General features: G+C 39.3%; 1 pseudogene; it reads right to left on the bottom strand.

Annotated features, from left to right (window-relative positions):
• Positions 1-70,680: 70,680 nt before the first annotated feature.
• Positions 70,681-78,571, bottom strand: LOC145505206 (large ribosomal subunit protein eL15-like; annotated as a pseudogene).
• Between the last annotated feature and the right edge of the window lie 209,787 nt (positions 78,572-288,358).

Here is a 288,358-nt window from a genome sequence, read left to right as displayed (position 1 = left end):
AAGAGTGCCTGAATTTTTCTCCTCTATCTTGTAAACACCTGCTCATCCTTCTCATTTGGCTCCAGGGTGTTTCCCCTCCCTAGGCCCTGCTGATTTTCCCTGACACCTAGCATCCTGCTCTTCTGAATCCCCTGGACTTCGCCTATCTTGATTTCCCAGCATTCAGCATGTCCCCACCTCAGTGTCCTGCTGGTTTCTCTTCCAGGAAGTGGCACAGAAGATGATTACTGTTTTTACACTTTGTCATCACTATATCAGAGAAGACTTTATATGTCAATACTTACAAGTGTGCACCATTTTTATGTAGTTTCCAGTATTTATTTTAGTATTGGTAAGGTTAAAAGTATAGATACAATGTGCTATAGCAGCTCAAAGAGCCCAGAGTTCACCATAGACTAGGAATAACCAGAGAAGGCTCAATAGAGGAGGTGGACTTGACTGGCTTAGAAGGATAGATAGGAGTGGGCAGTGGAGAGGAGTGGGGTAGGGGACAGTGGCTCTCTGAATGGGGACATTGTGGAAAAGGCATAAGAAGAGTATTTGGGGTGATAAGCAGATGGGCAGTCTAGTGTTAGTCTGAACAGTGGGGAGATACTAGGTGATGCTAACTTGGACACAGACTGAGGAGGGCACTAAATAACCTAGGAGTTTGGATTCACCCTTCAGGTGACAATGGCGGAAGAAAGGGATGGCCTGATGTGATTTAGTGTCTGGTAGTATTGGGGGTGCAGTGTGGACTGGAAGGGAAGAAAATAGATAGAGATAGGGAGCCTGGGAGTGACTCCGGTGAGATACTCTCCCTATCTCAGGAGAGAACTGAGATAGGGAGTCTGGCATTACTCAACGGTGGTAGGTTGAGGAAGGGAGAGGTAGTTCTGCTGGACACCATCTCTGTCCCCTACACTGTGCTGGACACCTGACCCTCCTTATGTCAATTTCTTCTCCCACCAACACCATGAGAAGTCTGTTAATGGCCATGTCTCAAGATGAAGAAAAAAAGGAAGCTCAGATCACCATGCATGTGGACGTTCATAGTTTTGAATTTTGAACCCACATTTGTTTAGCTGGGAAATGTTTGGCCTTTACACTGCTTCACTGCTGGCAAGAGGATCTGTGGAAAGTGGTGGAAGAGGAGAAGGAAGAGATGAGGAAGATGCTGCAGAGGACAGATCCAAGGCAGAGGGGAACTGAAAGTGACTAGGACTCATAAAAGCAGGATTTAGAGTGGCTCAATGGCTCGTGGGGTCACAGACAGTTGGACGCAACTGAGATACTAACACTTTTACTTTCAAGGGCTCATGAGGGGACCTATGGGGAACACTTTGACTGTGGAAAGTGATAACTTCTGGATGGAGCTTTACTGAAAGAAGAAAGATCTACTTTACTGAGATATAGTCTCATATATGAAAGTGAAGTGGAATTGTTAGGTGCTCAGTCATGTTCAAGTCTTTGTAACCCTACAGACCGTAGCCCACTAGGCTCCTCTGTCCATGGAATTCTCCAGCAAGAATACCGGAGTAGGTTGCATTTCCTTTTCTAGGGGATCTTCCCGATCCAGGATCAAACCTGGGTCTTCTGCACTGCAGGCAGTTTCTTTACTGAGACATCAGTGAAGCCTACATATATATTTATACATATACATATATATATGCCGTATGTATATAAGCCTTATATTATATATATATATAATATTCCATATATATAACATCTCATATATATATAATGCCCTGTATAAATATAATATCCATACACACACACACACACACACACACACACACATATATATATAAAATGTCCCTCTGCCCCTTCTCACCCATCCCACATTGTACTGAGTTTTCCTCTTTTTGAGGTTTTCTATGAAAAGTCCCCATTTCTCCTACCATACACCCAAACTGCACACTTGGGCCCTTTGTGCTTTGTCAAAAATGTCTCCTTTCAGTGACTGGAGTTATGTCAGTCTTATGAGAAAAGCATGGAGTGACATGAAGTTTCATTCAGAAGGAGTAACGGTCTGGAACTTCCCTCCCTCTTCCTTGAATCTAGACCCCAATCTCAAGAACAGCCTGAGCAGTTCATCTCCAGCACTCCAGCACTGCCTTCAACTGAACTTCTTTTGTTCCATTTCATCTGCATTTAGCGCTTGTGCCTCGAGAGGGCACTGTTTGCCTTGAAATGAAGTTCTCTAAGTTTCATCACCTTTTCGTCCGGGGTCTATTGTTTTTGCTCTGCTTGCTCTGGAACGGTTTTCTTTCCTTTGTGCCAGTGTATTTGTGTGAGCGCCTGTTTCTCCTTTACAAGTGAATTTAGCGCATATGAACATGGCAGATAATTACTCTGACCAAAGCCTGTCATTGTCCAGGCAGATCTTTTGAAAGTCTTCTCCCCCCATATATTCTTCCAGTGTCCCTCTGTCTGACCCACCGTGCACCTCCCCCAACCCCAATTATTTCAGTCTGGGGTCACCGTCACAGCTCTGCCAATGCATCTCAATCCTGCCTCACGGCTGCCTGGTCTGGTTTAGCCAGGGCTCCCCACTCAGGGCAACTGAGCCTTGATTTATTACTTTGTTTTACACTGGTCCCGGTCTGTCCTCGGGCAAGACTGCTGATGATGCCACATTTCCAAATTGGTTCTGCACTGCAAACCAATGCCTGGGAGGGGCGATAATTTTGTCCTCAAACCCATTTCAGCTGTGACGTCCCTCACTCTGGGGTGGACCTCTGCTTCGTGGACATGAAGGGCACTTGGCTGCCCCTCTTATGTTGAGAAGGTGGCTGGATAAATGCTGCTTCTGGTTGCCCTTTCCTCAAATGCAGACACACACACACGCGGTCTACACTATTATGTCTGTGGGATGCATAGACACTGCAAGGATTCTGGGCAAGGCTGAGCGCCAGGCTGGCTTGAGAATTCCTATTTTTTCTTCATTCTGTCCTAGGGGCCTGGCCATTGAGTGTTTCTTGCTGCGTGCATGAGAGATAAAAGCATGTATCAGGAGTGGAAATTAAGGTGGGTGAACTTTGGGAAGGGTGAGATCTGGGACTGGAGAGATGGATGGACAGAAACTTCTGGATAGAAGGACTGGGCGTTCCTTGAGGCAGAGAGTGTCTATAGGTGGCTTTAGGATGGGTTGGGAATGACATTTCTTGATGTAAAAGCAACCAACAACAATTGCTTCATTGCAATTTCAGCTGATGGAGATACATTCATTGAGTCATTCCTGTACAGCTGTATTATTTTTCATGAACAACTCATTTGGAAGTGTTCATCTGAAAATTTTTGTAAAGTTCCTTGTTTGTTTGTGGAGGGTTCTCTCACTAACATATCCTTGAGTATGTATCCCCACCCTCACCCAGCAAGTACTTGATCATGATATAACTTTGTTGAGTGGGGCAGGTAATGGGGCTGAGCCAGACTGAAGGCATATGGGATAAAATGAAATAATACATATAGACATGAACTGAAAATTATAAATCCCTGATAACTTCCATTAAAACCCAGAAGCTGTTACACACACATCTTTGCCCAACTCTGAGTCTGTTCCATCAGTACATATTGTGGACTGTGGCAGAGGGATCAGGGAACACTTTAGTGCCCTGTTTTCCGATCCATGGCCACTGTATTTGTCTAGAGCCCAGCATGATGACCATTACATACGGGGCTGTCAAAGTTTGCTGAGTGCATGTACTCTCAGAAAGCTTGTTATCATCACACTCTTAGATCACATTAAACAGGGTCTCCTTTCTGCTCTACTCTTGACTATGACATCAGGAAATAATAAGCAGACTGGTCTCATCCAGACATTACACTTTCTGTGTGTGTGTGTGTGTTTATGTGTGTGTATGTGTGTGTTTGTAGATAAGGCCCTGGCATTAAGCCAACTCTATCTTGGATTTGTGTTGTGTCTTTGGCAACACTTAAGTTTGTTTCCATCCATAGAAAGAACAGAGATCACGTCTCTTGTATTTTTTGTTTTTAACTAGACTTGAATTTGAAGAGGAACATTGAATAATTAATACCTCGTATTATAAAGAGCTAGATTTAGTATCAGATCTTTCCCTAGAAAGTCTGTCTCTCTTGATCCTTATAACAGTGAAAAAAACAGAAACACAATAAAAAGTGATGCAGGCAAATGAGGGTGATATATGTTCCACAGAGGACAGTCAGATTACATTCCCCAAATTTTAACATTTAAATGCTGATACTTATGCTAGCACATCATCTGGGACACCATTACCTCATTCTTTGTAAAGAAAAATCCTTTTCAAATGTCACCTTTTCCAATAATTCATACTTGACACTACATTTTTCTTTTCCTGAAACTCTTACTTTTGGTTGTATCTCTTTTAAGAAGTTTATTATATACTATCTAGGTTTACATTGTTTTGGGTATGTACCAATGTCCCCCGGTAGATTGTAATTTTCTTTGGGGCAAGAAACATACTTCCCCAAATAGAAAATACTTAGTTCATCTTTCTATCCTCATTTTTGTACTTTATACGCTGGAACTGCTCAATTAAACTCTGTTGAATAAATAAATTAAAGAAAGGGTAGAGATGCAAGATCAGGTTGTGAATGACCACAGTCTTCTTTCTGAGCTGATCAGTAAATTTAGATAGAAAACTTAGCTAAGCACCAGGCAGAATGGAACCTGAGTATTACCATCAGCTGTTTGACATGTTCCTTTCTAAGTCCAAACTCTCCACTTGTGAAATTGTATTCTCATCCTTCTTGTTAATTAAGAAAATCTCCCCAGCAATACTGATTTCTCTTGCATCATCAAAATCATCCCTCTTTATCAAATGATTCCCATTCACAGATAAACATCCTCTAATTTCCCCCATAATCAGGAAAAAAAATCCTCTTGATTTTACATCCTTCTCCAGTCACTCTATCTCCATTTCCTATTACAATAAAATTTCTTAGAATTCTTGTCTTTACTCCCTATCTTCCATATCCTTTGTTCCTTTTGTATCTATTCCAGTCAGTCTTTTGTCTCCACTTCTTTACTGAAGTGCTCTAGCTAAGGTTGTCCATGACTTCCCTGTTGTAAAGACCAATGGTCCACCCCTGGTCTTCATCTATCTTTCCTATCAGCACCCTTTGTCATCCATGGTCCCTCTCCTGACCCCTGGCTTCCAGAGTGCTGCACTCTCCTTGTTTACTTCCTAATTCACTGGCAGTTCCTTGCCCTGCCCTTTTGCTGGTTCATCATCGCGTTCTTGCAGCTTTAGAGTAACCTGTGATGTGACACTCAGAGCTGTTCTCTTTTCTATCTCTATTCACTTCCTACATGAAGCCCTCCAGCCTCTGGGCTTTAAATATGGTCTACTGTGGGCCTTTGCTCTGGTTTCAGCTGCCTATTCAGCATTTAATCTCGGATGTTCACAGGACATCCTAAACTTAACATGTCTCGGTCCTCATGCCTGATCATCCCTTCACACTCATTTCCTCTCCTCCCCACAGGTGATTCTCCTGTTCTTCAGTTCAGTTCAGTTCAGTAGCTCAGTCGTGTCCGACTCTTTGAGACCCCATGAATCGCAGCACATCAGGCCTCCCTGTCCATCACCAACTCCCGGAGTTTACCCAAACTCATGTCCATCGAGTCGGTGATGCCATCCAGCCATCTCATCCTTTGTCGTCCCCTTCTCCTCTTGCCCCCAATCCTTCCCAGCATCAGGGTCTTTTCCAATGAGTCAACTGTTCGCATGAGGTGGCCAAAGTACTGGAGTTGAAGCTTCAACATCAGTCCTTCCAATGAACACTCAGGACTGATCTCCTTTAGGATGGATTGATTGGATCTCCTTGCAGTCCAAGGGACTCTCAAGAGTCTTCTCCAATACCACAGTTCAAAAGCATCAATTCTTCAGTGCTCAGCTTTCTTCCCAGTCCAACTCTCACATCCATATATGACTATTGGAAAAAGCATAGCCTTGACTAGATGGACCTTAGTTGGCAAAGTAATGTCTCTGCTCTTTAATATGCTGTCTAGGTTGGTCATAACTTTCCTTCCAAGGAGTAAGCGTCTTTTAATTTCATGGCTCCTGTTCTTAGTAAATGGTAATTTTATTCATGCATTTTCTCAGATAAAAACCTTAGTGTCTTCATTGAATTTCTTCCTTTCATATTCCATAACCAATTTGTCATCCAGTCCTACCAGTTCTACCTTCAAATTTGCCCCAATTTCCTTAATGTGGCCATCATCTGTGGTCTTGCTGCTTTTTCACTTTTGTCCCCCACGCCCCATACCCTGGGCTTCTGAGGTGGCACTAGTGGTAAAGAATCTGCCTGCCAATGCAGGAGATGCAAGAGAGGCTGGTTTGATCCTTGGGTCAGGAAGATCCTCTGGTGAAGGAAATGGCAACCCATTCCAGTATTCTTGCCTGGAAAATTCCATGGTCTGAGGAGCCTGGAAAGCTACAACCCAGGACTGCAGAGAGTTGAACATGACTGAGCACACACAACCTCATACCCTAGTGTCAAACTAGTTACCAGAATAATCCTTTTATTTTCTGTAATTTAATTTTTATTTCTTATGCAACAAAAGTAAACTACAAGATTCAGGTACAAAATTAAGCAGTATATTAACCCTTAAGTGATAGTGAAAACTGGGAGTCAAGATTCTAGTTCCTAGATAATAATATTGCAATAAGTTTATAACATTAACATTGATTATTATCAGATTACTTTTTTAAATTTCCCTCTAGGAGAATCCTTTTATTTTTTAGAAAACTTTTTATTTTATATTGGAGTATAGCTGATGAACAATGTTGTGATAGTTCCAGGTGCGCTGAAGAGCTACCTAGCCACACATATATATGTAGCCCTTCTTCCTCAAACTCCCCTCCCATCCAGACTGCCACATAACATTGAGCAGAGTTCCCTGTATTATACAGTAGGTCCTTGTTTGTTATCCTTTTTAAATATAGCAGTGTATACATGTCAATCCTAAACTCCTAACTATTCCCCCGACTCTTCCCCCACTGGTAACCATAAGTTCATTCTCTAAGTCTGTGTGTCTGTTTCTGTTTTGCAAATAAGTTCATTTGTATTACATCATTTCTTTTTAGATTCTGCAGATAAGCAGTATCATACGATACTTCTCTTCTTTGTCTGACTTACTTCATTCAATATGACAATTTCTAGGTCCATCAATGTTGCTGTAAATGGCATTATTTCATTCTTTTTAATGGCTGAGTAATATCCCATTGTATGTATGTACCACATCTTCTTTATCCAGTTCTATGTCGATGGACATTTAGGTTGCTTCTATGACTTAGCTATTGTAAATAGCACTGCAGTGAACATTGGGCTGTATGAATCCTTTAGGACCATTTTTTTCTCTGGATATATGCCCAGGAGTGGGATTGCAGGGCCATATGTTAGCTCTAGTTTTAGTTTTTTAAGGAACCTAGGAGAATTCTTTTAAAAGGGCAAATCAGATCATATAACTCCTCTGGCAATGGCTTTCCATCTTGGAATAAAAGTAAAATAGCCTACTGACTGGTCAGCCACACTGGCCTTTCTATGGTTTCCCTAGCTGGCCAATGCAGTCCTGTCTCAGGGCCTTTGTGCTTGCTGTTCCCTCTGCCTGGAATGCTCCTCCACCAGGTTTCCCTGTGGCTCACTCTCTCACTTCTATCAAGTCTCTTATCAAGGATACTGTTTCTAACCACTCTACTTAAACACATTTCTTACTCCACTTCCCACTTTCCTTTTCTCCACTAATATATATCATCATCTGACATATTATTATATCATATAGTCACTGTTTACTGTCTGTTTGCCCATTACTAGAGACTAAATCTCTTGAGTGAAATTGGTGTCAGCTTTTTTTTTTTTAATCAGGTTTTTTTCACTGCTGAACCCTTAGTGCCTAGAGTCAGTGTTTGCCACAAAGATGGGACTCAATAAACACTTGCTGTCATTCTGTAAACAAAGCAGTAATACTAATCAATGGCTGCAATCTTGAAGGCACACATGGTTTGTTTTTCTCTAAGGATGTAAGTAGCCCTGCTAGTGAAGGAAGAGTGATCTTAAAAAATTGACAACAGTGTGGAAGAGATGAATTAAGGAAAATTGCACAAAAAAAAAAAATCAGCAGTTTCCAAAATAAAGTATTGTAACATATGTATAAAGAATAAAAGGAATATGTAGAACTTTTTTTTAAAGACTTGGTGTCTCACTTTTCATGGGTCTGCTCTTATCTTAACGATGTGTGCCACTACTGGGGGCCCATCTTTAATTTCAGAATGATACGATTCATCCTATGCATGAGATTTGGGGACTTCAGTTCAGTTCAGTTCAGTCGCTCAGTCGTGTCTGACTCTTTGAGACCCCATGAACTGCAGCATGCCAGGCCTTCCTGTCCATCACCAACTCCTGGAATTTACCCAAACTCATGTCCATCGAGTCGATGATGCTGGGGAGCAAATTATTTCCTTAAGAGAAGGTGATTCATGAATTTAGACATTAGAGTGACTGTTAATTCATTTACACATTATTTTAAGGCTTGAGCGCTCCTGGGGTATCTTGCTTGGCACTCTGGTTAACAGTGTGATAGAGAAAATGTAGACCTTACTCTCTCTTTCCTCCTCTTCCCTGTAAGGAAATAGTGGAAGGAGGCAGGTCTGAGGTCTGTGGCTGTTTGAGTGGATGAGACAAGAAGATGAGGGTGGGGTGGAGAGCAGTGCTCAGAGAAGGAAAGCAGGATCCTAAAATCCTTACCTTCCAGGGTCTTGGGGTTTTGCCAAAAATGTAGGGTTTGTAGGGAAATAGACTGCTTCAAACCTGGAAAGACATGTGGTTGAAATTAGAGAAAAAAGACAAACTTATGAGGAAGGCTACTGGATGGAAGGTTGGAATGGTTTTCGTGGGGAGTGGTGAGCCCTGTGCGTGCCCACAGCCATGCGAGCCCTCATTTATAAGAATGAGTATGCGCATGGCCACATGGCCAGAGTGTTCTGACAAACAGCACCAGATGTTACCAATAAAGGCAGCCCTTTTTACATACCAGCATTGGCACAATATTTTCTATGTTCCCCGCCCTTGTGGAGGTGTTGTTGACAGTTTGATGGACTAAGGACTCACTGTGGGTTTGATTGTGTTTCAGTCATGAAAACTCCAAACTAAAAGGTAGGCAGAGCTTTAATAAGAGTTAACTATCTGTCTGGACTGAAAAATATAATATTGGTGCTTCAGTTAGGACATACCAAGAAAAATCGTTTTACATAAGAAAGGTCCCAGAGGCAGAGGTGTAAGGTTTCCTGTCTTATTTCAGTTTCAGAATATATGAGCTGTAGATCATACATTCTCTATGGAGGAGGGAAGACAGAGAGGGTGGGGAGAAAGACAGTGATAGCCCAGTGTGGCAATATGGACTGGACTATCTCCAAGAACACTGGGCACTTGTACATACTAACTTGTACACACATCATTGCAGTAATGATGATGCAATAACAGGAGCCATCTATTTAGTGACTACATTTTGTCGAGCTCTCTCTCTATATATAAATGTGTATTATATATATATATATATATATATATATATATATATATGCACACACAGAGTAAGGCCCGTACAAATGAACAAGTTATGTTCCAAAAGCAAGTTCTTAAGTCCAATTTGTTCATAAGTCCAGCAAAAGAGCATAGGTGGTTCAGCGGTAGAATTCTCACCTGCTGCTCAGGAGGCTTGGGTTCATTTCCTGGCCAATGCAGCCACAGCGTCCCCTTGGGCTTCCCTGGTTGCTCAGATGGTAAAGAATCTGCCTGCAATGCAGGAGACCCAGGTTCAATCCCTTGTCTAGAAAGATCCCTGGATAAGGGAATCACAACCCACTCCAGTATTCTTGCCTGGAGAATTCCATGGACAGAGGAGCCTGGCGGACTGCAGTCAATAGGGTAGCAGAGTCAGACATGACTGAGCAATGAACGTACATACCAACAAAGTAAGCCTAGGTACCCAGCTAACACAATTGGCTATATATTACTGTACTGTAATAAGTTTATTTTTCACAAAAATAATACATAAAAACAAACAGAATGAAAAAATAAAACTTTTAAAATTTTACAGTATAGTATCTTGAAAAGTACAATAGTACAGTACAATAGCTAGTGTCCAAGAGCTAACATGGAGTGAACAGGCAAGAAGAGTTACTGGCTGGAGGAGGGAGAGGAGCTGGGAGATAGTAGGGCTGAAGGATCATTAGCAATAGTAGCTGGAGGGAATGCTGCAATTTCACTCATGCCTGACATTGATGGAACACATGCCCACATTTTTGAAAGTTTACAACTTGAATCTTAGTATGTAGGGGACTTACTATACACACACACACACACACACACACACACACACACACACACACACATACATACAATAAGTATATATATGGGTATATTGAGATATATGTGCATCATGCATATATATCTCAATATACCCATATATACAAAGGGCAATTTTTCTAAGAGCCTAGGTGGCAGATATTAGGAGCTGATCCATTTGCTTTACAGCATCCTTGCCATCTTTGTTTTTCTTCTTTCTTTTTCCCTACCCCAAAGCCCTCTTCATGTATTTTGAACACTGCTTTCCCATCTCTGCTAGGTCCTGGCTTCATCCTGGCAGAGTTCTTGGTGGTCAGAACTATGGAGCCATCATTTCTCATATCATCCAGAAGGGTGACAATAGGGAATTTAAAACTTTAAATTGTTCTGTCCTTTGTAGGACTGAGCTTGGGACTTGCAAGTTCTCAGCTTGGAGCAGTTGTGAAACCAAAAGGCATAAATAAATGTAAAGACAAAAACTTTCTTTTGCTAATATTACTGTATCCCATGGTATAAACTTCTACCAGAGGTAAGGAGTGCGGGGTTAATAGATCTTGCTTGGAGCACATTATTTTCTTTCTTTTGAAGCTAAATTTCAGAATAGTTAAATTGGGGGGCCAAAATTGATAAGTGAGGGGAATGTTTTGAATTTGGAGCTATGGGATTTTATAGTTCAGGGCTCACATGCCATTCACTTTCTCTTGGCTTCTATTTCCATCTTTTCATCTTACAGGTCTTTAAAAATTCTCTATGAATGAACCAATCTGACCCTTTTACTATCAGTGTCTCTGCAGGTCCTAAATGCTTAAGTTGTTGCTGAATGGATGTCAGGGGTAAGGAAAGACAGCTCTGTATGGGGTGAGGAGAACCATTTGTAGCACAGGGAGCCACAGTCTATCTATAACATGGGGGAGGGGGGAGCAGGGAAGACAAACAAGACCTATAAATTAGAATGTGGTTGCATCAGCTAGAGATAGATTTGGTTTTCCCAGAGGAGATCTTAGGTACCACCTCGTGATTCCCAGCACAGGGCCAGCAAGACAGTGTTGTTAGGCCATCACTTGGAGAAGACAACAGATCTTATTTCACGCAATGGGCTTTTGTACAGGACTTGGATTATATCCTCTTCTTCTTTGCTCCTAGAAGACTGGGTGGCTGTCCTTACACTAATGATCTTCTGATACCCATATTCTTTCGCTTTCAGCTCTTCCTTCCTTCACTTTACCTTCAGTTCAGTTCAGTTCATTTCAGTCGTTCAGTCGTGTCTGACTCTTTGCGACCCCATGAATTGCAGCATGCCAGGCCTCTCCGTCCATCACCAACTCCTGAAGTCTACCCAAACCCATGTCCATCGAGTTGGTGATGCTATCCAACCATCTCATCCTCTGTCATCCCCTTCTCCTCCTGCCCCCAATCCTACCCAGCATTAGGGTCTTTTCCAATGAGTCAACTCTTCTCATGAAGTGGCCAAAGTATTGGAGTTTCAGCTTCAACATCAGTCCTTCCAATGAACACCCAGGATTGATCTCCTTTAGGATGGACTGGTTGGATCTCCTTGCAGTCCAAGGGACTCTCAAGAGTCTTCTCCAACAACACAGTTCAAAAGCATCAATTCTGAGGCGCTCAGCTTTCTTCACCGTCCAACTGTCACATCCATACATGACCATTGGAAAAACCATAGTCTTGACTAGACGGACTTTTGTTGGAAAAAGTAATGTCTCTGCTTTTAAATTTGCTATCTAGGTTGGTCATAACCTTCCTTCCAAGGAGTAAGCGTCTTTTAATTTCATGGCTGTAATCACCATCAGCAGTGATTTTGAAGCCCAAAAAAATAAAGTCTGACACTGTTTCCACTGTTTCCCCATCTGTTTCCCATGGAGTGATGGGACCAGATGCCATGATCTTAGTTTTCTGAACATTGAGCTTTAAGCCAACTTTTTCATTCTCCTCTTTCACTTTCATCAAGAGGCTCTTTAGTTTGTCTTCACTTTCTGCCATAAGGGTGGTGTCATCTGCATATCTGAGGTTATTGATATTTCTCCCGGCAATCTTGATTCCAGCTTGTGTTTCTTCCAGCCCAGAATTTCTCATGATGTACTCTGCATATAAGTTAAATAAGCAGAGTGACAATAGACAGCCTTGACGTACTCCTTTTCCTATTTGGAACCAGTCTGTTGTTCCATGTCCAGTTCTAACTGTTGCTTCCTGACCTGCATACAGGTTTCTCAAGAGACAGGTCAGATGGTCTGGTATTCTCATCTCTTTCAGACTTTTCCACAGTTTATTGTGATCCACACAGTCAAAGGCTTTGGCATAGTCAATAAAGCAGAAATAGATGTTTTTCTGGTACTCTCTTGCTTTTTCGATGATCCAGTGGAGGTTGGCAATTTGATCTCTGCTTCCTCTGTCTTTTCTAAAACCAGCTTGAACATCTGGAAGTTCACGGTTCACGTATTGTTGAAGCCTGGATTGGAGAATTTTGAGCATCACTTTACTAGCGTGTGAGATGAGTACAATTGCGCAGTAGTTTGAGCATTCTTTGGCATTGCCTTTCTTTGGGATTGGAACGAAAACTGACCTTTTCCAGTCCTGTGGCCACTGCTGAGTTTTCCAAATTTGCTGGCATATCGAGTGCAGCACTTTCACAGCATCATCTTTCAGGATTTGAAATAGCTCAACTGGAATTCCATCACCTCCACTAGCTTTGTTCGTAGTGATGCTTTCTAAGGCCCACTTGACTTCACATTCCAGGATGTCTGGCTCTAGGTGAGTGATCACACCATCGTGATTATCTGGGTCATGAAGATCTTTTTTGTACAGTTCTTCTGTGTATTCTTGCCACCTCTTCTTAATATCTTCTGCTTCTGTTAGGTCCATACCATTTCTGTCCTTTATCGAGCCTATCTTTGCATGAAATGTTCCTTTGGTATCTCTAATTTTCTTGAAGAGATCTCTAGTCTTTCCCAATCTGTTGTTTTCCTCTATTTCTTTGCATTTATTGCTGAGGAAGGCTTTCTTATCTCTCCTTGTGATTCTTTGGAACTCTGCATTCAGATGGGAATATCTTTCCTTTTCTCCTTTGCTTTTCACTTCTCCTCTCTTCCCAGCTATCTGTAAGGCCTCCTCAGACAGCCATTTTGCTTTTTTGCATTTCTTTTCCATGGGGATGGTCTTGATCCCTGTCTCCTGTACAATGTCATGAACCTCTGTCCATAGTTCATCAGGCACTCTGTCTATCAGATCTAGTCCCTTAAATCTATTTGTCACTTCTACTGTATACTCATAAGGGATTTGATCTAGGTCATACCTGAATGGACTAGTGGTTTTCCCTACTTTCTTCAATTTAAGTCTGAATTTGGCAATAAGCAGTTCATGATCCAAGCAACAGTCTGCTCCCGGTCTTGTTTTTGCTTTACCTTCACCTACGTGCAAATTCCCCTGCTCTGGAGTGGGAGTTAATGAAGGAAGCCGAAATTTTGGGCAAAGATGCCTCACTCCATTCTTCTTCTACTCCACCACTAACATTCCATGACTGTGAGCAGAAGGAAACCCTCTGTACCTCACCCTTCTCTTTTGTCCTTGGATTCTCCAGGCAAGAATATTGGAGTGGGTTGCCATGCCCTCCTCCAGGGGATCTTCCCAACCCAGGGATCAAAGCTGTGTCTCTTATATCTCTTGTACTGGCAGGCAGGTTCTTTACCACTAGTGCCACCTGGGAAGCCTATAGAAAGAGAATTGAAGGGCAATTCTGAAAGAACATTAGTATCCATAGATAAAATATTCTCAAGCCTTTGGGCAATTGTGCATCAACTATGTTCTTTTCATTGGGAACATGTCCTATTTTTTACAGTCACTTGTGCTCCTGTTTTCCTCTTAAATTGTCTTTTAATACAAGAAACTTCCATGACAAGGATACAGAATGGGTGCACAACTTCCAGTTCAGCTATTTGGACAACTAACAGCTGATGCAAGGGCAAAATTTATCAGCTACTAGGCTGCTTCAGGTTTCTAAAGAAAGGATACGAAACAAAGATACAAAACTCACTGAGATGCTTGAGAACTGTCAGGAGACAGAAGAAGAGGGGGAACTGAGTTCTTGTAGTAAAAAATAAACTACATAATGAAGAGCTCAAATGCAAAATGTGTATTCAGCTGGTGATGTGGAAGACATGCGGGCTGCTCTTGTATTCACAGCCTCTTATAACAGACACCATATTAACTTATATTTACAGTCTAATATAAGTATGAGGACATGATGTCATGCCCTCATCATGACAGTGGGTCAAAGGAAGAATTTCTAAAAGCCTGGAGGTTAAACTTCTTTACCTCATTAAACACTAACTCAGAGAAAAGAAAGAGGGAAGAAAATAGAATCAGTCAGGGAGGGCTGGAGTACTGGGAGAAAGTTTAGGGGGCAATTTAAGAGAAAAAATTAGAGGGTGGGTAAACAGTAGCAGAATAAGTTGCCCTAGATAGCAGCCCTGCTGGATGCAAAGAGGAGAAAAATGAGTGAAGAGAATCTTCAGGATGCTGGCCCAGAAGCACACAGTGGAATTGTCTCTTTGGTGCTTCTTTAGGAGTGTTAAGACCATTGCTTTTCAAAGTCTTTTTATTATTGGGTGATCGTTGCTACTGTGACACTGTGTAAAGACTGGCATGAGTGACGTGACTTTATTTGGCTATCTGTGCTGTGCTCAGTTGCTCAGTCATGTCCGACTCTGCGACCCCATGGACTGTAGTCCACCAGGCTCCTCTGTCCGTGGGGATTCTCCAGGCAAGAACACTGGAGTGGGTTTCCACTTCCTACTCCAATTTGGCTATCTACACTTAAATAAATAACTTCAGGAGTGGTAGACAGCACATGTGATATTCAAAACAAGAGATCCCTTTGATTTCATTACCACATACCTAGCTTTTGGGGATGGCACCCCACTCCAGTACTCTTGCCTGGAAAATCCCATGGATGGAGGAGCCAGGTGGGCTACAGTCCATGGGGTCGCTAAGAGTCAGACACTGACACTGAGCGACTTCACTTTCACTTTTCCCTTTCATGCACTGGAGAAGGAAATGGCAACCCACTCCAGTATTCTTGCCTGGAGAATCCCAGGGACGGCAGAGCCTGGTGGGCTGCTGTCTACAGGGTCGCACAGAGTTGGACACGACTGAAGAGACTTAGCAGCAGCAGCAGCTTTTAGGGAAAAAAAATCAAACATATCTATTTTAAACTTTTTGTTTCTAAGTGTTCTTTGTGTTAGTGTTAGTCATTGAGTTGTGCCCAACTCTTTGCGATATCATGGACTGTAGTTCACCAGGCTGCTCTGTCCATGGGATTCTCCAGGCAAGAATACTGGAGTGGGTTGCCATTGCCTCCTCCAGGGGATCTTCCTGACCCAGGGATCGAACCCAGGTCTCCAACACTGCAGGCACATTCTTTATCATCTGAGCCACACTGTAAACTATTAAACTTCTTTGTAAATCCTCACAATAGTGATTTCATCAAGACAGTTGCTTTACAAAGCATTATAGATATCATAATTGTTACCATAACCCACCAAACTCTAGGTAATGGGTTTATTTCACTGAGCTCACTTTATATTGTAAAGGAAGTGCCCAAACTGATTAGAGTCATCCCATCACAGCCCAGTAGTAGTATAAAGGAGATGTTGTTTTCCAGGAACTTCAATCTGGCCAAAAAAAAGGACACAGAGTTTCTCCAGCTGAAGTGCTCCATCAGTAGAAATATTCTGATAAATAAAAATGAGACAGTCAAGATACAGTGACACTCAAGAGATTCCATAACTGGTAATACAATAATGCTTCGCCTTCTTCAGCTTCAAAGTTAGAGGATTTTTGTTATTTAATTTTTAAATATCAAACTTGTATGTTTTCAGCAGCAGCATCTTCACTCCAAAATAACATCCTCAAGCTCAATTTTAACACTAGGTGCACACCACATGTCCTTTTTGAAAACTGCTTTTCTTGACAACTTATGAAGTAGTTCAAAGAGGTATGGTTAAGGCAAAATGGTGGTAGTAAATATTACAGAATTTTTGGTTACAATGCAACCTTTTTTCGAATTTAGTGATGCTGCTGCTATGTAATCAGATAGTGACAAAAACAACTCCACTAAGATTTATTTTTAAACTGGGATTTAGTAGCAACTGTGCTTCCAGATTTTAAGTCCTTGGCAGCAAGATCCAACTTCCTCATTTTCAAACTGTCTTCTAGTTGTCAAGAGGTTAAACAGCCAGCACAAAGAGTACCTCACGATATTGCCCATCTGATTGCAGTGTTTGGTAGAACTGAAAGGAAAGGAAGTCGTGTTTCTCATTGAAGGGATTGCACAAAACACAAGAAAACACCAGGAGATGAAACATTATGTGGGCTCTTCAGAGCCCTGTATGGATCCTCCATCGCAACGTCATGGTACCTTCCAGACTGGCTTGACTCTAGCTTTAGTAACCACATGCAAGCCTGCATGCTCAGTCGCTTCAGTCATGTCTGACTCTTGGTGACCCTGTGGACTGTAACCCGCCAAACTCCTCTGTCCATGGGATTCTCTAGGCAAGAACACCGGGGTGGGTTGCCATGCCGTCCTCCAGGGGATCTTCCTGACTCAAGCATCAAACTCACATCTCCTGTGGCTCCTGCATTGCAATTACCACATCTTCCTTCTTTCACCTCTTCTTACGTCAGTATGTCATTGCAAAGCATGCTCAATGAATTGGCCATCTTTTCCAAGTCATTGATTTCCAAAGAAAAACACACCTCTCTATCTAAGGATTTCAAAAACTTACATCATATAGTGACTTTTCATATTGAGTAATTTTATCTTTTAGTAATTCTTCAAAATCCATGAAGTCATCTCTTGAAAATAGACTCATAGTATAGACTCTATAAGCTCTATTATTAATACCACACATTTCTTTGGCTTTTTTGAGGTTTGACTCTTCCTGTCCTGTCATTAGCCTAGCCCTGGTTTATCTGCTAATTGTTCTCTAGTGTTAGCAATTTAGGTTCTTCTAAACTGGGCTGCCGTCTATGGGGTTGCACTGAGTCGGTCACGACTGAAGCGACTTAGCAGCAGCAGCAGCAGCAGCAGCAGCAAACTCTTTTTATTTTTTTCCTGGGAATTTCCTGGTGGTTCAGTGCTTGAGACTCTGTGCTTCCACTGCAGGAAATACAGGTTTCATTGTTGGTCAGAGAACTAAGATCTCACTTGTCATGCCACACCACCCAAGAAAATAAACTCTTTTTATTTTTTCCTGTTGCTGTTCTTTCTTTTTGATTTTTCTCTCTCTTTTTTCCCCTGAAATCTTTATTTCTGATTTTACTTCTTTCTTTCCTTTCACATCATCATCGTCATTCCATTCATCCTTGATAACCACATCCCTGCCTCCCTAGCTGTTCCCCTCAGGGTACTACCAGCACCCACCATCTGCACAAGGCTCCACACAAAGTGTGTCTGCATCCCAGCTGGAGGTTCCAATGACCTCCTCCAACTCAGGATGCCAACTGCAAGCCCAGGTTGTTACCTATACTTTGATGGACTAGCTATAAATCGGAGGTTCTCAAGACCCCTTTGTGGGGTTTGATTAATTTGCTAGGGTGGCTCACAGAACTCAGGAAACCTGTTGAATCACTAAGTTATCAGTTTATTACAAAGTATTTTTATAGTGGCTTCATTACATAGGCACAATGGATTAAATCATTGGCCAGTGGTGATTGAGCTCAATCTCTAGCCCCTCTCCCTTCCCAGAGGTTGGGGGCTGAGTGGGATGGGTGGAATGGGCCTGAAATTTCCAAACCTCTAATCACAAGGTTTGCTATACTGGTAACCAGGCCCCTTCCTTAGGTGCAATCCAAAAGTCAACCTAATAACATAACAAAAGACACTTTCAACTCTCAATGTTTAGGGAATGTTAAGAGTTTTAGGAGCTCCCTGGGATTCCCTCATAGCTCAATCTGCAAAGAATCTGCCTGCAATGTAGGAGACCTGTGTTTGATTCCTGGATGGGAAAGATCCCCTGGAGAAGGGAATGGCTAAGACTCCAGTATTCTTGCCTGGAGAATATCATGGGCAGAGGAGCCTGGCGGGGTACAGTCCATGGTGTCTCAAGAGTCAGATACAACTTAGGGACTAAACTACCAGGAGAGCTCCCTGTCAGAAATGAGGATGGAGACCAAATACATATTTCTTATTATAAATCAACATTACAGGCTGAAACTAGAGTCTTGGCCAGCCAGGCCTATTGGCAGTGGTACCAATAGCAGATTGTGCTCAGTATCATTCACATAAGCAAAGTAGCTGGTAGAAAAGCAAGCAGGAAGGATGAGGCTGGACCATGCAATATATCTAATGTCCCAGTGGGGCACACATTTGGCAGGGTTCTAAGAGACATAAATCCCAAAAGAGAAAGAAGGAAGATAGAGAAAAGGATAGTCAGGAACAGAAGAGGAAGACTTGGACAATAGAACATTCTGAGTGCTGGTATGGGAAGGCCTGTTGTTGAGGCAGAAACCCATCCCAGAGCTTGGGTCCCTGGGAAAGAATCAGAACTTTTGGTAAAGGACACCTGGTGATAGAATGAATGAGGGAGTGATTCATTTGAATTCCAATCAACAGGTATTTATCAAGTTTTTTTTTCTTGATTGAAGATTGCACTTAGGACTTCTGTATAACAAAATGACTCCTGTATAATCTGCATTCTTAATGAGATTATAATGCAGGAGAAGAACCAGAAACCACACAAGGATTAAGTCAGACATTGATCAGTGTTGAAACAAAGGTGACACCGATGACCAAGTACTAGATGATAACAAAGAAATGGGTTGCAATTTCCCTCTGAGTCCAGTGGTTAAGAATCCACGTTGCAATGCAGGGGATGCAGGTTAGATCCCTGGTCGAGGAACTAAGATCCCACATGCTGCGAGCAACTAAGCTCATGTGCCACAATGACTGAAGCCCGAGCAGCCAAATTAAAAAAAAGAAAGAAATATGTTATTTCCTAGGAAAGCACAGACTCCTAGTTAACAGGTAAAGCCCAAATGACTATGCTTTCACAATAGCCATAGCTCTGGCAAAGACCGTTTTGAAAGAAAGGTCAAGACTTAAGAATAAAAGGCAATATTCACTGAACATGGAAAATGATGCAATTCCTTCCTAAGAGCTGCTACCCTTGCCTGTTGCCTCTGTCACACACACACACACACACACACACACACACACACACACACAGATGGCCCTCTTAATCTATCATATGGGTTTACAAAAATTTGTCAGGCAATTTTCTAAATGTCTGGGACGTGTAGGCACATGATGGGGTGGGAGAGCACTGGAAGGAGGGCAAAGAATGAAGGCCTCAGAGTCTGACCACCATCCAGAAGAGGCAGCTGCCTGAGAGAGAGATAGAGATCAGGTCGAGGGGTATAAGCTACGGAGGCACCGTTTGTTCATGCCTGTACCATGTGCCATGACCACCCTTCTGAATTTAGAGCTGAATGTCCTGTTTGACAATGGAAAAAAGGGCGAGGAGAAGACTGATAATAGTCTGCTCTCCACGGAAGATCCGTGGGTTCATGAAGCTAAGAGGGAATTAAAAATGTAAATTGGACTGCAAAGTCATTTCTCTCAAGCTATGAGGAATGCAACTCTGGGCAAAGATGCTGAGAAAGTCTCTTCCACTGAAAAAGAAAGCTCTGGCCAATGCATCTTCAGAGTTATGCTGAAAGATGGAGGAAACCCAATGGGCCTGTGTTTAGTCTTTACAAGGAGGTTTAGGTTTCCAGGAAGCTGATGGGGGTGAGGTGTGGAAAATGCAGCAGGCAGAAAATGACTATAATCTTGACCCCCATTTAGAGGTGTTTCGATCAGAGATTAGTGGCTGTGACCAGAACATTCCTGATACGGAAGAAGGGTATCCCTGGGACTTGGGGCTCTGAATATGTATGGCCCAGATTTCCTTGTGTGGCTGCTATCTGGCTGGATATTTATTCTTCTAGATTACACATTCTGACTCTGAGGAACAAAGGGCTGGCAAGAGCTGCTCTCTAGTGCTTAATAATTTGAAGGAATTTACATTTCAATACAGCCTTGTGCTACATTTGTCACACAATCTCTCCCCCTTCTCCCTACTTGCCTTTCCCTCCCCCTAATTTCTTCTGGTATAAAGAAGGGACCACTCTCCCATTCTGGGGAAGGAGGTGGGGAGAAGGGAAGAAGGAGAAAATCATAGAGACATCATCAGAGGGAGGAGATTTATTGATATTCCACTTAGAATTTATTCCCTCAGAATCCTATTTGTTTTATTTATGTTTATAAATCATACTTTACCAAGTACAATGAAATCTCCTAAAAACCCAGAAGGTTACTTGATGTTCTTTATGATTTGACAGAGGAAATAGAGGAGAAAATGAATAAGAAGTGAAAGTATGGGAGGGGGTGGGGATGGGACTGGGTAACTCTATTCCCCAGGAATAGCACATGTATGTTCAGTTTGCTCAGTGAAGGAGTGTGATTCAAATAATCTTCTCCGTCCTTCCACCACTGTTGCTCCCCATCCTCTCAGGAGAAGGGATTCATTGTTAGGTAATTAACCATCAGCAGTGCAGAAAGTACTTCACCAGGCACAAGTGTAAAAACACATTTACGCCTCATGTAAATGGGATAGGAGATTTTACTGTTCGAGTGATACATGAGGAGCCATCAAGTGACAAAGATAAAGTCATCCCTGGTTAGGGATTCTGCTTTTACAAGTGAGCCACCTTAGTGACCAGTGGACCACAGGGAGCTTAGGGTATAACTCAGTGAATATGACAGCCCATACAGGTAAAGACCCTACACGAGTAATTAAGGGTTTTATTATGCTCTTGTTAGTGTGGTTATTCAACAATCTTGAAGACATGCTTCATCTTCACCATAAGGTACTGTTTCTGCCCTCAAAGTACTGATGTATGAGTACATGACTATAATATAGGGTGGTTATAGCAACAGAAGAGGCATGTCCAGGAGGCCATGGAAGCCAGGAAGAGACCCTCCCAGACATTTCAGGGAGGAGGTAACATGACAGGTCCTGAAATGAGCAGAGGTTTTTTAGGTGGATGGGATTGGCAGATGCGACTGCCCCAAGGGCTCAGCATAGTTTTTGTTCACACTATATGCTGTTTGGTAGGTAGAAGAGAATTGGTAGATGAGGTTACCTTAGTAGGACAGGTTTGTGGATGTATCACAAAAATAACCGGATTTTATTTAGTAAATGACAAGATTTTATAAGAATGAAGAAAGTGCTAATCTATGGATGGGGTGGGTAGAAAGAAAGAATGGAGGAAAGGAAAAATGACCCTCTATACCCGGCAGGATGGAAACCTTGACACAGCCTGGTTAACCACGGGATGAGTAGGCTTCCTCTCAGCTGAAGGAGGAGGAGGGGAATGCTGCTGCTGCTGCTGCTAAGTCGCTTCAGTCGTGTCCGACTCTGTGCGACCCCATAGATGGCAGCCCACCAGGCTCCGCCATCCCTGAGATTCTCCAGGCAAGAGTACTGGAGTGGGGTGCCATTGCCTTCTCCGGAGGAGGGGAATAAGCAACTATAATTTTCATACTCATGAAGACAGTCTGATCAGTTATTGTTTTCTCTAACCAGAACCTTCTCCATAAAGGGAAAAGGCATCTGTGGAACTGGAGAGAGAGCCTTGAGGGTCTCCTGTTGTGGTGTTTAATATCAGCTGCTATTAGAAAAGCAAACCTTTAAATTAAATTTCATCTCCTCTGGCTCCAGATTAAACTCAACTCTAAATCCTCACTGTAGAAGAAGTGATTCAAGTCTGAGGGGCATTATTAGGTCTATCTCATCTCTTGGAAGTTATAGCTATAATTCCAGCAAGCCTTGGGGTCCCATTAAAAAGATGAGATTCCCAGTGTGTATCAGGGACACAGCTGGAGGTCAATGGACAAAGATTTGGGCCCTTTACTAAATGTTTTCTGATGTTAAACAATTTCAACACAAGCAATGGAGTTTTGGTTGGCGTATTTTATCTATTATTGAAAGAGGAGTGTTAAAAAAACTTTATCATAACTGTGGGTTTGGCTCCCTCTCCTTTAAGTCAGTTGGTTTTGCAAAGGAGAGGTAGAATGGGCTTCCAGTGAAGTAGCTCATGGGAAAGGTTTAGTTGGTAGGGTTGAAAAATGTGAGCACACTAGCCTTTTCCTTCTAGTCTAATGCTCTTATTTTGGATTTGATTTTGGAAAGTGCACAGGAAGTTTTTCATTTCAGATGATACTTCATCCCAAATTTTAATTTAATTATATACTCCCTTAGTCAAGCAAAGGCTATGCTTGTAGTAAGTTCTTCATTGGCTTAACAACATTAGCCTATAGTTGTAATTAAAACCAATTAATTTGGTTGGGCAAAAGTTTTTCCATTATGTCTTATGGAAAAATCTAAATGAACTTTTGGCCAACCCCATATTTAGCAAGATAGGTGAGGTTGGTGCTTATGACTGCCAAAAAATTGTTGTAAATGAAAAGATGAAACTGAAGGTTTCTGTTTCTTAGTATACAAATGATTTTAAATAATCTTTAAGAAAAAGCACACACACACACACCCTCATGGCTCAGTGGTAAAGAATCTGTCTGCAATATAGAAGACCCAGGTTCAATCCCTGGGTCAGAAAGATCCTGTGGAGAAGGGAATGGCAACCCATTCCAGTATTCTTGCCTGGAGAATTCCATGAACAGGGAAGCCTGGTAGGCTACAGTCCATGGGGTCGCAAAGAGTTGGACATGACTGAGTGGCTTCGCTTTCACTTTCACACACACAAATTCATAAAAGAAATATATTAGTACTATGTATTTGATTTTTAAAATTTTTCTTCACTTAATTTTCTGTCTTCTTGCGGTTAAAACATCCTTAACCATCAAGGAAACCATTATTTTACTCCAAACACTATTAAGGTTATCCTCCCATGCAAGCTACTTGGTTGTCTTCTCAGCTTGCTGAAGTTTTGTAAACTGGAGAGTCTCCTGGCCTGAAGGAGTACTGGTTTCTTGTTTGTATATTGATGGACCATGTTGAGCCCTATATATATTCACTAATCAATGACTATAAAAGGAGGTGGTCACGTTGTTTGCATGTCCTAGATTCATGTCATAACTTACTTATTTCTCAAGTCATTTTACAGATTAACTTATGCATTCATTCTCATAAACTAACATTTCCTGAATTCTTGTGATGTTACAGCATATGCTAACCCAAGGTTCTCAGAGTGTGATTCCTGAACCTGCAGCATTAGAATCACTTGAGAATTTGTTAGAACAAAAATTCTTGGGCCTCACACCAGACACACTGATTCAGAAACACTGAGGGTGGGCCCAGAGATCTGTGTTTTAACAACTCCTCCTGGTGGCTCTGCCGTAGCTATTTGGAACTTCTGTGTTAGACAATGGAGTACAGACAGTGATGAATTGGATACATTCTACAGTTCTCATGTTTAAAGAGCTCAAATTTATTTGTAATTTTGTAAAATGTAAATTATGCAAAATGAGAAATCTCAGGGTTCTCAGGATTAAATATATCGCTGGCTGGTGATCTCACTACTAGTGGGTAGAGTTAAGACAGTCTTCTGAAGGCCCAGCCAGGGGTCTTTTAGGTAACATCATATTGATTAGCAATCTCTTGTTCTCTTTTCAACTGCTAGTTCCTAATTTAAAAATTGTCTGTGCTTGGGTTGATGTAGACTTGTCTTCAAAGAACTGACTCTAACAGTTAACCAGTTAATTTGGTCAGTAAGTGCTTATTACTACTATGTACAAGGTTTAAAAAAAAAAAGGCATATTGCCCTTTGGGTGGTCTAAGACTGGGTGCATGAGAGGAGAAGGAAATAGTTCCTGCTCTTGAAAACTTCACTAACACCCCCCCACACACACACACACATTTTGAAAATACGGAAGAAGCAGTGTGCTGCATGACAACAGCAAGGGTGAGATAATATGTACAGATAAATTGAGCGTTGCTGGAGAATTTCAAATCCTAATGCCAGGGCTGGGAGGGCGGGGGTTTGTCACCCCCACTAACTCACTGGGCAATTTCTGCCTCATTTCGTTAGACAGAGGAGATTGTTACCAGAAAGCCAGAAAGGAAGCGCCATCTGGGACTGCAGGTCCTTCCAGACAGATGGCTGACTCTTCAGTCCTGTTTTATTTCTGGCTGCGGATCACACACCCTACAGCTATACTGTAAAAATGGGATGTGACGGGACACGGGATGTTCTCAGAGAGTGTGTGTGTGTGTGTGTGTGTGTGTGTGTGTGTTTCTCCTTTTTTCCCTGGAAACTTGTGGTAAAAATAAAACTTAATGACAATCTTCCTGTTTTTATTGTTGTTATTTGAATGAAGCCCTTGGTTGGCAAAAGACTGATGGGTCCCCCAGAATCAGAAATGATGTGCAGAGATGTGGCAGAAAGCCAGACTAATCTTGAGGAGGCTGCTCCATGGAAACCCTTTGTTAGACTATGTGTGTGTGTTGTCAGCCTTGGGATGGCTGAGAACTGTGACACACTTTAAAAGTAGAGAGTGGTCCAGACAGACTGGAATGTTTGACTCATTACAACTTTTTTTTCCCACTTGCTTCCTTCACGGAGGTTGTCTCTGCCCCACCACTAACTCCCTGCATGTCAGACAGGGAGAGATGCTGACCTGAGCAGAGGAGTTGCAATCTGTCTACTTTTGGCCTACTCAGGGCCCTAGGTTTTAAAGTCTGGGATGTGAGGGTTTGGCTGAGAGGTTCTTAAAAATGAGGAGTTCTTTACTGTTGTGAGGGCTAGAGCAATTACTCAAGTTACTTCTGGAGTATAAGGTATCACCTTGCTCAATATCTATTTTCTGAGTGAATATTGATAACATACTAGATTGCAAGGATGTAAAGAAGTTAAAGATGATCCTGTAGCCAATAAAATGTACCAGGAAGAGCTCTGATCTTAAATTCTGACTCACTGGCTTTCTGAGCCTTGATCCCAAATTCTGACTTACTGGCTTTATGATTTGGGACAAGGGACTAAATTTACCTAGTCCTCAATTCTTCATCTGTAAAAACATCCACTATAGCTACTGTCATTCCTCCAGTTCTTTCCCAAGTTTTGTCTCCTTCTCAAACCCTTCATTCATTCTAAAAATTTGGAGGTGCATAACAACCACCTGGGAAGTGCATTAAAACACACATTCTTAGGCTCAGAAAATATAATGCAGTAATCTGTGGTAGGAGCCAGGAATCTGCATTTTCAGCAGTTCAGTTCAGTCGCTCAGTTGTGTCCGACTCTTTGCGACCCAATGAATCGCAGCATGCCAGGCCTCCCTGTCCATCACCAACTCCTGGAGTCTACCCAAACCCACGTCCATCGAGTCGGTGATGCCATCCAACCATCTCATCCTCTGTCGTCCCCTTCTCCTCCCGCCCCCAATCCTTCCCAGCGTTGGGGTCTTTTCCAATGAGTCAACTCTTCGCATGAGGTGGCCAAAGTATTGGAGTTTTAGCTTCAACATCAGTCCTTCCAATGAACACCCAGGACTGATCTCCTTTAGGATGGACTGGTTGGATCTCCTTGCAGTCCAAGGGACTCTCAAGAGTCTTCTCCAATACCACAGTTCAAAAGCATCAATTCTGCAGTGCTCAGCTTTCTTCACCGTCCAAATGTCACATCCATACATGACCATTGGAAAAACCATGGCCTTTACTAGATGCTCCCTTGTTGGCAAAGTAATGTCTCTGCTTTTAAATATGCTATCTAGGTTGGTCATAACCTTCCCTCCAAGGAGTAAGCATCTTTTAATTTCATGGCTGCAATCACCATCTGCAGTGATTTTGGAGCCCAAAACAATAAAGTCAGCCACTGTTTCCACTGTTTCCCCATCTATCTGCCATGAAGTGATGGGACCAGATGCCATGATCTTAGTTTTCTGAATGTTGAGTTTTAAGCCAACTTTTTCACTCTCCACTTTCACTTTAATCAAGAGGCTCTTTAGTTCTTCTTCACTTTCTGCCATAAGGGTGGTGTCATCTGCATATATGAGGTTACTGATATTTCTCCTAGCAATGTTGATTCCAGCTTGTGCTTCTTCCAGCTCAGCATTTCTCATGATGTACTCTGCATATAAGTTAAATAAGCAGGGTGACAATATACAGCCTTGACGTACTCCTTTCCCGATTTGGAACCAGTCTGTTGTTCCATGTCAGGTTCTAACTATTCCTTCTTGACCTGCATACAGATTTCGCAGGAGGCAGATCAGGTGGTCTGGTATTCCCATCTCTTGATGAATTTTCCACAGTTTGTTGTGATCCACACTTTGGTATAATTCTGAAACAGCTTATCACTGGGCCATACTGTGATAAACTCTGCTTTCACACTTTTTCAGATTTCTGCACCCAGGTTTAGTCAATATTTTTAACTCTTTCTCAGAACTCCCATAGCATTTTATTTAAGCCTATAAATATTATTTATTATGAAGTGACTGACATTGCAAGAGTATCAAAAGAAAGAGTTAACACTTTCGGAACCATCTAATAACTTGTTTATTCAACAACTGTTACTGAACATTAATTATGTACAGCCAGGGCTTCCCCGGTAGCTCAGCAGTAAAGAATCCGCCTGCAATGCAGGAGCCACAGGAGACTCGGGTTTGATCCTGGGGTTGGGAAGATACCCTGGAAGAGGGCGTGGCAACCCACTCTAGTATTCTTACCTGGAGAATTCCCATGGACAGAGGAGCCTGGTGGGCTACAGTCCATAGGGTCACAAAGAGTTGAAGACTGAAACAACTTAGCATGCAAGTATGCATGTGCAGCCAATAAACAAAAGAGAATCATTGTGGCACTTACATTCCAGTAGACTGAGACAGAATATTTAAGAAACCCACTAAAATAATATATAACAATATAGTATGCTTGAGAGTGATAAGAGATGTGGAGGAAACAGACAAACTGAAAACAAAAAGCAGAGCAGGGTAAGAGGATCAGGAATGCTGAGTGAGGGGCAGTTTGCTGTATTAAACAAGATTTAAATATTAATTTTACCCCGTATAGGTTTTATTTGGCTTTGAGCAATTCTCTTAACCACTTCAATTATCAGTTTCTCACCTGTGAATTGGGAACAAGAAATCCTAACCTACAGAGTCATGAGGTTTACAGGTAATACAATACCTGTCTTTATAATACAATTAAGAAACATGTCTTTCCTATCCATCTCCTTCCTCTGCTTATAAGTTATTTTAGGGCATATTCACCGTTGTATCCCAAGTTCTTAACTACTTGGCTTATAGTGGGCACTCAGTAAATGTTGAGTAAATGGTTAAGGCGATCAGCCTCAGTACCAAATACTGAGGGAAGAATCCAGAAACGTCCTCACTCTCCAGGGCTCTGAGACTCAGAGCATGGGCCTTTACAAGTGGGGTTCACTCTCCAAAAGTAGGTTAGATATTGGCATAGTCATGATCACATTGTGATTTTGAATTATGTCCAGGGTCAGATCTAAATGAGAAATTTTCCTGTTGATGTAAGAGACACAGGTTCTACCCCTGGGTCAGAAAGATCTCCTGAAGTAGGAAATGGCAACCCATTCCAGCATTCTTGCCTGAAGAATCCCATGGACAGAAGAGCCTGGTGTGCTGCAGTCCCTGGGGTTGCAGAGTCAGACATGACTGAAGCAAGTTAGCAGCAGCAGGGAATTTTCCAGAAACTCCAGCTGGCCTGGACCCTTTCCCTTCATTTCCTAACAGAGTGGTGCTTAAATATGAGGGCCTAGACGACCATAGTCAGCTGCCTTCTTGTCTATACTACACCAGACTGGTATTCAGTGCACAGAGTAGGGCTGACAAACCATCCTTCATCTGAAACCTGGGATATTCCCTGGTGGCTCAGATGGTAAAGAATCTGCCTGCAATGTAGGAGACCCAGGTTCAGTCCCTGGATTGGGAAGATCTCCTGGAGAAGGAAATGGTAAGCCACCCCACTATTCTTGCCTGAGAATTCTGTAGACAGAGGAACCTGGAGGGCTTACAGTCCCTGAGGTTGCAAAGAATCGGACATGACTGAGCAACTAACACTAAAACTTTCTTCTGAAATCTGAATTCTAAGAATGTCACCAATTCTAGAAGGTAGCATCCATAGAGTATCTCCCTTGTGAGAAAAAAAAAATGCCTTGGTATTAAATATATATAATTGAAAATACCTCTTGATTTCAGAAATTTTAGAATGTAGGAAAAAATGCATATCTCAGAATGGAGAGCCTTGAGTAACAGGAGTCATGGATCCTGAGTTCTTGGGTCCCTGTCATGCTGGAGGCAGTGGCAGTGGTGCCCAGTCCTTCTCCTCCTCCTATTTTCCTCCTCTTCCTCAGTTGACACCACTGCACTGCTGCTCTCTTAACCCTTCCCTTGTTGAAGCAGGACCTGAAATCTCTTCAGTTTTCTTTTTTCAGTTGCATGCAATTGATTGTTTTTTTTTAATCTATTTATTTTAATTGGAGGCTAATTAATTTACAATATTGTAGTGGTTTTTGCCATACATTGACATGAATCAGCCATGGGTGTACATGTGTTGCCCATCCTGAACCTCCCTCCCACCTCCCTCCCTATCCTATCCCTCTGGGTCATCCAAGTGGACCAGCCCTGAGCACCCTGTCTCATGCATTGAACCTGGACTGGCGATATGTTTCACATAAGATAATATACATATTTCAATGCTATTCTCTCAAATCATCCCACCCTCGCCTTCTCCCATAGAGTCCAAAAGGCTGTTCTATACATCTGTGTCTCTTTTGCTGTCTCACATATAGGATTATTGTTATCATCTTTCTAAATTCCATATATATGCATTAGTATACTGTATTGGTGTTTTTCTTTCTGGCTTACTTCACTCTGTATAATAGGCTCCAGTTTCATCCACCTCATTAGAACTGATTCAAATGTATTCTTTTTAATGGCTGAGTAATATTCCATTGTGTATATGTACCACAGCTTCCTTATCCATTCATCTGCTGATGGGCATCTAGGCTGCTTCCATGTCCTGGCTATTATAAACAGTGCTGTGATGAACATAGGGGTACACATGTCTCTTTCAAGTCTAGTTTCCTCAGTGTGTATGCCCAGCAGTGGGATTGCTGGGTCATATGGCAGTTCTATTTCCAGTTTTTTGAGGAATCTCCACACTGTTCTCCATAGTGGCTGTACTAGTTTGCATTCCCACCAACAGTGTAAGAGGGCTCCCTTTTCTCTACACCCTCTCCAGCACTTACTCTTTGTAGTGTTTTGGATAGCAGCCATTCTGACGGACGTGAAATGGTACGTCATTGTGGTTTTGATTTGCATTTCTCTAATAATGAGTGATGTTGAGCATCTTTTCATGTGTTTCTTAGCCATCTGTATGTCTTCTTTGGAAAAGTGTCTGTTTAGTTCTTTGGCCCATTTTGTGATTGGGTCATTTATTTTTCTGGAATTGAGCTGCAGGAGTTGCTTGTATATTTTTGAGATTAATTCTTTGTCAGTTGCTTCGTTTGCTATTATTTTCTCCCATTCTGAAGGCTGTCTTTTCACCTTGCTTATATTTTCCTTTGTTGTGCAAAAGCTTTTAAGTTTAATTAGGTCCCATTTGTTTATTTTTGCTTTTATTTCCATTACTCTGGGAAGTGGGCCATAGAGGATCCTGCTGTGGTTTATGTCGCAGAGTGTTTTGCCTATGTTTTCTTCTAAGAGTTTTATAGTTTCTGGTCTTACATTTAGATCTTGAATCCATTTTGAGTTTATTTTTGTGTATGGTGTTAGAAAGTGTTCTAGTTTCATTCTTTTACAAGTGGTTGACCAGTTTTCCCAGCACTACTTGTTAAAGAGATTGTCTTTTCTCCATTGTATATTCTTGTCTCCTTTGTCAAAGATAAGTTGTCCATAGGTGCGTGGATTTATCTCTGGGCTTTCTATTTTGTTCCATTGATCTATATTTCTATCTTTGTGCCAGTACCATACTGTCTTGATGACTGTGGCTTTGTAGTGTAGCCTGAAGTCAGGCAGCTTGATTCCTCCTGTTCTATTTTTCTTTCTCAAAATTGTTTTGGCTATTTGAGGTTTTTTGTATTTCCATACAAATTGTGAAATTATTTGTTCTAGTTCTCTAAAAAATACTGTTGGTAGCTTGATAAGGATTGTATTAAATCTATAGATTGCTTTGGGTATTGTACTCATTTTCACTATATTGATTCTTCTAATCCATGAACATGGTATATTTCTCCATCTGTTTGTGTCCTCTTTGATTTCTTTCATCAGTGTTTTATAGTTTTCTATATATAGGTCTTTTGTTTCTTTAGGTAGATATATTCCTAAGTATTTTATTCTTTTCGTTGCAATGGTGAATGGAATTGTTTCCTTAATTTCTCTCTCTGTTTTCTTATTGTTAGTGTATAGGAATGCAAGGGATTTCTGTGTGTTAATTTTATATCCTGCAACTTTACTATATTCATTGATTAGTTCTAGTAATATTCTGGTGGAATCTTTACAGTTTTCTATGTAGAGAATCACGTCATCTGCAAATAGTGAGAGTTTTACTTCCTCTTTTTCCAATCTGGATTCCTTTTTTCAAAGAAAAGGAAATGAGGAATGCAAGAGAGGCTGGCAACTGCTTTGATATTTTCAAAATGACTAAGAAATCATCATAATGATAGTGGTGCACACATATTGAGCTCTTATGAGCTATATTCCATTCCATGAGCTTCACATGTGTGATGCCCCAATTCTGTGAGGTGGACACAGTCACTCTACCTACTTTACTGATGGGGAAATTGAGGTGTGGAAATGTTATGTAACTAACATAAATACAAATAAGAAGTGGGACTGGGATACCCAGCTTTATCTGACTCAAAAGTCCAGAGGTTGTCCATTAACCTCTGCTGCTACTCTATAAAACCCCACCTTGATTTAAAGAGCAGTTTGAGTAAAATTAGGAGGATGATATGGAATAGGGCTGGTGGGGGTCTAGAATGGTTTTATCTGCAGTAAATTACCCCTGTGACATTACAGAAATATAGAAAAAGCAAGGTGTACAATTTTGATGCAGCTGGTATCTTGGGATTTCCTCATTCAAGGCCACTGAGCTGGCATCTGTTCCCCAGGTGTTACCCTTGAGATGTGGTCAGTGGTCCTAATAGGCTAAGCCAGGCATGGCGTCAAGGACCACGTGATTTCTGTGTTCTTTGATGAGGGTTCACCTACCGATAAGGCAAGCTGGAGGGAATCAGAAAACTCAGTCAGGAAAAGATCAAAGCCTGCATTATGGAGGAAAGAAATGTCAGTCACTCTGATAGGGAAATAGATTTTTGTGTTTCATTGCACCAGCACGCACACATGCACTCAAAGCCTGCCACATTTCAAAGCAACCTTCAATACCCTGGTGTTCGCTTGGAGGGCGAGAGATCTGAAGCCTCTCAAAGGCTGCAGGTACAGTGTTCTGTACTTCATACAGGACACAGCCAACAGCCATCTCCCACCTCCTTTTTCCATCTCCCTCCCACCTGCCAGCCTGCATTTACTGGTGGTACTGAGGAGGTATGTGTGAGTGTGATGTGTGCACATTTAAATCCAAACTTAAAAGGAAGGGGAGAAAGAAAAAAAAAAAGTGACAGCTTTGGACCAAAGCAGCAAGTATTCATAATGAATGGAGGAGTCATCATGAAAGAGCTGGGGTACTTTAAGTAAAACAAACCTCCCTGAGGATGACAGCTCTGTGGATGCTGTTGAAGACAGCAGCTTAAAAGGCCCTTCATTTCAGAGCCAGAAAGAGGCGAAGCAAGGATTTGATATACAACACAGGCTTTTTTTCTCTATTTTCCCCCTTTACCTTCTTCTTCTTCCTCTGAATCCCATCTTGGCTGAGCCATGGCAAAACTAAATTAGAAAAAGCTGCAGAGCATTGAGAGTCCAAATGAAGCACACAGCCAATTTATCACAACAGAGCCCAGTTATCTAATAAGCCCCGTATGTAATAAATGTGCTAAGTGCCCACCTTTAACTTCGGCACACACAGCAGTGGTCACTGGTGGGTGATGGCAAAGTCCCTGACAAGGGGATGATGTCAGACTCAGCCTGGAGCTCTCAACATCTGGCTTACATCACTGGCTCTTAAGGGTGCTGAGCTTCGGTGGAAAATGTGGAGGTCTCTGAAGGCAAGGCACACCATTGCTGAACATTTCCAATCAGAGCAGATACCCATTTACAGACATTTTTGTAGGCTGAGCCATCAGCATGAAAGCAGAGGTGGGGAAACTGGGAGGAGAACAGTTTCCTTTCTGCTTTGGAAAATGAGTGTTTTGTGGAAGAAGAGCCTGCAGCAGCATATAGTGTTACCTAATCAGAGGTTCTTATAGATTGTGTGTCTAATAATAGACTATTTTTGTGTTTGGCCAATTAGTAAAAAGAAAACATGTGATTTGATAATGCCAAAAGGAGTGAAGGGGTAGGTAGGACATAGTACCCTTAGCTTATTGCTAGGTAACCTTGTGACAACAGGGTTACACACTGAAAACATCAAAGACTTGGGAGTCTAAACAAGAGAATCATGTTGTAGGTCAGTCTTTTGGTTTATAAGGACAGCTGGGCCTTATAAGCATGTCTCTGGGGTTCTCTTCATAATTACATAATCTTGGCAGAGCTCAGCAATGTATTCCCAGATGCTCAGATGGCAGTGTGTTTGAAACATAAAGAGTAGTTTCTATAGAATAGTGGTTCTCAGTTACAACAGTATAGTAGAATCACCTGGACAGCTTTAAAAACTATTGATGTGTGTACATGCTAAGCTGCTTCAGTTGTGTCTGAATCTTTGTGACCCACTGGACTGCAGCCTGCCAGGCTCCTCTGTCATTGGGATTCTCTAGGCAAGAAAACTAGAGTGGGTTGCCATGCCCTCCTCCAGGGGATCTTCCTAATCCAGTGATCACACCTGTGTCGCTTAGGTCTCCTGCATTGGCAGGCAGGTTCCAATCCTAAATGTAGATTTATTTTAAAGATATTGGTTTAACTGGTTTGGAGCAAGGTCAGGATATTGAAACACTCCAGAAATTGTTTCAATATTTAGCTGAGCTTGAAAACCACTGTGGCAGGGTGAAAAATAGGTCACAGTCCACAAAACCAGGAAGTACTGGAAATCCCAAAACTTTTGAAATTAACCTGAGAAGTAGAAATTAGGCTAAAAATCATTGACAATTTTGTAAGCCAAAAATGATAGAATGTTGGCAGTTTCATATGGTTCAAACCAATAGATTAAAGTTGTAGAGGTTTTCAGTCTTACAGGATCCCGTAGAATTGGCATGTTGTTTCTGGTTGGTAATTGTTTTTTTTTCTATATTTCTTTTTATCTAGTATACAATTTATAATCTGCCTATATGCTACATGGATTTGAGATAGCTACAATAAAAACACACATGCATACACGTGTATATATAGAGTATAAAAAATAAATATTAGAAAGTGGTCAGAAAATATGTTGAAAAAGGAAATTGTTATTAAAATTAATAATTAGGGATAATATATTATATAACTGAACAGTATAATTTTGACCTACTGGAAATGCAAGCGAAAAGTGGAATTTAATCTCAGTCTCTTTAAAGACAATGCATATTCATTTTTAGGAACAGAACCAAATTGTGGATAGAGTCTGTTGTGCAGACTCTAATAACAAGAGCCTTGAGTGCAAAGTAGATAAATGTTGTTTTTGTTGAAAATGCAGTGATGATTTCAAGGCTATTATATGGAGTCACAGTTCAGTGAAATAATTTTTATGCCAAATAGCCTCCCAGAATACACTAAGGACCTGCAATCCAGTGAAAAACAGTGGCAGACATAGTGCCCTGAGAAATGGGTGCACCTTAAGCTGCTATTTCTCAAATCAGCATGCTCTCTCCTTCCTGCCTGTATGAAAATAAATCACTGCTAATATTTCATCATGAGTAGTTTTTGCATCTCCATTTTTCTTTTTTAAGGGTAAGAATGGGTTTGTGATTGTTTTTGCTATGCTTTCTTTATTATTGGCTTCCCTGGTAGCTCAGAAGTAAAGAATTTGCCCACAAAGCGGTAGACCCAGGTTCGATCCCTGGGTCGAGAAGATCCCCTGGAGAAGGGAATGGCAACTCACTCCAGTATTCTTGCTTGGAGAATCCCCTGAACAGAGGAACTTGGTTGGCTACATCCATGGGATTGCAAAGAGTCAGACACGACTGAGCAACTAACACTTTGACTTTTGACTTCTTAATTATCAATTTTGCATATTTGTGAAACTGATTGCTGGAGTTTGGACACAGTTTGGGTCATGGAAAACCTTGCTTTACCCCCAAATTCAATTTAAATCTGTTGAAGATCACTTATTCATTCATCAAACTTCCTTCAAAAAGATATTACATTCCTGCGCTTGTGTACCTGTGTGCTAAGTCACTTCAGTCACGTCTGACTCTGTGCAACCCTATGAACTGTAGCCTGCCAGCCTCTGTCCATGTTATTCTCCAGGCAAGAATACTGGAGTGGGTTGTCATGCTCTTCTCCAGGGGATCTTCCCAAAACAGGGATCAAACCTGCATCTCCTGGATTGGCAGGTTTTTTTTTTTTTTAAACCACTAGCACCATATGGGAAATCCCAATTATGTGCCCATCACTGTGCAAATCACTGAAATTTCAGCCCTTGCCAGACTGCTGAAATGTGGACAGTTACCTAGCAAAGCACTATGGTTAAGTGTAATGAAAACGTGGAGAAGACACAGACCAGAAGAGAAATCAACTTCCCAATCAAACTCAGCCTTTCTAGCCTCCATGGTACCAGAGCTAAGTTTGCAAAGATGCATGGAGTTTTCAGATGGACAGTGGAGAAAGGCACTGAGTGAGCAGATGCCTAGTGGCTTTGTGGAATAACAGGCAGCTCCTTGCCACAGCAAGGGTGGGTAGAAGAGAGAAGAAGACACGAGAGCCAAGGGCCAGGAAAATACAGAAAACGTTGTGTTCTAGATTTTGAATGTTGTTTAGAACATTGTGTTCTACAATTTTGCATATAATCTTTATTCATTCCACAACTATTTGAGTTTCAAGTATGTGCCAAACTTGGGGATGGGGAGGGAATAACTATAGCCCTATGTCTATTTCTATAAGTTTAAACATTTCCAATGTTGTTGTCATTTTGTTCCATTCTGAGCCGAGTGTAACCCAATTCCATTCTTCTGGGTGTTTCAAGCAGAGCCAACATGGAAGAGGCAGCTATCTACTCTCAAAAATCCTCCACACCCTACCCCTAGTTCCTATAAAGAAAGGAGAGGCAGTATTGACTATTTTTCATTTAAGTCCTCCTTCTGAGTTCTTGTTTTGTTTTTGGAGGCCCCCTCAGGACGTGGGCTAATTTGTATGGTGTGTTTGGTTCTGTTGATGGTGGTAGTGGTGGTTTAGTTTCTAAGTCATGTCTGACTCCTGTGACCCTGTGGACTGTAGCCTGCCAGGCTTCTGTCCATGGAATTTTTCAGGCAAGAATACTGGAGTGGATTATCATTTCATTTTCCAAGGGATCTTCCTGACCCAGGGATTGAACCCATGGCTCCTACATTGCATGTATATTTTTTACCACTGAGCCATCAGGGAAATCTATTTGGGTCAGTTATATCCTGACAAATCTATACATTTATTGAAATGGATAAGACCATTGTTTGTCACTCAGATTCGGGCAGGGTGATGAGAAAAAGCAAAGAGGGAAGGAGCTAGATTGGTCTCTCATTGCATTTACACTGGAGAAACTAAAAATAGATGTGAAGCAAGCCTTGGAGTGGTAACCACTGGTCCTATGTCAGTCCTCTCAAAGTGGCTGAATTCCAGTATCACCTCCCTGGGACTCTGTCTGAAATCCAATGTGAGCGATAGTGCAATAGAGTGAATATTCCTTGCATCCCACAGGATCTGGTTCCTACTGTCTGCTGCCTATGCTTCTCTCTCCCCAGCATGCTGAGAGATGGCATTGTAATCATGGTCATAAGGATTATTAATGACAGCAGCTATGACAATGAGCTGAAGCCTTGTCTCTGGCTTTGATATCAACAAGAGGAAAGGGAGGTTTTCATTTATTTCAAATGGAAACAGATGCATATGGGCAGAACTGGTAATAAACATAACAGTAGAGATGTGGTTTTCGTTTTGGGGGTTCCCTCGTCCCCAACAAATTTCTCTACTAGACAACCCTTTCCTCAGTAAACCTCTCCACGTGATGAATAGCAGGGCTGCTCTGTACCAGCGTCGGTTCATCTCTTCTCATCATCCAGGCTCTTCCCGCTTCCTGAGAATGGTTTCATGAACAAGAGAACCCAAAAAGAAGGCGTCCCCTTCAGCTTGAAATCCTGTCCCCCCAAAGAGTGTCACTGTCTAAAGTGGGGGTCACTATAGAAGTGGAGAAAAATCTGGTCAGTCGCCAGTATCTCTACCTTATGCCTGAAACTTCCAGCAAGGGGGTCACTTTGCTCAGTTCAGCTCAGTCTTATTCAGTTCAAAATGACACTGAGGCTCTGTTCCAGGCATATGTAAAATATTGTTAGATGGACTACTCAATGTCCAGCTAGGATTCTACTCATTTTAAATACTCCATGTCATTTAATTTTTGCCCTGCTTGAATCAAGATACACTCGATATAACCATTGACTTTAAGAAGACTTTAAGAAGGAAGTACTGTGCATAAGGTGGTCTGTGCTCTCTCAGGGAGGAGTATAAATAAAGGTGCTGCTGCTACCCACCTCAGGCTCATGTGGCTTCTCTTGTTCATGTCTCATGCTCCGCTTCCCCCCAGTCCTGTTGGGCTTATTCTTGGCCAGCTCCACTGTCCACCTCCACTGACCTCTCTGACCTTTCACAGAGCTGTTTCCCAGTGCCTGGGTCTTGCCTCCTTCCTGTTGTTGTCCAGTAGTTAAGCCAAGTCTGATTCTTTGTGACCACATGGACTGCAGCATGCCAGGCTTCCCTGTCCTCCACTATCTCCCAGAGTTTGCTCAAACTCATGTCCATCGAGTCAGTGATGCTATCTAACCATCTCATCTTCTGCCACCCTCTTCTTTTGTCTTCAATCTTTCCCAGCACCAGTGTCTTTTCCAATGAGTCGGCTCTGACTTTTTTCCTAAGCTCCCCCTCATCCCAGCCCTCACGCCCATAGTCACAGTTATTCCTTCCTCCCTATGCCTGTACTTCTTTGGCTTCTTAGGTTCTGAAATGTGTTCTTAAACTAAAATGTGGATGGACAGATGCGAGCATTTTAACCTATAACACTAATCCTGCCCCCACCTCTCCTACCCTCATATCTCCTTCCTGATTCCTTTTGGGAAGGACAAACCTTCTCCAAAGGAGAGGCAGCCTATGTCCTTTCTTTTTTGGTCTCTCTCTAATGAGTTCTTATTACAATGGCTATTTTTGTTTTCTTAGGTCTGATTTCTGAGTCCCTGAACTAAACTACATCTGCATAGTCTCTTTAGGGGTCCCACTTTCTGGGCTCTGGAGTAGTGGTTCCTGGTTGAACCCTTTGTGACTGTGGGCAAAGTATTTTTTTTTTTTTTTGTGCTTTTAGTTCTTCTTTAAGAAGAAGTGTCCATTGCATAGTGTGCTTGTGAGGGTTAAATGAGATAATACATATAAAGCTGTCAAGCACTTTAATAATGCTGGACATAAATGAACATATATAGTAATTATTATTAAATACCTGTAGAGGGAGGGATTGTTAGGTTAAGAGGGAAACTGGGATCTTGTGTGTCTCCTTGCTCCAGATCTTAGTCCTTTGTGTCTGTGACTAAGAGCGTAAAACCTGGGGTGGTAAATGCAGTGTTGGACTCCTGCAGTTATAAACATTTTTTTTTCTGTAGGTTTATGGCAGAATCAGAGTTGGTTGGGAAGGGGGTTAGAACTCTATTGTTGCTTTACTGTCTGTTACTTCTATGTAAATTCTTGCAGGATAAAAAAAAACACTTGATAATTATACTTGGTTGGTTTAAGAGAACAATTTTCCTCCTAAAAAATAATACCTTGACCTTGAAGAAAGAAGTGATACAGTCTCTACTTTTAGAAATGGCAGGCAGTTTTATTGGCAGAGGCAGCAATAAAGTATTAAAATCCAGGTGGACAGAGGGATAGAGAATCCAAACACTGTTTAAAATATTATTTAAACTTAGTGTTGTATTTATACATTTAATTCATTTTTATTCACTACCAAGATATTTAACATAAAATAATTAGAATCTCAAGATGAAAATCAAAATGGCCACAGTTTTAATTAAATCATCTCATAGGGAATTAGGCTTCATAATGAGAGGCAGCCTGGTGTAGTGATGAGAGTTAGTGGGCTGGAGGTACTGCCACAAACTCGGGATGCTCAGAAAGGTCATCTCATCTCCAGTCTAACACCAAGGACTCCGTTTGGTGGCTTACTTCACTTCACCCTCATCCCCTGCTGTTTTTTTTTTTTTTTTTTTTTTTTGATGTGAACCATTTTTAAAGGATTTATCGTATTTGTTACAATATTGCTTCTGTTTCATGTTTTGGATTTTTTGGCCCCAAGTCATGTGGGATCTTGGCTCCCTGACCAGGGATCCAACCCACATCCCCTGCATTGGAAGGTGGAGTTTTAACCACTGGACTGTCAGGGAAGTCCTATCCTCCATTTTTTTTTAAACACAATAGAATTCTTTTGTTCTTTCCTCTAAAGAAAATCTCGTATAGACTCCTAATACATAAAAGAAAGTAAAATTAACCTCTCCTACCCCCTCTTCACTGTACTGGTCAAGCTCCTCCCTAGTCTCCCCCATCTAAAGCCCTGAGGGACCATAGAATAAGAACTCTACAGAACATTCTGTGAAAACTTGCCTAGAGGATCTTGATATTTCCTTCCAGCTATAAAATACCATGATTCTGATTCTAATATATCCCTATTCTTCATTTCACAATCCATTGCCCCTTTTGTATTTTATTCAAGGATTTTTTTTTTTTTTTTTTTTAATTCTTGGAGGTGGATTTAGTAAGCAGAAGAAAAGAGAAGGAGGAGGAATCTTTTGCCGCCTAAGTTGAGAGTCTCACACATCCCTGTGCTTCCCTTCTCATCTCTTTTGTAGTTGGAATTTGTGACTCCAGACTTCCTTGGGGCTACTATGCATTGTGATGGGTTTGACTTGTTGTTGTTCAGTCGCTAAGTTGTGTCTGATTCTTTGCAACCCCATAGACTGAAAGCACGCCAAGCTTCCCTGTCCTTTACCATCTCCTGGAGTTTGCTCAAACTCATGTCCGTTGAGTCAGTGATGCCACCCAACCATCTTGTCCTCTGTTGCCCCCTTCTCCTCCTGCCCTCAATCTTTCCCAGTGTCAGGGTCTTTTCCAGTGGGTCAGCTGTTCATATCAAGTGGCCAAAGTTTTGGAGTTTTAGCTTCAACATCAGTTCTTTCAATGAATGTTCAGGGTTGATTTCCTTTAGGATTGACTGGTTTGATCTCCTTCTGTCCAAGGGACTCTCAAGAGTCTTCTCCAGCACCACAGTTTGAAAGCATCAATTCTTCAATGCTCAGCCTTCTTTATGGTCCAACTCTTACATCAGTACATGACTACTGGAAAAAGCATAGCTTAGACTATGCAGAACTTTGTCCATATTGATAAAACTCTCCTTTCTTTATTGTCCTACTCAGTTTATGCTTCCCACTTCTAGATTTCCAATCCTCAGTGAACAGGTCTTGGGAAACTCATATCCTGGTTCCTATGGGCAATTGGCCAAGGTTACAAGGCCAGAGAAATATGAGAATGTCTTTCTTACTTTCTTGAACGCTGAGCCTGGCCATAATCTAATGTTTGTGCATTATATGCTGAAGAATAATCAATTATGAGATAGTGAATAAATGAAATATTATAAGAAAAGGACTTGGCATGCTGCTTTGTCTCAATAATGTCCCCTTTTCCCCTCTTCCAAATTTCTCTTTACTTTGGGCTGATCTGAGGGGACTATAGCTAAGTCCTACAGGATGGAAGTCAAGTTGCTGGGCAGCTCTGGTCTCTTTTAAGACTATGTTCAGGCTTTGGCTAGATATGTATTATATCTTTGTAAATCATTTTTAAAAACAGAGTGAGATGTATCCATCATAGGCATCCATAGAAACAATACCTGCCAAATGGTTAAATATACTTAATTTTTTTCTTAATCGTCACTTTCTCCATAGTTAGTATCATATCTGCTCTTTCCTTAAAACCATTTTTAAGACGATAATTCCTTCTTTATTTCATATAAAAGAGGGAACATTCTTATCATCAAATAATAGAATTGTTTCAAAATTGTATCCCATTATAAACTCTTATTTCAATTGCCTTTAACAATCTGCAAATTTGTGCCTTGGGACTGCTTAACTACTGTGCTCAATTGCCCAAATGTGGATTTGGTAGAGGAAGAGATGGGGCATTGAGATGCATATAAGAAAATATCTTCATGACTATGTTCAACTTCATTTAAATACTAGGAATGTTGATAGTAAACTACGTCTGGGTTTTAAAATACCTAATTGGAGTGTGGACTGGACTTTATGGAGGAAAAACAATGGAAGTGACAGTGTACAGTTTCAGAGACTAGGTCCTAAACGGCACTGTGATTTCTTCCTTTCTTTCTTAGAGAGCTTGAATTGGGGGAAGACAGCTGCTATGTTATAAAGACACTCAGTAATCCTTAGAGAGGTACATAGGGTGAGGGACTGAGATCTCCAGCCAACAGTCATGGGAGTCAGTCATCTAAGAAGTGGATCCTCCAACCTCAGTCAACTCTTCTGATGACTTTACCCTTGCTGACATCCTAACTGCCACTACATGAGGTATTCTGAACCAGAACCATCCAGTTAAGACACTCAAAATTCCTGACTCAGAGAAATTGTAAGATAATAAATGTTTACTGAAATAAGCCACTAGGTTTGGGGTAATATGCTGTGCAGTCATAGATATCTGATAAAACTAACAGCCATAGATACTTGGATAAAACTAAGATGTTATGTTAAGAAATTAGTGGTTAATATTTGTTGTTGTTGTCTCTTAGTTGTGTCCAACTCTTTGCAATCCCATGGACTGTAGCACACTAGGCTTCCCTGTTCTTCACTACCTGCCAGAGTTTGCTCAAACTCATGTGCATTGAGTCGATGATGTCATCCAACCCTCTTATCCTCCATCACCCACTTCTCCTTCTCCAATTGTTCCCAGCATCAGGATCTTTCCCAATGAGTTGGCTCTTTGCATCAGGTGGCCAATGTATTGGAACTTCAGCTTGAACATCAATCCTTTCAATGAATATTCAGGGCTGACTTCCTTTAGGATTGACTGGCTTGATCTCCTTGCTGTCCAAGGGACCATCAAGAGTCTTCTCCAGTACCACAATTCAAAAGCATTAATTCTTTGGTTTCAGCCTTCTTTATGATCCAACTCTCACATCTGTACTTGACTACTGGAAAAATCATAGCTTTGACTATACAGACCTTTGTCAGCAAAAGGATGTCTCTGGTTTTAATACACTGAGTTTGTCATAGCTTTTCTTCCAATGAGCAAGGGTCTTTTAATTTCATGGATGCAGTTACCATCCACAGTGATTTTGGAGCCCAAGAAAATGAAGTCTGTCAGTGTTTCCATTTTTACCCATCTATTTGACATGAAGTGATAGGACCAGATGCCACAATCTTAGGATCTTAGTTTTTTGAATGTTGAGTTTTAAGTCAGCTTTTTCACTCTCTTCTTTCACCCTCATTAAGAGATTCTCCAGTTACTCTTCACTTTCTGCCATTAAGGTGGTGTCGTCTGCCTATCTGAGGTTATTGATATTTCTCCAGACAATCTTGATTCCAGTTTGTGCTTCATCCAACCCAGATTTCTCATGATGTACTCTGCATATAAGTTAAATAAGCAGGGTGACAATATACAGCCTTGACATACTCCTTTCTCAATTTTGAACCAGTCCATTGTCCCATGTCCAGTTCTAACTGTTGCTCTTTGATATTCAAACAGGTTTCTCAGGAGGCAGGTAAGGTGATCTGGTATTCCCATCTTTTTAAGAATTGTCCACTGTTTGCTATGATCCACACAATCAAAGGCTTTAGCATAGTCAATGAAGCAGAAGTAGATGCTTTTCTAGAATTCTTTTGCTTTTTCTATGATCCAATGATTGTTGGCAATTTGATCTGTGTTTGCTCTGCCTTTTCTAAATCCAACTTGTACATCTGGAAGTTCTCGGTTCACATACCGTGAACCTAGCTTGAAGGATTTTAACCATTACCTTGCTAGCACGTGAAATGAGTGCAGTTGTGCAGTAGTTTAAACATTCCTTGGCATTGCCCTTCCTCAGGATTGTCATGAAAACTGATCTTTTCTAGTCCTGTGGTAACTGCTGAGTTTTCCAAATTTGCTATCACATTGAGTGCATCACTTTAACAGCATCATCTTTTAGAATTTGAAATAGCTCAGCTGGAATTCCATCACCTCCCCTAGCTTTGTTCATAGTGATGCTTCCTAAGGCCCATTTGACTTCATACTCCAGGATGTCTGGCTCTAAGTGAGTGATCACAAAATCGTGGTTATCTGGGTCATGAAGATCTTTTTTGTATAGTTCTTCTGTGTATTCTTGCCACCTCTTCTTAATATCTTCTACTTCTGTTAGGTCCATACCATTTCTGTCCTTTATTGTGTCCATCTTTGCATGATATATTCCCTTGATATCTCTAATTTTCTTGAAGAGATCTCTAGCCTTTCCTATTCTATTGTTTTCCTCTATTTCTTTGCTTTGTTCACTTAAGAAGACTTTATTTCCTTTCCTTGCTGTTCTTTGAAACTCTGCATTCAGATGGCTATATCTTTCCTTTTCGCCTTTGTCTTTTGCTTCTCCTTCCCCAGCTATTTGTAATTCCTCCTCAGACAACCATTTTGCCTAGTTTCATTTCTTTTTCTTGGGAATGGTTTTGGTCACTGCCTCCTGTACAGTATTACAAATCTCTGTCCATAGCTCTTCAGTCACTCTGTCTATCAGATCTCATCCTTTGAATCTATTTGTCACTTACACTGTATAGCCATAAGAGATTTGATTTAGGTCATATCTGAGTGATGTAGTAGTTTTCCCTACTTTGTTCAATTTAAGTCTAAATTTTGCAATAAGGATCTCATTATATGAGCCACAGATCATCCTGGTCTTGTTTTTGCTGACTGTATAGAGCTGCCCTATTTTTGGCTGCAAAGAATATAATCAATCTTATTTCGGTATTGACTATCTTGTGATGTCCACGTGTAGAATCGTCTCTTGTGGAGGAGGGTGGTTGCTATGACCAGTGTGTTCTCTTGGCAAAACTTTGTTAGCCTTTACCCTGGTTAATTTTGTACTCCAAGGCCAAACTCTCCTGTTACTCCAGGTATCTTTTGAATTCCTACTTTTGCATTCTGGTCCCCTATGATGAAAAGGACATCTTTTGGGGGGTTAGTTCTAGAAAGTCTTGTAGGTCTTCATAGAACCATTCCACTTCTTCTTCAGCATTAGTGGTTGGGGCATAGACTTGGATTACTGTGATGTTGAATGGTTTGCCTTGGAAATGAACCGAAATCATTCTGTTGTTTCTGAAATTGCACCCAAGTACTGAATTTTGGACTCTTTTATTGACTACAAGGGCTACTCCATTCTTTCTAAGGGATTCTTGCCCACAGAAGTAGATATAATGGTCATCTGTATTAAATTTGCCCATTGCCATCCATTTTAGTTCCTTGACTCCTAAAATGTTGATGTTAATATTTATTGGATGCGTATTTTGCATCACTTGCTCTGCTAATGGGCTTTGCAGGTTGTACTAGCGTTAAAAAATCCACCTGCCAATGCAGGAGATGTGGGTTCCATTCTTGGGTCTGGAAGATTCCCTGGAGGAGGAAACGGCAACCCACTCCAGTATTCTTGCCTGGAAGATTCCATGGACAGAGGAGCCTGATGGGTTACAGTCCATGGGGTCACAAAGAATCGTACAGGACTCAGCACACATGCACAAGATAATCTTATAATGGAAGTAGCTCACTAGTTCACACTGTATTTACCTGTCCAATGCTATTCCATGATTAGAAAAAAATGATTATTCGTCTGAGGTATTCTGCCACATGCCAGGAAACCAGACATTGTAAGTGGAGAGTGGACTGAATTTCAGCTCCCACATACTCCATGACAGACTCTAGTACAGGGTATAACCCAAACACATATGTTGGCTCTTGGGTGAGGCTTGTCTAATCACTGATCTGCAACAGTTCCAAAGGAAGGCAGGCAGTGACAGCAGACCGAAACCTTAATGTTTTAATGGTTTCACTTTTCCTACTGGTTCAAGGCTGCAGCTCTCTCTCTCCACCTCTGGTGACCAGGACATTTTAAGTAATTTTTCCAGTTTTGCTGTCTCTTGACCTTCATAATTTTTGTTGGCTTCCATTCAGCCTGTCCCTTGGGTTATCTTCTTCTTGTCTGTTTCAGTGGTATTGAAAACATCTCTGGATATTTGTGTATTTATTTTCAATTTTATTTTACAAGCAATTGGTAGCAATCATAGAAAAATCAGAAAATACATACCATGGTCACAAAGAGGATAAAAATCTCCTTTATCCTAGTTATAGGAGATAACCTATCATCATCAATGTTTTGGCATATACTCTTCTCAACCTTCTTATATTTAAGTCTATGTATACGAATCATCTCTAAAGTATTTTCCAACAGAAATACCTGTTTTTTAAAATTCAGTTTCACCTCAGAATGTTTCTCTCAGATAAAAAACAAATCCAGAATAGTTTTCAATATGGAACATTACAAAAGAACAAATTATCTGTTCTTCTTCAAAATTTCAGCAAATTTTATTGCAATTTCAATATATGTATCTACTATACTGAATCCATAGTATGGTCCATGCTTTAAAAAAATGGCACAGTAATCCCTCCAACTTCATGAATCAAGATTTGTTGCCTCTAAACTGGACTGGATGCCTGGGGCAAGGGTGTGAATAGCGAAACATAACCCACTTGCACAAATAAAAATAGGGCCCCTGTTAACTTTCCTCCAGGTGTGTTTTGGCTACCAGTGCACTCAGTGACTTTCATTTCACATCAGCTGGATCAATACCCAGCTTTTGCCTACATCATATTAATTGAGTCTTATGATTAGACTCCTACATTATTGATTTCAACAGTGGCTTCAGTGAAAATTTGGGAAGCATTTATTTGAAGTCTAAAAAATAAGAAATAGGACATTGCATCTTTGAAGTGACTTCATTTCTAGAAATTTATGTTCTAATAATTTCATATGTGCAATAAGCTATCTTTGTAGCTCTTAAGACAGTACTGGGAATATGTGTTGGATTACCACATTATCTTTGGATAGTAACCTCAGAATGCTTTATCTTAGGGATTTTATCTTAACAACTGCAATGTGATTTTCTTGCTTAAATTTTAAACAAACTATATAGTGAAAAAATGCAAAAAGCCAAAAATGCCTGTTGCTTCAGAGAACATGCAGTTTTCATAGTCTTCAATAATTCTTATTAAAATCTGCTGCAAGATAAAATGCAAACATTTGTGTACACATGCACATACACACTCGTACACACATGCACATATATTTACAATATAGTTTCCTAAAAATTAAAGACAGAAAGAGAGAGAGAAGGACAGAGAAATAAAGGAGTTATAGGAGAAAATGTGTCACGGTGATAATTCAAGGTTACAATTTTTTCTTTTTGCAAATCAGTTTCTTAGGACACATAATTACATTAGACAAATATATTTTGTCAACTCTTTTTACAGTTCCTAGACAAGATAGTGTGTGTGTGTGTGTTTGTGTGTGTGTGTAAGAAATGGGAGAATGTTGGTCTTTTCAATCCAATTAAAATTTAACACTTGTCTCTTTTTAGCTGACATCCTTGTTTTGGGGGAAAGAGTGAGGATATACAACACAAATATATTCTTTACAAAACAAAGATGTTTCCTTCCTCCTCCAGCTTGGTTTTGGTGCAGCTGATAGCTCACACAAAGGCACTTGGGATACACTTTTCAGCTATAGTGTTCTGAAATCCCTGTGTAAAAACTCCTTACCAGTTTATTTATATTTATTTTTTGCTAAGTGTATGTTCTTGATGCTGGCAAATTGGTCTGCTTCTTAAGATTCATGTTCCTGTTTCTCTTATGGCCTCTATTACCCAATTTTAATACACAATAGTGAGATGGTTTGAATAAACATGTTAATCCAGCATCAGGGACCTCTGCGTGGCTGTTTATTGAAAGAAAATTGTACCTGTTAGGAACAGGAAAGAGGCACACAGTTGCTGTTAACTGCTTCACCAAATTGATTCTGACTTACTCATTTCAAAATGAAAATTGACATGCTTTTGCCTTTTTTTGGGGGGTAGGAATTTATTTTACTTAGCACTTAAGTGGGTATCATTTCTCGTGATTACACAAAAATGCATCATAACTTTTGATTACGCTGCTATTAAGGATGCACGGTAGCAATTGCTAGCACTCATAAAGTACTGCTGGTGGGCTCTGTGTAACTCATTTTTATTTGGAACTGAGTGGAGGAGGAGGGCATGGTTGAAATCACTCAAGGCTTGACTTACATAATGAACTCAGTAACCTGGGAGCAGAAGGAACTAAAAGGGAAGAGGTTTTGTTAATGGATATTCTTGCCACTTCAACCCATGTCCCAACTGCCATCCAATTATACAAAATCTCCCAGTTAACCCAATAACCATTCCAACACTCACTCATTTCTTTAATAAATATATACAGAGGTCTACTATGGATGAAATGCTGACTAAATATGGTGGGGTCAGAATGCAGGAATATCATTTGAAGATATATAAATTCTGAGGGAGTTTATAATGCAGGATAAAAGATATCTACATAATAATTGATACACACAAATTATAAAAATAATTTTTATGGCATACATTAAAAGTAAATTGAATTAAAGGTGGAAAAGATGACAGAAGCCTGGATTCCTGGAGAATTAGCTTTTGTCCTCCCGTTAGGTTGTAAATTTCATGAGAGGAGGGACTATGTCTGTCTTGTTTCCTGTATTACCAACATCACACAATCTAGGATGCAGTAAGCATTTAATAAATAAGTATTCAGTAATGGATATTACACAGCAATGTACGTGCAAGGGCTAGTTATGTGCATGTCTTCTCAACTCTGTGTTCAGTGGTATCACATTGGTAGCTTGAAATAGTTCATGGTACATGTATTCATACTTTGGAAACTGGCAAACACATCAAAGAAAGGTTTTCTTCCCTAATGCATGCTTAGTCGCTCAGTCATGTCCAACACTTTGTGACCCCATAGACTGTAGACTTCATTTCTCCAGGGGATTTTCCCTACCCAGGGATCAAGCCCAGGTCTCCTGCACTGCAGGTGGATTCTTTACTGTCTGAACCACCAGGGAAACTGGTTGTTAAACAGTCACCAGAACACCATGGCCACAAAGCCTGTCTTTACTTTCTGTACATCTTGAGATAGATAGATGATAGATAGATGGATAGATACATAGATATAGTAAGATATATCCATAAAGAGCTACATATTGTAAAATATTGATAGTGATAGGTTATTGGAAATGTCCCAATCCCAGCGTAACCATCTTGTGAGCTGGGCTGGCCACCAAAATGTCTCCTTTTACCTTGGCTCAAGGCAAGGTGAAACAACTTTTCTTTTATCCTATACTTGCAATGCTTACCTCATCAATAAGAGAAAGTACATCTACAAAATTGTTCTCTAAAGAAGAGTAAGTTGAACAGTATTTATCTATTCTGTGCTTGCCTATCCTGCATGTCTCATGTTTTTCTAAGCAACAGCCTCATCTGCTTCCCAATGTGAGAGAATAAAATATGAATGAACACAGCCCTCTGTGGGCTGAATGTTGAAACATGTTGAGTTATCACAGTGAGTCCCTTGACTTCAGTATTATGGTTCAGTAAAAAATCATTGCCCTAGATCCTGATGTCACCACCACATTAGGAGAAGCTGGTAAAGGTCAAGAAAGGAAAGAGAGACAGCAAGCATACTTAACGGAGAGTAGGGCATGAGAGGTGGCAGAGGTGGAAAGGCCTGAGAGATTTTCAGTGAGCAGCCTGATCTTCAGGAGTAGAGAGGGAAGAACCTCAAGGGCAACAGGTGCCATTAAAGACTTCTGATTCTTTTGGTAACATAACCCTTGGTGATGGTGTGCAGGCTAGCTTGGGCAGAGTGCCGAGAGACAAGAGGCAAGGTGGTAATTATCCTGTCTAGGCCAAACATACCAAGGGTCTGAGTTAGGATGATGGCAATGGAGTTGGAAAGGCATTTATTTTAGCTTTAAAAGCTCAGTTGGAAATGAATGTGGGAGGAGAGAGAGAGCTGAGAGTGATACCAGGTTTTTAACACTAGTTGACTAGGAAAACAATTAACAAAAACCAAACAAACAAATTACCCCCCCCCCAAAAAAAACCCTCCTGAGACGAGCTTCATGGCAGATACCACACTCAGCATTTGTTTTTATCCCTTTTCCTTTTTCCTTTGTCATCACAGATAGAAAGCTAGAATATCACCTCTTCAGTTCCTGCACTATGTGAGAGAGTGGTCATATGATGGGGTGGCCATGTGATGGGGCACTGACCAATGAAACATAAGTGGAAGCCTGTTCCTGAGGGAGGTGCCACCATTTTCAGAATGTGGCTTTTCTTATTCTGCCTAAAAAGCAGATATGATTGTTAGAACTGTAGTAGCATCCTGGGAACATAAAGCAAAACCCAAGAATATTTCAGCCCTCAGCTCTCAGCCCTGACATCCTTGACTCACTAAACTAAAGCCAATACTTCTTGCCCCTGGATTTTTTATCACTGGAAAAGAAAATAGCAACAGCAACAAAACAAACAAAAACAACCCACAATGCTTTGGTGCCAATGTTGAATTTAGATTAGATGTGTTAAATTTGAGAGTAACCAAACAATACCACAGAACAAAACATTTCAGCAGTGATTTGAAAATTAAAAGCTAACTCCACATTATGTTACATGGATAATTTAAAAAACAAAACAAAACTCCAAAAATATATCTGGGTCCACCCAGGCTAAATGAATCAGAAACTAAGAGATGGATTGCTAAACCTCTCAGAGGTGGGGATGATATGACAATTGAATAAGAAATCAAGAGTCTTACCCTAGTTACCTCTATTTCCACATAGAATTAGGAAGTGAAATAATAAGCAGAAATACTGATTTGGAAACTTGAAGACTAAAACAGTTCTTTTTAAATTTGTTTTTAAAAACTGAAGTATACTTGATTAATTAGTTTCAGATGTACAGTAAAGTGATTCAGTATATATATATATATATACATATATACATACATATATATGTATGTATATATACACACATATATGTTATATATATTTTCTTTCTCTAGGGCTTTGTTGTTTAACTATTTTATATATAGTAGTTTGTATCAGCTAATACCAAACTCCTAATTTATCCCTCCTTCCCTTTCCCCTTTGATAACTATAAGTTTGTTTCTGTTTTGTAAAAAATTCATATGTGTCATTTTTAGATTCTACCTATAAGTGATATCATATGATATTCCTCTTTCTGTCTGACTTACATCACTTAATATGATAATCCATGAAACAGTTCTAGAAGGGGATGGGAGAGACTGTTATTCAGCGACATATAGAAAATTTTCCAGAAACCATGGAGGTTTGGGAAGATGAAGTCAGAAACAAAGAACCTGTGAAACTAATATGAGTGATTTTGGAATTTTCTCTACTAGAGCTTGAAGGTTTAGATTTAAGATCAGAGAAGGAAAATAATTGGATTGATTTCAGCATTGCCGATTGAGTGTAGAGGAAAGACAAAAGACTAGCTGATTGAAGATGTTAACAAGAGAGAGACTGACAATGTAAACCATGTTTTATGGGCCAGGTAAGGAAATAAAATCAACAAGAGGCAAACACATTTGAAAGAAAATTGGGATCAAGAAAATGATTCTCTGGGTGAAATTTGAACAACAAATATTATACACATCAAGGAACGGAAGAGTTAGAGATTAAGAGGTTTTGATTGATGCAAGTGTGGTGTGCTGTTGCTGTTATTCAGTCGCTAAGTCATATCTGATTCTTTGAGATCCCAGAGGTTGCAGCATGTCAGGCTTCCCCATTCTTCACTGTCTCCCAGAGTTTACTCAGACTCATGTCCATTGAGTCAGTGATACCAATCCAATCATCTCATGCACTGTCACCACCTTCTCCTCCTGCTCTCAATCTTTCCCAGCGTCAGAATCTTTTCCAAAGAGTCAGCTCTTCTCATCAGGTGGCCAAAAGTATTGGAGCTTCAGCTTCAGCACCAGTCTTTCCAATGTATATTCAGGGTTGATTTTCTTTAGGATTGACTAGTTTGATCTCTTTGTTGCCACATAATTGCACTCATTTCACATGCTAGCAGGGTGGTATGCTGGCATTTTTTAAATTAAAGGTTAAAAGTAGAGCAAATTCCTGTGACATCAGGTCTAGGGTAGGGCCATTTTTTCTGAATGATTCCAAAAGAGGTAAAAATGACTGGAATTGAATAAGGAAGGAACAGAAACAAAGTTAATGGATCATTCTGTTTACGAGAAAACTGAAGCCACCCAGGATGATTATGAAATCTCAATTAGAGCAGTTGATTCAACCAAGAACCAAAGCCTTCAATCAATATGAGGGCTGACTAGGAAGTGGGACAGTGATAACCAGGTGGAGAGTAAAAGAATCAACCAGGTGACCTAAGGCTCTACAGAGATGATATTCACACAAAAAAAGGGAGAAAATGTTTAGAAGAGATTAGCTTGTAACTCTGACATAAAAGTGAAGGAGAGCATGAGAATGAGAAAATAAAGAGGGATTTGAAAGGGGAAGGAGCAATATTAGACTTACTGTCAAAGGGGTTTCAGAGATGGAAGGTCACTAGGAATCACCTAATCCAAATGCCACATTTCAAAAGGTGAAATAGAGACTCAGAGCAGGCCAGCACTTCTCAAATTCACATCACTAGTTAGTACAATCTGGGTTTACTCATCCACTGGTTATTAGGTAACTAATTCACCAAGTTTTATTGAGCAACTAGTGTCAACATTCAGGGTTACCAAAGTGTATAAGCTCAGAACATGTTCTTAAGGAATTCATAGTATTATGCAAGTAGAGTATACAGTCTGAAAATAATTACAATGTAGTGTTTTAAAGGGCAGGAGAGGGCATTACAAACATTGATGTGGAAGTATAGGAATGAGCCTCTTGCCTGGGGGAGGGAGTACAGCTGCACTATTTTGATAGGGAGTGATTGTAAGTGGTATAAGTGCTTTAGACCCAAAGAGCTTTTACTGACTGCTCAAGTATGGCTACAGAGTACTTTTTCCTAATGAAAAAAAGACAAAATGTAACAAGAGACATGGGGAAAAAAAGTGTTAACTGGTAGAAGTGAAACTATATTAGAGGCAAGTTACCAGTGAGAATGAGTTTCCCAGGTGGTTCAGTGGTAAAGAATTCGCCTGACCACACAGGAGGTTCAGGTTTGATCCCTGGGTCAGGAGGATCCCCTGGAGGAGGAAATGACAACCCACTCCAATATTTTTACCAGGAAAGCCATGGACAGAGGAGCCTCTTGGGCTACTGTCCATGGGGTCGCAAATAGTTGGACACAACTGAGCACACACATCAGTGAGAATAGGTCAAATCTCAGCGGCCTCAAATAATAAACATTTATTTCTCTTTTGCTGCATTGGCAATGTAGGAATTTTGTTCCCACTCAGAGATGTAGACTTCTGTCATCTAGAGAATTACTGGATACTGAGTGAAATGGAGAGAGGCAGTGTGGGGTTTGCACTGGGAATAAAATGATTCTGTCCTAAAGCAATATGTGTCATGTTTGTTCAATTCTATTGGTCAAGGCAAGTCATGTGGCCATGTTCAATTTCATGATAGTAGGGAAGCACAGTTCTACAATATCTGGTGGGGGGGGGGAGCAGGATTGGAAAATTTAGTAAATAAAATGAAGATAACCAAATACACTTCTTTAATTTTTTTTTTTTTTGCCATGTCACATGGGATATAGGATAGAACCCACACCCCCCTGCAGTGGAAGTGTGAAGTCTAAACACTGGGCTGCCAGGGAAGTTCCCACCAGTCACATATTTGGCAGCATCTCTATGAGCCCACTAGTTTCCTGTTTATCTCTTCATCAACTTACTCTATATATTTCTACCATAAAGTGTGTGTGTGTGTGCTCAGTCATGTCCAGCTCTTTGCCACCCTATGGGCTGTAGCCTACTAGGCTCCTCAGCCCATGGAACTTTCCAGGCAAGAATACTGGAGGGAGATGCCATTTCCTCTTCCAGGGGATTGCCCAGACCCAGGGAGTGAGTCCATGACTCTTGCATCTTGTGGATTGTCAGGTGGATTCTTTACCACTAGTGCCACAATAGTCTTCCTAAAATGGAAAACTCCTCTCCCTGAAAACTTCCACAGCTTCTCCTTACCTTCTGAATCAGGTCACAGATCTTTAGCCCTACACTGCAAGACTATTTTCATGTATTCCAAGTCTATGTTTCCAAAGTAATTTGAGATGTCTTTGAGAGGCTAACAGGCAGGAAAGCCAGGGGTCTCCAAACAGAGGAAATAGGCTGCAAGTGTCAGACATTTTTTAATCTCTCCCTTAAGTGGCAGGAGGAAACAAACTCTCTAAGGAAATATTTTTCTTGAGCTATGTTAATGAAACTATGTGTTTGCTTTGGAATTTGCCTTTCTTCAAAATGATTTCACCTAAGACTAATTTTTTCTTTTCTCAAACCTTGGGCTGATAATAGCTCAACAAACCAGCACTCATATCAATTATTTTATGGCTGGGGGATGACACATCTCATGCCATCCTATCTCAAAAATGCATATTGTGGGAGAGGGGCCTGGTGAAACCCCATCAGCCTTGAGATGTCTACCTTATTTGATTAATAACTTTCTAATGAACATAAAACAGCTTTCTGAAACTAGCACAGGGTCATTCTCCAGCCCTCTTCTGATGTCTATGGCAGAAGCTTGCTCTGTCCCTTTTTCACTTTAATAAAACTCTGCTACACAAAAGTTCTTGAGTGATCAAGCCTGCTCCCTGGTCCCAAAGTTAAATCTTCGGAGATCACAAATCCGACATCGTTCACCGTAAGCTATCATCTTTAATTCTCCACACGCTACTCATCTACTCCCCGCCCCCATCTTTCAGGTTTTCATTCATTTTTTCAAAAGTTAGCTTAAAGGCCAGAATCACCATGAAAGAAAGCATTTTTCAGTTTTTCCAGTTGGCATCTCGTCTATTTTCCGATAGACATTGCTTGTCTTTGCTTTCATAAAAGACATTTACATCCGTGCCTCTTCCCCATTAGATATGAAGTTCTTTGATGATGGAAACAATATCTTGTTCATTATTCTGTGATTCCCTTTCTGCCTCTATCAAGCTGTCAAGCACAGTACTTAATATATGACAGGTATTTGGTTCACTGAAAGATCTTATGTTGCCCCCCTTCACTGGATATTGCTGTTGCTGTCGTTCAGTTGCCAAGTCATGTCCGACTCTTTGAGACCACATAGACTGCAGCAAGCCAGGTTTCCCAGTCTCTCACCATCTCCCAGAATTTGCCCAAGTTCATGTGCATTGAATCAGTGATGCTATCCAACCGTCTCATCCTCTGTTACCCTCTTCTCCTTCTACCTTCAATCTTTCCCAGTATCAGGGTCTCTTCCAATGCGTCAGCTCTTTGATTCAGGTGGCCAAAGTATTGGAGCTTCAGCTTCAGCATCAATCCTTCCAATGAATATTCAGGGTTGATTTCCTTTAGGATTGACTAGTTTGATTTCCTTGCTGTCCAAGGGACTCTCAAGAGTTTTCTCCAGCACCATATTTGAAAGCATGAACTCTTCAGTGCTCTGCCTTCTTTATGGTCCAGCTCTCACCTACATGACTGCTGGAAAGACCATAGCCTTGATTATATGGACCTTTGTCGGCAAAGTGATATCTTTGCTTTTTAACACACTGTCTAGGTTTTTCATAGCTTTCCTGTCGAGAAGCAGTTGTCTTCTAATTTCATGGCTGCAGTCACCATCCACAGTGATTTTAGAGCCCAAGAAGAGGAAATCTGTCACTGCTTCCACCTCCTCCCCTTCTATTTGCTATAAAGTGATGGGACCAGATGCCGTGATCTTATTTTTTTAATACTGAGTTTTAAGCCAGGTTTTTCATCAAGAGACTCTTTAGTTATTCTTCCCTTTCTGTCAATAGAGTGGTATCATCTGAATACCTGAGGTTGTTGATATTTCTCCCAGAAATCTTTATTCCAGCTTGTAACTCATCCAGCCCAGTATTTTGCATGATGTGCTCTGTGTATAAGTTAAATAAACAGGGTGAAAATAAACAGTCTTGATGTACTCCTTTCTCAATTCTGAACCAGTCCGTTGTTCCATACAAGATTCTAAGTGTTGCTTCTTGACCTGTATACAGGTTTCTCAGGAGACAGGTAAGATGGTATGGTATTCCCACCTCTTTAAGAGTTTTCCACAGTTTGTTATGATCCACACAGTCAAAGGTTTTATTGCAGTCAATTAAACAGAGGTAGATTTTTTTTTTTTTTTTTGGAATTTCCTTGCTTTCTCTATGATCTAGCGAATGTTGGCAATTTGATTTCTGATTCCTCTACCTTTTCTAAACCCAGTCTGAACATCTGAAAGTTCTTGGTTTGTGAACTGCTAAAGCCTAGCTTGAAGTATTTTCAGCATAATTTTACAGACATAGGAGATAAGTACAACTGTCTGGTGATTTGAACATTCTTTATTACTGTCCTTCTTGGGAATTGGGATAAGGATTGACATTTTCCAGTCCTGTGGCCACTGCTAGACTTTCCAAATTTGCTGACATACTGAGTGAAGCACTTTCATAGCATCATCTTTTAGGATTTTAAATAGCTCTGCTGGAATTCCATCATCTCCACTAGCTTTACTAGCAGGAGTGCTTCCTAAGGCCCCCTTGACTTTACACTCCAGAATGCTTGGCTCTGGGTGAGTGACCAGACCATCGTGACTATCCTTAAGATCTTTTTTGTACAGTTCTTCTGTGTATTCTTGCCATCTCTTCTTGATCTTTGATTCTGTCCTTTATTGTGCCCATCTTTGGGTGAAATATTCCTTTGATATTTTCAATTTTCTTGAAGAGATCTCTAGTCTTTCTTCTTCTGTTATTCTCCTCTATTTCTTTGCATTGTTCATTGAAGAAGGCCTACTTGTCTCTCTTGCCTCTGGAAATCTATGTTTAGTTGAGTGTACCTTTTCCTTTCTCTCTTGCTTTTTGCTTCTCTTGTTTCCTCAGCTATTTGTAAAGCTTCCTCAGGCTACCACTTTGCCTTCTTGCATTTCTTTTTCTTTTGGATGATTTTGTTCACTGCTCCTATAAAATATTATAAACCTCTGTCTATAATTCTCAGACACTCTGTTTACTAGATCTAATTCCTTGAATCTATTTGTCACCTCCACTGTATTTTTATAGGGGACTTGGTATAAGTCATACCTGACTGGTCTAGTGATTTTTCCCTGCTCTCTTTATTTTATTTATTTATTTTTTTAGCACTCAAAGTTTTTATTTATTTATTTATTTTTATTTTTTCATATAAATTTATTTATTTTAGTTGGGGGCTAATTACTTTACAATATTGTAGTAGTTTTGCCATACATTGACATGAATCAGCCATGGGTTTACATGTGTTCCCCTTCCTGGCTCTCTTTAGTTTAAGCCTGAATTTTACTATGAGAAGCTGATGATCTGAGCCACAGTCAGTTACAGGTCTTGCTTTTGCTGACTGTAAACAGCTTCTCCACCTTTGGCTACAAAGAACATAATGAATATGATTTCAGTATTGACCATTTGATGATGTCCATGTGTAAAGTTGTCTCTTGTGTTGTTGAAAGATGATGTTTGCTATGACCAGTGCATTCTCTTTGCAGAATTTTGTTAGCATTTCCCCTGCTTCATTTTGTACTCCAAGGCCAATCTTACCTGTTACTCTAGGTATCTCTTGACTTCCTACTTTTGCATTCCAATCCCCCATTATGAATATGACATCTTTTTTTTTGGCATTACTTCTAGGAGGTCTTCTTGGTCTTCATAGATCTGATCAACTTCAGCTTCTTCAGCATCTGTGGGTTAGGGCATAGACTTAGGTTACAGTGATGTTGAATGGTTTGCCTTGGAAAAGAACTAGATCATTCTGTCATTTTTGAGACTGCACCCAAGTACTGCATTTTGGACTTTTTTTTTGACTATGAAGGCTACTCTATTTCTTCTATGGGATTCTTGCCCACAGTAGAATATATAATGGTCATCTGAATTAAATCCACCCATTTCTGTCCATTTTAGTTCACTGATTTCTAAGTTGTTGATGTTTACTCTAACCATGTTTTGCTTGACCATATCCAATTTACCTTGATTCATGGACCTAACATTACAGGTTCCTATGCAAAACCTTTCTTTACAGCATCAAATTTTACTTTCATCACCAGACATGTCCACAACTTAGCTTCATTTCCTCTTTGGCTCAGCTGCTTCATTCTTTCTGGAGCTATTAGTAGTGGTCCTCCACTCTTCCCCAGTAGCATATCGAACACCTTCTGACTTGGGGGGGGGTGGCTCATCTTTTGGTGTCATACCTTTTTATACAGTTCACGAGTTCACACAGAAAGTATTCTGGAGTGGTTTGCCAGTCTCTCCTCCAGTGGATCACATTTTGTCAGAACTCTCCACTGTGACCCGTCTGTCTTGGTTGGCCCTGCATGGCAGGGCTCATAGCTTCATTAACTTATGCAAGCCCCTTTGCCATGACAAGGCAGTGATCTATGAAGGATCTAGTTGAGCCTTAATCTACGCTCTCTTTCTTGATCCTTTGCTTGCAGTTGCAAGGACTTTCACAGTTAAAGTAGAGATTGCCTGTTTGTGCTCACTGGTAACATCCTGAATTGGATGTTAGATATTCAGAGCTGAATTGTTTTTAACTGTTGTGAAAAAAAAAAGTGCTCTAAAAATGAATAGACTATGTCATTGATTGATAAATCTTTTAGAAGAGGGGAAGAAAGGGAAAGATGACTACATACATACTAAAAACTGCAATGAGATATCACCTCACACTGGCCAGAATGACTATTATCAAAAGAATCTACAGACAATAAATGCTGGTGAATGTGGAGAAAAGGGAATCCTCCTACACTGTTGGTGGGAATGTAAATTGATACAGCCACTATGGAGAACAGTATGCTTGCATGTGCAGTCATGTCAGTCGTGTCTGACTCTTTGGGATCCCATGGACTACAGACATCCAGGCTTCTCTATCCATGCAATTCTCCCAGCAAGAATACTGGAGTGGGTGGCCATACCCTCCTCCAGGAGATGTTCCCAACTTAGGGATTGAACTCGTTCTTCTGTGTCTCCTGTATTGTAGACAATTCTTTACCGCCGAGCCACCAGGGAAGCCCATGGAGGGCAGTATGCAAGTTCCTTAAAAAACTAAACATAGAACTAAATATAACCCAGCAATCCCACTACTGGGCATATATTCTGAGAAAACCATACCTCAAAAGGACATACTTACCTGAATGTTCATTGCAGCACTACTTACAATAGCCAAGACATGGGAGCACCCTAGATGTCCATCGATAGATGAATGGATAAAGATGTGGTACATATATACAATACAGTATTAGTCAGTAATAAAAATGAATGAAATTGAGTCAGCTGAAGTGATGTAGATAAATCTAGAGCCTGTCAAACAGAATGAAGTAAGTCAAAAGGAGAAAAACAAACATTGTATACTAACACATATGTATGAAATCTAGAAAAATATTACCAGTGAATCTATTTACAGGACAGGAATAGAGGTACAGATGTAGAGAATATACTTGCAAACATGGAGTGGGAGTGGGGAGGGGGGAGGGAGGTCTGTAGTCCATGGTATCCCAAAGAGTCAGACATGACTGACATGACTGCGCATGCAAGCATACTGTTCTCCATAGTGGCTGTATCAATTTACATTCCCACCAACAGTGTAGGAGGATTCCCTTTTCTCCACATTCACCAGCATTTATTGTCTGTAGATTTTTTTGATAATAGTCATTCTGGCCAGTGTGAGGTGATATCTCATTGCAGGGAGTGGGGAGGGGGAAGGGGAGATTGGGATTGACATACACTACCATGTGTAAAACAGAGAGCTATCAGAAAGCTGCTTATAGTGCAGGGAGCTCAGCTCAGTGCTCTGTGATGACCTAGGTGGGTAGGAGGAAGGCTCAGGAGGAAGGGGATATATGTATACATATGGCTGTTTTACAATTCTGTGTGGCAGAAACTAACACAACATTGTAAACCAGTTACATTCTAATTAAAAAAGGAAAAACAGAATGATAGTTACTATCAGATTATTTTTTATAGATAATTTTGCTTAAATTTTGTTTTCCTCATTAGAATGTAGATACATGAAGAATACAGAGTACATTGAATCATCTTAATATCTACCATACATATACATTTGTGCTCAATACAGTTGAGTTTCTTGTTAATTCTGTTAAATCTGAGCTTCTTCCCCATTGTGTGTATAGGTTATGTTCACATGGGATTAAATCAGGATGATCATTTTATAGTATTGGAAATATTAGAGACCTAGAGATGATCTCTTTGACTGTTTTTACATTATAGATGAAGAAACCGAGTTATAGAGTGAAGAAGTGACACTTTTTTTTTTCTTCTGAGCCTGCTATGTGGGCATTCAAAGATTCCATCAAATCTTCTCCTTCTAGAAAGTCTACAGTGCCAAATGATAATACTGACTAATGATCAGACATATTAGTGACATCAGAGTGATTAGTTGCAAAATATTATGGAGACAATATTAAATGTTAGCTACCTTGCTAACTGCTGGAAATTCAAAGAGAAAGGACACAATTTCCTCTATATAATAGCTCTGAGTCTAGTCTACAATATGTAATATCCCTTGCTGTGTGCTGTGGGAGACTGTTTACTACCTAGTGCCTCATGGAGATGTTTTAAATGCAATTATGCATTCTAGTTGCTGAAGTATTTTTCAGTTTAGTACTTTTAAGTTAAGATTATTCATTGAACTTTCTAGTTGTTGGCCTAAAAGTTTCAAGATAAATTAGTTTTTCTAGATTAATGAGGGGCCATAATGATGACTATGGGCTTCCCAGGTGGCTCAGTGGTAAAGAATCCACCTGCAACCCAGGAGACATGGGTTTGATTCCTGGGTCAGCAAGATCCTCAGGAGAAGGAAATGGCAACCCATTTCAGTATTCTTGCCTGGGAAATACCATGGACAGAGGAACCTGGTGGACTACAGTCCATGGGGTCACAAAAGAGTCAGACACAAGTTAGAGACTAAACAACAACAACAAATAATGATGAAAATATTTCTAACTAGGCTGAATATTCTTTTTAACCATGATTTCAAAACAAAATAGATATGGGTAGACATACAGAAAGTAGGTGCTTTTGACCAACAATCCCTGCTTTCCTGGGTCGAAAGTCTAGGTTGAAAAACATAAAACTCTATTGGTGGGTTTCAGGACAGAAGCAGTTATAGCAGAAATAGCAACAATAACACCAACAAGATCTCATAAAATTAAAAAAAAATTCTTAAAGATTTCTGTGTTAATCTATATGTTTTATATTGGATGTGTAAAGAGGAAGAGCTGAGTGATAATCAGTATATTTGTCTAGAAACAGAGAAGGGCAGAGGACTCAAAAAAACATTCAAAAAAAATCTCATCTTAACATGGATCTCAATCACAGAGAAAATGCAAATGTGATTCTCAGGGTTATGTTTCACCCAAAGCAAAGGGGAGCAACTGCAAAGAGAGATGGTGAAGATGACTATGAGATGCTAGAACTATTCGAGAAATTAAAACATAATAAGGCAGCAGTGGGTTGTGTTTCTGTCCCTTTGCAATAACAGAATGTGAACAAAAGGGTCCAAGGGCAAAGACTTAAGGTCAAGTTAGAAAATGAGGGCTGTCATAGGGTGTCAGGCTATGCACACAGCAGGTGGAACCAGGCTGACAAATTAGACATCTCTGGGCAACCTTCACAGTTGAAAATCAGGTCTCTTCATTTTGCTACAAAAGACTGAGTCTAGCATAGGTAGGAAAGAGAAGTAGCATCATTTCACGAAGGTTTTAAAATAGGCAATATGTCCACTCAACTTGGATCAGGGCAAAACAAGAGACTGAACTGGGAAAGTGGGTGTTGGCTGTGAGATTGAAAGTGTGAAAGAAAAAAAAAAGCTAAAGAGAAAAAGATGAGAGAGAGAGAGAGAGAAAGTGGGAGAAGATAGAGATAAAAATGATGTGAGAGCCAATATGAGCAAGATAAAAATGTGAGAGAAATAAATTGAAACTTCAAGAAAAGAGGTGTTGGGAGATCAACAGACAAAGATGAGAGATAAGGAGAGCGGGTCAGAGGAAAGAAGACAATTGAAAGCCAAAAAAGAACAAAAAAATGCAGATACCACTGTAAATTCAGGCCCATATCAGCGTGTAATTTCAAAGGGCCTGTTCAAAGCTATCTGCTGTCAGCCAGGGCCAAGACATACAGGGAGGAAGGGAGGGAGAGTGTGGAGACAGAGGTGAGAGTGAGGTTCAGGTGCATGGGTAGCTCTGGTGGTTGGAGCTGAGCCCTACAATGAAAGAGGCAGAACCTCTCCTTTCCGTATCTAAAACATGCTCAAACCAGAAGATTGCTCTTCATTTTTTTTTCCTTTTTTCCTTACAAGATATATTTGTTTCACATGCTGTCCAAAGCCATCAAAATGCTTGTAGCAAAACTTTTCAGTTACTCTGTGTACAGGTCATAATATTCAGGCTAAGGGGTTATTATAAGGAAGAGAGATAACAGGTTTTCCCAAGTGGAGATTTAAGTGATACCTAACAGTATGGACCCTCTGGTGAATACCACGGAAAACAAATTGCTTTTCATAAGCATTTTTATTATCACTACACCATGTTGATTTTGGTAGACAAACTATTCCTTAAGGGGTTTTGTTCAGATGAAGAACATAGGGCAGCTTCTCTGTCCTTCCTCTGAGTCTGAAGACTCCAAAATGTCTTTGTTTTTCAGTCTGTCAGGGCCACATGGTTGGAGATATTTATTTGCCTTCTCTCAAGAATCCAGGTGACATTCAGTAATAGATTAAAAAGTATTGATTGAGCACCTACTATGTGATCTGATGTTATGAGACAGACACAGAACTATAAGAATTTATCTTATGGATTGTCAGTAGTATAAAGTTACACCCATGAATGTTCTATATCTTCACGAAAGCTTGGCATACATACAGGTGTATTCATTTGTCAAAATCAACAAATGTATGCTTAAGGTTGTACATTTCATTGCATTGAACTTTTACTTTACAAGAAGAACACTATACATAAATATTGAAACCTATTCACCACTATGCACACTTGCATATTGAAATATTTGGGGTGAAGGGTACTGATGTCTTAGAAATACATGAAATTTACTTAGAAATACATGAAAAATAGGATGGATTGATTGATGGAGAGGGAGATGAAAAAGTAAAAGCAGCAAAATATTAAATTTAGATGGTGGTATATGGGTATGCAGTATAGAAACCACTTTTGCAGTGTTTGAAACGGTATACTTATTTCATGAAACAATCAGTAAATCAATTAAAAGCTATTGATGTAGTACTAACTAGGAGTTAAGAAAGTGATGGTGCAAAAAAGGAAAACAAAGGATGTGGACAGAAGGAAGCTAACAAGGTACAGTATAATTGTATTAGATATTTATTGCTGCATAAACAATTTCTGTAAAACTTGCTGGTTTAAAACACGACACATTTACTATCCTATTGTTTTTGTGTCAGGAATGGCTTAACTGGCTGGTTCTGGCCCAGGGTCTTTTATGAGGTTGCAGTCAGGATTTGTTCAGGGATACAGTCATTTGAGTTTTGTCTGGGGCCAGAGAATCTACTTCCAAAAGGACTCACCTCACATGGCTGATGGCAGGAGGTCTCAGTTCCTCATGAAGCAGATCTCTCCATTTGCTGCTTGGGTGTCCTCACCACATGATAGCTGGCTCTCCGTGCAAAGTGAGTGATCCAAGACAGACAATGGAAAGAGGATGGTGTGCCTTTTATAACCTAGTTACACATCATCACTTCTGTACTGGAATCAATAAGTCCAGCCCTCACTCAAAAAGAGGAAAAGTAAGTTACATCTTCTGTGGGGAAGAATTTTGTGTGAAAAAATTTGTCTGCATGTTTTAAAACCATGATAAAAGCTTAGGTGGGATTTTAATAGAATGGCTTGCTTTCACAAGCAGGTGGTCAAGGAGGCCTCAGTCTCAGGGGTGCTGAGAACCATGTCTGAGGAAATAACACTACAGAATAAAGCAAAACAACAGCAAAGGCACAGATTTGATCTCTGTGAAGCCTTGTAGAAAGGTAAGGCTGAAGCATCCTTAAACCAACCTCATCTAGATGTCTATAGAATTCCTACTGGGGCCTATGGAGTCATGACTGAATGAAACAGTGAACAAGGCTAGCCTTGGTATGTTTCTTTGTTTCTTTTTTTAAACTGAGGTAAAATTCAAATTGCATTTACCCAGGGCTGATTCATGTCAATGTATGACAAAAACCACTACAATATTGTAAAGTAATTATCCCCCAACTAAAATAAATACATTTATTAAAAAAAAAGTCAGTATTTTAACCATTTTAAAGGGGATAGTTCTGTGGCTTTTAATATATTCACAATATTGTAAAGTCATACCACTATCTAATTCTTGATAGTTACCTCCAAAAAAACCCTGTACCCATTAATCATCATTCCCAATTTTTCTCCCTTCCCCTAGAAACCACCAATCTATTTTTTGTCTATGTGGATTTGCCATGACTTTGTGATTCTGAGTCAAGAACTGAAGAGGAACCAAAGTCTGACTACCTGCGAAGGAAAGTCTAACATAGGTGGGAAGTTGGGAACTGACATATCCCAAAGAGCTACTGGAAAGATGATAAGATCTTAAGTAATAGAAAAGAGAGAATAATGTGAATATATTTACATAAGTAGTTTTGGACTGTCTTATAAACTTAGACACATTGAATGGGAGTGGTCATTTGAGTGAGCATTACCTGAAAATTAAGGGTGATTCTAGAGCTTTATTGGACTCTACATTAAAATTTACTTTACAAGAACATCCACACATTATCTTTGACATACGATGAAAGATACAGCGATTTGGCCCCAAATTGGCTGTGTTCTAGTAAGAAAGTTCACCTAGCTATTTTAGAAGCATAGATAATAATCTGATGGAGAACATCTAACTAGTGAGATTGAGAATAAAAATCTAGATATAATCTTAAGGGATAGTTTGGGGAATAAGTACAGAGTATTGGACTTCCCTTATGACTCAGTGGTAAAGAATCCACCTGCAATGCAGGAGATGCAGGTTTTATCCCTGGGTCAGAAAGATCACCTGGAGAAGGAAATGGCACAACCCACTCCAGTATTCTTGCCTGGGAAATCCCACGGACAGAGGAGCTTTGTGAGCTACAGTCCATGGGGTCACAAAAGAGTTGAACATGACTTAGAGACTAAACAACAAGTTGGTTAAATGTGCAGGTCAAGAAGCAACAGTTAGAACTGGACATGGAACAGACTAGTTCCAAGTTGGGAAAGAAGTATGTCAAGCCTGTATATTATCATCCTGCTTATCTAACTTATATGCAGAGTACATCATGTGAAATGCTGGGCTGGATGAAGCACAAGCTGGAATCAAGATTGCAGGGAGAAATATCAATAACCCCAGATACACAGAGGGTGACACCACCCTTATGGCTGAAAGCGAAGAAGAACTTAAGAGCTGCTTGATGAAAGTATAAGAGGAGAGTGAAAAAGTTGGCTTAAAGTTCAACATTCAGAAAACTAAGATCATGGCATCCAGTCCCATTACTTCATGGCAAATAGATGGGGAAACAAAGGAAAGAAACAGTGAAAGACTTCATTTTCTTGGGCTCCAAAATCACTGCAGATGGTGACTGCAGCCATGAAATTAAAAGACACTTACTCCTTGAAAGAAAAGCTATGACCAACCTAGACAGCACATTAAAAATCAGAGACATTACTTTGCCAATAAAGGTCCATCTAGTTAAAGCTATGATTTTCCCAGTAGTCATGTATGGATGTGAGAGTTGGACTAGGAAGAAAGCTGAGCACCAAAGAATTGATGCTTTTGAATTGTGGTGTTGGAGAAGACTCTTGGGAGTCCCTTGGACTGCAAGGAGATCCAATCAGTCCATCCTAAAGGAAATCAGTCCTGAATATTCATTGGAAGGACTGATGTTGAAGCTGAAACTCCAATACTTTGGCCACCTGATGCAAAGAACCGACTCATTTGAAAAGACCCTGATGCTGGGAAAGATAGAAGGCAGGAGGAGAAGGGGACGACAGAGGAAGAGCTGGTTGGATGGCATCACTGACTCGATGGACATAAGTTTGAGCAAGCTCCAGGAGTTGATGATGGACAGGAAGCCTGGCGTGCTGCAGTCCATGGGATCACAAAGAGTCAGATTCGACTGAGTGACTGAACTGAACTGAAGAGCTGGACAGCTCACGTTTCATTTCCAGATCTGTGACTTTGAACAAGTGACTTAAACTTAGTCTCTTTTGTAGCCTAGGAAACTAAGTAACAGTAAAGTAAAATAATGCCCATCACATTTTAGGAGTACTATGTGGAATAAATGATCCAGCACATTGAAGACTCATGAACAATGCCCAGCACGCTACTGTAAGTATCCACAGATATTTGCACCTTACCATTAAACGAAGCATGCTCTTTAGAGGAAACTAAAGAGATGTAATATTTCTTTCATCTAATTATTTTAGCATATAAAATCTTACATATTTTATACTAGGTCCCTGGGCAGATGGAGTTTTAACTGTTCACAGTGTAAGACAGTGTGAATGACACTACTGCAAATTCAGTCGGAGTGTCAATCTGCTGACAGTAACTATTTCCCTTTGACATTTCTCAAAACTAGGACACCATCTTAAATGTTCCAAGTGTGAGAAAGAACTCCTCAAAGAGAATCTAAGCTTTGAAAAATGAATCTACATCTGGAATCACTTCTGTGAACATCACATTTTATGATACAAATATCTCCTGGGATCTCTGCGTCACCAACTCTTTTAAAAATAATGGAACTCTATAACAGAGAAAACATTGTTCTATAAAACATAAAGCTTGGCTGTCAAAAAAGGGAGAAAAAAGAAATGGGTAAAAGATTTAATAACAGTCCTATAACTAGAAACAAATATTCAGCCTTTGAGGGATATTACGCTGGATTTAAGTGGGTTGATAAGGGTACAGCCAGAGGTCAAATGACCAGATTACCACAGGAAAACTCTGCTATCAAATCAGATAAGTGTTTGTGAGAGGCAACCTCTTTTATGCCTAGCTCTTAGGTCAATGGTTCAGCCACAACCTGCCAACATCAACTTATGTGGTAAAGATCAAAATCATTAAAATTATAAACATTTTAATTATAAATTGTATGCTGCTGCTGCTGCTAAGTCGCTTCAGTCATGTCCGACTCTGTGAGACCCCATAGACAGCAGCCCACCAGGCTCCACTGTCCCTGGGATTCTCCAGGCAAGAACACTGGAGTGGGTTGCCATTTCCTTCTCCAATGCATGAAAGGGAAAAGTGAAAGTGAAGTCGCTCAGTCATGTCTGACTCCTAGCGGCCCCATGGACTGCAGCCTACCAGGTTCCACCGTCCATGGGATTCTCCAGGCAAGAGTACTGGAGTGGGTTGCCAGTGCCTTCTCCAATAAATTGTATAAAATTATGTAAATATATAAAATTATAATTTTATAAATTATAAAAATTATTATTTAAAAAGTACCATGAGAACTGAAGATAATGATTTGATAGAATCTCTTGCCAAATCGTTGTGAATAAAATCAGCCTATCAACTGCCAGTCTTTCTCAAGGATATATAAGTTTCAACACAGTCTACTCTTCTCAGTTCAGCTCAGTTCAGTCACTCAGTCGTGTCCAACTCTTTGTGACCCCATGGACTGCAGCATGCCAGGCTTCCCTGTCCATCACCACCTCCAGAGCTTACTCAAACTCATGTCCATTGAGTCAGTGATGTCATTTAACCATCTCATGCTCTGTCTTCCCAGATTTACTATCTAGATTTATAAAGGATTTTCTAATGAAATGAAGAATAAGAGAGAAAGGGGTGGGGGCGAGATAGAGAGAGACAGAATGAATGTGCTGCTGCTGCTGCTAAGTCACTTCAGTCGTGTCCAATTCTTTGCGACCCCATAGATGGCAGCCCACCAGGTTCCCCCATCCCTGGGATTCTCCAGGAAAGAATACTGGAGTGGGTTGCCATTTCCTTCTCCAGTGCATGAAAATGAAAGTGAAGTCGCTCAGTTGTGTCTGACTCTTAGCGACCCCATGGACTGCAGCTCACCAGGCTCCTCCATCCATGGGATTTTCCAGGCAAGAGTACTGGAGTGGGTTGCCATTGCCTTCTCTGCAGAATGAATGTGTCCCTCCCTAAAAACCAAAATCTTATGACTTATTCTGCAGTCAGATCAGCTGCTGTAGGTGATGCTTGATGACATTTCAGATGAGTCCTGTGTAAATACATTGTGATAACTTGGTAGATGGATGTCAAAATATCAAAAGTACTGTTTAAAATTTCTTACTGCTAGGCAATGGCCATTCTGACTCTAGCCTTTAAACAAGCCTGCCCCATCTACAAACTTACTGTAACAGTAGTCTGCATTTGCCAGCCAGGCCACCTGACCACTGTTGTATGCACCACTTCTTTTTGAACTGTGTTACACTGAGGTCATTTCTAAAGACTCTAAAGTTCTGGTCTTCTGATGCATGGCCATTCAAGAATACCCGCTTTTCTTCTGATAACATATTCTCTATTTGTACTCTGCCTCTATGGGCTTATGGTTCATATGCAATTTTTCTGATACTTGGACTTCATTTTTTTCCTTTAGATTTTAGGTGAGTCTAATCCTTTGACTTTCAGTTTTCATTGTAATTTAGTATTTATCCCTGCTGTGTCCCAGCCCACTAAAATCCAATGTCCAAAGGGTGGTTAGGCCAGTCTTGACCCTTTTAAGAGAGGAATTTAAAAAATGGGCCACTATTCAGAAAGACATCTAGAAAATCCTGTCTTGCACAAATATAAGCAATACTAAATTGGACCTTGGCAGAGTTTTAGAAATGAGGGATAGAATAGAAACAGTCTGTTTAGTGCCCCCTCCCTTCATTTATTTGATTGTCTAGTTTATTGATCGAGTTGAAGTAATTGTAGTCAGATAACAAGACCTTTATCACAGCACAATGACGTAGGAATAGAGAGGTTTATTCTGCCCAGTGTTAATATTTAGACATCATAAGCATGAAATATTTACCTAAATTACTGAGAATTAACCATAGATGTAACACAGACTACCTGAGTCGAAGCAAATAGACAAACTGATATCTGAAAACAATATTTTAGATATTATATTGGAAAGGCAGGGGTTCAAACTCTGATGATGATGCTAAAAAAGACTTTAGATGAAGGCCATGGAAACGTACCTACCGAAGATAGTGTCTGAAGAAACCAGACTGCTTTTTGGAACTCTTACTGAGGACATTAAAAAAGAGTTTTACTAATGAGAAGTGACTGCTCTGTGGTTAATCATGTTAAAGAAATGTTCCACATAATCACTGTGAAATTTAATGTTGATAAATAAGCTGCTTAATATTTATTTAAATAATTTTGTAAATGAAGAGGAATAAGAAATCAGACATCGGGTCATGATGAAAAGATTTGCTCTGCAAAGCCACTCACTTCAGAGGGCCAGCATCTAATTGCAGAGGTTCCAGGAGTGGTTGTAAGTTCAAGGTACAGTTTCAGTTATCCAGATCATATTAGGAATTTGATGTGGATAAATCAGGGTGTGTAATTCATGTATAAATGCTATTCATTTGCTGGAAAAATGTAAAGGGAAGATTGGAGCTCATACATTTGCATTTTCTTTGAGGTGTTTCTGAAGGTCATGTGGCCTCCTTAAGCATAGCATTCTGGAAGATGGGGAGCTGCCTGCCCTCTTTTCTTTAAAGTGACGCCTTTGATTTTTGGAGAAGAATCAGAAGCATCTCACAACTTTCTCAAGCAATCAAAGTCCTGGATGATGACTTCAAAGGCACTAGCTAATGGAAATTTTATTACTCACCCTGATCATGAGCGAAGAATTGTGCCTCCCATTACCAACTGGGTAAAGTCTTGGGAAGCATCTGTGTAACTGAAACTTTTAGGAAATCATATCCCACCATCATTTTCTGCTAGTTGGGTGCATAGATGATAAATATAAGTAATCACATATTATCATGCTTTGATAATGGAAAATATATGTTATATATTCCATAGTGGAAAATTTCTTAATATATGAGAAAGCCCAGTGCATGTAAGCATGGAATTACCAAGAGAATTTTGAGTATAGTTATTCCTACCTGGAGAATCCCACGGACAGGAGCCTGGCAGGTTACAGTCCATGGGGTGGCAAAAGGTCAGACATGACTGAGGTGACTTAGCAAAGCACATTGAAACTATAATATTTAAAGAGTTGCCATAGAGAAAAGGTCTATAGATTTACTAAACAGTCTTTGAAAACTATGGAGACTGGAAGGGTTTCTCTTGGGAAAAAAGACATTAAGAGATTATGATGAGGTAACCATTTTTGCAGCTGATTGGGGTACTACTATGTATCTGTAGTTTTATTTACATTATCTTAATCTTTCATATTAACCTACAAAGAGGTTCTTATTTTATTTTATACACGAGGAAACTAGGAAATAGGAAGTTACATAATTTGTCTCTTTACAGAGCCAGTAAATTGTCAGAGTTGAGATTTAAATCCAGGTGTACCTGACCCATAGCCTGCAATTTTTCCAGTGTGCAAAATAAACTGATGTTTATTAGGTAAACAAATAATGCTATACCTGTTTCCTTCTGCTAATGTATGAATGGTGGATTCCCAAGGATATACCAGAGATGGCTGAATTGCCAATGGGCCTCTTCAGGAGGAAGGTATGCTGGACCTGAGTATTATTAGAAATGTATTCATTCATCACATATGTTTTGAGGCCCCTCCATGTTCATGACATAATATGAAGTTTGACAAGTGATACAAAGGTGACTGCATCTGCAACTCAAATAGTGCATGCAAGACTAAAATTTAAAATGTAAAAATGACCTAAGAGCAAAGATTCAGGAAAGACGAGGATGATGAACAAGAACACTGAGGGCGGGGCTTATGCTACCTGCACGTTGGAGTGAAGATGATAATCTTATAATCTGAAAGGCAAAGGCTGGGACAGACATAAGGACATCAGATTAGGACTCAGCTGACCCTTTGATTTCATAATTCTGAGTAAATAATCCAATATATTTGAGGTTTCAACTTCCTCTTTTGTGGGAATCCTGGGAAAACCTTTTCCGTGCCTTGGTTTCCTTATTTGTGATATAGGATTAATTGTACAGACTTTGCCTATCTCAGACCATTGTTTTAAGCATCAATTTGAGACACTCACAGAGATTTTAAGTTCTATACAAATGAATCATCAACTTTATGAAATTAAAATTAGTCCTTAGAGACCATCAAATATGATTGACAGATTTGAGAAACACACAAATTCAACATTTGATCCAGCAGAAGGATACAAATGAGGGGCCAAGATAGTTCAGGTGGGAATTCAGCTAGAAACTGAAGGTGGTCATTTGCTTACAGATAGACATAGCAATACTCTCTAAACCACAAAAGGATCAGTAGCATGATATCGGAGAAGGCAATGGCACAGAGAAGGCAATGGCACCCCACTCCAGTACTCTTGCCTGGAAAATCCCATGGACGGAGGAGCCTGGTAGGCTACAGTCCATGGGGTCGCTAAGAGTCGGACACGATTGCGCGTCTTCACTTTCACTTTTCCCTTTCATGCACTGGAGAAGGAAATGGCAACCCACTCCAGTATTCTTGCCTGGAGAATCCCAGGGATGGTGGAGCCTGGTGGGCTGCCGTCTATGGGGTCGCACAGAGTCGGACACGACTGAAGCGACTTGGCAGTTGGCAGCATGATATAGGTAAACCTGAAACGTCCATAGAATGATAATAACATTATAGGTTACTGACTGATGCTGAGTCATTTAATCTGGATTTAAAGCGGCAAATTTATTATGAGGTTTCTGAAAAGGAAAATCAGGGTTTAAATGATTACCTGATTTTGAGCCTTTTTTTTTTCCTGTGCAAGGAGAAAAGCGTGGGAAGTGAGCTATCAGTTGTTATAGGAAGGAGGTGGTATTTGGTGAAGGAAGATCAGTGTTGTGTTTTGATATTTAAACCCCAATGAGACCTATGGCAACCACAGATGGATGGAGCACTCTGATTACTGTCTTGTCACTGCTTTCTGGAGGCACTTTTATTACAGTGCCTCCCACACCCTTTACTAGCCAGCACCCCATTAACTGGACAGCTTCTGTTGACAAACACTCCCCAATCACAGAAATAACTCCATGTTAACTGAGGCTCATAAAGATGATGCATTGGCCTCATAATATGATTCTAAAGCCACTTATGAATCATCAAGGTGTGGTGAATTATGTTCAGAGAAAATCTTATACCCCAAATATTTTGTTTACAATAGGTAGATTATCTCAATTGTGAGTTTCTGATTGTCAGAACATGTGATTAATGAGAATGCTTTTTTCCCTATGCTGAATAGAAGTTACTCTCTTACTGATCTGGTGATGTCATGGGTTGGTGAAAATTCAAATTGGATCACATTTCTGAGGTCACAAATTTTAAGTTAAATGCTGTCCACAAGGTGAAACTCGGGATATAAAGGGAGAAGAGAGATTCTGCAAGTAGTTGGAATAAATAGTGGACAATTCAGATTTATCTATCTATCACCTATCTATCATTATTCACACAATCTCATTGTTAAGCATCTTGAGATCACAGTGACGCTGGAGAAAGCAGAATGTAAACTGGCAACTTAAGAGGCCAGGACCAGGGGAAGAAATTTGGTTGAAGTGGTCATTTTTTTTAAAGTTTATTTATTTATCTAGGTTGTGCTGGGTCTTCATTGCTGCACGTGGGCTTTCTCTGGTTGCAGTGAATAGAGGCTATTCTTCCTCATGGTGCATGGACTCTAGGAGCACAGGCTTCAGTAGGTGGAGCACAAGGGTTCAATAGTTGTGGCACATGGGCTTAGCTGCTCCATGGCATGTGGAATCTTCCCAGACCAAGGTTTTAGCCTGAGTCCTCTGCACTGGCAAGCAGATTCTTATCCAGTGTACCACCGAAGAAGTCCTGAGGTGGCCAGTTAGTCCACATCTCAATATCCAAGTAGCCATAACATTGCTCCATAAAGAGGTCCAATTCCTGTTGCAATGGCAGCAGAAATCTCACTTAAAAGACTCTTTGGGATTCTTAGTAGTATTGTAATTATGTGGAGAAGAATGTTAGTCAAAATTTGTGGTGTGGACAGCTGGGACTCAGAGTCCAGCAGAAGTTTAGAGCCACCAACAAGAGACACAGGAATTCAGGCCAGTTGTCTGTCTCAAAGGGGAACTGTACTGCAATCAGTATACCAGAGAAGAAGCCTGATTCTAAACAGGGGTTAAGAGGGGAGAAGTTGGAGGATAAAGCTGAAGCTTAGAAGACATGAGGGTGTCTGGGCCATCACTGGCACACAGATACCAATTCTCAGAGAGCTATGCTGATTTTACTCACAAGGAAGTATCAGATTTCCTCCTACATTTGGGGGCTATGTGTACAGGCTTCTGATCTTAATATTTACAGGGAAGTCAAGGTTTGGGTTGTGAGGATGACACTGACATTTTTCCACTGTTATTCTGCCATCTACCAACTTTCTGTTCTGATAAAGTTCTCACAGAGACAAAAGATTTGAGGTGGGTGGGCAGCCAGGTCATTATAGACATTGTCACATTTTGAGGTTCTTCAAGATAACTTTCCCTAATGAAAAGTTTTGGCTGAAAAAAATCCATTTTGAACCTTTAGAGATGTTACAGAGGAAATGGATAGCTATGAGATAATGCTGTAGTAGAACAGTTCCTGAAGGATTTTTGTTGTTGCAAATGTAAAAATAGAACAAATTTAACCAAACTGGATGACTAAGATGAAAAAAATCAGTGCCTCATAGCCACTCATATTTTTGCTTCTATTTTAGAATTACCATGTTAAATCTATTCCCGTGATAGGCTGACTTTTAAAATTTAAGAATTTGCTAGGATAGGGGTTTATTCTGAACATTCATCTTCATCAAGATGGGTAGTTTAAAACTTTCAATTTTGTCATGATTTTAAAACTGTATGTGGAAGCCTTTGTCTCTTCCTGTTGAACTGGGAAAGAAGGGAAATCTGATATGATTGTGGTAGAAATCACACCTTTTGACTTCTGAGAGTTGGGTAGAAAAGGCCACATAACTCTTGTTGGTTTCTTTTGGGAGATTCTCTTTAAGACCCTTTGGCTGCCACGTAAGAAGTCCAGCCTCCCTGAGACCAGAATGTAGAGAGAGCACACAGAATAATCACATGTACAGAGAGATGCTCAAGGAGCCCTAGCAATTCCAGTCACAGCTGTTTTGAGTCTTCCTAGTCCAAGCACGAGACATGTGAATAAAGAAGTATTTAGATCCACCGAAGTCACTATTCCACTGCAAACTCTTAGAAGACCTTGAGGAAGAACTGCCTCACTGTCTTAGTCCATTTGGGCTGCCTTAAAAACAGTACCATCAACTGGGTAGTCTACAAACAATACAAATATATTTTTCACAGTTCTAGAGGCTGGGAAGTCCAAGATTATTGTTCCAACAGATCCAGTGTCTGCTGAGAACACTGCTTCCTCAGAGATAGTCATCTTCTCACTGTAACCTCACATAACATGATGGAAGGAGCAATGGAGTTTTCTTGAGTCTCTTTTACAAGGGTCTTAATTACATTTATTGGGGCTCCACCTTCATAACCCAGTGACCCCCCAAATGTCCCACCTCCTAATATTATCACATTGGGATTAGGGTTTCAACATATCAATTTGGGGGGCGGACACAAACATCCAATCTGTAACATTCACTGAGCCTAGTCAATTTCCAGATTCACGAAAATAAATAGAAAGTTGTACTGTTTTATGTCATTTTTTTAGGTGAGTCATCATCTGGCAATGGATAACCAGAACACAATTTTATGAACATTTCTATGGAGTCTCTGTTTTCTGTTGGAGGGCAGAGGATATGGGCAGAAGTAGTAGTGAGAGGTATAGTCACTGAGTTTGACGGGATGGCTAAACAGGATGAGGTGGAAGTTGCTCCTTATGCCTTACTGCAGCAATAGTTCTGCTCTTCCTACTCACTATAATTTCACACTGTCCCTTCAACCTTCCCCTTTCCTCCTTGTGTTCACTGCACCCCTTTGCAGAATACATATGTAGCCTCCTACAAGATTCCCTGCCTTTCTTAAAATTGGTTGAGGCCAGAGTGATTTAAGTATGCCCCCTCTTGCCTAGTCCTAAAAGCTTTTAGTGCCTGGTCCTAAAAACTTTCTATGTGACACTTGGATACTCTCTTTCAGCAGTGATCTTGGAGGCCACATGTTTCAGAAGTTGTAGGAGCGCAACTCAACCTTCATTGGTGGTGACATGAGGAAGAAATAAACTCCTATTAAACCAGTGAGATGCTGAGTACTAATGTTATTTGTTCAGTGGTCAGTGAGCATTACCTCAACTTACATAGAATCCTTTGACCTGACTTGTTTTTTGTTGGCATGGAAGGTACCTAAGAGGAGAAGTCCTTTCTTTTCTTTTCATTTTTTTTTAAAGAAATATTTATTTACTTTATTTGGCTGTGCCGGGTCTTAGCTGTATGGTGCAAGATCTAGTTCCCTGACCAGGGATTGAACCTGGGTCCCCTGCACTGGGAGCACAGAATTTTAACCACTGGACTGCCAGGGAAGTCCTGAGGAGCAGTCCTTTCTGTGAATATCTCACAAAACCTCAGCACATCCTCTCATTCATTTCTTCCACCAGTTTTGCTGAGATATAATTAACATACAGCATTGTATTGTTAAGGTGTAGAGCATCATGATTTGACTGCCACTCACTCATTTCCAACCCTTCTGTCGGGGACATAGAAGATGCTCAAAGAAGCAGAACCCCATTGGGACTCTGAGCTCTATTCCCTGTTATACTCACTTCAGTCTTAATAAATCAAATGTTTCTAAACTTTGCTAAAAGAACTTAGTGGTCATGTTTCCTTGTCATTGGGGCCAATGGTTTACAGACAGGAGATCAAAATACTGTATTTCATAACTGAATTTTCTCTCCTAAAGAAATCACATTAATAAACTTCCAAAGCAGGTGACATAAGAATAGAGGAAAAAATGTACTGAAAACTACCGATTCCCTCCACCTCCCAAGGAAGACTGAGTTTTTCAAAGATACTGTTTTCTGTGAGTCAAATTAAAATATATTTTTCTACAGATAAGTCAACTTCTCCATTGAAAGCCAATTCTAGGAAGAGTGAGCCAGTCCAGAAAATAAAACAGTAGTGCAGAAAAGTTAAGCTATAATCCGGCTTTTCAGTTGAAGCGTTCTCAAGAGTTGTGTATTTTCCAGCCGTCCCTCTCCAGTGAAAAGGCAAAGAGGTAAAATAGTACTCTCAAATTCTCTTCTAATTTTCATAGTCATTATCTCTTTCCTGGTTGCTCTGTATTTTTCTCTCCACCCCACAAACATATGAGTATTCCGGTTTCTAATCATCTGCCAGCACAAGAGGATAATGGCCATCTTAGACCTTTGAGAGACGCTCAAAGGTGATGGAGGAGGGGAAGAGGGCTCAACTACCCTTTGCCCCAGGAGGGAGCTCTTCCGGCCAGAAGCTAATAGCCCAACACCGCCCCACAGGTCATTTGATTCCACAGTTAAGGGGGAAAAAAAATGCTGGCACCGGAGATAAAAGGGATATAATGAAAATGTAAACGAAAAACTTTATACCAGGCATGGCCTGACAGAGGGAAGATTGATATCCCATGATGCTTTGTCTTGATGAGACAATGAAAAATAACCACCACAGCAGCTGTGTCAATATCAGACTTGGTAATGCACCACTGGCTGTGGGTTTTTATTTAATCCGCTTTGCTTTAAGATGATAACGGTTGTTACTTTTCAGTGCCTGTCTGTCAGCGCCCAGCATTGCAATATTCCTCCGCAGCTCTGAGAGCGGGTTTCATTTATTTTAAAATACCATTTCACACACTGCTGACTTTTAACAGTGTTCTGTGTGAGTTTGTGAGATTGAATAGTGACAGAAACAACACTTTTTATGAGAATACAGAATATTAAAAACGGGGCACAATATACAGATGGCAGTTTTCACTACAGCTTGTTTTTTTCCCCCTTGCTTCTGCTACTGAGCTTTCCCACTGAATGCATTTGTAGTAACACCATAAATGTCACTTTCACTGACTGCCTTTTGGCATTTTATTTAAATGGAATTCAACTCCGGCTTGCTCCTGCCACTGTTGCCGCCGCTGTTACCAACTTGTTTCAGGGTGGCCCCGTTTTACAGAATCGTGCCATTGGCTTCATTCCTCGGGGTCCCAGATCAGGAAATACAGGAATAACTGCTCAGATCCTAATGGCTAGGAGCCTAGGTCTAAAGATTCCAAAAGAAAGACTTCACCAGCAGAGATTACTATATACAGTCGGGTTTGACCTTTGCAGCAACCATTTAGTAAAAAGTACTTTTGAACTCTGAGAATACTTCTGACTGGGACATAAGTTACTTCCCTGTTGTGGGGAAAAGCCAACATACACCAACTGTCTTCAGTTGAATGACACAGGAGAACAGAGAGACAAGCTCTGAGTGACGTATCTAGGTCTTGCCTCTGTTATTGCTGACTAGCAGTACTTCGATTGGGACGTTTACCTGGGCCCTAGGTTCTCTCCACCGATCCTTATCTTGGCAGATACATGCTTATGCTGCTGGGACTCTAGACATGTACCAGGGGTGGCATTTTGCTGCCAACATGATGTTAACATGTGCAAATTCCCCTTTCTCTCTTGCACGAAACATCGGTTTCTCCATCAATTCCAGATACAAAGTAGAATAGACAGTGGTGATGAAGCCTTTTTCCTGGGAGAACCTGCAACTTGGGGAAAGCTGGTTTCTTGTCTAGGCCAAATGAGGCTAGAAATGATCTGCTTAATCCAGCCATATAAATGCGTTCACATCTCTCAGGCTTAGGCCTGATTCAGAGGCCTAAGAGATTTCCAGCTGAGAGCTCAAATTTTCAGAAAATTGGAAATCTTTACAGAAAAAAAAAAAAATTAAGCAGAAAATGCAATTGAAAGCCTCAGTCCTGGCCTAGAGACTGGTCTTCATGGACTTCTTGTACAATATCCCTTAGATACAGGTAAAGATGGGCAGGTCCAAAAGCATTTTTGCAAACCTGACTAGTTTGTGAAGACATTTGAAAGTCTGTCTTGTCTGTCTCAATCTATTTTTGTCCTTTTTTTTAAAAAAAAAATTAATTAATTAGACTGCATTGGGTTTTAGTTGTGACATGCAAACTCTTAGTTGTGGCATGTGGGATCTAGTTCCCTGACCAGGGGTTGAACCCAGGCCCCCTGCATTGGAAGCATGAAATCTTAGCCACTAGATCACCAGGGAAGTCCCTCTTTTAGTCTTTTTTAATTAGAAAATTTGGGAGAGTTAGGAATGGAAGACTGGAGAGATCCCCATAAAATGAGCTTTGGAATCTCTTTGTTATGAACTGTTCATACTTTAAATTAACTTCCATAACGCTTTCAGAAGTGCCAAAGGAAAGGTAACAGGGCAACAAATTATGCCACAAAAATATTTAAATGAAGTTGGTAAATGAAACTATTTAAGACTCCTGAAATAAAGGAGGAAAGAAAGAGAAAGGAGAAGTGGAACCCAAGCAAGGACAACATTTTATACTATGTATGCATTTTAGGTAATACTAGCACAGAAGTCTGTCTCTGCAAATGCACTCCCTATCTGAGTGAATCTAAACAGTGTTTTTAAGTCAAAAATCTTGTGTGTTATTCTAAACTCCTCCTTGTTTGGCAACTCTCTCCTCCAATCATTCACTAATTTCTGTCAAGAGATCTTACTGTGATTTAAATGCATCTATTTCTCTTCATTATTGCTTCCCCACATTAATTTGTATCATTGTTGATAAATCAGTAGTCTCCTTGTCCTCTTTTCTACTTAAATCCATCCGTAATAAATGTTGCTTGAGTAATATTCTAAAACAACTATCTGGTGGTGACACTTCACCCCTCAAAACCTATGCACCATTTCTCATTGAGGTGACCTCATGAAAGAAGTTTTCTGAGTGCTTGAGCTCACTGCCACCTCTATCCTTTACTTACTGTAAGCATCTCTCATTTGACTTGGCTTGTGTTTGTTGCAGTGGAGCTCGGGCTGGAGAGTATTGCGTCGTCTCCAGACTGTCTGGGAAGAACCACCAATTTTGTGCAGGGACAAGTGACCCTTTCCAAGACCAGGGCTCTTTCTGCCTGCTGATGCCAGCTTATGCTTGTAGACTGGTTTTGTGATTCACTGGGTGTCAGGGTTTCTTATGGAGTGGATCAATGGGAATAACCTTGAAGATTTGTACATAGAATCATACCTAACACAGTAAGAATTCAGGCCCCACAGGCCCCACAGTGGCATCCAGCTTGCTCCTCAGCAACAGACTGAAGGCTTTGAGCAAACTTGAGCTGGTTGACACCATGGTGGACAGGCTTGCATAGGTGGCACCCTTAGAAACTGGGTATTTGCAGCCACCATGGTGCACAGGAATCCAATATATGACATAACCTTGCTTGGCTTTGTATCTCAGCCTACGTGCCTGTTGGCTGGGTGGGGTGCGGAGGTGGGAGGCAGTGTAGTGCAGGAGGGAGAGCTGGCGGTACTGCCAGCAACGTACCCTGAGGGCATCGTGTCCACTGCTTCTTCCTCCCTAGTTCCTGGAGGTATTTGTAAGTGTCCATCTGAGCTCACCTGATGGCTGCTGCCACATGAAAACGCTGTTGCCCTTTTAAAATCTCTCTTGCATATGTCTTTTCTCTTGTCTTAGACTGTAAGAGATCACATTTATGTTCTTTGGTGTCATCAACAGTAGCTAGTTGGCTGTTGGATGCAGTGCCATAATCCCACTAAATGATTCGTAAATATTCATAGGGTTTGCTGAATATTTGTATCTGTCTAATGTGCAGCAGAGTTCCTGACTCAGTTATCAAGGATAGAGCTTTTTGAAACTTAAGGCACTAGCTATGACGCAGAAGAAAAGCATCTCTCCATTATGAATGGTCACCAGAATGATCTTCAACCAAACTTAGTGGGGAAAAGTTCCTGTATGAGAGTGGAGATCCCAGGGTTTACCTAGAAAATTTTGGGTTAGAGATGGTATTTCTACTTCCAAATCCTTCTGCCCAACTACACTGACTTTTTAATCTTTTTGGATATGATTAGAATTGAGGCTAGTAATTTTCTCTAGGGCTGTTGATACATCTCTCCTACCATTTTAACTAGTGAGTCAGCAAAGTATCTCTCTCTCCTGGGAAGGCAAAGTCACTTTTGGAAAGCTGGGCAAATCTCATCTCTCATTATTTTTTTCCCCACTGATTCTTTATATTTTAGATTTTGTCATTGAATGTGTATAATTTATAGACTGACAAGTTCCTTTTTTAAATGGGAATACCTGTTATTTTAAAATTTCTGTGGATTTTGGCAGAGCCTTTTTGCCTTTTATGATTTCTAGAAGCTCTCCTTGTAGTCTTTCTTCTCTCTGCCTGTGTTTTTTGTCTGTATTTTGCATCCTCTACACACCTCACAAACATATATGACTTTTTCTTTGCCGGGGGGGGTGGGTATGTCTTATAGTGATAGTCTTTAAAGATACTATCCCTTTACATGGTCTCCACTTAGGATCAAAAGGGGGAAAAAATATTGGGGAGAGGAAAAATCAGCTAAAACAAGTTTACCTAAACAAAAATGCAGCCCAAATGCCTTTTACTTTTGCTTCTATAAGAAATCTAAAACTAGAAGCTGAAAAAAGGTCACAAAAGCAAAGTGTCTTCCAGGATGAGCTAGTGGGTCTTTCAGGAAGAGATCCTAATTGTATTCTTCTCTAGGCAACTTCGACCTGCTTGACTGGCAGGAAGTCCAAGCTCTTTGTGACCTGAGAAGCATCACCACGGTAAAGTTGTCACAAACAGAGCTATGAGTCAGCTCTTTCTCCAGAGACTTCCTACCAAGAAGTGTTTCATTTTCAAGAGAAAGAGAAAAAATATCCCCCTTCCCTTATTCCTCCATTCTCCATGAGTAAAATAGTTTCTAAATTTCTAGGGCTTAAAATCAGAACTAATTTGAAAAAAAATATTTAGAGGCCTTTCAACCCCTAAACACACAAGATACAGAGTTAAAAAAATTTTTTTAACCCCAGAGTTTTGCCCTCTGTTAATTCAAGGCCACAAGAACTGGTAGCATCTAATTCCCACTCCATCTCCCTATCCCATTTCCCACTCCAGACTCCAGAGTGAAGTTTCTGAGTCTCTAGCCACATTAGATTTCCTAAAACTTATAATTCACTTAAACTAGCATTCTTTGGTATTATGGGTGATTGTATACTTCTTCTCATTTTGCTATCTTCAACGAGGACTTTGATATCTGGCTAAAGCCTTCCTGGTTACCCCAAAAGACACCTAAAATATTGGAGAGATTCAGTGTCTTTGTTGACATCACATCCAGTGCCCCCAATATAATTTCTTGCCATGTTTGATTTTAATGTTCCTTATATCTGTTCCCCTTCAGCACTTCTGTTATCTTCTGTTTTCTGACCTAACCTCTGTCCTTTCTTATGTTTTTCTGTTATTTACGCTATACATCTTTGCTCTGCTCTAACTGTGATCTCTAATCTCTTGACTCCCCCTGTTCTCTGAGTCTGTCAGGACCCCTTCCCCTGCCTAACTTCTCCTCACTAACAATACAGGATAGTCACTGTCTTAGGACACCATGGGATCTTTTGGTTGGGACCCTAGAAATCCCTCACTTCCTTGTTCTCTTGCCTCCTTCTCTCAGGGCTGCTCAAGAACCATGCCACACTTTTCTTGTCCAACTTCCCTTCCCATCTCCGAAAGCAGTTCTTTCAAGACTTCAGTTTTCCTTGCAAATTCCCTGCCTTCACAACCAGCGTTTCTTCCCAGAAGGAAATAGAGGGTGTTAGGCTTCTAACTTTGACCCATTGCTGAATGCTCATACTCTTGTGAAAATTACCCCTACTTACATTCTAAGCACTCCCAAATCTATACTTTCATCTCAAGTTTGTTCCCTTCACTGATATTTGAGCTCATGAATCCAACTCCTCAATGAACATTTCCTGTTGACTGTTGTTTATTTACCTTGAAAATCAACAGAACCCACACTGAATTTAGTATATTCCTATTCTTAAACCTGAGATGTAATACAAAGCTTCATTGTATATTCATATGATTTTGAATTAAGTCAGAGAAAAGAACAACTAAATGATTTTAAAACTATCACAAAATAGAGCAAAAAGGACTTGTTGTTATTGTTCAGTTGCCCAGTTGTGTCTGACTTAATGAAATAGGCAGGGATAGCCAGAAGTCTAGGATAATCTCTAGATATAATTTAAAGTGACTTGGTTTATGTAGTTTCCTAATAGGAGAGAGAATACAAAAGGAAGAATACAGTTGAGAGTTTAAAAAATGAGGTCATTTCTGGACAAGTATAATTTGAATGAATATGATATTCAGAATGCAGGTAAGTAAATGAGTTTTGTTATTGTTCAGTCATGAAGTCATGTCAAACTCTCTGCAACCCTATGGACTGCAGCACATCAGGCTCTTTTGTCCTCCACTATCTCCTGAAGTTTGCTGAAACTCATGTCCATTGAGTCAGTGATGCTATTTAACCATCCCATCCTCTGCTGCCCCCTTCTCTTTTTGCCTTCAATCTTTCCCAGTAACATGGTCTTCTCAATGAGTCAGCTCTTCACATCAGGTGGCCAGAGTTTTGGAGGTTCAACTTTAGCATCAGTTCTTCCAATGAATATTCAGGGTTGGTTTCCTACGTTGACTGGTTTGATCTTGCAGTCTAGGTGACTCTCAAGAGTCTTCTCCAGCACCGCAATTCAAAAGCATTAATTCTTTGACACTTAATCTTCTTTATGGTCCAACTCTCACATCTGTACATGACTACTGCCAAAACCCTAACTTTGACTATACAGACCTTTGTTTGAAAAATGATGTGTCTGCTTTTTAATACTCTGTCTAGGTTTATCATAGCTTTCTTTCCAAGGAGCAAGTGTCTTTTAGTTTCATGGCTGCAGACACTGTCCACAATGATTTTTATTTAAAAGAGCTAAAAGTAAAAAATATATTTGGGAATTATCGGTATAGAGGTGATAGAAATTGTTGGGTGGAAAAGTTGTCCGGGAAGATTTTCAGTGAGAAAAGATCAAGAGGAAAATCCTAGGGGACATCATTGTTTAAAGGTAAGTTGAAAAAGGAACATTAATATGAAACTACGGAGAATGTAATAACATACAAGTAAGTTGGATAGTTTGAGGAAAAATAAGCGCTCAAAAGCATCGGTTGCCAAAAAGAAATTAACTATGATAAGAACTGCACCGTGGCTGTTACACTTGGCAGTTATTGACATTAGCAAGAATCATTTCAGGTGGAAGACAGATTTTTAAGGTATAAACAGGGGATGTAAACTTAAATGGGAGAGAGGAGCACACATATCATCATCTGTAGTGTAAAGCAGACTTATGGAGAGCTATAATATAGGTATTGATGATGGGCTGTGGGAGGAGCAAGAAGAAGCACTTCCTGTGAGTTTGGAGACTGGGGAGGGTTCATGGAAAAGGTAGTATTTCAGCATGATTTTTAAGGACAAGCAGGATTTTAAATCAATGTTATTGAAGCATATTTTGCATATAATAAAATGTTCCCATTTTAAGTTTGCAGTTCAAGGAGTTTGACAAGTATTTGTACTCATGTAACCACACCTCAGTCATTATATATAGAACATTTCCAACATCCCAGGGTATCTTGTCATGCCTGTATGTAGTCAATACTTAGCCTCAGGGAACTCCTGCTTTTCTTTTAGTCACCATAGATTAATTTTTCCTCATCTATAATTCCACATAAATAAGATCATAGATATGCATTCTTATGCTTAACGTATTTTTTTTTTTGCAATTTATCCATGTGGTTGCTATTTATTTAGTTATTGCTTTTAATGTTGAGTAGTATTCTGTTGTATGGAAATTGCAATATGATTGGCTTTCCTGGTGGCTCGGTGGTGAAGAATACACCAATGCAGGAGATGCTGGTTTTATCCTTGGATCAGGAAGCTCCCCTGGAGAAGGAAATGGCAACCCACTCCAGTATTATTGCCTGGGAAATCTCATGGACAGAGGAACCTGCTGGACTACAGTCCACGGTGTCGCAAAACAGTTGGACTAAACAACAGCTCTATTGTATACCAAAATTTGTTCATCTTTTCACCTGTTGATGGACATTTCAGTTGTTTCCAATTTACAGCTGCTGTGAATAAAGCTGCTTATAAATATTCATGATCATGTCTTTCTGTGGACAAATATTTTTACTTTTCTTGGCTATATACATAATAGAGGAGTTTCTGTGTCATATGGTAAGTGTATGTGTACCTTCATAAGAAACTGAAACATTGTTTCACAAAGTGATTGTAAATTTTTACATTCCAGTCAGCAATATATGAGACTTCCAGTTGCTCCACATCTTCATCAGCACTTGATATGCCAGGTTTTAAACCTTAGCCATTATATAAAGTGTGTAGTAATATCTCATTATGGTGGTCAAGTGCTTTTTCTGCATAAGACATGATCTTGTAGATGTCTGTGGTTTATTTTATTGTATTGTCTTTTGAATGTTGGTCTTAAACAGTGGGTTGGAAGCGCAGCGGCTGCGACGGACTGCGCAGAAGTGTGGCGGCTGCGACAGACCACGCAGAAGTGTGGCTGAGGGGAGCTACTCCACAGCCGAGGCCAGGGGCGGCGGCCGAAAAGAGCTACCCCTGGCTGGAGGTCGGGGGGCGGTGGCCAAGAGGAGCTGCCCCACGTTCAAGGAGCGGTGGCTGTGTGGGCACAGGAGGGCTGAGAGGAGTTACTCCACATTCAAGGTCAGAAGGGGCCGCCGTGAGTAGATACCCCTTGTCCAAGGTAAGGAGCAGCGGCTGCACTTTGCTGGAGCAGCTGTGAAGAGATACCCCACGTCTAAGGTAAGAGAAACCCAAGTAAGACGGTAGGTGTTGCAAGAGAGCATCAGAGGGCAGACACACTGAAACTATAATCACAGAAAACTAACCAATCTGATCACATGGACAACAACCTTGTCTATTTCAATGAAACTAAGCCATGCCATGTGGGGCCACCCAAGACGGACGGGTCATGGTGGAGAGGTCTGACAGAGTGTGGTCCACTGGAGAAGGGCATGGCAAACCACCTCAGTATTCTTGCCTTGAGAACCCCATGAACAGTATGAAAAGGCACAAAGATAGAACACTGAAAGATGAACTCCCCAGGACAGTAGGTGCCCAATATGCTACTGGAGATCAGTGGAGAAATAACTCCATAAAGAATGATGGGATGGAACCAAAGCAAAAACAATACCCAGCTGTGGATGTGACTGGCGATAGAAGCAAAGTCCGATGCTGTAAAGAGCAATATTGCATAGGAACCTAGAATGTTAGGTCCATGAATCAAGGCAAATTGGAAGTGGTCAAATAGGAGATGGCAAGTGTGAATGTCGACTTTCTAGGAATCAGCAAACTAAAATGGACTGGAATGGGTGAATTTAACTCAGATGACCATTATATCTACTACTGTGGGCAAGAATCCCTTAGAAGAAATGGAGTAGCCATCATAGTCAACAAAAGAGTCTGAAATGCAGTACTTGGGTACAATCTCAAAAACAACAGAATGATCTCTGTTCATTTTCAGGCAAACCATTCAATATCACAGTAATCTAAGTCTATGTTCTGACCAGTAATGCTGAAGAAGCTGAAGTTGAATGATTCTATGAAGAACTACAAGACCTTCCAGAACTAACACCCAAAAAAAGATGTCCTTTTCATTATAGGGGACTGGAGTGCAAAAGGAAGGAGTCAAGAAATACCTGGAGTAACAGGCAAATTTGGCCTTGGATTACAGAATGAAGCAGGGCAAAGGCTAGTAGAGTTCTGCCAAGAGAATACACTGGTCATAGTAAACATCCTTTTCCAAAAACACTAGAGAAGACTCTACACATGGACACCACCAAATGGTCAATACTCAAACCAGATTGATTATATTCTTTGCAGGCGAAGATGAAGAAGTTCTATACAGTCAGTAGAAACAGGACTGGGAGCTGACTGTGCCTCAGATCATGAACTCCGTATTGCCAAATTCAGACTTAAATTGTAGCAAGTAGGGAAAACCATTACACCATTCAGGTATGACCTAAATCAAATCCCTTACGATTATACAGTGGAAGTGACAAATAGATTCAAGGGACTAGATCTGATAGACAGAGTGCTTGAAGAACTATGGATGAAGGTTCACGACAATGTACAGGAGGCAGGGATCAAGACCATCCCCATGGAAAAGAAATGCAAAAAGGCAAAATGGCTGTCTGAAGAGGCCTTACAAATAGCTGTGAAAAGAAGAGAAGCAAAAGGCAAAGGAGAAAAGGAAAGACCTACCCATTTGAAAGCAGAGTTCCAAAGAATAGCAAGGAGAGATAAGAAAGCCTTCCTCAGCGATCAATGCAAAGAAATACAGGAAAACAACAGAATGGGAAAGACTAGAGATCTCTTCAAGAAAATTAGAGATACCAAAGGAACATTTCATGCAAGGATGGGCTCGATAAAGGACAGAAATGGTATGGACCTAACAGAAGCAGAAGATATTAAGAAGAGGTGCCAAGAATACACAGAAGCACTGTACCAAAAAAACTTCACGACCGAGGTAATCACAATGGTGTGATCACTCACCTAGAGCCAGTCATCCTGGAATGTGAGGTCAAGTGGGTCTTAGAAAGCATCACTATGAACAAAGCTAGTGGAGGTGATGGAATTCCAGTTGAACTATTTCAAATCCTCAAAGATGATGCTGTGAAAGTGCTGCAGTCAATATGCCAGCAAATCTGGAAAACTCAGCAGTGGCCACAGGACTGGAAAAGGTCAGTTTTCATTCCAATCCCAAAGAAAGGCAATGCCAAAGAATGCTCAAACAACCACACAATTGCACTCATCTCACACGCTAGTAAAGTGATGCTCAAAATTCTCCAAGCCAGGCTTCAACAATACGTGAACCATGAACTTCCAGATGTTCAAGCTGGTTTTAGAAAAGGCAGAGGAAGCAGAGATCAAATTGCCAACATCTGCTGGATCATCAAAAAAGCAAGAGAGTTCCAGAAAAACATCTATTTCTGCTTTATTGACTATGCCAAAGCCTTTGACTGTGTGGATCACGATAAACTGTGGAAAATTCTGAAAGAGATGGAAATACCAGACCACTTGACCTGCCTCTTGAGAAACCTGTATGCAGGTCAGGAAGCAACAGTTAGAACTGGACATGGAACAACAGACTGGTTCTAAATAGGAAAAGGAGTCCGTCAAGGCTGTATATTGTCACCCTGCTTATTTAACTTATATGCAGAGTACATCATGGGTAACCCTGGGCTGGAAGAAGCACAAGCTGGAATCAAGATTACCGGGGAAATATCAATAAACTCAGATATGCGGATGACACCACCCTTATGGCAGAAAGCGAAGAAGAACTAAAGAGCCTCTTGATGAAAGTGAAAGAGGAGAGTGAAAAAGTTGGCTTAAAGCTCAACGTTCAGAAAACTATGATCATGGCATCTGGTCCCATCACTTCATGGGAAATAGATGGAGAAACAGTGTCAGACTTTTAATTTTTGGGGCTCCAAAATCACTGTTGATGGTGATTGCAGCCATGAAATTAAAAGACGCTTACTCCTTGGAAGGAAGGTTATGACTAACCTAGATAGCATATTGAAAAGCAGAGACATTACTCTGCCAACAAAGGTCCGTGTAGTCAAGGCTATGGTTTTTCCAGTGGTCATGTATGGATGTGAGAGTTGGACAGTGAAGAAAGCTGAGAGCCGCAGAATTGATGCTTTTGAACTGTGGTGTTGGAGAAGACTCTTGAGAGTCCCTTGGACTGCAAGAAGATCCAATCAGTCTATCCTAAAGGAGATCAGTCCTGGGTGTTCATTGGAAGGACTGATGTTGAAGCTGAAACTCCAATACTTTGGCCACCTCATGCGAAGAGTTGACTCATTGGAAAAGACCCTAATGCTGGGAAGGATTGGGTTCAGGAGGAGAAGGGGACGACAGAGGATGAGACGGTTGGATGGCATCACCGACTTGATGGACATGGGTTTGGATAGACTCTGGGAGTTTGTGATAGACAGGGATGCCTGGCGTGCTGCGATTCATGGCGTCGTAAAGAGTCAGACACGACTGAGCGACTGAACTGAATTGAACTGGCAAGCATATCCCTTTTTCTGTTTTCTGAAATTGGTTGCATAGGCTTAATATTTATTTCTTAATTGTTTGCTGGAACTCAGAATGAAGCCACCTTAACTTGGAGGTTTTTTGTTGGAATGTTTTTAATAATAATTTTAATTTCTGTAATATTCTTTAATATTAAATAATAAATAAATTATTTACCGAAAAATTCATAGCAAAACTCTTTGAGATTTCATTGATTCTTGCTTAACTCAATATTTACCATGTTGGTTGCACAATGATAATTTTCCAACTTCAGTACTCCCTCACATCCTCGTGTAAATAAGAGATGACTCCTCACCCTGGGACATTTCTCCAATGATCTTTTGATTGTAAGAAGCTCATCCTGTAGAAGGCTCATAGGGAAGGGGCCCCCACTAAGTATTTCCTGAGTTCAGGCACATGCAAAACTGTTCTATAATATTAAAACTTGAATGGCAGTTTCACTAGATATAATTTTCTTGGTTCACACGTTTTCCCCATTAAGTCCCTTGAAAATACTGCTCCATTGTTATCCTGCTTTTTATGTTGCTTTCTGAGAAATCTGATAATCTAATTCTCTTGCCTCTATAATTTATTTCATCTTTTCTTTCAAGAGCCCTTGAATATTTTTACTTTATGTCTCAGAGCTCATCCTTCTTTGCCAATTTTCTCTGGAACCTGCTGATCCCTCTCAGTGTATGAGTTCTTATTTTATTCTGGAGAGTCTGAAAGTCTTTTTTTTTTTGTATATTATAGTTTAAATTTTTATTATTTTACATTGTTTTGATGTTTTTCTTCAGGGATCGAGTCATGTGAAAATTTGTTTTTTTCCTGTTTTCTATTTTAATCCCTTTACTGTTTTTCATTTTTCTTTGCATTTTTATTCTTTTGTTTCTTTACTGACTTTTTTCAATACTGTTTATTAAATTTGTATTAAAATCTGTTCTCACTTGGGCATGCAGTAATTTAGTTTTCTTTTTTGATATGATTTTTTGTCTTTTGCTACTTCTTTCACCAGGAAAATTAACTCTAATTTTATTTTTATATTATTTTGTCAATTTTATTTTTAACTTTTGCATTTTTTATTTAAGGGATTTGTTAGTATCCTCATGTGCTTGCTTAAAGTGCTGTGTTTTGTTTTCTTCATCTTTGTGGTTTATTTTTTCAAGGGCTTATCAGTAGAAAAATCTATTATTTACAAATTCTGACATTGTGCAGTAGTTTTGTGTGGATGTAGTTCGGTTTTTCTCCACTATTACTCATTTTACAGATAGGCTTCTGAGTTTGATAACACCGTATACTAGCTTTTTTGGCCTCCTCTGCTCGTAAGCTGTTTTTCTTTATTATTGACATATAGCAATTTGATTATGATGTCCTTGGTGTAATTTTCTGTATGTTTATTCAGCTTGGAGCTTGTTGATGGTCATGGATCAATGCGTTTGTGATCATCATCAGATTAGACAATTTTCAACTACTATTTTTTTTTTCCAAATATGTTTTCTATTTTCCTCCTTTCTGGGGTTAAAATTTATACTTATTTCCCCACAAGCCACTGAATCACATCACTGATTATTTTGTTTTTCCATATTTTTTTATGTTTCACTTTGGATATTTTCTATTACTATGAATTTAAGTCCAGTGGTCTTCCCTTCTTCAGTGTCTAATCTGTTTCAAATCCCAACTATGTAATTTTCAGTTCAGACACATTTTCATCTCTAGAAATTCTATTTTGTTTCTAAAATATCTTTAATTTTTTTTACATTAAGTCTATGTGTTTATTTTAATTCTTGAGCATATTTTAATATTAAAATAACTGTTTTAAAAAGCTTATTTATTTTTTTATTTCCTTTCTGAGTATGCTTCTATTGAATGATCTTTTTCTCCTGATTAAAGGAAACATTTTCTTGCTTTTTCATATCAGTAACTTTTATTTAATGCTGACATTTTAAATATTGTGTAATTTTTTGCTGGATTCTGTTGTATTCTTTTAAATAGTGTTGGTATTTGTTCTATCAAGCAGTGATCTTTGTAGATCAGGTAATTCTTCTGGAGTATGTTTTTAAACTTTTGTTGGGGCTGCACAGTAGCCTTTACTCTTCACACTAGTAAGCTATGAACCTCATAGTGTTCTAGTGAATGTCCTGTGTATTTGACACAGTTTTTCCTCTCTGGCTGGTAGGAACCGAAAAGATTTACATTCTTGTGTGAAGCTTTGAGAATTGTTTGGCTTATAGTTCCTCATTAGTTGTACTTTTTCTGGGCATGACCTGGAAAGTTTACTTATAGATGCACAGATTGGCAGTATGCCAAAGACCTTAGGGACCTATGCAAATTTCTGGAGAACTTTCACTATATAATTCCCTCTTCTTTGGCACTCTGACCTACAAAGTCTAGCCACATTGGTATTTCTGAAATCTACTCTCTGTCTCCTCAGTTCTCTGACTGCCAGGCTTTGTCTAGATCCCTTCTTCCTACATTATACAATCCAGAAATTTCTTTCTGGTAGGAATTCAGGGTAATTACAGAGTTCACTTAAGTTTTTTCCCTTCTCTTAAGAATCACAGCCCTCTGCTGCCTTTTTTCATTGCCTGAAAAGAATCGTTTCATATATTATCCATTTTTCTTGTTGTTTATTGTGGGAGGTAATGTCCCATAGAAATTACTTTTTTATTGGTAGATGCAGAAGTGAAGTATGATGTTTTAAGCATTGGAAATGGAGTCAATGAGCAACTCAGGAAAAATCAAATCATAAGCAAAGGCAGTGAGGGGCAAAATTTTGTATTCAAAAAATAATGGACTGTTTGGGTCCCTGGAGAAGCCTAACTGAAGAGGGGAAAAGAATTGGAGATATGGTCTAAAAAGACTGTAATATTCAAATATTTCTCTAGGTTCTGTTGTGAAGGAACTGCACCAGTGTCATATCAGTTGACCACAAAATATAGAAATTAACTATGTGACCTAACCACATGAGACCTTTAAAAGCAGAGAGTTTTCTCTGAGTGTTTGCAGAAGAAGAAGAAATCTGAGCGATAAAAATTATGAAAAGGATTTCCCACAAGGGAGGTTCTCTGTTGCTAGTTTTATAATGGAGGTGGACATGGGTAAGGAATAGTTCTTAGAACTAAGATCTGTTCCTGGTTGACACCAACAAAAGTATGGGGACCTCAGTTCTATAACTACAAGAATAGGACTCATTCTCAGCTGCTGACATCTATTTTAACCTTAGCTTGCAACCCAGCCATGTTCTGCCGAAATTCTGACCTACAGAATTATGGAATGTGTTATTTTAAGCTGTTAAATTTGTAGTGATTTTTAAATATAGCAATAAAAAAATAACACAGAGGCTAGTAAGATGTTTTATAGTGTAGTTTATCAAGATTAATTGTAAAAGCCTTGATTTTAGAAATTTAATTGCATTAACACTACTTGCTAAAGATCTTTTTTGTCTCGAAAGTTTACTCACAAGGAGATGAACACTTTTCATCCCATCCATTGGAATATTAGGTATGTATATCAATATGCATAAGAAAAATGGAGTAATTTACTAGGACTGGACCAGGAGAGATGTATACTTGGCTCTTGTCCTTTAGATCAGTATATCCCACTTCTGCAACATATTTGTTGTCACCTAAAGATTTGCCACAGCTGATGTTTATGACATTCATTTAGTACCAGCTTTGTCCCACTCCCTACTTTGATGGTGCCTGCTCAGTTTGCAAGCAGGATATACATGCATTCTTGGTTCCTTCACCCTCTTTGACCCTTGTCCTCTGACTTCTAAGACTTGGTATCTGAACATGTTTTTTCTTGTAAATGTATTTTTTTTTTTATGGGTTTGGTCACTGGTCCATTTCCTTGATTCATCATTACCTCTAATTTGAAATATTAAACATAGGGCAGTCCTTACAACACACATACCTGGTACCCATTCAGCCACCCTTGTTTCTCTGGTAACGATGTGACTCAGACAGTATATATAAAATCCTGAATTCTGGGCATCCTTCTTTTCCATTCAGGAAATAGAGGTGAAATTGCCAGTAGACATCAAGAGGAGAGATCACAGAGTTCTATATACAGGTAATCATGAGGGATACCCAATGAAACACGAGGAGAAAATTAGTCTGTGCAATAAATATAGCAACTGCTTCCCAGGTGGCACTAGTGGTGAAGAACTGGCCTACCAATGCAGGAGACAAGAGATATGGGTTTGATCGCTGGGTGGGGAAGATTCCCCTGGAGGAGGGCATGGCAACCCACTCCAGTATTCTTGCCTGGAGAATCCTATGGACAGAGGAGCCTGGCAGGCTACAGTCCATGGGGTTGCAAAGTTGGACATGACTGAAACGACTTAGCATGCATGCTCACTTTTGCTTACATCTTTATATCTGTTGCTATTGCTGTACATGAAACTTTATCGCACCCATCCCCCAAACTGGGTACTCATTACTGATTTTTCCCAACTACTAATCTTCATTCTGTTGCTGAAATGACATCCTCTCTCTTCCGTGACTGGAGAAATAGTACTGATCCTTCAGTGTTTCTCTACTAAGCTGCAGATTCACTGGAGCTGGTTGTGATTGGGTTTGGTCATATATGAATCCTGACCAAAGAGCTCTCCTCCTCTAGCTTTGAGAAAGATGAACATGGAGAATTTAGCAAAGGAAGAAACTTTCTTTTACTAAACTTTCCCCTTCCCAACAGAGCAGAGAATGAAGTCAAATCTGCTAAATCAATATTATGACAGGTGTCCTGCTGGGTCCCCCTCATAGTGCCTTGAGTTTTAGTAGTGCAGAGAAAGATCAAGAATTTCTATATACATGGGATCATTAAGATGGGGTAGGAGTGCTAAGAAGACGTGGATTTGCATAGAAAGAGAGCTGATTTGCCTAGAAAGCACACTTAACGCTTAGATTAAGTAATATTTAGTTTAGGTTTGGTAGTTACTGATGACACGCTAGTAAAGTAATGCTCAAAATTCTCAAAGCCAAGCTTCAGCAATACATGAACCACGAGCTTCCAGATGTTCAAGCTGGTTTTAGAAAAGTCAGAGGAACCAGAGATCAAATTGCCAACCTCCGCTGGATCATTGAAAAAGCAAGAGAGTTCCAGAAAAACATCTATTTCTGCTTTATTGACTATGCCAAAGCCTTTGACTGTGTGGATTACAATAAACTGTGGAAAATTCTGAAAGAGCTGGGAATACCAGACCATCTGACCTGTCTCTTGAGAAACCTGTATGCAGGTCAGGAAGCAACAGTTAGAACCGGACATGGAACAACAGACTGGTTCCAAATAGGAAAAGGAGTACGTCAAGGCTGTATATCGTCACCCTGCTTATTTAACTTATATGCAGAGTACATCATGAGAAACGCTGGGCTGGAAGAAGCACAAGCTGGAATCAAGATTGCTGGGAGAAATATCAATAACCTCAGATATGCAGATGACACCACCCTTATGGCAGAAGGCAAAGAAGAACTAAAGAGCCTCTTGATGAAAGTGAAAGAAGAGAGTGAAAAAGTTGACTTAAAGCTCAACGTTCAGAAAACTAAGACCATGGCATCTGGTCCCATCACTTCATGGGAAATAGATGGAGAAACAGTGTCAGGCTTTATTTTTTTGGGCTCCAAAATCACTGCTGATAGTGATTGCAGCCATGAAATTAAAAGACGCTTATTCCTTGGAAGGAAGGTTATGACCAACCTAGATAGCACATTTAAAAGCAGAGACATTACCAATAAAGGTCTGTCTAGTCAAGGCTATGGTTTTTCCAGTGGTCATGTATGGGTGTGAGTTAGACGATGAAGAAATCTGAGCAGGGAAGAATTGATGCTTTCGAACTGTGGTGTTGGAGAAGATTCTTGAGAGTCCCTTGGACTGCAAGGAGATCCAACCAGTCCATCTTAAAGGAGATCAGTCCTAGGTGTTCATTGGAAGGACTGATGTTGAAGCTGAAACTCCAATACTTTGGCCACCTCATGCGAAGAGTTGACTCATTGGAAAAGACACTAATTTTGGGAAGGATTGGGGGCAGGAGGAGAAGGGGACGACAGAGGATGAGATGGTTGGATGGCATCACTAACTCGATGGACATGGGTTTGGGTAAACTCTGAGAGTTGGTGATGGACAGGGAGGCTTGGCGTGCTGTGATTCATGGGGTCGCAAAGAGTCGGACACGACTGAGCGACTGAACTGAAGTGATGAATATAGTAAGGTAAGAGAAGTATAAAGGTTTTTGCTAACCCTGAGATACCCTTTGTGTCTACTACTGAAGTGATTTTACAATAATAGAGTTGAAAAGAGAGTTTGATTAATCTCATCCTGGGCAGTCAAATGTGCTTACCTAGGCACTTCCTCTAAGTTATGGGAATCAATAAACAATCTACTTTGAGCAAAAATTAGACTTGAAGTCTTAAGTGATCTTATGTGATTCAAAACACAGGGAGGGCAAAAATGCAGTATTATTCATACCTCATATAGTTGTCCATAGCTCGTATACCAGAAATGAGATATACAAAAATCTATTTCCCATTTGAAATCAAACAGAGTCTCAGAGTCGAGGAAGACCAAGTACACTATTTTTTTTTCTTTTTTGAACTTAATGCAAGGAGGAATGTGCATGTGTAAGTGAAAGCAAATTTTGGTTCTGAATGCAGACTTTTCTATTTGACTTATTCTGGGGAACAGGCATTCTGCATTATACAGTGTATTTTGCCTGATATCATAACTCTAAAGTCACTGAGCACATATAATTAAAACCTCTCTCTCTTAAAGCATAGCCAAAAACTGTACATTAACAGTACATAAGAGGAATTCCAATCTAAAAGAAGTTTATGTTATTTTCTTTTACCTAAAATTTCTTAAGAAAATGAGAACAAGATGCATACTAAATGTTCAGGAATCTTGAAACACATTTGTGCATTAAATGTGAGAACTTCAGAAATATCATTCGCTGAACTTATATTCATAATTATGTAATGGATGGATGGATAAAAATGATGTGAGATACACATAGGCACAAACACACATACACCCATGATGGAATGCTATTCAGTCACAAGAAAGAAGGAAATCCTATCTCTGGTGACAATATGGGTGGAACCTGAGAGCATTATTCTGAGTCAAATAAGACAGAGAAAGACAGATATATATATATATATATATATATATATATATATATAATACCACTTACATATGGACTCTATAAGGTGAAACAGAGACTAGATTTGTGGTACCTGGGGCTGAGTAGTGGGGGAAAAGAGGAGACATAGGTCAAAGAATAAACTTACAGTTATAAGAGGAATAAATTCTGGGGATTCAATCTACAGCATGATGACTGCAGTTAATAATACTGCATTATATATTAATACTACTTGAAAGTTTCTAAGAAAGTAGACCTTATATGTTCTTCCCACAAAGAAGTATTGACTATTGTGTTACATGGTGGAGGTGTTACCTAACTTTATGGTGGTAATCATTTTACAATATGTTAAGTGTACCAAATTAACACATTGTACATCTTGCTGCTAGGTCGCATCAGTCGTGTCGGACTCTGTGCGACCCCAAAGACGGCCGCCCACCAGGCTTCCCCGTCCCTGGGATTCTCCAGGGAAGAATACTGGAGTGGCTTGCCATTTCTTTTTCCAATGCATGAAAGTGAAAAGTGAAAGTGAAGTCGCTCAGTCATGTCCGACTTTTAGCGACTCCATGGACTGCAGCCTACCAGGCTCCTCCATCCATGAGATTTTCCAGGCAAGAGTATTGGAGTGGGTCGCCAGTACTTTCTCCAATTGTATATCTTAAATATAGCTGGAAGGAAAAACCAGGGTTGTTTGGCAGTAGGAATGATGAGACTTGAACGATCAATGTAGGTGTGCCCTGGGCATTTCCAGAAAGATTAACTTATTGATAACTGTATTTTTTCTTTTCAACAGTGGTTTAGGTAAAATCCTTTGTCATACTGTGGGATAGGGTATTAGATTTAACTTTTGATAGGCATCTCTCTATATTACAGTATGTGAATAATTGAGGAAACAAGGTAGAAAAATTCACCTGATGCTTGTAGATGAGTAGTTTCCTAGTCATTTGGCTTTGTTTTTGGTACTTTTATTCATTTTATGATTTGGGAGAGAGTGAAGTTATTTCCTTTAACTTCTGGACCCTGGAATTGGGTCATATTGTTTCAAGTATTTGGCTTTTTAAGAAATTATTAATGGGGGTAAAGAAGTCTATGTTATAAGGGTGTGTTTGCAAATTGTTTTCACTGTTTCATCAAATACCATTCTAGGTTTATAAAAGACAAATGGGGCTTTTGTGTCTGAGGACCTAACAAGAGCAGAGACCGGGAACTGTTTCTGAGCTGGAAGCAAGATACAGACAGACAGACAAGAAATGGGTCTGGCATTCAATCCCTTTGCCTGAGTGTAAGTGCTACACTGAGTGAAAAAGTGAAGTCGGCCAGTCCTGTCCAACTGTTTGCGACCCCATGGACTGTAGCCCAGCAGGCTTCTCTGTCCATGGAATTTTCCAGGCAAGAATACTGGAGTGGGTTGCCATTTCCTTCTCCAGGAGATCTTCCTGACCCAGGGATTGAACCCGGGTCTCTGGCATTGTAGAAAGAAGCTTTACCATCCGAGCCACCAGGGAAGTTCTCAGGCTAAAAGTTCCAGGGACTGCAGACCTGGGTGCCTGGGAAATGACCAGGACCAGAAGATGCACCTCAAACATAGCTGGGGAAATTTTCACAGGAAGCCTATGATGGATCAGCAAGAAGTAGTTTAGCTGTTGTCGAGTGTTGGGATCTTAACCTTCAATTATCCTTGTGGATGAAAACAAACATTTTCTGTACTTGGAAATGCTGGCCACTCTTTTTCTGGAGTGGGATCCCTAAAATGTAGTTAGTGTGACTGAGGACCTAAATTTTATTTAATTTCAGCTACTTTTATTTTAATGAGCACAGGTGACTAGTGGCTGCCATATTCTGTATAGAACTTTCCCATCATTACAGAAAGCTTTATTAGATAGTACTCCTCTAGTCTTTTACCCAGACAAGCCTAAGCTTAACTGCAAGTGTTCTAGCAGCTTCCTTGACACTAAACTCCAAGAGAACTCCTTGGAGTCGAGATCTGTTGTACCTGTACCTCAGAAAAGGACTGGAACATGTTGAATACCCCAAGGCTAGGTCAGAGAGGATTAGGAACCCCTATAATACGCATATTCAACAACTGCCTTAGAAATGAAAAGCTTAATTTTTAAGGTCATTGAAGAACATGCTATCACAAAGTTGAAGTCGACTACATGTAAGAGAACTGAAAGAAATTTTCAGAAGTTGCTGTGGGTAAAGAATCCACCTGCAATGCAGGAGACACAGGAGACAGTGGTTCGATCCCTGGGTCAAGAAGATGCCCTGGAGGAGGGTATGGAAATCCACTCCAGTACTCTTGTCTGGAGAATCTCATAGACAGAAGAGCCTGGTGGGCTACTGTCCATAGTGTCGCAAAGAGTTGGACACGACTGAAACGACTCAGCACACACACACACACGCAAGAGGACTGAAGATGATTGAAAAGAAAAATTTAAAGATGGTGCCGTTAGAAGAAAGCATCTGTTGTTAACTTAGAGGAAGCCTAGTGGAGACAACTTTTCTTAATGGTAAAATTTTTTCAGTTTTGACCTATTCTGAAAGTTACTTTAGCATCACTAAAACCTGGAAAGGCTAAATTCCTTTCCACTAGTGCATCATAGGCAGATCATGAAGATTTTAGGAGACAGAACAGAGGCCTAGGAGTGGGCAAATAAGATAAAGCCATTTCCAGAGTAAACCAGGTAGTAGGCATTTGCAAAAGCAGAAGCAAAGGAAAATTGCTTAAGTTCTGTGTTTTTAGTAAAAACTAAAATTGGGCTAACTATAAAACAATAGTAGATGAAGCTCAGTATCTATGTACTGAATTTTGAGCAGTTTCAAAAACCAATATTCCCTGATGGTGGTTCAAATGCTCTAATATAAGGAAACATCTCCACTGCAGATCAGGTGGTTCTTGCTCTCATCTCTGTTGACCTATTTCTCTACTGCCCTTAACCACCCTTTCCCAAGGTCATAACCTGAATCTTACCATCACCAGAAACTATCCATTTCAGACACTTCACTTTCCAACCCAGCATTTCCTATATTCCATGTTCCTCCAAATTTTCTTCTATGGGTATGCTAACATTTGAAAATTATTCCTTTAATTTCATAGTATTTAAATTACACTATGTAATACTGTTTTTATATTCTTTTCTTCCTTCATTTTACAATATATCATCACTAATTGTTCTATATCAGGCTCTTCTTTTAGAGCCAGACATCCTGGAGTGTGAAGTCATGTGGGCCTTAGGAAGCATTACTACGAACAAAGCTAGTGGAGGTGATGGAATTCCAGCTGAGCTATTTCAAATCCTAAAAATTGATGCTGTTAAAGTGCTGAATTCAATATGCCAGCAAAATTTGGAAAAGTCAGCAGTGGCCACAGGACTGGAAAAGGTTAGTTTTTATTCCAATCCCAAAGGAAGGCAATGCCAAAGAATGGTCAAACTACTGCACAGTTGTGCTAATTTTACATGCTAACATGGAAATGCTCAAAATCCTTCAAGCTAGGCTTCAGCAGTACATGAACTGAGAACTTCCAGATGTACAAGTTGGATTTAGAAAAGACAGAGGAACCAGAGATCAAATTGCCAATGTCCTTGGATCATACAGAAAGCAAGGGATTTCCAGAAAAACATCTACTTCATTGACCACGCTAAAGCCTTTTACTGTGTAGATCACAACAAACTGGAAAATTCTTCAAGAGATGGGAATACCAGACTACCTTACCTGCTTCCTGAGAAACCTGTATTCAGGTCAAGAAGCAACATTTAGAACCGACATGTAACAATGGACTGGTTCAAAATTGGGAAAGGAGTACGGCAAGGCTGTATATTGTTACCCTGCTTATTTAACTTCTAGTCAGAGTACACATGCGAAATGTCAGGCTGGCTGAATCACAAGCTGGAATCAAGATTGCTGGGAGAAATATCAATAACCTCAGATATGCAGATGATACCACCCACATGGCAGAAAGCAAAAAGGAACTAAAGATCCTCTTGATGGAGATGAAAGAAGAGATTGAAAAAGCTGACTTAAAACTCAACATTCAAAAAACTAAGATCATGGTATCTGTTCCCATCATTTGTGGCAAATTGATAGGTAAAATTGGAAACAGTGGCAGATTTAATTTTCCTGGGCTCCAAAATCATTGCAGATGGTGACTGTAGCCACAAAATTAAAAGATGCTTGCTCTTTGGAAGAAAAGCTATGACAAACCTAACCAGTGTATTAAAAAGCAGAGACATCACTTTGCTGTAAAATGTCCAGATAGTCAAAGCTATGGGTTTTCCAGTAGTCACATATGGATGTGAGAGTTGGACCATAAAGAAAGCTGAGCACCGAGCAATTGATGCTTTCAAACTCTGGTGCTGGAGGAGACTCTTGGAGAGTTCCTTGGACACCAATCAAATAAGTCAATCCTAAAGTAAATCAAGCCTGAATATTCATTGGAAGGACTGATGCTGAAGGTGAAGCTCGAATATTTGGGCCACCTGATGTGAACAGCCAACTCACTGGAAAAGACCCTGATGCTGGGAAAAATTGAGGGAAGGAGAAGAAAGGGCCAACAGAGAATGAGATGGTTGGATGGCATCACCAAATCGATGGACATGAATTTAAGCAAACTCTGGGAGATAGTAAAGGACAGGGAAGCCTGGTGTGCTGTAATCCATTGGGTTGCAAAGAGTCGGACACGACTTAGCAACTAAACAGTGAGCACCAACAAGGCTCTTTTAACTTTTGGAATGTATTACTAGTTCCTTAATTTTAAGGCATGACCACATTTCTTCTATGTGGCATACCTTTAACCACTTGCTGCAAATTATTAAATGTTATATTTTCATTGTCAGCCAATTTCCATTGAGATTTCTTCTTTGAATCATGTTATTTAAAGATATATTGATTAGATGCTTGAAATCCAAAGATTATTGGTTTCTTTAATGAGAAATGATATTTAGAGACCATAACATGGACTCTAGTGGTGCTTATTCCTTTTTGGTTTGGGCCTTTTCTGGGCCTCTTCAATGAATAGAACTAGGAAATATGTACTAACTTTTAAAATATATGATACAAACTGAAAATTTAGAAAAACAAACAAATAGTATGTTAATTTACTAACACTTGGAATATAGGGATTTTATAGTTATCTTTTCATTATTGATTTCTAGCTGTCGATGTTATATAGAGAATAAGCAACATAGTCTCAATATTTTTGAGTTTGCTGTGATGTATTTTATGGTCAATTTTGCTAAATATCTCTGTTGTTGAAAGAATTTGTATTCTGAAGTGACTGGCACAGTGCTCTGTCAATTAGATAAAGTTTACTAATCATGTTCAAATCTTCTATATCCCTCTAATCTTTAAAAAAAATACCTGTTTGTCCTATTAGTTGTTGAGAAAAAACACTTAATCTTGCATAATGATTGGAAATTTTATGTATTCCATGTCTACAATTAGCTACCATCATATTGGGTACCATTTCCATATTTGATTAATGTTTTCTTGAGTCTCATCTTACTTGAATCCTCAACAGCATTCAACACCTCTGGCCATTCTTTCCTTCTTGAAACTTTCTTCTCTCTTGAGTTCTGTAACCCCACACTCCTTTTTTCCCTTAACTCTCAGACATCTCCATCTCAGTTTTCACTCATGGCTTTTCCTTTTTTACTTTACCTCTAAATGTTGGATTTTGCATAGGTTTTCTCTCCTTTTATTTTCCCACATTCTCAACTAAAGTGGTTTTAAATAACAGGTAAAAAACCTGAGGTTTATTGGTAAGTAATCTGCTTCTTTCTCACCACTCATCAAATCTTTCATTATCCCCTAGATGTTCAACCTCCAAAATAGGGGAACATATGTACATCCATGGTGGATTCATGTCAATGTATGGCAAAACCAATACATTATTGTAAAGTAAAAAAAATAGATAAATAAATAAATTTAAGATTGATGGGAAACCTTAGAAAGAAAAAAAAAACAAAATATTTATTCTCCCCATTCCTATTGGCACCACCCAACTCAAAGCTATATTGATTTCTCATTTGAACTAAGGCCGAACATTTCTAACTCACCTCCTTGCTTTTCCTCTTTTTTTCTGCTTCAATCCATTCTCCACATAACAGTCAGTTTGCTTTTTTAAATATGTGAATTGGATCTTGTGTTTTATGTGTTTAAAAAGCTTCTCGGCTTCTCATCACAGGGAAAATAAAATAAAGGTCCTTTTTTGATGTCTGTGTCTACAAGAGATTGTGTTCAGCTGCTGAAACAGATATTCAACTATGGTATTTAAACAAATCAAAGGTTTATTCTTTCATGTAGAAGAACTCTGAATACATTCATCTAGTAGAGGTTTGGTGGCTCCAGAAAGTCATGAGGGACCCTGGGCCATTCAACTGTGTTAGTCTGCGATTCTTCGCCTTGGCATCCATCCGCAGTGTGGCCCATGATCATAACATAAAGAGAACCTGCAGCTATTACACGTATTTTTCAAATGGAAAGAAAGAAAAAGGAAAGGTGGGATAATTATCCCCTTGTTGAAGAAAGCTTTCTGGATGTTCTTAGCTAAGTTCTGCTAAGTCTCCTTGGGCAGAATCTAATCACATGTCCATATTTATAGTCAAAGGAGGCTAAGAAAGATGCTATTTTATTCAAGAACATTTCCAACCTCAAAAAAAAAAAAAAATCTAGCTTGTCCTGTAAGAGAAGAGGCTACTATCAGTCTCTACTGCAAAGTCCTAAGTGATTTGAACTTTGGCTTCTTCTCCAACCCTATGACACAACCTCTTCCTCTGATTATCACATCTTGGCCGCACAATGTTTGTGCAGTGTTTGGTGACTGCTCTGTCTAAATTAAGATTATCCTGTTAATCTCCTTCCGAGAAATCACTGTTCCTTATAGTCTCTGTTAAAAGCCTTTGCTTTTAATGATTTGACTGAATTGCTCACCATGGTATTAATTTATTCATTTCAAATCCTTGTACTTATAAATTACCAAGTTAAATAACTATTCTAAATGTGATTCAAATAGCTATATGAAACAAATGAATATCAAATGATTATCTCAGTTAAATTTCTTGTACCTACAATTGAAAGAACAGCAGTATAACTATGTGTTATATGTGTAAGCACCAAGTATTTGCTTTCTAGAAGTTTTTGTTTTTCTTTTTTCCTTTTCCCCAAAGAAGACATACAGATGTCCAACAGACACATGAAAAGGTGCTCAACACTGATAATTATTAGATAAAAATCAAAGTTGCAATGAAGTATCATCTCAGACTGGTCACAATGGTCATTATCAAAAAGTCCACAAATTATACACGCTGAAAATGTGTAGAGAAAGGGATCCCCTCACACACACTATTGGTGGGAATGCAAATTGATGCAGTCACTGTACAGAACAGTAGGGAAATTTTTTAAAAAACTAAAGATAGAGGTACTATATGTTTCAGTGATCCCACTCCTATGTATATATCCAGAGAAAACTCCAATTTGAAAAGATGCAGGCACCCCAATGTTTATAGCAGCACTATTTACAATAGCCAAGACATGGAAGCAACCTAAGTGTCCATGGCATAAGAATGGATAAAGAAGATGTGGTATATATACACAATGGGATATTCCTGAGTCATAAAAAAGAATGAAATAGTGCCAGTTGCAACAACATGGATGAACCTAGAGATTATCATACTAAGTGAAGTAGGTCAGGCAAAGCCAAATATCATATGATATTGCTTATGTGAGGAATCTAAAAAATGATATAAATGAATTTATTTGCAAAACAGAAATAAACTCACAGACATAGAAAACAAACTTATGGTGGTTATCAAAGGAAAAAGTGGGGGGTAAATTAGAAGCGTAGTTTTAAAATATAAACACTACTATATATAAAATAGATAACCAACAAAGACCTACTGTATAGCAGAGGGAACTACATTCAGTATTTTGTGATAGCTTATGATAGAAAAGAATCTAGAAAAGAATGTATATACATATATGTATATGTATAACTGAATCACTTCGCTACACACATGAAACTAACACAACATTGTAAATCAACTATATTTCAATAAACGTTTCAATAAATTAAAAAAAAATAGTTTTGATGTTCAACATTGAAGAGTCCACTGGGCTAATGTTTGCTATCTGTTATCAACCTTATTCCTAGGTCTCTAGTTAAGATAGTCACTGGGTCTGTCAACTAGTAAAAAATACATAATTTAGTTTGCAGTTAAATCTCATAACTTAAGCCAAAATGTCAGAGGCTTATCCTTATTAAAGAATTCAAAATATAGAAAGTAGACCTTTTATTGTATTGCAACATAAAAAGTTTAAAAATTGGGATATGGAATGGAAACTAGACATGAATAGAACTTTTGTTTATATGGCTTTAAGTTTTAGATATATTTTTAAACTTACTATTTCATTTCATTTCCAGTACCTTTGACTCATATTATTGCTATTTGCAATTCAGAATGGTCATCCAGCCTGTTCAGGACCATCTGTGTAGTAGCAGAGCTAAATTAGAGGGCTGAGCACTCAGTCTGACATTAAAAATAGCAACAACAAAAATCTTAGATATGATCAGAGAAAACAAAATCCAAATTAGTGTTCGTGTCCTTCAATCTTTCTTGTGGATCTTCTCATTCCTACAGTTTTGCAGTCTAAACCCAAACACAAAATAGGGGGAAGAAGCCCAGAAAGCATGTACATATATCAAGAATTCCAATACTTACCTGGTCCCCTTAGAATCTTGTACTTCCCAGAGTGTGAAGAACTACATACTTCATATCTCCAGTCAGTAGGCTCTGTATCTTTGGGAAAAGTACAAGTATGGATTTGGCACAATCACTTCTGTGCCCTCTGAGTATTGTGGTGGATCCCATGCCCTTTGCATTTTGTCAAAGTGCTTGCCATCAGTGGCCTCCTCTCCTCTGCAGAGGGGGAGGGAACAGTGATGCTAGGGGAGCCAATTATGGCAGCTCCTCACTGCAGTGCGCAGAGTGGCTGGGTTGTCATTCATTACTGCTTAATGTTTAGCCGCAGTATGCAAACCACCGAGGCTGGAAGGAATCACAGCTGAGAAGGGAATGCCTGACAGAGGCAATAAAGCACCTTCTTCTTTAAGAGGTGCCACTGCAGGGTCATTGAATTTGCATGCTGCTCCAGTGGTGCCTGGAACTCAGGTTATTAATTATTATCCAAATCACCCCCCTTGTTACCTCCAAGCTCTCATTATGGCTTCAAATACAGGTATGTTCAACTCTCGTCCCACTGTCTCTATATGTTATGCCACCACTTTGTTATATAACTACTAAGAGCAGAAACCCATCAGAGGGACTTTAAACAAAATAAAGCCTCTGCCGAGGAGTGTTTTCTCTTTGTTTGGCTTAAATGGGAGGGCGATAATGTAAAAAACCTTCACACTGAAGTCCAATATTCATACTCATCAAAGTGGACTTAGATTCTGAGATTATCTTCTGTCCTTTTGTCACAATGCATTTGCTTTGTAAAGGGCAGCATCAGTGGGGAATGCTGTTAACCATGCTCAAAATCAGGTCCTGCTGCAAACAGAAAGCCAGGAGCATCTCGGAAGCAAGAGGTTAACCTGATCATTGTTGTTTATTGAGGCCCATATAGTGCCTTTCACAAGCCTCTGCAGCTTTATGGAATTCAGACTGACCCCATAACTCTGCCTGCTGGTGAAACATGGCTGCCCTTGCTGCAGGACTCATCTCTTTTGTAAAATCACCAGCAATTCAGAAGTAAATGATTTGCTTTAGAATAGTGGGTTGTCTCTTTGCCCTCAAGACCTCTTTTCCTCCCCCTGGCATCTGATAGTCTCCACCTTGTTGGCCTGGCCTATTCCTGACTCCAGTGGATGTGCCAAGAAATCCACACTCCCTGCGCATTTTGGAGAAGCTGATGTCTTTTACTTGGAGATTGATACATCTATATAATCTGTATTTGTATCCATAAAAATTCATTCTTAGCTATGTGACTAGTGGATACTGACTTTTATACTAAACCAAAGCAACTATGATCATGTGGCCATAGCATTTAGTACAGCGCTTAGTAGCTTCATAAATATTGCTATTATTATTTAAATTAGCTTTAATCATAAGTACACCTGGTTGCTGAAAAATTTCTACAATAAAGGCTGTTACCATGGGAAACTGTGCTTTTATATACCTCTTCATTATATTGTCCCAAGGTAGGATTTCCAGACTGGATATCTCTCCCAGGCTTCATTTTCTCATTCTCTGTGTAGCATGTATGTGTGTATAAAAATACATTCTATAAAAGAAAATTTCAGTTCAGTAAGTATCTGTATAGTTTACTCTGGGTTCTGTTGCTATGTCAGCTCAGCCTGGACTCTTCACTTCTGAGGCAGCAAAGTGATGAACAGTATGCGATAGATAGGTAGGATTATCTTGATAGAGTCACTGTTTATGACTATTTGGATTTTATAAATTTTTTTCTTACCCATTCAATATATTTGCCTCCTGAACACTCAAAACTAATTCCTCTGCTCCTGTATACATTAAAACATGGAGACAGCAAACTGAGGGCTAGAATGTTTTAACAGGGACATTATTTTTTTTCACTGGTTCTAAAACACCCACCTTGAGATTAGAAGCAGGCAAGGGCTTTCAAATGTCTTAGCTTTGCCCATGGAAAGAGTGAAAGTAGAAGTGTTCTCTCCTGAGCTCCATGGCCCACTTATCTGGCATAAGAACCTTCACAACAGTTCTTTCAAGGCAGACATTATTCACTTATTGCAGCTGAGCAATATGAAAAGAATAATGACCAAGCGATGCTTCCAAATTGACAAAGTGAGTTGCAGAATGTGGCTTTAGCCCTAGAATTAACCAACAAGGCGAGGTTCTAGTCATGATACCATGTTTCCTGGTTCGTGTTGGGCTTCAACATACTCACACTGCAATTGCTCAAACATCTTTGTAAGTGCCTCTCTGGGAATATCCTTAACAGCTACTTCCCCAGTTACAAAAAACATCACTATCATTGCAATATTGTCACATCTGGTTTTTGACCTAGAAACACATTACTCACCTTAATTGTCAGACTTAGTTCCAAACACCTTTTGCCTGTTTTCAGAAATTAAAGTCACCATGAAAGCATGGGAATTTTGCTCCGTGGAAGGTATTTCAGTTCAGTTCAGTCGCTCAGTCATGTCCAACTCTTTGCAACCCCATGAATTGCAGCACACCAGGCCTCTCTGTCCATCACCAACTCCTGGAGTCTACCCAAACCCATGTCCATCGAGTCAGTGATGCCATCCAACCATCTGTCGTCCCCTTCTCCTCCTGCCCCCAATCCTACCCAGCATTAGGGTCTTTTCCAATGAGTCAACTGTTCGCATGAGGTGGCCAAAGTATTGGAGTTTCAGCTTCAACATCAGTCCTTCCAATGAACACCCAGGATTGATCTCCTTTAGGATGGATTGATTGGATCTCCTTGCAGTCCAAGGGACTCTCAAGAGTCTTCTCCAACACCACAGTTCAAAAGCATCAATTCTTCGGTGCTCAGCTTTCTTCACAAGGTATTTAGTTTCTAATAAACAACTCCAAAGAGGGAACACAATAGATGTTTCAAAAAAAGGCAGCATCTGTGGCATCAATAGATGACTCATCTATGTGGCTTGAAACATACTCTTTTATTCTGCATTGCTTTTATTCTTGGTCACTGATTCAACCTATATTATTTTTTTCAACTTTTTTCAGAAAGAGGGCTCTGGTACATAAAAAACTCAAATGGGAGACTGGAGTCTCTGTGTGAGGATATGGGGGAGAAATAGAGGAATTTAAAATAAAAAAGATATCCTCCTGTCTTCCTTCATTTTCCTTCACACTCTACTATACTCATCATATTTCTGAGTCTTAAGGTGGGTGTGGGATTGTGTTATATCAGGGGCTGAAGCCAGTTTATTGATTATAGTGCCTAGTGTTATCTCCATTTGGCAAATTAGAGAGGGGCTGCTCAAACAATGGAATTTAGAAGTGAGGAGCATCACAGTGGTCTGGAGAAGCATCTTACAAAGTCCAGAAAAGCTATTCTCAGTGGTGACAAATGCCACCAGAACTAAGTAAACTCTCCTTGGAATCCTCAAGACTTGTGTAAGACACAGGGATGCCAGAGGTCAGCTAGAACAGCGACTCAGATGATGACCTTTAGGATACTAGAGATGTAGTGTGACTTGGTAGACAGGAGAACTTGAGGACAGCCAAGTTTTGTAGAAAAATAAAGAAATTCTATAATTCTGGCTTAAAAGTGTTAAAAATTAGCATTTTGTGTTCACACATGTTATAATTAGACAGGGTCCATTAATCTTTATGTATAGGAGATAATGTATGTAAGAGCTCTCAGCACACTGATTGACGTCTAGTAAGCATTTAATATCTGGCAACTTTTATTGAAATGTGTGATCTTTGCAGAATCATGGTAAATCAGAGAGATGCCAGAAGTCTAAATGGGCAAATGCTATTTTGATTCCCAAACAAAAAAAGATGAATTTCATAAATCCTGACAAGGCTGGCACTGTTCCCTAGCAAGATGCTACAGTGTGTAGACATTCAGAAAAGCTAGTAATGACAACTAAGGGCTAAGTCTCTCTTGGGTTCACAAAGAACAAGCCTATCCAGACCAGCCATATTTATTTCTTCAATAGTATTATTAGATGACAATATTAGGGAAACTAGGTAGACCTAATATACTTTGGCTTTCAATAGAGCAGGTGTTATGAGCTGAATATCTGTGTCCCAGAAAAATTCATATGTTAAATCTTAATACCCAGTGTAATGGTGTTTAGAAGTGGTGCCATTGGGAAGTGGTTGTTGGCTTGCTTGCTGAAATGCTTCAGTCATGTGTGACTTTTTGCAACCCTATGAACTGAACCCTGCCAGGCTCCTTTGTCCATGGGGTTCTCCAAGCAAGAAAACTGAAGTGAGTTGCCTTGCCCTCCTCCAAGGGATCTTCCCAATCCAGGGATCAAACCCGTGTCTCTTATGTCTACTTGCATTTATAGGTGGGTTCTTTACCACTAGTGCCACTTGGGACATCCAGGAGGTGGTTAGTTCTGTCCTAATCAACATTTTTTTTTGTCAATGATGTGAAGAAAACTAATTTAATTCTCTATTGTCAAGATATTGTTAATCCATGTGGCTTATGTTCTCTATTTGGCTCCTTTTCTTTCTCCTCTGTTTTTCCTCTTTACCTTTTGAGAGGCATAGCAAATGTAATTGTGACAGAGTCTGCATCCGAAGAAGATGATCTGCTATCCAAGTATTGGTCCTGCTGTACACATAACGGATGATTTTCACATATAGGAAACACCTCGTGGGTGTTTTGAGCCCCCAAATGATGTTGTAGAGAAATGAAACACCAGATACTTTATAATTTCAAAAATTATGATGCATTGACAAAGCTTGACTAATATACATGAGAATCTACAGAAGGTGTTTGCTGCTGCTGCTCCTAAGTCGTTTCAGTCGTGTCCGACTCTGTGCGACCCCATAGACCGCGGCGCACCAGGCTCCGCCTTCCCTGGGATTCTCCAGGCAAGAAGGCTGGAGTGGGTCGCCATTGCCTTCTCCGACAGAAGGTATTTAGCCCCACTTTAAACTGATATCTCCTTTATCTGCTTGTTCCATATATATTTACCACTGAATTCTGTATTGGAGAATGCAGTCAGAAGATCTCTTGTCGCATGTTTTCTTCTATTCCTCTGAGCCATTCAAACTAGGTACCTATTGGCAAAATGAGTTCCACCAGTTACCTGGAGCTACCATCCTGAGAAAGCAGTCTATCAATCATCTGCTGTTACTATCTATGACTTTGCTTCTCCTTAATTGGCACCTTGAAATCATTCTATTATTCACATAAACAATATCCCTCAAAGTAGTTTTGCTAGGTACCTTCCCAGTGATATTTTAGGACCCCACAGATTAAGATCTTGAGAAACTGCAGGCTGATAATCCAGCTCTGTGTGTCAGTGAGAGTCTGCCATTACCAAGTGACCATGTACTTTGTCATCTGAAGTAGAACATTTTTGAGATTGTAAGGAGGAGCTATCAGTGGAGTTGCTGGAAGGCTGGGACAGCAGTTGTCCCATGGGATCGCCCCAGGCCAACCAGGACATAATTCATCCTGCTCATAATGACAACAGTCTGGTGTGCACGCCTGACCTTCTTTTAGTTGAAATCCATTTTCAGATAAACCTAGGGTATTTCTTTTCGATGAGGTTCTACACTTAGTTCTGAAAAACATATACTTTTGCCTAGTTCTTGGGAGAAGTCCATTTTACTCTGAAAGCGGTTACCTCTTTTCACTCTGTCCCAAGGCTGTGACTTTACATGATTTTCTTGTCTTGTTTTTCTCAGGAGAGAATCAGGTACCAGTGCCTGGGTACCTTGATTTCATGGGACATGAGTCGAGCCTACAGGTAATTCTTCTTTTATAGGCCTTTTGTTTGACTTGAGGTGAGCCTTTTTGTGTCAGCTTGAGGTGTGTGTTCAGCTGAAGCATGGAAGACCAGTTCTTGGCTATTCCTGCTGCCAATTCTGTACAGAATGCCCATAATCTTACCTGGCCATGCAGGCATACTTGACACCTATCATTTTGCTCTTGGCCTTAGGAGCTGCAGTTGAAGAAAATATCCTACTTTAACATCCTGTTATGCTTTTGTAAAGTGCTATCAACCTAAAACAAAGATTCTTCTTAGAAGTTAGACCTTGAAATTTTCTTTTACAAATGTCTTTGATGACATTTTTTGCTGTATCAAACCCTATTCTTCTGGCAGACACTGCTAATTACCTATCTAATATCTACTCTCTCCTTTGTTGACAAAACTTACTTTATTTGGGAGTGGTAGGAAACCTGCTTAAAAAATTTTTATCTTTTTCGGACTTCCTTGAAATTGGAGATTAATATGAAGCATTGTTCTGTTCAGTGAAATGTAAGAGGCAGTTGCTAGATAAGATTTCTGGGAAATCTTTTAAACAGGATAGGATTATTCACACAGCTTTTTCCTCTTTTTTCTTCTCTTGGTCTGGATTTCAGTCATGATGCTTGGAAGTGCTGCTGCCATCTTGCATCCTTAAAGATGAGACCCCACAGTAAGGTTGGTGCAACCCGAAGATAGAAGGGTCCAGAGGCCATTGAGCCTCTCTCCAGACTTAGATTGCCTACACCTGAACTTGTTTCACACAGCAACTACTTTCTTTCTTTGTGCAAGCCACTCTCTGAGGGATTTTCTGTTGCAGCGGAATATATTTCTTACTGATAAAGTTCTCTGAACATCCTGGAATAAGTAGGGAGTAAAGACAAATATGTGGGCTTTCCATGTGGTTCAGTAGTAAAGAATATGCCTGCCCAATGCAGGAGAAGCAGAAGATGCAGATTTGATCCCTCAATCAGGAAGATTCCCTGGAGGAGGAAATGGCAACCCACTCCACTATTCTTGCCTGAACAATCCCATGGACAGAGGAGTTTGGTAGGCTACAGTCCATGCAGCTACAAAGAGTTATATGTGACTGAGCAACTGAGCATGCACACAAAAACGAATCTGCGTATGCACCCACACTGTTTTGAGAGCAATAGGATGTTTTCTTATTGTTTTTTGCAGCTCTTCTAAGACTTACATGGGTGGGGAGGAGAAGCAATAAAGAGAAAAGAAAAATAAAATGCTGTTCCATTAAGATCTCCCTGATATGTTGAGATGATGGGACTTCTTATTTTGTAGCCTAAATAATCAAATGTCACGTAGAGTACCTCCTCTATTTGGAGCTGTGGTTACGAGTAGGTACCAATAAGAGATGGACACATCGGACTGAGCAGTCACTCGATGCGTTCCATGAAGCACCTGCCATGTGCCAAAGATAGCTGGCATGGGGAAGAAGCAGGCAAAGTAAGGTGCTGGGGTGGCCTCCTAGGTTTGGCAGCAGTTTGGATGCCCTCAGCATGCATCACTGGCTTTTGGAATCAGTGAATTTATGAGATGGAATATTTGCAAAAACCTATGTAATGTCTTGGCAAGAAATATGAAATATGCATGAAATATGAAGTGATAGATATAAGACAATTAATTTGTAGTGGTGGAGTCTGTCAAACTGGGGAGGTCAGGCTGGCTTAGAGGATAAAGTCAACGTTTAAAAATTCTCTGCTCCTCTTCAAAAGGGTCATCTAAAGGAAGATGCAAGTTTGCTTTATTGAAGATAGCAGTAAAAAAGACACCAGTAGGGTAAACTGAAGCCAAAGGATACAGGGAGTATCTTTTAGCCAAGGGAACTATTTCATGAACCCTCAAGAAACCACTCAAGAACACCAAGATTTAATTGGGAAAGAAGTGGTGGACGCAAAGCTAAATGAGGTGCTTTAGTTATTATGATTATGTTCTACTTTTTGTCCCCACCATGAAACAGTCTAAGAATCGCTTGTTTCTGTGAATATTTTTGTACTTAGGTTGATGTGGGAGGTAAAATACATTCATTTCAGGCTCCGTGTTTTTCATCATCTTTGACCACACATAGCACAGGGATCATGATCAATAAATGTTAAATTAATGAAGGGAATTTCAGTCAATCCCGGCAATAACAAGCATGATGATAATAACAAGCTATGATCATAATAATAGCCCTAAATTTTGAGTGGTGATTGTGTATAAGATATTATCCATGAATGACCCCCATAGATGAGAAAGCAGAATGGTAGAAGGGAATTATAAGAACTGGTAAAGCTGTCCAGTTAAAGTGGTAGAGCCTAGAATCAAAGCAAAGCTGATCTTGCTCGGAGCAAGGTTTCTTACATCTTTGCTGTACTGCCTCAGTTGAGTTTCAGTTCAGTTCAGTTCAGTCGCTCAGTCATGTCCAACTCTTTCCAACCCTGTGGACTGCAGCAAGCCAGGCCTCCTTGTCCATCACCAACTCCCAGAGTTTACTCAAACTCATGTCCATTGAGTCAGTGATGCCACCCAACCTTCTTATTCTCTGTTATTCCCTTCCCCTCCTGTCCTCAATCTTTCCCAGCATCAGGGAAGTTGAGTCTAGGGGCTTTTAAAAAGTGAATTCTAGAATTTTCATGAAATAGCTGATATTTCTGAAAGAACCTAACAAAAGGTTTCTTTGACAAAGCTACGCAGCTGATTCCATCCACACCATCACAGAATAGCTGCTTTCCCAGTTTGCTGAGCAAGCAGACCTGCAGAGGCTTTCTACTAGGCTGTTTACCTTAAAAGGTGGGGAACTAAGAAGAGGAATGATGCTGCCACATGTGCAGTTCGCTGGTGCTCTATCTGGGGATAAGATGAGTAGGAGAGTAATAAAGAGTGGTTGCCTTGGGTATTGCGGAGGACGTAAGAGGATTCTAGAAGAGGATTCTGGAAACCAACTTCACCCCCTTCCTCATTGCCCGTCCTATCGCATATCTTTTACAAACCTCCTTGAATTCCAGTGGAAGCTGACCTTTTTGACTTCAGGTTGTAGCTGACTTGTAGGAACCACCATGTGGTTCTCCTGGGAATGAAGCTTGTACTGCACCTTCATTTTAATTTATTAATTGCAATTATTTCAAGATGAAAATGAAAATGTATATAACCAAGCCAGCTATTTGGCCACATACACATGTTACACATAAAAGGCTTGAAAATATCAAAAGAGCTATTTCCTACAGGGGGAAATGAAGCATGGAGCATAGCTTAGATATCAAAGCTGAGACCATAAGGCCCTACTACAGCCACCAAGCTGTGGCCCCATTTGTGTCTTCAGGTTCTTCTGTTTTTCTAGTGGCCAAGTTGCCTGCATGACTGGTTCAACACTATTAAAAATGTCTATAGAACTGGAGCAGGTGTCAGTGAGTGCCGTCAACACCATCATTGGCAATATCCATCAGGAAAGACTTTACTTCCTTGAAAGGGGCCGTAGGGCTGCCCAGAGACTGGCCTACCTGCACCCCTATCTTCCAGGATGTTTTAATGCAGATACACCAGGGAAAATGTGCTGATCACTCATTGGAAAGTAGAATGAAATACCAAAATGCAAATCAAAATGAACATTAAAATGGCTATACAAAAATGTTTCATTTTAAGTTAAGAAGGGAAAAGGATGAACATAGAATTCATCCATGTACACGTTCTTTTGGTTTCAGATGTTAGTGACTTGTGTGCTGGTTGCCAGCTCCTAACTGGGACCTGGAGGAGGCAACAGAGATGAGACCTTTGCTTGGGAGTGGGGGTTGTTGCATGCAGGAGAAACAGAATTTCCTCGGTGATGCATGTAAAGGGCAACAAGAATGGCCTAGGGAGTTAGGTGATCAGTGATATTCTTATGGGAAAGGTTGGGTTTCAGTAATAATTTATGAAAAGAGGTGGGAAGAGAGGTGGCAAGAGGTGAAGAACCTTGTAGAACCAGGACAGAATCTCTGCTGAAGTTGCTTCTGCTGCCATAGGAGTTTATGGAAGTTGATTCGATGCTCTGTTTCCAGTATTCAAAAAACATAGAAAAAAAAACCTCCCAAGAGATTAAGAAAAATCATAGTATGTGGATGCCCTGTGTTTCTAGAGAAGAGACTCATGAAACATTTGGATCTCTTCTTTTTTGAGAACTCCATTGAATAGGGAAAATTTCAGAGGAAGGAGGAATGGGATCCCAAATGTGCCTCCCAGGGTCCCCGGAGGGAATGAAATCTCGCAGGAGAGTTCTGAGCTGGGGAAGCAGGTCCACCTCTCTGCAGGCCCATCAGCAGGACACACTGAGTAAATCCTCAAGCCCTCTGCTGGGGTGTACCCTGCTCCTGTTCTGAGTCTCTCCTCCCAACATATCTGTGATGTTTATTAAGAGATGACAAGTCTATCAGGCTTCATGAGCAGTCTTTCACAAGAAGATCTTCCTGTACACCCAGGGAGCATCATCAATCTTGTGCCTGCTCTGAGCTCAGAGCCGCTGAGTGGGCAAGACACCTTCTCTACCCCGCCCCCTCTGTCTGAACATTTCTTACTCTCTTCCTTTGCTTCCTCTAAGAGGATTTGCAGCAAAGCAGGAGGCAGCAAAAGAAGAGATGCTATTTGCATAAAGTGTTCCCGGTAAGGAGATGGCTACAGAAAGATGGACTAAAAGGGCCCTTTTCTCCTATGTTACTGGTTTTATGGAATATATTTCATCATTAAAAAATGTAATGGCTAGAACTGAGACTGCAGAAATGACGGTCAGCCACACATCTACATTATGTCACAGACAACTATAGTGAATACATGTATTTCATATAATATATTGAACATTATACCTACATTACAGAGAATCAGTTGTCCATCTTTCTAAAATATCAAGTTTAGGATATTTCATTCAATGTGTATAGGCATTGTGTTGCCTTTCTTAAGTGCCTGCTTTGTTTCTTTCCTGGAAAGAAGGTTTTTGTTATAACTATCAGCATGTAATATCCAAGAGAATACTCCATTGCCTTGCATAGGAAGCAAAATTGATACTAGTAACTTGCAATTGCCAATGGACCTCATTGAATATATATGTCTTGTGAGTATTATATATGTCACTATATTTGTAAGTCAAATGTGTTCCACGTTTATTTTTCATTAGAAAGCCCCTAATCTGACCCACACAGCTTCAAGTCCTGAAAGACATTCTGTCAGATGGGATAATAATATCATTTTTAAATTTCATGAGGTTTATTGAGGCATACGCATCATTTTTTGGCACTGATTCAATATTTTAACATTTCAATCTAACACATCATAAGGTAGTTTTTTATTTTGGGATGGGAGAGAGAGAGGAAATTGTTTTCCTGTATCACGAATGCTTTCCAATATTTTTTTTAAATCTTGTTCTTTACTGTAATATGAGCTTTTCAAAGATTTTGACACTGGGCTTTGTTCAGAGACATGAGGAAGGTCATGAAAAATGGTTCTTTTATCCTTTGCATGGCATCTGTATGACTATAGCAGAATCAGATAGGAATGAAAGATTGGATTGGCTTTATTCACACTGGAAGGCTCTGTAAGACTTAGCTGCTGGTAAATGCTTTACAATGCTGAGATTCTGTGATTTGTTTCAATCTGGAGCTATAAAGGTCAGAAATGCTGTTTTTAGGCATATAATAAGAACCCAGAATTAAACAGTTGTATATGCTTAGGCTAGCCAGGACCTGCCTTGGTACTGCAGGTGAAGGTCCCCAAGTTGTTCCATGTAACAACTGTATGTAGGCTTGGGTGCTTGTACACTTGTGTGTGCACACATGTGAGTGTATGTGTGTGTTATGGAGAGCAGGTATAGTTTCGTCCATTAAAAGAGTAATACAGTGCCAGCATAAATGACTTCTGATGGTGAGATTAGCTCTGCTCTGGATATCTAAAGAGAATCTTGTTACAGTTAAATGTGAAATTATATTATTTTTCCATTTTTATCAGCACTACTAAAACTGTAAAAAGAGCCTGGTCTTTTATGGGAAAACTAAATAGGGCAATAATGTTTCCAAAGTTTCAAATTAGTTTATGAAAAAGATTTTAATTTCTATTAAAAATTAGTTTCCAATATTGGATTAAAAATTTTAGTTCTTTTTTTTCCCTAGATATGTAGAGCTTTCTGTTGGCATGAGGGAGAGATGGGGGACCACTTCTTCATTATGTTTCAGACATATTTTGTTTTTGTTTTTTAAGAGTTTTATTAAGATACAATTAAAACACCATACACATCACCCATTTTAAAATGGACAATTTGATAGCTTTTTGTATATTCACAGATTTTTATAACTATCACCACAGTCAATTTTAGAACATTTTATCATGCCTCAAAATCATTTTATTATGCTATGGTTTTTCCAGTAGTCATGTATGGATGTGAGAGTTGGACTATAAAGAAAGCTGAGCACTGAAGAATTGATGTTTTTGAAATGTGGTTCTGGAGAAGACTCTTGAGAGTCCCTTGGACTGCAAGGAGATCCAACCAGTTCATCCTAAAGGAAATCAGTCCTGAATATTCATTGTGAGGACTGATGCTGAAGCTGAAGCTCCAATACTTTGGCCACCTGATGCGAAGCAATGACTCACTGGAAAAGACCTTGATGCTGGGAAAGATTGAAGGCGGGAGAAGGGGATGACAGAGGATGAGATGGTTGGATGGCATCACTGACTTGGTGGATGTGAGTTTGAGCAAACTCCAGGAGGTGGTGAGGGACAAGGAGACCTAGCATGCTGCAGTCCATGGGGTCGCAGAGTCAGAGACAACCGAGTGACTGAACAACATCAATTACACCCATAAGAAACCCTGCCTCTCTTAGCCGTATCTTCCAATCACATCATCCCCCTATAGTTCTAGGAAAACATGATCTATTTCCTGTTTCTATGGATTTGTCTGGGCTGAATATTTCATGTAAATGGAATTACTTAATATGTAGCTTTGTGACTGGCTGCTTTCACTTTGTATGATATTTTCAAGGTTCAGCTGTGTTGTTGCATGTATTGTTACTTCACTCTTCACTGATGGATAATATTCTGTTGTAATGATCAATTTTACAGGCATTTGGGTTGTTTCTCCTTTTTGACTACTATGAATAATGCTCCTATGAACATTCATGTACAAGTTTTGTGTGGATATATATTCACTTTTTTTAGATATAAATATAGGAATGAATTGCTGGGATGATATGACTTGTTTGTTTAACATTTTGAGACTGTTTTCCAAAGAAGCTGTACCATTTTACACTTCCTTTAATAGTTTGTGAGGTTTCCAGCTTTTCCACATCTTTGTTATTAACTGTCTTTGTCTTTGTGATGATAGTCATCCTAGTGTGTGTAAAGTAATATCTCATGATTTTGACTTCCATTTCTCTGATGACTGATGCTGAACATTTTTATTTTTGCTTTTTGTAAACCTTCTTTAGAGAAATACCTACTCAGATCTCTTGTCTATTTTCTGAGCTGTACTATTTGGCTTTTTATTGTTGAGTTGTAGGTGTCCTTTATATGTTCTATGTACAAGTTATTTGCAAAAATTTTCTCTGTTCTTTTCCCTTTCTTGATAGTGTCCTTTGAAACAGAGTTTTTAATTTTGATGAAGTCTAATTTATCTTTTATTTGTTTGTACCTTTGATGTTACAACATGCTTTATTTTTATATGACTTTTAAAAGAAACTTATAAGTATTTTGATTCAGGTTGCAACAGGAGTACCGAAGGAGAGTGGTATTGGAGTAGATGGTATTAAAGATAAAATACTAGTGAATTTAGAAAACATAGATTTCTGCTTCAGGCACCTGCACAACATATCAAAGTCTCATACATATTGGTTAAGAAAATATGTTGTAAAAAATTTGTTTTCTCACCCCTTCTAACTGTGAACTATAAGGACACACATTAACTCTGTAGTCAACTTAAAAATATTATACAGTATGCTGCCACTAGGTGGCGGTAGTTGCAGCCTTGTGTGTACAGTTAATGCCTGCACTTCAGGAAACATGGTTTATGCAACACCTGGCTTTCTTTTCTAGCCCATTAAAAAATAACTTTTCAAGACTCTTTTTTTTTTTTAATGAAGTTTCGAATAAAACCCAACCTTAAATGTTAAAAGCATGAACTTAAAGGAGGTAGGAGATCAAAGAGAGAATAAACATTTACTAAGCACTTACTCTTACCTGGAAAATCCCATGGACGGAGGAGCCTGGTAGGCTACAGTCCACGGCGTCGCTAAGAATCGGACACGACTGAGCGACTTCACTTTCACTTTTCACTTTCACGCACTGGAGAAGGAAATGACAGCCCACTCCAGTGTTCTTGCCTGGAGAACCCCAGGGACGGGGGAGCCTGGTGGGCTGCCGTCTATGGGGTAGCACAGAGTCGGACACGACTGAAGCGACTTAGCAGCAGCAGCAGCAGCAAGCACTTACTATATGCCTTTATATATGCAATTTTATTTCATCCTCATAATACTTTCTTATAGAACTTCAGGGTCCTCAGTTTAAAGGTGCTTAAGTTTTTTGTCTGGGTCATATAGCAATGACTATTTCTTGTATCAGTTATTGTTGATACAATAATTAGGTGGTAGCCTTGTCCATCGGAGAAGGCAATGGCACCCCACTCTAGTACTCTTGCCTGGAAAATCCCATGGATGGAGGAGCCTGGTAGGCTGCAGTCCATGGGATCACTACGAGTCGGACACGACTGAGCGACTTCACTTTCACTTTTCACTTTCATGCATTGGAGAAGGAAATGGCAATCCACTCCAGTATTCTTGCTTGGATAATCCCAGGGACAGGGGAGCCTGGTAGGCTGCCGTCTATAGGGTCGCACAGAGTCGGACACGACTGAAGCGACTTAGCAGCAGCAGCAGCCTTGTCCATACAGATCCCCTGAGCTTCCTGAAGGCACAAATTCTGCTTGTTCTCCACTTTAGCTGCTCAAAATGCTTCCGACACAGTAAGGATGCACTGGATATTTGTGCATCTTTTGACTGACCAGGCTGCCTGACTGTTAAGTCTGTACATCTACTATTCTGTCTATATTCTGTGGCTTCCTATCAATTAATAAAATGTAAATTCATGTTCAGCTAATATTTAATAAGCATCCACTGTAAATATGGATACAATTTGGATTTTTCCATTAATTCTAGTTATTATCTAACATTGCTTAAAATAAAGGTGAGCTTCCTTAGACTTGATATGTTCATTTTCTCTTTCTCAGGCTCTCTCTGCCACTCTTTCTCCTCCCTTCCCTTAGTACTCAAATCCTCCATAGGCTGGTATGTAATTTGGAGGTTTCAGCTCAGCTCATTGTCTGAAAAAAAAATCCTCCAGAAACGAGTCTACAGCTTTCTGGTAGTTTGCAGATTTCCTGTTTCATTCTCAGAAACACTGTTTCTTGGTTTATCAACCCTAACTGGGTGGCAGCCTTGTCCATACAGATCCCCTGAGCTTCCTCAAAGCAGAAATTCTGTCTTCTTGTTCTCTACTTTAGCTCCTCAAAATGCTTCCAATGCAGTAAGGTGCACAGAATATTTGTGTGTCTTTTGAGTAGTCATGCCTTTAATGCCTTCGCACTCCTCCTACCCCAACCCTTTAGCTATAACCATTGATCCAGAAAATTTTACACCTGATTCAAGCTGGGTCAACCAGATCTTCTCTTCTGCAATTGTGAAATTTTGATGAAAAATCATATGGTTGAGAAGCCTGGTGGTTCTCATGGTAGTTTTCTGTAGAGAAATAGTCCTAACTATTTTGGGCTTATTCTAATTACCGGTATTCTTGGGGCTTTTAATATCCTTCTTCAATTTGCTGAACTACTTCAGTATTCTTACAGTATATTAATAATTCTTCTTTTACTAACCTTAGGTGGGGCTAATTTAACCAATACATTTCAATAATCATATTTAATAGACCAGCTTGCTTCCTCTGTTCCTCCTTTCTTCCCTTCTCTCTCCCTCTCTTCTTTCCTTTCTCCCTTCCTCCCTTCCTTTCTTCCTTCCTTCTGTAGGGGATTAAAATTTGCCACCCCAGATTGTATTTTTATCATGAGAATAAATTTAGGCTGATTATTTTTAAAGCCCAGAAGACTCAGGAGGAAACTTTGACCTTCCCCTAATTGTTTAAAAGAACTCAAATAGAGTTATCACCAGAGACACCTGCAAAAAATATGGGCTAGGTGTGGTGGGGAAACTCTAGACAGGACCTAGTGATCAGAGTCCACTCTGTACCCCATTTTCTCTGCCTGACACAGCAAACATTTGTTTACCAAACATTTGCTTTCCCATCTCCCTGTAAATTTTCTTCCTCTTCTTTGAAGTCCCAAACCACTGCTGCCAACATCTTTCTTTTTTATCTTTAGCTGAAGATGGTATTTAAGGTGAGGGCTTTGGCCATTTTGGCAAATTGCTCAGTTTTCCTGGGTCTCTCCGATGTTTTTAAACTTTTGTTTTAATTTTTTCCAGTTAATCTGTCTCATGTGTGTGCATGTGTGTGTGTGCTCAGCCCCTCAGTTCAGTTCAGTTGCTCAGTCATGTCTGACTCTTTGCGACCCCATGAACCACAGCACGCCAGGCCTCCCTGTCCAAAACCAACTCTCGAGTCCACCCAAACCCATGTCCATTGAGTCAGTGATGCCATCCAAACATCTCATCCTCTGTCGTCCCCTTCTCCTATTGCCCTTAATCTTTCCCAGCATCAGGGTCTTTTCCAATGAGTCAGTTCTTCGAATCAGGTGGCCAAAGTATTGGAGTTTCAGCTTCAACATCAGTCCTGCCAATGAACACCCAGGACTAATCTCCTTTAGGATGGACTGGTTGGATATCCTTGCAGTCCAAGGGACTCTCAGGAGTCTTATCCAGAACCACAGTTCAAAAGCATCAGTTCTTCGGCGCTCAGCTTTCTTCACCGTCCAACTCTCACATCCATACATGACTTCTGGAAAAACCATAGCTTTGACTAGACGGACCTTTGTTGACAAAATAATGTCTCTGCTTTTTAATATGCTGTCTAGGTTGGTCATAACTTTCCTTTCAAGGAGTAAGCGTCTTTTAATTTCATGGCTGCAATCACCATCTGCAGTGATTTTGGAGCCCAAAAATTTCTTGGACCATCCTCAAGAAAAAGAAATGCAAAAAAGCAAAATGGCTGTCTGAGGAGGCCTTAAAAATAGCTGGGGAAAGAAGAGAAGCGAAAAGCAAAGGAGAAAAGGAAAGATATACCCAGTTGAATGCAGAGTTCCAAAGAATAGCAAGGAGAGATAAGAAAGCCTACCTCAGTGATCAATGCAAAGAAATAGAGGAAAGCAACAGAATGGGAAATACTAGAGATCTCTTCAAGAAAATTAGAGATACCAAGGGAACATTTCATGCAAAGATGGGCTCAATAAAGGACGGAAATGGTATGGACCTAACAGAAGCAGAAGATATTAAGAAGAGGTGGCAAGATTACACAGAAGAACTATGCAAAAAAGATCTTCACGACCCAGATAATCATGATGGTGTGATCACTCACATTCACCTAGAGCCAGACATCCTGGAATGTGAAGTCAAGTGGGCCTTAGAAAGCATCACTATGAACAAAGGTAGTAGAGGTGATGGAATTCCAGTTGAGCTATTTCAAATCCTGAAAGATGATGCTGTGAAAGTGCTCCACTCAATATGTCAGCAAATTTGGAAAACTCAGCAATGGCCACAGGACTGGAAAAGGTCAGTTTCCATTCCAATCCCAAAGAAAGGCAATGCCAAAGAATGCTCAAACTACTGCACAATTGCACTCATCTTACACGCTAGTAAAGTAATGCTCAAAATTCTCCAAGCCAGGCTTCAGCAATACGTGAACTGTAAACTTTCAGATGTTCAAGATGGTTTTAGAAAAGGTAGAGGAACCAGAGATCAAGTTTCCAACATCCGCTGGATCATCAAAAAAGCAAGAGAGTTCCAGAAAAACATCTATTTCTGCTTTATTGACTATGCCAAAGCCTTTGACTGTGTGGATCACAATAAACTGTGGAAAATTCTTCAAGAGATGGGAATACCAGAGCACCTGACCTGCCTCTTGAGAAACCTGTATGTGGTTCAGGAAGCAACAGTTAGAACTGGACATGGAACAACAGACTGGTTCCAAACAGGCAAAGGAGTCCATTAAGACTGTATATTGTCACCCTGCTTACTTAACTTATATGCAGAGTACATCATGAGAAACACTGGGCTGGAAGAAACACAAGCTAGAATCAAGATTGCCGGGAGAAATATCAATAACCTCAGTTATGCAGATGACACCACCCTTATGGAAGAAAGTGAAGAAGAACTAAAGAGCCTCTTGATGAAGGTGAAAGAGGAGAGTGGAAAAAGTTGACTTAAAGCTCAACATTCAGAAAACTAAGATCATGGCATCCGATCCCATCACTTCACGGCAAATAGATGGGGAAACAGTCGAAACGGCCCCTCAGTCGTGTTCTAATCTTTTGCGACCCCATGGACTGTAGCCCACCAGGATGTTCTTTCCATGGGATTTTCCAGGCAAGAATACTGGATGGGTTACCATTTCCTTCTCCAGGGGGATCTTCTCAACTCACGGATAAAACCTGCATCTCCCATGTCTTCTGCATTTGCAGGCGGATTCTTTACCACTAAGTCACCTGTGATGCCCTAATCTGTTTCAGGTCAATTTAATTCATAAATCAGCCAGAAGAACCTAGAAGGGCAGAAAAAGGTGTTTTCCTCCCTGACACTCCCTTTCCTTCCCCCTCCTTCCGCCTTTTCTCCCTCCTTCTTCTTCCTCCTTTTCTTGGTCCTCCTTCTTCTTTGAGAAACACTTTTTCTTTCCTTCTATTTTGCTACATCCACATAGTAATTCCATACTTCTTTATGTCTTGTCATGAAATTCTTCGTGGTTCTTCATATTCCCTTTCATACAAAATTTTACTTTCTTTTAATGAAGAGGGATATGTTCTACCTGCTTAACATATATTTCCAAATGGAATCACTGTTCAGGGTTTTTTAACTTTTATATGCATTACTTCTGTCTATTTTGGCAATTGTCATCCAGCTCCAATATTTAGAACTTCTCTCTGCAAACTATGTCTGCAAGAGAGATCTTCAAAACTGACTTTTAAAACAGTTAGTATGCATTCTAGGATAAAATATGCTTTGCCAAAACTGTGAACAGTGTTCTGAACATTGATGTGATTTCCTCAAGTTTTGGAGAGGATGAACATGTATGTACCATATCTGCTTGACTGAGAGTTGGGAGAGAAGCATTTTTCATGAAATAAGATAAGGGAAGGCAGAGTTGAAAGTGGTTAGATTCAAGGACTAGTGTTTCTGCAGAGTCAGGGAAAAGGGATAGGTGTGGCAACAGGGAAATGTGTGCCTGAATCATTCCCTGAGGTACTTAACAGCCTTCTAAAAGAAGCACGGCCTCCTGGGTTTCCCCAGGACAGCAAAGGCACGTGTAAGAAAGTTTAGATATCTGGACGGACAACTGTTTAATGATGTCAACTCAGGAGCTCCAGATAAGGTAATGAAAATCTAATTCATCTCTGTTAGGGCACTTTTACCAACCCCTAAGTCATACTTTCTGCCTTTGTTCATTTGTACATTTTTTTTTTTTTTTTTAGATTTCCAATATCAGTGATATCATATGATATTTGTCATTCTCTGTCTGACTTACTTCACTTAGTATAATAATCTCTAGGTCCATCTATGTTGCTGCAAAGGGCATTATTTCATTCTTTTTATGGCTGAATAATGTTCTATTGTATGTGTATATATATATATACACACACATATATATATAATATATGGAATATAATATATATTCCATACTCCTTTATTCATTAATCTATGTCTATTGATTAATAGTCTATTGATAGGTCATCATCAACTCCATGGATATGAGTTTGACCAAGCTCCGGGAGTTGGTGATGGACAGGGAAGCCTGGCGTGCTTCATTCCATGGGGTCGCAAAGAGTCAGATATGACTGAGCGACTAAAATGAACAGAACTGAACTGAGACATTTAGTTGCTCCCATGTCTTGGCTACTATAACTACTGTAGCAATGAACGTTGGGGTGAATCATCTTTTCAAATTAGAGCTTTCATCTTTTCCAGATACCAAGAGTAGAGAAGAATGATCCCTAATTATCCTTCAACATTTAACAGAAATCCTCTCTCCCCATTTCCCCAAGGCAGAATAAGTGACTCCTGCTGTGTGTTCTCATAGTCGTTTTACACAACTTTATTGTACTTTAATTTATTTAAAAATATTCATTCATTCATTCATGTATGATTTGTGCCCTTCACTCATTCATTCATATATGATTTGTGTTGTCAGGTGATGGACCCTAAAGATGGTGGATACAGAGATCACAAGGAGACATTCCTTGCCCCTCCCAGAGCTCGCTGCCTCAGGAAGCAAACACACAGGTAAGCAAATTATTACAGCAAAGTGTTTGCTGTCACTAGACAAGGCTCTGGGAGCATGGAGGTGAGGAGGAACCTTCTTGAGAAGACTGGTGAAGGCTCCTGAAGAGGCAAAATGTGAAGGGTGGGAATAATGTTATTAAGGGAACAATGGCCATGGGATGAGAGTGAGCAGAACAAGGCAAAGGTTCCCAGGTGAGTGTTCACATATGGTGCAGGAGGAAACCTCTGCAGACTCAGCAGGGCTGGGGCAAAGTGTGGGATGCAGGAGGGGAGGGGGCTGTGGAAGCAGACAGGCAGAATCATGAGCTTCTGACACACTTGACAAAGACAAGTGGACCTTGTTCTGAAGAAGGGACACTTAACCTAAGACAGAGTGGTGAGGATGATCATGCCAGATTCCAGGGGAGAGACGATGAGGGCTGACAATGGAAAGGGTCACAAGGAGGGAAATGTGGGATCCAATTAAGAGGGGCAGAATTTTAAGGATTTGCCACACTAGCTTTAGTGAGAGGGCTCTCCCAGAGTTCTGAAGATCTGAGAGCAGGGTTGAGTCTAGCTGGATGCTCTGCCCCAAGGGCCCTCCTCTGTGCCTGGTGGGGAGCTGGTACACCATCCACACTTACCCAGCAAATGAATGAACCTCATGGGAAAGAGTTCATCCACTCGGTTCCTCATGGATTTTGATGGAAAAGAGAAGAAGAGAAAGAGGTTAATGAAATACATGTTAAATTATGGCCATATAATGATGGGTAAGAATGATCCTTGAATGGCTATGCCATTGTTTCCTCAGACTAACAGCTTCTCCTTACCTGTAAAGACCACAGAACTGTCCAGTTTGGGCTTGACTTAGGAGATATTTGACCCACTGTCTGCACCTTTCCTTTTTTTTTTTGAACTGCCCTCCTTCCTTAGAAGCTCTTCACTTCTTGTCAATGCAAGGTTGTCAATCAAGACTGGCCATCTAGCTGCATCCTTCTCACTCAGCATTTAAAAGTTAAATGCTTCATAAGAAGCCTTTTCCATGAAGACCAATAGCACATAGAAAGTACTCAGCAAATGGTAACTTTATTTTTTCCCCATAACTTGAACCAGCTCTTTATTTAACACTTTTTAAGTCTTGTCTTTCCATGGGAAAAATGAATCCTTTCTTGTATATAAATGAGATTAGTCTTCTTGGGTATATCTTTGTTTTTTGAATGGTGTCTTTCTGGAAATATAGTGACCTAAACCAAGGAATGATTCTAATGCTAGGATATGTAGCCCAGAGGAGGAGCAGTAGTAAGGTATTTTGGAGCTGAGTGCATTTCAGAGTTGTTGGCATGGTACCCAGAGAGATGGCTCCCTACCCAGCTTATAAGGCCTGGCTCCAGAAAGAGCATATCACTCTGGTTTCTGTCTCTCTGCAATGACCATCCAGAGTGGTTTCAATGTGTTTTCCATGTGAGGAAGTTGTTGTAACTTTTAAATGATGTCTTGGTGGGGGATGGGCTTGGAGAGGAGCGTGGGGTCTGGGCGAATGAAGCAACCATTGATGAATTTGTGCACAGAGCAAAGTATAAGGAGGAGGAAGCAGAAGCTACAATAAAATACTCATCTCAGCTCCATCCCTGTCCCCCTTCTTACTCTATGCTGCCTCAGAACGCCTGATTCCATTTGTGGGATGGATGCCATAACCACATCTCCCTCCTGGGCATTTATTGTTTTCTAACACTTCACTAGGCCCTATGGACTAAAAGACACCACAGAAATAGTCTTGGTGAAGGAGCTCATTGGTCGGAAGAAAGAGAGATGGGGAAATAGGCAATCGTAGTGACAATCATCGCAAACACCTAAGCTCCCCTTACTGTCTGAGGCAGTTTATGCTTATCCATTTACAACTTAATTCTGAAAACTATGATCTGAAAATCATGATCCTATTTTGAAAATGGAGGGACTGAGGGACCTTGCCTAAGGTCACACATTTAGTGAATGGCCAGGTTGGGACCCTAGTAGCACGGTGATAAAGAATCCACCTGCCAATGCAGGAGATACAAGAGACATGGGTTCGATCCCTGGGTCAGGAAGATCCCTTACAGTAGAAAATGGCAACCCACTCTGGTATTCTTACCTGGATAATTCCATGGACAGAGGAGCCTGGTGGGCTATACAGTCCATGGGGTTGCAAAAAGTCAGATATGACTGAACAATTGAGCATGTATGCATAAGCTGGGATCATGCAAACACTTCCCCTACCCATGACACTGTTGATTGGAGAGGGTCTCTGCCCTGACTGGCACCTCTGATAAATCTTTCTGGAGGATATGATACCTAAATCTTGAAAAATGTTTTTTGTTTTTATTTGACTGCATCACTCGACATGTGGGACCTTAATTCTCTGGCCAGGGATCAAATCAGCATCCCTTGCATTGGAAGCATGAAGTCTTAACCACTGGATCAACAGGAAAGACCCCTGAATCTTGAAGAATGAATATAGCTGTCTCAGGCAAAGAGGAAAGGGGCCTACAGGGTGAAAGGGGTCTTCCAGGCAAAGGCCATGTCAAAACCTGGAGATAAGAGAGGACAGGGTTGTTCAGAGAATCCCCAGTTGCTCAAGGACACTGGAGTGAATGATACAAGACATTATAGCTGGTGCAGAAGCTGGAGAGGTAGGTAGGAGCAAGATTGCCAAGTCCCAGCTAGACATGAACTTAATTCTGAAAACTACAAAGAAACTCTAAAGATATCTGTGATAGCTAGACCAGAATTATTGACACTGCTGTCCTCATTGACTTGTATTTCTGAAAGCTACATTATAAAGTCTTATGGCTGGAAAGAGAGAAGCCAGTCCTTCCTTATCAACCCCTTTTCCTCATTCTGTGTCTAGCACACACATATGCTAAGATGGGCTTTTGTTTGTTCATTCATGTATGCAATATTTATTCAACAGATATTTATTAAGCACCTCTTATGTGTCAGGAATTGGAGAAGGGCATGGCAACCCACTCCAGTATTCTTGCCTGGAGAATTCCATGGACAGAGGACCCTGGTGGGCTACAGTCCACAGGATGGTAAAGAGTCGGACATGACCAAGCAACTAACACATGTGTCAGGAATGTTGCTAGGTACCAAATTTACAAATAAGAATGAGACACAGGAAGGACAGAGTTTCCTAGGGAAATAGACATATCAATGCATAATTTCAAAGCAGTAGGCAAAGACCAATAAGATGGGTGTATTCAAAGAGTAGAAGAGGCAATAGGTTTTCATGGCATAAAACCCAGACCTTTGAATTGTGCTCCCCTGGGTTCAGACTCCAGCTCTGCTGTGTATTAGCTCTATGACATGAGGTCACCTGCTCCATTTCTGTGCTATCAGTTTCCTCATCTCACAAATACAGATCATAATATTAACAACCCCACAGAGGTATGACAATGATGAAATGAGTTAAAATTTTAAGCTTAATGGGTACAGTATGAAAGTAGGAGCCCTGAAGTGACGTTGTTCCCCAGTAGATGTCACTGCTACATAGTGAGTTAGGTGAGATACTATGAGTTCAAGTCTATGGTTTAACAATCCCTGCAGAAAAATGCTACATCAATGGCCATCTTCTCTAATACAAACTGCGGCAGAGGTTTAGTAGGTTGTGAAATATACATGGGCCAGGGGATGATGATCACCTTTTATAAAAAAAGTTCTGCATCTTTTTAGACCTACTTGACAGTTTTATATATATATATACCAGTTCAGTTCAGTTCAGTCACTCAGTTGTGTCCTACTCTTTGCGACCCCATGAATCGCAGGCCTCCCTGTCCATCACCAATTCCCGGAGTTTACCCAAACCCATGTCCATCGAGTCGGTGATGCCATCCAACCATCTCATCCTCTGTCGTCCCCTTCTCCTCCTGAACCCAATCCTTCCCAGCATTAGGGTCTTTTCCAATGAATCAACTCTTCGCATGAGGCGGCCAAAGTATTGGAGTTTCAGCTTCAACATCAGTCCTTCCAATGAACACCCAGGACTAATCTCCTTTAGGATGGACTGGTTGGATCTCCTTGCAGTCCAAGGGACTCTCAAGAGTCTTCTCCAACACCACAGTTCAAAAGCATCAATTCTGCGGCGCTCACCTTTCTTCACCGTCCAACTCTCACAACCATACATGACCACTGGAAAAACCATAGCCTTGACTAGATATATATATACATTTGACCATGCCACACAGCATGCAGGGATCTTAGTTCCCTGACCAGGGATCGAACCTATGTGCCCTGCATTGGAAGCACCAAATCATGACCACTGGACAACTGGGAAATCCCCTACTTGACAGTTTTGAACTCTTTCCATAGTGGCTCCCTGGTGGAAGCAGTTTTCTCTCTGCTTCCTGGAAATCTTGGATGTCTTCTTTCAGCTTAGACTTTGTCAGAAAGCATCTACTCATTGTCATGTTTTTAAAACCATTTCTGAGAAGGTGTGGAATAATGATTGACAAAGCCACTGAGGCCTAACTTTAAAAGGAGCTCAAGCTCAGAATTGGAATACGGTGACTTGGAAAGAACCTTTGTAAAGTAGCAAGAGGCAGCTTTACTGAGTCTGACTTTATGGCAAGTGGATTTGAGCCTAAAGCTTTATTTTCTGTGGGCCAGGGGAGATTCAGTCTTTTCCATGATCTACATAGATCTTGGCCTAGGTGTAGCGTTGGGTGAATGAGTTCTTTCTAGTTCTTGATTCTGACCTGACCAGGCCTTGAGGTCAAATGGGTAGGCTGGGACAAAAGGGGTCATCACACACTCATTTACTTATTGGAGTTTCACAGAAAATTTCTTTTGAGTCAGGCTTTCTATTAGGTAAAGGAATACAGAGATAAGTAAGCCCTGGTTCCTGTCCTCTGTCTCTTCTTGAATGGAAGAGACAGACATGCAAGCATATAACTCTAATACAACCTTTGAAATATTATGAGAGAAAGGGCAACAAAGTTGATAAGGAAAGGGAAGTTGGACTTTTTTTGTCATGTGGAGAAGTTAGAGAAGAGCATTCCAGATAGAAGAATCAATACATACACAAGTGTAAAAAGTTAGGGGAAAAATTAATGACAATTGCTCTGAATGGAGGGTATGAGTATTGGAGTGGACAGATGAGGTGCTACTCTCTAATTCAAGGAGGCTTCAATATTAAAAAGGCCTGATGATTTTATAAATGGAATCAAAATACTGCAGAGTTGGAGCCACCTTTCTTTCCTCTGTTGTTGATTCTGTAACTCCAGGTTCTTTGTCAGACAATCAGTGCTCACTTTATTTCCCGAGGGCCTGGGCTAGGAGGGTAATGTTGGACTCACCACACAATATACCTTGGCCCTTGTGAATGACGGCCCTGGTAAAGAACAATCAGCCTTAACATGCACTGGATAATCACATGTGCTCAGTCACTCAGTCATGTCTTACTCTTTGCAGACACGTAAAGACACTGTAGCCCGCCAGGCTCCTCTGTCCATGGGGATTCTCCAGGCAAGAATCCCGGAGTGGGTTGTCATGCCCTCCTCCAGGGGATCTTCCCACCCCAGGGATTGAACCTAGGTCTCCCACACTGCAGGGGGATTCTTTACAATCTGAGCCACCAGGGAAGCCCTAATCACAATATCAGTAACTGCTAATCTTGTTGAGTCCTACTTGTCAAACTCTGTACCAAATGCTTTATGTGTATGATCTCATCTAATCTCCATAGTAGTCTTATTACGAAGGCAGAGTGGTGTCAGGATATACAGCAGGGCTTGGGCTTTGGCCATCTGGAGCCATGCTGCCTGAGTTCATGGGGTGATTCCATTCCTTATTAACTGTGTGACCTTGGGAAGCTGCTCTACTCCTACCTGTGTCTCAGTATCTCCATCTATAAAGTGGGAATAATTACACCTACTTTCTTTATATGAGTTCGATTTTGAGAGGGCACCTCAAGAGCTAATTTGGGCTGTAATTTGCCCTTAGTGTGCAGAGTTGAGAATGATTTAAAAATCCTGCTTTGTATCCAGCTGGCACCACCCATTCTTCACATACTGTGAATGAATCCAAGAAATTCAACAGGTACAAGCAATCACCGGAAAGCTATTTGTTGTGATTGGAAAACACTCAAAGAAATGGAGTGCTTCATAGATGATTTAATATTTTCCGGGTAGCACATGCGAATGAGTAAGCTCAGGGTAGATGAGTGCGTTTACATTCCACATCAAGGTTTTACTTAAAGTTTACATTTTGTTTAAATGAGAAGTAAGATCAATGTAATATGACTTAAACCTTTCTTGGAAATTTATGGCTTCTTTTAATAAACCTCATAAAAGGCACTTTTAAACATATGCAGTGTTCTTAATGTAATGGTTTCATTCTTGAAATATATAGTATTTAGGTTGTATCTAAAATGCTCTAAAAGTATCACAAAGGCTGTAAAAATATTGTTAACGGGAAGAAATCTTTTTAGAGGGATAAATATTTTCTTGGAAAAGGAAAAAGCTGTGAACCTTTTAGACAGGGGAATGGCTTGGTTTTGAAAAATAACAATTCGCCTTTTTTTTTTCTAACATCTTTCTGTGGTTCTGCTTCAGCCAATTATTAGATTAAAGCAAGCTGTCGCTACGTACCCTAGAAACTAAGATGGATTTGATGTTGCATCCTAAGTTTGTGAGGACAAGTTTCATTTAAGGCTTTAATGAGGTCAAGGGAACAAAGCAGGAGGCTGGCTAAGTCTTTTGTGTTATTTTAAGGACTGTATCTTAGAATTACAAGGCTTACATAATGCCATGGAAAGAACACAGGATTTAGAGCTAAAAGACCTCAGTTTGAGACTTGGCTCTGCCATTTCCTAGCCTTGTGACCTTGGCATAATCACTTAGATGCTCTGAGGCTCACTTTTTTGTGGGTCTGGAAAAGAGGGTCAAGAATACTTTCTCTAGCAACTTTGTAAGAACAGTGAAGTGTCAAATGTGATAAGAGGTAGTTGAATATGATCCTAGAACTTTGTAAAATACTTTGAGCTAAAGACATTTATTTGCTGTTTCTAAATATGATGAAAACAGTTTGGACTCCAGTGTATATTGTTGAAGAGAAAAAAGACATAGAGCAGAAAATAATAATAATAACTAATATTTACTTAGCCCTTATTATGTGTCAAAGACTATGTTAATTTAACATGAGAAAGTGCTTTGTGAGCCAGAAAGTCAGAAAATGAACATTGACTTTATTTGCTGTATAAACATTTGTTGAACACTTATTTTGTACAGACACAGAGCAGAGCTTCTATACCACTCTACACAGGTAAGTTGATTCTATTATTTAAGAGAAATAGTTGCATTCTCTTTGGTGACTTGTTTCCCTCTCTGGAGATTGCAACCTTCAGAAAATTTTCCATTAGATATAAACTTGAGATGCATATAGCTGCTAATTATGCCATGCTACAGTTGGAAAGAATATAAAGCCCAACTTCTTTCTAGATGAGGAAACAAAGATCTAGAAGGGGAGCTGACATTACCTGTTAAATTCAGTTTTCATCTGCTACAAGTCACAATTATATATGCAAACATCATAAAATAAGGAAAGCAATACTTCTACCTACTGTACAGACTTATACTGTGTAAAGAAGGGGATTGTTGAGGATAAATCTGGAAAGATATGTCAACACCAGTTTAAGAGGGATCATGTATATATGGTAAGGAATTTAGAGATTATCCTGAAAAAATAGGACTCCAGTAAAATATATTAAGTAAGAGAATTACTGAATTAGACATGTGTTTTAGAAAGATGACCCTGGGACAGTGTAGAAAATGAACTGCCTCAAGTCATGGTAGGGGGCATGTTTATGGTGGTTATAGAACCCTGAAGAAAAACAATGGTTTAAATCCAGATCGGAAAAGAAGTAAAGCTCTCACTGTTTGCAGATGACATGATACTGTACATAGAAAACCCTAAACATAGTATCAGAAAATTACTAGAGCTAATCCACCCTTATGGCAGAAAGTGAAGAAGAACTAAAGAGTCTCTTGATGAAAGTGAAAGAGGAGAGTGAAAAAATTGGCTTAAAGCTCAACATTCAGAAAACTAAGATCATGGCATCTGGTCGCATCAGTTCACGGGAAATAGATGGGGAAACAGTGGAAACAGTGTCAGACTTTATTTGTTTGGGTTCCAAAATCACTGCTGATGGTGATTGCACCCATGAAATTAAAAGACGCTTACTCCATGGAAGGAAGGTTATGGCCAACCTAAAGAGCATATTTAAAAGCAGAGACATTACTTTGCCAACAAAAATCCATCTAGTCAAGGCTATGGTTTTTCCAGTGGTCATGTATGCATGTGAGAGTTGGATGGTGAAGAAAGCTGAGTGCCAAAGAATTGATGCATTTGAACTGTGGTGTTGGAGAAGACTCTTGAGAATCCCTTGGACTACAAGGAGATCCAATCAATCCATCCTAAAGGAGATCAATCCTGGGTGTTCATTGGAAGGACTGATGTTGAAGTTGAAACTCCAATACTTTGGCCACCTCATGTGAAGAATTGACTCATTGGAAAAGACCCTAATCCTGGGAAGGATTAGGGGAAGGAGGAGAAGGGGACGACAGAGGACGAGATGGTTGGATGGCATCACTGACTCGATGGACATGGGTTTGGGTAAACTCCGGGAGTTGATGATGGACAGGGAGGCCTGGTGTGCTGCAATTCATGGGGTCACAAAGAGTAGGACACGACTGAGCAACTGAACTGAACTGAACTGAATCAGTGAACTTAACAAAGTTGCAGGAATCGATACACAGAAATCATTTGCATTTCTATATACTAACAATGAAAAATCAGAAAGAGATTTTTCAAAGCCAATCCCATTCACCATTTCAACAAAAGGAATTAAATATCCAGGAATAAACTTACCTAAGGAGATGAAAGAACTACACGGACAGGAATAACCTTACCTAAGGAGATGAAAGAACTACACAGAAAATTATAAGACACTAATGAAATAAAAAAAAATAAAATAAATAAACAGATGGAGAGATATTCCATGTTCCTGGGTAGGAAGAATCAATATTGTGAAAATGGCTATACTACCAAATGCAATCTACAGATTCAATGCAATCCCTATCAAATTACCATTGGCATTTTTCACAGAACTAGAACAAAAAGTTTCACAATTCATATAGAAACAAAAAAGACCCCGAATAGCCAAAGCAGTCTTAAAAAAGAAGAACGAAGCTGGAGGAAACAACCTTCCTAACTACAGATTATGCTACAAAGCTACAGTCACCAAGACAGTATATACTGGCACAAAAATAGAAATATAGACCAATGGAACAAGATAGAAAGCCCAGAAATAAACCCATGCACCTATGGGTACCTTATTTTTGACAAAGGAGGCAAGAGTATACAATCAGGCAATGACAACCTCTTCAATAAATGGTACTGGGAAAAATGGACAGCTACATGTAAAAGAATTAAATTGGAATACTTCCTAACACCATACATGAAGATAAACTCAAAATGGATTAAAGACCTAAATGTAAGACCAGAAACTATAAAATTCTTAGAGGAAAACATAGGCAGAGCAATCAATGACATAAATCAAAGCAAGATCTTCTATGACCCACCTCCCAGAGTAACAGAAATAAAAACAAAAGGAAACAAGTGGGACCTGATTAAACTAAAAGCTTTTGCACAGCAAAGGAAACTATAAGCAAGGTGAAAAGACAACCCTCAGAATGGGAGAAAAATAATAGCTAATGAAACAACTGGCAAAGGGTTAATTTCCAAAATATACAAGCAGCTCATACAACTCAATACCAGGAAAACAAACAACCCAATCAAAAAGTGAGAAAAAGACCTAAACAGACATTTCTCCAAAAAAGACATACAGATGGCTAACAAACATATGAAAAGATGCTCGACATCGCTCATTGTTAGAGAAATGCAAATCAAAACTACTATGAGATATCACTCACACCGATCAGAAAGGCCATCATCAAAAAGTCTACAAATAATAAATGCTGGAGAGGGTGTGGAGAAAAGGGAACACTCCTGAACTGTTGGTGGGAATGTAGATTGATACAGCCACTATGGAAGATGGTATGGAGATTCCTTTAAAAACTAGAAATAAAGCCACCATATGACCCAGCAATCCCACTCCTAGGCATATACCCTGAGGAAACCAAAATTGAAGAAGACACATGTATCCCATTGTTCATTACATCATTATTTACAATAGCTAGAACATGGAAACAACCTAGATGTCCACTGACAGATGAATGGATAAAGAAGTTGTTGCACATATACACAATGGAATATTACTCAGCCGTAAACGGAACACATTTGCATCAGTTCTAATGAGGTCGATGAACCTAGAACCTATTATACAGAGTGAAGTAATTCAGAAAGAGAAAGATAAATATTTTATTCTAACACATATATACAGAATCTAGAAAAATGGTACCGAAGAACTTATTTACAGGGCAGCGATGGAGAAACAGATATAGAGAATAGACTTATGGACATAGGGAGAGGGGAGGAGAGGGTGAGATGTATGGAAAGAGTAATATGGAAACTTACATTACCATATGTAAAATAGATAGCCAACGGGAACTTGCTGTATGGCTCAGGAAAGTCAAACAGGGGCTCTGTATCAACCCAGAGGGGTAGGATGGGGAGGGAGATTGGAGGCAGGTTCAAAAGGGAGGTTATATATGTATACCTATGGCTGATTCATGTTGAGGTTTGACAGAAAACAACAAAATTGTGTAAAGCAATTATCCTTCAGTAAAAAATAAATAATTTTTTAAAAAAGAAATAATGGTTTGAATGGAAGAGTGTTAGGAGGGATGGACTTCTAGGTTACTGGCTCGGCAATGAGAGTGGGTGATGATTTTCACTGAGAACAGAGGAGGTCAGTTCATTTCAGTTGCTCAGTCATGTCTGATTCTTCACAACCCCATCAACTGCAGCACAGCAGGCTTCCCTGTCTGCCACCAGTTCCCAGAGCTTGCTCAAACTCATGTCCATCGAGTCGGTGATGCCATCCAACCATCTCATCTTCTGTCATCCCCTTCTCCTCCTGCCTTCAGTCTCTCCCAGAATCAAGGTCTTTTCCAAATGAGTCAGTTCTTTGGGTCAGGTGGCCAAAGTATTGGTGTTTCAGATTCAGCATCAGTCCTTACAATGAATATTCAGGACTGATTTCCTTTAGGAGTGACTGGCTTGATCACCTTGCCATCCAAGGGACTCTCAAGAGTCTTCTCCAACACCACAGTTCAAAAGCATCAATTCTTCGGCGCTCAACTTTCTTTATGGTTTAACTCTCACATCTATACATGACTACTGAAAAAACCACAGCTTTGGCTAGACAGGTCTTTGTCGGCAAAGTAATGTCTCTGCTTTTTAACATGCTGTCTAGGTTTGTCACAACTTTTCTTCCAAAGAGCAGATATCTTTTAATTTCATGGCTGCAGTCACCATCTGCAGTGAACACAGGATGTGGTATTTATTTGGGGGAAGATTGGGGTTAGGCCAATATTTAGGGGCAGGTGTAAAAAGAAGTAGTTGAATATGATCCTAGAACTTTGTAAAATGTTTTGTGCTAAAGACATTTATTTGCTGTTTCTAATTCCTATGATGAAAACAGTTTGGATTCCATTGTATACTGTTGGAGAGAAAAAAAGATATAGAGCAGAAAATAATAAAAATAATAATAATAACTAATATTTACTTAGCCCTTATTGTGTGTCAAAGACTGTATTAATTTAACATTTTATTTCTCACATCAACCCTATGAGGTAAGGATTAAGCCCATTAAACAACTGAGTAATGAAGGATCAGAGGGTCATGATATAATTAATAGTCATAGTAGCCCTTATAAGCAAAGACTCAAAAGGAAATATATCTGCCTTCACAAGCAAATGCTTCAATTCAGATGATGGGACAGACATGCCTGGATTTAAATCCTGACTCTGCCACTCATGTGTTGTATGAACTTGGTTAAGAAATCAGTTCTCGTAAGTGTTCTATTAATTCATGTGGAAATTGTTAAAGACACCTGCCTATCTATCTCACAGGGGAGGATGAAGGAACAAGTGAGATTACACATGAAAATTTCTTAAAACAACGCCTGGCCTGATGTGTACTTAATAAACAAAATCTCACTGACTTCTTCAGTTCCAGTCTTTCCTTCTGTATGTCTATTCTTCAAAATGTTATTATAATATAAAGACATGCATAGAGTTCTGATTTTAGTATCATCCCATTCTAACACTAGTGATAACAAAACAAAACATAACATACTCACTGAGTCAATAATCATGTAATAAATGATAGGAGAAGTCGTCAAGGACATCTTAACTCAATGAAAATAAATTAATGAGAAAATACACAAATGAACTTGGCTTGGAGCTTTCAGGATGTTGGCAGTTGGGAGCTGGATCCTCAGTGGTCTGGAGCCAAGATCTGGTCAACTGAAATTAAGATAGATTTACATACCAACACTAAAAGGTCACTAAAATTTGGAGCAGAAATTAGATGAGGAAGTAATCTATGAGATAAAACACTCCAAATGGGCTATTGTGGTCTGACACACAGGTGTCTCTGGACTTATTAGTATAAAGAGAACAGTCCTCATTTTAGGCCTCTCACAGATATCAAACAGATAAGAATCAGAGGGTTATGATGTAATTAATAGTCATATTAGCCCTTATAAGCAAAGGCTCAAAAGGAAATATATTTGCCTTCACAAGCAAATGTTTCAACTCAGATGATGGGACAGACATGCCTGGATTTAAATCCTGATTCTGCCACTCATTTGTTGTATGAACTTGGTCAAGAAATCATACCTATGTTACTATGAGTGACAGCAGATAAAACAACAAAAACACACACACACACACTAAACTGATTTTGATCACCAAAGAGTGAAGATGGTAAAGTTGTGAGGTACAATATATAAAAGAATTTTTTATGAGCTTAAGACAAAAAAAAAAAAGCTATCAGAAATTAAAAAAAAATAAAAGAGAAACAAATGAAGTTTCTAGATATTAAAAGAAGCTTAATATCTCAAATTTAAGATATCTTATTAAATAGACTTAAATAGCATATTAGACAAAGTTGAAGGGTAAAATAGCAAAATAAAACAAATAAATATATGAAAATAGAATAAGAAAATCTAGCAGACCATTTTCTGGAGTTTTATATAAAACCACAATAAAAATGAGAAAGAGACAATATTTAAGGCTGTGAATTTTCTAAAACTGATGAAAAACATGCATCTACACATTAAGGAAGTAAAACATATCTGAAGGAGGGTTAAAATTTTTCTCTTGCAAGATGAAAAAAAAGTGCTCACCTTAAGAAGAAATGTTGGTAAATCTGGCTATGTTAAATTAAAATTTGTTAATCAAATAAAATCACACTTACAGTGAAAAGACAAGATCTTCAATTACTGTATTTTCTCATTTTGAGGACCTTTTCTAGGGTAGTCAATAGTCTAGTCACTAGCATGCTGAAGAACTCCCTGTGTGTGTGCTAAGTCACTTCAATCATGCCGACTCTTTGTGACCCTATGGACCATAGCCCCCCAGGCTCCTTCCTCTGTCAATGGGATTCTCCAGGTAGGAATACTGGAGTGAGTTGCCATGGCCTCCTCCCGATGATCTTCCCTACTCTGGGATTGAAGCTGTGTCTCCTGAGACTCCTGTATTGCAGGCAGACTCTTTACAACTGAGCCACCAGGGAAGCCCCAAAGAACTCCCCAGAAATGTACAAAAGGTTTTATTATTAATATATTTTATCTTGGTTTATACTTTCGCATGTTTAATCTAAGAACTCGTGGCTTTTCTCAAATATAAAAAAATTATCAGATATTAGCTCTTTAAACTAACTTTTCCCCCATTCTTTCTCTACATTTCTGAGATCTATGTTGGAGTCTGTCAATTCATTCTCCATATCTTTTTAATTTGCTTTCATTTTTTTAAATAAAACCTCTGTTTTAATAGACCTATACTGCCAAACTAAATAAGGTGGAAAAGTGGGATAATCAGATAAAAACACTAATAAAATATTTGTATTTTTAGGTATAGTAATGCTGCTTTTTAAAATTACACTTTTATTTAATTTAAAATATTTCTTTTTGGTATAGCCACTATGGAGAACAGTATGGAGGTTCCTAAGAAAACTAAAAATAGAGCTACCGTATGATCCAGCAATCCTACTCCTGGATATATATCCAGAGAAAAACATGGTCTGAAAAGATACATGTGCCTCAATGTTCATTGCAACATTGTTTACAATAGCCAAGGCATGGAATCCATCTAGATGTCTCTTGACAGAGAAATGGATAAAGAAGAAGTGGTACATATATACAATGGAATATTACTCAGCCTTTAAAAAGAATAAAATAATGCCATTTACAGCAACATGGATGAACATGGAGATTATCACACCAAGTGAGGTAAGTCATATAGAGAAAGACAAATATCATATGATATCGCTTATATGTAGAATCTATAAAAAAGATACAAATGAACTTATTTAGAAAACAGAAACAGACTGACGGACTTAGAGAATGAATTTATGGTTACCAGAGGGGAATGATAGCAGGGAGGGATAGATTGGGAATTTGGGACTGACATGTACATACTGCTATATTTAAATTAAATAACCAGCAAGAACCAACTGTATAGCAGTGAGAACTCTGCTCAGTATTCTGTAATAACCTAAATGGGAAAAAAGAAATTGAAAAAGAATAGATGCATGTATATGGATAACTGAATCACTTTGCCATATGCCTGAAACCAATACAACATTGTTAATGAAATATACTCTAATATAAAGTAAAAATAAATATTTCTTTATCTGTGCTGTGTTTTTGGTGGATTCTTCAGTATTAATTGTATCCCACTACTCTGTGTCAAATCTAGAAGTTAGCTGTATATCTTTCATATCCAGGATTTTTCTATTGCCTTTTTAAAAAACAATTCTCTTTCTTGTTATTTCATAATGTTTTATTTTTGTGTGTGTGAAGAATAGCATTTCTTTCTTTATGTGAGGATATTAACTGTTATGTTTAAGTCATTTTAATTGAATCTATTGCTTTTATTTAATCTCTGATGAATTAATTTCATAACTATTGATTTTTGTAGCTTTCTTAACATTATTTTTTCTTATGCTTTTCAACTTTTTGTTTTATGTATTCATCTTCTGTGGAAATCTGAATTTGCACAATTTTTATCTTACTCCTCCCTCCATAGTAGTTTTAAGTGTGGCTTAAACACCTTTATCAAGAATCCAGTTTCGTATTAGGGTTAAAATCTCCTACTACATTTTTATATTCTAGATATTGCAGATCTGGTCACGAATCTTAGGGGCCAGACACAGTTCTGGCTAAGAAGCTGTGTCTTTTTCCTCATTCCTCTCCAAGCAAGTAACTTTATAGAATTCATAACATAGATAGTGTTTGACCCTCTTTATAAGAAGGAGACACTCACCTCATAGTTAATTTTTAATTGTAAGATTGTTCTGGTTTCATTCTTCACAGGGGGCACATTTTAGTCCCTATTACTCAACAAAATTGTAATTTTTCATTGCCTTTGCCTTTTTCAGGCACTTAGTTTAGAAGATCTGTGGATTTAGCACCATTTACTATATTGGGCTTCTATTTCAGTTCTGTTCCACAGAGAGATTTATTTTATTTCAGAGCATTGGATATATATGGAGAAGGATGTTGTCTGGCAAACATGAAATCCCCATGTTATTTTTAATAACAGCTTTATTTAGTTGTAAGCAACTACAAAAATGGTACATACTTGGAGTATATAATTTTATAAGTTTTGATACTTGTATACACTCTTGAAACTGTGACCAAAATCAAGTTATTAAACACATCCAACCCTTCCAAACATTTTCTCATTTCCTACTAACATAGCTCCTTACACCCCACACCCATCCTCATGCAAGCACTGATGTGTCTTCTGTTTCTATAAATTAGTTTTCAGTTTCTCAAATTTTATTTTAGTCGTGCCAAACAGTATTTACTCTCTCTCCTCTGTCTGGATTCTTTCATACACAATAATTATCTTGAAAATAATCCGTGTTCGTGTATGTTCCTATAGTTCATTTATTTTTATTGTTGACTAATATTTCATAGGTTGATGACCCACAATTTAATTATCTGTTGATGCGAATTTGTCTCATTTTGACTTTTTGGCTATTACAAATTAAAGAACCACAAACATTGGTATACAAGTCTTATTTTATGAATATATGTTTTAATTGCCATTGTACATTTACCTAGGAGTGAAATGAATGATTAGTTCATGTGACAAATGTATGTTTAACTAAAAAAAAAAGGAAACGAACCGTCCCCCCCAAAAGTTTTCCAAAGTAGTTGTGTCATTTTAGATTGCTGCAAGAGTTTATTTGAGTTTCGTTTCTTCCACATCCTTGCAAACACATGTTACGGTCAATATTTTAAATTTTAACCATTTTACTAACAACCTCAAGGTTGCATTTTCAGTGGATTTATTTGCATTTCTCTAATCACTAATGATTATATATGCAGAATACATCATGAGAAATGCTGGGCTGGAGGAAGCACAAGCTGGAATCAAGATTGCCAGGAGAAATATCAATAACCTCAGATATGCAGATGATATCACCCTTATGGCAGAAAGTGAAGAAGAACTAAAGAGCCTCTTGATGAAAGTGAAAGTGGAGAGTGAAAAAGGTGGCTTACAGCTCAACATTCAGAAAACTAAGATCATGGCATCCAGTCCCATCACTTCATGGCAGATAAATGGAGAAACAGTGGCTGACTATTTTTTTGGGCTCCAAAATCACTGCAGATGGTGATTGCAGCCATGAAATTAAAAGACGCTTACTCCTTGGAAGGAAGGTTATGACCAACCTAGAGAGCATATTTAAAAGCAGAGACATTACTTTGCCAACAAAGGTCTGTCTATTCAAGGCTATGGTTTTTCCAGTGGTCATGTATGGATGTGAGAGTTGGACAATGAAGAAAGATGAGCACCGAAGAATTGATGCTTTTGAACTGTGGTGTTGGAGAAGACTCTTGAGAGTCCCTTGGACTGCAAGAAGATCCAACCAGTCCATCCTAAAGGAGATCAATCCTGGGTGTTCATTGGAAGGACTGATCTTGAAGCTGAAACTCCAATACTTTGGCCGCCTGATGCGAAGAGCTGTCTCACTAGAAAAGACCTGATGCTTGGAACGATTGAAGGCAGGAAAAGAAGGGGACGACAGAGGATGAGATGGCTGGATGGCATCATCGACTCGATGGACATGGGTTTGGGTGGACTCCGGGAGTTGGTGATGGACAAGGAGGCCTGGCGTGCTGCGATTCATGGGGTTGCAAAGAGCGGACACGACTGAGTGACTGAACTGAATGGAACTGAATCACTAATGATGCTGAGGATATTTTTATGTGGTTATTTACTACCGATATATCCTCTTTGGTGAAGTGTCTGTTCACATCTTCTTCCCACTTTGTTATTGGGTGTTTGTTTTCTTATTTTATTTTGGAAATTTTTCATGTATTCTGATACAAGTTCTTTTCAGTTAATACACTTTGGTGTTTCTTCTAGTTGGTCTGGGAAGATTCCACTTGTAGTGGAGCATCTAAGCCCATGCACCACAACTACTGAGCCTGCACTCCAGGGCCCACATGTTGCAACTACTGAGATCCATGCATCTGGAGCCTGTGCTCTGCAACAAGGGAAGCCACTGCAATGGGAAGCCAGTTCACCACAGAGAAAAGAAGCTCCTGCGACACTGGTTCAAGATGGTTGAGTAGAAGGATGTGTGCTCATCTTCTCCTGCAAGATCACCAAAATCACAACTAGCTGTTGAACAACTACAGACAGGAAGACACTGGAACCCACTGAAAAAATATACTCCACATCCAAGGATGAAGGAGAAGCTACAAGGAGATGGTAGGAGGGGGTGCAATCATGATAAAATCAAATCCTATACCTGCCAGGTGGGTGACCCACCTCAGGTCAAACAACAAATAGGTAGGGAGTGCAGACCCACCCATCAGCAGATAATTGGATTAAAGTTTTATTGAGCATGGCCCTGACCACCTGAGGGAAGACCCAGATTTCCCCACAGCCAGTCTCTCCCATTAGGGAGCTTGCACAAGCCTTTTATCCTCATCTACCAGAGGGCAGACAGAAGAAGCAAGAACTACAATCTCTGAGTCTCCAGAACTAATACCACAATCACAGAAAACTAACCAAAAATGAAAAGAAATAGTATTATGTCCCAGGTGAAGGAACAATATACATCCCCAGAAAAACAACTAAATGAAATGGAGATAGGCAAACTTCCAGATAAAGAATTCAGAAAAATGATAGTGAAGATGATCCAAAATCTCAGAAAAAGAATGGAGAAAATGCAAGAAATGTTTACCAAAGACTTAGAACTAAGGAATAAACAAACAGAGATGAAAAATACACTAGAAGGAATCAATAGGCAAATAATTAAGGCAGAAGAACAGATAAGAGACCGTGAAGACAAAATGGTGGAAATCACTGATGCAAAACAGAATGTAGAAAAAAAGATTGAAAAGGAATGAAGATAGCATAAGAGACTTGTGGGACAACAGTAAACACACCAACATTCACATTATAGGTGTCCCAGAAGAAGAGAAAGTGTCCAAGAAAATATTTGAAGAGATAATAGCTGAAAACTCCCCCAAATGGGAAAAGAAAGAGTCAACCAAGTCCAGGAAGCACAGGGAGTTCCAGGCAGGATAAACCCAAGGAGGAACACATACATAGTAATCAAACTGACAAAAAGACAAAGACAAAAATATTAAAAGCAACAGGGAAAAAAGACAACATACAAGGGAAATCCCATAAGGTTTTCAGCTGATTTCTCAACAGAAACTCTACAAGCCAGAAGGTAATGGCAAGATATATTCCAAGTGATGAAAAGAAAGAACCTACAACCAAGAATACTCCACCCAGCAAGACCCTCAGTAAGATTTGTTAGGGAAATCAAAAGCTTTCCAGACAAGCAAAAGTTAAGAGAATTCATCACCACTCAACCAGTTTTACAAAAAATGCTAAAGGAACTTCTCTAGGCAGGAAACACAAGTTGCTTGCTGCAACTAGAGAAAGCCTACCTGTAGCAACAAAGACCAGAAGAGCCAAAAATAATACATAAATAAATAAATTAAAAAAATTGCTTCCTGTGGCTGGATGGTAGATCCAGCCTCTCTTATCCCATCCTGTCTGGAAACAGATGTCTTCTATTTATTTTTTTAATATTGTATTAGTATTTTGTTTTTGAATTTCATTTTGGAATTTTATTTCTCTTGCTATTTCTCCAAGTTCTTTAGTCCTGTCTTCTGCAATATGGAGTCTGTTATTAGTCTCATCCAGTTAGTTTTCATTTCAGATATTACAGTTTTTGTTTCTATAAGTTCAATTTTTATTTTTGAAAACCATATTCCATATCTTAACCTAAATTTTCAATCTCTCTCTAGCTTCTTGAGCATATAAAAATAGAATATGTAAAATTTGTTTTGTGATGTCTATTCATTATATCATCTGTATCATTTCTTGGTCAGTTTCAAATGGACTTATTTATCCTCATTATGGGTTTTATTTCCCTCCTTTGCATGTCAGGTAACTTCTGACTGGATGCTAGACACTGTGAATGTTACTTATTGTGAGATAGATGTTTTTGTGTTCCTAAAAGCCTTACTGAACTTTGTTTTGCAAAGCAGTTATATTATTTGGAAATTATTTAGTCCTTTTAGATTTTACTTTTAAGCTTTCTTTGGTTGGATCAAAACATGTTTAGTCTAGCTTAATTTTGTTCAACTACAAAAATAGACTCTTAGGAGTTCTCTACCTGATGGTCCATCAATTATGAGATTTTGTAATTTAGTTGGTGAGAACAGGCGATATTCTTGGCTGTTTGAGGTTAAGTAATCGTTCCTTATAATCTTTCAGGTGGTTCTTTCCCTGGCTTCTGCTACTTTTCTTAAAAGTAATTGCTGATCTTTTCTAAGTTAAGGATTTAAGGAGGGCTCTCTGCAGATTTCAGTTGTTCTGTCACTATGTAGCTCTCTCCTCTTTGAGATTCTTCCCTGAAAACTCTTATTGCCTTAGTCTAATTGTACTTCCAGCTCCATTTTCTCAACTCAGACAGACTGCCAGTTTTGCCTAGGTTCTCTCTTCCTATGCTATGGTCTTGGAAGATCATATGTCTTATTTCATTTGATTCTTATTTCTGAGGTTTTCTTGTCTCATATCTAATGTCTTTAAATAGCTTTTATGTATACTTTGTATATTTTATTTGTTTCAACGAGAGGGGAAATCCAGTCCCTATTTGTCTAGAATAATAATTTTCACAATGTTATCTTGACCAGAAGTCAGGAAGATATTGAATATGCTGAAAACTACTGAGTTGAAACTTAAACACTGAAGCCAAGTATTCAACAAAGATCATAGACTTGAGAAAGGCACAGCCCCATTGAAGAAGAGTAAGGGGACTCAAGGAGTTATATAGTCTCTGTGGTCTCTGGTGAGAACTTAATTAACCATTGAGCTATCTAAACCAATTACCAAAGTCAACTTTGGTAAAGTTCTTGTTCACAAGAATGGATTACTCCTCTGGCTCTCTTAGGAAGTTCTAACTCATGGACTATGCATTCTCTACGATACTGTATAGCTCTGGAATACTAGGAAACCATAGTGACAGACAGCATGAGGCACTAAGTGATAGATGGCTTGAAAAACCTTCAGTCAAAACTGATCTAGTTCCAGGAACTGAAACTCAAAATGTTTACTAGTCTCCTAGGGCTGCTATAATCAATCACAACAAAGTTGGTAATTGCTATAAATAGAGATTTATTCTTTCAAAGTTCTGGAGGTTAGAAGTCCAAAACGAAGGTGTTAGGAAGGCCAAAATTGCTCAGAAGGTCTTTCTTGTCTCTTCTAGCTCTTGGTAGGTCTTGACATTCATTAACTTGTGGCAATATAACTTCAGTCTCTACTTCTGTCTTCACATGGCTTTCTTCTCTGTGAGCTGATTGTTAATACACATCCTGAATGCTTCACATTTCTACAGACTTGAAAATTCCGCCCCAATCGCTCCTATATCTTTCTCAGTTCTACTGAATCCCTCTCTCTGCCACACACACAAGAAATCTTACTGAATTGATTGCTTGTTGTTATTGTTTACTTGCTAAGTCATGTCTGACTCTTTTGTGACCTCAGGGACTTAGCTCATGAGGTTCTTCTGTCCATGGGATTTCCCAGGCAAGAATACTGAGGTGGGTTGCCATTTCCTTCTACAGGTGACCTTCCTGATCCAGGGATCGAACTTGCATTTCCTGCATTGGTAGGCAAGTTCTTTACCACCGAGCCACCAAGGAAGCCCCAATTAGTTGTTTACATTGGTAGTTATGAGCATAAACTCTGAATGCAGACTGTCTTGACTCAACTGTAGTTCCATTATAAAATAGTTGTGTAACCTTGAGTAAAGTTTAAAACATTTTTGTCTCAAATTCTTTTCTGGAAAGTGAAGACAGTAGTAGTACACCTACCTCAAATGGTTGTTCTGTGGGTTTATTGAGCTAACATTGCATCAAAATCTTAGAGCAGTGTTAGGCACCTGGTAAGTGTCACAGAAATGTTAGTTGTTGTTATTGAAAAAGACTCAGTTTCCTTGTCAGCAGACTGAGACAATCATGGGAGCTGCTTCAGATAAATTCTTGTCTCTGAAGTTTCCGTGTCCTTTCTTACTTGATATTAAGTGATATGAAGATTGTTGCTTCGCTTATTATGTGTGTTATTTTATCTGTTTCTGGGAGAAGGCTTAATTTAGTCCCTGTAACTTTAAGTTGTCTGAAAGCAGAAGTCTCATGGTGCTATCTTAACTAAGTCAGAAAAGAAAGTTCATCCTTGTTAGAAGTTGGATTTCTGCAGTACCCAGAAACAAAGATAGTTAGAATGAGGTTCTAAAGTTTTGAAAAATTTCTTTGTAAGCTTGCTTGAATTCCAGTTTTAATTTGAGTCCTCCTGGTGGCTCAGAGGATAAAACGTCTGTTTGCAATGCGGGAGACCTGGGTTCGATCCCTGGGTTGGGAAGATCCGCTGGAGAAGGAAATGGCAACCCACTCCAGTATTCTCGCCTGGAAAATCCCATGGACGTAGGAGCCTGGTAGGCTACAGCCCATGGGGTCACAAAGAGTTGGCCAAAGTGCCAATGAATTATGGCAGCAGTGTGACTTCTCTTTCAAAAGGCATATATATATCAGAGTTCACATTTCAAAAACTCTCTCTTCGTGTTCATGTGATATTACATCACAGAACAATTAAAAATATTACCCCTAGCACTGTTCCCCTCCAGTAGGTTCCATCACATTATTCACTCATTCATTCTCTTTGTAATAAAGTTGTTATAAGGAAAGTGATAGGAAGTGGCTTGGTCTTGAATATATTTTGGAAATATTTATTTTTGAAATGACACCTTGAAGAATTAAATATAGCGAATAAAGGAAAAAGAACAATCAAAGATAATGATTGGGTTCTTTGCCTAACTGAGTAGATAATGCTGTCACTAAGGAGAGGAAGACTAGAGGAGTTGTCGATTAGTAAGGTGAGAGTGAGAGGAAAACAAGAGCTGTGTTTTGACCATGCTATGTTTCAGATATCAGTCACCCAAGAGGAGGTGCCAAGTACAATAAGTTCCCTACATACAAATGAATTCCTTTCTGGGAGTGCATTTGTTAAGTCCAATTTGTTCATAAATCCAACAAAATTAGCGTAATTGGCCAACTGACACAATTGGCTATGTAGTGCTGTACTGTAATTTTTCAAAACTTTAGAACCTCATTCTAACTATCTCTGTTTCTGGGTACTGCAGAAATCCAACTTCTAACAAGGATGAACTTTCTTTTCTGACTTAGTTAAGATAGCACCATTGCTGCTAGCACCATTGTCTGCTTTCAGACAACTTAAAGTTACAGGGACTAAATTAAGCCTTCTCCCAGAAACAGATAAAATAACGTACATAATAAGCAAAGCAACAATTTTCATATCACTTAATATAAAGTAAGAAAGGACACGGAAACTTCAGAGACAAGAATTTATCTGAAGCAGCTCCCATGATTGTCTCAGTCTGCTGACAAGGAAACTGAGTCTTTTTCAATAATAACAACACTGTATTACAGTACAGCACTATATATAGTACAGTACAACAATTGGCATACAGGGGCTGACGTGGAGTAAACAGACAAGAAGAGTTACTGACTGTAGGAGGGAGAGAAGGTGAGAGATAGTAGAGCTGAAGAATTGTCAGCAATAGGAGACGGAAAATTCTGAAAAAGATGGGACTACCAGACCACCTGACATTCCTCCTGAGAAATCTGTATGCAGGTCAGGAAGCAACAGTTAGAACTGCACATGGAACAGCAGACTGGTTCCAAATAGGAAAAGGAATCTGTCAAGGCTGTATATTGTCACCCTGCTTATTTAACTTATATGCAGAGTACATCATGAGAAACGCTGGGCTGGAGGAAGCACAAGCTGGAATCAAGATTGCAGGGAGAAATATCAATAACCTCAGATATGCAGATGACACCACCCTTATGGCAGACAGTGACGTAGAACTAAAGAGCCTCTTGATGAAAGTGAAAGAGGAGAGTGAAAAAGTTGGCTTAAAGCTCAACATTGAGAAAACTAAGATCATGGCATCCAGTCCCATCACTTCATGGCAAATAGATGGAGAAACAGTGGAAACAGGGGAAGACTTTATTTTTGGGGGTTCCAAAATCACTGCTGATGGTGACTGCAGCCATGAAATTAAAAGAGGCTTACTTCTTGGAAGAAAAGTTATGACCAACCTAGACAATATATCAAAAAGCAGGGACAGTACTTTGCCAACAAAGGTCCGTCTAGTCAAGGCTTTGGTTTTTCCAATAGTCACGTATGGATTTGAGAGCTGGACTATAAAGAAAGCTGAGCGCAGAAGAATTGATGCTTTTGAACTGTGGTGTTGGAGAAGATTCTTGAGAGTCCCTTGGACTGCAAGGAGATCCAACCAGTCAGTCCTAAAGGAAATCAGTCCTGAATATTCATTGGAAGGACTGATACTGAAGCTGAAACTCCAATACTTTGGCTTCCTGATATGAAGAGCTGACTCATTTGAAAAGATGCTGGGAAAGATTGAAGGTGGGAGGAGAAGGGGACAACAGAGGATGAGATGGTTAGATGGCATCACCGATTCAATGGGCGTGAGTTTGTGTAAATTCCAGGAGTTGGTGATGGACAGGGAGGCCTGGCATGCTGCAGTCCATGGGGTCGAAAAGAATCACACACGACTGAGTGACTAAACTGACTGACTGACTGAGGAGACAGAAGGCCCGTTGCAATTTCACTCATGCCTGACACTGATGGCACAGGTTTTAGTTCCTTGCTGGATTCAATTCTATCTACCCTTTTGAAAAAATGATCCAGTGATGCCTGAGTAGTAGCTCTTTTTTCTCATCATAAATGATGCAGTAACACTGGATTGCATTCTGAATGGCTGCTAAATTCTTCATGTACTGTTCTAAGTTTGGGTCTTATGCCTCAAAAACTTGCAATGCATCATCAAATAAAGAAAATCTTCTTGCCATTTCCTGCATTGTGGATCTCTTCAGTTCTTCAGTTACTTTTTTTCTCTTATCTCTCTTCATCCTTTCTCTGGGCCTCCAATTCTATCTGTCTTCAACACACATTTGCATCTTTGAAATTTCACTACTTAAAAGTTTGTATGTAGGGGATTTGCTGTAAGCATTTGGATTTACAAACTCAACACAGAAGTCCAGGCTGGAGATATGATTTGGGGAATCCTAAATTCTATCTATCTATCTATCTATTTATCTATCTAGAGATAAATTTTATTCATAGCACTCAGAAAGATCATCTAAAGAGAAAATGTTGAAGGCCAAGGACAAATCCTTCAGATTCTTGGAGCGCAATAACATTTAATAATGTTTCACAGAAGGAGATGCCAATTAAGGGATTCAGGAGAAGATGAGGAGAAAATTGGATGAATGAAATTTCCTTGGAAGCTTAGAGAAGAAAACACCACAAGAAAGAGGGTGTGATCAATTGAGTCAAATGTTGGGGAGAATTTGAATGAGATGTGCATGGCAAAATGACTCAGGTTCTGGTAAGATGGAAGTTATTGGTGACTTTAAGGAGTCCTGTTGAGGGGTCAGAGACAGAGCTTTTGTCCCTGCTATTTTCCTCTGCTTAGGTATAGGTGCAACATAAGTGGAGAACTAGATTTGGCAGGATTGAGATTGTGGCAGGTAAATGTGATAGAGGCAGCAAAAGGCAAATAGATCAGAAAAGGAAATTAGGAAAACAATCACATTTACCCTTGAATCAAAAAAACTACCTAGGAATAAACCTACTTAAGCAGGCAAAAGACCTGTACTCCAAAAACTATAGGAGGTTGATGAAAAAAAATCAAGACAACACAAGCAGATGGAAAGAAATACTGTGTTCTTAGATTGGAAGTATTAATATTGTTAAAATGAACATTCTACCCAAGGCATTCTGCAGATTTACTACAATCGCTATAAAATTACCAGTGGTATTTTTCACAGAACTAGAATGAATAATATTAAAATTTGTAGGGAAACACAAAATATAGTGAATAACCAAAATAATTTTGAGAAAGAAGAATGAGGCTGAAAGAATTAGGCTCCCTGTCTTCAGACTTTATTAGAAACTTACAGTCATCATCAAAACAGTATGGTATTGTCACAAAACAGACAGATGCATAGATCAATAGAACAAAATAGAAAGCTCAGAAACAAACCTATGCATCTGTGGTCAATTAATCTATGACAAAGGAGGAAAGACTATACAATGAGAAAAAAAGAGTCTCCTCAATAAATGGTGCTATGAAAACTGGAAAGCTACATGTTAAAGAATGAAAATTAGGACACTCTCTAACACCATAAAAAAAATAAGTTCAAAATGGATTAAAGACTGAAATGTGAGACTGGATACTATAAAGCTCCTAGATGTAAACATAGACAAAAGACTCTTTGACATAAATCACAGCAATATTTTTTTTTTGAATCTGTCTCCTAGAATAATGGAAACAAAAGCAAAAATAAACAAATGAGACCTAATTGCACTTAAAAGATTTTGCACAGCAAGGAAAACCATAAACAAAATGAAAATGCAACTTATAGAATGGGAGAAAATATGTGCAAATAATGTGACCAACAATAGATTACTTTCCAAAATACATAAGCAGTTTATACAACTCAATATAAAAAAAAAAATCAGTCAAAAAATGGGCAGAAGTAAACCCTTACTAAATAGACTTTTCTTCAAAGAAGGCATACAGATGTCCAACAGACACATGAAAAGATGCTCAACATTGCTATTAATAATTATTAGATAAATGCAGATCAAAACCATGATGAGATATCACTTAGCACCAGTCAGAAAGTCCATCAATAAAATATCTAGAAATAAGAAATACTGGAAAAAAGGAAACCCTTTTACACTGTTGGTGGGAATGTAAATTAGTACAGCCACTATGGAGAACAGTATGGAGGATTCTAAAAAAACTAAAAATAGAGCTATCATGTGATCCAGCAACCCTATTCCTAGGTATGAAAGAAAGAAAGTGAAGTCACTCAGCTGTGTCTGACTCTTTGTGACCCTGTGCTCTGTAACCTGCCAGGCTCCTCTGTCCATGGGATTTTCCAGGCAAGAAGACTGGAGCAGGTTGCCATTTCCTTCTCCAGGGGATCTTCCCAACCCAGGAATTGAACCCAGGTCTCCCACACTGCAGGCAGACTCTTTACCATCTGAGCCACCAGGAAAGCACTGATAGAAATATATCTGGAGAAAACTCTGATTTGAAAAGCTATATACACCCCAGTGTTCATCACAGCAATATTTAAAATAGCCAAGATATGGAAACAACTTAAGCATTCATCAACAGAAGAATGGATAAAGAAAATGTGGTGTGTATATATATATATATATATATATATATACACACACACACAATAGAATACTCAGTTCAGTTCAGTTCAGTTGCTCAGTCGTATCCGACTCTTTGCGACCCCATGAATTGCAGCATGCCAGGCCTCCCTATCCATCACCAACTCCCGGAGTCTAGCCAAACCCATGTCCATCGAGTCGGTGATGCCATCCAGCCATCTCATCCTCTGTCGTCCCCTTCTCCTCTTGCCCCCAACCCTTCCCAGTATTAGAGTCTTCTCCAATGAGTCAACTCTTCACGTGAGGTGGCCCAAGTATTGGAATTTCAGCTTCAACATCAGTCCTTCTAGTGAACACCCAGGACTGATCTCCTTTAGGATGGACTGGTTGGATCATAAGTCAGATGGAGAAAGACAAATAGCATATATAAATGAACTTATTACAAACAGAATCAGGCTCACAGACATAGAAAACAAACTTCTTGTTACCAAAGAGAAATGGAGGAGTGAGATAAATTAAGAATTTGGGACTAACAGATGCACGTTACTATGTATCTACTACTATATTTACTACTATATATCTACCACCTCTACTGCATGCATGCTAAGTTGCTTCAGTCGTGTCTGGCTGTTTGCTACCTTATGAACCATAGCCCGCCAGGTTCCCCTGTCCATGAAATTCTCCAGGTAAGAATACTGGAGTGGGTTGCCATTTCTTACTCCAGGGACTCTTCCTGACCCACGGATCAAACCTGCATCTCTTGTGTCTCCTACATTGGCAGGTGGGTTCTTACCACTAGTGCCACCTGGGAAGTCCCCACTACTACACACTACTATACAAAATAGATTTAAAAAGGATCCACAGTATAGCACAGGGAGCTATATTCAATATCTTACAATAACCTATAACTGAAAAAAATCTGAAAAAGAATATATATATATTTGCATAACTGAATCACTTTGTTGTACACATGGTAAATCAACTATACTTCAATTTTTAAAAAGGCAAAAAGTTTAAGGTTGACAGATAGCAAGTAGTTATAGTGTCACACTCTGAAATCAATGCCGGGTAAATTGGGTTATAAGGAAGTAGGGAAGAATAAGTAATTTATGATGGCTGAGCAAAGCAAACTCCACTCTAGCCCTACTGCCCTTCTGGGGCAGGAATACAATCTGCCTTCTCTTGGATGCCCAGGAACAGAGGACTTGCTTCCATTCCATTGTCACTCCATAGCTTATAAACCTTGAATATGCTCTGAGATTGAAAGAGAAGGAATTTAAACACTAATAGGACATTTTTCTTATTGTTAAAGTTCAAAGTTTACTTCTAAGAATCCTTGATTTTCTAGCCTGCTACCTGTGTCCTTTTTGTGCTATGCCTGTGCTTTGCTCCTGGTGAGGTGAGTCATCACTCAAGGACTGACACATACTTCCAACTCAGATCAATGATCTCAGAACCCACATGACCACCATGTCAGGAGACTCCTAAAGGGAAAAGGTATGGAGCAAACACTAGAGTGGGCAGGATACCAACCCAGAAGTTAGAAGATAGGGCCTCTAGTCCTGAATGTGCCTCTCACTGGTGGTGTCACACTGGGTCCTCAGCCCCTTCACCTGTAAATAATAGAAACTACGAGATCTCATTTAGGTCCAATTTTGCAAGTAGGTGGTCCCAGGTATCTTGCAGCACCTCTGCCACCTTAAAAGTATTTCCAGCATGAGTTTCTATTGCTGGAAAAAATACCTAATATTTAACTCAAGTTGTCAAAAGCTTTCTCAAACAGTGAAGGACTTAACCTGGTATGATCTAGGAAGTTAATTTTTATCCCATTACAAGAATTTGTTTATTTGGTGAAAATCTCTTACCTTCACTTCCACCTGGAAGAATACAGATACTGAGGCCTGAAATGTCTTGGCTGCATAGGCCCTGGGTTGATGAAGGGAAAGATTTTGTCATCAATGGGCATTGTTGAGGAATGTGTGTGTGTGTGTGAGTGTGTGTGTGCTGGATGAGATGAACACACAAAAATGGGGTAAGAGGACTAACTACTATGAGACTCAGTATTAAACACATGGAGAGGACCTCAGAAGTTTTATAACTCAGTATCAGTGTGAGAAAACTAAGGTCCAGAAGAGAAAGTATGGCTCCAAGCTCCCACATCTTTGGAGCAACAGAGCCAGGCCTGGGAGCACACTGTTCAGAGTCCTAGTCTGGTGCATTCTATATACCCATGTTCTTTCACAAATAGTTATATCTCTCTCCTCTCCAAGTTTTCTAAGTGCATAATTGTCTCTTTGTTAGGGGAAACACACTGACTGAAATTGCCCACTCTCGCCAGGCACCATAGTAATCATTCATGTGAGTTATTTTATGACAGGAGGTCCCAGTAAGGAACACAGAACAAACTAGCCGCCACCAACCAGAAGAATTTGAGAAAGGTCAAAAGGAGATGCCATGTGTCCTACCACCTTCCAGAATCCTTGTTGGCCTCCATCTTGGCTGAGCAATGCGTGCGTCATCAGGACCCTGAGTCAGCATAATTGGTCAAAGATGACCCAGAAACAAATCTCATCACCACAAAACCTGAGACTGCCATCACCATAAAACTTGAGATTGTGAGCCACGTGGCAGAGCAATTCTCCTAGGTTCCCTTACCCTCCTGCTCTCTGCCGGGTTGCCTCTTCCCAATAAATTCTCTTGCTTTGTCAGCACATGCATCTCCTCAGACAATTCATTTCTGAGTGTTAGACAAGAACTTCCTTTAAGGCCTTGGAAGGGGTCCTCCCGTCTTGAAACATCTCTTATTCACAGTTCTGCATCAGGCAGGCTTACACGTGTGCTCAGTCATGTCTAATTCTGTAAATTCAGGGACTGTAGCCCACCAAGCTCCTCTGTCCATGGAATTTTCCAAGCAAGAATATTGAAGTGGGTTGCCATTTCCTACTCCAGCGGATCTTCCCAATCCAGGTATTGGACCCATATCCCTTGCATCTCCCCCTTTGGCAGGCAGATTCTTTACCGCTGGTGCCATCTGGGAACCACTGTCAAGAAAGCTAATAATGTGTTACTATGAATGGACAAAGGAATGAAAAGATTTATTTTGGTTTTACAAGTGTAGCAGGTGATGGTTTCTGGTTGTGAGGTTAAAAATAATCTAATCTCTTTGACCTTTGGGAAGAGAGTCACTCATATTTTTCTGAGTTGTTTTATCACTAAGGACCAAATTTTATGCTCTAACAGGCTTTTTTCACCTGGGCCTATGATGTGCACTCCTATTAAAAACAGGTCCAGAGACTCAGAGGAAAGAGTCAGCAACTGCCTTGAAGTCTCAGTTAATGTTTAGGGCTGCACAAGCCCTAGAAACATTCTTGTCTTCCCACAGGTGCCCCTTCTCTTATTTCACCAAACCTATCCTCCCTGCCCTCTGCCCTTCCTTCTTCCCTTTCTTCCTTCCTTTTGGCCAGGAGGTGGCTCTATAATACATGCTGGGATTAGATATCAAAGAGCACCCAGCAATAAAGTTCCTGAAAAATCTATGATCAATACTATTTAGGAAAGGAAAACAGATGTTCTTCTTTTGCTTATGTAGATGAGATGCTTGAATGTTCACTAACATACAAATGCAAATGTGGAATCAATGGATTTCCAAAACTCAGTAGCTCCAAAGGACTCTAGAAGACGAAGTCCCAATTTACTGCCAGCATGGATGTATGGAGCATGGGAAGTACTGCTGGTTTATCAAACAAAAGAGAAAGTCAGATTTCAAGCACAACAGTATACAGCTCTAAATAGGATAAACATACAGCAGGCAAAATGTGTAGTGGGAGGGTGGGGATGAAATGCTCAAGCGGGCCTTGCTGACTGATATTCAGGGGTAACAAGGAAGACAGAGTCAGGATGGGAAGTATTGAAAGGTAAATTGAGGAATGTTAAACATTATAAGAATTTATTTGGGCAAAGATTGAGTCAATTTGGACAGCATCCAGTTTAGCAGACAAACAGAAGCTCCAAGAACCTGTACAAAATGAAAGACTTTTTTGTGTGTGATTTAACATAGTAAAGTTTATTAGATTTCATAGCCTGGTGGACTGCAGTCCATGAGGTCGCAAAAAGAGTTGGACATGACCTAGCGACTAAACAACAAAATCATAAGGTGAAGTCTATGGGTATGACTTATATTGGACATATTGATTAAGAATTTTAGCTTTCAGACCAATGGATTAAAATTCTGACTATTATATATATATATATATATGTACATATTTACCATTTTATTTTGGTGAGACCACAAGTTCTACTCTCTTGGCAACTTTCAATTATACAATACAGTGTTGTCCGCATATATATGGGATTTAGAAAGATGGTAACAATGACCCTATATGTGAGACAGCAAAAAGAGACACAGATATAAAGAACAGTCTTTTGGACTCTGTGGGAGAAGGTGAGGGTGGGATGATTTGAGAGGGTAGTGCTGAAACATGTATATTATCATATGTGAAGCAGATCGCCAGTCCAGGTTCGATGCATGAGACATGGCGCTCAGGGCTGGTGCACTAGGATGACCCTGGGGGATGGGATGAGGAGAGAGGTGGGGGTGGGTTCAGAATGGAGAACACATGTGCGCCCGTAGCTGATTCATGTCAATATATGGCAAAAACCACTATAATATTGTAAAGTAATTAGCTTCCAATTAAAATAAATTAATTAATTTAAAAAAACAAAAAAAATACAGTGTTGTCAACTATATTCACCATACTATACATTAGATCCTCATACTTAAAATGAAAGACTTTTGCAGGCAGAAGGTACAAGAAACAGGAAGTTATCCTAGGCAAGTCTCCTAGGCAAGAAAGCAGATAGGTTATTGCAAGTTTACTTTTCTTTATAGCAAGAGTCACCAACCTCCAGGATCTAATGCCTGATGATCTGAGGTGGAGCTGATGTAATAATAATAGAAATAAAGTTCACAATTAATGTATTGTGCTTGAACCATCCACAAACCATCCCCCCACCAATGGTCTGTGGAAAAATTGTCTTCCACGAAACTGGTCCCTGGTGCCAAAAAGATTCAGGACCTCTGCTTTAGGGCATGACAGGTATGTATCAGGCAGTTTGTGTGTGTGCTAATCAGACAACTCCTGATTGACTGGATTAGGATTCTATCTCTGAGAGAAGCAAACTGTACTTATCTTGGTTTGGTGACTTGGGGCTTAACATGCCTGCACGTGTGCTAAGTCGATTCAGGTGTGTCTAACTCTGTGCGATCCTTTGAACAGTAGCCTGCTAGGCTCCTCTGTCCATGGGATTCTCCAGGCAAGAATACTGAAGTAGGTTGCCATGTCCTTCTCCAGGGGATCTTCCCGACCCAGGGTTTGAACCTAGGTCTCCTGCGTTGCAAGCAGATTCTTTACCATCTGAGCCACTAGGGAAGCCCTGGGGCTTAGCATAAGTAACTTCATTTGGGTCTGCTGTTCTTTTTAACAGGCAGGAGGACCTGCAGCCACAGGGAAGGGGAAAAGGGAACTGTTTTGGACAAATGGAATCCATGCTTCCTTACATTGCTGGTGCTTCATGGAGAACAGTTCCAGACAGGAATCCACACTCTCTCTGCCTCCCCCGGCCCCTCTTAACATATACACACACTTGGAAAGTTTAAGTAATAGTCATAAGTCTTAAATTCATGGAATGTTGAAGTCATAGCATTATTTGATTTGACCCCTCTCATTTTCTAGCTGGGGCACTGAGGCCAGCAGAGAGTTTGCACCTTGCCCTGACCTTAGTTTAAGATGAGATGGGCTTTTAGGACCATGAGCACTTTGAATTGGGTAACAGCACCTCCTCCCCTTGATAGCTTTCTGAGCCCAAGAAATCCTAAGCAGTGTGGATTAGATGTTTATTTCCTGAGCCTTGCCCAGGACATTCAGAGGGGGCTCCAATCTTGTGAAAGTGGCCAGGGCTCATAATCAGGTGGCCAGTTCCTGGGTATTATGTGTTGACTCAGTTCAACATGTTCAACTCAGTTCAACATGTCTACATTTTATGTGCCTTAAAGGGGCAGATTTGACCTATGTCCTCAGGAAGCACATTCCAACCACCATAGCTAGCTTCATGGTCAACGCTTCACTGACCTTCTTTAGTCCAAATACCAATAATAAGTTTCTAAATACCAGACTCAGCTATTGCAACAGAACCCCTTGAGAGGAAGCTTTTTCAAAAACCGTTCATGGGCCCACTCCTGGAGATTATGACTCAGTAGGACAAAGTTGGAGTGGAGCTCAAGGCTTTTTAATTTTTTTTTTCTATAACACCCATAGATAATACTGATGCTAGCCAAATTCTAGAGACCAATGTTTTCTACAACTAATGAACATTAAAATGAACTTTTTCACCTACTTACTTAGTGCCAGATTCTCTATTACTTTTATCTCATGTAATCCTCTTCTCCAATAATCCCAAGAGGAGGGTACCATTATTATATTTTGACCGGGAACTTTCCCAAAGTCACACAGTTACTGAGTGGCAGGACTGGGCTGGAACCCCCTCACCTTTATGTCCACAACTTTACCTTAAACAAAACAGCAAATCTCTCTGAGCTTACGTGTTTCCTCTGGAAAATGAAGATAGAGATTGTGCCTATTCCATGAGGTTTTTAGTGCTTAAGATACTGTGTAACATACAGGCAGCACTCACTCCTAGTGTGGTAGGGTAGTTTGGGTCATTTGGGAACCTGATTACCTCACTGATGTTTAAGAAAAAAGGTTTAGGGTGTAAATTATTATGAAGTGCATGTTGTCTGAACTCCAAAGAAGTTCTTTACTATGAAAATTCTACTATTTGCACTAACAAAGCATTTCCACTTACCACTTGTCATTTGGTCTTCGAGACCCCTAAGAAGTTTTACTCCTTTACATTTGGGAAAAAAATAAAGATAGAAATTGGAGAGCTTATATAAATTTGTTTTCTTCATAGTCTATTCTGATTTATTAGAGATTTTAAACTTCTAAGCCTATGAGTATGTATATATATTATATATATAAAATATAGTTATACCAAAATTCAAGATGTTATTTATCTTTGTTTAAAGCAAAACAATTTTTCCTCTACCCTGCCTCTCTGCTCCCCCACTCCATTAAACCTCCTCTAGAAAATACTCAGAAATTGATCAGGGTGCATTAAGAAGGGCCTCTGGGGAACAGAGCTCCTGTTTGACTGTTTGAGTAAATTTGGAATTTTCATTTTATCCTAAGGTCAATTTGCCCACCCTAGGAATGACACATCTTTGATGAAAATGTCCTGCTGTAAGATAGATAGTTGTTTTGGTCAGACAGGAATGAGACATTAAAGATGGAAGATACAGTACAAAACAGATCATTTCATTCACCTGGCCCTGACAGTGGACCTCCAGAATGATCTGTCTCCTCTGGGCCACTTCTTCCCTTTCCTTGGGAAAGTCCCTTATCATAGTCAATTTCTCCTTGTCTGTCATTCTGATGTTCAGTCTAAGAGGTTTCTTTCTGAATTTTATCCCGATTTCCTCAACATTTTGTTCATTTCTCTTTTCCCAGACTAATTTAAGGACATTGCATTTTACATTTTGCAGTCCTTTATTAATCTTCCATAAACATTGATATATTCCTTCTTTAATTCCTCTTAAACTGTACAGATCTTTCCGAAATGTGTCCCACTTAGCTTTCAGTGGTAAAATACACTCTTTAGCAAAATATGTTTTAGTCTTTTGCATTTGACAGTAAGAAATGTTTTCTTAATGGTCAAGCCTAAAAGCTGAATCAGTGTAAGTTATACTTCATCACTAGAGCCACTGATACAGATCTTTGCTTTTCAGGATGCTTGGTTTCAGGGGCTCCATGGAAACAAACAGGCCAGTCTTTCTTGAAGGAGGAGGGGCTGCGGGAAAGAAGAAAGAAGAGAATAGGGAAGCCTCATAGTATTCTCTGTGCAGAACACAAGGAACATTCTGCCTTCCTGTACCCTGAGATCTTCACAGCTGTAAGAGTCTATCAAACCAATAAATTAGTATTAAAAGAATCAGAACCAAGGCACCATTTTAATAAAGCTTAATTTATATGGATGTCTGATTTAATTTATTCAGCTCTTTTCCTCTCTTGGTTCTGTCTGCACCTCCTCCACATGTTGTCTTCCTAGTTCTTTGGTTGATTTCCACCAGCTGTGGGTTAACCCACTCTTCTGGACTTCTAGTTGCCAACTGTTCCCATCTCCCAGACCAGGAGTCCCAGGGTTCTAATGCTAGGGCAAGAGCTGGATGCCCTGACCTCTGGCAGGAAAGGGCTGGATGCCTGCGACCTCTGTGGGGGAGGTCGCAGTTCTGTTGCCAGCGTCTGGAGACAGATTTATGAACATTTTCATCTTGTGGCTTCATTGCACAAAAAATTCTCATTCAAATGTAAATTTGTATTTCCTCTCTGAAACCAATATTTTTTTTCTTTGTTTTCTTATTCCAAGATTTAAGCTAGTCTAAAATTGCATTTCACTTCTGTGCCTGGTTGCCCAGGCTGTGTAACAGGATTCTTTTGTATAAGTTGTATTTTCTGCATATCGTCTCTGAGTTTATTCCTTACACTGAATTACTATGCCTTGATATGCAATCCACAGGGCTTTTCTTTTGAGACTTCTAAAATATTTTCAACATGGGATTTCCATGATATTAAAATTTTTTATTATGAAATACATCATCCATGGAGAAGAATCTATACAACATATATTTAGAATTTAAAGAAAAATATTGAAATGAACTCATGTGTACACACCAGACTGCATACAGAAGAGAACAATACCGGTACCTCTCAACATCCTGTGTGCCCTTCACAGATCAAAATCCCTCTCTCCCTGCTTGAGTTCACCATGGACTGGGTTTGGTCTTAATTTTTCTTGTTGTTGTTGCTTTCACAGATATATGTCTTCCTACACAGTATATTATTTACTTCATGTAAGTGAAATTATGTGACATATGTTTTGAGATTTTGAATGTTTTTCTCAATCTTATATTTTTGAAATTCATCTAAATTTTTGCATGGAGCTATATACACTCAATTTACTGTATGGTATTCCCTACTTTTCATATAACACAATTTTTTACTGTTGGGCATTTGTGTTCTTCTCCATTTTTTTTTTTTTTCCATTGAGAGCACTGCTTTCCTGAGCTTCCTTGTATAACTCCTGGAGTAGAATTGATGGGTGATAAGGTCTATGCATGTTCAACTTTCCAAGGTGTTTATTATCAAATTATTTTCCAAAGTAATTGGATTCATTTATGCTCCAATTAGCAGAATATAAAACTTTTCGTTGTGCATTCTTGACAACTTTTTTATTGTCCAGCATTTCAATTTTTGCTAATCTGTTGATTGTATACTTGTATCTCACTGGGATTTTGCATTGCAGTTGATTGATTGATAATAAAGTTAGTAAATTTTCTTATGTTTATTGAGCATTGGTGTTTTCTTTTCTGGAAAATTCATGTTCATGACTTTTGCAAATTTTCCTATTGAGATTTTGTCTTTTTCTTTTTGAAGTCAAGAGGTTTTCTCTTTTTTCTGAACACAAATACTTTATTGTTATATGTGCTGCAAATATTTTTTTTTCCTAGCTTGTGGCTTGCCTCTTAGAAGTTTCTTTATGGTGTCTTTTGTTAAAAGCAATTTCAAATTTTAATATAGTTGAATCTATCAATTTTTTTCTTCATGATTTTTGCTTTTGAGTTTAGGTTAAGAAATGTTTTTCTACCTTGAAATCACAAAAGACTTTCCTTATATTTTGTTCTAAAAGTTAAATATTTCATCTTTTACATTTATGTCATAAATGTAGTTGCAAATGATATTTGCAAATAGCAGGAAATATTCCATTTTTTTTCTATACAGATAACTAATGATCTCCACATACATCTATAGAGTTTACTTTATTCATTGGTTTTCTATCATGTATTAAGTTTCTAAGTTTGTGAGATCTCCATTTGATTATATTTGTCTATTTATCTTGCACTATCCCAAAACTATATTTTCTTTACTAGACTTTACTATAATTCTTGCTTATAGCAAGATTCATTATTTTTTCCTTCTTCTGCATTCGTGTATTGACTGTTCTTCATTTTTTGCTACTAGATATAAATGTTAGGATCAGTTTGAAAAAAACTATACAATTTTATTTGGAACTGAATTGAATGTAAAAAATAATTTCAAAAACAATTGACATCCACGAGTGGATAAGATGTATCTTTCCATTTACTTAAGATTTATTTAAAGTACTTCAATAATACTTTATAATTTTCTTCATAAAGGTTTGGTCTTCCTATCTTTTGATGCATTTGCTCCTTGTTCTTTTTATCATTATAAATAGTACACATACACACACACATTGCTCTTCTGTCTGTCCTCTGATAAATGAGGATAAGAGGCTTGTGCTAGCTTCCTGATGGGAGGGACTAGCTGTGGGGAAAACTAGGTCTTGCTCTGATGGGCAGGGCCATGCTCAGTAAATCTTTAATCATTGGGAAATACATTGATGCTGGAAAAGATTGAAGGCAGGAGAAGATGATGACAGAGGATGAGACAGTTGGATGGCATCACTGACTCAATGGGAGATGGTGAAGGATAGGGAAACCTGGCATGTTGCAGTACATTGGGTCGCAAAGAGTTGGACATGACTTAGTGACTGAAAAATGACAACACACAATGTTTTCTAAAACTTTCATATTATTTCTAGCCATGAAATTGATTTTTGTAGATTGGTCATATTGCTGGAAACACTGCTAAATTGTTTTATTAATACTAATCATTAATCTCTATTTTTTGGTTTCCAATCAACACATATCACTTGAAAATGAGAGTTCAGCTACTTTTTTCCACTCTTTGTATTATTATTATTATTATTTTTGTAGTCATATTGAGCTGTCCAAGTTTTCTAAGATTCTTTTTTTAAAAATCATGAATAACAGTTGAATTTTGTTAAATTATTTTTCTGTATATATTGAAATGACTGCATTTTTTGTGTTATTCTTTTAATACAGTGAATCATATTATTGTATTTTCTTATACTGAAATTATCCTTGGGCTTCCATTGTGGCTCAGCTGGTAAAGAATCCACCTGCAATGTGAGGGGCCTCAGTTTGATCTCTGGGTTGGGAAGATCCCCTGGAGAAGGGAAAGGCTACCCACTCCAGTATTTTGGCCTAGAGAATTCCATGGACTGTACAGTCAGTCCAAGGGGTCGCAAAGAGTCGTACATGACTGAACGACTTTCACTTTCATGCTGCATTCTTGGAATAAGCCTAATTTGTTAATGATGTGCCATCTTTATATACATTATGGATTTGATTTTCTGATATTGTGTTCAGTAATTTTTCATCTAAATTTGTCAATGAAGTTGGCCTGTGTTTTTTACATTTCATAATTTTCTTGTCTCGTTTTGAATTTGTATCTAGATTATTCCCATAGAATGAATTAGGCAATATTTCTTCTTATAGTGTTTGAAGGAATGTGTGAAAAATTGTGTGAATTTACCAATTTCTTAAATGCTTTGCAGAATTCATTTATAAAATTATCTGGACCTGGTATGTTTTTGATGAATAGATTTTTTTGTTGGTTATTCTTTTTAATTAATTGTTATAAGTAGGAGTGACAGGTAGAATATTTTACTAGTGGTTTGGATCAGGCACTGAACTAGTCAGGATAGATTCCAACAAATAGCCTTGAATTAGGATCTGAAGATCTACTGGACTCAGAATTAACCTTCAGCTGATGGATTGTAGAGAGGTTTATGAGGGCCTGAAGGAGGAGAAAAAGTGGTTTGATTAGCACTTGGGAATCAAGGAAGGAGTTCTTAAAAGCTAGTGTGTAGATGTTTCAATATTTAACAACTTATATGACCTGCATTATATTAAAGCAGTGTGTCCTGAGTTAATAAAATATTTTTCTAAGTTGACTTCTTGGAGGTAATTCCTATTTTCCTAATAAAATTTCCAAAAGTTAGGCCAATTTATTGGTATAATTATACAGAGTGAAGTAAGTCAAGAAGATGAAAACAAATATTGTATACTAACACATATATATGGAATCTGGAAAGATGGTACTGATGAACATATTTGCAGAGCTTCTCCGATGGCTCAGATGGTAGAGAATTCACCTGCAATGCAGGAAACCTGCATTGGGTTTGACCCCTGGTTTGGGAAGATATCCTAGAGAAGGGCATGGCAACCCACTGCAGTATTCTTGCCTGGAGAATCCCCATGGACAGAGGAGCCAGGTGTGCTAAAGTCCATGAGGTCACAAAGAGTCAGACATGACTGAGCAACTAAGCACAGCACCACAGCAAAATGGAGACACAGACATAGGGAAAAGACTTATGGACGTGGCTGGGGGCTGGGAAGGAAGGAGAGGATGGGATGTATGAAGAGAGTAACATGGGAACATGCATTACCACATGTAAAATAGACAGCCAACAGGAATTTGCTCTAGGACTCATGGAACTCAAACTGGGCTTGGTAACAACCTGGAGGAGTGGGATGGCAAAGGAGGTGGGAGGGATGTTCAAGTGGGAGCGGACAATGGTAAACCTATGGCTGATTCATGTTGATGTTTGGTAAAAACCAACACAATACTGTAAAGCAATTATGCTTCAATTAAAAATAAATAAAAATTTAAAAATTTGTCATAATATTTGTTTAATCTTTAGTGCATCTGTGGTCCTGTTCATCTTTTACTCCTAATATTGTATTTGGGAACTCTCTTTCTGTTTCTATCTTTCCCATGTTCTTTCTCTGTAATCAGTTTTGCAAATGGTTGGTCAGTTTTTTAAACTTTACAGGAAGTCAACCTTTTTATATTTTTATCCTTTCTATTTCACGTTTGCTTCTTATTTCATTACAGGAAGTCAACCTTTTTATATTTTTATCCTTTCTATTTCACGTTTGCTTCTTATTTCATTGACCTTCCCTGGTGGCTCAGAGGTTAAAGCGTCTGCCTGCAATGCGGGAGACCTGGGTTCGATCCCTGGGTTGGGAAGATCCCCTGGAGAAGGAAATGGCAGCCCACTCCAGTATTCTTGCCTGGAAAATCCCATGGACAGAGAGGAGCCTGGTGGGCTACAGTCCACGGGGTCGCAAAGAGTCGGACACGACTGAGCCACTTCACTTCACTTCACTTCTTATTTCATTAATTTAAGCATCTTTTTTTCTACTTTCTTCTTTGTGTGTTTGTACTCTTTTTCTAATTTCTTAAGTTTGATACTTAGCAGTTTTAAGTCTTTCTTTTTTTTTTTATAATCATTCATTAAAATTTCCTTCCAAATCCTGCTTTTCCAGCATTTTCCAAGTTTGACATATGTTATTGTTATTAGTGTTCAATGCAAAGATTTTCTGAACTGGCATGGTATCTCCAGATATTTAGTCTACCATCTTGCTGGAATTCAAGTTATCATTGGTTATTTTCAACATCTCTGTAAGGACCAGATCAGAAGTGATTGTCTAATATTTTAATTAGGAATTGCTGTAACTGAATTTGTAAATGAAAGAGGGTCCTTTGTTTCTCACTATGCTTGCCAAAATGCCAGGAGTGAAATAATTAAATAAAGGCATAGTTCCTTTTGATAATCTGTTAAAAATAAACAGGATGATTAGTTTTTCTCTCTGTATTACTCGTCTGCCCCTTCACCCATATCTTTTTCTCCAGATTTATTGAAACATTATCAACATACAACATACATAAAGATGCACAATGTCATTATTTGATACACATATATATTGCAAAATGGTTATCATAATAAGGATAGTTAGCACTTCCATTCTCTCACATAATTAACTTTGTTGTTATGGTGGTGATAACATTTAAGATCTATTCTCTTAACAGCATATATAATATAGTACTGTTAATTATAGTTATCATGCTGTACATTAGGTTCCTAAAACTTATTCATCTTATACCTGGAGTTTTGTATCTTTTAGCAATATCTTCTAATTTCCCCCACCCTTCTGCCCCTGAGAACCATCCAACTACTCCTTATTTCTATGAGTTAGGCTTTTTGAGAGCATATGTATCTGTCTTTCTCTAACAAATAGTTCATTTAACATAATGCCCTCGAGGTCCATCCTTGTTGTGCAAAAGACAGGACCTCTTTTCTTGTGGCTGAATAATATTCCATTGTAGATATAAACCAAGTAAGAGAGAGCAAAAATAATTGATTCACTGAAAATAGAGGCAGAGGCATGAAGACAGCCTTTATGAATACACAGGCACCAGGCACACACTCACATACATATACACACAGAGACACATACACACCCACATTCACATAAAAGAAACAAGGACACATGCAGTGAGTACTGGTGGAGTGTGGAGATGAGATAATAGCCATGAAAAGAAAGAGGAGAGAAGAAAGAGGAAAAGGCAGATTTATACAGGGAAGGAGAAAAGAATAAGTAATACCCACAGGGAGCTAAAGATAGAAAAATACAGAAACAGATTGAAGGGTAGAAAAATACTCAAATATGCAGAGACACAGTTATAGAAACACACACAAGAAGAGAGAGAGAAAGTCATGGTGAGAAGGTGTAAAATTCAGAAAGGGAGAGGGAGAGACTTAGAGACACATACCTAGGCAGAGGTGGACAGAGCCAGCCCTGTGGAGACAGAGACAAATGACAATAAATACAGATAGAGTGATAGAGAAAGGACCTGGGGGAGATGGAAAAGGAGAGATGGAGGAGCTAATAAAAAACAAAGAAAGCAATGAATAGAAGCAGTGAGGGAAAGATGGCAATCCAGGAGACAGAGAGAGGTAGGAGCAGGCAGGCCCTGGAAGAGAAGTAATAATAAAGAATAAATAACAGACAATTCCTGTGAAGGAGGTCAGGTATCATCCTGTTTTTTCCTTCTAACACTTCCTTCTGCTGAAGTGTAATACAAGGAGAGACAAACACAGGAAGAAAAAAGGATATGGTCAATATTATGCAGCGACTTTTTCAATATGGTGCTAAATGTCCAGAAAACATGCTTTTTTCGTTTTTCTCTAGATGTTGGCCTTAGACACTAGTGATTCAAGTCAGAACAACATCTGGAAATGAAAGTTATATAGACACCCTGGGGACCTGGATTAATCACCTTCCCTGCTGCCCTAACAATGAATCAGCAGCAACTTCAAACAATAAAACAGCCCCAAACTGGTGATTTCTCAAGGGTTTGTTAATGATGTGTTACTCAAAAAATATATCAATTAAAAAGTACATATTGAATGGAACCATCTATCATCACTTTACTGTATACTACAGGGAAATTAAAAAGAGCGCTAAAATATAATTCCAGTTTATACAGAATTTATAATTTAGTTATGGCAATATATTAAAGAAAATTAATCCACTAAATTGTGAAATACTGAATATTTATCCTACTTTTGTAAATATACAATATAGACTAGAAAATAAGTTCTTTGAGAGCATGGATTTTTATTTGTGTTGTTCACTGAAAGAACCCCAGAGTCTAGAATAGTATCTGTCATATAGAAGGCAGTGAATTCCTTATTGACTACATCTAACTGGGATTTTGACTCAGACAGATTTAGCTTTTATTATTTATCAGATATGTGGTCTTGGGCAAATTAGTATCTAGCCTCAGTCTTATAATCTCTAAAATGGGCATGACAACAGTACCACCCTCATAAGTAAGTATGAGTACTAAATTGGGTAACATATACAAACATTTGGTCCAGCACATGAACAGTAGCAAACCGTTAATAAATGGCATCTATTATTATTTATTACTCTCTGCTTCTTAAAATATCTTTTACTTTGAAACATTTTGCAAACTTAGTAGAAATTACTATATATAGTACCTCAAAAATTATCATCTTAATATATTTCACAAATATCTTATAATTCTAATTATTAGTAATTAAGAGGGCTTATGCCTCAACCAAGATGGATTAGTGAATTTGAATACTATTGCAAGAAATAAGATACATCGATTTCATTAATCCCATGAGTTTTATTTTCACTTACAAAGCTGTATTCTGTTAATACATTATTAGCTACAATACTATCAACAACTATATCTGCATAACCACAAAAGAATTGTCATTATCCCTATGTTTTTTAGGTGTGACTCAGTTTTTCTGGGCCAGGTCCTGGAAATGCACATGCAAGAATGAACTTAACCATTCCAGGGAATAGAAGCCACCGATACTCCCAGTCATGTCCAGTTGCACCGCTGGCATAGAAACACAGAAAGTGATGATGCTGAAAAAAAAGTCAGCACATTTTCAATTTAGATTGACACGATTCAAGAGACAGACATAACTGACATTTGTTCAATAATGTTCAAGTATGTCAAAGAATCTGTGAAAGAAAGTTTGATATTTCTAGTCAGCTTAAAGTCGAGTACTACACTGGGAAAATGTGTTTCAAACAGATGCAGATGTTCTCAGATGAAATGTTTCTTTAAAAAGTTGAGGAAGGTGTTTAACTAATGGAAAGCTCAGGACATCACTTAGGCTTGCTGCTTAGTAATAATAAAGTTCTTGTCCATAAAGCTGTCTGTGTGTGTGCATGTTGTTGGTCTGGTTGGAATTTGGCCATAGACTGCTAGAAAAGAGATCTCTATTTTTGAGACACTAAGAATCACAAGCTTAACCTCCTTTCTGGTTCAGATAGTCAGTTACTACCATTTGCATGCCTGATCTACAGCCATCTAGTACCTGTGACTGTTCTCTGGACAGAACCATGGTTTTCTTCCTGTGTGCCATCTCCCAAGAAGTTGTTACCACATAGAACATTCTCTTATTCTCTTATTCGGTTGTTAACCTCCTACTTGATTATTGAAATCCATCTCAAATGATACTATAATAACCTTTCCTCATTCTACAACCAGATAGAATTTCTCCCTTACATGAAATGCAATCAGGTTCATTATAACATTATAAGGTCTTACATGGCAAAATCTCTTTCCTCTTATACTTGTATTTCCTGCAGAAAGTCACTCAAGACTTTTCCACATAAGGTAGTAACATTAATGGCCTCAACTTTCTTCCCAACAAATATCCATATCCTTTGCATATAACTCGATGGTACACTTTTGCTGTGGGCAGAGTACACATTCTCCATACCTTAGTTTAGGCATATGTTCTATATGTTCTGATGTGGCTGGTGGGTAGCATGTCATTAGATGTGATGGAGCAGACTTGGGACGTGCTTGTGTGACTGGCCTCCTTGTTCCTGCTCTTTGGGCATCACCATGAGAAGGCCAATCTTAGGATAAGGATGAGAGTGAAAGAAAGATGTGTAGTGCAGAGTTGCTCCAGGCAAGATGCTCCAGTCAAAGCTGCAGAGGCTCTGGGCTATATAAAGAGATATAAGAAAACATAGCCAAGATCAGCTGAGCTGCAAAGGCATGAAAAATAGGTGCTTATTTTTCAGGTCACTGAGTTTTTGTAATTGTTTGTTCCACAGCAATTTTGTAACAATAGCCAATGGATATAATATTAATCAACATCTTTAAATAAATTGAATTATTTTCTAGACTCTAGAATTGAATATTTTAGGACTAGTTTGTATGCACTTTTTAAAAAGTCTTTATTAAATTTGTTACAATATTGCTTCTGTTCCATGTTTGGTTTTTTTTGTTTTTTTTTTTAAGGAGCAGTATAGACATTTTACTCTAGGCTGGGCATTGCTGCTTTGTAACCTTGAAAATGTTCCCGGTGACATTTTGCATTTTCTTTATTTTTTTAATTTAAATTTATTTATTTATCTTTTTTTTTACTTTACAATATTGTATTGGTTTTGCCATACATTAACATGAATCCGCCATAGGTGTACATGTGTTCCCCTTCCAGAACCCCCCTCCTAACTCCCTCCCCATCCCATCCCTCTGGGTCATCCCGGTGCACCAGCCCTGAGCACCCTGTACCATGCATCGAACCTGGACTGGCGATTTGTTTCATATATGATAATTTACATGCTTCAGTACCATTCTGCCATATCATCCTGCCCTCGCCTTTTCCCATAGAGTCCATAAAAGAGACACAGATGTATAGAACTGTTCCATGTTTTGACCTGTTGGCAGTGAGGCATGTGGGATCCCAGTTCCCCAACCAGGGATCAAACCCACACACTTCGCACTGGAAGGCAAAGTCCCAATCATTGGAGCACCAGGAAAGTCCCTCTTACACACTTAAAATGGGGAAGAGAGAACTATAGAAGACATTACAGATTTATTAGTGCATATAACAATGACACTGAGTTAAGGGGATGTTGTAGTTCTAGTAAATGTTAATTTCAGTAAAGATGACTTGTGGGAAATGTGCAGAGGTGGGAGTGGAGTGGCACTTGCTTATTGTATTTAGAACAGGTAAAGGAATATATCCCCAGAGCAGTGGGAAGGTGGATGGCAGTATGGAAAGAGACTTTTGAGGAGAGTGCCAGAGCCACCATCACCACTCGTTTCTGACTGATTTTCAACTGTTCAGTGTCCTTCCTGGACCGTGAAACTCAGAGATCACCCCTGTGTGTGAGGGCTCTGTGTTAACTGAGAGCACTGAAGAAATAGAAGAGGGTGTTGGTGATGATGATGGTGATGATGATGGTGCTGATGATGGTGACAGCTAAGGTTCTTTCCAACGCTGGCTTTCTCAGATTTCATTTCCCTACACTGAACTTAAACTTTAAAATTCCCATTCTGCCTTTTTATAAGAGTCATATTAAGGTGGGAATTTTTGACATGAATATCATAGGAATAGAATAAAATGACCATAAGTCAGGCAAGAGAACAGACCATTTCTCTTCACCCTGAAAGATAAAACTGTTCTCTCAAAGTCCTACCAATGACCTTATATTTATGAAAAGTATGTTTACCATTGACATCTTATGAGGTTGGTACAGAGTGGCATTCTTTCTCCTGCCCTCCCCCTGATTCAGCAGAGGGGGCAGCCGCAATTATTGTTGTTGTTCAGTTGCCCAGTCGTGTCCAACTTGTTGCTACCACATGGACTGTAGTACTCCAGGGCTCCCCGTCCCTCACCATCTCCCGAAATTTGCCAAAGTTCATGTTCATTGCATTGGTGATGCTGTCCAGCTATCTCATCCTCTGACACCCTCTTCTCCTTCTGCCCCTGATCTTTTCCAGCATCAGGGACTTTCCCAATGAGTCATCTGTTCTCATTAGATGACCAAACTGCTGGAGCTTCAGCTTCAGCATCAGTCCTTTCAGTGACTATTCAGGGTTGATCTCCCTTAAGATTGACTGGTTTGATCTCCTTGCTGCCCAGGGGACTTTCAGGAGTCTTTTTCAGCACCACAGTTCAAAGGCATCAGTTCTTTGGTGTTCTGCCTTCCTTATGGTCCAGCTCTCACAACTGTACGTGACCACTGACTATATGCGCCTTTGTCGGCAGAGTAATGTCTCTGCTTTTCAACACACTGTCTAGGTTTGTCATCGCTTTCCTGTCAAGAAGCAATCATTTTCTGATTTCATAGCGGCAGTCACCATCTGCAGTAATTTTGGAGCCCAAGAAGAGGAAATCTGTCACTACACTCTTCCCCAGTAGCATATTGGACACCTTCACACCAGGAAACTCATTTTTTGGTGTCATATCTTTTTGGCCTTTTATACAGTTCATGAGGTTCTCATGACAAGTATACTGGGTTGGTTTGCCATTCCTTCCTCCAGTGGATCATGTTTTGTCAGAACTCTCTGCTATGACACATCCATCTTGGGTGGCCCCACATGGCATGTCTCACAGCTTCATTGAGTTACACAAGCCCCTTCAGTTGCAATACAGACAGATTAAGTGATTTTCCCCAAGATTATACAAGTAGTGAGTAGCAGAGTGAGAATAAGAATACAGGTCAGCTACCCTGTGGCAGGTACTATCAGACCATATTGCCTCTCACAAATACATATATTAAGCTTCTTCCAAAAATTTAATACGAACTGAAGAAGAACTTCCAATCACCACACTTGCCATCAGCTTCATGCAAATGGTCATAAATAGCTTTGCTGCTGTGGGGAGAGAGCAACTTAGCCAAGATGGTGTATTCAGGCTCTTTCACCCCATATTTTATAAGTAATGGCTACGTTACAGCTTGGCTTCCCTCATAGCTCAGTCAGTAAAGAATCTGCCTGCAATGCAGGAGACCTGGGTTCGATTCCTGGGTCAGGAAGATCCCCTGGAGAAGGAAATGGCAACCCACTCCAGTATTCTTGCTTGGAGAATCTCATGGACAGAGGAGCCTGGCAGGCCACAGTCCATGGGGTCACAAGAGTTGGACATGACTTAGCGGCTAAACAACAACGTACAGCTGAGATTGTTTATAGCACTGCATGTGTGTGTCACCAGGCACTCACTTGGACCTGGGCTATTTTTGTTATATGAGCTCCACCTAAAAAGCAGTGGCATCACTGCGGCATCACGGCTGTGTCCATTGGCTCAGCAAGAAGAGGAGAGAGTATAGTGTGTCAACTGTTACAATTGCTGCATCACCCAGGAAAGGATACCATTATGACCGCTCTGCCAGCCAAGAGAGAGGTTGTGTTGTGTTGGTTATGCTAGCACTGCTGCATCAGCCAGGAGAGAATAAATGTGTCTGCCATTCCTATGGCTCCTTGAGCCTTCTTCCAGCCCCTAAGCTCACGCCTTGCCTTCGATGGTTCAGGGAACAGTGTGCACAGTGAAATACAGCAAGACAATTGGTACAGCCAGCAGGATACCCAGAAGTACCATGTGGCAGCAGTCCTCTTAGCATCGGCTCTGGTGGAAGACTGGGAAGCAGTGGACAGGTAACAGGATAACAATGAAAAGGCATTAGAGACAGTGAGTTCCCATTTCCCAAGCAAGGTGGCATGGACTGCAGCTGGCACCATGCAGTGAATTTTCCTGGCTGCCCTGAAGGCAAATATGAATCATGCCCTACGTGATGCCACGCCAGTGTGCAATGTGCAGAGATGCTTGGAAGAACTAGAGCAACATATATTGGCTTTAGAGCAAGAACCCCGTGGCCCTGAAGAACCCAGTCTCTCTGACAGCGAGATGGTAAGTGACAGTGATGATGAATGTTATGAGACTGCTGGTCCCTGCTTGGCAGCGAGGCTCATTGTATGGCAGCAAATAAAGCATGAGCAGCCTATTTCCCAGGGTGGGATATCAAGGGGCCCCCAATGCGACTGAGTTCGTGACATATCGACTACATACTCAGGCGGAGTTGGTCAACTTGAGTAAGCAGTTTCGGCAAAAGCAAGGGGAAACTTGGCAGCTTGGCTTTTGCTACTATGGGACACAGGGGTGGTCCCACAACCCCTGGGAGGGGGGGTTTTGGGGTCCTTACTGAGAGAAGTAGAGAGATGGCATGCGAGATGCCGTTTTGAAAGTGTGAAGACCCCGAAGGGGGCATGATCCGGCAGGAGTTCCATCCAGGTAACGCAGATGCAAAAGTGGGCTGATTTGTGCCTACATATACTGTAAAGGCTATGTCTTATGATGTAGATTTATAACAGTGTGCTGTAAATTCTGTGTCCTCAGATTTAGAAAAGTGTAATCTTCTGGGTGGGCTGTGAATGCCACAAAAATCCCCTCTTTGAAGTGGTGGGCCTGGGACCTGCGGGGAGTTTTGCGGGTCCTTAATAAAAATTCTGCAGGAGTGAAGTTGCCCCTGTGGAGGCTTTTCTGCAATTTCACAAGGACAGACAGTGGACTGGACTTGGCCAAGGAAGACAAAGGCACTCCACGTGGGGTGGGTGGCTCTTCTAGCCCTGGGAAGGCAAGGGCTGCAACATGAGTTCCAGGTGAGACATGGCATAGGGTTTTGCTATGTATTGGGGATGTAACTATTTGTTGTTGTAGCTACTGTTGTTGCAAGTTGTAAATCCAAGGGTAAGTGGACTGCAGGTAGAATGTGAGGCAAGAGGCCCTGAAGGGGTGAAGTGTGGAGAGAGACCAAATTAGCCAAGATGGAGTGTTCAGGCTCTCTTGCCCCACATGTTGCAAATAATGACTACATAATGGCTGAGATCATTAATAGCACTGGGCATGCATGTCACAAGGTACTCTCTTGGACACGGGCTACTTTTGTTATATGAGTTCCACCTAAAAAGCAGTGCCATTACTGCTGCATCATGGCTGTTTATTTGGACAAGCCAAGAGAGGAGAGAACAGAGTGCGTCTACTGTTATAGTTGCAGCATCAGCCAGGAGCGAATGCTGTTATGGCTGCTATATCAGCCAGGAGAGAGGTTGTGTTGTGTTAGGTTATGCTATGGCTGCTTCTAGGGCTGCTGCATCAGCCAGGAGACAACAAACGCGTCTGCAATTCCTCTGGCTCCTCGAGCCTCCTTCCAGCCTCTTAGCTCATGCGTTGCCTACCCTGGGTTCAGGGAATAGTGCACACAGTGAGATATAGCAAGACAATTGATGTCATGAAAAGGATCAGCAAGACAGGTGCTAAGAGTCAAGATGCAGACTGGGCCCCAGTGTGTGATTTAAGTGGTGAAAGGCGTTGACTGCTGAGTTCAGGTGTCTCTGGGTTGTGATGCTGCCTCTCCTGGACAGAGATGGAGGCAGAACGAAGTGTGCATCTAAATTACTGTCACTTGTTATTGATTTACTGATGGCTTCTAAAAATGTCGCATTTGAACTGTCAGTGAATTTGCCGACTGTTGGCACGAGTGATGAAAGCAAGTGTGAACCATAATTGATTAGGCCTCATTTGCTTATCCATATTATGCTAATTAGATCTGCAATCTTTCCGTTTGTACCATCACCCAGTGACAGAGTAAATCAGGGTGATTGGGATGCAGATAGGATTAGAGGCAAGATTGCAAGATTGAACAGGGCCCTTCTTATCAGAGAGAATGTGCATTTCTTTAATACACTTCTCTATAGAAACAATGCCTTATATGACTCCTTTTCTTGGCAGTTTTTCTGTGAGATGACTTAATTGAAATGAATTTTAGCTTTCTAGACCTGGAACTTGAAATATTTTTGTATAAGCCCATCCTCTGTTTAGTAATAACCAGGTATAGAAAAGGGTCAGAAAGTGGAATTCTTTAAACTAGGATCACATTTTAGGCACCCTGGGGTAACTCCAGATAGACCAGCAGAACCTACATTTATTCTCTCTGACCTCCCAGCTGCCCATAAAAAGTGAAGATTTTCTCCTATTTCTGAAGATGTTAGCTGGATTCCAGAACCGTATTGTACTGGAGTCTAAAACTTTTACATGAACTTTTTAGTGCCGTACTTACGTATCTTCACCAAAGCACACAGACCTAAAGAGACAGCTAAAGGGTATCCATTAATCACCAAACACATGTTGAACACTCACTAAATACCAAATGACAGAGTATCTTCTTTTTAATTGACATACAACATTGTGTAAGTTAATGGTGTACAACATGTTGATTTGATGCACTTATATATTGCAATTTCATTGCTATAGTAGTGTTAGCTAACACCTTTATCTCATCATATAATCATCATTTCTTCTAGTGTTGGGAACAATTAAGATCTAGTCTCTTAGCAAATTTCATGTTTATAATACAGTTTTGTCTATAATCATTGAATGGTGTATTTAGATCTCCAGGATCTAATTTATTTATTTATTATTTATTTATCTCCGGGATCTTATTTACCTACTAGTTGCAAGTTGGTACCCTTAAACATCTCTCCCATTTCCTCACCTCTCCCCCAGCCCCTGGTAACTACCACTTAACTCTCTACTTTTATGAGCTCTTTTTTTTTTTGGATTCCATGTGTAAGAGATAATGTACAACATTTGTCTTTCTCTGACTTGCTTCACTTAACACAACATCCTCAGCGTCCAGCTGTGTTGTTGCAAATGGCAGAATTTCTTTTTACCTCATGGCTGACTAGTTTTCCATTGTGTGTATATATATATATATATACACACACACACAATGGGTGCTAAATATATATGCGTGTGTATTTATAGCATCATCTTTATCCATTAATCCATTGATAGATATTTAGGGTGTCTCTATATCTTGGCTATTGTAAATAATAATGCAGTAAACATGAGAGTGAAGATATCTTTTCAATATCCTGTTTCTATTTCCTTTGGAAGTATACCCAGAAATGGGATTGCTAGATCATATGGTAATTGTAATTTTGACCTTTTGAGGAACCTCCATACTATTCTCCATAGTGGCTGAATTAGTTTGCAATCCCACCAACAGGGCACAAGTGTTATCTTTTCTTTACATCCTGGCCAACACTTAAAGTATGCCTGTTGGGCCATCTGTGTAACAATCTCCTAAAGTGTTTGTTAAAATACAAATTCTTAAAAGCTACCCCAGCACCTTCTGAATCAGTCTCTGGCATTGGCATTGAGTATCCACATTTTTAGCAAGTTCCCCAGGTGATTCTTATTCATAATGAAGTGTAAGAACTACAGTCTTAGTAAGATTCAATGATACAAAAGGTGTGTGAGAAGGAGATTCTGGGTATAGTTAACTTAAAATCTAAATAGGATAATGATGATAATAACAAAAATAAAATTAACAAATAAGATTATTTTAAAATCTTAGGGAAAGAATATTAAAAAGTGTTGTGCCTAACACTTCTCAAATAATTTTTATATAACAAATTCCATAAGGAATCCAATAAATAAACTGTTAGAGTTCAAAAGAACAGAGGGATCTGAAGGCCTGATATTGTGTTGTGGTCACTCTCTTTCTTCCTATGGTGGCCACCAGGAACTTGAGGGATTGTGTGTTTCCACTGGAAAAATAATTATTAAGAACACATTGAAATAACCAATAAACAGTGGGAAAAATGCTCAAGTCTATTAGCATTCACTATGGAGTACTAATTAAAACAGCTTTATAAGCTCTACATTGGCAAACATGTAAATGAGTTGGCTAGACTACCAGGCAACTACTAGAGCGTTTTTTAATATTGTTGGTGGAAATAAATTATTACAGTATTCTGGAAAGTTCTAACAATATAAATTTAAAAATATTCTTTGACACAACAATCTCATTCCTAGAGATTTATCCCACAGAAATAAAAACAGTAGAACATTACAAAGATGTTTATTGCACAGTGTTTTCTGTTGCTAAAAATTGAAAACAAATAAATGCTCATTGATAGGGAAATGAAATTGTAGCCTGCTCATATGATGACAAGTTAAGCAATCATTAAAATGATGAAGGTAGCCCAATACCAGTTAGCTTAGAGAGATTATCAGGATGTGTTTTATGTTAGGACAGGTATATTTTAACAACACCAACTTTTATAATATCATGCAAAGATGTATTTTATTGTAGTCATGCTTTGCTTTATTAGAATGATGAAAGTCAGAGAATTATTAATGTTGCTAATATTGATTATTGTGTCCAGTTGAACGAGAAGAAGATAAAAGAAAAATGTTATTTAAAAAACAGTCTGTACTATAAACCATAATTTATGTAAAACTGCATGTCAGCCAGAGTAATATATTAATAGTGAGTCACCAAAATTATCAATAATGATGGGATTTCAGGTATATTTTTATTTCCTTGGTTATGCTTTTATACATTGTATGATTTTCCCCCCAAGACACATTGTTGAAAAGAAAAACACAAACTGATTTTGATCAATACCTTCAATTTAAATAAGAAACCTAAAAGTCTGAGAGGTGTGGGTGGACTGGTTTACTTCTTGTCAAATAATAAGAGGATGACAAAGCATAGACCAGGATTTTGTCCCGCAAAGATACTACTGATAAGCATTATTTGCTGATGCACTAGCTCTGAAATATCCCCTGGATTAAAATCTTTGGGGGAGACACCACATTTTATTCTTGCCTTGCATGTGGCTTGTGTGTGTGTATATTCTCACTCAGTTGTGTCCCACTCTTTGGACTATAGCCTGCCAGGCTGTAAATGGTATAAAATAAATGATTCTAATGTAGAAAAAAATAGCTCATAAATATTATTTTGAAAAGCATACTTGAATAAAAGGTAAAATGAATTTGTATGTATTTTGTATGTATTTATGCAGATGTCTATCTGTAATCCCTTCTTATTGACTTAAAATTGGAACAGTGAACTTTATTCTATCTGCTCAACAGGCATCTAAACACTTTTGCAGGATTCAAGAAAGCGTTAGACCTGAGATTATGATGGAATCCATTAGTATGGCAAACTCTTAAGTACTAAGACAGAAAATTTTAGTATTAGACTTACCCTGTCCTTTCAGTGAAGTTCCAGATAGTAAATGCTATTTAAATTTTTTTTACCATACTGCATTGCTCCATAGGATTATAGTTACAAAAGTTACATGATGTGATTTTATATTGTGAATATTTTATGATGCTGCCAATCTTTCTCACTGTAGGAAATAATTTTACAGGATAAAAATATATTCAAAGAAGTTCTCAAAACAGTATTATCAGTCTATTCAAAGACATTGTTTTTTGACACAGATTATTATTTTATTAACATAGTTAACAAAGTAACTAATCAGGTGATTAAAAGATAAGAGTAGTTTAATTAATATGGTCCTGATAATGAGAGTACATGGCCCACACAGGATTCAGTGCTGGGCAGTTAGACTTCAAAACTCAAGCTTCCCATTAATTCTGCTATATCATATAGACATTAAAGTCGCTCAGTCAAGTCCGACTCTTTGTGACCCCATGGACTGCATAGTCCAGGCTAGAATACTGGAGTGGGTAGCCTTTCCCTTCTCCAGGGGATCTTCCCAAGCCAGGAATCGAACCCAGGTCTCCCACATTGCAGGCAGATTCTTTACCAACTGAGCTACCAGGGAAGCCCATATCATAACCTGGTAACTGTTGATGTCTTTTAGTTCAAATTTTAATAAACTTGAGATTGAATCAACTATGTGGAAGTCCCATTGATGTTATTGGTGATTACAACCCATGTGACATTTGTATATGTTCTCCAGTCACACATCCTTGATAGGTCACTCTTGAGTTTTAATCTTCAATAAGTTAATTACTCATGTCTCAGTTTCCTCGTTTGTAAAATGAAGATGATAATATAACTTGATCTCATGTAGTTATTGTGAGTGTAAAATGAGATAATAATTGTAAGGTGTTTTGAATGATGTCTGTCACATATTAAGTGTTTAATAAATGTTAACTGCCATTATTAAACACATAATTTAGATGCTACCTGATCAGTGGGCTAATGAGCTTTCTCATGAACAAAGTACATTTTGTCAGTTACCAATAAGAATAATGAACACTACCACCCATGATGTTTAAGCTCCATTGTTCTCAGCTGAAAGGACTTGGTGACCTTGGTCTCACTGTGATTCAAAGTGACCCATGAGCAGGGCCCACTAGTCCATATGGTCTTTAGGGACATTAGAAACAGACACTGCATATCCTATTCTAGGATATTGATTGTGTTGGAACAGGAAGCATTACCAGCATCCCTCAGAGAGTTGCCATGATAAATATGCAGATCTGTGATGTCTAGTGTGTGAGCTGTTTCACCTGAGATGTGGCATTGTGTGTGGAGGCTCTGCCTATGAGCTTGGCTCCTACAAGCCCTGGGTTTTATAGATTGTGAAGCATTCATTAAAAGCCATATTATAGCAATCCTCTAAATATTTGAAGTAGGGAGTCATATAAAGACACTTTGTCCAACAAGATTTTATAACAGGACATACGTTAGAACGACAAGAATATCTACATAATAGGCTTTTACTTAATCATGAAGAAAATTGCTTTCATTGAATTATATTTTTCAGTGCTTAATCTACCAAGTATAACCAAATCCTTGGTAAAGTGATATCCCAATTAAAAAGAAGCTGTTGTGCTTATTTAACATTCCCTTGTAATGATTCTCTTTTTAAGATAATGCTGGCTACTAATAATTTTAAAGCTTTCTGAAAACATTGTCCACACAAAAAATTAATGATTATAGCCAGCTAAAGCAGTCTAGCCTGTAAATACTTCTTATTTTTTAAAATATATTTTTATTTATATATTTATTTGGCTGTGCTGGGTCTTAGTTGTGGCATGTGGGATCTAGTTCCCAGCCCAGGAATTGAACCTGAGACCCCTGCATTGGGAGTGTGTAGTCCTAGCCACTGGTCCACTAGGGAAGTCCCTGGAAATAGTTTTTACTGTTACTATTCCTGTTCCTGTTTTGGTCCTAGTGAGTGTCACATGGTTTGGCTGTAGATTCTTACTGATCAAAGAGTCGGTCCTGAGTAGCCCACTTTCACCTGATCTAAACACTTCACCTCTTGTGTTCTCAACTCTTGAAGTTACTGATCTCACTCATTGTTCTTAATTCCAGTTCTGTTTTGCATTTTTATTTGACTTGGGCATAGGATCTTAGCTCCCCTTGACAATCAATCTGATTTTTCTCTCTAGAATCACTACTGGGGGCCACTTAACTAATGATCTTCTTGTTTGAATTGACCCTCCAAGGATTTTTCACCTTGACGCTATTATATTAGATCGAAAGTTACTTGAGGACCCAGATTGGGTCATGTTAGTGTGTTCAGAGTCTAGGTCAAGGAAGCAAAGGTGCAAAATGTGAAACAGTTCAGTGTTTATGGGACAAAAAATAATCAACATATACAACTAACAATAAGAATTGGGTAATAGGATATAATTTCTAGCCTAAGTGACTGAGAATATGCTTGGGAAAATTAAAAGACTTTGAAGAGTATTAGGAAAGATGACACATTTTCAATTTACTCAGTTGTATCTATCAAACAGTTATGCTGGGATTAGACCTCACTATTAGGTATGAACTCACTACTGAAGAGCCATAAACTATAAGGAAGTTTAGAAATAGAACCTTTCCATTTCTAAATGTGACACTTGCCAGGACCAAGGGGGATGGCATCACGACTCCCTGGACATGAGTTTGAGCAAGCTCCAGGAGTTGGTGATGGACAGGGAAGCCTGGCGTGCTGTAGTCCATGGGGTTGCAAAGAGTCAGACCTGACTAAGTGACTGAACTGAGAAATGGAAACCACATATTCTAAGTATATGCTGCACAAAAGAGAGTAAAATCTTGGCATTCTCTATTGAACTAATGGGTGTAAACAAAAAATCAGAAAATTCAGAGACATAAATAGAAAATCTTGTTGGGGTTTGGGTACAGGGTTTGCCCCCTGTCAATTCCTTTGAGCTCCTGATAAGCCTTTCATGAGGACCTAAGGCAAGTTTCTGTCCTTAGAGCTCAGTGGGATCAATGAAGATGATCCTATCACATTATGGAAATGAATAGTTCCACTTAATGTATGGAGTGTCCTCACAATTTACTCATATGAACTAGAGCAGCATCAAGCATTATTTTTCAATCCCTTTTATTAAATGTGCTGGGTCTGAGTCAGCAAACTGCAGGGACTCACTGGCCTCTGGATCTGACTGATGAGGATAACTGCATGTATTAATTTGATGGGCACAGTGGTGCAGGGTCTCCACCCCCACCTCCATTTGTTTGTAATCTTACCGAGTCTCTCTAAGTACATGGTTTAAAATCTAATTATTTAAGAAACCAATTGGAAGAGGTGATGATTTTAAAAGGATTTGGAAAATAGAATTATTTTAACGTTTACTAATTTTCCCCACTCTTTTCCTTTATTTCTTTGCAAAACAATGCGGTGAATTATTTGGTATTTAGGGGAGGAAGAGGTTTATTAGAGTTTGAAGTCAAATGTCTCTGTTTAAGTCCCAGTTCTAGTATAAGGCATTAAGTACTAATCACCTATATAACCAATTTATTGAGCAGTTTAATCCATGGCCGGTACAACTATTGAAACATTTTTATAGTTTTTATAGTGTTAAGCTATTATTATCTCAGGGATATCCTACTGGGATTTTCTTTTCAAATCAACTATTTATTTATTTATTTTGGCTGCACTGTGTCTTCACTGCTACATGAAAACTTCCTCTAGTTGCAGTGAACAGGGGCTACTCTTTTTTGTGATGTGCAGGTTTCTCATTGTGATGGCATCCCTTATTGCAGAGCAACAGGCTTGTTGGCTTCAGTAGTTGCAGAACACAGGCTCAATAGCTGCAGTGCACAGGCTCTAGTAGTTGTGGCTCATGGGCTTAGTTGCTCCATGGCGTGTGGAATGCTCCTGGACCAGGGATCAAACCTGTGTCCCGTACATTGGCAGGTAGATTTTTATCCACTGTACCACCAGGGAAGTCCTGGGTTTTTTTTTTTTTCTTCTTCTTCATTTCTTTCAGGATTTTCTGAAATTCTATTTAGTCAATTTAAAAACGTATATTGCATGGTAATTTAAATTTTGACTTCTTTCCTGTACTCCTAGAACCACCCAGTTTGAGACTTAGGTTGCAGGAATGAGGAGGATGCAATCTGATCTGTAACTTCTTCATCTTCTCCCTCAGTTTGGAGTGTTGTCTGGTTCCAGGAACCCTCCTTCCTTTTCCTTGGCATGGCTGTATTTGGTCTGACTTCTTCCACCCCCGCAACAACTGCGCACAGTAGTATACTTCACAGATCTGGGCTGCCCTCTGCTGGTGACCAGCCTGCTGAGTAGGCTGATAAGCAACAGATACAACTGAGCCACCTGGCAAAAGAAAGCAAGTTCTTTGTCTGAGCTTGGGTTGATCATGGGGAAGCTAGGGACCACTACTCTCTGGTGCTTTCTCTCAATTCCCTTTCCCCCTGCTCAAGCATGTGCAGGTCACAGCTAAGAGACCCAGTGCCTGAGCACACAAGCATCCAGACCCCTTCTGTAGATATGCCTAAGATTTGAAGCTTGCTTCATTTGGTTTTTGGTAGGGGACAGTACCCCTTCACCCTCCTCAAGAAAAAGACAGGGAAAGAGCCATATATATCTTCTCACCAGACTGACAACTTTAGATGCTGAGCTGATTGCGGATTCTTAAGAAGCTCTCAGAGTGGTGTTTATCCCAGTCATTGGCAGGTTTCTTTAGAAACAAGTTATTTAGCATTTCTTTATTACCTAGCTTGAAGCCTATTCTCTAATTCCAGACAAAAGGAAGTATCTCATTTAATGTTCTTTTATGTTTAATCTCCATAAATTTAGAAAAAAATTTTTCTAGGTCTCTGGAAAAATGTGTCTTCATTGAGTGTTGGGAAGAATTTTTCCTAAATCCATTCATGCATCATTTCTACTCTTGGAAACATATATCTGGGACATTACCCTGGGGAAGATGCAAAATGTATTTTAGATAGCCTGGACCTCCAGAATGACCCTTTCATCCTCAGGGCTTCTGAGTCAGATCCTGACCTCTAAAGATTACTCAGGTGGTCCAGAATTCTAAATCTACCATTGGTTTTCTTTGTATCTCAGTTTCCCATTGTACAGTTATATCATTCCTTCACAGGGATTTTATTGGAATGCATTGTTAGACCTAAGATAAAGAAAAGCTATTGATCTATTTTGCTTCTTTGTTTTCTCACATCAGGATTATAGGCTGGATAGTTTATGACATTTAAAACATTTGAGAATTAAGACCACCTGTAGAAGGAAGACCAGGTATGCATAGGCAGTATTATCCCAGGTGGCTCAGTGATAAAGATTCTGTCTGCCAATACAGAAGACACAGGAGACACGGGTTTGATCCTTGGGTTGGGAATTTCCCCTGGAAGAGGAAATGGCAACCCACTCAAGTATTTTTGCTGAGACAATCCTGTGGACAGAGGAGCTTGTGGGCTACAGTCCTTGAGGTCACAAAGAGTCAGATGTGATTGATTTTAGCACAAAGCTAAAAAATAAATAGTACATATGGAATAATAGACTCCGCTTTACTTATACCCTGGATATTCTAAAAATCTGCACACATTTTTACCGAGTTGTATGGTTTAGTTTAGGTTTCACGAGAGAAGTCCTCTCCTTAGGATGAGAGTACAATTATGCCTGCCACCAATGCTAATTTTAACCAATTCTGAATAACTTGAGTTCATACTCCATTGTTGGAAAGGGTAATTAATGAACCATCAAGAGACTAGTGTTGTATAGCTTCCTCTTCCTTTTCACGTGTCAAACTATTTTCTCTTGAAGGCAGAGCCCAGAGCTGAGTACAGGTTGCTAAACTGGATTTATAGAAGGTGGGTGTTTCCGTCTTTCCTGTTGGTTGCTGTGCTGAACTTCCTGGGTTTTATAAATTGACCCCAGTTTTCTTTTCTTAGTCAGTGCTGCTCCACATCTGCTCTTCAAAGGGATCCCTGTTTCCAGGGCTCCCTGGAATAAGCTCCAAGGATGCCTTGTCCCATTACTGGACAAAGAGGGGTTGATTAATTCTTAAGCATCTTTATTAGCACCTGGGGGCTTCAGAGTGTCCTTCCATTTTAGGGATTGCTCTGATGCTTGAGAAAAAGTAAATTAAAACAACTGGTACTTGTTGTTTTCTGCCTGTGAGGTTTTGTTTGTGATGAGAAGGGAGAGGATATATGAGCAAATGGAAAACATATGAATACAAATAAAGGTGCAATATCTGAACTTAACCCTGATTTGTCACAGAGTACCTGCTCTGAAGGTATCTAAAAATATGCTGGGAGTTGCTCTTCACAGAGATCAGAGAGTAAACATGGATTTCAGAAAGAACTATTATAAGAAGCAGTGGGAACAAAATACAGAACTATAGCATATGAGCTTCAGATTGTGTTGTTGTTGTTACTCAGTCATGTCTAACTTCTTGCAACCCCATGAACGAAGTACATCAGGCTTTCCTGTCCTTCACTATCTCCCTGAGTTTGCTCAAACTCAAGTCTATTGAGTCAGTGATGCCATCCAACCATCTCATCCTCTGTTAGCCCCTTCTCCTCCTACCTTCAATCTTTCCCAGAATCAGGGTCTTTTCCAATGAGTTGGCTCTTCATATCAGGTAGCCAAAGTATTGGAGCCTTAGCCTCAGTGCCTCCAATGAATATTCAGGACTGATTTCCTTTAGGATTGACTGGTTTGGTCTCCTTGCTGTGCAAGGGACTCTCAAGAGTCTTTTCCAACACCACAGTTCAAAAGCATCAATTCTTTGGCACTCAGACTTCTTTATGGTCCGACTCTCATATGTATACATGACTACTGGAAAACCATAGTGCTGATTATATGGACCTTTGTCAGCAAAGTGATGTCTCTACTTTTTAACACGCTGTCTAGGTTTGTCATAGCTTTTCTTCCAAGAAGCAAGTGTCTTTTAATTTCATGGCTGCAGTCACCATCAGCAGTGATTTTGGAGCCCAAGAAAATAAAGTCTCTCACTGTTTCCATTGTTTCCCTATCTATTTGCCATAAAGTGATGGGACTGGATCCCCTGATCTTAGTTTTTTGAATGCTGAGTTTTAAGCCAGCTTTTTCACTCTCCTCTTTCACCTTCATCAGAGGCTCTTTAGTTTCTCTTCACTTTCTGCCATGAGGGTGGTATCATCTGCATATTTGAGGTTATTTATATTTCTCCCAGCAGTCTTGATTCCAGCTTGTGGGTCATCCAGCCTGGCGTTTCATTTGATGTACTCTGCCTAGAATTTAAATAAGCAGGGTGCAAATATACAGCCTGGATGTCCAGTCCAGTCCAATTCAGTTGCTCAGTTGTGTCTGACTCTTTGTGACCCCATAAACCACAGCACACCAGGCCTCTCTGTCCATCACCAACTCCCGGAGTTTACCCAAATTCATGTCATTGAGTCGGTGATGCCATTTAACCATCTCATCCTACGTCGTCCCCTTCTCCTCCTGCCTTCAATCTTTCCCAACTCCTTTCCCAATTCTGAACCAGTCCATTCAAAATGAGCTTCAGATATTACTACCTCTTTCTGCACTCATGGTTTCCCTCTCCCTTTCAAAGTAGAAATGATTTTATTTTTTAAGCGATTCAAAGTAACATGCCCATTCTGACAATAGGACATATAAAGAAAATTAAAAGAAGAAAAACAGTAAATATAATCCTATGATTGATGTTTAAATAAATAGTTACCAATTCCTCATGCTTCAAATTTATTCTTTTGAATTCCTTTTTTAGGTTTGCATTCTTTCTCCTCAATTCAGTGAAAAGCTTCTGACCTAGAGGTCAAAGACCATGATGCTTTGCTTCTTAGATTTGTTAGTAATTATAGCTAACTTTATTGAGAATTTGCTGTATGACAGATCTTATTCTGGGAATCTAAGAAGTATCAGCTCCTTTGACAACACCACTGAGGGTGAGTTTTAATATTATGTCTGTTTTTAGGAGAGAAAACTGAGGCTCAAAGAAATCAAGTAACTAATCCTGCATCTTACAGTTATTAGGTGATGGAGGTAGGGTTGTGACTCAGAGAAGCTGGCTTCAGAGCCCATGAGCCTGACCATTACACTTCACTAGCTTCTCTGCTAAAGATGTCATAAAAACAATTAATGATGATCTGATTCTGTAAACACATTAAGGCAAAAGAACTGAGGCTAACAACTTAATTTCCTTACATGACTATACAGACCACAGGAGGCTTAATTTGCATATTTTTGGTCTGAGCTATACTCAAATTCCTTCCTTTTCCAGGATAAGAGACCACCAAATCAACAGGGAAGGGATGATTTAAGTCACAGGTGCTCTGGTCACACAGAGGACACAAGACTCGGCTTTGTACATTGGTGATGTTTGTAAACAGTACAATATTGATTTTGGCCCTTGCAATGAGAACGTGAATAGCCACACATTATGTGCCCTTTTTGCTCAAATGAGAGCAAAGTCTTAATCAGGCCTAGACATTTAGAATCCTATATTAAAGGGAGATATATAGATACAAACTCAATAGATGCTTGCTTCTGTCATTTTATTTTAATTGTAATTTTGCAACTTCAACAACAGAAGATCCATTAGGCTTTCCTTCTCAATCAATACACAATATATTATCAGTCTAGACGACCAAAAGCGACTTGTATAAAACATCAGCACGTTGCATTTTCATTATGTAAATGGAACTCTGCAGGAGAATTAATTGATTATTCAGTTACTATGGATCAGTCTCAGATGTCTTAGTGAGATAAGAGCGAAACTTATCAAGTCTCTCCAGTGACAATAACTTAAAAAGGAACAAGGTAAAAAAAAAAAGAGAGAGAGAGAGAAATGCAGAGCACATTTCACTTTCACTGGCAGCCTGGGCAAAACCTATGAAATGCTGAGAGAGAAGAAATCCATTACCAAGTTTATTAGTGACGGAGTGTCAGGAGTTATTAGGCTGGTTACTGTTTGGGGATCAACATTTTAAAGACCACACAAACAAAACTGCAATATAGGCAGTGAGAGTCATCTAGTAGTCTCCCCAGACTCTGAGTGCCCCAAGTAATTCACACCTAGACCGTATATAATTACAGCAGGATTGTTTAAGTAATATACTGACCCGTTTCTTTTTTCTTGCGTGGGTGGAGACTAGGGAATGAGGGAGAGGTTTTATCTTTAGCTTCATGATAGAATGAAGAAGGGATGTGAGAGGAGAAGTGGCTTCTGTCTCCTTTCCCTTTTAAGTACTGAAAAAAAGCAAATGTTCCCAAGACTAGTATAGAAGAATATGTGTTTGGTTTCAAATTGATGTGTTTTGTTTTTAAGAAACATACAAGAACTATATACATTAAGTTCTCCCTTGGCTAGCAGATCCTGTGCCACCCTTATTTAAAGATACTGCCCTTTGCTCAAAAACATTTTGAGATCACTTTTGGGAACATTGCTCATAGAACATTTAGAATACATTGTTGGGTGTAGTCTTGGTGGTCAGTCTGTTGAGGGTTGTCCTTAATTTTTACAAATAACTACAATTCTTTACATACTAAGGTGAAAAAGTAAGTGGTTAAGGTTAAGTAATATTTCTCTGTCTCAAAATGAGGTTTTGTAAAGCTGCAAAAATGCCTGACTGTAAAGTAACAGCATTTTTTGCAGTACGCAAAAGACAAGTTTAAAAATATTGAACACAATGACAGCATTGAGGAAGAATATATCATAATTCCTAAAGTGGCCATTATGCAAAACAGTTAACCTGGTTATTTCGAATGTGATGCTTAATACCAATCAAGTTAAATCAAGCCAAACAACATCACGACTTTATGTGTAAGCCAGGCTTAGCTGGTAAAAGCTGGAGATGCTTAGCTTGGGCACAAAGTAAAAAATTAGGTGTAATTCACCTTTGCAAGGAATTCTGATGTTATATTAGTATCTTCCCAACCTAGGGATTGAACCCAGGTCTCCTGCATCGCAGGCGGACTTGTTAACAGCTGAGACACAAGGGAAGTCCTAGTTAAAAACAACACAATATATTATCTTATTGCTCTGTAGGTTAGAAGTCTGATGTTCTGCTGAAATCAAGGTGTTGACTGGGCTGTAGTCCTTTTGAAAATGTAGGGGAGAATATGATTCTTTACTTTTTCCAACCTCTAGAGACTGCCTGCTTTCCTTGCTTTATGGCCTCCTTCCAGCTTCAAAGACAAGGCCAGCAATGGCCAGATGAATCTTACAGTGTATCACTCTGATGGTGGTTTTTCTCCTTCTTCTCAATTTTAAGGACCACAGTGATAACATTTCCCTTTATGGATCAAAGTCATGTTGTGGCAAAGGGGCTTGTTTAACTCAGTGAAGCAATGAACTATACCGCACAGGGCCATCCAAGACAGACGGATAATAATGAAGATTTCTGTACAAAATGTGGTTGGTCCACTGGAGAAGGAAATGACAACTCACTCCAGTGTTCTTTCCTGAAGCCTCCCATGAAAGTTGAAAGCTGAAGTGAAAGTCACTCAGTTGTGTCCGACTCTTTGCGATCCCATGGACGATACAGTGATTGGAATTCTCCAGACCAGAATACTGGAGTGAGTAGTCTTTCCCTTCTCCAGGGGATCTTCCCAACCCAGGGATTGAACCCAGGTCTCCCGCATTGCAGATGGATTCTTTACCACCTGCTAAGCCACAGGGGAAGCCCCCCATGGACAGTATAAAAAGGCAAAGCTATATGACCCTGGAAGATGAATGTCCCGGGTTGGAGGGTGTCCAATGTACTACTGGGGAAGAGTACAAGGCAATTACTTACAGCTTCAGTAAGAATGAAGTGGCTGGGCCAAAGTGAAAATGACACTAAGTTGTGGATGTGGCTGGTGGTGAAAGTAAAGTCCAATGCTGTAAAGAATTATTGCACAGGAACATGGAATGTTAGGTTCATGAATCCAGGTAAATTGGAAGTGGTCAAACAGGAGATGGCAAAAGTGAGCATCATCATTTTAGGAATTAGTGAACTAAAATGGATGGGAATGGGTGAATTTAACTCAGATGAAAATTGTATCTATTACTTTGGGCAAGAATCTCTTAGAAGAAGTGGAATAGCCTTACAGTCAACAAGAGTCTGAAATACAGTACTTGAGTGCAGTCTCAAAAATGACAGAATATTCTTGGTTCATTTCCAAGGCAAACCATTCATCATCACAGTAATCCAAGTCTATGCCCCAACCACTAAGACAGAAGAAGCTGAAGCTGACCAGTTCTAGGAAGACTTACAATATCTTCTAAAACTAACACCAAAAAAAGATGCTTGCTCCTTGGAAGAAAAGCTATGACAAACCTAGACAGCATGTTAAAAAGTAGAGACCTCACTATGCTGACAAAGTATAGTCAAAGCTATGGTTTTTCCAGTAGTCATGTATGGATGTGAGAGTTGGACCATAAAGAAGGCTGAGCACTGATGCTTTCAAATTGTGGTGCTAGAGAAGACTCTTGAGGGTCCCCTGGACTGCAAAGAGATCAAATCAGTTAATCCTAAGGGAAATCAACCCTGAAGGATTGCACTGAAGCTGCATCTCCAATAGTCTGGCCCCTTGATGCAAAGATTCAAGTGATTGGAAAAGACCCTGATGCTGGGAAAGATTGAAAGCAAAAGGAGAAGGAGGCAGCAGAGGATGATATCTTTAGATAGCATCTTGGACTCAATAGTCATGAATTTGAGCAAACTCAAGGAGATAGTGGAGAACAGAGGAGCCTGGTGTACTTCAGTTCATGGGGTCACAAAGAGTTGAAATGACTTAGCAACTGAACAACAACAACAGTGATTACATTGAGCCAACCAGATAATCCAGGGTAATCTGTTTATTTTAAAGTAGCTGTCCAATCACCTTAATCCCTTCTTGCCATATAATACAACATTCACATTCTAGGCATTATAATGTGTGCATGTTTGGAGGTCATTATTCTGCTTATCACAGCTATAGAATAAGGACTACTCTTAATCCTTTGTGATCACGCCTGTAAAGTGTTAGCTGTTTTCAGATGTTTAATAAGCATTCAGTGAAGAATAGTTAGAATATCAATGTTCTCATATTATTATGTGATAATAATAATAATAATTATTATTATTATGTATACTTCTTTTGAACATGAGAGTATGATTCCAGTTAGTAAAGGGCTTTTCAGCTCTATGTGAAGAAACAGTCTTTAGAACTGTCTACAGACAGCATCAGCTACTAGTTAAGATGTCTCTGTCACTGAAGTTGAGCTCTCATAGCTTAGACAATAACTTGGTGTGGTTATCATCACTTAGTGGGATACAATCACTGCAGAGAGAAAGCTCACGTCTGAATAGGAGCTCCTTCTATCCCTGTGATTTCATCTTTTAGTGTCTCCAAAAACTTTGCATCCTACTCAGCTTACACAAGAGTTGTGAGGTTCAGTAGCCCTTTTTTCTTTCTCATGCATTTCCCTCTACTCTTTTCAGTGTAGTCCCTGCCTCTGGCCAGCACTGATATGCTCCCTTTGTATGGTGAGTTGAAGGCTAAAATGACAGACAGATCTGCCATTGGTTTGGGACTGGATTTAGCTGTTGGGCATGTTAGGGACTCAGCAGCAGGTATGTTGAGGTTTGGGAAGGAGAACTGGCCAGGATCTGATGCAGCAGACATCAAATGAGCATTCCTTGTTCTTTCCCAGTTAGGATTCTATTGTATCTTGGGACATCAGAGTCTGGTCTTTCAAATGAGAGTGGAAGGTCCTGCAGTGAATGGATAGTCATATATAATACAAAATTATTTTATAAAAAATGTCTATAGAAAGTATCTATAGGATACTTACTCCCTCCATGGTAAACATGAGACGTAGTAGATTGGTTGGTTGGAATTCAAGTGTTACAAACTGAAAAATCCTCATGGGCCAGGCCAACATTTAACAGGAATAAAGTAAGCATGATGAGGGCTGTAGCCAGTTTAGAGATCAGGGCCTTTCTAAAATGAACAGCACCTATCAACTTATGCAAGTTGTTGCCAACTAGGAAATTGGTCCCAGTACTGCTGAGTGTTCTGTTTTTTTCAAAAGAAGTTAGATACCTAAGTCTTAGGTGAAATCTTCTGTATTTAAAGGTTGACAGCTAATTCACAAGCTTAAAAACCATTATGCAGGCCAAATGGAATGATTCTGAGGGGTTATTGTCCCTGGGCCACCAGACAGCTTCTGGGTTTTTTTGTTGTTGTTGTTGTTGTTGATTTTAATCATTAAAATTCTTAAAATAATTGGGACAGTGATTTTAGGTTATTGAAGGAATGGAGACAGCGATGTCTGTGACTGTAAGGGGGAGGACACTTATACCTTCTCTACTTCTAGCCCTGCAGTTTCCTTAGCTTTCAGAAGCCCTCCTGCATAGTCAGTCAACAAACATTTACTGAGTGTGTACTGTATTTCACTCAGAGTGAGTGGCGCAGCTAACCAAGATGCAGTTGTTTCTCTTAAGCAACTCAAAGCTCAATTAAGAAGACAGAAAATAAGCTGAGGAAAACACATACAAGAAAGTCATCACCACTGTAGCGAATAAATATTCGAATACTACAAATAAGGGAACTCTCAGGGAGGGGAGGGCGGCAAATTAATTATCAGTTTGGGAAGGGGATGTGTGGGAGAGGGCCGAGGAGGCCAGTGATTTCATCCAGGAAATGATATGGAAAGAATAAGTGAAGTGTAGAGGAATGAAAATGAGGAGTCATATTCCCTCTCCTGAGCTTCCCAGGTGGCACAAGTGGTAAAGTGCCAAAGCAGGAGACATTAAAGACCCGGGTTTGATCCCTGGGTCAGGAAGATCCCTGGAGGAAGAAATGACAACCCATCCAGTATTCTTGCCTGGAGAATCCCCATGGACAGGGGAGTCTGGCGGGCAACAGTCCATAGAGTCTCAGAGAGTTGGACACAACTGAGATAACTTAGCACACACTCATGCATCCTCTCTCCTAAAAATTTCCTAGTGACCTTTAAAAAAAGATTGTCTTTTTCATCTAAAAATGCAATATCTCCTTAACTAAAAAAGGCAATATCTCTTTTAAATAAACTTCTATGTCTAACTATTGCCTATTATCTTTCCTCCTCTTCAAATCCAAGCTTCTCCAGAGTTGCCGACACCCTCTGGATTGATCTTTTCTCCTCTTGCCCACTTCATAAACCCAGTCCAGTGGAGCTTCTTCACATCTCTTGAGTAATGTGGCTCTTGATAAGGCTACCTCTGCTCTTTACTTAAAGATCTCTTTTTCAGAGAAACTAGGTCATCTCCCTCTTAGTTGAGTTCTGTGTGTTTGTGAGAGCTCTACCTACACTATCACAGTTGATTACTTCTTAGCCTAACAGAGCATAACGAATTAACTTTTACCCATAAAAACTTCTCAGTAAGTACCAGGTGAATAAATGCATGATCATCTTTCACCATCTAAAATCCTTCCCACTATTCATCCACTACTATGGCCAATACACAAAACTGTTGCTGAAAGAGTTTAATTTTTTTTAAGTTTCAGAGGTAAAAATTAATGATGATGAAGTAATCTGAAGGAGTGGAGGAGGCCATATACTGAAATGTGAACTTCAGGTGTGGACTTATATAATTGAGTGTATATCATCCTGACTGACATCTTCTTGGACCAATTGAGACAATTCTATGCTTTGTGAAATTGGCTGAGGCAGTCAGCTTGATTGATCCAGTACAGTCAGAAGGTTTACTGGAAGCAACAGCCACTGCAGAGCTGGTACAGTGCTGGTGCAGCATAATGTATGGCTGTGATTGGCCTGGTGGCATACAGCTGTGTTTTCCAAGTTGCTTTCTATTTTCACTGTCACTCAGAGTAAAAAAGTACAATTTCTGTGGCAACACACACATTTTTATGCACACATAACTGAAGACAGAATGTCATAAAACAATATTTACCATTATTACATAGGATACATTCTGTAAGTTGCTATTGTATTCTATCTTGCTTTTAAAAATATTCATTGTGAGACATTGATATGATTTCATGACCTATTAATGGTGCTCAACCTGAAAGCTGAAAAATACTAGCTATACAAGGTCCATTTAAAATATCTTCCAATGGTCACCTGTGAAGAATCAGAGGAGAAGCAAGGAAGGATTGATGCTCTTAACTCCTTACCTCTGGGTTCTGAAACACCAGTGAGAAAGTCTTTCCAACTCTGTTAGTGAGCACTCTTTCCTTCTCCCGCTTTTTCTTAAAAATTATTTATTTATATTTTTGACCGTAATGGGTCCTTGTTGCTGTGCGTGGGCTTTCTCTAGTTGTGGTAAGCAGTGGCTACCCTTCATTATGGTGCACAGCTTTTCATTGTGGTGGCTTCTCTTCTTGCAGAGTGCAGATTCTAGGGTGCATGAGCTTCAGTAGTTGTGGTGTGCAGACTCATTAGTTGTGGCCATGGGCTTAGTTGCTCTGTGGCATATGGAATCTTTCCAGATGAGGATTGAACTATATCCCCTGCATTGGTAGGCATGTTTTAAACCACTTTACCACCAGAGAAATTCTCCTTCTCCTGCTTTAAATCTGGCTTTCTTGATATGTTCAACTTTCTCTCCTTTTACATAAGCCATGTTTATTCACAATTTGTTGTGATCCACACAATCAAAGGCCCTAGCATAGTCAATGAAGCAGAAGTAGATGTTTTCTGAAATTTTCTAGCTTTTTGTATGATCCAATGGATGTTGGCAACTTGATCTCTGGTTCCTCTGCCTTTTCTAAATCCAGCTTATACATCTGGAAGTTCTCGGTTCACATACTGTTGAAGACTAGCTTGAAGGATTTTGAGCATTGCTTTGCTAGCATGTGAAATGAGTATAATTGTGCAGTAGTTGAACATTTTTTATCATTGCCCTTCTTTGGGATTGGAATGAAAACTGACCTTTCTAGTTCTGTGGTGACTGCTGAGTTTTCCAGATTTGCTGGCATATTGAGTGCAATAGTGAACAGCATCATCTTTTAAGATTTGAATTAGCTCAGCTGGAATTCCTTCACCTCCACTAGCTTTGTTCATAGTGATGCTTCCTAAGGCCCACTTTATTTAACACTCCAGGATGTCTGGCTCTAGGTAAGTGATCACTCCATTGTGGTTATCTGGGTCATTAAGACCTTTTTCTAGTCTCTGGCAGAGGTGTGGGTCGACAGTGGCCTGCTGTGGGGTCAGAGGCACTGACTACAACAGTCCTGGAAGGCCCAGCTTGCTAGCCTAACTTCTTTTGAAGGAGTTTGCCTCAGGCCAAACTACAGGGAAGGAACACAGCCCCACCCATCAGCAGAAAATTGAATTAAAGACTTACTGAGCCTGGGAAAGACTAGAGATCTCTTCAAGAAAGTTAGAGATACCAACGAATCATTTCATGCAAAGACGGGCAAAATGAAGGACAGAAATGGTATGGACCTAACAGAAACAGAAGATATTAAGAAGAGGTGGCAATAATACACAGAAAAACTGTACAAAAAGATCTTAATGGCCCAGAATACCACGATGGTGTGATCAGTCACCTACAGCCAGACATCCTGGAGTGCGGGGTCAAGTGGAACTTAGGAAGCATCACTATAGACAAAGCTAGTGGAGGTGATGGAATTCCAGCTGACTATTTCAATCCCACAAGATGATGCTGTGAAAGTGCTCATGTGAAAGTGCTGTGAATATGCCAGCAAACTTGGAAAGCTCAGCAGTGGCCACAGGACTGGAAATAGTCAGTTTTCATTCAATCCCAAAGAAAGCCAATGCCAAAGAATGTTCAAACTGCTGCCCAATTGCACTCATCTCACATGCTAGCAAAGTAATGCTCAAAGTTCTCAAAGCTAGGCTTCAACAGTGTGTGAACTGAGAACTTCCTGATGTTCAAGCTGGATTCAGAAAAGGTAGAGGAACAAGAGACCACATTGCCAAGAATTGTTGGGCCATACAAAAGGCTAGGGAATTCCAGAAAAATATCTACTTCTGCTTCATTGACTACGCTAAATCCTTTGACTGTGTGGATCACAATAAATTGTGGAAAATTCTTCAAGTGGTGGGAATACCAGACCACATTACTTACCTCCTGAGAAATCTGAATACAGGTCAAGAAGCAACAGTAGAACCAGGCATGGAACAACGGACTGGTTCCAATTTGGGAAAAGAGTATGTCAAAGTTGTCTATTGTCATCTTGCTTATTTAACTTATATGTAGAGTACATCCTGCAAATGGCCGGGCTGGATGAAGCACGAGCTACCAAGATTGCCAGGAGAAATATCAATCAATAAACTGAGATATGCAAATGACACCACACTTATGGCAGAAAGCAAAGAGAAACTGAAGAACCTCTTGATGAAAGTGAAAGAGGAGAGTGAGAAAGCTGACTTAAAACTCAACATTCATAAAATGAAGATCATGGCATCCAGTCCCATCTGCTGCTGCTGCTGCTGCTGAGTCGCTTCAGTCGTGTCCGACTCTGTGCGACCCCATAGACAGCAGCCCACCAGGCTCCCCCGTCCATGGGATTCTCCAGGCAAGAACCCTGGAGTGGGTTGCCATTTCCTTCTCCAATGCATGAAAGTGAAAAGTGAAAGTGAAGTCGCTTAGTTGTTTCTGACTCTTAGCGACCCCATGGACTGCAGCCCGCCAAGCTCCTCCATCCATGGGATTTTCCAGGCAAGAGTACTGGAGTGGGGTGCCAGTCCCATCACTTCATGGCAAATAGATGGGGAAAAAATGGAAATAGTGACATAATTTATTTTCTTGGGCTCCAAAGTCAGATCATGGCATCTGGTCCCATCACTTCATGGGAAATAGATGGGGAAAGAGTGGAAACAGTGTCAGACTTTATTTATTTGGGCTCCAAAATCACGACTGAAGGTGATTGCAGCCATGAAATTAAAAGACACTTACTCCTTGGAAGGAAGGTTATGGCCAATCTAGATAGCATATTTAAAAGCAGAGACATTACTTTGCCAGCAAAGGTCCATCTAGTCAAGGCTGTGGTTTGTCCAATGGTCATGTATGGATGTGAGAGCTGGACGGTGAAGAAAGCTGAGCACTGAAGAATTGATGCTTTTGAACTGTGGTGTTGGAGAAGACTCTTGAGAGTCCCTTGGACTGCAAGGAGATCCAACTAGTCCATCCTAAATGAGATCAGTCCTGGGTGTTCATTGGAAGGACTGATGTTGAAGCTGAAATTCCAATACTTTGGCCACCTCATGCAAAGAGTTGACTCATTGGAAAAGACCCTAATGCTGGGAAGGATTGGGGGCATGAGGAGAAGGGGACGACAGAGGATGAGATGGTTGGATGGTATCACTAACTCGATGGTCATGGGTTTGGGTAGACTCCGGGAGTTGGTGATGGACAGGGAGGCCTGGTGTGCTGTGATTCATGAGGTTGCAAAGAGTCAGACACGACTGAGTGACTGAACTGAACTGAACTGAAAGTCACTGCAGATTGTGATTGCAGCCATGAAATTAAAAAGCACTTGGTTCTTGGAAGAAAAACTATGATCACCTAGACAGCATATTAAAAAGCAAAGACAGTACTTTGCCAAAAAAGGTCTGTATAGTCAATGCTATGGTTTTTCCAGTAGTCATGCATGGATGTGAGAGTTGAAAGCTGAGCACTGAAGAAGTGATGGTTTTGAACTGTGGTGTTGGAGAAGACTCTGAAGAGCCCCTTGAACTGCAAGGAGATCAAACCAGTCAGTCCTAAAGGATATCAATCTTGAATATTCATTGGAAGGACTGGTGCTGAAGGTGAAGCTCCAATACCTTGGCCACCTGATGCAAAGAACAAACTCATTGGAAAATATCCTGCTGCTGGGAAATATTGAAGGCAGGAGGAGAAGGGACAACAGAGGGTGAGATGGTTGGATGGCATCATTGACCGATGGACATGAGTTTGAGCAAGCTGTGGGAGTTGGTGATGGACAGGGAAGCCTGGCATGCTTCAGTCCATGGTGTCGCAAATAGTCGGACACGACTGAGTGACTGAACTGAGCATGGTCTTGCCTACCAGAACAAGATCCAGTTTTCCCCATAGCCTGTTCCTCCCATCAGGAAGCTCTCAAAAGCCTCTTATCCTCATCCTCATCCATCAGAGGACAGACAGAATGGAAACCACAATCACAGAAAATAACCAACCTATCTCATGGATTGTAACCTTGCCTAATTCAATTCAGGGCCATCCAAGATGGCTAGGTCTTGGTGGCGAGTTCTGACAAACATGGTCCACTGGAGAAAGGGATGGCAAACCAGTCCAGCATTCTTGCCTTGAGAACTCTATGAACAATATGAAAAAGCAAAAAGATATGACACTGAAAGATGAACGCCTCCCCCTGCCCACTCCCTGCAGGTCAGTAGATGCCCAATATGCTATTGGAGAAGAGCAGAGAAATAGCTCCAGAAGGAATGAAGAGGATGAACCAAAGTGGAAACAATGCCCAGTTGTGTATGTGTCTGGTGATGAAAGTAAAGTCCATTGCTGTAAAGAACAATATTGCATAGGAACCTGAAATGTTAGGTCCATGAATTAAGGTAAACTGAAAATGGTCAAACAGGAGATGGCAAGTGTGAACATTGACATTTTAGGAATCAGTGAACTAAAATGGACAGGCATAGGTGAATTTAATTCTATCTACTGCTATGTGGAAGAATCCCTCAGGAGAAATGGAGTAGCCCTCATAGTCAACAAAAGAGTCTGAAATGCAGTACTTGGGTGCAGTCTCAAAAAAGGACAGAATGATCTCTGTTCATTTCCAAGGCAAACCATTCAATATCACAGCAATCCAAGTCTCTACCTTAACCACTAATGCCAAAGAAGCTGAAGTTGAACAGTTCTATGAAGATGTACAGGACATTCTAGAACTAATACCAAAAAAGATGTCCTTTTCATCATAGGGGACTAGAATGCAAAAGTAGGAAGTCAAGAGATACCTGCAGTAACAGGCAAGTTTGGCCTTGGAATACAAAATGAAGCAGGACAGAGGCTAACAGAGTTTTGCCAAAAGAATGTACTGGTCATAGCAAAAACCTTCCAACAACACAAAAGATGGCTCTACACATGGACATCACCAGATGGTCAATACTGAAATCTAATTAATTACATTCTTTGTAGCCAAAGATGGAGAAGCTCTATGCAATCCGCAAAAACAAGACCTGGAGGTGACTGTGGCTCAGATCATGAACTCCTTTTTGCAAAATTCAAACATAATTTGAAGAACATAGGGAAAACCACCAGCTCATTCACATATGACCTAAATCAAATCCCTTATGATTATACAGTGAAAGTGACAAATAGATTCAAGGGATTAGGTCTGATAGAGAGAGTGCCTGAAAAACTATGGACGGAGATTTGTGAGATTGTACAGGAGGCGGTTATCAAAACCACCCCCAAGAAAAAGAAATGCAAAAAGGTAAAATGGTTGTCTGAGGAGGCCTTAAAAATAGCTGAGAAAAGAAGAGAAATGAAAGGCAAAGGAGAAAAGGAAAGATATTCCCATCCTAATGCAAAATACAATAAGAATACATTTTAATATAGGCTATATAGTGAAATGCTACCCTCTTGACTTAGTGATAAAGAATCTGCCTGCTAATGCTGGTGATGTGGGTTTGATCCCTGGGTCGGGAAGATACCCTGGAAAAGAAAATGGCAAACCACTCCAGTATTTTTGCCTGGTAAATTCCAAGGACAGAGAAGCCTGGTAGGCCATATTTCTTGGGGCCATAAAAGAGTCAGACATGACTTAGCGACTAAACAAAAACAACAATATTTTGAAATAAGAGTTTTACTGTATTTATTTCAATAAAATATTATTAAATTTATTATCTTTTAAAATCTTTTAAATGAACTTACTAGACAATTTAAAATAATATACATGACTATATTATATTTTGTTGGCTTGAGCTGAATAGAAGATAATATGAATTAAAAAACAAGCCTGATGCTATATTTCCAACTTGCTTCCTTAAAGCACAAATTAAATTCTTTGGTTTTTGTAAAGTTTGATCATGTCTTTAAGAGCCCAAATTCAGATTAATAAATAGCCCATGAAAATTAACATCTATTCCAAAACCAGTAAATAGAAAAAATAAACCTTTCCATTTGCATTATTCTTTATTCACATGATTGCTTAGTGAATGAAGATGCCTGAAAAGCCCAGTGTGTTTAGACCTAGCCATCCTCCATTTCTTCCCTACAACTGCATTGTGTGGTAATGAAGACCATGAAAAAGCATTTCAGAAAATAGCCTCCAATATGAAACAGTATCAATATGCATGGGTACATAGGATCAAGTTAGAGAGATGTGCAGGAGAGGCCCAAATATCTTTGGCCTGCTTGAACACATGCTTTCTGCTTGCCTGCCAACAAATCGCTTCTATATATTACATAAGACTAAATTAAATACATACACGAAGACAGTTTATTGTGGATGATGGATCATGGGTTTGTTACTCATACATCCAGAGCAGGGCCCTGGAAATCACATCATCATTGCATTCCCAGGGAAAGAAATGATTGTCACATCCAGACATGTTTATCATGGAGAAAGAGGCTGATCGTGGCTCATCTGCTTGCTGGGAGAATACTGCCACTTCACATGACAAGTGCTCAGAGAGAAAACTTGGTGTTGACTACCAAATGCCAGCAAGAATACGATTTCACTATCAGGTCTCCTGAGGGTAATAAGGAATGATCTGGCTATAACCTATAGTCTATACTGTTAGGTTTTGGGGGCCCAAATAGAGATGTCTTTTAACAAAGGCAACCTAAGAAGCATACACTCTACATTTGAAAGCAACAATTATCTGTATCACACATAGTTCAATCAATGATGTAGATGGACCCAAAACCCAAAGGTGCAAGTCCTAGCATAAATGTAGGAGGTGAACGAAGGACAGATTAAGCTGAAGGGATGGGTCTCTTTGGCCTATCTCCTGACAAACTGTCTGACTGCATCAGCAGAAGTCGAGAGCAATCAATACTTATGAAACAACAGCACTGCCACAATCAGAGGCAGAGCAGGGTTAGAGTGCTATTACCATAAGTGGCAGAGTCATTGATGTGAATGTGTATGTCATTTTGCATATCATTTGCATGTTATTTGGTGCATCCCTGCCAATAAATAAACACAATTTATCAACTTGCACAACCTACCCTGACCCTTGTAAGTACACATGGAGGAAAATAAACTAGACCTGCAATGAATTACTACTTGTTTAGCATAAAAAAAGGAAAAGAATTGTTCAGGTCCAGGAAGTAGGTTATTAACTTTAATACTATTAACTAGGTAGAACGCTTCCTGTGGGCAAGGCTATGTTTTAGACATTTTTGTTGCATAGCTTCATATGGTAAATACTTTCTGTGTATTTGTTAGTGCTAATCTCACTAAGAAAAATGTGTCTGTATATTGCATACATGTGTTTCTTCTCTTATCATATTTATTGTGTACATCCCAGTACTCTGTACTAGGCAGAGTAGCAAATGCTTTACATATACTGTAATTTAATTGTCAACATAAATGGCCTAGTTTTACAGATGATGGAACAAGGCTATAAGCATTTGGGCAAACTCTTTGGGACACAGAGATGATAAGCTGTAGCATCTGGATTTGACCTCAAGTCTATTCAACTTCAGAGCATAAGTTCTTAGCCACTTAATGATTTTACGGACCCTAAGAATGTATGATAACTTGTTGAGAGTAATAAGCAGTTTATATCAAAAGACATAAGTGAGGAAATTTTCCTTTCCCCAGGTATGGATACAAGTTTTGTGGCATATAAAATTTCAGTTCAGTTCAGTTCAGTCGCTCAGTCATGTCTGATTCTTTGCGATCCCATGGACTGCAGCAGGCATGTCCATCACCAACTTCTGGAGTTTACTCAAACTCATGTAGAAATGCATGTGTGGAGAACCTGATTTTTATTTATTTCACAGATGATGCTTAGGTATATCTCTGAACCCTTTGAAATGACTTTCTAGACTTCAGGAATTCTACAATACACATTTCAGACACTACCCTGTTAAGCCCTAAACTACCTAAAAATACCACTGGTTGGGATTCTCCAGACACTCTCAGTTCTAGGTGCAACAAACAACCAAATCATTGCAGTGATTATTGTGGAAAGCACCACTATCTAGTGCATGGGACCCCCTAAATTGAATTATTTGAAATCATAAATATTTGCATAAAATGTAGACTTTCCTTTGATTTGGGACAGTCTTTTGAGAGGAAGGCACTGACCAAAGTGAACTGAAGTTTGTGCTTCAGGCTTTGAAAAAAATGGGTTGCACTCTTGTGGGGAGGAAATGTGTGTCCATCTTTCTTCCCCTGGCTGGCACGGCATGTTGGCTTCATTTTAAAAATAGTGCTAGGGAAGGAGGAAAAAAAAATGTAATGTATTCTTGAAATGTTTATATGTCAGCAAAATCCCGAAAACCATTCAATAGATTAATCTTCCTGCTGACTTAAAAAGGATGGATTTCCAGCTATAACTGAGATTGGGAAAAATTGATTTCCATGTTCCTTATGACTGAATAAGATAAAAGCCACTACCCTGGCAAGCATCTCCCAGCTTGAATGCAGACTTCTGGAGGACTGGCTAATTGAAAAGTCACTCCAAATACCAGCCCTGACCCTTCGAGGAGATCTGGAAAAAGAATCAAGGGCAGGCTGTTCATTTTTCAAGAATGATTTCCAGAATGTTGTTTATTCTCACCATTGCTGAACAACTCCCATCAAACGTGAAAGTACTTTCTCTCCCTCTTCGTCTAATTCTTCCTCATTTCCTTCTTACCTTCTCTTCTTTCTCTCCACTTCTCAAGTTTCTCTTCCTTCCCATGATTTATGTAAAGACGAATTCAAAATGAATGTACCACCTGAATTAAAGCTCTCTAAGCAGTGGTGGGCTTCTCTGGTGGCTCAGTGGTAAAGAATCTGCCTGCCAACGCAGGAGACACAAATTTGATCCCTGGGTCAGGGAGATCCCCTGGAGAAGGAAATGGCAACCTACTCCAGTATTCTTACCTAGAAAATCCCATGGACAGAGGAGCCTGGGGGGCTACAGTCCATGGGGTCACAAAAATTGGACATGACTTAGTGACTAAATAACAATAAACAATGGTGAGTCAATTTCTTTTTGAGACCATGATGCTGCTGCTGCTGCTAGTTGGCTCTGTGCATGGATTTATGGTTAATGAAGTATTTCCCCTACTTTTCTCCATTAATCCTCATATGATACCTATGAGAGACCAATTATTATTTTTACTGCTGTAAATCATCTCAGGTAACTTGCAAATTAAATAGAGCCAGTATTTTCCAGAGTTGGGACAAGATCCCACTTCTACTTCTACACCTGATGAGTTTCCATGGAATCACTGTTGAGTCCCAAATTATTAATACTCCATTCCATCACAAGCATGCTGAGAGAGTTTACTCATTTACTCTATGATTCATTCTTTCATTTCCTCAATATTTATCGAGTACCTACTACATCCTGGGCAGTATGCAAAATAAGAACTGTGAACCAGAAAGGCAGGATTTCTGCTAGCAAGGAGTTTACCGTCTAGCGATACAACTGTTTTGAATTTGAAGTCGAAGTGCTATGGCAAATTTCAAATTCTTCAGAACATAAAATAGTCTAACTTCTTTAACACCAACACAATATTCAAAGTGCAGGTCACTTTTAATGAAAACATGGTAAATTAAGTTTTTTAAAAAAAATAACTCAACTTTGAAAAAATAGTCTTACAGGTTATATGGACCTAAGTACTAGTTAGAAGTATTTGTGTTTTCCTGGACTTTTTTTTTTTTTTTATCATATTTTAAGCTTTATATTTCTCTGTTACCCATTTCATGTTTTTTCTTCCTCTCCTTTGAACTTTAAATTTAACTCCCTCTTGTTTCCTACTCCATCACCTATCCTATGATTCAGGTCACTTCTATATGGAAGAAATTGTTTCTGTCATTATGAATCAATCGTACAATGCCATTTTCCTGGCTAAATGACAGTTGCTGAGTCATTTATTTGTGTTTTCCAAAGAATTCCATCAAGTTCTCCAAACTGAGTATTTATGGAGTTATCTAAATAGGATAAAAATTTCTCTATCAGCTGGCTTAATCCTCTGAATTTTGATATACAAACAACAGCAATGACAACAATAACATGTATGAGTAAATAACACTTTCTTCTGAGTGTTTTGCATATATTAACTAATTGAATCTTCATAACAACTTTTATGAGGTATGCACTATTTAAATTCCTACTTTATAGATGAGAGGCATAGAGAGATTTAATTTATCCAAGATTATGAATAAATAAATGAAGGAATCTGGATTCAAACTCAAGCCATCTATTTGCAGAGTTTACTCCCTCAAGAATGTATCTACGCCTCTCATAAAATCAGTTAGAGACCACTCATTTAATTGACAACATTAGCAAATGGCATTTAAATTCTCAAGCCAAGCTTCCTAATCTCCCAAGGCTAGAGTCAATTGATATTTTGTAACTTCTCCAATCTGGTATTACACCTTCCCTGACTTTATTAGACTCATCACTTTAACTTGCAAGTTTCGGGGAAAAGGGAGTGGGAATCTCCGCTGGTACTTCCCCAGCAATTTCCACTGTGAGTGGATCCTTAAGAGGAAAACTGTTATCTACATGTGCATTTTATGCATTCATGGTGGGAAAGGAAGTACTGAAGAGTATTGCATGTGGAGGATGTGAAATGGGGTAAAGTAGAACTTAGAGAAGTGGTTAGTTGTGAGTGGGTAGTTGTGATAACAACGTTTGTTTTTATGGCTTCTTGGTGGGTGTGATAAGTAGGGAGATGTTCCCCTAATGATAGAGATGTGGTATGTATGGGGGTGTCTGTGGGTGGGTAAGTTGAGGGTAAGTAAGCATATGGCAGAAAAAAAAATCTCAGCATTTTTGAGATTTGGTCCCTCCTCTCTCCCTTATCTCCTCCCACCTCTCCTCCATTCCCAAATATCCACAGTGTTGTCGTAGAAACTAAAATGGCCAAAGTGTGAAGAGAAATTTTTTCTTTTGAGACAGAGTGTAAAACTACATTCCTAACAACCAGGTTCCCTGTATAAATCTATTTTTAAGATGATTACAGGGTTTCCATAGCCATTCTCACATCAACTGCTGGTTTTGTTTTCTTGTCATCAGTAAACTGTTGGCAGGGTAGTGCACCAGAGGTATACTTTTTAAAGGATATAATTGCATGGCACAGAAATGATCACTTTCTCGACGATGGGTTTTGTTGGTCTTTCCCTTTGAGAATCTGGTTTAGAAGCTGGGCTTGTCAGTCCCTCCAAGCACACATTGCATTGTGTGTGTTAGTCTCACAGCATATCATGCTGGCAATCACTAGGCAGAGGGTAGTAATTAAACCACGCAATAAGCATCAAGGGATGAGGAGAAGACACTGGGTTTAAAATAAACGAACATAAGAAGCACAGCCAGCTTTCTTAGGAAGGCTATCTGAATAGAGTGGTGAGCCAAGATTGGGCAGACTTTGCAAAGCAAACTGGGATATTCCTCATGGTGCCAGCAGCTGAAGCTGTATCCTTCTCAAGAATGTATTATAGGGCCATTCCCCCAGGACCATCTTTCCTCTGGCATGTAGAAACCTATGAAGGTGGCTTTGTAGAGCTATCCTCCTTCTACTGCCAGGGCCCAGATACTATGCAAATTTAGACTGAGTGGCCAGCTACTTCTAGAAGGCATGTCTAATAATGACAGGCACAGGAAGTGTAGTTTTGTTTCAGAAATAGAGGACAGATCAGGCAGAAATCAGCCTCTGAAATGTAAGCTAACAAGCATCAATGTATAATGGGTAAAATTACCTATTGGCAGGAGTAACTGATTTTGAAGAGATGATAATGATGTAACGATAAAACTAAGATACTCCCCAGTTTCTATTTGGGGGAATTGAGAAAACTAGCCAGACAGAAGACCACAGTATTCCTCACGCTGATCAAGACAACTAGGGTGCTGCCTCAGAACTAAAACGCAACTGGTGTTGAGAAACAAAAGCTCATAAAATAATAAGCAATGACTGAGATAATTATGTGTAGAAATTAGAATTAAGTGAGTTGCTGAGCAAGAAGAGATAGAAATTTAAGTCATATTATCTGAGAAGCCTGTGGACAGTAAGGAGATCAAACCTGTCAATCCTAAAGGAAATCAACCTAGAATATTCATTGGAAAGACTGATGCTGAAGCTGAAGCTCCAATAATTTGGACACCTGATGTGAAGAGCTAACTCACTGGAAAAGACACTGATCCTGGGAAAGACTGAGGGCAGGGGGAGAAGGGGACAACAGAGCACGAGATGGTTGAATGGCATCATGAACTCAATGGATGTGAGTCTGAGCACACTCCGGAAGATAGAGAAGGACAGGAAAGCCTGGAGTGCAGCAGTCCATGGGGTCACAGAGAATCAGACATGACTGAGTGACTGAACAACAAAAACAACATCTGGGGAAAGGGCACTCGGATGCTAACGAAAGTATCAGTAGAGAAGAGAAGAGCCCTTTACCTGGTGACCTTGACTAGATAAAGATAGACATTACAAACATCTAGCAACTCTTGTCCTAAAGGCATCTTACCAAACAAGGTTCTGGTCTGTAACTTGGAGTCTGAGTGTTCTGACCAACCAGAAGTGAGAGTCCTGAGAATATTTTTTCATTCACTGACTTAACATTTTTAAGTACTCTCATGTCTTAAGTACACCACCACTAAGGTTCCAGGGATAAAATGGATCATTAACATTCTGAGGTTATTTGTAGTCCAGTAGGACAAATAGAGAATTCAACATAAAATCATAATGTGAAGAGACAGGATCTATAAAAGAGAAAACCATAGTATGGATTAAAAATAAGGAGAACAAGTACATTACTCAGTCTGTGGTGGGCTACATTAAATGGGGGGAGATCTGAACTTATTTGTTTATTTATTTATTTTTAAAAATATTTATTTATTTGTCTGTGCCCTGTCTTAGTTCCAGCATGTGGGATCTTTGATCTTTAGTTGTAGTATGTGGGATCTAGTTCCCTGAGCAGGGATCAAACCCAGGTCCCCTGCATTGGAAGCTTGGAGTCTTAGCCACTGGACTACCAGGGAAGTTCCTGAACTTACTCTTAAATGTGAAGACTAGAAGTGAAAATGGATGATTAGGATGGTAAGTCAGGGTTGGCATTATGTTTAAAAGGGATGGGGAACACATGTACACCCATGGCTGATTCATGTCAATGTATGGCAAAACCACTACAATATTGTAAAATAATTAGCCTTCAATTAAAATAAATAAATTTTAAAAAAAGAAAAAAAATGTGGGGAACTTAAAGAATATTGGAGGGAATTGTGAGTTGATGAAAACTGAAATATTATTTAATAGGTTGCATGTAAGGGGAGGTATAGAAGGAGATGAGACAGAAAGTGGTTATATTGAGAGTTGCCTTACTAGCAATTTATAGACAGAAAGGAGATATTAAAAATGTTAAGCATGGGAGTAATATGGTTGAATTTGCAATTTAGATTATGTTTCCATACATGTCTCCCACTCCCAATGAATTCATATTCTGATGTGTTGAGTTTGGTAGATGTAGACTTCTTACTTTGATTGAGTCCAAAAGCTTTAGGTTTGGGAAAATTGAGTTTTCAAGACTTCAAACTTGAAGGTGGGCTCTGGACCTATGAAAATCTCCCATCAAATTTTCACCTGTGAGGCCCTGCTAGAAGCTGTCATCTGATCTCTCTTTGACATATCTCTATCTGCAGAAACTTGGGTGGAAAATGAAATATGCAGTTCACATTCAAAACATCGTGACATGTCAGTAAGAGATTACAGCATGGAAATCATCTTTGGGAAAGGAAGAATCTCACTAATTTAACTTTCTTTATGTGAAACTCTTTGTATTTTCTAGACTTTTAAATGGTTCCTCTTAAAATAGTATCTTGACAATAGTTAGTAAAAAAGGCATTTCCTTTAAACAACTGCTACTGACGGTTAAGACTATTTCACTATAAATCTTTGGCAAGGTCTTTTAGCTAATGTCTTTGTTCCCAGTTCTGAAATGGTATGTCCTATTTTATTTTATATTAAATTTACAAATTCAGAGTGAACAGCATGCAATATAAAATCAAACTTTCAGAGAGATGGGATGGAATGTGGGCTCTGAGACTAAATGAGAGTTCAATGGAGGGGATGGGGAGGTTCCAAGAGTGATGAGCACTATGAGTTAAGACTCAGTGGAAATATATTTCCTAACAATGTAGATAACAATGAGGATACTGGCCCAGATGGAGTGGGGGTTTATCATGAAGGGGCCACCACATCCATTGTCATGACAGTGCACAAAGCAGAGCTGGCAGCAGATAATTATCATTATGTAACTCAGTCAATGGGGAAGGCAATGGCAACCCACTCCAGTACTCTTGCCTGGAGAATCTTGTGGACAGAGGAGCCTGATGGGCTGCAGTCCATGGGGTCGCGAAGAGTAGGACACGACTGAGTGACTTCACTTTCACTTTTCACTTTCATGCATTGGAGAAGGAAATGGCAACCTACTCCAGTGTTCTTGCCTGGAGAATACCAGGGACGGCAGAGCCTGGTGTGTTGCCGTCTATGGGGTGGCACAGAGTCGGACACGACTGAAGCGATTTAGCAGCAGCAGCAGCAGCAGCAACTCAGTCGATGGGGTTTCCCTGGTGGTTCGAGAGTAAAGAATTTGCCTGCAGTGCAGGAGACCTAGGTTCAGTTCTTGGGTTGAGAAGATCTCTTGGAGAAGGGCATGGCAACCCAATCTAGTATTCTTGCCTGGAGAACCCCCATGAACAGAGAAGCTTCGCTGGCTACAGTCCCTAGGGCCACAAAGAGTAAGACATGACAAACAATCAATATTGTGAAGTGTGTTTTTCAACCTCTCAACATCACCTCCCCAGCCCTGTCTACTTGATCTTATCCTATTAGGGCTCTAGAATCTTCCTCTAAGCTATCTGCTCATCTGCATCATGAGCAGTTGATGAAGCTCACGTAGTGGGAAGAATTCCAGGCACAGGTGACATTAGCCCAGTCTCTTGTTTGCACTTTGGGTAATAAAGCTCATAATCATAGAGCCTCCTTCCCATCACATGCTCAACCAAACTATGTCAGAGTCAGTGTCCCGCATGGTGGAGTAGCAGAATGTAGATACAGAACCACATAGAATTTTAAAACCAGCAGGGGCCTCAGAAACCATTCAGGCCAAACTTCTCATTTTGCAGCTGAGGAAATGAAGGCTCCAGAGAAGTTCAGCAATGTGCTTGAAGTCACACAGCTAGTGACAGAAGTGGGACTAAAGTCTAGTTTGCCAATACCTCATCTCAGTTCTCTTTCCACTCTATAATGTTTTTGTAAAGGAAAGCTCTGTAAAGATCCAAGATGTGACTCCTTCATTTCCTTATTGAAGTCCCTTTTCCTTCTTGGGATGCCCCTGGAGGTTCAGTGATTATGACTCTATGCTTCCAAAGGAGGAGACACAGGCTTGATCCCTGGTCAGAGAACGAAGATCCCACATGCTACATGGAAGAACCTTCTTGGAGACCCTCTTGAACATCTGTGTCTTCCTTTAAATTTACTACTTTTCCTGTGATACCTTTTTAAATATCATAGTTCTTGGCCTGTGTAGAACACATATGGCCTTCATTCAGTTGTTTATTTGGGACAAATAATACAGTCCTTCCAACTGCATTTAATGTTTTGCCTCTTTCAAAACTTTTATACACATTTCTCCACTGGATTTCAGAAAAGTTAGACAAGGTAATTTGAGCAGTCTTGTTCTCATTTGATCATGGGAGGAAATACATAGAGAGATTTACTGACTTTCTCTTAGTGACAGCCTTGAAACTAAAACCCTTGATTCCTTAAAAGAGCAGAGGAGAACCAATGAGAAGAAACAATAGTAGAGGGTGGGCTGAAAGATGCTAGTTGCATCGTAAAATTCGCATTTTGACAAGTTTTGGTTTTGTTGTGTATAAAAACTTTGTCCAAGTTTCAAAGCTGTACCTTGGAGAGGTCCACAAACCACAAAAGTCATATCTGAATTCCCAGATCATGCTGCTCTACCTTATACTAGGCCCAAGAAGGAAAGCTGCAAACCTGATGGAAAAGGACAGGATCCGTCAGTGCACTGATGTGACTGGGCTGAAAAAGATTCAAATAGACACGATCTGTCTCTGGAGACAATTAGAAAACAGAGTAGGGGGCCATTTGTTACATTTCTCTCTTTGTTTCAAATGTGGCTGTATAAATTTGAATTGAACGTGTTTGGGGATTTTCTACAAAGGGAGCCACTTGGAAGGCTGCCGTTTCTTGTTATCAGTCATGTTTTATTATTGAGAGGAGAAACACCCAGAGGAACTTCAGAGCTCAGGCACGGGCAAAAACACAGGGAGGGACTTATGCACAATTCTATTTTAGTCCCATAACATCCAAACTCATAGACACTGTCTTCAAGGATAAATTAAAGATTCAGTACAAAAGAAGATTTCCAAAGTACTTTAAATGGACATCATCTGAAAGGTGGAATGAGTACCAATAAAGGGAATTAATCTGCTCATATTTTTTAAGCACTCACCATTGATTGTTAATGCATGAGTTAGAGAGAAATCAGAATAATCAGACCTCTTGGTGGCCTCAATAAGTGTAAAGTCATACATGCTTCTATCCATGGAAAACAAATTATGACAAGTGGTACAGATGGGTATTATGAACATGTAGAGAAATATATTAAGTTGGCCAAAAAGTTCATTCAGGATTTTCCATAAGATGTTACAGAAAAACCAAATGAACTTTTTGACCAATCCGAAACTTAAGGTGTTCATTAAATTAAACAGGAAGATACAGAACCAGTAGCGTCTTTAAAGCTGTGGAGTAGTGTTGGGAGAAGTAGCAGCCAAAGAGAGTGGAGGATCATAGAAGAAAGAATGACAATATAAGTTGGTTAAGGGCACCTGTGTGCATATGTGCTCAGTCATGTCCAACTCTCTGCAACCCTATGGACTGTAGCCAGCAAGGTTCCTCTGTCCATGGGATTTTTCAGGCAAGAATACTGGAGTGGATTGCCATTTCCTTCTCCAGGGGATCTTCTTGACCCAGGGATAGAAACTACATATCCTTCATTGGAAGGCAGAAGGGCACCTGCTACTTCCTTATTGCTCTTACATTTTACTTTACAAAGCATATTTACATGGTCTCTATTTGCCCTTCTAGTGCCTAAGTCAGTTCTGAATGGAACAAGAAAGTCATTTGAACTCTTCATGCCTGATGTGTTCCCATCTGTCATAAAAAGAATTATATATCTTATATATATGCCAGTGTATCTGGAAATTTAGAAGCAATGAAGTTTAGTGAAAGTCTTAAAATATACTAAGTGCTATAAAATTGTGAGGAATCATTACTTATTTTCTCTGTGTAACTCTTTAAGTGGCATCCCTTCTATCTGGTTAGAATTGAGATTTGCAGTTTTGATTTGACTTGGTCACTCTGATAAGAGATAGGCTTCCTCATTTCTTTATGACAAGTGTCCTTTTGCTGAGAATAACACAGATTGGGCAAGGTTTAGCCAAATCTAGTGATAGGTGTTAACCCTTGGAATGTGATTTTAATAGCCAATAGGTATTTATAATTAATGTGCAATAACCCAATTATGCACATGTCTTTAAATTTAATAGGCCCAGTTAAGGTAAGATCATTAAGCACCCAACTGAATGTTAAACACATATATTTGAGGTTTAATGACTATGCGGCAGATGCAGGATGGATTATGGGATTGTTAAAGGGCACTAAGAAAGTTGTTAATATTGTGAGGGTATTTAATTAATGTTTTAAGCAATCTATCCTTTGAAATCTGCCCAAAATGCTATGTGAAATCTGCTCAGGGAGCAGGAGCATAATTGATAGCACTACTGTTTAAACCCAGCCACACTGAAGGAAAACACAACAAAACAGCTCTCTAATTAGCACGAGAAATGACAACAACACAACAAAAACTACTGAGTGTCTCCAATGACAGGTGCAGGAAATAACAAGGCTGATGAAAGACTTTGCAATTAAAGACTCTACTATGAAGATTAATAGAGTATTATCTTAAATTAATGTAAGGCGAGTTATCAGAGATGAGTTTCTGCCTTACAAACCCCCTGCTTTTTTACTTTTCTTCCCTTTTTTCATTTCTATGCCTATGAATCTTCTCTATCATCCCTCAGTATTCAAATGACCGTTTATAGTTTCTGTATTCTTTTTCTGTCTGCCCATGATCTTTCTTCTTTTGGGTCTCTTCTCTCATATCTCCTTCTCTGTTTTACCTGGAAGGTCAAAATAAAGTAGTTCCAGCTCATTGTCAATGTCCTATCTCTTGGGCCCACCATCGCACTAGGTTCTCTCATGCTACATCAAGAGAGTAGTTTGAATGATAAATCAGACTCGAAGCTGCAGGATCACATATGTTTGAAACTTTCAAAATGCTCTCCTTGTTTAGTTTCTCTTTTTATTGGAATATTTAATTTTGATGTCATAATTTCACCATTCATTCTCTAAATATATATTTATTGGGTGTTTACTCCATACTGAGCACTATTCTAGACATTGGAAATAAAACTAAATAAAATAAGCAAAGTCTTTATATTCATGAAATTTATATCCTAGTTGAGAGAACAGAAAATAAATACAAAAGCAGAAGAATTAAGGCAGATGATGATGGATTTAATAGGAAAAAATACAACAGAGAAGTGAGAAAGAGAAAACCAGGGATGGGGGATGGTACTTTAAAGTGATCTTATGAATAGTGACATTGAAACTGATATCCAAAGGAGATGAGGTGAGGACCAGTAAAGAGAGCTCTTTAGCTGGAACAGAGTGAAAGAGGTAGGAGATAAAATCAAAGATGTGTTAGGAGGGCAGATTATTTATGGACTTATTGAATATGTAAGGAATTTGACTTTATTTGGGATGATATGGAAAGCCACTAGAGAATTTTAACCATAGAGAGATATGCACAAATTTTGAAATCACTCTTCTAACCTCTATGGAGCAGGTCACTCTAGTGATTCTGAAAAGGAAGCAGTAACAGATAATAGAGGAAAGAATTGATAGTGGTTTGGAGCTGACTACCTATAGTACCTATACCTATGGTGGATGACAAGAGGTCAGATTCTAGATGTCTTCTAGAAAGAGAACCAATAGCATTAGCTGACAGATTTATTTTTTAATTGAATTATAAATGATTTACAATGCTGTGTTAGTATCTAGTGTATAGCAAAGTGATTCATATGATTCATTTGTTGTTTACCTATTTTATATATAGTAGTTTGCATCTGTTAATCTCAGGCTCCTAATTCATCCCTCTCCTACCCTTTTCCCCTTTGAAAATCATGTTTGTTTTCTATGTCTGTGAGTCTGTTGTTTGTTTTATTAAAAAGTTTTCATTTGTATTTTAGATTTCACATATAAGTGACATAATATGGTATTTGACTTTCTATATCTGACTTATTTAACCTTAGTATGATAAGCTCTAGATCCATCCATGTTGCTGCAAAAAGCATTATCTTGTTCTTTTTTATGGCTAAGTAGTATTCCATTGTATATATGTACCACATCTTCTTTATGCATTCATCTGTCACCCAAACTTTGGTCTGCTTTTTTGTGTTGGCTATTGTAAATAGTGCTGCTGCTTTTATTTCTATTGCTTTGGGAGACTGACCTAAGAAAATATTGTTGCCAGAAAATGGTTTGTCTATGTTCTCTTCTAGAAGTTTTATGGTATCATAGATACAACACCATCTACTGACAGATTAAATGACTCTAAACTTTTGGAAACAAACTAGAAGACTGAAATTGCTATTTACTGTTGATGAGAGTTTAGTGGGGAAAATCAAGGATTTTTTTGGGGACATATTAAATGGAGCTATCAAGTAGGCAATTGGATACAAAGGTCTGGATTTCAGAGGACCTTCCAGGAGGAAAATGTATATTTGAACATTATTGGCGTATTATTTGTATGGGAAACCATGAACTTCGATTACGTCACCTAGGGTGATGGAGAAGATGGGAGCTCTCAAAACTGAGCCTCTAGAGGTTGGAGAAATAGGAGGAAAGAAGCAGAGAAGACTGAGAACGAGCAGCCAGATAGAGAGGAAAAAGACTAAGAAAAGAAATAAGAAAGTGTTTCAAGTGGGAGGAAATGATCAATTGTGTCAAATGCTGGTGATGGGATGAGTAAGATGATAACCGAGAAATGTGTATTGGTTTGCAACATCATTGGTGACCTTGTCAGGAGCTATTGCAGTGAAGTCCTGAGTTAAAAGTCTGATTGGCATGTATTAAAGTGAGACTAGAAGAACTGGAGATAGCAAGAATACAAATCTCTTTAGAGAAACATTGCCTTTTGAAAAAGAGCAAATAAATGGAGTAAAGCCTGGAGAGGGATGTGGGATCCAGAAAAAAAAGGTATTTTTTAATGTTGAGGGATATTGTAGTATATTTATATGCTGTTAGGAATGACTCAGAATAAAGGAAACATTTATAATGCAAGGTAGAGAAAGGGCATTGCTGGAGTATTGTCCTTGAGTAGGCAAGAGAGGGGGCTTTCCCGGTGACTCAAAGGTAAAGAATCCATCTGCAATGCAAGAGATGCAGAACATGCGGGCTTGATCTCTGGGTCAAGAAGATCTCTTGGAGGAGGGCATGGCAACTCACTCTAGTATTCTTGTTGGGAAAATCCCATGGAGAGAGGATCCTGGAAGGCTATGGTCCATGGGGTCACAAAAAATTGGACATGACTGAAGTGACTGAGTAGGCATGCACAGGCAAGGGAGGAAGAGATCTGCTGCACAAACCATGAGGTGGGGTTTAGATGCAACCATGGTGAGTTCATTCATAGCAGTGGAAAGAAAACAGTATGTGGGCATGGATAAGGACAGTTTTGTGAATGTGATACTGGAAGAGTATGGGCATTCTCTTCTAATTGTTTTTACTTTTTTTTTTTTTGTCTATGTATAGTTAAATAGGAAATAAGCTTATCAGCTAAGAAGGAGAATGCAGAAGGACCTGGAGGCTTGAGGACAAAGGAGAAGGTGGGAAATACTCATGAGGAGAGAGGAAAAGAAAATAGGCTGGGGAAATAGAGTAGGATTGCTGAGTGATGTTAACAGTCTACTTGAAGCCAGTAGTTGTGAATTTTATTTATTTATTTTAAAATATTTATTTTTTAAATTTTATTTGATGGGTTTTAGTTGCAGCTTGAGGGCTCTTCATTGTGGTGTGTGGGTTCTCCAGTTATGACCCTCAGCCTCTAGAGCCGGGCTTGTTAGTTACAGTACATGGGCTTAGTTGCCTACAGCATGCGGAATCTTAGTTCCCCAACCAGGGATCAAATATGTGTCCCCTGCATTGGAAAGCATATTCTTAACCATTGGACCACCAGAGACATCCCCATGGATTTTAAAGTGACAACAAAGAGGATGGTTTTGGTATTTTCCTGGGTTAGTGTAGGTGCAGGGTAGGTAGAGAGCTGAATACGGTTAGGTTTGGGATTTTTGCAAAGTAAGTGTAATTATGTGATAGAAGGACAATGGAGATGAGGGTAAATGCAATGATATGATTTAAAAAAAAATAAAAGGTGATAGAATTTAAGCTAGGTATTGATAGGGAAGATGCAAGATCATGAAGGGGAGGAAAGAACAATTAAAAGGTGATATGACCTCAGGATTTTATGTCCCAGTGAAATAACTGATTGTTAGAATTTGATGCAAGGAGAAGTGAAATGGAAAAATAAAAGGTGGTAGTTAGATAATAACCAAGGTGTCTGAAGATGACGGTAATGAGGAGGCGTTGCTGATGGTACACGGTAATGGCATAAATGTCCTCTCTGGATAGTGTAAAGGGAGGAAAGATGTTACAGTATTCAAGAAGTGGAAGCAGCAAGAGAAGTGAGAACAGCATCTATCCCACCTGGTGGTATTAAGGGAAGGAGTGGGAAGGGAAGAAAAACCTCTACAATAGGAGGGGATTACAAGGGAAGTGATGCCCTCAGGGGAGACTTAGGTTAGTTTTAGTTAGGTCCAGAAGAGCAGGATATTTTGAGAACAGTTTGGGAACTCCAGAAGAAAAAGCTAGTGATTAGGGGTCAAAAGTTCAGAAGACACAAAAGAAAGGTATCATGCAATACCTTGGCTATGGAGTCCTGTAAAGGATATCCAGAGTGTGGGTATTGGGATAAGAGTATTGGGGGTGGGAAGTGATAAGTGACATAAGGGAAATAGTAATAAATTGTTACGCCTGACAACCCCCAAGAGAAATGGTTGTGGTCAGACCAGGGTGCCAGTCTGATGTGGGGATGGGAAAGAAATGTAGCATCTTGCCAAGAGCTAATGGAACTTTGAGCCCTCATCTTCACTCCATTCCTTTGCTCCATAAGCTAAGACTGGAGGGGCTACATGTTGTGCTGAGAACAACTGCTCTCAGCACCAGCCGTCCTCCACATCAGAATATTCTGATGACCTTGATCATCATGACTCAAAAAGTATGCCCCAATATTATCACTGTGGGTCTGGGAAATGAGGAGGGTGAAGAAACAGATAACGAGGGGAAAATAGAGTTAATGACCAGAGAAACTCACAAATGGGCCCTGCTGGTGGTGCTGGTCACGTCTGGTGGGCAGCAGAAACAGCATTAAATTACTAGCAGAAAACCATCACAGGTTCCACCAAGGAGGTGGAACACTCAGGACTAAGGAGTCAGGATAATAAAACAGCATGGTACCTCGAAGTCAATTACCATTGCTATTAGGTTGCCACTCAACGCCAGCTACCTCCAAGGAGATAAGTGGTGGTTGTGTATTATGTATATAGATAATATATAGTATACATGCATGAATTATCTATATAAAACATGCATATTCACATACTATGTATATTCATGTATATGTGAATATCCCCCCCCATGAAAAAACAATTTGTATGTAGACTGTAGAGACTAGTTCTGTGACTATGTGAAAGTAACCTTTCATCTCTGTGTGTATAACACTATATCATTGTAAACTTGCATATTGTACATGTCTGATTCTTATCACAGGGCAAGGCAGTTCTATGATTTGTGCTTTCTTTCAGCCTTTTCCTAGATACACGGCTGACCACCAGGAGACAGGTCAAAGTCCATGAGTGTCCTTTAGCCTGAGTTGAACCACCTCCACTGAGCTGTCATACTCATTCATTTTCAGACTCCTCACACTGTACTGCACCCACCCCAATCTAGGCTGCTAAAATGGCAATATAGAATGGCCACAGAATCCCATTATTTCACCAGAAACACAGGGAACATTTTTTTTTTCCTGATCAAATGAGATTCAGTTACATGTCAAGGAAAACCAGCATCAGCAGCTTGTGTCATTTAATAAAACCTAGAGTTACAAGTGTCCTGAATAGTTCCCTTAGAAGCTATTTTAAGTGGACAGCCCTTCCCCAGAAAGCCCCATGAGTACAGAATAACAGAAGTTAATTTTAGCAAGCACTTTTTAACCTATATTTGGGGACAAAAACACTAGGAAACCTATTATATAATTGAAGTAAAAAGAAACCCTCTGGGTGTGACAAAAAGTTGTCTGTCTTAAGTTATTGCAAATGGAAAAATGATATACCGAAGAGCTTGGTATTTCAGAAGTCCAATAGAGAGAAACTTTATTTGCTGAGAAGGCAAATGAGGGCACCTGGATATTAAAGAACACTTGACACTCTGGACAGGAGAGGCTGCTGAAATGTTCTTATTGGGTATTTATGGTCCCAAGTTGCATTAAGCCTTCCATTGGAAATAGTATTTCCAAACTGAAGTATGAAGATCAAAATCCTAATTTTTTCATTTGTCAGAACCCCTAAGAGTCCAAATCTGCTTTAGCCCTAAGCTCTTTACAAAGTAGAGGGACCAGCATAAGAGAATCAAAATTTCATTGTACCTTCTTTACTCCATTCAGTATTCAATCTGACTGTATTCACAGATATCTGATCCCATCCACTCTCTGGCACTACCATTCTGGGTGACCCAGCACTTGTCCCTGGCCTCCTATTTCCCTTGCACACCTCACATGGCTTTTTTTCAGCACAGTTGTGACAGCTTTACTGTAAAGTGCTGGCTTGCTCACTCATAAGAGGGTGCCCTTAGTCAGGTCACAGGATCTCTCTAAACTCTTTCTCATTTATAAATAAGTTTGAAAATGAAGCAATAATAATAATAGTAAAATAAGATAAAAAAAGAAAATGAAGCCAAATCTGGTCTTTGTGTCCCCAGATAGAATTAAATGTCAATGACAGAGTTTCAGATGAATAGAAAAGAATAGCTTTATTGCTCTGCCAGGCAAAGGGGACCACAGAAGGCAAATGTCCTCAAAATGATGTGTCCCAACATGGAAGGGGTAGTGAGGAGTTTTGTAGTTATGGTTCAAAGAGGAGAATGTGATCAGCTTGTGGATATTCTTCTGATTGGTAAGGTAAGTAAGAGTCAGCATCATACACCTTCTGGTTCCAATGGTGTAGGATCTACCTGTGTGCTATGAGCAGCATGCAATTAACTTCTTCCACCTGATGGGGCTTTCAGGATCTGCAAAATAGCTCAATGACATTGTTACATAATATATCCCTTGAGGGAGAACCAAGACCCTGTTTCAAGGCTGTACTATTTTTTCTTGACAGTTCCTCACTGGTTCCTGAATCCCCTCCCTTCCCTAACTAACAACTGTTTGAACCTGTTCCTTGGAACTCAGAGGTCATGGAGGTTGAATAAAGCCTAGCTCCTATAATCAAGAAATGAGAAACACAGAATGGCTTTTGTGCCCAGGAGTACCACAGGGTCTTGCTTGGTTTCAAAATATGAACTTCACATTGTTTTTGAGTAAAACAAGTAAGAAAAAGATAAGGTATTTTATAAATTACAATATGTTATACAGATATAAATCAATCTTCTTTTCTAATGTGGTCTTCTGACTTCAAAAATCAAACTGGCAGCCAAATTCTGACCTTGGTCTATTTTCTGCTTGAACTTAGTAACTAATTTCTTCTTTAATGAAAGTGAAATTCTCTGACAGATGTTGGTTCTCTTACCCCATTGTATGGAGGAATGTTGGACATAGCTTTCATTCCTCTACTGCCTTAGCTTCAGTCCACCTGTAGTCCACCCACACTCTCTTGAAATGCTCTGTGAAGGTCTCTAATATTGTGTGTCCTTCTAAAAAGATTGCACAATACTAGTAACCCCTTGCTGTATAGGAAAGCCATGATAAAAAGTGATATGAAAATGCATGGCAATTTATCTTATGGTCTTTTATATTATTTCATTGGAAACCCATCAGAGTCTTTGAGATAGGAATTACTCCAGGTTTTTAGAGGATAAAAAGGAGACTTATAGAAGTTAAATGCGTTGTTCATGGACTGTCTTTTCATGACACTGTTGCTTGAGTCAGGAACTCTAGGGTTTATTCACCAGATTTCAGCAGGTATTAGATGGCACACACAAGCTAGGTCATTGAAGGAAATTTATTAAAGGGATTCTTTACAAAGAGGTGGTCAAGGCTTAGGGAAACCAACAAGGGATGGTGCAGTACCCTGGGCTCAGTGACAAGAGGGAGTTATTACCACTTAAAAGTGAAGAGTCAATGTAGAAAGACATGAAGGGCATGAGAGAACTCTGTTAGAGAGAGAGTTATATGGAAATTTTGTCTAGTGAACACAGCCCTGCAGGGAAATAGGCAAACAATTAAATCCTGCAGTCTCATTCTCCAGTCTCCTGCCTTCCACCTTGATTCCTTGCTATTGTCCCAGAACAGGATAGCAATGAATGGAAACAGGACCAGGAGGATAAACAGGATAAAAACAGGATAAAAGAAAGACACATAGGGAGATTGATCACTCTTATCCTTGAACTCAGATACCACACCAATCTGTCTCTCTCTTTGTCTAACATTTTATTTTCAAATAGTTTTATATTTACAGAAAAAGTTGCTAAGATAGTCCAGAAAGTTTCCATATACCCAACATCCAATTTCACCTATTATTTCTTATCTTATAAAGTATGATATATTTGTTACAGCTAATAAACCCATCTTGATATGTTGTTATTAATTAAAGATCATACTTTATTTAAATATCTTTGGTTTTTATCTCATGTCCTGTTTTTTTGGTATACTGTCTCATCCAGGAGACCACATTACATTTAGTAGTCATGTCTTCTTGGATTCCTCTTGGTTTTGACCATTTCCCATGCAAAATCCTTAATCCTTAACTAGAGCATAGAGCTTCTATGCAGTTCCTTTTGTCTTGATTATAACAGACTTCACTTATTTTCAAAATTAGTTAGATCAACACATTTTCACCCACTCCATTCCATGAGGTTGTTTCACCATTTATAAAACAATTAAAGCATCATATTCAGCGTTCCATTCCTAACTTACCCCAAAATTATTGCATAATCAAAGTTTACCTTTCATGTGCAAAATTCTGTGAATTGTGACAAATGCAGAGTCCCATGTCTACCATTAAACTATCAAACAAATAGTTTCACAGCCCTAGAATATCCTCTATGCTTCACACATTTAACTTTCCATCCCTCAAATCCCTGGAGATACTGGGCATCCAGTTTTTCCAGCAATATTGTTGAAGAGACTATCCTTTATGTATTGAGTTACCTTTGTACTTCTGTCAGAAATCAGTTGATTTAAAACTAATAGATAAATTCAGCAAATTGCAGGATACAAAGTTAATAAACAAAAATCAGTTGCATTTCTATACAATAAAACTGAATAATAAAAAAAATGAGAGCAATCTCATTTACAATAACATCAAAAAGAATAAAATACTTAGAATAAACTTTACGACAAGGTGAAAGTCATGCTGAAGACTCCAAATCACTCCTGAAAGAAACTGACACAAATAAATGGAAAGACATACCATGCTTACAATGTTTAATAATGTTAAGATGTAAAGACTATACTAAGAAATCTATAGACTCAATGAAATCACTGTCAAAATCCCAACATTTTTCAGGGGGGGAATAAGAAAATTCATCCTAAAATTCATATAGAACATCAAGGGACCCCCAAATAGTCAAAGCAATCTTGAAAGAAAAGACAAAGTTAGAGGAGGTATTTTTCTGCTTAAAAACTTAAGGACAAATATACAGTTATCAAAACAGTGTGATGTTAGCAAAAAGACAGGCTTGTAGACCGATGGAATAAAATAGAGAGCCCATAAATAAACCCTTACACTTATGGTCAAATGATTATTGGTAAGGGTGTCATTTAATGGGACGGTCTTTTCAACAATTTGTGCTCAGAAAACCCAGATATCTATATACAAACGAATGAAGTTGGACCCTTACCTTGCACCACATAAAAAAAAAAATCAAAACCCAAAATGAATACAAAACTAAATATAAGAGTTAAAACTATAAAACGCATAAAAGGTAACATAAGGCAAAAGCTACGTAACATTGAATTTGACAATCATTTCTTGGATGTGACACTAAAAGCATAAGCAGAAAAATAAAAATACATAGGTTGGATTTTATCAAAGTTAAATATTTTGGTGCTGTATTTTGTGTTGTGCCAAGATAACCACTAGAATGAGAGAAAAATTTACAAGTTGTATATCTTAAGAGGGATAGAAACTTATACAAAGAACTCTTGTGCCATACCATGGCATACTAAGTTGCTTCAGTCACGTCCGACTTTTTGTGACCCCCATGGACAGTAGCCTACTAGCTTCTCTGTCCATGGGATTCTCCAGGCAAGAATACTGGAGCGGGTTGCCATGCCCTTCTACAGACCCAGGGATCAAACCTACATCTCTTAAAGTCTCCCACCACCTGAGAAATCCCAGAAAATACTCTTACAACTCAAGAAAAGCTAAACACAAGCAATCAGATTTCTAAAAACAAGCAAGGAGTTAAAGAGACTTTTGTTTGAGAAATATATAAAAATAACTAATAAAAACATGAAAAGATGCTCAATATCACTAATCATTAGGAAAATGCAAGTCAAAACTACAATGAGATACCATTTTATAACAATTAGTATGGCTAGTATCAAACAAAAGAGCAAATAATAAGTGTTGCTAAGGATGTGGAGAAATTGGAACTTTCATTCATTGCTAGTGGGACTGTAAAATGGTATCTCCACTGTGGAAAATAGTATGGCAGTTCCTCAAAAAATTAAACATAGAATTACCATATTATCCAGCAACTCCACTTTTTTGTGTATACTCAAGTAAGTGAAAGCAGAGACTCTAACAGGTGTTTGCATACCAGTTTCATAGTGGAGTTATTCATAATAGCTGGAAGGTGGAAAACAACACATAAAGAAAATATGGCATAGAAATATTGAAATATCATCCAATCTTAAAAAGGAAAGCTATTTTGAAACATGCTACAGCACAAATGAAGTCATTCTGTTAAGTGAAATAACCCAGTGAGAAAGGACAAATATTGTATACTTCCACATATACGAGGTACTCAAAATAGTCAAATTCATAAAGACAGAAAGTAGAATAGTAGCTATTAGGACTTCGGAAAAAGAAATAATGGATAGTTATTGTTTAATGGATACAGTTTCAAGTTTGGGATAATGAAAAAGTTCTGGAGATGGATAGTAGTGATGGTTGCACAATGATTTAAATGTAATTAATGCCACTGAATTATACACTTAAAAATAGTAAAAATGGTAAATTTTGTTATGTATTTTACCATTATTTAAAAAGTTAAAAATAAATTTGATTCCTATATTTGTAGGAGTGTTCTGAACTCTCCATTTTGTTCCATTAATCTATGTGCCTATTCTTTCACCATTTCACCACTGTCTTGTTACTGCAACTTTACAATAAGTATTGAAATGAGACTGTGATAGTCCTCCAATTTCTTCTTCAGAACATTCTGTATAAACTTTATTATCAGTTTGTAGCTATCTAGAAGAGAGCTTGCTGAATTTTTATTGGAATTGCAATGAATTTGTAGATCAAGATACAAATAATAGGAAGACATACTGTTTTCATGATTGAAAGATTCACTATTGTTAAGATGCTAACACTACCTAAGGCAATCTATAGATGTAGTACAATCCCTATCAGACTGAGGAAGTGTCTTTCTATTTCTAATGTACAGAGTTTTTATCATAGAAGGGTTTGAGATTTTGTCACATTCATTAATTATGTCAATTGATAATATCATACAATATTTGTTTTTAGCTTGTTGATATGATAAATTACATTGATTTTTGAACATTGAAGTACTCTTAAATATCTTAAGAAAATTGTTTACAGTGGATTATTCTTTTTATACATTATTGTACTCAATTTGATGATATTCTGTTGACTATTTTTACATTTTAGTTCATGAGAGATATTCACTTTGAGTTTTCCTTATTTCTAATGTCTATATTTGTTTGAGTATTAAGGTAATGGTGACCTCATAGAATAAGTTTGGAGAATTACCTTGGCATCTATTTTCTGAAAGAGACTATGAAGAATTGGATATCAGAGAATGGAATACAATAATGTATAAAAAGGATAATCCACCAAAAATAATTTTTTGAGATATTCAACAGCCTTTTTTTTTTTTTTTTTAGATATTCAAGATATTGGGGCTTCCCTGGTAGCTCAGCAGTTAAAAGCCCACCTACCAGTGCTAGAAATGCAGGTTCAATCCCTGGGTTGGGAAGATCCCCTGGAGAAGGAAATGGCGACCCACTCCAGTATTCTGCCTGGAAAACCCCATGGATAGGGGAGCCTGGTAGGCTGCAGTCCATGGAGTCACAGAGTCAGACATGACTGAGTTTAACGTTTAAGAGTGCTTCAATGTTCAAACATCAACATAATATAACATATCAACAAGCTGAAAAAATTAAATCCACAACACTTCTATAATAAAAACTCTCAGTACATTAGAAATAGAAAGACACTTCCTCAATCTTATAGGGATTGTACTGCATCTGTAAATTGATTTAGGAAGTGTTAACATCTTAAAAACAGTGAGTCTTTATTTCATTTTATATTTTTTTGTCTCTGATAACCTGATTTTATATATGTATGTGTTCTTGTCTGCCTGTCTACCCTTTGGATTCCTAGAGGGACTTCCCTGGCAGTCCAGTGGTTAAGACTTCTTGCTTCCAGTGCAGGGAACACAGGTTCAATCCTTTGTCAGGAAACTAAGATCCCATATGCTCCTCAGTACAGCCTGGCCAGGAAAAAAAAAATTATACTGGGATATAACTAAGTGACATTTGCTTGACATCACCTTTGCCTCGGAACAGTGAGTCTTTAAATCATGAAAACGGTTACAAAGAACTGGACATGACTGAGTGACTAACATTTCTTTAACCAATTGGACCTGGTACTTGTATTTTCTGCTTTGGATAGTTATTATCAATTTAATTTGTTGAATAAGAATAGAATTAGCCAAGTTTTCTATTTTTTCCTTCTTGTGAGATTTTGTAGTCTGTCTTTCATGAAATTAGTCCATTACACCTAAGTTATCAATATTTTTTTGACATAGATTTGTTTGTAATTTATTACCTTTTGAAAGTCTATGAGATCAGTGGTGATGACCCTTTCACTTTTAATATTGAAAATTTAAGTCCCCCATCTTATTTCTTGGTTAGCTTGGCTATGAGTTTGTAAATTTTATTGTTCTTTCGAAAGAACCAGCTTTCAGTCCTTTTAGTTTTCTTTATTGTTTCACACTAGCCTTTCATTTCTCCTCTAATTTTTATCATCTATTTTCTTTTGCTTCCTTGAGTTAAAATTCCTATTCTTTCTCTAGTTTCCTAATATGGAAATTTTGGTTATTTATCTCAGATTTTTCTTTTCTAATATATGTATTTATTGCTATGATTTTCCCTCTAAGTACTGGTTTCACTGTATCTCACAAATTCTGATAAGTTGTATTTTAATTTAGTTAAAAATATTTTAAATTTCTCTTCAGACTTCTTTGACTTATATGTTAACTAGAATTGTGTTAATTTACGAATATTTTTCAGCTATCTTTGGGTTATTGATTTCTAGCTTAAATCCTGTTTGCTCTAAAAATATACTTCATATGATGTCGGTTTTTTTAATTTTGTTAAGAGGTGTTTTATGATCCAGAATGTGGTCTATCTTGGTGATTATTCCATGTGAAAGAATGTGTATTCTGCTGTTATTGGATACAATTTTCTACAAATGTCAGTTAAATAAAATTGATTGATGGTATTATTCAGGTCATCTACATTCTTACTGATTTTCTGCCTTCTTGATTTATCAATTACTGTCAAGGGTTTTGAAATTTCCAAATATCAGTGTGGAACTTTCTATTTTTTCTTTCAGTTCTATCAGGCTCACCTCTTGTATTTTGATGTTCTATAGTTAGGTGCATACATGTTTAGATTTGTATGTCTTCTTGGAGTATTGACCCATTATCATTATATAATGCCCCTCTTGATCTCTGATAATCTTCCTATTTCTGAAGTTAGCCTTGTCTGAAGTTAATATAGCTACTTCAGATTCCTTTTGATTAGTATTAGCATGATATATTTATCTCTATTCTTTTTGTTCTTTTTTATTATGGTAAGAAATACATAATATACAGTTTACCATTTTCATTGTACAGTTCTATGGCATTAAGTACATTCATATTGTTTTGCAATCATCTCTAGAAATTTTTCATCCTTCACAACTGAAACACTTTACCCTTTATACATTAACTCCCTCCATTCCTTCTCCCCAGATCTGGAAGCCATCATTCTATTTTCTATCTCTATGAATTATACTACAATAGGTACCTAATATAAGTGGAATTATATATTTGTCCTTTTTTAATTGGGTTATTTCACTTAGTATAATGCTAAGGTTCATCAATGTTGTAGCATTGCCAGGATTTTCTTCCTTTTTAAGGCTGAATAATATTCTACTGTTGGAGAAGAAAATGACAACTCACTCCAGTATTCTTGCCTGGAAAATCCCATGAACAGAGGAGCCTGCCAGGCTACAGTCCATGGGGTAACAAAAGAGTCAGACGTGCGTTAGTGACTAAACAATAACAATATTCTACTGTATGTATATACCACCTTTAAAAAGATTCATTTGTCTTTGATTAACAGTGTTGTTCCATCCCTTTATTTTTAGTGAACCTGACATTTTTTAGTGAGTTTCATATTAATAACACAGTGAGGTCTTTTTATTTTATCCAGGTTGACAATCTTTGTTTTGTAGTTGGTGTATTTAAACCTTTCACATTTAAATGATTTTAATATAATTGGATTAATATCTACCATGTTTGTAGCTGTTTTAAAAGCATTGCACACCTGTGTGCTGTTGCTACAGTGGTGTCCAACTCTTTGTGATCCTATGGATTGTAGCCTGCCAGTCTCCTCTGTCCACGGGATTCTCCAGGCAAGAATATTGGAGTGGGTTGTCATGCCCTCCTCCAGGTGATCTTCCCTACCCAGGGTCAGACTGGCATCTCTCATGTCTTCTTCACTGGCAGATGGGTTCTTTACCACTGACCCACCTGGGAAGTGCTAAATTCATTGCATTTTTCCTTTCTTTCCTTTTGTATGTATTTACTTTTTAACACCAAAAAAATTTTGTATTGGGGTATAGCTGATTAACAACATTATGATAGTCTCAGGTATATAGCAAAGGGACCCAGTCATATATATACATATATTTGTTCTCCCCCAACCCTCCTTCATGTCCAAGCTAACATGTAACTTTGAGCAGAGTTCCATGTAATAGGTTTTGGTTTGGTTATACATTTTAAATATAGCAGTGTGTACATGACCTTCCCAAAGACCTTAACTATCCTTTCCTCCTAGCAATCATGAGTTCGTTTTCTAAGTCTGTGAGTCTCTTTCTGTGTTGTAAATTCATCTGTATATCCTTTCAGATTCAAGATATAAGGGATGTCATATGATATTTCTCCTTTTCTGTATGATTTTTTATTGTGTTAACTCTTCTCTAAATATTTGATTAAATTTTCCTGTGAAGCCATCAGGTCCTGGAGTTTTGTTTTTTCGGAGGTTTTTAATCATGGTTTCAATTTCAGTGTTTGTGATTGGCCTGTTTATATTTTCTATTTCTTCCTGGTTCAGTCTTGGGAGACTGTATCTTTCTAAGAATTTGTCCATTTCTTCCAGGTTGTCCATTTTATGGTCATACAGTTGTTCACAGTAATCTCATGATTCTTGGTATTTCTGTGGAGTCAGTTGTAACTTCTCCTTTTTCATTTCTAATTTTACTAATTTGAGTACTCTCCCTTTTTTTCTTGATGAGTCTGGCTAAAGGTTTATCAATCCTGTTTCTCTTTTCAAAGAATCAGCTTTTAGTTTCATTGATCTTTGCAATTGTTTTATTTGTCTCTATTTCATTTACTTCTGCTCTGATCTTTACAATTTCCTTCCTTCTAATAACTTTAGGTTTTGTTTCTCTAGTTGTTTTAGTTATAAAGTTAGGTTGCTTATGTGAGATTTTTCTTGTTTCTTGAGGTCAGATTGTATTGCTACAAACTTCCCTTTTAGAACTGCTTTTGCTGCATCCCGTAAGTTTTGGACCATTGTGCTTTCATTTTCATTTGTCTCTAGGTATTTTTAAAAATTTTCTTCTTTGATTTTTTCAGGGATGCAGTGGTTATTTAGTAGCATATTGTTTAGACACCACATATTTGTGTTTCTTAGAGTTTTTTCTTATAGTTTATTTCTAATTTCATAGCATTGTGATCAGAAAGGATGATTGGAAAATGGCGGAGGAATAGGACGAGGAGACCACTCTCTCCTCCACAAATTTATTGAAAGAATATCTGAACATTGAGCAAACTTCACAAAACAACTTCTGAACGCTGGCAGAGGACATCAGGCATCCAGAAAAACAGCCCATTGTCTTCAAAAGGAGGTAGGACAAATATAAAAGATAAAAAGAGAGACAAAAAAGATAGGGACGGAGACCCGTCCCAGGGAAGGAGTCGTAAAAAAGGAGAAGTTTCCAAACACCAGGAAACCCTCTCACCGGCGGGTTCGGGGGAAGTTTACGAATCTCGGAGGGCAACATAATCAGGAGGAAAAATAAATAAATAAAACCCACAGATTACGTGCCTAAAGGCAATTCCCAGCAAAGTACCCCAGACACTCACCTCCACCACCAGCAAGTGGGGGCTGAACGGAGAGGAGCAGGTGGCATTGCTTAGGGTAAGGACCGGGCCCAAATGCCCTGAGGGCAATCTGAGGGAGCTAACATGAGATAGCAACCTAAACTGTGGAACAGCCAGAGAGAGAGAACTATCCTGCGAAAAGCCCAAATCTAAGGCACTGCCAGCCTGCTTACAGAAAAAAGGACTGAGCAATACCAGAGGAGAGCTAGCTGGCTGCGGACCGCCCCATCCCCCACTGGACGCAGTGGGCAGACGGGGCCAGCCAGAGCCGGAAAGAGGCAAACTTGGCCCCAGAGAGGGCACCCCCTACCAAACTGCAAACAGTCTTCCAGTTTCTAAGCAAAGATTGCCTGAGATTCTGGAGGGTTGCAGCCAGAGACCAGCTCCCCAGAACTGACACAAGGCACACTGGAGCCGGGTGCACTCAGAAACTGAGGCGGGGACCAGGGAGGTGATAAGCCACACCGCCCCAACAGGGGAGAGTGCATTCGCCAAACACCTGGCTGCCTAAGCTGCTCCAACCAGGGATCGGCACAAACCGCGGGCCCAACTGAATCTGCGCCTTTGTGGAGTACCCAGGAACCTGAACCTGAGCGGCTTAGACCTGGGAGGTGCACACATCTCAGGGCCCACTCCCCGTCAGAGTAACCTGAAGCCTGAGCAGGGTAGACTGGGAAAGCACCCATGCCATGAGCGGGGGCAAACCCAGTGTGGCCGAAACACTGCGAGCTCTCCACACGCACGCCAGTGATATTGGTTTGCAGTGTTCCTCCCTCCCCACAGCATGACTGAACAAGTGAACCTAAAGAGACCACCTTCGCCCCTTTGTGTCAGGGCGGAAATTAGACACTGAAAAGACCTGCAAACAGAAGCCAAATAAACAGAGGGAACTGCTTTGGAAGTGACAGGTCAACATGGCTGATTCATGTCGATGTATGGCAAAAACCACTACAATATTGTAAAGTAATTAGCCCCCAACTAAAATAAATAAATTTATTAAAAAATAAAATAAAATCCCTGTAGTTAACAATGACTACATTGAAAGGGACCTATAGGTCTTGAAAAGTATAAGCAGGAACAACGATCTATCTGAAACTGAACTGACCCCACACTGCTCACAACAGCTCCAGAGAAAGTCCTGGATATATTTTTACTATTATCATTTTTTTTAATTTTTAAATTTTTTTCTTTTTTCTTTAAGTCCTCTATTACACCCTTAATTTTCATTTTTATAACCCACTATTACCTTGCAAAAAAAAAATCCTATTTTTAAAGCAAACTGCATACATATATCTTATACTTTTTGTGATTTTTATATATATTGTATTTTTTAAGAGTATAACCTCTACTCTAGATTTTTAATCTTTGTTTTACATATTTGATATCAATTTTGTACATTTAAGAACCCAATCTTTAGTACTCATTTTTACTCAGGAGTGTGATTACTGGCTTGATTACTCTCTCCCCCTACTGACACTCTTTCTTCTCCCCCAGGGAACCTCTATCTCCCCTCCTCCTCCTTCTCTTCTCAACCCAATTCTGTGAATCTCTGAGGGTGTTCTGGGCACTGGAGAACACTTCAGGAACAGAATATTGCCCAGATCTCTCTCTCCCCTCTTGACTCCCCCCTTTCAACTCATGTTCACCTCTGTCTCCTTCCTCCCTCCTCTCTATGTATCTCTGTGAACCTCTCTGAGGGTTCCGGACTGGAGAGCACAGAGGGAAGTGCTTACTGGCTAGACTGCTCTCTCCACGTTTGAGTCCCCCTCTTCTCCTCCTGGTCACCTCTCTCTCCCTCCTCCCTTTTCACCTCTCCATGTAACTGGGTGAACCTCTCTGGGTATCCCTCACTGTGGAGAATCTTTTCACCATTAACATAGAAGTTTTATTATCAGTGCTGTATGGATGGAGAAATCTTGAGGCTACTGCAAGAATAAGACTGAAAACCAGAGTCAGGAGGCTTAAGCCCAAAACTTGAGAACATCAGAGAACTCCTGACTCCAGGAAACATTAATTAATAAGAGATCATCGAAAAGCCTCCATACATACACTGAAACCAAGCTCCACCCAAGAGCCAATAAGTTCCAGAGTAAGACATACCACGCAAATTCTCCAGCAACGCAGGAACATAGCCCGGAGCATCAATATACAGGCTGCCCAGAGGCACAGCAAACCAATAGACATCTCAAAACTCAATACTGGACACTCCATTGCACTCCAGAGAGAAAAAATCCAACTCCAACCACCAGAACACCGACACATGCTTCCCAAACCAGGAAACCTTGACAAACCACCCGTCCAATCCCACCTACAGTGAGGAACCTCTACAATAAAGAGGAACTTCAAACTACCAGAATACAGAAAGGCCACCCCAAACACAGCAATCTAAACAAGATGAAAAGGCAGAGAAATACTCAGCAAGTAAAGGAAAATGATAAATGCAGACCAAGCCAAACAAAAGAGGAGGAGATAGGGAATATATCTGAAAAAGAATTTAGAATAATGATAATAAAAATTATTCAAAATTTTGAAAACAAAATGGAGTTACAGATAAATAGCTTGGAGACCAGGATTGAGAAGATGCAAGAAATGTTTAACAAGGACCTAGAAGAAATAAAAAAGAGTCAATATATAATGAATAATGAAATAAAGGAGATAAAAGACACTCTGGAGGGAACCAAAAGTAGAATAATGGAGGCAGAGGATAGGATAAGTGAGATAGAAGATAGAATGGTGGAAATAAATGAAACAGAGAGGAAAAAAGAAAAAAGAATCACAAGAAATGAGGAAAACCTCAGGGACCTCTGGGACAATATGAAACACCCCAATATTTGAATCATAGGAGTCCCAGAAGAAGAAAATAAAAGGAAAAGCGATGGAAAAATACTCGAGGAGATAATAGTTGAAAATTTCCCTAAAATGGGGAAGGAAATAGTCACAGAAGTCCAAGAAACCCAGAGAGTCCCAAACAGGATAAACTCAAGGCAAAACACCCCAAGACACATATTAATCAAATTAACAAAGAACAAACACAAAGAACAAATATTAAAAGCAGCAAGGGAAAAACAACAAATAACACACAAGGGGATCCCCATAAGGATAACAGCTGATCTTTCAATAGACACTCTTCAGCCTAGAAGGGAATGGCAGGACATACTTAAAGTAATAAAAGAGAATTATCTACAACCCAGATTACTGTACCCAGCAAGGATCTCACTCAGATATGAAGGAGAATTCAAAAGCTTTACAGACAAACAAAAGCTGAGAGAATTCAGCACCACCAAACCAGCTCTCCAACAAATGATAAAGGGTCTTCTCTAAACAGGAAACACAGAAAGTGTGTTTAAACATGAACTCAAAACAACAAAGTAAATGGCAATGGGACCATACTTATCAATAATTACCTTAAACGTAAATGGGTTGAATGTCCCAACCAAAAGACAAAGACTGGCTGAATGGATACAAAAACAAGACCCCTATTTATGCTGTCTACAAGGACCTACCTCAAAACAAGGGACACATACAGACTGAAAGTGAAGGGCTGGAAAAAGATATTTCATGCAAACAGAGACCAAAAGAAAGCAGGAGTTGCAATACTCATTTCAGATAAAATAGACTTTAAAATTAAGGCTGTGAAAAGAGACAAAGAAGGACACTACATAATGATCAAAAGATCAATCCAAGAAGAACAATTATAAATATATATGCACACAACATAGGAGCACCACAATATGTAAGGCAAATACTAACAAGTATGAAAGGAGAAATTAACAATAACACAATAATAGTGGGAGACTTTAATACCCCGCTCACACCTATGGAATGATCAACAAAACAGAAAATTAACAAGGAAACACAAACTTTAAATGATACAATAGACAAGTTAGATTTAATTGATATTTACAGGACATTCCACCCCCAAACAATCAATTTCATCTTTTTCTCAAGTGCACACGGAACATTCTCCAGGATAAATCACATCCTGGGCCATAAATCTAGCCTTGGTAAATTCAAAAAAAATTGAAATCATCCCAGTCATCTTCTCTGACCACAATGCAGTAAGATTAGACCTCAATTACCGGAAAAAAACTTAAAAATTCCAACATATGGAGGATAAACAACACGCTTCTGAATAACCAACAAATCACAGAATAAATAAAAAAAGAAATAAAAAATATGCATAGAAACGAATGAAAATGAAAACACAACAACCCAAAACCTATGGGACACTGTAAAAGCAACGCTAAGGGGAAGGTTCATAGAAATACAGGCGTACCTCAGGAAACAAGAAAAAAATCAAATAAATAACCTAACTCTACACCTAAAGCAACTAGAGAAGGAAGAAATGAAGAACCCCAGGGTTAGTAGAAGGAAAGAAATCTTTACAATTAGGGCAGAAATTAATGCAAAAGAAACAAAAGAGACCATAGCAAAAACTAACAAAGCTAAAAGCTGGTTGTTCGAGAAGATAAACAAAATTGACAAACCATTAGCCAGACTCATCAAGAAACAAAGGGAGAAGAATCAAATTAACAAAATTAGAAATGAAAATGGAGAGATCACAACAGACTACACAGAAATACAAAGGAGCATAAAAGACTACTACCAACAACTATATGCCAATAAAATGGACAACTTGGAAGAAATGGACAAATTCGTAGAAAAGTATAACTTTCCAAAACTGAACCAGGAAGAAATAGAAGATCTTAACAGACCCATCACAAGCACGGAAATCGAACTGTAATCAGAAATCTTCCAGCAAACAAAAGCCCAGGACCAGACAGCTTCACAGCTAAATTCTACCAAAAATTTAGAGAAGAGCTAACACCTATCCTACTCAAACTCTTCCAGAAAATTGCAGAAGGTAAACTTCCAAACTCATTCTATGAGGCCACCATCACCCTAATTCCAAAACCAGACAAAGATGCCACAAAAAAAGAAAACTACAGGCCAATATCACTGATGAACATAGATGCAAAAATCCTTAACAAAATTCTAGCAAACAGAATCCAACAACATATTAAAAAGATCATACATCATGACCAAGTGGGCTTTATCCCAGGGATGCAAGGATTCTTCAATATCCGCAAATCAATCAATGTAACACACCACATTAACAAATTGAAAGAAAAAAACCATACGATTATCTCAATAGATACAGAAAAAAGCCTTTGACAAGATTCAACATCCATTTATGATAAAAACCCTCCAGAAAGCAGGAATAGAAGGAACATACCTCAACATAACAAAAGCTATATATGACAAACCCACAGTAAACAACATCCTCAATGGTGAAAAACTGAAAGCATTTTCCCTAAAGTCAGGAACAAGGCAAGGGTGCCCACTTTCACCACCACTATTCAACTCTCACTGTTTGCAGATGACATGATCCTCTACATAGAAAACCCTAAAGAATCTACCAGAAAATTACTAGAGCAAATCAATGAATATAGTAAAGTTGCAGGATATAAAATTAACACACAGAAATCCCTTGCATTCCTATACACCAATAATGAGAAAACAGAAAGAGAAATTAAGGAAACAATACCATTCACCATTGCAACAAAAAGAATAAAATACTCAGGAATATATCTACCTAAAGAAACAAAAGACTTATGTATAGAAAACTATAAAACACTGATGAAAGAAATCAAAGAGGACAGAAACAGATGATGAAATATACCATGTTCATGGATTGGAAGAATTAATATAGTGAAAATGAGTATACTACCCAAAGCAATCTACAGATTCAATGCAATTCCTATCAAGCTACCAACGGTATTTTTCACAGAACTAGAATAAATAATTTCACAATTTATATGGAAATATAAGAAACCTCGAATAGCCAAAGCAATCTTGAGAAAGAAGAATGGAACTGGAGGCATCAACCTTCCTGACTTCAGGCTCTACTACAAAGCCACAGTCATCAAGACAGTATGGTACTGGCACAAAGATAGAAATATAGATCAATGGAACAAAAGAGAAAGCCCAGAGATAAATCCACACACCTATGGACACCTTATCTTCGACAAAGGAGGCAAGAATATACATGGAGAAAAGACAATCTCTTTAACAAGTGGTGCTGGGAAAACTGGTCAACCACTTGTAAAAGAATGAAACTAGAACCCTTTCTAACACCATACACAAAAATAAACTCAAAATGGATTAAAGATCTAAACGTAAGACCAGAAACTATAAAACTCCTAGAGGAAATCATAGGCAAAACACTCTCTGACATAAATCACAGCAGGATCCTCCATGAGCCACCTCCCAGAATATTGGAAATAAAAGCAAAAATAAACAAATGGGACCTAATTAAAATTAAAAGGTTTTGCACAACAAAGGAAACTATAAGCAAGGTGAAAAGACAGCCTTCAGAATGGGAGAAAATAATAGCAAACGAAGCAACAGACAATTAATCTCAAAAATATACAAGCAACTCCTGCAGCTGATTTCCAGAAAAATAAATGACCCAGTCAAAAAATGGGCCAAAGAACTAAACAGACATTTCTCCAAAGAAGACATACAGATGGCTAACAAACACATGAAAAGATGCTCAACACCACTCATCATCAGAGAAATGCAAATCAAAACCACAATGAGGAACCATTTCACACCAGTCAGAATGGCTGCTATCCAAAAGTCTACGAGCAATAAATGCTGGAGAGGGTGTGGAGAAAAGGGAACCCTCTTACACTGTTGGTGGGAATGCAAACTAGTACAGCCACTATGGAAAACAGTGTGGAGATTTCTTAAAAAACTGGGAACAGAACTGCCGTATGACCCAGCAATCCCCCTGCTGGGCATACACACCGAGGAAACCAGAATTGAAAGAGACACGTGTACCCCAATGTTCATCGCAGCACTGTTTATAATAGTCAGGACATGGAGGCAACCTAGGTGTCCGTCAACATACGAACGGATAAGGAAGCTGTGGTACATATACACAACGGAATATTACTCAGCCATTAAAAAGAATACATTTGAATCGGTTCTATTGAGATGGATGAAACTGGAGCCCATTATACAGAGTGAAGTAAGCCAGAAAGAAAAACACCAATACAGTATACTAATGCATATATATGGAATTTGAAAGATGGTAATGATAACCCTATATGCGAGACAGAATAAGAGACACAGATGCATGGAACAGTCTTATGGACTCTGAGGGAGAAGGTGAGGGTGGGAGAATAGCATTGAGAGAATAGCATTGAAACATGTTTATTATCATGTGTGAGACAGAACACCATTCCAGGTTCAATGCATGAGACAAATGCTCAGGGATGGGGCAGTGGGATGACCCAGAGGGATGGGATGGGGAGGGAGGTGGGAGGGGGATTCAGGATGGGGAACACACGTAAACCTATGGCTGAGTCATGTCAATATATGGCAAAAACCACTACAATATTGTAAAGTAATTAGCCCCCAACTAAAATAAATAAATTTATTAAAAAATAAATAAATAAAGCAATAGAAATACAAATAGGAAAATAAAGATAAGTTTCACAGCTATTCATAAATATTCCATTTCACAATTAATTCCTGGATTCTTAAAACTTTCTTTAAGATCTATCCTAATGGCTTTCAAAATGCTTCTTGGGTTAAAAAATTCCACTAATATATATAAACCAGAGAATTCAAGATAAATTCCTTTTAAATCTGATAAAAATTCTCCAAAATTTTTCTTTTGCAAAAGTGAGAGCAAAGAGCTCAATGCTGTTGAACATTGACATTATTTGATCCATTGATTTAGAACAAGTATCCATTTATGGTGAAAATGATCAAGGCATTTGAACATTGCTCTTTTAATTTCTTCTGATCATTTAAGACCAACATCTTTTTGTTGCTTTTCTGGCATTCTTCAAATTTGATTATTCAGGGTAAATGCATATCTTACATTTTTGTCATTGTATAGCTGATAGTCTTCTCTACAACTGCTGTGTGCTGCTCTTCACAATTTAAAAATGGAGGAGCAATTTAAAAAATGTTTTATTGTTCACTGTTTAGTTCTGTTTAGACTGAAACTATTTTAATTTCTGATCAACCTCATCTAAAACTTTGCACCAAGGAAAATTTCTAAGTTGTGCCATTAATGTAATGTTTTATTTTCTTCGTCAGTCCTTTAGTTTTAAAACCATTCAAAAAGAAAGTTTTAATTGTAAAGATACTAAAACTCAGTAAAGGTTTCCATATGCACACTAAAATTTGCACTTACAAAAAAGGTTACACCTCAAAGTTCACACTGTTCCACTGTTTTAAAATTTAACCACAAACAAAATCTCTGGGTGGCCTTATAAAGACTGAGTGAATTGTTTTTTCATCTTTGTAATTACCACTGTTTATTGAACCTATGGTTTAAACACTAGGATACTTTGAACAATGGATATCGAAGACCAAAAAAAAATCTCTTCAAGGGAGACCAAATGATTCAAAAACTTACTAATTTAACCTTCCAAAGGAAAGGGTGTCTGTATGTTGGGACTGGATTGCATGGGATTTCTCCGAATTACGTTCTGAGTATGGGACAAACACAATGTTTATGAAGGATAGGTAGTAACAATGTAATAATCAGAAAGTTATACACATATTATAACTCAGGGGTAGCCATAGCAATTGTATAGATTGTTGACCAATAAAAATTGTTTCAAGTTGGAAAAAAAAAAAAGAAAAGATACTTGATATGATTTTGATTATCTTCAATTTACCAAGGCTGGCCATGTGGCCCAGCATGTAGTCTATCCTGAAGAATGCTCTGTATGCACTTGAGAAAAATGTGTAGTCTGTGCTGCTGGATGGAATGCTCTATAAATATCAATTAAGTCTAAAGTGTCATTTAAGTCCTTATTTCTTAATGATTTCCTTTCTGGATGATCTGTCTATTGATGAAAATGGGGTATTAAAGTCCCCTACTATTACTGTGCTACTGGTGATTTCTCCCTTTATGTTGGTTAGTATTTGCCTTACATATTGACGTATTCCTATGTTGGTTGCATATATACTTATAACTGTTGTATATTCTTTTTGGATTGAACAGTTGATCATTATGTAGTGTCCTTCTTTGTCTCTTTGTTTTAAAGTCTATTTTGTTTGATATGAGTATTGCTATTCCACATTACTTATGATTTTAATTTGTGTGAAATATCTTCTCCCATCCTCTTAGCTTCAGTCTGTACATGTCCATAGATAATGAAGTAGGTCTCTTGTAGAACATACATATGGGTCTTGTTTTTATATCTACCCAACCAGTCTATGTCTTTTGGTTGGTGAATTTAATCCATTTACATTTAAGATAATTTTCTATATGTATGATCCTATTACCATTTTGTTAATTGTTTTGGGTTTATTTTTTGTAGATCTTTTCCTTCTCTTGTGTTTCCTGCCTAGAGAAGATTCTTTAGCATTTTTTGTAAAACTGGTTTAGTGGTGCTGAATTCTCATAACTTTTGCTTGTCTGAAAAGCATTTGATTTCTCCATCAAATCTGAATAAGAGTCTTGCTGGGTACAGTATTATTGGTTATAGGTTCTTCCTTTTCATCACTTGGAATATATCATGCCATTCCCTTCTGGCCTGTGGATTTTCTGTTGAGAAATATGCTGATAACCTTATGGGTTTTCCCTTGTATGTTGTCATTTTTCCCTTGTTGTTTTTAATAATTTATTTTTGTCTTTAATTTTTGTCAGTTTGATTACTATGTGTCTTGATGTGTTCCTCCTTGGGTTTATCCTGCCTGGGACTCACTGTGCTTCGTGGACAGTGTTCACTATTTCCTTTCTCATGTTGGGGAAGTTTTCAGCTATTATCTCTTCAAATATTTTCTCAGGTCCTTTCTCTTTCTCTTCTCCTGTGTTGTATGTGTGCGCTTGGTCACTCAGTTGTGTCCAACTCTGTGTGACCTCATGGACTGTAGCCCACAAGGCTCCTCTGTTCACTGGACTTCTCCAGACAAAAATACTGGAGTGGGTTGCTGTGCCCTCCTCCAGGAGATCTTCCCAGGAGATCTTCCTGGGATTGAACCCAGGTCTCCCGTATTGCAGGCAGATTCTTTACCATCTGAGCCACAAGGGATGCCCTTCTCAGTGTCTATAATGCAAATATTTGTGGGTTTAATGTTGTCCCAGATGTCCATTATGCTGTCTTAATTTTTTTTCATTCTTTTTTCTATATTCTGTTTTCTATATTCTGCAATTCTTTGCAGCATTGATTTCCACCATTCTGTATTCCAGATTAATTATCTGTTTTTCTGTCTCAGTTACTCTGCTATTGCTTCCTTCTAGTATATATCATTCATCTCTGTTTATTTGTTCTTTAGTTCTTCTAAGTCCTTGGTAAACATTTATTTCATTTTCTCAATCTTTGCCTCCAATATTTTCCTGAGATCATGAATCATCTTCACTATCATTATTCTGATTTTTTTCCCTGGGATGTTGCCTATCCAACTTCATTTAGTTGTTTTTCTTGAGGTTTATCTTGTTCCTGCATCTAGGATATAATCTTATTTCTTTTCATTTTGGGTAGCATTCTTTGATTGTGTTATTAGTTCTGGAGGCTAATGGGGCTGTAGTTCATATTTTTTTCTGTATGCCCTCTGGTGGATGAGGATAAGAGACTTGTGCAAGATGACTGATGGGAGGGACTGGCTGTGTGGAAAACTGAGTTTTGCTCTGGTGGGCAGGGCTCAGTAAAACTTTAATCCAATTGTCTGCTGATGGGTGGGGCTCTGCTCCCTCCCTATTAGTTATTTGACCTGAGGGGACCCAGTCCTGGAGTCTATAAACTTATATAGTAGGGACTTGGTGACCTCAAACAGGACTTGTGCCAAGATATCTCTCCCAGAAGTGCTGCCACCAGAACCCCATCCCCACGGCAGGCTACTGCTAACCCATGCCTCTGCAGGAGACCCCTAAACATTCACAAATAGGTCTTGCTCAGTCTCCTGTAGGGTCACTTCTCCTTTTCCCTGGGTCCGTCCTGGTGCACACAAAATTTTGTTTGTGTCCTCCAAGAGTCTGTTTCTCTTAGTCCTATGGAAATTCTGTAATCAAATCTTACTGGTCTTCAGAGTCTGATTCCCTGGGGATTCCCAGTCCCTTGGCTGGGTCCCCAGTCTAGGGAGCCTGATGTGGGACTTTGAACTTTCACAACAGTATGAGAACTCCTTTGGTATTATTGTTCTCCAGTTTGTGAGTTGCCCACCTGGTGGGTGTAGGATTCGATTTTATAGTAATTGTACCCTACTTACCATTTAATTGTGGCTTCTCCTTTGTCCTTGGATCTGGGGTATCTTTTTTGGTGGGTTCCACTGTTTTCCTGTCAGCGGTTGGTCAACAGCTAGTTGCAATTTTGGTGCTCTGGCAGATGTGCACACGTCCTTCTCTGTTTTTTATTTCTTGTTCCCTCCTTTTATTCCTACCTTCTCTGGTTTTGAGTACTTGATATAATTCTATTTTACTTCCTCTCTAGCATACAAATTATACATATTTAAAAAATTTAGGTTTTTTTCCCCAAGGTTTGTAATATACATTTATAACTAATTTAATTCTACCTTTTAATAAGACTGTCTCACTTCGTATGTAATGTGGAAACAGAATATTCCCAATTCCTCCTTTATGACATTCCGGACATCATTGTTATTACTGGTTTAAACAAACTTATCTATATTACTTTCCTTTTAGTAAAAACAAGAAAATGCATTTAGTTGAACTTTCACATTCAAACAGCTTTATTATATAACATACCTCTCGAATTTTTGCCATGTCATCATAAGCTTAGTGATCATATCCCTTTCAAAATTAAAGCCATACCATTTTCCACCAAAAACAAAGATGACTGATAAAGTAATTTGGTTGCCAATGTTATTTTTTCAGACAACTGGACTGGTTGATTTTCCACAACTGTACAGAGTGACCATTTGCAGGTCGATGGCTAAGGTCTATTGATCCAATTTCTTCAATTCAATTCAGATGTTATGCTGTCTGGAATAAATGGCCCATGTCTGTATAGGTTAGTAGTTATGACAAGCATATTAAATTGATCATTCAGCAGTAAATCCTTTAGTATGTAAGCAGTTCCCAACTTAGAAATGTGTATGGTTCCAAAAGTTCATTCTAAACTAGTTGTTTAAAACTTAGAATGCGTAACTAATAAAATACTAAAGGGGCTTAAAAACATGAACTAGATTCTTAACCAGACTGTTACTAAAACAAAAAAAAAAACAAAGCAAAACAAAATCTTGATTAAGCCATATCTTGTGTTTCTACTACAAACATGTATTTTATAGACAAATATATATTCTGAGTTATAATCTGGTAACTGAGGAATGCATGCATTCTTCCATGTACCTGTTACTATAATGTTAGCTGTTATGAAAACCAAACACTAAAGTATATAATAACTCAAACATGACATAAATTTATTTCTCCTTGTAAAATCTAAAACTGATACTTCTTACTGGCCCTTCTCCAAGCAGTGATTTAGAGTTCCATGTGCCTTCTTTCTTATAGTTTTCCAATTTTCAACACCTGGCTTCCAAGGTAACTGAGTTAACCTGCCTGAAGCTGGGGGATGGGAAAAGTATATGTAAATAGAGTTTAGTCCTGCGGAAAGAGGGCAGAGGGAAAATGGGTGGAAAAGTTGGCACTCATCTATAATCCCAATAAGCAGCTGAAGTGAAAACAAAAAGAACAACTTGATTTTAATCTTATGTGATTTGCTAGGAATAATCAACTCTCAATCTCTCTATCCTTCTTAAAATACCCTCTCAGTCTTCATAACACAGGACTCTTCTGGTTTTCATCTGCTTTTTCTTCCTTTTTGCCTCCATGTGTTGTTTTTCTTAAGGCTTGGCTTTAGGCCTTCTTCACTCTTTACTTTTTAGTTTTTGCTAGATAATGACATCAACAAGTACGTCTTCAGTTATCACTGTATTCAGATGATGCAAAAATTTATACCTCCAGCTGAGAATTCCCCTCTGTATAGACCTGTCTTTGCAGCCTCCTAATTAGTATCTCCTCTTAGAAGTCTTGAAGGCCCTTTAAACTCAACATTTCCCTAAATCCTTACTCTCTGTACTTATACAATATTACCGAGTCCAGTGGATTCTAGCACCTGGCTACTCCAAGTGTATACTGAGGACCAGAAGTTGCTTTTGTGTGAAACTTGCTAGAATAGTGAATTCTAGGTCTATTGGCAGGCTACACTGCACACCTACTAAATTAAGATCTATATTTTGGCAGAATTCCCAGGTGATTCACATGCACATTAAAGTATCAGAAATAAAAACTCTCAAATCCATGCAACTTCATCTTTACTTTCAGTCCCTTAGTTCTGCTTGTCTCTCACCTGGACTACTGAAATAGCTTTGTGACTTGAGTATCTTCACGTGTTCTTAACCACTTTGTATTAATTTTTTTATCCAGAAGCCAAAATGTTCATCTCTAAAATACAAATAAAATTGTAATAGCCTTTATAAAATGCTATATCTTAAGAGAAAGACCAAAATTGCCAATTGATTACCAGCTATAAAAATCTGTATCCTGGTAACCACTTTATCTTTATTTCATATCACTCAAATGTCTCATGTATTTTCCATCACTGAACTTTTGCCCTTAATGCTTTTTATGGTCCCCCTGATTGCTTTCACCACAATTAACTCGAATATTCTTTAGATCTCAATTCAGAATTGCCTGACAGTCAAGGTTAGGTAACACCCCTTGGTTATATACTCCTATGTATTTTTTCATTATAGTCATTTCTCCCTCAACCTCATCATACATACACACACACACACACACACACACACACATAATTATGTTTCATATAAATTTTCTCAGTTTCACATTATACATTTGTAGAGAATTATTTGGCCCACATCCAACTTACCACTTCTTGCCTCCACACCCACACCTACCATCCATCCATATAGTATAAACAATCATTTCACTCTCTCTTATGGGTTTCCCAAATAGCTCAGTTGGTAAAGAATCCGCCTGCAATGCAGGAGACCCTGGTTCGATTCTTGGGCCTGGAAGATCCTCTGAAGAAGGGATAGGCTACCCACTCCAGTATTCTTGGACTTCCCTTGTGGCCCAGCTGGTAAAGAATCCACCTGCAATGTGGGAGACCTGAGTTTGATCCTTGGGTTGGGAAGATGCCCTGGAGAAGGGAAAGGCTATCAACTCCAGTATTCTGGCCTGGAGAAATCCATGGACTGTATAGTCAATGGGGTCACAAAGAGTTGGACATGACTGAGCAACTTTCAATTTCACCTTATATTCCCAGAGCCAAGGACATTATATGCTCAATGCCTACCTACTGATGAAATAAAATAAACATGATCACAGTGGACTTAGGTAAAAAAATCCATAAATCCATACCAGACAGTTATCTATGATACCCTTTAATTGATAGAACTACAGCCATGGTTATTGCAGATTCTATGCTCTTAGAACCTAGGCTGGCTTTCCACTACTGCTAGTGGCAGGCAAGGAGAGGCCATGGTTCAGTACTTCTACCTGAACAGGCAGAGCCAATTCTGTGAGATAGGGATGGGCTCTAGAAAAGAGGGGCTTTCTAATGGCAGCCCTTGAGCAAGTGTAATGGAAACTGGATAAGAAGTTGTCTTAATCACAAAGGTGAGGAAATTAGAGGGAGGAAAACATCCATCAAAACCGAGTGTCCAATAGATTTTGAAGTAAGTTATCCCACTGGAGAGATAACTGGATTATAAATGGCCCTTCAAGCTCTAAGGCTTTCACTTAATTCAGTTAGTCAGATTGTGAGTACCTTGTGAAATGTTAGTGAGAAAACATAGAATGTTAAAACTGCTTTTACATCCCTTTAAAAAAAATGAAACTATTGCCTAGTTATGAGTCTACAGCCCCAGAGAATGCTTTCCTGGGTATTAACAACTGGTGAATTTATATTTAAGAAGGCCAATACTAATTGTTAAGACACATATTTGAGTTAATCCTGGTCAACAAATGGTAGCAATTTAACTGAAAAAAAATCAGATTATAAACCCATGCTAATGAGAAATAAATGACATTTTTTGGTTAGTCACCCCAAAGCAGCTCTTTACATTGATTGAATGAGTTAGATAATCACTTTTTCAATCAACAAATGTTCATTGAACATTTATTCTGTGAAGGTGGTGACAAAGGATGAAATGGTTGGATAGTATCACAGACTCAATAGACATGAGTTTGAGCAAATTCCAGGAGATGGTGAAGGGCAGTAAAGCCTGGAGCACTGCAGTCCATGGGGTCAAAAAGAGTTGGACATGACTTAGTGACTGAACAGCAACACTCTGTAACAGGAACTGTGCCAGCTGTTGTCAATACAGAATGCTTAAGAAAGCAGTTTTTTCCTTCACAGAGCTTATAGTGTAGTGGGAGAGAACAATAATGAACAAGTAGCATGAAGTTTGCATCTGCTGCTCCGGTATTTTCTCCTGTTGCAGGCTTAATGTTATTTCCTGTATTAGCTCACTAGGGCTGCTCTACACAGTATTACAGAGTGGGTGATTTAAACAGAAATTTTTTTCCTTTAATTCTGGAGGCCAGAAACCCAATTCAAGGTGTTGGTAGAGTTGGTTTCTTCTGAAGTTGTCTCTTCTTGGCTTTTATATGGTCATTTTCTCCACGAGTTTCCACGTGGTATTTTCTCTGTGTGCTGTGACCTAATTTCTTCTTTGAAAAGACATCTTCAGCTTAAGGCCGTCTCAGTGACTTCACTTCACCTAAATTACCTCTTTAAAAACTTTATCTCCAAACATAGTCACATTCTCGGGTATCAGGTTTAGAACTTCAACACATGAAGGGTGGGGGATGGTTTGGGAAGACATAATTCAGCCCGTAACATCACTATTCCTAGAAAAATACTGAATGGAAATATGTGAGCCACATATTTAACAATTTAACATTTTAAAAAGTAGTCACATTTTAAAAAGTAAAACAAAATCAGATGAATTTACATTGAATAATAAAATGTGTTTGATATAATATATCCAGAATAGTGTTTCAATGTTTAATCAATGTAAATGTTTACTAGTGAGACATTTTGCATTTTTGTAAAATTTTCTGAAATCCAGTGTGTATTTTACACTTGCATCACATTTGAATTTAGACACTAAATTTTCATCAGAAGTAACGTTTGATTAACATTTAGAGTTAATAAACTACCAGTTGAAGAAGTAGATTTACATTAGTACTGTTGCTCTAAATATACTCTAAAACTTTTCCAGTAACTAAATAAAATATCCAATTTTAGATTTAAATTAGATTGCATTGAATAATATTAATAATTTCTCAGTATAATTAGCTACATTCAGGTTAGTAGCTGTCAAAAGGGACAGCACAAATCTAGAAACTACATGCCACTGTCATGTGAAAAAACAATGCTCTCGATGGATGTCTCAAATTCTCTTAACAACCACCTGCTGTAATATTAACTATGCTTTTCATGGTAAAGTCCCATGAACAAGAAATCGAACCCCCTTGGTAAAACAAGTGGATTTGAAATACTCTCCAACGGCTTCTGATTTTAAGTAGTCAAACTACCTTTATACATCCTAATTAACTTTTCCAGTCCCTCCCAGGAGGTTTATTAAAGATCATCTCAGCGGACTTCTTAGATAGGGCTCTGAGCCAAAGTATTCCACATACTTGGTGTCTGGTTCCCCCACCCCGTCCAGTCCCTCCCCCCCACTGGGTGCTAATGAGGACTGGTATAACTGGAGATCTCATATCTTCACAGAAGGAGGCTGAGGACACTTTCTCCCCTATTCTCAATCCTTCAATTCCAGTCAATGAAGAATCCTGGGGAGGATATTTTTGTCACAGATCAGAAAATGGTCCAGGGTCCCAGGTTTTGTGATGAGGGCACTAAAGTTCTCCAATTCACTTGACTGTTTGCACATTCGCTCTCCAAGGCTGTTCTAAATCTACAGGGAGTCATTTCTAGTACATGAAGACAATTATCCTGATTTCCCCTGCAGTCAGTGGTCCACCTAAAACAGGAGGTCATTGGAAGTCACACTTTGGAAAGAGGGACAGGTCTATAGATCTATATATACATTATTTTCTTCTCCAAACTATCCTAATGTACTTGGGAAGAAACTCTCAAATAAGATTTTGCTTCAGTGAGTGAGATCACTTCTCTCTTTAAACAGGAAAATGAAGAACCTTCCAAACTCAGCTTATGGCTTTCAAAACCAGGGAAGCAAAAAAATGCAAAGTTAAATCTTAGACTTTTCTGGCCAACCAAGATGGCTTTCAAATGATATCATTCAGTTTTATGCCATCTATTCAGTAAAATCCAGGTACTGTTTTCCATGCTTGAGATATAACAATAGATGAAACTGAAAAATATCCCAATCCTCATGGAGTTTACATTCCAGTGGAGGAGACAGAATAAACACACATGAAAGCATATATTAACAGCAGTAGTAAGTACTATAAGGAAAAATAAAGAAATGAAAGGACAGAGAATCTAATGAGATAGGGCAGAGACATTCACTTTTTTTCCAGTAAGTATTTATGTCCTTCTTACTCTTGTTAGGTCCTGTACTATGTTAGGGACTGTGGAAAGATACAATGATGAATCAGACACAATTCCTAATCCTCAAGGACCGGGTTTTTGTGTAACATTAATATTTACACGCAATGTATACTTGCCATGTATACATGGCAAGAAGACTTTGAGAATCCTAATCTTGCTGTTTCTTTTCTCTAAGGACATTTAGCAGGTATAATTTACACAACATTGTCCTGCAAATTTTTGTACTTAAAAATGAATAAATAAATGAACAATATGGCCATGTTTTTAAAAGGGTGTAGGCTTCCGTCGTGGCTCAGATGATAAAGAATCTGCCTATAATGCAGGAGACCTGGGTTGGGAAGATCCCCTGGAGAAGGGAATGGCAACCCACTCCAGTATTCTTGCTAGGATAATCCCATGGACAGAGGAACCTGGTAGACTGCCATCCACGGGGTTGCAAAGAGTCAGATATGACTGAGTGACTGAGCAGGCACGCATATCACATATGTATATGTATGACTGATTCACTTTGCTTGTACACCTGAAACTAACAACATTTTAAATCAACTACACTCCAATAAAATTTTTTTTTAAGAAATGATGGAATCTGAATTCTCTGTCTCTTCCACTTCTTACTATGTGGCTTTGGACATAGCTTTAATATCTGGAATTTAAATTTCTCTAGCTGTAAAATGGGGCTAATAGTTGTTGCTAAATACACTTATGTCTATAAAAAGCAGATGTGAAAGTACTTTGTAAACTCTAAAGCACTATACAAAGTTAAGAGATTATTATGAGTACTAATGCGTCCCTTCATTGGTGTGGCTAATTGAATATCAACTCTGCTGAAGGAAATTAAATTAAACAGACTGTATTGGACAATCCTATGTAGCAACTCAGCATGGCAGGGGTTTGCATTAAGTCTAATATAGCAAAAAGAGACCCTGCCAGAGAAAGGCAGTTTGATTTTGCTACTAATTAGTACTTTTCCTTCAGGAGGTGGAATCTTCTCTTCCTTTTACAGATCAAATTACTCATGTACCCCTATAAAAAGCATGTCAAAGTCAAAAGCGCAAGCAGTCCCAGTACAATTTGCAGTGGGAATGGCTGCAGCGAACAGTTAGCACACCATTAATTCTCAATTAAGTGCCAATTTGCACATTGCTGGGAAATAATTGCAAATTCTTTGTTTCTCAGCTTAAAGATGTCATTTAAATCCAAGAGAGCCAAAATCTAGTGGGGAAGGATTAATAAAGATAACTAGAGATCAAATCAGGTTGTGCCAAATATCACAAAGGGATCTCCCACATTACCAACTTGCTGAGTCCCTTTCTGTCAGCAGGCAGACTAATAGGACACAGGGGTAGGGGAGACATTTATCATAATCCAGATTGGCAAGAGAAAAAAGCTCATTTCTAGCTAGGAGTTTGCAGTTGACAGACTCTCTGGTCAAGCTGAAGCAAGAAATTGGGAATTTCTACTGCAGAAAATAACGCATTCTTTTCTGACATGGAATGAATTCTGTATAAATCCCAGTGCTTCAGCTGCCCAATAATCCAGCCTTGAAACATAGCCATAGTCAGTCAAATTATTTGCTCTTTGTGGCAAAGGATTGAGTAGCTGTTATATCCCTATTTATATTGCAGATAAGACCTGTGTTTCTACACAGATTCAGGAAAGCCTAACATGATGGGTACAACCAAGTACCTGAATTAGCATAATTTCTTCTCATCCCAAATTCATTAGACATGAGGCTTTATCACAATTTTCATTCAATTTTAATTTATTGTACTTTTATTTGGGACATAGAACGGAAGCATAGAAAAGAAATAAGGTTTTGTTTTTCAATAACTTATAATTTCAATGGCCAAAATTATACAGGGCATTGATGTACTTGGATCTCTGGTAAGGTGATTGCTATTACTCAGGTGTTGCATGGTGCTATAAGATGCCCAGTACCCAAAGCAGCAGGCTAGTGTGAAGCATTATGGAAACAGACCGGAGCTGAAGGGAAGTCAAGCAGACTGTCAGATAGCTTAGTAAATGCTTCCATCTTACCATCTCCTGTTACTTCATCTACTTTCCTAGGCACCAATCCTTGATTTGGCTTTGTCAGTTCTCTAGTTGGAAAATTTCAACTTCTCTTGTCTAATGAACTTCTGATACTGGACATTAATTTTTTTTCTCATGCTACTTGTTACCCAACTTGTCTTCTGTAATGAATACCACTCATACTGCTTACCAATTGTCTTTCCTCAGCTGTGAATGTCTGGATTTGGTCTTGTATGGAGATGGATACCACATCCTAAGAGTATTCTTGTTTCTTAAAAACTTAGGTGACTAATAGTCACATGCAGTGGCAGATCTTAGCACAAGGTAGCTAAGCTCTCTGCAAAGCATCCAGGACATTTTAATATAGCTCTTGTATTTTTCCAGGTTGCAAATCGGGTTTGGCATCCACTTTGTTTTAATTATTCTGGGACCAAGTTGCTTTCCCTTTCCTTTAATTGGGAAATCATGCAAAGAATATGATGGGTTCCTTGCAATCCCAATGAATTGGGTATTTTATATACTAAGTGTAAATGACTCTTTTTCCCTTTTCTGTTTGTTCATCCTGGTTTTCTTCAGACATAAAGATGAGATCACTAGGCAACAGTTAATCTGGCTCTGGATTTCTACTTTACTAAATGTACATAATGCCTTACCTAACCTGTTGATTCTTTTCCTGGAAATGAAGAAGTAAGAATGAAGAATTAAGTAGTTAAAGAATGACTGGCTCTCAACCTCTAGTTTGCCCTTAGTAAATTTTCAGGTGGACCTCACAGACACAGATGGACCATGTGGGCAAGAGAATATTAAATTTCAGGCATGCCATTGAAGACAGAGTCCCAGTGAAGATCAGGAGAAGTCAGTAGGTCTGCATGCAATGGAAAAATGAGGAAGAATTTGACCTCCTTCCTTAATGATTAACTGAGATTGTTTTCCCTTTAAAAAATTGTCAGGGCTGAGCAGAATTTTCATAATTGGTCTCTAGACATAAGTCCACCTTCTGCCCAGATTGCCAGCTTTCCTAAGTAAAGAAATTTTCCTTTTTACCAGCACTTAAATCACTGCAAATAGTGACTGCAGCCATGAAATTAAAAGACCCTTGCTCCTTGGAAGAAAAGTTATGACCAACCTAGACAGCTTATTAAAAAGCAGAGACATTACTTTGCCAATGAAGGTCTGTCTAGTCAAAGCTGTGGTTTTTCCAGTAGCCAGGTATGGATGTGAGAATTGGACCTTAAAGAAAGCTGAGCGCTAAAGAATTGATGCTTTCATCCTGTGGTGTTGGAGCAGACTCTTGAGAGTCCCTTGGACTGCAAGAAGTCCATCCTAAAGGAAATCAGTCCTGAATATTCATTGGAAGGACTGATGCTGAAGCTGAAACTCCAATACTTTGGCCACCTGATGCTGGCTCATTTGAAAAGACCCTGATGCTGGGAAAAATTGAAAGCAGGAGGAGAAGGGGACAACAGAGGATGGCATCACTGACTCAATGGACATGAGTTTGAGTAAACTCCGGGAGTTGGTGATGGTCAGAGAGGCCTAGTGTGCTACAGTCCATGGGTTCGCAAAGAGTCAGACACAACTGAGTGACTGAACTGAACTGACCCCTTGATGTATTGGCTGTTGAGCTGCAAGTGGCTGAACCTGTGTTCAGTTACACAAGGACAGTACTCTTTCTTTTGGGACCTGGATCTCTAACCTGCCTCTAGAAAAATCATAATAGATACTCAGATACAGTGAAGCAATAAACAAATGAGAATTTTTGCTCAGCTATTTGTCCTAGTTTTGCTAAAGCTATGGGGCCTAAGACAACTCAGGGAGCATATGTATGAGATAAAAGCATGTATCAAATTACTTCATAACTACTGGTTGAATGATTAAAACATAGTCACCTTCTTAAACCAATGAGTTCTAATTGTGATGTTTGTTTTTGTACATTTCTATATACTTTATTAGGACTATTGGGCTTCCCTGGTGGCTCAGTCAGTAAAGAATCTGCCTGCAATGCAGGATACCCAAGTTTGATCTCTGGGTCAGGAAGATCCTCTTGAGAAGGGAATGGCTACCCACTCTAGTACTCTTGCCTAGAGAATCCCATGGACAGAGGAGCCTGGCGGACTACAATCCATGTGGTAACAAAGAGTCAGACACAATTGAGTGACTAAGCATTCATATACTTGATTTGGACTGTCTGTTATAGTAGCAGAATAAGTACATAACCTGCTGATATGATTTGATGGGGCCTGGGAAAACCCTTCTGCCTAGAATTATCTCTTGCAATGGACTGCTAAATTCAACCGTATTAGTAACTGATTCTCACTTTGAAGTTTTATCATACATTATGCATTTTGAATTTCATAACCACCAGAAGAAATAGGTATTATTATAATTTTACATATGAGAAAATTAGGCATCAGAAAAGTTAATGACTAGTCCAAGGTTGCTCAGATAACAAATGTCAAAGTCTGCATATAAACTCATGTTCTTTAATGCCAAGTTTCATGTTTTGTCTGCTCTCATCAACAATTAGTCATTCCTTCAGTCCTTGTTCAGAGGATGTTCTTCTGGACACTCTGAAAATACACATATCCTTGTATTGACCTTATCTTGCTTCATATTTTTTTTACATCTAATCTTGTACCCAAAATATGGTTCATGGCAAGTAGTAGTGAAGTCATCTAGGATTTTATTAGAAATACAAAATGTTAGGATACAGCTTAGACCTACTGATAAAGAAAAGGAGACAGGGGACAAGGGAAGATGAGGAAGAAAGAGAAATTCAGAAGTATCAAAATCAAACTTTAACCAGTTTACAATTTTTTTCTAGTGTGTACTAAATCACTTCAGTTGTGTCCATCTCTTTGAAACCCAATGGACTGTAGACTGCCAGGCTTCTCTGTCCATGGGATTCTCCAGGCAAGAATTCTAGAGTGGATTGCCATGCCATCCTCCAGGGTATCTTCCTAACCCTGGGATTGAACCCGTGTCTCTTAAGTCTCCTGCATTGGCAGGTGGGTTCTTTACCACTAGCGCTACCTTTTTTTCTAGAGTGATCTAAAATTCCTTGTGTGAATTTCCTTAAATTGGAAATAGTCTCTTCTACTTCCCCAAATGCCAGGAAACTGAAGAAGCTTGTATAGCCTTGGCTCTAACCTCACAACCTGAAGTTTTGGTCTCTGCTCCTTTTTGGAAGCTGAAGCAAACTCCATAGAATTACTATGTGTCTTGCCCTGTCTTTCTGTTTTGCTTGAATACCACCAGTACATTAGGAAGAGTCTTGTAGCATTGACTAAGTAGCATTTAGACTTTTTTCTACTCAACTTTCACAAATGAGTGCTATCTCTAAGGTGACAAGATAAAGTCCAAAATTACAGGAATAAAGGGTAAAGCTTGAGGATAAAGTTATTCTCGATCTAGAATTTGTGAAGAGTCATGGAAAAGATAGTAAAGAGGGACCAGTTAAAATTCTAAGAAGCATGAGTAAGATGGCTACCACTTCTCCATTATCATATATTCTTTCCCATTGTTAGTCCAATATATCCTTGTTTGAAGTTCAGAAAATGTGGTTGCCATATGTGCATTTGATAATGACCATACTAATCCATTGCCAAGATCAAAGGTACTCTGGGAAGTTTCACAGGCAGTAGCCATAGTTTGGATGAACTGTGTACCACTCTTGCCCAGTTTTCTTGAAGCCAAATAGTCTTTGCAAAACTTCTGGCTGTTTTTGGGAGAATTAGATTATTAGAAATGAATATTATCTGCATCTCTACAAACTCAAAGGCCTGGGGTGGGTGTTAATTAGATACTCATAAGTTATGAACTTTGGGAGGGGTCAGAGCAAGTTTTCTCTTAAATCAACGCAGGCCTTGAGAGAGGTAAGAGGCCCAGTCTGGATTGTAGCTTCCTCTGGTTACTCCTGGTTAGTCAAGAAGGATAGACTCTATCCCATGTGGGGAAATATGTTCCCATGTCTGAGAAGGGAGATGAGAATAATAAAAAAAAATCATTCACTTACCTCTCAGCTCTGAAGCTCTCAAGTTGTTAGACCCAGGTGGAAATCCAAAGCTGGACTGAAGAGTCCAGATGTCAGGCTGCCCAGCTCATTACACTTATGACCCACTTGTGTCCACCGGAGGGCATCTCCAGCAGGGACAAGCAACTGTGCACACACCACTGAGCCCTCTCTAATTGCTCACTGCTCTCTTCTTGCTTTTAAAAAAAAAACCTCATCTCTTCTTTTCTTTTCCTTTGTGCTCTTTGCCCCTCCTCAAAGGGGCAAAAAAAAAAAAAAATTTTTTTTTTCCTATCTAGAGACCTCCCCTAGCAAAATTTCTGCTGTGACAGCAATTCATATCACTCACTACCCTGGTGCCGCCCTGTCTTTGCTCTCTGTGGTTGATAAATATGTAGTTCTAGCATGAAAGAGACTGGGTATAATCACTGGAGACTTCTCAGAGTGGAAACATCAGCGCTGCTTGCAGACACTGCCTAACTGAGAACAGCTTGAGAAAATAGGCTCTATGAAAAGAAGGGAGGGGAAAGTGGTTAGGAAAATGGAGAAATAAGAAATATGGGGGGGAATCTATTTTGTGTAAAGTGAGACAAAACCATTTTTTCATTGTTTAAGAAAATCCTCCTAGAACAGAAAAAACTTTTTCCATATCAAGTTCACCAGTTGAGAAATAAGGATATCCTGAAATCTGGCTTGGTAGAGATTTATTTTCTTTGTGTTTATGGGAATAAAAAGTTTTACAAACCTGAGAATATAAAGAGGGCTATCTGGGTGTTTTAAAAGGCTACTAAAAGACTGATTCCATTTTTTAAGACAGACGTAGTATTCAGTGCAGAGTGCTATTTAATTATAACTAAAACGTATATATTAATAAAAATCTAAGAATGTATTTTTAGGGACAAAACACTTCAATATTCTGTTAGCAAGTAATCCTGATAGTGCAAGTATTCAAATTCAATAAGAGTGTTTTCCATAAAATATACTATTATTCAGAATTTTCCAAAAGTTATCCTTTTTTTAGAGTTAGATTCAGTGATATTTAATTTCCTCAGAAACTGAGCAAAGGCTCAAGTGTTGAGATATGTGTGTATATATATATATATATATATTTGAGGTTTATAGGGCCGAGACTGGTATAATACATAATCCAGAAGGTTTTGGATAATAAGGCTATCTTCCTATTCATGGATTTTTTGGATAGTGATTTGATATCAATGACAGAGTTGAACCCCCAAGTCCTTCCCGTTCACCTACAAATTCTCTCATCCCTTCACCATCACCATTGAGCCTATCTTTGTCATATGGTATCCATATATTCATAGTGTAGAATGCTCTAAGGTCATCTTATCCTACTCTCTTTCAACAGTAATTGACCAGTAGGTCTAGCAGAAAATTAGTAAATTAAAAAAAAAATCCACAGACAAGAGAACTAAAAAAATTAAAATTCAATAAATAAGTAAACCCTGTACTGTCTTAACAACTTTTCTGTAAATATAAAACTGTTCTAAAAAATAAAATCTAGTAGGAAAAATGGCATATAAAAAAAATAAGTAAACCCTTTGAAAAGAGTATTTAAAACTTATGATTCTGCTAGAATGCTTGATTTTCCAACAGCTTCCAAATCCTTTCGTCTTCAATCCTCTAATGAAGTACTGATCAAAGGTTTTCTCACTTCCACATCCCCTGACAAATTGGCAGTTTTTCAGTTCCTCTTTTCTGCTGAAAGCTTTCATGCTTTATAATCCTTTTTGTTCCAGGGACCTCTGCGTTTTCTGTAGAAGGATAGTTAGCCATGAATCCCTAGGAGGCTGAAATTCATGGCCAACAGGAAGCAGCAACCACTGCTCAAGTGCATGCATCAGTAGACACATCAGTGCTTATTCTTGAGGGAAAGCTGCAGATTCCTGAGGTTCTAGTTGGGGTGGGGAGTACCTTGTAGCCTTGTACAGAGATAGATAGGGAAAACTGCATTATGATGTACTGGCAAAGCAAGGAAGCCTACTTTTTCTTCCAAAAATTTGAGGTTTTGGAAAATGAAATGGCTATCTCAAGAGTTTATGAGTTCTCCATCATTATCATTGGTGATGTTCTCTAAGAAGTTGTATATCCTCTCTCAGGTTTTAATGGTACACATCTGCTTTTGTGTAGACCTCTAATACAATTATAGATCTGAGATGTTGCTGCTGCTGCTAAGTCGCTTCAGTCGTGTCCGACTCTGTGCGACCCCATAGACGGCAGCCAACCAGGCTCTGCTGTCCCTGGGATTCTCCAGGCAAGAACACTGGAGTGGGTTGCCATTTCCTTCTCCAATGCATGAAAGTGAAAAGTGATAGTGAAATCTCTCAGTCGTGTCCGACTCGTTGCGACCCCATGGACTGCAGCCCACCAGGCTCCTCCGTCCATGGGATTTTCCAGGCAAGAGTACTGGAATGGGGTGCCATTGCCTTCTCCCTGAGATGTTGAGTTCTCCTGTAACATATGTTCCAACTGTTATTGAACATCCTTAGGTCTCTAGTTCTCATCTCAAACATTATTTGTTTATTTATTTAATTTTTTGCTAGTTCTAATTCTCTCAAATTCAATTCAAGGAGTTTTTGTTTGTTTGTTTGTTTGTTTGTTCAGCATCTATGTGGTACTCTGTCCTGACCTGGCATTGCTGAACTGAAGCTCCAATACTTTGGCTACCTGATGGAAAGAGCCAATTCTTTGCAAAAGACACTGATGCTGGGAAAGACTGAACGCAAAGGGAGAAAGGGGAAGCGGAGGATGAGATGGTTGGATAGCATCACTAATTCAATGGACATGAATTTGAGTAAACTCTGGGAGACGATGGAGGACAGAGGAGCCTAGCTTGCTGCAGTCCATAGGATCACAAAGAGTCAGACATGACTTAGTGACTGAACAACAACAACAACAACAACAATAAATTTTTGTTAATTGCAAATAAGGTTTTATAGGTAGCAAACCTTGCATATATAAAGCAAAGAGGGTTAAACATGACCCAATTGACTGTAGAGACAAATTAGAAATTCTTAAATAACAAAATGCTCTTCATCATGCTAATTTTAGTGAGAGTTGTTTCATATAAAGGTAAATTTAGAGCCAGGCAGATGTTATTTTGAATTTAGGTCTGAACATAGTAATGGATTGAGTTTCTTAACATTCTTAAAACTCAGTATCTCCATTATAAAAATTAAGACAATATCATTATCAAAATATAAATATTAAATGGAAATAAACAGGTTTAAATCACTTAATACCTGGATTAGATAAGATTCCAGAAATACACACTGTCTTCCCTTTACTTTATGTAGCTAGATCTGAACTTGGAAAAAGTAAGCATTTTTCCATCTTGGTAGGTGCCTTTACAGTCTTTGTTATCCGCTATTGATTTCTGGTTGATTGAACACAGAATGAGAAAAACTTTATGCACCTAAGTCTTCTGGGGATGAAAAGGAGCAACATACTCTGTTCCCTTCAGGTCAGAATTACTGCATTGCTTGTGTTATTGCTGGTATTGCTGTCAGTGCCACAGCCTCTCCTGGTCCTGCTCAACCAACCCCATCACAGTGCTTAAGCCAGGACAAGTTACCATAGGGCAGAAGGATGATTTTATATACAGAAGAGCTAGATCACTGCCTGGGACCACCTGACCACAAGTCTCAATCACCAAGCCTAAGTCCTTAGTCAATCAAGACATGGCAACTCCCAGGAGGCAGAGAAATAGATTCTGCTTCTCAGGACTCTGCCTACCTCTCTGGGTGCAACTCTGTTGCATCCATAGTGAGATCCTTCCATTTGCAGTCTGTATTACACTCTGGCCAAAATTCTTGCACTAGATTTTCAATGTTGGCTTCTTTCTGATTAGACCCATCATGCTATATAAGTCAGTGGCTTTTCTTTAAGATTTATTATGTCCTGGAACAACAAATAGAAAACAGTCCTAGACTTGATATTATTAGCTTTGGTAAAATCCAATAATGGAATTAAAGTTTCAGAAAGAAAAAAGCAATTTAAACTACTAATACAATTAGAAGTATCTTAGGAGGTGCTTAAAACTATGTTTAGTATGCATTAGGGCTTAGTAAGTATTAGCTTTAACTTACGATAAACCAACCACTATATAGGTGTCATGCAAATATACTTTCATATACTCATAACAATCCTCCAAGTTAAGCAAGTAATCTGTTTTACAGATAAGGAAATGGGTTTGGAGAAATAAAATAAATGTTCAAAATCACAGAGTCAGAAAGTTACAGAACTAGAATTTGAACCACGACTTTCTGGCTTCGGAGCCTATCCTAAGTCACTACGACATGCAAACCTATAAATCACAGATAGCATATTGAATTCACCAAACAGTGAATTATTAATGAAAATATCCTGTCCACTCCTTCTCTTGCCTACAAGCACTGTTAGGTTTGGATGCCCTTTGTCTCTTCAGTGAGGTTTGGTCTTCTTATAAGTGAATATTCCCCCCAGGTGTTTTGAGACAATCGTGAACCACACTGATTTTCGGTAGATGAAAACTTTAACCTTAATTTTCTTTGATGATATGCCTCAGTTCAGCATTTGAAAGGATTATAGTAAACAGAAGGGGTTATCATATCAGTTTGCTCAATCAGGGTGTAAAACTATAGGGCTATCTTTCCCTGAAGTCTGGAGAATTAGCCCTGTCCTGACTGAAGTTCTCATCAGAGTCCAAGGTGCTTCCTTGAATTTCTCCAGTGCCCTCAGTCATCCACCAGAATATATTTCAATTCCCATCTCAGAAGCTCTGGAGTAGCCTTTACAGAGATCGTTTGATACTGAGATAGAGCATTTCAAGAGAGGGAAACAATTAAATTCCAGTGGCCTTGTCATGTAAATGCTGAACATAGTTTATTATTCACAATATCTACACTCATCCTAATGAAAATTAAGAGTCACATGCTGGAGTCTATTTTTTTTTTAACCCAAATATTGACAGGTGGTGAGCAGGTGGAGCCACGCAGTGCTTGTCAGGGATGTGTCTGACTGGTAGGTGGAGGAGGGATGAAGATCTGAGTGAATGATAGCAGCACAGTCGTCTCTTTCCTGTTGTTGTTGAGTGACACTTGGATATATCACTAAACATATAAAAATAGAAACTCTGTGTCAGCCTTCTTGTACAGGGTGCTGTGCTGCATCATTTAAATCTGAATGTCAGTATGCCACTATCGTTATTTATAGAGGAGACTCGTATAAACATTTTGAGAGCAATAGAGGAAGAAGGAGAAAGAGAAAAGTGCATATGAGAGGAAAAGTGCTCAGAATATTGTATTCATTAATTGAGCATCTAACTTTATATAGTTGGAAGTGATAATTCATATTTGTATAAGAATGTACATTTTGAGTGTTTCTTCAGTGGCTCAGTGGTAAAGAATCCACCTGCAATTCAGGAGATGCAGGAGACGTGGGTTCCATCCCTAAGTTGTAAAGAACCTCTGGAGGAGGGCATGGAAACTCACTTCAGTATTCTTATTGGGATAATCCCATGGACAGAAGAGCCTGGTGGACTACAGCCCATGGCAACACAAGGAGTTGAACAGGACTGAAGTGGCTGAATATACATGCACAGACATTTTGCAAGGCACTTTCATATACATCACCATATTGGAGTCTCAAAGAGACTTCTGAAATACAAAGTAATATTTCCCTTCCTGAAGAAGCTCGAGGAGATCAAGCAACTCCTGACATGTTGCTCAGCTGGCTGGTAGAAGAAATGGATCTCCACATTGCATCTTCAAAATGCCGTTATTCCTTCCCTATATGAAGAAGGTGGTAATAGAGTAATAATGTCCCCATATGATAGATAAGGAAATTGAACTATGGAGTGATAATATGACAAAACTAAGGTATAGTATAATCATGAGTCATGCCAGGAGGCATCCTGAGCAGTGAGGGCACAGCAATGAAAAACAAAGATAAATTCAGTTCAGGATCTGATGGAAGCAGGGCTAATGGGTGTACTCCCCTGCAAAAGGATTGCACATACACTCCCGCTGTGTGTCCAGCCATGCACCTGCCTAAGATGTCAACCTGTGACGGGATAAACCAGCCCCTTGGAGCCAGTAACAGACACTGGAACCACAGGACAAGCAGTCTGGCAGCTCTCAAACCTTCTTGGGGCCTGCTCCTCTCTCACCAGGCAACAGAAATCCAAAAATATCAAAGGTGAAGAGAGGCATTCCGAGGGAGAACAAGAAGGTAGAGCAGTAGGTGGATGTGGAGTATATCCCTCTTCACGGATGCATCAGGAATACACCTTCAGACAAAGGCGTGCATGCAGAACCCCAGCTGAGAGTGGGCAGGAGTACTTGACCAGTGAAAAAGAATATATAGAACCACACAAAACTCAAGATCAAGCCCTGAGCCTTTGGAGTGGGAGCACTGACTCCCAGATCTTAGACTGCCTGAAAACTAACCCTAGGGAGTATCAAGTAGTGAGAATTCACACAAACAAAACTACTTGAATACAAGACCTGGCATCACCCAACCACCAGTAGCACTCTGTGCAGGACGCCTCATCTAAACAACAAACAAAACAAAAATACAAACCTAATCATCAGCAGACAGGATGACCACCTCACTCAGCCCTGCCCATCAGAGGAAAAACAAACAAACAAACAAAAACTCAGCACAAATTTTACCCTATATGGAGCTTACACAAACCACTGGACCAACCTTAGGAGAACAGAAACCAAAAGGAAGAAAGAATTCAACTTTCCTTGAAGCCTGAGAAAAGCAGACCTCAAACACAATAAGTTAAAAAAAATAATGAAAAGGCAGAGAAATACTACACAAATGAAGGAACAAACTAGAAACACAGAAGTCCAAATAAATGAAGAAGAAATAGGCAAACTACCTGAAAAAGAATTGAGAATAATGATAGTAAAGATGATCAAAAGCCTTGGAAACAAAATGGAGAAAAAGCAAGAATCAATTAACAAAGACCTGGAAGAATTAAAGAATAAACATACAGAGACCAACAACATAATTGCTGAAATTAAAAATACTTTAGAAGGAATCAATAGCAGAATATCTGAAGCAGAAAAACAAATCAGTGAGCTGGAAGATAAAACAGTGGAAATAACTTCTGAAGAGCAGAATAAAGTAAAAAGAATGAAAAGAAAGAATTGAGGATAGTTTCAGAGACCTCTGGAACAATATCAAACACACCGACATTTGAATTATAGTGGTCCCAGAAGAAGAAGAGAAAAAGAAAGAGTATGAGAGAACTTTTGAAAAGATTATAGTTGAATATTTCCCAAACATAGAAAAGGAAATAGTCAATTAATTCCAAGAGGCACAAAGAGTCCCACACAGAATAAACTCAAGGAGAAACACGTCAAGACACATATTAATCAAGCTAACAAAGACTAAACACAAAGAAAGAATGTAAAAAGCAGCAAGGGAGAAGCAAGGAGTAACATACAAGGGAAACCCCATACACATAACAGTTGAAATTCCACAGGCCAGAAGGGAATGGTAGTATATGTTTAAAGTAATGAAAGGGAAAAACTGACAAGCAAGATTACTGTACCTGGCAAGGATATCATTCAAAATTGATGGAGAAATAAAAAAGTTTTCAGACAAGCAAAAGTTAAGAGAATTCAGTGCCACAAACCCAGCTTTACAACAAAAGTTACAGGGACTTATATGGCCAAGAAATACAAGAGAAGAAAAAAGATCTACAAAATCAGCCACAAACAATTAAGAAAATGGCAATAGGAACATATATATATCAAAATTACTTTAAATGTAAATGGATTAAATACTACAGCAAAAAGACACAGACTGGCTGAATGGATACAAATACAAGACATATATTTGCTGTCTACAAGAAACCAACTTCAGACATAAAGACACATATAGACTGGAGGTAAAAAAAATATATATTCCATGTAAATGAGAAGCAAAAGAAAGCTGGAGTAACAATCTTCATATTAGACAAAATAGACCTTAAAATAAAGAAGATTACAAGAGATAAGGAAGGACAGTACATAATGATCAAGGGATCAATCCAAGAGGAAGACTAACAATTGTAAATATCTATGCACCCAACATCCCCAGTATTCTTGCCTGGAGAATTCCCATGGACAGAGGAGATAGGCGGGCTACAGTCCATGGGGTCTCAAAGAGTCAGACACGACTGGGCAACTAAGCACAGCACATGCACCCAACATAGGAGCACCTCAATACATAAGACAAACACTAACAGGCATAAAAGGAGAAGTTGACAGTAACACAATAATAGTAGGAGACTTTAACACCCCACTCACACCAATGGCCAGATCATCAAAACAGAAAATTAATAAGGAAATACAGGTCTTAAATGATACATTAGATGAGAAGTATTTCATTGATATCTTCAGGACATTCCATCCAAATGCAGAAGAATACAACTTCTTCTCAAGTGCACATGGAACATTCTCCAAGATAGACCATATCTTGGGTCACAAATCAAACCTCAGTAAATTTAATAAAATTGAAATTGTATCAAGCATCTTCTCTGACCACAATGCTATGAGAGTAGATATCAATTACAAGGGAAAAAAAAAAGTAAGAAATACAAACACATGGAGATTAAACAACACGTTTCTAAATAACCAACAGGTTACTGAAGAAATCAAAAAGGAAATTTAAAAAAATTTCTAGAACCAAATGACAATGAAAACACAACAACACAAAACCTATGGGATTCAGCAAAAGCAATTCTTAAGAGGGAAGTTTATAGCAATACAACCCTACCTCAAGAAACAAGAAAAACATTGAATAGACAACCTAACTTTACACCTAAAGCAACTGGAAAAAGAAGAACAAAACCCCCTCAAAATTAGTAGAAGAAAATAAAGTATAAAGATCCAAGCAGAAATAAATGAAAAAGAAATGAAAGAAACAACAGTAAATATTAATACAACTAAAAGCTGGTTCTTTGAGAAGATAAACAAAATTGACAAACATTTAGGCAGACTCATCAAGAAAAAAAGAGAGAAGAGTCAAATCAACAAAATTAGAAATGAAAAAGGAGAGGTTACAGCAGACAATGCAGAAATACAAAGGATTATAAGAAACTATTATGAACAAGTATATGGTAATAAAATAGATAACCTGGAAGAAATGGACAGATGCTTAGAAAAGTTCAGTCTTCCAAGACTGAACCAGGAAGAAGTAGAAATTGTGAACAATCCAATTACAAGCACTGAAATTGAAGCTGTTATCAAAAATCTCCCCAAAAACAAAAGCCCAGAACCAGATGACATCACAGGAGAATTCTATCAAACATTTAGAGAAGAGCTGATGCCTATCCTTCTAAAACGCTTTCAAAAAATTGCAGAGGAAGGAATGCTTCCAAACTCATTCTATGAGGCTACCATTACCCTGATACCAAAACCAGACAAAGACAACACAAAAAAGAAAACAGAAGCCAATATCACTGATGAACATAAATGCAAAAATCCTCAACAAAATTTTAACAAACAGAATTCAGCAACACATCAAAAAGCTCATTCACCATGATCAAGTTGGGTTTATTCCAGGGATGCAAAGATTTTTCAATATACCAAATCAATCGATGTGATACACCATATTAATGAATTGAAAGATAAAAACCATATAATGATCTCAATAGATGCAGAAAAAGCCTTTGACAAAATTCAGCACCCATTTATGAGTAAAACTCTTCAAAAAATAGGCATAGAAGGAACTTACCTCAACATAGGAAAGGCCATATATGATAAGCCTACAGCAAACATAATTCTCAATGGTGAAAAACTGAAAACACTCCTCCTAAGATCAGGAACAAGACATGGGTGCCCACTTTCCCCACTATTATTCAACTTAGCTCTGAAAGTCCTAGTTACAGCAATCAGAGAAGAAAAAGAAATAAAGGAATCCAGATCAGAAAAGAAGAAAAGCTCTCACTGTTTGCAGATGACATGATACTGTACATAGAAAACCCTGAAGATAGTATCAGAAAATTACTAGAGCTAATCAGTGAATTTAGCAAAGTTCCAGGATACAAGATGAATACACAGAAATCACTTGCATTTCTATATAATAACAATGAAAAATCAGAAAGAGAAATTAAAGAATTAATCCCCATTCACCATTGCAGCAAAACAAACTAAATATCTAGAAATAAACTCACCTAAGGTGACAAAAGAATTGTACCAGAAAATTATAAGACGTTAATGAAAGAAATCAAAGATGACATAAGCAGATGGAGAGATATTCCATGTTTCTGGGTAGGAAAAATCAATGTTGTGAAAATGATTATACTACCAAATGCAATCTACAGATTCAATGTGATCCCTATCAAATTACCAATGAAATTTTTCACAGAACTAGAACAAAAAATTTTACAATTCATATGGAAACACAAAAGACCCTGAATAGCCAAAGCAGTCTTGAGAAAGAAGAATGGAGCTGGAGGAATCAACCTTTCTGACTTCAGATTATACTACAAAGTTATAGTCATTAAGACAGTATGGTACTATCCCAAAAACAGAAATATAGACCGATGGAAAAAGATACAAACCCCAAAATAAATCCATACATCTATGAATACCTTATTTTGACAAAGGAGGCAAGAATATACAATCAGGCAAAGACGGCTTCTTCAATAAATGGTGCTGGGAAAACTGGACAGCTACATATAAAAGAATGAATTTAGAACACTTCCTAACACCATACACAAAGATAAACTCAAAATGGATTAAAGACCTAAATGCAAGACCAGAAACTATAAAATTCTTAGAGGAAAACTTAGGCAGAACACTCAATGGCATAAATCAAAGCAAGATCCTCTATGACCCACCTCTTAGAATAACAGAAATAAAAACAAAAGGAAACAAGTGGGACCTGATTAAACTAAAAGCTTTTTCACAGCAAAGGAAACTATAAGAAAGGTGAAAAGACAACCCTCAGAATGGGAGAAAATAATAGCAAATGAAACAACTTACAGAGGATCAATTTCCAAAATATACAAGCAGCTCATACAACTCAATACCAGGAAAACAAACAACCCAATCAAAAAGTGGGAAAAGGACCTAAACAAACATTTCTCCAAAGGAGACATACAGATGACTAACAAACACATGAAAATATGCTCAACGTTGCTCATCATTAGAGGAATGCAAATCAAAACTATAATGAGATATCACCTCAAACCGGTCAGAATGGCCATCATCAAAAAGTCTGCAAACAATAAATGCTGGAGAAGGTGGGGAGAAAAGGGAACACTCTTGCATTGTTGGTGGGAATGTAAGTTGATTCAGCCACTATGGAAGACAGTATGGAGATTTCTTTAAAAACTAGGAATAAAACCACCGTATGACCCAGCAATCCCACTCTTAGGCATATACTCTGAGGAAACCAACATTGAAAGAGACAATATGTATCCCATTGTTCATTGCAGCGCTATTTATAACAGCTAGAACATGGAAGCCACCTAGATGTCCATGGAAAGATAGATGAATGGATAAAGAATTTGTTGTACATATACACAATGGAATATTACTCAGTCATAAAAAGGAACGCATTTGAGTCGGTTCTAATGAGATCGATGAACCTAAAACCTATTATACAGAGTGAAGTACGTCACAAAGAGAAAGATAAATATCGTATTCTAATGCATATATATGGAATCTAGAAAAATGGTACTGAAGAATTTATTTATAGGGCAACAGTGGAGAAACAGACATAGAAAATAGACTTATGGACATGGGGAGAGGGGAGGAGAGGGTGAGATGTATGGAAAGTAACATGGAAACTTATATTATCATATGTAAAATAGATAACCAATGGGAATTTGCTGTATGGCTCAGGAAAGTCAAACACGGGCACTGTATCAACCTAAGGGGTGGGATGGGGAGGGAGATGGGAGGGAGTTTCAAAAGGGAGGGGATATATGTATACCTATGGCAGATTCATGTTGAGGTTTGACAGAAAATAGAAAATTCTGTAAAGCAATTATCCTTCAATAAAAAATAAATAAATAAACAGTAGATAAAATATTTTGCCTTTGTAAAGCTAATCTTGCAGTGGTTGTGTTAGATGACCTTTATAATTCTACAACTTCATAGTGCAAGTGGAGATATAGAGCCATCTAATGCTATTTTTATCATTTAGAAATAATGAACTGCCTAAAAACACAAAACAATAAAGTGTTTTGTATTTCAACACATTCAGCTATCTTATAGAAACTCTTTGTTGGCTCTGAGATGACGATTATTTGGGGTAGATTCTGTAGTGGTGTGATGGCATATGTCATGTTCTGTTCAAGTCAACACTACACAGAAAGACATTTCTATATATGTTCAATGAAACTGAAAGAGACCTGCAGGATCTCCATGGATCAGTAATGAAATGGCTCAATAGAGCCTGCTAGCATGGCTAGTATTGAACCAATAGCTTAAGTAGTCACCCCCAAGCTTCTTTGTACCTTAGAACCCCCTAAGGAGCTTCAGAAATTACTCATTCCTGTGTTCTCCCCAGAGAGTGTAAAATGAATGATCTAGCAAGTGAGCAGAATGCTTAAAATGATTCTAATATGGTGATATGTTTAGGAATCACAGACTTGATGTTCTGTTGCTCAGTCCCTAAGTCATGTCCAACTTTTTGTGACCCCATGGACTGCAGCACGCCAGAATTCCCCATCCTTCACTATCTCTCAGAGTTTGCTCAAACTCATGTCCATTGAGTGGGTGATGCCATCCAACTATCTCATCCTCTGTTGCCACCTTCTCCTCCTGCCCTCAATCTTTTCCAATAAGTTGGCTCTTCACACGAGGTTTTCAAACTATTGGAGCTTCAGTTTCAGTCCTTCCAATGAATATTCAGGGTTCATTTCCTTTAAGACTGACTGGTTTGATGTCCTTGCTGTGCAAGGGACTCTAAAGAGTCTTCTCCAACACCACAGTTCAAAAGTATCAATTATTTATGCTCAGCCTACTTTATGGTCCAACTCTCACACCCATACATGACTACAGGAAAAGCCATAGCTTTGCCTATACAGACCTTTGTCAGCCAAGTGATGTCTCTGCTTTTTAATATGTTGTCTAGGTTTGTCATAGCTTTTCTTTCAAGAGCAAGCGTCATTTAACTTCATGGCTACAGTCACTGTCTGCGGTGATTTTTGGAGCCCAAGAAAATAAAATCTGTCATTGTTTCCATTTTTCCTCATCTATATTTCATGAAGTGATGGGACCAGATGCCATGATCTTTGTTTTTTTGAATGTTGAGTTTCAAGCCAGTTTTTTCACTCTCCTCTTTCACCCTCATCAAGAGGCTCTTTAGTTCCTCTTCAGTTTCTGCTATTAGAGTGGTGAATGAAAGTGAATGTCACTCAGTCACGTCTGACTCTTTGTGACCCCATTGACTAATACAGTACAAGGAATTCTCCAGGACAGAATACTGGATTGTGTAGCCTTTCCCTTCTCCAGTGGATCTTCCCAATCCAGGGATCAAACCCAGGTCTCCTGCATTGCAGGCATTAATCATTAGACTGGTAATCATCTGCATATATGAGGTTGTTGATATTTCTCCCAGCAATCTTGATTCCAGCTTGTGATTCATCCAGCTCATCATTTTGCATGAAGTATCCTGCATATAAGTTAAATAAGCAGGGTGAAAATATGCAGCCTTATCATACTCCTTTATCAATTTTGAACCAGCCCGTTGCTCCATATCCAGTTCTAACTTTTGCTTCCTGACCAGCATACAGATTTCGCAGGAGGCAGGTAAGGTTGTCTGGTATTCCCATTTCTGCAAGAATTTTCCACAGTTTGTTGTGATCCACACAATCAAAGTCTTTAGTGTAGTCAATGAAGCAGAAATCGATGTCTTTCTGTAACTGCCTTGCTTTTTCTATGATCCAGCAGATGTTGAAAATTTGGTCTATGGTTTTTCTGCCTTTTCTAAATCTAGCTTGTACATCTGAAAGTTCTCAGTTCATGTACTGCTGAAGCTTAGCTTGAAGGATTTTGAGCATTACCTTGCTAGCATGTGAAATGAGTGCAATTGTATGGTAGTTTGAACATTCTTTCACATTGCCCTTCTTGTGATTGGAGTGAAAACTGAAGTTTTCCAGTCCTGTGGCCACTGCTGAGTTTTCCAAATTTGCTAGAATATTGAATGTAGCACTTTCAAAGCATCATCTTTTAGGATTTGAAATAGCTCAGCTGGAATTCCATCACCTCCACTAGCTTTGTTTGTAGTAAGGCTTCTTAAGGTCCACTTGAGTTCACACTCCAGGATGCCTGGCTCTAGGTGAGTGACCACACCATCGTGGTCGTTTGGTTCATTAACTTCTTTTTTTTTTTTATAGTTCTGTGCATTTTTGCCGCCTCTTCTCAGTCTCTTCTGCTTCTATTAGGTCCTTGCCATTTCTGTTCTTTATTGTACCTATCTTTGCATGAAATGTTCCCTTGACATATCCAATTTTCTTGAAGAGATCTTTTTCTTGAGATCTCTAGTTTTTCCCATTATATTGTTTTCCTCTATTTCTTTGGATTGTTCACTTTAGAAGGCCTTCTTATCTCTTTGCTATTCTCTGGAACTCTGCATTCAGTTTGGTATATCTTTCCCTTTCTCCCTTGCCTTTTGCTTTTTTTCTTTTCTCAGCTATTTGTAAAGCCTCCTCAGACAACCACTTCATCTTCTTGCATTTCTTTTTCTTTGGGGCGGTTTTGGTCACTGCCTCCTATATAATGTTATGAACCTCCATCCATACTTCTGCAGGCACTCTTGTCTACCAGGTCTTATCCTTTAAATCTATTTGTCACCTCCACTGCATAATCATTAAGGATTTGATTTAGGTCATATCTGAATGGCCTATTTTTTTTCCCCCTACTTCAATTAAATCTGAATTTTGCAATAAGGAGCTCATTATCTCCAGAAAGAATGAAGAGGCTGGGCCAAAGTGAAAATAATGCTCAGTTTTGAATGTGTCTGGTGGTAAAAGTAAAGTCCGATGCTATAAAGAATAATATTGTATAGGAACCTGGAATGTTAGGTCCATGAATCAAGGTAAATTGGACATGGTCAGGCAGGAGATGACAAGACTGAATATTGACATCTTAGGAATCAGGGAACCAAAATGGATGGGAATGGGTGAATTTAATTCAGAAGGCCATTGTATCTACTACTGTGGGGGAGAATCCCTTAGAAGAAATGGAGTAGCCCTCATACTCAACAAAAGAATCTGAAATGCAGTACTTGAGTGCAATCTCAAAAATGACAGAATGATCTCGGTTCATTTCTAAGGCAAACCATGCAATACACTGTAATCCAAGTCTATGCCCCAACCACTAATGCCAAAGAAGATGAAGTTGAACAGCTCTATGAAGGCTTTCTAGATCTAACACCAAGAAGAGTTATCCTTTTCATCAAAGGGGGTTGGAATGCAAAAGTAGGAAGTCAAGAGATATCTGGAGTAACAGGCAAGTTTGGCCTTGGGGTACAAAATGAAGCAAGGCAAAGGCTAAGGGAGTTTTGCCAAGAGAATGCACTGATCATAAGAAACCCCCTCTTCCAACAACACAAGAGACGATCTACACATGGGCATCACTTACTTGTGGTATGTTTAATGAATGACGATCATTGTTTCCCTAGCCCATTACTGTTATTTATCACTGTTTTCTTTACCAACAGAACTTCAGTTTTCTTCAGGCATTAAATAACCATGTGCACAAAAATGCAGAGATTCTTCCAGTTCAATGGGGGTGAATCTTAATTACTCTTAGTTGTATTCTCTCTGTGGCAATAATTAATTTGAGAGTTATGAAATAGGGAAAAAAATAAGTGGGGAGAAATTATAGGAAAGGTTTCTTTGCAATTAACAAAGGAGACTTTGTGAGAAAATAGTTCTCTTTTTTTTCTACCTCTGGACATTAACTTTGTAGGGGAGACATGGTAGCTATTGAGATCTTGCAGGGAGTGAGACATAGAAAGGATCAAGTCAGCACACTAACAATGCCTAATGACAGATGAAAAGAAACTTTTTTTTTAATTGAAAAAATCATTGAGTATAGTTGATTTACAATGTGTTAGTTTCAGGTGTACAGCAAAGTGATTCTGTTATACATACTTATACAACTATTTTTATTCAGATTCTTTTCACTTATGGGTTATCACAAAATATTGAGTATATTTACCTGTGCTATACAGTAGATCCTTACAGTTTATTTTATGTTTACTAATGTTTATATGTTAATCTCAATCTATAATGTACTCCTCCACTTTTCCCCTTTGGTAATCATAAGTTTATTTTCTAAGTTAGTGAGTCTATTTCTATGTTCTTGTCGATAATCAGTGTACCACTAAAAGTTAATGAACCCGAATACCAACATATTCCCTGACTTTTTGTTATTTATCATTTATGTTACTTCACTTGGTGTTTCTGGAATTTATACCCAAAAGTATACTAAATAATACATGAACTCTTAATTTTATATTTAGCCTCAAGAGAAATATGCTATCCTAGGACAAAATGGTGACTGTCCTCAAACTTCATATTGTCCCTAAAAAGAGATCTGTGGATATTTTGGGGAAAATTATGATAGTTTTCTTACACGGCTGCAACTCAAAGATTATGGATTTATTTCAAATTTTCATATTTAAAAAAATTAACCTGATTCAGATCTGTCATAAGAAATTTGCTAAAATTCTTCTTGAACCTCTTTATATATTCCCTGTGCCATTTAAAATATTAATGAGAAGACCAGAGATAGGAGAACCACAATAAAAAAAATTAAAAAAAAAACAAAAAACAAAAAACACTTGCCTACCAGTTAGATTATCATTGACCCAATCAGACCATGATATGGGACTTCTCAAAAAGGGTCCAAGGATACTTTTGGTACCAGGTTGCAAGATGGAGTTGTTGAGAGCAAGTGACAAATTGTCCTTTATTTTGCTTCCTAAAAACTCTCCTCTAGAAGGAAAAGTCAAAAAGAAAGTTATGTGGAGATGAATTGAAGCTTCAGTTAATTTTTATGGGTGATAGTCCACTAAGTTCCTATGATTTCAAATGTTGATTTCCCTTAAGGATTCTGTAATGCCAGTTTTCTATTTTCCCCAGGGTAGTTTTTGAAACTGTTAATTATTATAAATAACATTTATTGGATGCTCACCACGTGACAAGCTTTTTATGTGCATCATCTCAAATAGTCCTCACCACTGACCTTTGAGGACCATGGTTCTTGGGGAGTTTAAGTGCCTTGTGAAAGGACCCATAGTTATTGAGTAGAAGTGCTGGGTTGGAAGCCAAGCTGGTGCTGTTAGCAACAGCACAGTAATGTCTTATATCCACCGTGGAAAGTTGTGAAAAGAACACAAACTGTCATCTAGTTCTACCATTTACTACCAGTGTGACCTTGGCCTTCTTTACTGGGTCCCTGTAAAGACTAAACCATGCTCTTTGTAAACTGAAAGTCCTATCCAAATGTGACATGCTATTCCAATATCTTGGTTGTTGAGGTTTGTTCAATGAACATTGATAGACACTCCTTACTTTGGGCCAGACCTTTTGCTTGGTTCTGAGAATACAACAATATGTAAGGGATGAGAGTTCCTTCCCTGTCATTCCTGGACTTTGGCAGTCAGAGTGAGGCCACACTTCCCTTTCCAGACAGACCTGGGGCTGCTCCAATTATGGCTGTGTGTCCCTAAGCCATACTGGTAAAAGCCTACTGAGAATTGTTCCCAACATTTCTCCAGCTGCCTCATGTTTAATGAAATCAGAAAGAAGCCTGCACACCTGATGGTAGTTCAGAATATGAGGTGAATGATTAAAGTTTAAAAGGTCGTATACCATTGTAATTCTGAAAAGAAACTTTATGATTCATCATTCCTGATGTAATGTCATCTGTTTAATAAAGCCATATTTCACTCACAGCTCATTTTTAATGGGCCTATTTAAGTAATGGCATTGGAGTTGGTTTTTTTTTCTTTCCACCCCTCCTGTGAAGCTAAGTGGGTTTTTATGGATTATACTTGAAAATAACATAGTAGTTTAGGACTTGGATATTTACAGTATCTTTCAGCCTTCAGTTGACTGGATATTATTTATGCCAAATCCCTCTACTTGGACTGAAATATCAAGCAAAGGCAAACAAGCAGCTGAATATGCTAATATGCAAATAAAAAATGTCTCCTTTAATTGTATGAATTGGAATTTATATCATGGGAAAATATAGTTATCTGTAAACTACTTTGATGGGCAGTGGTCAGAGGGCATCATGCCCAGGGTGGCATTTCATTCAAACAAGGCAGTGTAATCCACTGAACCTGCTTGTTTTAAACCAGTGGTTCTCCACTGGAGACAAATTTTTTTGTACCCCGGGGGACATTTGGCAATGACTGGAGATGTCTTTTCTTGTCACAGTTGGAGGCGATGGAAAGGTTATTGCCACTGGAATCTAGTGGACAGACTAGGGATACACCCAAATATTCTACAACACACAGGAACCCCCTCTTCTCTTCTCAACAGAGAATTATTTGGCTTACAATGTCAACAGTGGTGAGATTCAGAAATACTGAATTTGATGGTTGAATGTGGAGTGGGAGACTGGGATTCAGTCATTCAGTTCAGTCGCTCAATCGTGTCCGACTCTTTGCAACCCCATGAACTGCAGCACACCAGGCCTCCCTGTCCCTCACCAACTCCTGGAGTTTACCCAAACTCATGTCCATTGAGTCAGTGATGCCATCCAACCATCTCATCCTCTGTCCTCCTGTCCATCCCATCCTCCTGCCCTCAATCTTTCCATCCATTAGAGTCTTTTCAAATCAGTCGGCTCTTCTCATCAGGTGGCCAAAGCATTGGAGTTTCAGCTTCAACATCAGACTTTCCAATGAACACCCAGGACTGATCTCCTTTAGGATGGACTGGTTGGATCTCCTTGCAGTCCAAGGGACTCTCAAGAGTCTTCTCCTACGCCACAGTTCAAAAGCAAGAATTCTTCTGCACTCAGCTTTCTTTATAGTCCAACTCTCACATCCATACATGACTACTGCAAAAACCATAGCCTTGACTAGACGGACCTCTGTTGACAAAGTAATATCTCTGCTTTTTAATATGCTATCTAGGTTGGTGATAACTTTCCTGCCAAGGAGTAAGCATCTTTTAATTTCATGGCTGCAATCACCATCTGCAGTGATTTTGGAGAAAAAAATAAATTCAGCCACTGTTTCCACTGTTTTCCCATCTATTTGCTGTGATGTGATGGGTGCAGATGCCATGATCTGAGTTTTCTGAATGTTGAGCTTTAAGCCAACTTTTACACTCTCCTCTTTCACTTTCATCAAGAGGCTCTTTAGTTCTTCTTCACTTTCTGCCATAAGGGTGGTGTCATCTGCATATCTGAGGTTATTGATATTTCTCCCAGCAATCTTGATCCCAGCTTGTGCTTCTTCCAGCCCAGCGTGTCTCATGATGTACTCTGCATATAAGTTAAATAAGCAGGGTGACAATATACAGCCTTGACAGACTCCTTTTCCTATCTGGAACCAGTCTATTGTTCCATGTCCAGTTCTAACTGTTGCTTCCTGACCTGCATACAGGTTCCTCTCAGAGGCAGGTCAAGTGGTCTGGTATTCCCATCTCTTTCAGAATTTTCCACAGTTTATTGTGATCCACACAGTCAAAGGCTTTGGCATAGTCAAGAAAGCAGAAATAGATGTTTTTCTGGAACTCTCTTGCTTTTTCGATGATCCACCGGATGTTGGCAATTTGATCTCTGGTTCCTCTGCCTTTTCTAAAACCAGCTTGAACATCTGGAAGTTCATGGTTCACATATTGCTGAAGCCTGGCTTGGAGAATTTTGAGCATTACTTTACTAGCGTGTGAGATGAGGGCAATTGTGCGGTAGTTTGAGCATTCTTTGGCATTTCCTTTCTTTGGGATTGGAATGAAAACTGACATTTTCCAGTCCTGTGGCCACTGCTGAGTTTTCCAAATTTGTTGGCATATTGAGTGCAGTACTTTCACAGCATCATCTTTTAGGATTTGAAATAGCTCAACTGGAATTCCATCACCTCCACTAGCTTTGCTCCTAGTGATTCTTCCTAAGGCCCATTTGACTTCACATTCCAGGATGTCTGGCTCTAGATGAGTGATCACACCATCGTGATTATATGGGTCATGAAGATCTTTTTTGTACAGTTCTTCTGTGTAATCTTGCCACCTCTTCTTAATATCTTCTGCTTCTGTTAGGTCCATTCTATTTCTGTCCTTTATTGAGCCCATTTTTGCATGAAGTGTTCCCTTGGTATCTCTAATTTTCTTGAAGAGATCTCTAGTCTTTCCCATCCTATTTTTTTCATCTATTTCTTAGCACAGATCACTGAGGAAGGCTTTCTTATCTCTCTTTTCTATTCTTTGGAACTCTGCATTCAAATGGGTATATGTTTCCTTTTCTCCTTTGCTTTTCGCTTCTCTTCTTTTCACAGCTATTTGTAAGGCCTCCTCAGACAGCCATTTTGCTTTTTTGCATTTCTTTTTCTTGGGAATGGTCTTGGTCCCTGCCTCCTGTACAATGTCATGAACCTCTGTCCATAGTTCATCAGGCACTCTGTCTATCAAATCTTGTCCCTTAAATCTATTTATCACTTCCACTGTATAATCATAAGGGATTTGATTTAGGTCATACCTGAATGGTCTATTGGTTTCCCCCACTTTCTTCAATTTAAGTTTGAATTTGGCAGTAAAGAGTTCATGATCTGAGCCACAGTTAGCTCCTGGTCTTGTTTTTGCTGACTGTATAGAGGTTCTCCATCCTTGGCTGTAAATAATGTAATCAACCTGATTTCGATGGTGACCATCTGGTGATGTCCATGTGTAGAGTGTTCTCTTGTGTTGTTGGAAGAGGGTGTTTGCTATGACCAGTGCATTCTCTTGGCAGAACTCTAGTAGCCTTTTCCCTGTTTCATTCTGTACTACAAGGCCAAATTTGCCTGTTACTCCAGATGTTTCTTGACTTCCTACTTTTGCATTACAGTCTCCAATAAGAAAAAGGTCTGTTTTTGGGTTGTTAGTTCTGGAAAGTCTTCTAGGTCTTCGTAGAACTGTTCAACTTCAGCTTCTTCAGCGTTACTGGTTGGGACATAGACTTGGATTACTCAGGTATTGAATGATTTGCCTTGGAAACGAATAGAGATCATTCTGTCGTTTTTAAGATTGCATCTAAGTACTGCATTTTGGACTCTTTTGTTGACTATGATGACTACTCCATTTCTTCTAAGGGATTTCTGCCCGCAGTGGTAGATACAATGGTCATCTGAGAAGGCAGTGGCAAACCACTCCAGTAGTCTTGCCTGGAAAATCCCATGGACAGAGGAGCCTGGTAGGCTGCAGGTTATGGGGTCGCTAAGAGTCGAACACGACTGAGAGACTTCACTTTCACTTTTCACTTTCCTGCATTGGAGAAGGACATGGTAACCCACTCCAGTGTTCTTGCCTGGAGAATCCCAGGGGCGGGGGAGCCTGGTGGGCTGCCGTCTATGGGGTCGGACAGAGTCGGACACGACTGAAGCGATTTAGCAGTAGCAGCAGCATTCCTGTCCATCTTAGTTTGCTGATTCCTAGAATGTCGACATTCACTCTTGCCATCTCCTGTTTGACCACTTCCAATTGCCTTGATTCGTGGTCCTAACATTCCAGGTTCCTATACAATATTGCTCTTTACAGCATCGGACCTAGCTTCTATCACCAGTCACGTCCACAACTGGGTGTTGTTTTTGCTTTGGCTTTGGGACTGGGATTGGGAGAGATCAAATCCCGTAGTACATAGCCAACGTCCCTTATAAGAAACTCAAGACAAACACGGGGAGAAGTGATATATGAGGTATGAACTCTTAGGTTGAGAAGACTCTGAGAGGTTTTGTAATCTCCTGTGGTGGTGAAGGAGGATAAGTTATACTCCCGCAACTTATTAGATTGATAGAGACTTAACTTTTGTTTTCTACCTTGAATGTCCCTTTCCCCTGGTTTTCCCATTTGAGTAAAACTGCTATTTAACTTATCTAGATGCTCAGGCAAAAATGCTTGGCAGCATTTGTGATTTCTTTTATTTTCTTATTTCCCACATCCGAATGAGTGATAAATCCTACTGGAATCTACCTTCAGAATATACCTTGCACAAAGTGACCATTTTTTTTTTTATCACTTCCACAGCTTGCATTCACCCAAGTCCAAGCTACTATCACCTCTCACTTAAGATACTGCAAAAACCTTTTAACTGGTCTTCCTTCTACCTGGCCCCTTTGTAGTTCATTCTCATAATGCAATCAGACTGATCTTTTTAAGGTGTTAGTTCTTATCTTAAAATGTCTCCTCACCTCAATAAAAATAAGGTGCAAATTCTTACCAAAATCTACATGACAGTATCCTACAACACCTACCTGCCTCATCTCAGTTCCCAGGACTTTTAATTTTGTTTTTACTACTTCTTTCTGTTCCTCAAATGTGAAGTGTGCCCTTATTTTGGGACATTCACACTTTCTTATGCCTAGAATATACTCCGTTAGTCAAGACACCTCATGGAGGGGTTTTCTTCTTATAGTTCTGTCTAAAGTAGTGTACTTCATCACCTGCTCTTCCATCATTCTTTTTCAAGTTACTTCTTGTTACTTACCATACTCTGATAAAGTAGCTACATGAGAGAAAGAGGAAGACAGAGAGGGAAAAAATAAATGAGGGCAAGGCCTGTGCTTGCTTTGTGTGCTGATACAATTTCAGTACTTAAAACTGTGACAAGCACATGGCAGGCACTGAGTAAATAGTTTTGGAATGGATGAGTGAATACATGAATAAATGAATCAATGATTCTCTTTTATTGTTTAACCACCAATCTGTCATGCTGCTCACAATTCTTCAGCTTTGCAACTGGGATATGAGTTGCACCCAATTTTTAATATTCAGTAGTAACAACTCTAACTTCTAATACAATATTGTTGGTGTTCATTTATTTCTAGGTCTCTGAAATTTGGAAGAGCTGATTCTTTGACTTACTTATTTCCATGGATTGTTATTTGGCTGTGTCTATGAAGATACATCTACTTTTATTTAACTCCATTTTCTTATTTGCCTGAACTTCCTTGGGATTTCTTTATATTTGAGCACTGCACACATATTATTTGATCATGACCTTATTGTGCCTTATTCAAGGTCAATTATGATATTACTTAATAATGTCAGAGATGCCACATCCATGACCAATCTCTTTGCACTGACACTTATCATCATTCTTTCTCCAGTTTACATGGAAACATTCAAACCCATTTGAACTGGCAAAGGCTGACATAAAATGGCTTTGCCACTAACATTTTGTGAGAGATCCTGTCGCATGTGTTCTACTAAAAGGCAGAGATATAAGATCTCTTGCCTTCCTTTCATATGCTAATTTGAAACTACATTGTAAAAGGCTATGAATTTTGTTGGGTGTAATTTATTCTTTAAATACACTTGCTGCTTAATTTTGGTGAAATTCTTATTAGGATGATGAATGATCCTTAGACATATATTTTTTTAAGGCACAGAAAGAGGACTTGTACATATTTGATGAGCAGATTGATAGGTGTCTGGAATAAGAGGATACAGAGGCCATGGAGGACTCCTTGAACTAACAAAATTCAGCTCCAATTTTGGTCTTAGTTAAAGTCCAGCTTAGGGTTGGTAGATTGAGAAGTATCTCCCGGTATTGATTATGGCAGCAAAAAAAACCAAAAAACAAAAAAAAAAATCTCAGATTCCATCATTTCTTTTATTTGGAGGGGCCTAAGTTTCCATAAGCATTGTGTTTTTCATTCTCTCTTCTGGTATGATGTAAGAGGCCACTGGATCAAGATTCAGAAGACCTTAATTCTAATTCAGGCTTTGTTTCCAATGGATTGTGTGATTTTAGATCAGGGGGTCAGTGAACTTTTTCCCATAAATGACCAGATAGTAAATAGTAAATTTATTAAGTTTTGAGAGCCATACAGTCTTTTCATCACTATTCCACTTTGCTATTGTAGGATAAAAACAGCCGTGAAGTGAAAGTGAAAGTTGTTCAGTCATGTCCAAATCTTTGTGACCCCATGGACTATACAGTCCATGGAATTCTCCAGGCTAGAATACTGGAGTGAGTAGCCTTTCCCTTCTCCAGGGAATCTTCCCAACTCAGGGACTGAACCCAAGTCTCCCGCCTTGCAGGCGGATTCTTTACAGCCATAGTTAATACGTAAATGAATGAGTACAGCTGTTTTCCAATAGCACCACATTTATGAAAGGGGTGGCAGGGAAGATCTGGTCTATAAACCATAGCTGGCCAGCTCTTACTTTAGGTAATTGACTTGATTTCTCTTGACCTTACTTTCTTTGTCAAACACAGGAGTTGAGCTAAAAAGAGTTCAGGTTATGAAGTTATTTGATCCGTCATCCAAGGACTCATGCATCAGGAGCTCAAGTTGTGATATGCTGTAAGTCCTATTAGCAGCATTAGAACTGATATTTCTCATTTTGATTCAAACACCAACCAGGCAGCAAATCTTGAGCAGGGAGTTTCCTTTGAAATTCAAAAGACACAGGGGACTCGGTCCCCAGATGAGTGTGCCAAAAGCTTTAGAGTCCAAACGTGCTACCTCCATCATAAGATGAAGAGTTTTAGAAGGTTTCAGGGATGGGACAAAGGGATAATACAAGAAAAGCCTCTGTACCCTTTTTCTACCCAATATCTTTTCCTTACTTGATCCTATCCCAACCCACACACCATCACTTGGCCAAGTCCCAACATTTTCTAATCAAACTCATCAACTTGAACCAAGTCTCCACATGCTCAAAGAAGAAATCCTTTGGAGACTTCTCTAAGTGTTAGATTATGAGAACAAAACTGTCACTCAAAACTTTCCCTTTGTGGTGAAGGTAGGAGAATATGGCAGGAGCTTTTCTCACCTATCAGTCATTTGGAACATAAATATCTTTGGAAATCAAAAGCACATGATTTTCTAAACACTATACATTCTTTATTCTTCTCTAGTATGTTGTTTTAGTTAAGGGACCACCTGGGGAACAATCCTACTGGGAAACCTTGAGGAAATGTATTTATTACAGCCAGACCCATGTTAAGCAGCTAAGTGCTGCTTCCATTCAAATTATGTCTTGCTTTTCAGTTGTCCAGACTCTTTCAGCAAGGGAAAAATGTTCATGAAATCTTTCTATGAACAAAGATGTTAGAACCTCTAGAGTAACCTGAATTTTGGTCATAAAACTTTGATAGGCAGGAAAGGAAAACTGTTAATGGAGATACTTGAATATATAATATAAATTGCTATTGCTTTCACATTTCCTACCTGCCAGATGCATTGAATTTACCCACATTTAATCTGTATGCATGTCAAGAAGTAATGGTCAGAACTGAACATGGAGCAACAGACTGGTTCCAAATTGGAAAAGGAGTACATCAAGGCTGTATATTGTCACCTTGTTTATTTAACTTATATGCAGAGTATATCAGGCAAAATGCCAGACTGGATGAAGCACAAGCTATAATCAAGATTGCTGGGATAAATGTCAATAACCTCAGATATGCAGATAACATGGCCCTTGTGGCAGAAAGCAAAGAGGAACTAAAGAGCTTCTCGATAAAGGTGAAAAAGGAGAGTGAAAAAGCTGGCTTTAAACTCAGTATTCAAAACACAAAGATCATGGCATCTGGTCCCATCACTTCATGGCAAATAGATGGGGAAACAATGGAATCAGTGACAGATTTTATTTTCTTGGGCTACAAGATCACTGCAGACAGTGACTGCAATCATGAAATTAAAAGACACTTGCTCCTTGGAAGAAAACCTAGACAGCATGTTAAAAAGCAGAGACATTACTTTGCCGTCAAAGGTCTGTCTAGTCAAAGTAAGAGTTGGACTGTAAAGAAAGCTGAACACTGAGAAACTGATGCTTTGAACTGTGGTGTTGGAGGAGACTCTTGAGAGTCCCTTGGACAGTAAGGAGATCAAACCAGTCAATCCTAAAAGAAATCAGTCCTGACTCTTTATTGGAAGGACTGATGCTGAAGCTGAAGCTCCAATAATTTGGTCGCCTGATGTGAAGAACTGACTCATTGGAAAAGACCCTGATTCTGGGAAAGATTGAAGGCAGGAGGAGAAGGGAATGACAGAGGATGAGATGATTGAATGTCATCACCAACTCAATGGCCATGGGTTTGAGCAAGCTCCGGGAGTTGGTGATGGACAGGGAAGACTGGCGTCCTGCAGTCCATGGGGTTTCAAAGAGTCGGACATGATTGAGCGACTGAACTGAACTGAACTGAATCTTATGCTGATGGAGTAGTTAATATTCTTCCATTTTAAAAGTTGGGAAACTAAGCCTTAGTGATTATCCAATGTCTCAAAGATTTTTAAATGATAGAGCAAATTTTTAATCCCACATTTGTCTAAACCCAATGCCCCTGAAACAATTATTTGTGCTGTTAGTTTTTTGAAAATGATTCTAATGTGGGTTAATTAAACGTATATCAATCCGATTTTTTTCAATGGATACCTATTGTGCAATGAATGAATTTTTGTGGGAAGGATCTCAATAGTAGAAAATGTAGAAATAGAAAATTTAATAAATGAATATAGTAATTTAGATCTTCAAAAGTATCCTAGAATGGGCCTACTGCACAAGTATTTGGACAGTAATTCAAAAAATTTGAATACCATTAACATTTTAAACTGAATGAGTTAAATGAGCAGTCTCCAGGACTTACTATTACATCAAATCACAATTTAGGAAGCTGGTCCAGATTGATCTGCTACTGTGGGATGGAATCAGTACTGGACCCACAGCTTTTGATTCAAAATTCCAATGTTCTCTCCACTGAAACATAATTACATATCTTTTACAGAAAGGATAGACGAGCAAGTTAGGAAGGCAAAGAAATATTGACAGAGTATTTCAAATTTCTAAAGGTTGGAAGAGAAAGCCACCTGGCATGGAAGAATAGCCTTGGACTGAGAGCTAGAAGACCAGGCAATAATTCAGATTTGTGTTCAATTGGCTTTACGAATTGTAGCTACCTATGTGTTGATTCTTTAGTTACTTCTGGTTTAGTTAAATCATTAGTAAATTTAGGGCTTCCCTGATAACTCAGTTGGTAATGAAACTGCCTGCAATGCAGGATACCTAAGTTCAATTCCTGTGTTGGGAAGATTCGCTGGAGAAGGGATAGGCTACCCACTCCAGTATTCTTGGTCTTCCTTTGTGGCTCAGCTGGTAAAGAATCTGCCTGCAATGCAGGAGACCTGGGTTCAATCCCTGGTTTGGGAAGATCCTCTGGAGAATGGAAAGACTACCCACTCCAGTATTCTGGCCTGGAGAATTTCAGTATTCTGGGTCACAAAGAGTTGGACATGACTGAGTGACTTTTACTCTAGTAAGTTTTAAGAGCTAAATTAGGGATTGCAAACTGGTGACCTACAAAGCAAATTATGCTCACAAATGATTCTTTTTAGGCTACTCAATGTTTTAATTTTTTTCCAGCTTTCTTTGAGCTGTAATTAACATATATACATTTTGTATATTTAAGTTATATAGAGTAATGATTCCATAAATGTATATATAGTAAAATGATTACCACAGTAGGGTTAGTTAACACCTTTGTCACCTCACAGAATTATTTTGGGGGGTTTAAGAACATTTAATAATTACTCTCTTAGTAACTTCTAACCTGTATTACTTACTAAAGTCATCATGCTGTACAATATATTAAAAAATTTATTTAGCTTATATCTGGAAATTTGTACCCTTTAACCAATATTTCCCTCTTTCCACCAACCATTCTAGCCTCTGGTAGCCACCATTCTACTCTTTGTTTCTGTAAATTCAGCTTACTTAGATTCCATGTATGTGTGAGATAATACAGAATTTATCTTTCTCTGACTCATTTCACTTAGCATAATGCCCTTAATGTCCATTCATGTTGTTACAAATAGCAGGATTTTCTTCTCATGACTGAATAATATTGTATTGTGTGTATGTATGTATGCAGATATACATACATACATATATATATATACATACATATACACACACAGACACACACACACACACACACACAAACATATATATATATATATACACCACATTTTCTTTATCCATTCATTCATAGACAGACTTTTAGTTGTTTCCATATCTTGGCTATTGTGAGTAATGCTGCAATGAACATGGGAGTTCACTGATCTCTTCCAGATCCTGATTTCATTTTTTGGGGGGAGTATATATATATATATATATATATATATATATATATATATATATATATATATATATAGTAAAGTAATTAACCTCCAATTAAAATAAATAAATATATATTAAAAAAAGAAGTAGGATTGCTGGATCTTATGGTAGTTCTATTTCTGAATTTTTGAGGAATCTCTAGCACAGCAAAAGAAAAAATCAACAAAGTGAAAAGGAAATAAGTAATGGGAAAAAAATATTTTCAAGACATCTATATGATAAGATTCTAGGTAACTATCTAACTATTCTAGATTAATATCCAAAATATATAAGGAACTCATACAACTCAAAAGCAACAACAAAATCTGATTGAAAAAGACTTGAATAAATATTTTTCCAAAAGAGACATATAACAGGTACATGAAAAAGGAATCAGTTCAGTTCAGTTCAGTCTCTCAGTCGTGTCCGACTCTCTGCGACCCCATGAATTGCAGCACGCCAGGCCTCTCTGTCCATCACCAACTCCCAGAGTCTACCCAAACCCATGTTCATCGAGTCGGTGATGCCATCCAACCATCTCATCCTCTGTCGTCCCCTTCTCCTCCCGCCCCCAATCCTACCCAGCATCAGGGTCTTTTCCAATGAGTCAACTCTTCGCATGAGGTGGCCAAAGTATTGGAGCTTCAGCTTCAACATCAGACCTTCCAATGAACACCCAGGATTGATCTCTTTTAGGATGGATTGATTGGATCTCCTTGCAGGCCAAGAAACTCTCAAGAGTCTTCTCCAACACCACAGTTCAAAAGCACCAATTCTGCGGCGCTCAGCCCTCTTCACCGTCCAACTCTCACATCCATACATGACTACTGGAAAAACCATAGTCTTGACTAGACGGACTTTTGTTGGCAAAGTAATGTCTCTGCTTTTAAACATGCTATCTAGGTTGGCCATAACCTTCCTTCCAAGTAGTAAGCGTCTTTTAATTTCATGGCTGCAGTCACCATCAGCAGTGATTCTGGAGCCCCAAAAAGTAAAATCTGACACTGTTTCCACTGTTTCCCCATCTATTTCCCATGAAGTGGTGGGACCAGATGCCATGATCTTAGTTTTCTGAACGTTGAGCTTTAAGCCAACTTTTTCACTCTCCTCCTTCACCTTCATCAAGAGGCTCTTTAGTTCTTCTTCACTTTCTGTCATAAGGGTGGTGTCATCCGCATATCTGAGGTTATTGATATTTTTCCCGGCAATCTTGATTCCACCTTGTGCTTCTTCCAGCCCAGCGTTTCTCATGATGTACTCTGCATATAAGTTAAATAAGCAGGGTGACAATATACAGCCTTGACGTACTCCTTTTCCTATTTGGAACCAGTCTGTTGTTCCATGTCCAGTTCTAACTGTTGCTTCCTGACCTGCATACAGGTTTCTCAAGAGACAGGTCAGATGGTCTGGTATTCCCATCTCTTTCAGAATTTTCCACAGTTTATTGTGATCCACACAGTCAAAGGCTTTGGCATAGTCAAGAAAGCAGAAATAGATGTTTTTCTGGAACTCTCTTGCTTTTTCGATGATCCAGTGGATATTGGCAATTTGATCTCTGGTTCCTCTGCCTTTTCTAAAACCATCTTGAACATCTGGAAGTTCACGGTTCACGTATTGCTGAAGCCTGGCTTGGAGAATTTTGAGCATTACTTTACTAGCATGTGAGATGAGGGCAATTGTGCGGTAGTTTGAGCATTCTTTGGCATTGCCTTTCTTTGGGATTGGAACGAAGACTGACCTTTTCCAGTCCTGTGGCCACTGCTGAGTTTTCCAAATTTGCTGGCATATCCAGTGCAGCACTTTCACAGCATCACCTTTGAGGATTTGAAATAGCTCAACTGGAATTCCATCACCTCCACTAGCTTTGTTCGTAGTGATGCTTTCTAAGGCCCACTTGACTTCACATTCCAGGATGTCTGGCTCTAGGTGAGTGATCACACCATCGTGATTATCTGGGTCGTGAAGATCTTTTTTTGTACAGTTCTTCTGTGTATTCTTGCACCTCTTCTTTACATCTTCTGCTTCTGTTAGGTCCATACCATTTCTGTCCTTTATCTTGCCTATCTTTGCATGAAATGTTCCTTTGGTATCTCTAATTTTCTTGAAGAGGTCTCTAGTCTTTCCCAATCTGTTGTTTTCCTCTATTTGTTTGCACTGATCGATGAGGAAGGCTTTTTTATCTCTCCTTGCTATTCTTTGGAACTCTGCATTCAGATGAGAATATCTTTCCTTTTCTCCTTTGCTTTTCGCTTCTCTTCTCTTCCCAGCTATCTGTAAGGCCTCCTCAGACAGCCATTTTGCTTTTTTGCATTTCTTTTCCATGGGGATTTTCTTGATCCCTGTCTCCTGTACAATGTCATGAACCTCTGTCCATAGTTCATCAGGCATTCTGTCTATCAGGTCTAGTCCCTTAAATCTATTTGTCACTTCCACTGTATACTCATAAGGGATTTGATCTAGGTCATACCTGAATGGTCTAGTGGTTTTCCCTACTTTCTTCAATTTAAGTCTGAATTTGGCAATAAGCAGTTCATGATCTGAGCCACAGTCTGCTCCCAGTCTTGTTTTTGCTGACTGTATAGAGCTTCTCCATCTTTGGCTGCAAAGAATATAATCAATCTGTTTTCGGTGTTGACCATCTGGTGATGTCCACGTGTAGAGTCTTCTCTTGTGTTGTTGGAATAGGGTGTTTGCTATTACCAGTGTGTTCTCGTGGCAAAACTCTATTAGCCTTTGCCCTGCTTCATTCTGTACTCCAAGGCCAAACTTGCCTGTTACGCCAGGTGTTTCTTGACTTCCTACTTTTGCATTCCAGTCCCCTATAATGAAAAGGACATCTTTTTTAGGTCGCAGCGAGGCGGCTGCGACGGCTCGGCGCAGAAGCGAGGCGGCTGCGACGGCTCGGCGCAGAAGCGAGGCGGCTGCGACGGCTCGGCGCAGAAGCGAGGCGGCTGCGACGGCTCGGCGCAGAAGCGAGGCGGCTGCGACGGCTCGGCGCAGAAGCGAGGCGGCTGCGACGGCTCGGCGCAGAAGCGAGGCGGCTGCGACGGCTCGGCGCAGAAGCGAGGCGGCTGCGACGGCTCGGCGCAGAAGCATGGCCGAGAGGAGCTAGGCCGGGCCGGGGGCCCGGGGCAGAAACCGAGAGGGGCTAGGCCGGGGGCCGGGGGTCGGGGGCGGCGGCCGACAGAGGCTATGCCGGGCCGGGGGCCGGGAGCCGGGGGCGGCAACCGAGAGGGGCTAGGCCAGGCCGGGGGCCGGGGGCCGGGGGCGGCGGCCGACAGGGGCTAGGCCAGGCCGGGGGCCGGGGGCAGCGGCTGACAGGGCCTAGGCCGGGCCGGGGGCTGGGGGCCGAGGGCCAGGGGCGGCAGTCGAGAGGGGCTAGGCCAGGCCGGGGGCTGGGGCCGGCAGCAGCGGTGGCGGCGGCAAGAGGAATTACCCAAGGCCCAAGGTAAGAGAAACCCAAGTAAGACGGTAAGTGTTGCGAGAGGGCATCAGAGGGCAGACACACTAAAACTAAAACTACAGAAAACTAGCTAATCTGATCACACAGACCACAGCCTTGTCTATCTCAATGAAACTAAGCCATGCCGTGTGGGGCCACCCAAGACGGATGGGTCATGGTGGAGAGGTCTGACAGATTGTGGTCCACTGGAGAAGGGCATGGCAAACCACTTCAGTATTCTTGCCTTGAGAACCCCATGAACAGTATGAAAAGGCAAAAGGATAGGACACTGAAAGATGAACTCCCCAGGTCAGTAGGTGCCCAATATGCTAATGGAGATCAGTGGAGAAATAACTCCAGAAAAAATGATGGGATGGAGCCAAAGCAAAAACGATACCCAGCCGTGGATGTGACTGGTGATAGACGCAAAGTCCGATGCTGTAAAGAGCAATATTGCATAGGAACCTGGAATGTTAGGTCCATGAATCAAGGCAAACTGGAAGTGGTCAAACAGGAGATGGCAAGAGTGAACGTTGACATTCTAGGAATCAGCGAACTAAGATGGACTGGAATGGGTGAATTTAACTCAGATGACCATTATATCTACTACTGTGGGCAAGAATCCCTTAGAAGAAATGGAGTAGCCATCATGGTCAACAAAAGAGTCCGAAATGCAGTACTTGGATGCAATCTCAAAAACGACAGAATGATCTCTGTTCGTTTCCAAGGCAAACCATTCAATATCACGGTAATCCAAGTCTATGCCCCGACCAGTAACGCCGAAGAAGCTGAAGTTGAACAATTCTATGAAGACCTACAAGACCTTCTAGAACTAACACCCCCCCCCCCCAAAAAAAAAGAAAAGGGAATAAACATCACTAATCATCAGGGAAATGATGATGCCATGGGATTCTCCAGGCAAATCAAAAATTGATATCATTTCACACTTGTTAGAATGGCTGCATCAAAAAGAAAGACATCACAAAGATGTGGAGAAAGGGGAATACTTGCACACAATGTTTTACTTTTTTTTTTTTTAATAAATGTATTTATTTTAGTTGGGGGCTAATTACTTTACAATATTGTTGTGGTTTTTGCCATACATTGACATGAATCAGCTATGGGTTTACATGTGTTCCCCATCCTGAACCCCCCTCTCACCTCCCTCCCCATCCCATCCCTCTTGGTCATCCCATTGCCCCAGCCCTGAGCATTTGTCTCGTGCATCGAACCTGGACTGGTGTTCTGTTTCACATATGATAATATACATGTTTCAATGCTATTCTCTCAGAACGTCCCACCCTCACCTTCTCCCTCAGAGTCCATAAGACTGTTCACTTTTTAAAATGTGGATGAATTTAGGGAATTCCCTGATTGTCCAGTGGTTAGGACTGAGTTCTTTCACTGCTGTGACATGGGTTCAGTCTCTGGTTGGGGAACTAAGATTCTCACAAGCTGCACACATGGACAAAAACATAAACAAAACTATTTTAAAATGTGGATGAGCTTAAATGTGGGATATACCATCCAGTCCCCATCACTCTCACTTATCTTAGTCCCCAGTGACTACTTCCCATATCTATGTTAGCTACCTAGCTACTACCAATCAGTGTTCAAGGCTTTCCAAACTGCTATTATAGTCTATCCTTCTCTAATTTACCTGGCTGGTGAGAAAAGCTCTCGGGGCTAGATTCTAAGAATAAACTACCTGGAAGTTGGTCTCACAAGAATAATGTCCTCATTATAGAGCAGAGAAAATCTACTCTGAACATGCAAAATATAGACATACTCTCTTCAGTTCAGTTCAGTCTCTCAATTGTGTCTGACTCTTTGAGACCCCATAGGCTGCAGCATAGCAGGCTTCCCTGTCTGTCACCAACTCCCAGAGCTTGCTCAAATCCATGTCCACTGAGTTGGTGATGTCATCCAACCATCTCATCCTCTGTAATCCCCTTCTTCTCTTGCCTTCAATCTTTCCCAGCATCAGGATATTTTCCAGTGAGTTAGTTATTCATATCACATGGCCAAAGTATTGGAGTTTCAGCTTCAGCATCAGTCCTTCCAATGAATATTCAAGACTGATTTCCTTTAGGATGGACTGGTTGGATCTCCTTGCAGTCCAAGGGACTCTCAAGAGTCTTCTCCAACACCACAGTTCAAAAGCATCAATTCCTCAGCATGTAGCTTTCTTTATAGTCCAACTCTCACATCCATACATGACTACTGGAAAAATCATAGCTTTGACTAGACAGACCTTTGTCTGCAAAGTAATGTCTCTGCTTTTTAATATGCTGTCTATGTTGGTCATAGCTTTTCTTCCAAGGAGCAAGGCTCTTTTAATTTCATGGCTGCAATCACCATCTGCAGTAATTTTGGAGCCCCCCAAAATAAAGTCTGTCACCGTTTCCATTGTTTCCCCCTCTATTTGTCATGAAGTGTTGCGACTAGATGCCACAATCTTAGTTTTCTGAATGTTGAGTTTTAAGCCAACTTTTTCACTCTCCTCTTTCTCACATACTCTCCTCCCAGTGGCAATTTCCAAGACAGGAAGGAAAGGAGAGTATTCTTGATGAAGTTGAAGCTAGAATGATGAGAAACTTAATGGAATTATCCAAACTGGAATTTGGCCAAGATTTAGAGCTACCACCTGCACAAGTTAGGGTCACTGGACTGAGGAACTGATTGAATTTTTTTTTTTTCTAATAAATGGGCCTCCTGAAAGCTCAGCAGTCTGGAGCCCATGCTGGGCAGATTTGACAAAGTATTCTCCTTTGAACAAGAGCCACTTAGCAAATATCCTCTTCAGAGAAGTTTCATCCTCATAAATGAGGCTTGCTGACTTCAAGGCAGTGTGTAATTTTCATTTTCATTAGCTTTCTGTCAGTGAATGACCACAAGTCTGGTTAAAAAGTGAAAGTGTGGGTGTGTATGTGTGTGTGTGCGTGCGCTAAGTCACTTCAATCATGTCTGACTGTTTGTGACCCTATGGACTGTAGCCCTCCAGGCTCCTCTGTCCATGGGACTCTCCAGGTAAGAATACTGGAGTGGGTTGCTATGCCTTCTTCCAGGGGATCTTCCTGACCCAGGGATCTAACCAAGAACCCTTTCAAATTCTTGGGTTAGAAATGTTTGTGGATCTGTCCTATCTTGCTTCTTTTGTGTGTGTAGCTTTTAGATGCAAAATCTCATTCAACCATCACAACCAACTAATAAAGTAGGCAGGGGAGTAGCTTTTTTCTCCAGTATAAAAGTGAGTAAGCGGGGACTCATAGAGTTTCAGAGCCAGAAGTCAATCCAGCTTTCCAAATTCCCTGCCTATGATGTTCCACTTACTTTGGCACAAGTAAATGGTGTTGTTCCAGGTTTCATGGCAGTAAAGCAAGCTGTGTCTACTGGAAGTCAAGGAAACTGGGATAATCCAAGGAAACAAATGCAGTGAAATTGATTATTGGGATTAGTAAACAATGCCACAGTATTATGACCCCTTAGGTGAAGGGTATCTTGTTCTTCATTATTTTCTTTGCCCTATGTTGATAAACTATGCAATTAATGACCCGATAACTAGTGCCAGAAGTCGAGGGGTCATCTTCTCCATTTCATCTTAGTGTTCACTGAGTTTTTTGGAATCATTACCTTCTTATCTTTTAATGCTATCTCCTCTCTGCCACACTGATAATGTCCTTATACCCTGGTATTTCTCTGAAAGGCTGTTGAGATAGTGTCTTAACTGGCCTGTGTGGCTCCTGGTTTGTACTCCTACCATCGTTTCATTGCAATTTTTCTTGATTTTCCCTTCCCCAGTAGAATGGAATCCTCCTTAACTATTTCCCCCAGTCAAATCCTATACAACCAGGAGAACATGTGTAATATTCTATTGCAAATGTTACCATTATATATGTTTCCCCCACCAGATTATGAGCAACTTGAGAAAAGGGACTCTAGCTTATTCCTCGTTATATCCACATTGGCTAGCTCTGTACCCAGAAATAGTAAGTGTTCAGACCATGTTTGATAAACAGCCAAATATTTAAAGCACACCTATATATTTCAGGCACTTAGATGGGAAGGATACAGTCACTGACCCTTTGGAGCTTCTAATCTGATGCTGATATTTGAACAGATAAGTGTGATCAAACCTGTAAGTATGAAGCACATTCTGTGAGAAAACAGAGAGCTCAAGTCTTTCTCTCTCCAGCCACTGTTTGTCCAGAGGGAAGAAACCTGAAGGGGCAGCTTCCTACCAGGACCTTGGCTACCTTTACTCTCTACTCCCCAGCTCTATAAAGCATGACCTGAGACACATCTCTAACAAGTTAAGCAGAAACATTTCTCTGGAATGACAGCATCTACTCTGCTGAAATCCATTAATTCTCAGCTTTAACACCCTTGGTCAGAAATAGCCCCGAACCTTATGGGGAAATAAGAAAAGCAGACTGTCTGGCCACAGTCACAAGAAAGTTATTAACATTCCCCTTCTCTGTTATCTCTCTTTCCAACCTTTCTCCCACTAACTGCACCCCACCCCTCACCCCCAAAATAAATATTTCCCAAGAATCTAAGACAGGAGATTTGAAAGTAAATCAAAACCTGGACAGAGGGTCAACGAAAAAGGATAAAGCTGCCACTTACGTGTGTCTAAGGCAGCAAAAGGGACAGCTTATTATATTATTTACAGTCTTCATAAAGATGAAGCCCTCCTTACTCAGACAAAGCCTTGAGCTTATTAATTGCTAGAGAGGTCTGTCCCACTCGTAGGTTTTCTGCTGTTGATGGAAAAGGCAGGGAGAGAGTTAACTCTCTCTCTCTGTTCCAAGGGAGCTTTGGGGGCAAGCGGAAGGGTTTGTTAAACCTCCAGATTTCTCTGCATTATGTCCAGGTGGCATGACGTGTGAACAGACGAAAGATTAAAATCAGCGAGGAAATCGCTCCGTCTGAGCCCAGATCACGACGCCTTTCAGTGACCCGGTAACCCAAATGCTATCTGTCAACTTGTCCTTCCAGCGACTTTTCACCCCATGCTCTGTGGCTGCTACTCCAGGGGGATAAAAAAAAAAACCAACAGGCGTTGGAAGGAGGGGGAAGGGGAGAGGGAGGAAGCTAGGATAAAATACTGCCTTATTACTAAGGACTCTGCAATGCAGGTCAACTGAGGGGCACGGGAGCCTTTTTAACAAACCAAATACTTTTTCCAGACCCTCAGTTTCAATGTTTCCTCGTTCTTTCTATACTGAGATGCTCAGCTCCCTCAACTCAGGAAATGTCACACCAAGTCATGGGACCTGGCCCCCCAGCAAAAATCTAAGCCCTAGAGGGTTAAATGAGGATGGAAATTTTCCTAACTTTCAAAAATCTTTCCACAAAATCTGCCAGGCCTTTGCTTGTGTTCTTGAGTTAAAAGCATCACTGAGTTTGCTCTGGTCTTGGGGTATTGCCAGAGTTAGTTCATTTAATTTGGAAGTGGGAGGTCAGATTGGGAGAGGTGAGAGAAGAGGGTGGATACAGACACTATGCAGATATTTTACAATGTTGACCACTCAAATAAGAGCTGCTTATTGAGAGTTTGTGTTGGCAGCAGAGTTGGATGGAGTCCTTAGATGCCTCCAACAACAGAAAGATAAGGCTGCATGTTCCATAAAGCACTAGATTGAACCATATGAAGTTACCTTTTTCTTCTCCAGGTTGAAAACTGGCGATTCTGTAGAGCTCAAACTAATTAAAGAATCTAAGTAACATCTTACCATAATAAGGTTGATAAATATCAGATATCATCTTTTTAAAAAAATGGTTTTGTTTTGCTAGCATGCCTGCTTTGCTAGCGCGTTGAGTATGTGCTTTATCTCCCTATGGAGCTACTCAACAATGAGGGGTTAACTTATGCATTAAAATAGAACAGAAAATAGAAGGTACTTAGCGCATTTTAAAACAGATCTTCAGGTAAGTCTTTTTTTCTGACCGATTTCAAAAAATATGTGATTTTAAGGAGACATGTATGAAAATTCAGGACTCCTAAGCTTTTAGATGCCTAGGAATTTACATAGAAATAAATGTCTGTCTGCTCTTTGTTATTGTTGTTGTTTAGTCACTAACTCCTGTCTGACTTTTTGAGACTCCATGGGTTGTAGCCCACCAGGCTCCTCTGTCCATGGGATTTCCCACGCAAGAATACTAGAGTGGGTTACCATTTCCTTTTCCAGGGGATCTTCCTGACCCAGGGATTGAACTTGTGTCTCCTGCATTGCAGGCAGATTTTTCACTGCTGAGTCACCAGGAAAGAACCATCTGCTCTTTCACTTGGTGCTTTTTCTGTTCAAGTATTCCACCTGGGATACTACATTACATTTAGTCTTCTCTTGATTATGACAGTTTTCTCAGACTTTTCTTATTTTTGATGACCTTGACAGTTTGGGAAGTATGAGTCACTTGTTTTGTAGACTCTGCATACCATTTTGTGTACATACTTTATTTAGTGTAAGAAACATTTCTTTAGGTCAATATCATTTGTTTTTTTCAGAAGCAAGATTTTTAGTTACTTCATAATGTTTCATTGATGACTATGACACAGGTATTTTTTTCTAAAGAAAATAAAATGGCTTCTGTTCTTTAGAAGTGCTGGAGGTTAACATGGAAATTATAGCATTCAATGGTGAAAAATATGTACTTAATCGACATAATCTGATAGTGAGCATTTTGACATGCTTGTTTTGACTTCTGTCTCAGGTTACTGTATAAGTGTGGGCACACAAATATACACAAAAGGACACAGTCCTGTGGCATATTATCTTGAATCCAGACTCTAAATATCTAATAATCTATCTTTGCAACTCTGGCACTTTATTATCCTGAGATTAAGAAGTAAGGAATGAGTGAAGTGGTGATGGGCAAATATTTAGGGGCTGGATTAAAGATAATATGTCCCAGTTGCAGAGTCACTCGTTCACTTTCATATTAAAGGCTTGCAAACAACTGTTTTAAACTATTCCTACCCAGTTGAGTTTATATTATCATCACCATCTACCCACTTTCCTCATCTCACAATAATTCTTGATGGTTCAATACTTTCTCACTTTGCACTATCAAGTTATCTCCTAAATATATCTTTTGTCACTCATCATTTTTACCTCTGCTGCATTTGTTCTAATTGCCATCATCTGTTACCTGGATGATGTTATATTATATTTCTAACTGGTTCCTCCTTCTCTCCCTAGGTCCAAATTTTCTTTACTCAAGTACATGAGAGTAAATATATATATATACTATATATATAAAATATATGTATGTATCTAACATATAATGTGTATGTTTATATATTACATATTTCTATATACACATTATATATATATATACACACACACATATATATGCATAATGTAAATACAGAAGGAAAACCACAATTACAGAAAACTAACCAAACTGATTACATAGATCATAGCCTTGCTAACTCAATGAAACTGTGAGCCAGGCTGTGTAGAGCCACCCAAGATGGACGGGTCATGGTGGAGAGTTCTGACAAAACG

Source organism: Giraffa tippelskirchi, chromosome 5, assembly GCF_054371585.1.
Source record: "Giraffa tippelskirchi isolate mGirTip1 chromosome 5, T2T-mGirTip1v1.2.pri, whole genome shotgun sequence".
Classification (NCBI taxonomy): Eukaryota; Metazoa; Chordata; class Mammalia; order Artiodactyla; family Giraffidae; genus Giraffa; species Giraffa tippelskirchi.
This window is presented reverse-complemented; position numbering and strand designations above follow the sequence as displayed.